At 43.4% G+C, this 287,607-nt stretch overlaps 13 protein-coding genes across 27 annotated transcripts in view; 3 read left to right on the top strand and 10 right to left on the bottom strand.

Moving 5' to 3' along the window:
* wu:fl23c11 overlaps positions 1 to 7,472 on the bottom strand; it is a 7,619-nt gene extending 147 nt beyond the window's left edge. Inside the window, exons 1-16 of one of the 2 annotated variants that reach the window (XM_035159890.2) lie at positions 7,111 to 7,472; positions 5,708 to 5,735; positions 5,481 to 5,615; positions 4,440 to 4,547; positions 4,198 to 4,310; positions 3,626 to 3,737; positions 3,489 to 3,530; positions 3,222 to 3,355; positions 3,048 to 3,110; positions 2,907 to 2,964; positions 2,584 to 2,816; positions 2,347 to 2,394; positions 2,213 to 2,264; positions 1,918 to 2,013; positions 1,798 to 1,836; positions 1 to 1,569 (exon numbers count right to left, since the gene is read on the bottom strand). The exon at positions 1 to 1,569 is cut by the window's left edge and continues 147 nt beyond it. In XM_035159890.2, coding sequence (XP_035015781.1) covers positions 782 to 1,569; positions 1,798 to 1,836; positions 1,918 to 2,013; positions 2,213 to 2,264; positions 2,347 to 2,394; positions 2,584 to 2,816; positions 2,907 to 2,964; positions 3,048 to 3,110; positions 3,222 to 3,355; positions 3,489 to 3,530; positions 3,626 to 3,737; positions 4,198 to 4,310; positions 4,440 to 4,547; positions 5,481 to 5,615; positions 5,708 to 5,735; positions 7,111 to 7,260 — 2,199 coding nt within the window. In that variant the 5' untranslated portion in view covers positions 7,261 to 7,472 and the 3' untranslated portion in view covers positions 1 to 781. The remainder of the gene's footprint in view (positions 1,570 to 1,797; positions 1,837 to 1,917; positions 2,014 to 2,212; positions 2,265 to 2,346; positions 2,395 to 2,583; positions 2,817 to 2,906; positions 2,965 to 3,047; positions 3,111 to 3,221; positions 3,356 to 3,488; positions 3,531 to 3,625; positions 3,738 to 4,197; positions 4,311 to 4,439; positions 4,548 to 5,480; positions 5,616 to 5,707; positions 5,736 to 7,110) is intronic. The other variant, XM_035159891.2, reaches the window with a different exon arrangement.
* A 2,639-nt stretch (positions 7,473 to 10,111) lies between these two features.
* Positions 10,112 to 17,525, bottom strand: LOC118111242. The gene is given in 17 exon segments (XM_035159671.2): positions 10,112 to 11,085; positions 11,289 to 11,396; positions 11,557 to 11,608; positions 11,713 to 11,781; positions 11,867 to 12,018; positions 12,118 to 12,163; positions 12,247 to 12,294; positions 12,387 to 12,568; positions 13,628 to 13,694; positions 13,786 to 13,854; positions 13,951 to 14,093; positions 15,826 to 15,928; positions 16,025 to 16,120; positions 16,256 to 16,344; positions 16,507 to 16,608; positions 16,747 to 16,765; positions 17,327 to 17,525. Coding segments are annotated over 17 exon segments (2,397 nt in total). The 5' UTR covers positions 17,405 to 17,525.
* A 3,460-nt stretch (positions 17,526 to 20,985) lies between these two features.
* On the bottom strand, positions 20,986 to 32,828 carry brpf1 (bromodomain and PHD finger containing, 1). Of its 3 annotated transcripts, XM_035159670.2 has the most exons (17): positions 32,601 to 32,828; positions 31,951 to 32,113; positions 30,568 to 31,355; positions 30,204 to 30,393; positions 29,827 to 30,114; positions 28,961 to 29,478; positions 28,041 to 28,230; positions 27,806 to 27,946; positions 27,347 to 27,475; positions 26,498 to 26,957; positions 25,385 to 25,693; positions 24,991 to 25,269; positions 24,755 to 24,902; positions 23,788 to 23,921; positions 22,910 to 23,025; positions 22,668 to 22,822; positions 20,986 to 22,094 (listed from the first exon to the last, which is right to left on the bottom strand). In XM_035159670.2, exons 3-17 carry the CDS (start codon positions 31,308 to 31,310, stop codon positions 21,911 to 21,913), a joined length of 3,984 nt encoding a protein of 1,327 aa, XP_035015561.2. In that variant the 5' UTR covers positions 31,311 to 31,355; positions 31,951 to 32,113; positions 32,601 to 32,828; the 3' UTR covers positions 20,986 to 21,910. The 3 variants fall into 3 exon arrangements, 2 of the variants coding, with proteins under 2 accessions (XP_035015561.2, XP_047196334.1); XM_047340378.1 differs by lacking the exon at positions 31,951 to 32,113; XR_007032792.1 differs by lacking the exons at positions 20,986 to 22,094; positions 32,601 to 32,828 and having other exon boundaries at positions 22,681 to 22,822; positions 22,910 to 23,015; positions 31,951 to 32,592.
* Positions 32,829 to 33,436: 608 nt separating this feature from the next.
* On the bottom strand, positions 33,437 to 74,540 carry LOC118111307 (serine/threonine-protein kinase WNK2). Of its 7 annotated transcripts, none has more exons than XM_035159748.2 (31): positions 73,986 to 74,540; positions 72,861 to 73,660; positions 58,260 to 58,432; positions 57,859 to 58,079; positions 57,611 to 57,768; positions 55,936 to 56,024; positions 55,235 to 55,454; positions 53,570 to 53,849; positions 53,368 to 53,483; positions 52,150 to 53,070; positions 50,343 to 51,530; positions 50,193 to 50,231; positions 49,517 to 49,711; positions 48,927 to 49,346; positions 48,261 to 48,554; positions 48,056 to 48,099; positions 47,134 to 47,293; positions 46,914 to 47,030; positions 46,209 to 46,379; positions 45,865 to 45,907; positions 45,480 to 45,578; positions 44,340 to 45,133; positions 43,909 to 43,966; positions 43,745 to 43,815; positions 42,932 to 43,587; positions 42,094 to 42,320; positions 41,710 to 41,934; positions 40,689 to 40,787; positions 37,810 to 37,854; positions 37,078 to 37,382; positions 33,437 to 36,949 (listed from the first exon to the last, which is right to left on the bottom strand). In XM_035159748.2, exons 2-31 carry the CDS (start codon positions 73,482 to 73,484, stop codon positions 36,599 to 36,601), a joined length of 8,403 nt encoding a protein of 2,800 aa, XP_035015639.2. In that variant the 5' UTR covers positions 73,485 to 73,660; positions 73,986 to 74,540; the 3' UTR covers positions 33,437 to 36,598. The 7 variants fall into 7 exon arrangements, with proteins under 7 accessions (XP_035015639.2, XP_035015642.2, XP_035015645.2 ...); XM_035159751.2 differs by having other exon boundaries at positions 44,340 to 45,130; XM_035159754.2 differs by lacking the exon at positions 40,689 to 40,787.
* A 1,774-nt stretch (positions 74,541 to 76,314) lies between these two features.
* LOC118111265 (ninjurin-1-like) lies at positions 76,315 to 84,654 on the top strand. Its single transcript, XM_035159701.2, has 3 exons — positions 76,315 to 76,382; positions 81,215 to 81,452; positions 84,418 to 84,654. The coding sequence occupies exons 1-3, from the start codon at positions 76,341 to 76,343 to the stop codon at positions 84,558 to 84,560; spliced, it is 423 nt and encodes a 140-aa protein (XP_035015592.2). The 5' UTR covers positions 76,315 to 76,340; the 3' UTR covers positions 84,561 to 84,654.
* A 2,386-nt stretch (positions 84,655 to 87,040) lies between these two features.
* On the bottom strand, positions 87,041 to 93,219 carry LOC118110470 (caspase recruitment domain-containing protein 19-like). The gene is made up of 6 exons (XM_047340133.1): positions 92,988 to 93,219; positions 91,486 to 91,631; positions 90,898 to 91,054; positions 89,882 to 89,950; positions 88,163 to 88,228; positions 87,041 to 87,580 (listed from the first exon to the last, which is right to left on the bottom strand). Exons 1-6 carry the CDS (start codon positions 93,109 to 93,111, stop codon positions 87,501 to 87,503), a joined length of 642 nt encoding a protein of 213 aa, XP_047196089.1. The 5' UTR covers positions 93,112 to 93,219; the 3' UTR covers positions 87,041 to 87,500.
* A 1,113-nt stretch (positions 93,220 to 94,332) lies between these two features.
* Positions 94,333 to 99,825, bottom strand: LOC118110427 (sushi domain-containing protein 3). The gene is made up of 5 exons (XM_035158146.2): positions 99,200 to 99,825; positions 96,877 to 97,071; positions 95,794 to 95,941; positions 95,402 to 95,566; positions 94,333 to 95,298 (listed from the first exon to the last, which is right to left on the bottom strand). Exons 1-5 carry the CDS (start codon positions 99,282 to 99,284, stop codon positions 94,974 to 94,976), a joined length of 918 nt encoding a protein of 305 aa, XP_035014037.2. The 5' UTR covers positions 99,285 to 99,825; the 3' UTR covers positions 94,333 to 94,973.
* An 11,346-nt stretch (positions 99,826 to 111,171) lies between these two features.
* Positions 111,172 to 166,600, bottom strand: fgd (faciogenital dysplasia). Its single transcript, XM_035159042.2, has 19 exons — positions 166,274 to 166,600; positions 131,751 to 131,921; positions 129,139 to 129,340; positions 128,290 to 128,905; positions 125,319 to 125,408; positions 123,578 to 123,714; positions 122,725 to 122,881; positions 122,454 to 122,592; positions 120,689 to 120,747; positions 119,763 to 119,909; positions 119,551 to 119,643; positions 119,385 to 119,464; positions 118,671 to 118,701; positions 117,810 to 117,914; positions 117,293 to 117,346; positions 116,041 to 116,142; positions 115,775 to 115,903; positions 114,010 to 114,150; positions 111,172 to 112,730 (listed from the first exon to the last, which is right to left on the bottom strand). The coding sequence occupies exons 1-19, from the start codon at positions 166,293 to 166,295 to the stop codon at positions 112,485 to 112,487; spliced, it is 2,721 nt and encodes a 906-aa protein (XP_035014933.2). The 5' UTR covers positions 166,296 to 166,600; the 3' UTR covers positions 111,172 to 112,484.
* A 4,933-nt stretch (positions 166,601 to 171,533) lies between these two features.
* On the bottom strand, positions 171,534 to 215,873 carry LOC118110701 (protein bicaudal D homolog 2). Of its 5 annotated transcripts, XM_035158668.2 has the most exons (12): positions 215,311 to 215,873; positions 197,582 to 197,794; positions 187,541 to 187,693; positions 186,493 to 186,707; positions 186,156 to 186,402; positions 184,318 to 184,575; positions 183,968 to 184,171; positions 183,314 to 183,856; positions 182,592 to 182,743; positions 177,023 to 177,254; positions 175,307 to 175,400; positions 171,534 to 173,743 (listed from the first exon to the last, which is right to left on the bottom strand). In XM_035158668.2, the coding sequence occupies exons 1-11, from the start codon at positions 215,548 to 215,550 to the stop codon at positions 175,353 to 175,355; spliced, it is 2,505 nt and encodes an 834-aa protein (XP_035014559.2). In that variant the 5' UTR covers positions 215,551 to 215,873; the 3' UTR covers positions 171,534 to 173,743; positions 175,307 to 175,352. The 5 variants fall into 5 exon arrangements, 4 of the variants coding, with proteins under 4 accessions (XP_035014559.2, XP_035014558.2, XP_035014560.2 ...); XR_004696985.2 differs by having other exon boundaries at positions 175,307 to 177,254; XM_035158667.2 differs by having other exon boundaries at positions 171,534 to 175,400.
* A 2,939-nt stretch (positions 215,874 to 218,812) lies between these two features.
* Positions 218,813 to 224,297, top strand: ptpdc1b (protein tyrosine phosphatase domain containing 1b). Of its 2 annotated transcripts, XM_035159885.2 has the most exons (10): positions 218,817 to 219,348; positions 219,783 to 219,870; positions 220,304 to 220,469; positions 220,628 to 220,708; positions 220,814 to 220,932; positions 221,011 to 221,148; positions 221,232 to 222,232; positions 222,825 to 223,007; positions 223,101 to 223,211; positions 223,313 to 224,297. In XM_035159885.2, the coding sequence occupies exons 2-10, from the start codon at positions 219,813 to 219,815 to the stop codon at positions 223,439 to 223,441; spliced, it is 1,986 nt and encodes a 661-aa protein (XP_035015776.1). In that variant the 5' UTR covers positions 218,817 to 219,348; positions 219,783 to 219,812; the 3' UTR covers positions 223,442 to 224,297. The 2 variants fall into 2 exon arrangements, with proteins under 2 accessions (XP_035015775.1, XP_035015776.1); XM_035159884.2 differs by having other exon boundaries at positions 218,813 to 219,348; positions 222,825 to 223,211.
* On the bottom strand, positions 223,678 to 228,985 carry fbxw12 (F-box and WD repeat domain containing 12). Its single transcript, XM_035159886.2, has 10 exons — positions 228,782 to 228,985; positions 228,655 to 228,692; positions 228,385 to 228,551; positions 227,675 to 227,799; positions 226,364 to 226,570; positions 226,114 to 226,278; positions 225,737 to 225,947; positions 225,105 to 225,286; positions 224,858 to 224,988; positions 223,678 to 224,101 (listed from the first exon to the last, which is right to left on the bottom strand). The coding sequence occupies exons 1-10, from the start codon at positions 228,878 to 228,880 to the stop codon at positions 224,002 to 224,004; spliced, it is 1,425 nt and encodes a 474-aa protein (XP_035015777.1). The 5' UTR covers positions 228,881 to 228,985; the 3' UTR covers positions 223,678 to 224,001.
* Positions 228,986 to 229,731: 746 nt separating this feature from the next.
* LOC118111681 (protein Wnt-7a) lies at positions 229,732 to 237,093 on the top strand. Its single transcript, XM_035160489.1, has 4 exons — positions 229,732 to 230,106; positions 230,779 to 231,005; positions 233,531 to 233,802; positions 236,370 to 237,093. Exons 1-4 carry the CDS (start codon positions 230,036 to 230,038, stop codon positions 236,850 to 236,852), a joined length of 1,053 nt encoding a protein of 350 aa, XP_035016380.1. The 5' UTR covers positions 229,732 to 230,035; the 3' UTR covers positions 236,853 to 237,093.
* Positions 237,094 to 263,435: 26,342 nt separating this feature from the next.
* Positions 263,436 to 287,086, bottom strand: LOC118111571 (fibulin-2-like). Its single transcript, XM_035160271.2, has 17 exons — positions 286,956 to 287,086; positions 283,383 to 284,830; positions 277,117 to 277,231; positions 276,109 to 276,238; positions 274,457 to 274,658; positions 273,462 to 273,680; positions 272,633 to 272,746; positions 272,024 to 272,125; positions 271,131 to 271,262; positions 268,233 to 268,370; positions 266,880 to 267,020; positions 266,616 to 266,744; positions 265,894 to 266,019; positions 265,383 to 265,499; positions 265,144 to 265,272; positions 264,614 to 264,737; positions 263,436 to 264,179 (listed from the first exon to the last, which is right to left on the bottom strand). The coding sequence occupies exons 2-17, from the start codon at positions 284,713 to 284,715 to the stop codon at positions 263,822 to 263,824; spliced, it is 3,609 nt and encodes a 1,202-aa protein (XP_035016162.2). The 5' UTR covers positions 284,716 to 284,830; positions 286,956 to 287,086; the 3' UTR covers positions 263,436 to 263,821.
* Positions 287,087 to 287,607: the final 521 nt, after the last annotated feature.

Below are 287,607 nucleotides of genomic sequence, written 5' to 3'. Positions count from 1 at the left end.
TTGTCTGTTAAGTTGTTTGAAAACATTTCAAACAATCACTGGTTGGCTTTTATTTCAAATACAATTCTCAAATGTTATTGCCATGTAGTTATAGCTTCTCGCCAGCGGGGGCTGCTGCAGCCCTCTCAGCAGCCCTTCTTCCAGCGTCCTTGCATTTACATTAACATTTAACACAGCACAGAACAACATGAGAGTAACTCCAGCAGCAACAAGGTTATTCTCTCATAACTCATTTGACATTGATGATTTCATGTGAACATCAGTCCAGTATCACAGTTCAAGTTGAGTGTTTGGTGAAAACTTTGGTGTTTTTCTTTCCTTTTTGCAAGTTATCGAGTTACTTTTACAAAAGGTTACAAGACAAATTTCGTACCTTTTTGATTCTGAAGATTGTCTGATGTGTGTGTTAACTGTGTCTCTTAGGGATTTAATGCATGGGCAGTCAGAAGGACCGATACTAGTTAATAAGCACACTCAGAGGTAAAGTTTTTGAATTAGGCTTCTTTCCCCACAGACCACTTAGTAATGAATCATTAATATTTTTCTGTGTGACTTTTCTTAGTGTTGATTTTGAATGTTATTCACTTTAATTTCTCTGGAGCAGCAACAATAACAACTCAGCTTCTTTCTGCTGCCAAACACGTGCAGGAAGCTCTTCTCCCCCTGAGGCTCTGACCAGCCAATGGAAACTAACAATGATTTTCACGAGTCTCCCTGAATATTATTTCAGGTTCTTTCAAGTCATTACTGGCTGCTCATCATGGGACGTCCTGTCCTGCTGTCAGACCCATTCCACTTCACTCGTCTTGGGGCTTGTGTCTGGGCTGGAGGGAGGCGTAATAAGACCTGGCTGCAACGGCACCATTTCTCCAGACTCTTCTAACCGAACACAGCTCTGGGACATCCCTGCAAAGCGTAATATTGTTGTCCCTGCTGTGAACCCAGACAGGCCTCTCGCCAGAGCTCGGGATGCCACCCTGAGGCCGCCTGCCCGCTTCCGTCTGGCCGAGGCAGTGGCCATTTGCCGAGCTCCAGCCAGCTCAGTCAGAAAGCCCAGGCTCTGGGAGGGGAGGCTGTAGACGTGAAGGCCACGAAAGAGTTCTGGCAGTGGCCACGCGACACCTTGAGTCTCTGGTGGAAGTGATTCCAACTGTACCAACATAAACCGCTCCCCCGCGCGGCCCTGTAAATAGTCTGCTAGAATGCAGCTAAACGAAGCACTGAAGACATCCACACAGGGAGAGGAAGCAGGGTTGCTTCTCCCTGCCTCTTCTTCCTCCCCAAATCTATTTCTCTCCCAGCTCGGAGCTCCCCATTCTTCCGCCTTTATCCAGGCGGCCTGGGTTAGAACTAGCACCACTTTGCCTCCCTGCCGCTTAAGTCGGTCCAGTCTTGAATGGAGCCAAGGGACGGGGCCCAGGACGCTGAGCTCAGCCTGGCTCCACAGGTCCAGAGACACACTGAAGCCCAGGGCCTGCAGAGACGAGCCCAGGTGGCACATCAGCCCCGGCAGAGCCTGGTTACCACCGGGTGGGTACAGCAACACCACATGACCACCACCCACTGCACCTGACACAAAGGGAGATTAAAACCTTCAAGGTCAAAGGAAGAGTTTGACATTTCAAGATGTACAGTTTGCTTGTTTTCTTTCTGGATCAACACTTCTCTCAAAAACAATGCTAAACAGCAGCAACAGTCTTAAATATAAGTGATACTTTAAACACAAGAACATTCATCTTATTTCATTTAAAACTTAAAAACAGTATAAAGGGGGATGCAGAAAATAGTGGCACAGACCTTTCACGTCGTCCTCTTTCAACCATCGCCACACGTGGCCTAAAGGAAAAACAAAGCCCACATTGAGGTCTTCTGATGAGGTGCTATTAATATTTAATGACCTACAAATATTTAACTGACCTTTTAGAACCCCTTGTATGAAATAGGCTCCGAGTATGGCCATACATATCAGCAGTAATCCGATGAGGAGCGGCAGGCTCCATTTCCATCGAGATGCTGGAGAAATGAATGAATTATGAAGCACAGTCTTTCTCAAGCACATTAAACAGGGACTGCAAAGGATTTCAATCACTGGAGAGTGACCAGTGTTTGATCACTTATTTACCAGGTAAGAATAAAAAAATGCGGTTTGTTTGATAAGAGTTAAACATTAACATCACTTAATCTTGGTCTGAACGGTAATTCATTCTCTTACTTGCAAATGGACACTGGGGCTCTAAGTGTGTCTCCATCCCATGTATCTTTATCTAAAAAGAAGTAAAGGAGTTAGTGGGAGTACAGTATTTATATTTTAATATGCCTAATATTAGAAAGTAAGTCGAGTATCACCTGGACACAAAGCAGAGGGTGTGATGACACATTGAACTCTCCTGTTTTCTGTGAAGCAAATTAATCATTAAATAAATTGAGAAAAGCATTTACAAGTCACTCAGGCCCATCATTCCCATTAAATTCAATCAAGCTCTACAAATGTACAAACTTTTAGAAATCTTTTATAAAAATGCAACGTTAAACAAAGTGACCAAAAAAACAAGTCATCATGTTGTTCTCCTGGTGTTTCTTTACCCAGTGTCTGTAGCGCGTTGCCATCCAGCCTGCATGTGTGTGGTTGTGCAGTCGCTGTCTGGAGCCGGTCACCTCCTCACACCGGCCTCCTGACAGCTCTCTCTTGCACAGCCACACCTCTGCCTCCAGTCTGCAGGGGGCACTCACGTTCCAGCTCAGCCCTGTGCCACCCCCCCACATCGGAAACTCCTCCAGGGACACACTCACATTGTGCTGCATTCTTTCAAGTGTGTCTGAAATAAAAGGAACGTAAAATAAAGGTGGGTTTCGATAAACGCTGATAAAAGAAATAAATGGATCTGAAAGTTGACGCCCTTCTTTACCATTTTGGTTTTTGAAAGGACAGAATTCTCTCCGAAGCGCTTTTCCCTTCCACCACACCTGAAAGCAAATTTGTTCTGTATTATCTTCGAATATAAATATCTGTAGCTGTTTTTTTATTGCTTATCACACATGTACGCTACCTGGAAGCACAGACACGGTGCGACAAAGTTTGAAGATATGACCATTTCTTTCTCGCCTTTGGGCTGCAGAGGTTAGAAAAAGGTTACACAGATTCATGCAGACACTATCAATATTCATATTGACTCGTCGGACTGATATGATTACATCGTATGGATAATTCAGCACTGACTGACCCATGCAAGAATCTCTCCGGGTATTTCGTTCCAAATCATCTGATACATGAGATCATCGTGTCTGGCATTAGCGTTTTCCAGGTGGAGGAGGACCACGTCTGTCCTGGGGTCCGTCTCAGCTCGGAGTCTGGGAGCTGAGTCAGAGACAAGTCAGACTTCAATCCCCGCTGAGGTGCACAGGTGTCTTTCTACATGTATGTGTGTTTTTGCCAGCACTGACTCCCATGTGCATAATACACACATGCAGTATTTCAGAGTATCTCTTACCATTGCAGTCCTTAACATGCGCCTCCAGGTTCATGGAGCAAACTGAAAGACATTGGGGAGATTGGCTGTTCAATAAAAATCACACAAATGACTCAATTCCGCGCTGTCTTTGCTTTCATTGCAGCAACTGACCTCACCTTCTTCTAAAGGTGGGATCGAGATATTTTGGACGTTGTGCGTTCCCTTGGAATGTGCGTAGACCTGCACCACAACAGGACTGTCAAACCTCACCGCCTCCGTCAACAGCAGCTGGAAACATAAAGAGGAGTTCTAGTATTTTTGAACCCGGGCCCTATGGTAATAAATGTGGGTGTGTAAATTCATGGTACTAACAAAGACTTTTGGAATTGGTTCAGTAGACTATAATTAACTCTTATTCCTTTTTATCTTACTTTTATTGCAACCATATTTTATGAAGTTAAATGGGACAGCTTCTGACTCTGCTGCCTGTCAGAGTAAGTGTTTAGTTTAAAAAGGCACAGAAGTAATGATGTCTGATCTACTGAGCGGGTCACATGGCTTTCATAGTGATGCCATACAAGCCAGTAGCCAGTCAGAGCCTCGGCGTAGCTTCAGGTTCAGCTTTTAACGTAACGTTTTTAACGACTAAAAGGCGGAAGCTGATAACACGTCTGACAGAGCGTGAAGGAGCCAACGGAAACAACAACTACACAAGGTAATTCATTCACGAGTCTCCAATATCATCTACCTTATGTGTGGACTGTGGAGAGGTGTGGACTGAAGTGGAGCGGCTCAGTTTGAACTTTAGCGTCTTCCAGATCTCGCTGTGGCCTGGAGAGCTGAGACACACTTTCACCAGAGCTGTAACACACAGTGGAGGAGAAGAGGAGAAATGAAGTGTAATTGTTATTTAAAAATATTATGAAAAGTAAGAAAGTGGGATTAAATGTGTGACTTTGTGTGTTTTGGGTTGAGCATTTAGTTTTATACCTGTTGGTTGGAGGAGCACATTCTGACCACTTCCCTCCCCCTTTGAATGACTGAATAACTCCTCTTCATCGCCGTGTTCCCCCGACTCCTCAGAAACCTCTTCAGCAACTGTACAGGCAATGAAACCACAGTAAGTAAGACATCACGGAACGCAAATTGTTTAAGACCACGACAGCTGAAACGTTGACAGAGGAGCAGCAAGGATAAGGCGGCCACAGGAATCGGCTTTTCAAGAAATGATTTGACAACTAGAATGACACTCAGTCGAGCACAAGGCCCAAAAGTCCCCTTTAAAACTACATTTAAAACCACTAGATCTGGAGGTTTCATTTGGATCCGCATCATAATTCATACACTCAGGAATATCAGAACCCTAAACATGACAGAATCTCACATTGTAAAAGAAAGCGAAAAATAATTCCTGATCCTTTATCTGGATCTACTCCAAAATATTAAGGGTTCTTCCCTGATGCATACCACATCCTTCCTTCTTCTGTGGTAATCAGCTAAACCTCTAAACCCAAACTCTAATTTTAGCATTCTCCTGTTATCAATCAAACAAAGCAATCATTCGTGTGGTTACTTTAAACAGGTTCATGTCCTTGCGTAAGCTAACACACCCAACATGAGGGCGCACCTGGTACTCTATTGGTTGGGAGATTTTGAATGACACCGGAAATGTTTCCAGGGGACCCAAAAAAGTGACGAACCTGCCTGTAGCTCAATGCTTTGTGAGGCTATTGATGTCTGCTGTATTGTATTTGCATGTGTTGTGACTTTTTGCAGCGCACGTGTTGTCAAATTGAGTGGCAGTGCATTGAGCTCTCTCCACCACCGTATATTTGAGGGGTTTGAGTGAAAGCGTTACAAAATCTGAGTATGAAATCAACAACTCCTGCCCTCAAACCTGAAGACACACTCTTGAATAAAGATACGGAAGAAAATAAAAACACAATCCAGTAGTTTTTGCAAAATCTTGCTAACAAACCAACAAACAGATGAAAACATTACTTCCTTGGACATGATTCCTGACAAACGTACCTTTGACTGTGATGATGATTCGCAGGCAGGGTTCACAGTCCTGTGCGTCCGAGCAGCGCAGCATCACTTTCAGCTGCATGAGTGTAACATCCACGACGTCATTGGGATCAGGCAGGGCAGCAGAGAACTGAGAGACTGATGACACAGAGATGTTTGTCTGTTTTAGACACACTACACACTGTGTCTGGTGTCAGGTTAACATGCACTCGTGTTGATTGTGTTGTTACCTGACTTCACGTGGCAGTCCCACAAACCCTGGAGAAAGACAAGATGCTGATGAGTGTAACTAACAAAGCCCCCCTCACCCATAATAATATCTCATGAGTACTTCAGTCAAAGAGTTCAGATCCTCCACTAAATAAATCTACCATAAGTTAAAGTTTGACGAGGGGGTTGGGTTGTACAGTTATTAACTACATTTTTATTTGCACATGTTTGTTTGCACATTCTAAAACAATTGATGACACATACTGTACAAACAGTTGATTCTCTACTGAAACTGCATTATCTCAGCAACAAAGGATTAATTATCAATAGATTAGTTATTTCAAGTTATGCCTGATATTCTTCATCAAGATCTGTTAATTATTCCCTGAGAAATCTTTGAAAATGTCAACAAAAAAACCAAGGTTATGGCTTTAACTCTATTCTTTCATTACCTCAGCTGAGGAGGTTCTGTTTTCGCCTGCGTTTGTTTGTTTGGTTGGTTGTTTTTGAACAGGATCATTAACTAGTGGGCGGCTCACAGCGAAACTTGATGCAAGGATACTGTGTGTTAGTTTCATGTTGTGTTGTTTTTGACATGCCTGGTCTGTTTGTTGTATTCTATACAGCAACAAAAATGAAAATTTGCATCATATTAATAATAATCCGTTGTCTATGAACTTTAGGGCAAGTGCAATAATTCACTTTTATTCTGCATTTTTATTCTGGGTCTTGCGTGATATGTCTTTGTGTACTGTTTTGTTGTTGTTGTTGTTGTTGTTTGTTGTAATATGTACTGTGCTGCAGCTGCTGTAGCACTTTAGCCCAAGAACAATTTCCCTATGGGAGAATAAAAGTATATTTTAGTATTTGAGTAAATGAATGACCTCAACGAGGGCAGGGTTGTTCTCTGGACAGTCCGTCATACTCTGCTGTTGTGTTTGGAGGATTTCTCGCTCTGCTCTGACACAATGTCCAGATTCAACTGGAAACTGAGCGGGGGAGTAAAGTGTCCTGCTGGTGCTCAGTGGTAAATAAGTAATGGGCATTAAACTCTGATCTCTCTCTGTTTCTCTGTGTTGTTTCTCCTGATCCAGCACAAAATCCCACAGCCTGCACATTCAGTTCTATTATTATCATCACCATGCATCAACTGGATTTTCATCTATAAGCAATAATACAGAAACTTGGTCACATTCATTCCAACAACTGGATTGCAAACAGGATTTCCACTTGGCTTTCTGTGTTGACTCGTCAATGTCAGGTTTGACGATATAATACACGGTGGTTTAACAAATGACCTGATTAAACAAACAGATACCATCAGGTATGTGAGGTGTGTGCCTGTTGGAGCCATCAAATAAGTCACTTTACAGCCATGGCACCAATGTAGAGAAGCCTTTAGATCATCATGGTGACTTGTTACCTCGCTACACATGAGGTCCGGTGCGTCCTGCTCCATCATCTCCAGCTCTCCGGCGGACACCAGCAGCCTGAGGCGCAGCTGGAGCAGCAGCAGGAGCACAGAGGAGAACCGTGGCCCCCGGAGGTGGTGGAGGCGCAGCGCGGAGGCCATGCCTTGGAGAGCGGAGCGGCCGCGCGCTTGGCACAGGGAGCTTCTCTCCCCGACGCACGTCTCTTGTCCCCCACAGCTGGAGTCAGTTCATCCCAGAGGCAAAGAGAGGAGACCGTAAAAACCAGTGGATCCACCCCGACGCTCAGCTGAGGCATGACAGCTCCGAGTTCCTCCGGGAGACGAGTGATCTCAGCTCGGCTCTCCACCGCAAAATGCTCCTTTCGATGAGTGACAGCTCGGGAGGTGGGCGTGTCGCTTTTTCCAGTGTATTTCTGCACCGGTGAATCATTACAGATTAAACCACAATGCACTCCTTTGTAAAGGGGCATTGAAAACTGGTGACTGATTGGTGAGAAAGGAACTTAAAAGTGCATCAGATAAACTTTATATAGATTATCTCTGTAAAGATTACGCTAAAATAACAGCAACATTTCAATATATTTAGCTCATTAATGTTTTTAAAAAGTTGTGTGTATTTTAGATGGTGGATTTAAATTTAGATTCAACATTTAGATTCAATATTTATATTTAATATTTAGGTTTAACAATTAACATTTAGATTTGGATTTAACATTTAGATTTCATATATATATTTAGATTTTAACATTGAGGTTTAACATTGAACATTTAAATTTAGATTTAATATTTACATTTAGATTTAACATTTAGAACAAGTGTAGGTCAAAAATCACGTAGATTATCCCAAAAAAGAATTATCTCACATAGAAAAATACATAAACTAGAATGGCAAACCTCTGCCAACAGTCGGCTTAAATGCAATCAATCACATTGCACACACTCAGTGTCCTGGATCTGCCCCTTTGTCTGCACCTGTGTCAAACCTTTGACGTTTTCTTTCTTGGCTCATGTCCCATCCTTCCCACACGTTTCATGGAAACCCCTCCAGTAGATTTCGCCTCACCCTTCCAAACAAACAACTAAACCAACCAACCAACAGACTAATGGACATGAGTGAAACACACAACCTCCTTGGGCAAAGAAAAACTGCAGCTTTTATTTGTATAAAATCTTTTTTTCTTCCCATTGTGTGACTGTAATCTTGTATCAATACACCTCGTTGTCATTCGGTGTAATCAACACCTTGAATTTACATCATGCCTGCGAGTTTAGTGAAAGTGAGAAATGTGTGCAGTTGTCACATCAGAGTGAGACACTGTCCTGGTTGTGATAACAACCGGCTCTCCAAACATTGAGTTCTGGGCATGATGTGTAACAATCCACTTCCTGATTAATCCTGTCGAGCAGGTCTTCCTCTGCACTTCACGCTCAGGTTGTGAAAAACGAAAAAGATTATGAAACACATGCTGTATAACCAGATTTCAGTAACATACAAACCTTTTTGTCTCAGTCAGTTTGTTAATTCAGAGATTGCTTCTTTTTTTAAAACAGATGCCATACAAACATGTATTATGCCAACAGTGGTAGTATCTTAAAACTTAAAATCTATTTCAATGATGATGAACAAATCTTTCTTCAAGGGGCCGTTTAATGTTGCTTTGCAAAAAGTTGACCGTTGAACTATGAAGGCCCCCCATCTGGGAAAGTATCCCCATCATGGTTTTCTTGCTGTAACGCTTTTGAGGTAATGTCTGTAAGTATTATTTTTTCAGTTGATAATATTTGAATAATACAGTTGTTAGTCTGAGTGGCGCAGAGGTGCAGAGCTTGCATCCCAGCAAGTTCAACTCCTGGGGACTTTCTGTGTTTGCATGTTTACCGACGGTTGAAAGATGTGCAAATTTGGGGTAAAAAATAATTGGTGATTTTAAATTGACCTAAGTTGAGAATGGTTGTTGTCTCTGCATGTTTGCCCTGTGATTCGCTGCCTCTTGTGACACTTAAAGGTTCACTGTGTAGAATTCAGTGAAATCTAGTGGTAAAAGTTGCATGTTGCAGCTGAATAGCCCTCACCTCACCCTCCCCTTCCAAACATGAAGAGAACCTGTGGTAGCCTTCAGTTGTAATCAAAACTCAAAAGGTGTTTAGTATGTCCAGTTTGGGCTTCTGTAAAAAAACATGACGGCCTCTGTAGAGAGGACCCGCTCCTGATGTAAATATGAAGAATTAAATAAAAAGGGACCATTCTACGGTAAAAAAACAACAACAATTCGTATAATTTAGATGAAAAACACAAGTGAAAACATCACATGGATTATTTTAAATTCAATTTCTGCCAATAGATCCCCTTCACCTTAATCTCACACACTGGACCGTTAAAGGATAAGCAGTAGAGATAATGATGGTTTTCTCTGTATCTCTCTGCAGACAGACAAGTCTTTGAGGTAACACATATTTTTCATGTCCTACCTTTCAGTAATGTGTTCTGAATGAGTGAGGTGCCTGATTTATACTCTGTGCTGGAATACAAGGAGCCAGCATGTGCTCAAATATTTAATTATCGGGCTGCACACAGACAGCGCCACATAAATCCCTCTGAAGGCAATAGTAGCAGACTTGTAATGGTAAAGAATGTAAAGTCTAACAGGATAAATAATTAAAAACTTTCACACATGACTTAAATTAGACACAACTCATGCGTTCTGTTCAAGCATTAAATGCACTCTAGACGAAAGAGAGGTATGATTTGCAAACAGATTTCCATATAGTGCTGAGCGTAGGTACAGAGATGAGAGAGTCGTTTCTCACATTTCAGTCGGGAAAGCAACATAAAGGGTCTCTGTCAGAGGCCAGATGCACGAGACGCGATGGAGCCTTTAACGCTTCGCAATATGCAAAAATCTGTCGGTGTCAAGTGATGAAAAGTTGCTAGTGAGTGACGGGCCCTGAGGTGTTCACAGCGGAACGGCATCTCCTGTTTCTCATGTACGTATCATGTGTCCAGCAGAACAAAAGTCTGTCCCCGTAAGACGCGTGGAACTTGAGATTAAAGGCTCTCTGCTCTCCAAGGTGACCCCTGAAGAGGCTCTTGTTCTTGGGCAGTTTCTTGTCTCCCCACATCGGCAGTCGGTGACAGCTTGAGCCTGTTTTGTGTCTTTTCTGACGTCTTTTTCTGTGACGATGTGACAGTCTGCGTTTTCTCTCCTTGCGTCCGCCGCAGCAGTGTTTGCAGCCTGTGGGCCAGCTGTCGTGCCAGCCATATCGACTGCACTTTAGAAAAGAGTCTGGGCCAACAGTGCCCCTTCGATTTGCTCTCTCTTTGCATCCCTCCCAGCTCCTGTATCAAACCCCTGAAATCCTGTGGTAAGCAGTACCGAGGGACGTCTCTGAGGGCTTTTGGGATGTCCCTGCTTTGGCCAAAGCCCTGAAAATAGACAATGGCAACTCCTTGACCTCTGCACTGCTGCAGCGACCCCTGCAGGCAGGCCAGAGCACCTGCAAACACCGGTGCTATCACTGAGCAGGCTTCCCTCTGTGGGTATAAGTCTTTTACACAATCCTCTTTTCTTGCAGCTCTCTCCTTCTTCTTTTTGCCTTTTCCCAGTCTTCTTCCATTTAGTTCATAATCCTCTTGCACATCTACTCCTTTTTCTTTCTTTATCTCATTCTTATCCACGTTTTCTCTCGCCTTCCATTTCTCATAGGTGGTCTTTGCCTCGGGGCTCCAGACAATTAGCACTCTTCCTTGAGCCTTGCGCATGCTTTCCCACTGGCCGTACAGCCAGGGGAGAGGACCCACATCTGCCACTCCAGTCCTGGCCCCGGTCTGTGTGGCCCACAGAGCCATGTGCACGGTGGCCTTTAGCTCCCCCTGCAGAACTGAGGCTAAAGCACACACAGCAGAGACGTGGGCTGACTGCTCGGATGAGCACACCAGCAGCACTTCCTTCTGGATCCAGAGCCAGCCTGGAGGAACATGGGAAAAGACAGAATTGGAGAATTTCAATGCATTTCTAGAAGGTTAACATCAAGCATAGAAATCCACAGAGGCAGGAAACGATTTTAAATCTGAAGATGGAGCCATGCAAGCGCTCAAAGACACAAACAATGACCATACAGGCGAAATGAACCAGAGCCTTGACCTTGTACTTAATGCGAAGTGAACTAACCTGCAGCTCCGCTTCTAGTGAGACGGTGGATGAAAAATCCCAACAAAGCAAAAATAAACACAAGTATCAGAGCTGCCATCACATACAGGCCACGTCTGTTGTGCACGTCTGTGGAAGGAAAAGAAAGTAATTAAATCTATTTACTTAGGAGGAGCAGCGTGTGCACAGATGCCGCCGTGCAGGAAGTAATGGAACACAATGGTACATATGTCAGTACAATTGGACTTGTGTGATTATCCGTGTGTGTAAACATCTTCAGCACACTTACAGTCTGGGCAGAGAATTCTTCTTCCGTGAAGAGCAGGACGTGACTGCCACACCTGCAGGAAAACAAAGCAAAGGAAGAGTAAGAAAGTTGATTCTGAACATGGTGCAATAACTCTGTTTTTTTTTCACCCTGTCAAAGTGGCAGCATGAACTTTACCTGGACACACGGCGCCTGCACAAGAAAGTGAGGAGGCAGTTCCATCTTGGTCTCTGCAGTTCCCCCCTCCTGTGAAGTGGATAAGAAAAGTCACAGATTTACTCACATTAACATTAAATCAACATTTTTTCCCCCTCCCTCAGAATTTACTTACCATTCTTAGTGTGTGCTCCGGGCCAATGGGGGAACATCCCATCTCGTTAATGACACAGAATTGAATCGAGAACGTTGCTGGAGCCAAAGAGGTGAGATACACAAACACACTCTGCTTGCCTGATCCAATATTCACCTCCCATGAGGACATATCTGTAAAAGCCAAGAAGAAGAGGGCATCAAGAGAAATGGGAACAGACTGAAGAGGTGAGACTTTTTAGTATCCCCCCCCAAAAAAAATGTTTGACTCACCAGCCTTGAAAGGACAAGAGATATTATGGCTGCCTTGTAGAGTAAACTGCAAAGATGAAATACAAATAATATGAATCTGCAATAAACGTAAAGCAAATGGACATGTTTTTATACGTAGCTGATTCTCACCCGCACACACATCTTAGGGTGTTTGTCCACAGTGGATGTGTTATACATCTGTCGGGGGGGGGAACACAAGGGGTGTTTAAGAATATTAGTATCTACTAGGAATCTATCACCAGCACCAGCAGTGGCCTCGCCAAATGTACCAGGGTCAGTCCGTCCTCGTGTCCTTCGAGTGTGGAGTCGAGCACGGGGACGCAGAGGTGCTCGTGTTGCTTCCAGCAGAGGAGGGCGGAGATATTCATGCTGCTGACGGGACACTCGGAGGCCCACTCCAAACCTGACTCGTACAGGGTGACTTCAGACGAGCGCCACACGTCTTCCACATCTGGTGAGGACGCAAAATGTTAGTAATGAAGTCAGAATAATAATAATAATAATAATAAATTAATTCATATAGCACCTGTCAAAACAGGGTTTACAGAGTGCTCTGACAGATGAAGCAGTCACAGGAGCAAATCGCACCCTCATAAAAATAATCTGGAAATTAAAGCAATAAGACGACGGCATCACGTAAAAGCAGCAAATACAAATAGTGCTGTGATGACGTCTATTAAAACCAGTAAGAGGCAGAGTTGCTGCGCTGGGAACTAGTCGGAGGTGAGACAGTGAAGGGAGGAACAGTCGAAGCCTTGACAATATGAACGCATGAATATGAATATGTTAACAACACGGATGCATTCATGTGAAAACCTACGAGATTTGAATTTGCCTGACAGAATAATATGAACTGATGTCTCTTCCATCAATTTACAAAAAAAAAACATATCCAAGTAAGTCATCTAAGTAAAATCATGCTGAATGGGCTTGAATGGGAATCCCCCCCTCAAATACTTCATAAAGAATTTCTTAAGTGGGCGGGATTGTTTCTGAAAAGACAAGTTACACACTGAGGTTTTTTAAACGTCATTTTCCAGTTTTATGTGAACCACAAAGTTCCCTTCACCTTGACTCATATTCAAACCAAAACTATCAGCATGGATAGACACCACTAGGGGTCACTGGGTAAACACTGTTCATCTCTTGGTTATTTTGGATGAACCGACTTTTAAAAGAGAAGAAATTCATTTTTAAATTATTTTCTCAGGACACAATTTTCTCTATGAGCTGATGGAGGGTCCTGCTCTAAACATAATCACATGATGGGTGAGGTTTTTATTCCACTGTTATCAATCACACTTTAATGTCATCTAACACCTTCGCATGGCCGCATGCTCCTCTGATTTGGAACAGATTTTAATGAGTGGTGCAGCTTCATTGAATTTAATGTGACTGTTCGGCGATGGGATTCCCCCAAGCTCGGTTTCACATGGAAATAAAAGTATTTAAAGTAAACAAGAACTTGTTTTCAGTCTGATTCTGACTCCAATCGTCTGTAAAAACTCACCTGTGAGTGCCTTGTTTTGAAAAGGACAGTGTTTCTCTCGGCGGGCGTCCGTGTGTGTGTAATATACCTGTGGATGCAGACAAGTCATGTGCAGCGATGAAAACAAACACACAAAAGTAATTTTCCTGTTTAAAATAATGTGCATGAAGCTCAGGTACCTGAACGCACACGCAGGGCAGCAGGTAGGGGATGTGAAGAACAGCTGATCGAGACTGAGACGGATCAATCTGAAAAAAAACATACAAACAACAATATTGTACATTTTCTTCACGGTGTCCAAACACACATGAGTATATGCAGATGAATGAGCCACTGAGACTTACAGTGATCTGCGGTGAATGTGACCCCTCAACGCACTGGCCTCTTAGGTAACACCACCTGGTGTGCACTTTCTCTCCCAGCTCCACAGTCACGGTGATGGATTTCACCGACCGATTCACAGACACATCGAACTGTGGCACTGGATCTACGTCACAAACAGACAGGATGTGATGATGATGATGATGATGATGATGATGATGATGATGGGTCAAAATGAACAGACGAGTGGAAAGAAGGAAAAAACTGAGGGACAGAACAAAAGCAGAAGCCCCAGGTCAGCGAGCCTCGAGTCTGTGTGCCGTCAGAAATAACATTCATAGGGCAACAAGGAAAAGTTCATTTTAATGCTGATAACTCCTATTATTATTATTACTACTATTAGTATTATTTCTGTCCATATTTACAGTCTTTTATTTGGGACATAATCATGTTCTGGTTGATTCAAAATGGAAGCAAATTAGTTTTGTCCTGTATTTGTCATGATTTCTACATTCTTGATAATTTTACAGCATTAAAAATGTGTTAACTTATATATTAGTAGTTCCTCTTTGCAGTAAACCCATGGATTAACAACTAACGATTATTACCTCCATCAAGGAGGTTATGTTTCCATCAGTGTTTGTTTGTTAGTTAGTTGTGTGTTTGTTCGTTAGCAACCACTGGAGCGATTAACACAAAACTTGGAGGGATGTGGTGTTTGTCAGAGAAGAACCCATTCAATGTAAATCCAGATCACTGGACAGATCCAGGAATTTTCCCCCTCTTTCTTTAAGACTGCGAGAGGAAAATTTTCAACATTTTTGGTGATTCCTCATAGAATGAAAAGTGAATGTTGATAGCAAAGGTCAGAGACACTTAGGGGGTTGGCATCGATGAGTGTGTTTAATTTGGTGTGGATCCAAATGTAAATCTGGATCTAGTGGATTTAAATGTGGTGTGAAGTGTAGTCAGCAGCTGTGTGGTGACAAAAAGGACTAGAAATCTGTAACTAACATGTTTAGCTGTTAAAGTTCTGGAGTTATAAGGCACGTTTCTATTCTATGATTTCTAAGCAGCTTTGCGACGGACATCGATGATGATATCTACGGAAAATCAAATTAAATCAAAAGATATTATTTATCATTTCTGATGGGAAAATTTGAATTTTGGTGCAAACACATCTCTGCTGCGCGACAGTTGGAAAATCTGAGCTTTAGAAAGACGATGTGTGATCAATGGAAAAGTTATGTTGACTGATCAGCTTTATCTGTCAGAGTCCTTCCCTCCATCGCTGTCAGTCACAGGGAACAGCTACTAAATGTTTTGATGAGCATGAATAACTGAGTCTCATATAAGATCTCAAGATAAAAAAGTTGCCAAGTCATTTAATGGTTGTTTTTCTTCCTTCAAAGCTGCGGTTGAGCCACGATGGCATAACAACCTGTCAGCAAGATGTAAATCTGAGAGAAAACTAAACGTCTGTGCTTCCTCTTGGCTCCGTTTCCAGCCTTAGGGAAATCTGTGAGGGGGGGACTTTGACCAATCACAGGGCAGTGCAGAGAGAAGGCAGTACTACTGGTGTGTGCGCGTCGCTTCAGTGGAAAAGCCTTCCCTGAATCGACGGCGTAAAATCCAACGGGAGAGGACACAATTCCAGCAGTAGCAACAACTGATTACACTGCAAAACAAGCCTAATTATTGAATCAAGGGAAAAGGAGTTTAAAAGAGAGTGAGACGATAAACGCAACGACTCGTGTCGGTCATCTGTCAACACCGGAGACGATTCTGTGAGAACAGAATAAGGGAGAATATGTGGAAAATGCAAAAGAGAGAAAGAAAATATTAAAGTAAAAAGAGAAATAAGAAGGCCTTGACGCCAGATATGAGAAGGACCTTACCTGGCACCGTGTAGCTGACATTGCAGCTTGTTGACCTCGTGCTGAAGGACACAGACACAACCCTCCCTGCAGGGGCCTTGACACAATCGTATACAATCTCCCACTGAAACAAACACACACACACACACACACACAACATCAATCATCTTCAGAAAATAATCCCTAGTTTTTGAAAAGCCAGAAGAGAAACTGCTCTCACCAGGGTAAAGCTGGTATTGCTCTGTTGTATCTGCTGTGTATCTACTCCTCGCTTACAGCGGACTCTGATTTCACCTGGAATTCTTTCATTGACACACTAAGACGAAGAGATAAGAGAGAAAAGAGAGATGATAACGTTGAATTCCACTCAGTTTGCCACCATGACCGAGGTGACTCTTTGACATGTTGTACATGTGCAGCGTTTCTGGGGACAGATGCAAACAACACCCACCTTGTGTTTGTGTTTCTGACCCTTCTTGGTCGGTCGGATTACCTTCTTAAATGGTGAGAGAATCTCAATCCTCGGGGCCTGGCAGAAGTCTGTAGGAAAACCAGAGGGACACACCTTTCAAAACTTAAATCTGACCTGCAACAATACAAGCTGATAAAATGTATGGAGGATCACGTGTGTGTGTAAGTGTGTGTGCACAAGATAACTGAATGGACTTTGCACTGTAAGACGCATATGGTTTGACTTTGTACCATCAGCCTTCATCCAAACTCGGAGGGTGACACATTCAGAGTACATCTTCCCTGGGCTCTGGGACGGGGTCAGTGTGGCAGGGCAGTGTCCCTCAACATAATCTGTAAAACACACACACACACACACACACACACAGAGAGAGAGAGAGAGAGAGAGAGAGAGAGAGAGAGCAGCATTAGTGTAGCAGCACACACGTCTTCCACATGTAGTCACTGAAATGTAAAGAGAAAATAACTTACCACCATTTCCATTTCCCTTCTGCAGTAAAGACAGGAAACAAGGAAAGACAAAAGTTTTAGAGAATACATCAAACATTCACTGAGGAGAAAGTACTTCTACAAACAGGACCCGGCGATATGGCCCAAATTTAAATTGAAACCAAGATAAGGCAAAAATATCAAGCATTTTATATTAAAAAGTTTATTTTATTAAATCAGTCCGAATATCAATAATTACCGAAACAAATTTAAAATGATTTCTTACTTACTGGTGAAAGTTGATGAACACTTTACAAACCTGAGGTACATCAGTTATATGTTATCCCTCCTCAAAGCATAAACAATATATTGACAGGCCTATATATTGAACTTTAAATATATTGCTATTGATGAGAAATAAATTGATACAATTATTAATATCTTGTTATTGCGCAACCCAACTTGTCCAAATGCATCGTTACATTAAGGCTGCAGGTGTCCAGTTACTGTGTAGAGGTGATTATTAATTATTAATAATACTACAGTGATACTGACCTCATTCATACTGTACTGACCTGTCTGTATATTGTGTATATATATAAATGTGTCTGTAAGAACCCACCTGACATGTCGGGGTACATTCCAGCTGCAGAGGAAACATCAGGGCGCTGATAAACGCCAGCGCGGTGCCAAGACGCATCTTTTACGCACGGGCAGGGATTTGGTTAGAAGTCATGGTGCTGTGTCCTCACGGAGCCGTCGCTGGTTCGCGCGTCCATGTCGCTGGTTTGCTCACAAGCGAAATCAAACTTCGTCGAGTGTCTCCCTCCATAAACACACACACACACTGACAGAGACACACAAACAGAAACACACACCTCTCAGGGGAGGAACACAAACAGCCGCAGCGCACTGACGCTGCGCTCTGAGGAGGTTTATCAGCGACCCCGTGCGGCCTGTTTATTTTTTTCTGAAGTTCCCTGGGAGATAAATGAGGTTTGTTAACTTCTCATTTTTATGATTCTTTTACTTCTAATTCTTTTACAAACCGCGGCCCCTTCAGCTCCGCCTCAGGCAGCCACAGGAGGAGAAAGGACAGGACACACATCTCTGAGTCAAAGCCTGATTGTTAAGTCAGAGGACACTTGTGTGTTGACACCCACTCTGACGGTAAACAGCACTGAGGGGTGTTTGGTGAATGTAAACTACACTGGGCCTTAGACCAACATATACATAGGTTTGGTTCATTTATAACCCCCCTGCCTGTAAAAATGTTCACTATACATGTATTGGAATATTTCCTGTTTTACTATCTTTCATGTTTTGTATTCTTGTTTTTTATTTGTCCTTCGAGAAGCACTTTGTGATGGCTGTTTTAAAAGGTATTATTATTATTATTAGGTCTAGGGGACTGCAATTCGGTGCAGATCCAGATAAAAATCCAGATCTAGTGAATGTAAATGTGGTTTATGAGGTGATTGTTGGGCCTTGGAGTGACTTGTGCTCTACTAAGTGCCGTTCTAGTTTCACAACATCAACTCACCATGACCCTTTGACACTGATCAACAGAAAGGGAAAACAGATGAATCCAAATGAAATAAAAATACAAAGTACTTGTGTATTCTCCTCTGTATGAAGACGAGCCCCACCTGTAACTGCTCGAGCTCTGGTCACATTACATGTTGGGTTAATGAGTATAAACAGTAATCTGGGATTTGAATGTTGTTTTTAAGACATTTCTGTGCAGCTCTCGTTTCCCAGGATCACCCTCTTGCTGGAAAACACATATTTTGTGATGTAGGTGTTAAGTTCAAAGCGCCACAGTGTCTAAGCCTCACAAAGCATGACTGTAGACTAATGTCCTTAAACCCCCTTGCATTCACAGAGTCAGGCTTCAGTTAATGCTTTCTTCTGGAAGACACCAGGGTCTGCACACTGTCTAATTATATACAAACTTTGGCTGTAGACCTTCAGTAAGACACTGAAGAATGTCAATACAATATGTACAGTTCATCTAAATGTTTCTCGGCTGGGTTTGCCTGAGGGTCTATGACTAAAAGCCTGAGGGCAGATAGATGGTAAAAAACTGCGAGAGGGTGTGTGTGTGAGTGAGAGGAAGTACGTTTTGGTTTCCCCTCTGTTTGTCCTTCAACACTTAGTTCACAAACCCTCTCAGCTCTTCAGATAAAGACAGAAACTTTAAAAATGAGACTCATTGGAGCGCCTCCCTCCGCCGAGGCCCAGCAGCTCCCTTCAATCCAGTCAAGCTGCACTAACCTTCACGCTCTCATAGATATCAGTTCCTTAAATGTCCCTGATTTTCTTCTTCAAGATCCATTAATGATTCTTCTGGGAAACAGTAAAATGTTGAAACATGCTCTGTTTCACAATGTGCAAGACAGTAGAAATGACTGGATCCACAACAAAATATAAAGTGTTCTTCCCGGACCCATAATGCATCCTTCCACTAAGTTCCGTGCTAATCTGTATGGTTGCTCACAAACAAGCAAGCCGACCAACAGCGGTGAAAACACAAGTTAGTTCCTCTGTGGAGGTTATGACTTGCCCTTCAGATACAGACACACAGAGACATAAAAGGTGGCGTCGCTTTAAATTAAGCAATTTAGGCTGATGCCAAAATGATGTGATATGTGGTTTAAATCAACCAGTAAAGAATCACTTTAAAACAGGTTCATCAGATCTGGGTGTTAACAGATAGAACAGAAAAAAGATACCAGGTCTCCACTACACCTCAAGTGTTTGCCACATTCTGTCGAAACCACCGACTGATGCTTATCTGTCTTTTCCACCCAATTGCTGAGCGTCGGGCAGGAAACGAGGCGTCTTCGCTCAGAGTGGCGTCACTTTGGTTGCAGATAGACACGTTGTGGTGAGTGGGTGTTCCACTTGGGTGGGGGATCTTCAACGTGTGTGGAAAGACTGATCTATACATTTTCGTAATGGGCAAAACAGATCATTGTATCCACATGAACCATGTCGCGTGACTGGCAGAACAGGTTTACAGTGTGTGCTTCATAAACAAAAAAACATACTGCGAGGGGCCGTGAAACCTGTAGAGCCAGTGAGAGAGATGTATAGAGCATGAGTGTAACTCTACAACAGCTTCCACACACACACACAAGTCATCGTCTTACATGTTCAGCACAGTAAACGTCTGAACTGAGCACATGACCCATTTGTTGTAACTCAACTCCCTTTGTTACAGGGAAACATGCAAGTTGATCACGTTGTAGGAGCCAGAAATTGGTTAAAGAAGGACATTATTATTATTTTGTTGCTTATGATATAAGATGTAATGGGTTTGTATTTTCGGCGTATTATTTGCTATTTATTGTTTACTTGTGATCCTATTAATTTGGCAGGAAAAACAAGGATAGGGGCGGGGGCACCTGTTCACCTGTGTAGGAAGGAAAGAGGGGGAGCAGGTTGCTTATCGAAGTTTAGCGGTCAACAAAAAAATACAGCGTCCCCATTCACCCACTTAATAGGATCAAAAGTAAACAATAAATAACAAATTTTATCTATGAGTTTGTGCATAGTCCAATAAGTTGATCTTCTTTTTCTTTAATAAAAGCCTCTCAGCGACACTTTTTGTTTTCACGAAGTTGCTACTCAAGTATTTCCTGAGGATGTCAGGTGTTGAGACACGGAGAGTTTATGCTTTTCATGAAAGAGGAAGTTAACTCAAGTGTTTAAGTCAAATAGACCCTGGAGCTTATAATGGACCCTGTTCAGACCTGGTGTTAACATTCGTCTTTAGGTGATCTGATCATTAGAGGTCAGAGAGAAATTCAGGTCTGAACGCGTCCAAATGCTGAGATCCTGAGATCCCATCACAGAGAACACATTCAGAGGTGGTTCTGGGGCCACATGAGGCAACATTCTGTCACTGTGTGTACACAAATGCATCCTGGGCCACATATGAAGGACCGCAACTCAGCTGATGCCCTCTGACCGGCTACAGTCACAATGAATCAAATGTCCTTTTATGCTTCTCAGCGTGCGCACGTACGCGCACGCACGCGCGCGCGCGCACGCACACACACACACACACACACACACACACAGAGATGTGCTGCCATTATGTGTTAATCAGTATCATTGTGTCAGAGGTCCTCCCTGTTTCTTCAGAAACAATTAGGCAGGGCTTCTACGGAACATAGAGCAGTGCTTCCCCCAATGATCCACAACAATCGAGGATGAACAAACACGGCCCCGCCCCTCAGACACCGACACAGTGACCACAACACGAGCCACAAGTTTAAAAAACTCAATTCCTTTTATTAAACTTTCTATCTTTGTGTAATCTGTATATATAAAAGTTCTAAGGCCATCAGCCTGAGACTAAGAGAGAGTGCAAGGCCATCACGTGTTTCAGTTGAGTCCTCGTGATTCTCTGACCAGCGGCCTGTGCGACACAGACGTACGTTAAGAAAAACTGTAAAAACGGGAGACGTGATGATCACAGAGTGACAGACGGAAAGAGCCACACAGCCGTGTCTCGTGTGGGTCGGAGTGATTAGAAGTAGTTCGTCATGAATCAAGCTGGTGGAGCTTGTTGAGAAGGAGTAAGCAGAATAAATAACATTAACGTTGGTTTGCAACAGTCTTTGTGCTCCACTGACTAATGACTCCAGCGCCAGGCTTCTTGTTTTGTCTTGTTTTTTTTTGGAGTTGGGTGACGCATGTGAAAAACGTGCTCGAGTGATGGCACTCACCGCCATACCCACAGTGTGTGTGCATTAACGTACACTTCATGCATTTCCCTGTTCACACACGTAAACGTACATGTGTGACTGATGTGTAGGAATGACAGGGAAAGGCAGAGTTGTGCAGACATCATAGTGTCATAGTCACTTTTTGACTCTGTAAACGTATTAAACATATATATCGACCACATACAAGGAATATTCGGATTCAGGATTCTGAACATAATGTAATTTTTCATCAATCAATACTATTATTTTTTTTCTTCAATTCTCTTAATTACAATATTTTACATGTCGGATTAAATACGGCTTAGTGTGCATGAGTGTGCGCGTCTTGGGGCTGATGTAGTGGACGTCTTCTTCCACTCAGTGCGGCTGGCACTATTTGTTTGGTGTCGTGATGTCGGGCCGGGCTCTCGATAAAGAAACGTACTCCACAACACCTGCAGGGATCAACACGTATGGTTCACGTGTGTTCAGTCACTGTCACTGGTTTCACTGCTGGGATCTCCCTGCACCTTGCTGCGGTGCTGCATGGCGCGGTGGTAGGCCACCTGCACCGACTTGCGGATGTTGGATTTCCTGCCCTCCAGCATCTTCTCCTTGTCCAACTCCTGGTCCACGCCGAGCGGCACCAGCTTGGAGCGAGGAAGCCACTGCCTGCACGCACAAACACAGAGATGGCAAGGTGTTAAATCTTCTTTTTAACAGTGTGATTAATTAAGATCAAGGCCCACATCTCAGTCATCAAGTCTTTTAGGTTTTTAAAAAATTATCGTAAGGCCAAACAGACCAAGTAACCAATCAATAAGCTGGAAACAGGCGACCCCCTGAATGCTTCCTGGAAGGTTTCGCACAGTGGCTGTTGTCGTCAAGTTTCTCAAAGACCTCACAACCCTTAAGAGTAAGTGATTGTGCAACAGCACACTATGACCTAAAAACATGATGTGTTATTTCCCTCCTATTCTCAAAAGCCACGTTTGCCCTATTTCTGCCGAAGGTTCTGTCGTCTTGCACTTCAGTACAATGAGAGCAGTTTCCTTTGAACCATCACCGCAGAAAACACGCAAGCGCTCAGTAACATCAGAAGCCCAGTTACCTTCTGTCTTCTGTGTTTTATTCTCCATTTCATCGTCAACAAGACAGGATGTCAGTGGGAGCAAAAGCAGAAGAAACTAAATAGATGATGATTAAATGAGTTTGTGTAAGAGATGAGTCAAGATGACCACTGACCAGGTTCTCTTGTTGTCGAAGAAGAGAACCAGGAAGAGGTGCTCCCTGGCCTCCTGGGTCATTTGCTCTCCAAGCTTCAGCACATCCAAAGGGGGGACAGGGATTGGGACACCTCGGTGAAACACCCCCTCCCTGGGCATCTTCGGGTCAATTATCTGCAGGCAAGCGGTAACGAGAGGAGCTTTAGATATACAGTCATTACAGTACTTTGGAGAGCACAGTGGCAGTTTGTGTCGTCTCACCAGAGCAGGATATGATGGGTAACCTCTGCACTTGGCCCACACCAGGTCCAAAGCTTCCAGGGAGGTGTAGTCATCGGAGGTCATCCAACATCCTGATCTGGACCGGCTACGCACCACTGACGGTAACAAACACAGGATCAGGAAGACAGCCAGCATTCATCCAACCTCACTCCTGGAAATTATTCATTTTCAGCTTTATCATTAGGGAAGTCAATCTTTACACGAAAATATAGCAAAGAGTGAAACTTTACAGAAATATTGACCGTAATTCCGTTTTCCTTTTTGTAAAACAAGGTAAATGCAATATTTATATAAATATGTTTGATTTTTACGATTTGAAATTGGGAGATCCAGTCGTGAGTGAGCTACAGCCAATGAGAGCAGGTTGAGTGGGAAGTGTCACCTAACGGATGTTGCGTATTTGTTTCTAGAACGGAAACATAGAGGCCCACAGCCTGAATAAGACTTTGAAGAAGAAGAAGAATTGTGGCAACAGTATAAGTTGTTTTTTTTCCTTTTATTTTTCAGTGCAAAACATCACACAAACAATGGCAACCTGCTGACTACGCCAGCAGTATGTTTGTATTTATTCTGATGTGATCACCTGACTTTCTGTGAGTTCCAAAGTCTCTGACTCAGAATTTGTTTGTTTAAATACCAAGTGCGAGGTCCTGTGTCTCGACTGGATCGTCTAGTATCTGCGTTCTCACGATTAATATATAAAATATCTGTTACATCCGTCTGTTGTTCGTGATCTCCCACATTTTTATAAATCCTGAAATGTGCAGCAAACACTCACGGTCTACATCAAGAGAAACTACTTGTGCATGCACTGACACATGGGAGCGTGTTGGTGAGTTTGAGAAAAGTTTGCTCACAATGTGAAACGCTCCTCGATCCTCCAACCGAATAGGAATCGTTCTCGGTCCCTGATGTTTCCTCGCTGCTGTCTTCCTGGAAGGCAGAGCGAGAGAATGACGCCTTCCCCCTGCCCTGTTTGGAGGGGGTCGTACTGCGAGAGAAAAGAAACACATTTATTAACATGTGTATAAACTTAAAGACAAGTGTGTAGAATTCAACTGGTCAAAAACTGTTCCTGAGGATCTCATGTTTTTATACTTCTGTCTGTTTAGTGCTATTAAAAACAAAACGCTGCATAAATCCCTTTATAACCTTGAGGTGTTGACTTTTTCCTGCAGAAAGTTAGTTGAGAGGATCAGAGCCACTTTCCCATCCCTGCATCGACAGTGGAACTAGTTAATGCACCATGCATAGTTGTTCCTATGCATAGTCATCCACACATTACATCTTGTTGTTTAAATCCGTCCATAAACTAAATGTAAAAGATATGCAGCTATGGTTTCACAACACATTACAAGCTGGACCGTTGACCCTGTTTTATGACTAGCAGCGAGGACAAGTCACTTCTGAGCAGCTCTGTGGTCTTTCTGCTTCACCAACCTCAAAGTGATGACAAGCCTCCAGGAAGTCAAAGCCAATGTGTGTGAATCACGAAATGTCAAATTGTTCATTTGTTTGTCATCAACCGGCCACTTGGAGGTTTAAGAACTCAAGGAAACAAACTTTTAAACACTCATCGTAAAAAATATGACCTATGACTAAGTTAATCGGGAATTTGTTTGAATAGCTTGATAAGAACAATGAGCTAAAAGATCTAATATCAATTCACCTGCAGAGATAAGTGTCTTAGGGTTTGTTACTGCAAATTATTCCTTTCACTTTCCATAGACCTATTACATAATACCTTGGATTAAAGGAGCTTTAGGCAACACCATACATCTTGCTTTGCCGGACTTGTGAATATAGAGTTTGTGCACTGGTCACCTGGTTCTGTCAGAAGCTGCACTACTGCTGCTACTGGTCGTGGACTCGGAGTCGGAGCTGGAACGAGGGAGACGAGACTCACTCCTGTACACACGGAAGCTCTCTGTGACCGGCTGGTTTCTTCCATCAAAACCATTACTTGGCAAACCTGAAGACAAGAGACAGAGCGAATTGAGTGTGTAACTCAAAGATTTGTGTTGTATATATTGTATAAATTGTTCCTGCGTTGACTGTACCTGGCAGCAGGTCGTCATTGTCACTGTCACTGTCACAGCTGGAGCTGCTTCGGGGGCTTCGAGGTCTCTTCCTCTGCCGGGTGGGGGACAGCAGGGGGAGCTGTGGGGGGCCAATTGGACTCTGGCTCACGCCTGCCCCGGCGTAGCCAGCGTCCCGGTTCTTGGGAGGGCGTCCCGGCCTTTTAGGGGGTCCAGCCATTTTTTGGTTCTTCTTGGAGAAGAGGACAGATGTCCGACGACCCACTTCTGGGGCCAGGGCCGACGAGGAAACACTCATATCTGCAGGAGGAGAGAGGTTGATAATTTAGGAATGGATGCAAACGTTTAGTGTGTAACTTTCCTTTAACATATTCACGTAACACACAAATGATATTGTACAACTTCCTAGATGCACCTTTTCCACCAATCTCCTGGCTGCTGCTTTCTCCCCCCTCGTCATGGTGCCCCGAAGAGCACGGGTGATGGGTGAGAGAGGGGCCCCGGTCTCCTCCTCCCCCCGACTCCCGCCCTCCCAAGCCAGAGCCTCCCTCCCGCTGGTGCGCGAGCTTCCTCTTGATGACGCTGATCTCTTTCCTCAGAGCTTTGGCTCTACGAGACTGACCAATGCTGTGCTTCCCCAAGCTGACCTCATCCAGACGCGACTGCAGGTAATGCAGCTGCTCCTCCAGTGGCAGCCGCCGCCTGTTCTCTGGCAGGAGCAGGTCTGCGAGAGGCACAGAGAGAAACAGCTGTTTAACAACCTCAGAGGAAGGAAGAGAGTCAAATATGATGATGGTGTCTGTCTGATAGAATTGAATAACAAACTTTAATACACGGTGATTTCATAGCAAAGAAGTATGAAGACATTTTTGTGGCAATGTTTTTGGCTTTCTGCATGAATGACATGCGCCATCTACTGGCCAAAAGGCTTCACTTGGGCCAAAGAGCTTTTTGTCTATATTCTCATTCTGCATCTTAATCCACTGACATTAAAATACTAGTTCAGCAATTAATGGCTGTGACAAGGAAATCATTGGAACTGACATTTAATGAACACAAAATACATCAAAAAGCCTAGAAAGCTGAACTTGTATGTCCCTGTTTCCCTTTCACACTTTTTTCTACAAGAAGCATGATTCATTCTCTGAGCCTTTCATCCTTTTGTGACATCCAGACAGTCCACACCCCCTCCCAAATGAATGTGAGAGAAATAATGGAAGGAATAAAGGTTAATTCCCTCTAGAATTTTACTCACATTAATTTCTTGCTTTACAGGAAAATGAGGCGTAAGTGTTAAATTTCTTCTCGCCTGCCAAATGTTGACACATTGAGAACCTGTCATTTTAGAACGTATTGTATCTTCGCCAAATGTGAGGTATTAATTAACCATGGAATCGGATCACCTTCAAGTTCCCTTTGCCAAACAAAAAGTGCTCCTATATTTTTCAACCCTTGTCTATTTTTTCCAATTGTTGCTCAAGAAAATATTGTGTTGGCTGCCAAAAAACTAAAGTGAGAGATCACTTACCATCTTCATTGGAAGACAACGGCTGGTCTCGTTCTCTTTCTCGTTCTCGTTCTCGAACCCGCTCTCGGTCCCGCTCTCGGTCCCTCTCTCGGTCTCGGTCCCTCTCCCGCTCCCTCTCTCTCTCCCGCTCCCTCTCCCGCTCCCTCTCTCTGTCTCTCTCTTGGTCACACTGGCTGTCGGGACTTGGCTCTCGGTGGAGGTGCATGCCAGTCTCGTAGTCGAAGCCTATCCGCTCAGCGTGGCGCCGGGCCGTTCTGATGACGGAGCCGCCCATCTCCCTGAGTCGCAGGGCGGCGCGATAAAAGACCGTGTCCTTGGCGTTGTACTTGAGGCAGTTGTTGACGATGAGGCCAAAGTCTGCCTCGAAGGCCTCGAAAGTGAGGTAGCGGTGGGACTCCAGCAGGTTCCACATGGTCTGGAAGTCCATTGGAGTGTCGATGTGGTCCAGGTAGTCTGGCACCTGGAGAGTGGTGGGTAGGGATCAGACAGAAGCATCACCCACACATTCTAGTAACATTTAATCTCAAAAGGCAGATGTCAGGAAAAGTTGTTTTTTATTTTATTACACCCTCCATTAAGTCAGGAGCCTGACTGACACTGATGTTCTGCTGCTGATACTAGTATCAGGGAATGTGTCCGAAAGGTTTTTAAAAACTATACAAGCTTCATAAAGGTAGGAGATGTGACAGGGATGTTGTATCAGACTAGATATAACTGGTGAACAGATAACTACTACAAATAAATCCTGAAGATGGGGAAGGCAAACATAAATAAACCCATGTTGTGAACACAAACTTAGAGTAATTATGCCAACTGAGTGTGTGTGTATGTGTGTTTTTGTGTCTTTACCTCTGCCAGTGGAACAGGCTCAGTGAAAAAGTTGTTAGTGTCTCTTTCTTGTAACTGTTCCAACGTGCTCCTCAGCAGCACCAGGAAAGGAGTCAGCTGCATCTCCAGCGTCATCTGCTGCACTTTGATCTGAATACAGACACATTTCATTAAACAACGTATATAACCACTGACTGGCTAAATAAGATTTGTGAAGTCTGTGCAGTTTGAATTGTGTGTTTAAATGTGGACCACTAAAATGTACCCACACCATAATGTGACAGCCTGTAACCCCCCACGCCCCCATGTCCTGACTGTGAAGAAATAATTCTTAACATTTGAAATCAATGGCTTTTGAGATTTGTAAAGACGTGTCTAGTACTAACCACTGTCCTACACAGCCCACTGGACATAACAGTGTATTGTTGCTTGTATGAAGATTTCGGTTAGTGACAGAAATAAATCCAATCTGTGTCTCACCGTCTCCCTCTTGAGTTTCTCCCTCTTGCGGATGAGCTCCACCAGCAGCCTGGCTCTCTCCAGGTCGTGCCTCAGTCTCTGCCATGCCTTCAGCTGCTCCTTTAGCGCACTTTGTTTCTCCTCGCTGTCCCTCTGCAACACCAACAAGCACAAACCCACAAACGTGATCAGACGTCTGGACGAGGTTAAGCTTAGAATTATAATAATAATAATAATAAACACTCAAAATATTTACTGGAGGAAGCTGTGATGTCGGCGGTGGTGGGAGTGGTTCGATAGGTCGCTGTGACTGCAGGTGGGTTTGGAGCCGGCGCAGCAGAGGCACACCATTGCGGCTTTGCCTCTTCAGGGTCCAGTAGCTATGGAGTCGCTGCATGAACTGGCTCTTCCTGGGTACCGTCAGATTGCTGGTGATTTTGCTGAGCCTGGAGAGAAACAAGGAGATATGAGTGATAAACAGAACTGCACCTCTGGAGCTCGCAGGGCTTGGTTTAGAACTAGTGCAGTGCCCATTTTAAACCTGCCTCTTTTGAATGGGCTGTTTTCTTTGCCTGTGGTGACGCTGGTTGCAGCTTTCTTTCTAAAACTGTAAAAGTGACCTGCGGAAATTGAGCTGTGGCCAATAAAGACCAGCTGCAGGAATCAGTCCTGAGAAGCTGCACCACCGCTGCTGTGTTAAGTGGAGAACCCTTAACTAGAGAATCAGTTTTTGTTGTCGTGAATGCGCACATTGTGGTGAACGCCCTGTTGTCATGATCGACAACGTCACACGCATTGATGAGTCCCAGCCATCACTGCTACAGAGCGCCGGTCCCCTTTTTGTTCAAAGTTTATTAGTATTGAACGTATCACGTGTCCAAATCGTTCCAAATCGTTCCAAATTCAACACTGCACTTCCTCGGGTCCTTAACAATACACGTCAAGTGTGAAGCTGATAAAATAAAACGTTTTCTTCATGTGTAAGCCACATTCAGACAGACAGAGAGATTTCTGGAATTATTAGGCAGAAGAAAAAACATCCTAACGATTTGGATTCTGGTGAATCTGCTGTTCCACAAATAGTTTCATATAAAAAGGTAAAAGACACATGTGCATCTTGGTGCTGTGGAGTACATACAGTATAGTCCAGTTGCAACATGTAGTGTGTGTGCCCACCTGTGGGGGGGTATACAGGGCACAGACACCACTGGAGCAGCGGCTCTCCTCTCAGCTAAGATCTTCCTCGCTCTCTTCATCTTCAGCCTGGATTTCGCCTTTACTCTCTTGGCTCGCTCGGAGCTCCAGCCCTTGGAGTCGTCGTCGTGGCCGATGCTGGGCTCGTCGTCCTCCTCCAGCTCTCCCTCGCTGTGCGACGAACCAATGCTGGCCCCACCCACTCCCGCCAAAGGTCTGGCCGACCCCGGCGGCGTGTGGATGTCACAGTAAGCCGTTTTGCGGACGCTGAAAGAGGTGCCGTTGGCCCCGGTCTCTCTGACGGGTTCCATTTTCATATAGAGGCCTGCCTGCTGGGCACAGGTGACGTGGAAGGCTGTGTAGCAGTTGGCTTTGTGACACTGGATGCAGGCGCCCGAGCCCCGTTGCTTGCAGATGTAGCAGGTGAGTTTCCAGCGGGCAGGAGGGATGTGTTCGATGCTGTCAATCGGTTCCAGAAAGACCGTGTTAGCGAAGCAGACCTGAGGGAAAGCAGCAAAATCCACTTTATTAGAACACGCTAATCCAAGGGTTAGGAAATTCAGTTGGTTATAGATTATTTTAGTTGTGACTTGTATTTTAGAATTGAGACATCTCTCGCTTTTTAACTTGCACTTGTGTGACCAAAGGAGCTGAGTAAACATCAATGCATGAGCAAGTAAGTAACGTTCTGATAACATCCATGTGTCAGCAATGATCAATAAGATAAAATCTTTATGCATCCACTGTGGAAATGTAAAAACTGAAACCAGCACAGAGGAACACTGCCTCGATATCTGCACGATTATGTAATTCTCATCAATCATGCACGTGGTGGTGTATGGATTTACCTCCGGGATCCAGAGTGCGCAAACTACGTGAGCCCATCGCGCGTCGTCCGTCTGTTTGAAAGCTCCCCCCTTGTTGGGACAGAGGGCGCAGTCCACCGCTCGACTTGGAGACTGCAGGCAGCGCCGACACAACCACTGGCCCTCTGGGATGTATGGCACACCGTAGCACTCTTGGTGGACGGCGAGGTTGCACATGTCGCAGAACAGGATCACGTTGCTGTTCTGACACTCCCCGTCGTTACAGATGCAGCAGACAGCGTCTTCGTCGATCAGGGTGCTGGGGTCGGCCTGAGAGAGAGATGAGCACGAGGAGAGATCAGAATTTCTGTACACGTTTCAGTGCTAGAAATATCATCTCAGTACACAAGCGGAGGTACCTTGTTGTGGCTCTCAAAGTACGACTCCTTCTCCAAGCGGTCCATGAGGTACTCAAAGACCTCCTGCGGGATGGGCGTCACACCGTCTCGCCGCCGCTTGTCGTTCATGATGTCAAGCCAGATGTAGTCCTCCTCGTCGATGTCGTACTCCACCTCCTCGTCCAGCTCCTCCACAGACTTATCAATGTACCTGAACACCCAAGACGAGAAAACGCACAGATTGATAAATATTTCTGAGAAAAGTGTGTAATCAATTAGGAGTGTATGATCAGAAAATGAAATTCCCGCCATGTACTTAACAATAATTATACCTCCACCGTCTATATAATTATCAATGAATCAGATAATAATTCTCAACACAGACCTGTAGTAAGATGACGGCCGAGGAGGAGCGTCAAGTCTCTCTTGGTCCAGCTCTCTGAACACTGCCTCGGGCAGCTTGATCGCAGGTCCAGACTGAGCGCTGTGATGATGGGATGAGCCGTCCTTCTTCTTTTCTTTACTCTTATGCTTCCCAGACTTCGGGGTGGCTTTGCCCCCGTTAGACGAAGGGATATCTGGCCGGTCCTTGCCGCTCCCTCCTACCTCGCTACCCCCGTTCCCACCGTCACTACCGTTACACACCCCTCCACCGCCGCCACCGGTACCGGACGTTGGAGCGTCCTCTGCATCGCTGTCCTCCTCTGAAACCACATCAATGTTCTCAAAGATGCTGATGCGGTGAATGCGTCCTTGAATGTCCAGCTCCACCATGCGCTGTGCCTGGGCATAGGTCATCGTCTCTCTGCCCGGGGAGTGAGAGCAGTCCGACCGGTTGGGACTACCAGGCGTGTTCCCCCCGTGCCCCGGCCCCCCGCCTCCGTTACCTCCACCGTCATCTGTATCTCCTGAGCCGGCCAGAGACGCGCGAGGAGGCCGTCCTTTTCTCTTCTTCTGTGGTACTGTCTGTGCAGGAGTTGGGTTGTCGTGGTCATAGTGATACAAGTGGTACTCGATGCCACTGTAGCTCTTGTACACCTTTCGGCAAGTCTCCACCGGGCACTCGTAAGGGGGCTTGGTGGCCCGCAGGTTGTGACAGAACGTCTTTACATCAAAGTCCAGCCCCATTGTGCCAACAGCCACCGCTGGGACAGCTGCTGCTCGAGATTACATCTGGAATACAGACAACACAGGGGATTGGTTACACAGAGTTGATCTCGACTGTGTGTGTGTGTGTGTGTGCAAAACACAAAACACACGAGTGAGCAGCTGCTGTCACTGGAGCTGTCAGTCACTCTCAGTCCAGTCCAGCTCTGGGTTCACCTGCTCGGGCACAGTCACGTGACCATGACCCTCCATTCACAGATGCAAACCAGTTGTAATGTTTCTGTCACTGGAATCACAGGTGCAGTTCACGTCAGTGTGTTTGTTTCTGGTGGATCTTGCTAAGTTATTGTGCAGTGGATCAAACACAAAAGCACAACGTTACATCTAGTTAGGAGACATGTGGTGATCATAGGTTTGAGCAGAAGAAAAGGTGAAACGATGCTCTAGTCCTAAGTAGCTTGAAAACACCGAAAGCTAACCACAGGACTGAAGTGTATTCCAGTGCAGCTAACGTTAGCCGTAGCATGTAGCCGCTGCTGCTGCTTCCTCAAACAATGAAGCTGGCGCCGCTGCTAGCCAACGAGCTAACGGCGGCTAGCAAACAACAACAATTCGCATTGCGCGTGTGGCGCAAACAGAGAAAAACACAACCACCACTCACGAGTTCACGTTGCGAGTTAGCTCCGGCTAACGTCCGGCGGGGTTTTCCTCCCACTTTAATCGACGCTGTTTTCATTCAGCTCGGTGAGTTTGATTCAACGTGCTAATGTGTAGCTGTGTTCACGGATCAGACGTCAGCTGCACAGGAAGGCGTCGTTTTGATGCTAAAGAACATGTTGGTCCCGTTCAGCATCAAAGTAAAGAATAAAACAGTGATAGAAGTCTGTCACATTGTAAACAGATTATAAGTTAAGAGCAGATGCCAGTTCTCCTGTGTTTCCCTCCACAATGACCTCATCCTGTGAGGACCAGACACTGAGCTGCAGCACTACGAGCATCTAGTAAACTACAACATGTGTGATCGGGTTCTTCATGTATGTTTATATCACACATGAGGAGGATGAGGAGGATGATGATGCAATGGTTCTCCTCCTCTGTGGACTATATGATGCAAGGGAAACAAACAGGGTTCTTTTGTGTTTCAGGGCTTTTCCTCTTGTGTCTTTTGTGTCTTTTGTGTTGTGGCTGGAATCAAAATGGCTAAATAACGTGTATTGCGATGTTACAGTTGCAGAAAAGATGCGAGCCAACGTGCCACAGAACGAGCCTCCCTCAGTGAAACGCTCACAGATCCACGTTATAAACACTTACTACTCCACGTTCCTCCGGACTGCGCGCTGCGGAAAAACCTCCTCACACCCGGGCGGAAAAAGGGGGTCGCAGATTCGTCTTTAATTCATGAGATAATCCCGGGGCCCAGCTCGCGGGCAGCGTGGGTACAGTGAAAACAGCTTTCAGCAAACAATATAAAAACCCGATCGTGTCATTGTGTTGGGAATTATTCAGAAACTCGGGTGAACAAAAGGGGCAACCATTGCTGTGACGCCGCGCCGTGGACGCGGGGAGACACATTCGCCACACGAAGCGGGAGCTGCTTCTTTGCTTTTGTGTTAAACAAAAACAAGACATTAGCGCATTTAAAGCAAAGTTTAATGACCAAATAGATGATATTCTCTTATTCACATTTATTGGGTGATTTATTTATATTAATTCGTGAATTACCACTATTTATCTAAATGTTTTTTTTCTTTTGGCCGTGTCGCGAATCTGCGGCTGTGTTTCTGAGTGTATCATTTTCAGATAAAACACTTGCATTTACTTACAATAATTCCAAAAAGAAATCAGACATATTTACACATTTGCATAAATTAAAGAATAGTGAAGCAATAAGAACAGTTGACATTTGAAATCCTTAAATATATATATATATTTTTTAAAATTGTATTGGCCTATTTTTTCAGATTTTGATTTTCACATGATTCAATAAATGGAGAAAAGGTGAGAAACAAACAGAATTTTCTTCAAGTAAAGTAAAAATACAACCATTCTAGATTATTAATTTGTCCCATTTTTTAAACACATAACTACATGTACTTTGATTTGGCCTCAATAAATCCGGCTGGAAATAAAAACAATGACACTTGGCATCAAGCACAAAATATTTATTTCTCTCTCAACATACAGTGTGTGATAGAGTGCAGCAGGGCAGGGTGGGGGGGTAATGCAGTGGGTCATACAGCAGGCAGAAGCAATCCCACTGTTTAAATACAAGCTTTTGACAATCAGAGCATATTCACCAGGGGGCAATGCTGTCCAGAGAGAAGTGAGACAAGCGGAGTGGGAAGTGTCAACGTGTGACTCTGCACTTGGGCTTCTGTTCCTGCACCCAAAATGAATATGGCAACAATAGTTATTCCCTCCTCTGCTAACAGCGAATTTCGCAGCCAGGAGGTGGAACAAAATATATTTACCAGATACAAGTGACAGAGAACAGAAATCTCTTACTACTGGAAGTATTTCACCAAAGCAGAAGACTCTGCATAATATCCTATAAAAGTCCAATTCAAACCGAATTGATGGAACAATATACATCAAAGCATTCCCTCCAAACCACCACCCTCAAACAAACAAAATGTACAAATATAAACTACAAGAAAACTGTACAGTTCACAGCTTGGAAGGATTGGGGCGCTGAAACCTTTCATATGTGTTGTGGAGATTGTGTAATTTTTCACCATAGCAACTGTATTGTTTAGCTTTGCTTTGTGGAACTTGAAAAGTTGGCCATGCCACTTGTCTGTGATGAAAGAAAGTACAGGCGGTGAAACCCACAATATACAGAATACGAAACACTTAAACATATGTCAGAATTAAGGGAGACTATCTGTTGTGCAAATTTCCCACATCAAGTATCATTTGAATTTTGCAATATATAACTGACGAGAAAAAATAAAAGGCTGTTATCAAACGCAACCTGGGAAATCAACACATTGCCATAAGGCAATAACACTGCATTGGGAGCATTTTGCATTTGTAAATTAAACTTTAGAAGTCTTTTATTTTTCAGTACCATGTGTATATTGAATGCTGAACTGTACACAGGAATCACCTCGGATGATAGCAGCCATCCCAAAAAAATAATAATCAAGCTTTAAACATCAAATAAATTAAAACCATCAGACTTGACTGGTGATTGCACAGAACATGTTACATACAGTGTATGCTGAGCAGTAGGACAGCCAAGCTGAAAGAACATTTAGCAGTAGTGAATTCAGAGTTCGGGTGATTTGTAGTATTTATATTTTGCCTGGTAATATCGGTCTGGCGCTTGGTGTGTTGTGACTTTGTTCAACTTTTCAGCTTGCTCCTGTTGCACACATCAGAGATAAGGCTTGTGGCAAGGCCACCATCAAAGCTTTGTGAAGGGGTTAAATTGCACTTTTAAGCCTCAAGCCATCACATATTAACTGCTACATTCTGATCAGAACACTACCGGAGGCATTTACTGTAGAAAGAACTACGTCTAGTATAAATGGCTCAGGACACGGCCTTTCCTTTGAGCACAAGGCTACAACACTGTTGTCTTTTCAAAAAAAGAAAGAAAAAAACAGGCCATGTCCAACTGAACCATTTGACCTGAAAGAGTGGATTTTGGCTTCTGGTGGAATTATTTTTCCTCCTCTCATCTTTACCATTTGTTTCTGCAAGGCAACGGTACGTCTCACCACTATGGCATTCCATCGGTCACAGGGGTGAAAGGTAAACAAATGTTAAAACATGACTTTATTACTTATATAAGAGCATATACTGTGTTAATAGTGCAGTTCTACAAGGGCATTAATATGTAAACCAAAAAGTGTCTAATGCATTAAAAAAAAAGAAAAAAGAGACTGCACTCAAGCTACCATCAATTAAAATAACCTGGATGCAGACATGCTTTGCTTCGAAGATGAAAATAAAAAATAAAATTTAATGTTCAAGGCACTACATTCCTTCAAATATTTTCACTGTAAATACTGTCGTGTTACCATTTCTCACTCCACTGGTTTTTTTGGATTCCAATGTAGTGTTTAAAGTGTACATAAAACAGAGAAAGGCAAAAATCAACGTGAAAACTGCAGCAACAAAGAAAAGAGTGAAATAGGTTTTCTGGACCGAAGACAAAATGTGTTGTATGGCTTAGTTCAGTAAAGACCAAAGCCAAAAAGCATTAGGTATTCAGACACACTTGACGAGTACTGTATAGTATTCACACTTATTTACACATGCACGCACACACACACTTTAACTCCAGATATACACCAATGAGCCACAACATTAAAACCACTGACAGGTGGAGAAAGGGACACTGGTTTTATGGTTTCCACACCAGGTGGGACATGTTAGGCAGCAGGTGAACAGTCAGTTCTTGAAAGTGATGTGTTGAAAGCAAACGTTGCAATATGAGCAACTTTGACGAGGGCCAGATTGTGAAAAGCAGCAGGTCTTCTTAGGGTGACCCTAGTATGCAGTGGTTAGTCGTCATGGGAACCCAAGACTCACTGATGCATGTGGGAAGTGAAGGCAGACTTGTTGGATCAAAACTCACAGAAGAAAAGCTGTTGGCCGCAGACCGGTCAGGGTGCACGTGGCGACACTGTCCATCAATGAAACAGCCGTCAGAACTGGACCATAGAGTAATGGAAGATGGAGGCCTGGTCTGACAAATCATTCATGTAGAAGGTGCATTTGCATCTTTTAGGGCAATGTGAGTGTGATGCTCTGGGCAATGTTCTTCTGGGAAACCTTGGGTTTGTGTGGGTGTTACTCTGACAAATACCACCTGCCTTAACATTCTTGCAGACCAAGCAAACCCTTCATGGTGGTTCTCCCTTATCGCATTGGCTTCTTTCAGCAGGATAATAAGCTACACGCCAAAAAAATTCAGGAATGGTTAAAGGAACATGACAGGGTTCAAATAGTTTTCATGGACTCCAAATACCCCAGATCTCAATCCGATGGTGCATCTGTGAGAGGATATGATGCAAATGTCTTGGTGTTTGATGCCACAGGGGAAACTTCAGAGGCAGATGGAGCCCATGTCTCGACGGGTCGTAGTTGTTTTGATGGCACGAGGGGGAACATACACCATATTAAGCAAGTGGTTTCAATGCTGTGGCTGATTGGAGGTATGTGTTGTATAAAGAACATTAACACTCTGTCATATTATTTACAAATTCAAATTATGTACAATTGTGGCTCTGGTGAAGCAGAACAGAATGGAGTTGTACTATCCCGCACACACCCACGGACAAGTTGTAGTTTGTAGATTAGATAGTCCTAGCGGTTTCCGGACAGGGGCCGTTTTCGGGGTTGTGCATGTTAAGAGGGATGCTTTGGATCCCTGGGTTTGCCATCTTGTTATAGGGCATCATTCTTGCAGCACCAAGCAGACCTACAGGACCCACTGACCCTACAGGGCTAGGCACGCCGGGCCACTGCTGAGAGTAAACAGGACCGGGAACCATCCCGGAATAGGAGCCATTGGGCAGGAGGTACCCAGGAGGGAGCATGGCTGCGGAGTTGGGAGCTAGGCTTGTGGGCATACCAGGACCTAAAGCAGCAGTCATGGGGCAGGAAAGAGGCAACTGGAACTTGCTGGTACCAAGATGGCATTTCATCTGGAACAGAAGGGAATTCTTTCACATAACAGTGCATAGAGCACCTCTTAACTACATCAAATGTAACACGTCAAAATCCAACGATCTGAAATCATCTTTTACTGAGTACACGTCTCCATTTCGGATACCTCATGTCCAGCTGCTCCTGTGTGTGGGTGAGATTTGCATTCCAGGTCCCGTTGGCGTGTCTGTTGTTTGATTTGGTTCAGGGAGGGTCGTGGCTGATTGGCTGCCGAGACAGTCTCCTTCGTCCAGTCATCTACCAGTTTGTGAAGATCATCTGTGAACGTGCCTCTCTTGTTGTTGCTGTTGTTGGTCTGGGCCTGAGCGAGCCGTGTAATAGGCTGAGCAGATGGTGAGGGTGTGGCTGAGGTGAGTGACGGCTGTGTTTGACTGTTGGCCGTCTGAGCCGCGGCGGTGCTTTGATTAGACCCTAAAAAGACAAAGGAGTTAAAAATCGGCTCAAAAAATGAATAAAAAAAAAGACTGAAATCAATTGGCTACTGTATGGCGTAATGTAATGCACTTTGACAAAATGAATATCACTTTCAGGACTGTTACACACATTTTGCCAAGATAGCAGCCAACTGATTGCAACATGAATGATAATCTACAAATGAAATGTTTGATATGCAAGCAATGACAAAATTCAGCAATCGAGACACACTGCCATGCAAAACCACAACCAACGTAAATTGATAAAACAATCTGTACCAATATATACATATATTCAAGAAGATCCGCCACATTTTCAAAACCATAAAGAGAAAATAAAAGTGCACACACAAACATATGAAGGATTGGATTTGTGAGGACAGAAGAAGAAAGACAGAGAGTAAGAAAGTAAATGAGATAGTTACTACTACTGCGCTCTTTGCCTAGACATAGTCGTTTCAGAGTGGACCCTATAAGAAGGTAAAACAGCACAAGACAGAAACAGTTAGGCCAGAACACACTGCACAGCACATGTGGACAAGCTGCTTTAAAAAGGACATTCAGTTATCAAAACAACTGGGGAGAGAGAGAGAGAGAGAGGAGAGGAGGACGAGGGGTTTAAAAATCAGTGAGGAAGACTGGAAGAAAGAGCCTACAAGTTTTCTTTAAAATGGGCAACCAATGTAAAAGTTGACTATTGGAAAGTATATCTGTCAAGCTAATAAAAGAGAGCACACGTAGTCTTCATTTGTGATGTTTGATCTGCGTTTATAGTGACCTTGTCGGCATGGAGACAGATCTTATGCTGCCTTGTAAATGAACTTAAGGACAAGGTTTTTTTCAAACAATGTTGTTATATACAGAACTCTGGTAAAGTGCACTCACTATCATCTTAATTAGCTTTACAAATAAAGAGTGGGATATTTAGATTTATTTGTAAGATTTAATATGAATTACTGGTCCATTAGTTGGCAGGGAGAGTAACTGTTTTCTAAGAAAGTAAAGCACTGGAGTAAAAGGAGATCCCTTTGCCGATGTGAGAATGCCTGTGAAACAAAATGTGAAGCAAAAATAAATAAAACTTAAAAGTGAAAGAGCACACACACACTAGAAGGGAGTCGTCAGAGTCGGCACTTGTCAGACACATGCAGGTAACTCAGGAGAGGTGGAAGGAGAAAAACAAAAAGTAGTAATATTGATGATACAGCCCTTCATGTGGTCATGTGGCGGAGCAAGTCTCCATCAGTGCCCTGCCTGGCGGCTGCACCATGCACGTCTTCTCCCTCCAAACATGAGGGACAGAGAGCGCTCTCCTCTACCACAGCAAAGGGCCCTGCTTATCAGGGAAGGGCTGATTTCTGGGGGGGGTTCTTTGTGTTAGTGTGCACAGGACTGCTGACTTGGGCAAAGGGCCCTGACTTGGGAGATGCCATTAAAATTAACAGTGGATGGAAACACACAACAAATAAAAAGGGTTTAAAGGCTTTGGCATTTTCTCTCTCTTACACAAACGTATACAAACACACTTGTCTTGTTATAAATGTGGTGGCCTGTCATTAACAAAATACATTTCCTAGCCTCTAACCTTTACAACTGAATTTCTAACCCATTGGTTTGATTAACACTTATCTAAAATATATTTCTCCTATTAGGAATTCGATGTTACCATTTATTATTACTCCTATTTATCATTATTTATTATAAATTGTCTTATTAACATTCCTCCTCTTTTTAATTCAACTGCGGGAGACGATGGCTTGGAGTTCATCCCCAATTTAATTATTTTAGTAACCTATTTATTTTGTTCTTGGTGGTGGGATTTTAACAAATTAGTTGTAGTTGTAATAAGGGACTTTAAAGTTTTTTTTAACCCTCACGGTCCCCTTGTGCCTGTGTCTTACCTAACCTAACCACAACCTATTTGTCTTAACCCTCAGCCATTTAAACTTGTGGGGTCCCCACAAAGCTACTATAGTCCACAAACACACATCCATACTTCCCAACAGGCACACTGCTTGTTTCAAATCTGACCTCAGGCCCATGTTTGGAGAGGATTAGCCATTCACAAGCTCAGTATGTCTGTGGCGCCAGAAGCACTGCACAAAGCATTTGTATGATGGGGAGGGGGTTGTAGCCCCAAATGAATGGTTATGAGTGTAATCGTGGCTCGGTGGATTGTATATAATTGCCAGAGGAAATTGTGTGTATAGAGAAATATCTACAATTATTATGATAATTAAGTATTGAAGGCCACACATTAAGATTTAAGAGGCGTGCACACCCTGGAAATCTTTCCTTCTAAATCTCCAAACCAGGACACTGGATGGTCTATGGGGTCAATTGAAATTTTTAGAAGCAATAGCAACTTAATCTTTTCTTATTAATTTCACACTAAGACACAGCATCTTATTTCAGCATAAACAAATCATCAGCAGGTATAGTTGTCATCTCAACGTGTGATCTACCTGCCTACACAAATCACACCAGGTCTGAAGTCATCCTGCATCTCTGCTGCACAGATACGGGATCAAAGAAAGGTAGCATGTGGCCTAAAAATGCATGTCTTAAGCATGTCTTACATACATGAACCATCAGCCACTGTGTCTTTTGTGATCGTACTACTGGAATCAGAAACTCACGAGAATTTTAAATTGTTGATAAAAAGGCTGCAATCAAATTCACATTGTCGACATAATTAACTTAATTTATCACTCTGATGGTATCCTTTCATCACTGCAAATTTCCAAAAACGTCACTAAAAGCCAGATTTTAAATCAGGGTTTGGGAAAGTAATGGGTGACAGTTACTTCTGTGCCACCTCGATTCCAATGCCAATGCTGATTTTTAACTTAATTCGCTAAGATTATAAAAGTGGTCATACTTGCTAAAGCTCTTCTCTTGGAAATGACAAACGAACCTGGGATCCAACAGAATTATTTTCTAACCTAAGGTAAATATGACCCGTTTCACTGATTGCTTGAAGGAAAGGAAACATTTTCTGGTTGCACAAACCTTTCAGTGTGCCTATGTTATACAGGATCAAATGACTTTGTTTATCATACCAAAAATCTTGTGCATGTGATGGATATCCTCTGGCTGTCAAAACAAAAATTATACAGAACACAAGGTTGTTGAGGGAAAGGGCAGGTGGTAGGGATGTAAGATGGGTGATGAATATCAGATGAGGATATAAGAGTGATGATATTATATTCTATATCATAAAAAACATTGTTAATAGAGAGAGAGGTAGGTTAATAAAGACATGGAAATGAGTGAGGGGAAATAGAAAAGAACAAATACAAACAGATGGACAGAGACACAGGTCCACTGAGGAATCTAGTGCGTGGTTTGCTACTAGATTTATAGGTGACTCTCTCTGACGTTTGGTGGTAAACCGTCCAGCCTGTAAAAATGAATATAAGAGGGAAGAAGAGAAGAAACAAGAGAGACACTTTGTAAAAGTGCACAGAGACTGCGATGTGAAACCCCCACCATCAAAAGCACCAGCAAAGGATATCAGGAGTGTACGAAATGCAGGATACCAATATTACATCTGGTTAATAATAAACATTGTAATTATCATCAGTCTGATTTAATTACAACTGATTATGAGCAACATCAGGGGAAACAGAAATAAAAACTCCCAATCAGTTAAAGATACTGTAGTTGTGTTTTGGTTTTTGCTTGGTGGTCAATTTGCATATTGTGTATTTAATGTGGTCAAATCAAAGTATTTACTGTGTTTATAGAACAATTTGCAACATCTATCCATAGTAGTGCTTCTAGCATAAAACCAAAAAATACACTTTTATTTGAGAGATTGAAATGTGAAATTTTACTAAAAGAAAAATGTCAATCTAATAAAAGAAATGATTCAGCCAGTTACACAAGAAACAGAAGCTTCTGGGGCTGGTTTCAAAAGTTTGACTGAGGCACAGATTTGACAAAAACAAAATCAGATATTAATTCAGTCATGAGCAGCACAAAGAGGCCGAGTTGTTGATCATCTTTAGATCAACTAGCTTGTAATGTATTGAGGTAAAACAGAAACAAAAAACAGAAAAAAAAACAACAACCCACAAGTACCACTTTCCTTAACTGAACACGTTAGCCACCATTCGACCCTAATGGCGGTTTAGTAGATAGCATCACACACACACACACACACACACACACACACACACACACACACACACACACACACACACACACACACACACACACACACACACACACACACACACACACACACACACACACACACACACACACACACACACACACACACACACACACAGAGAGAGAGATGAACCTATAATGTGTACCTTGGCCAGGGCCTGCTTGAGGGGCCATTCCATCGCCATGTAGTCCAGCGTAGATGTTGTCTGAGGAGAACGAGCCCTTCAGCGAACAGGGTTGCTGTGTGTGAACCTGCTCTGGGGCAGTATGGGGATGACTGCTGGAGCTGGAGCTGCCACTGGAGTGGGCTGAGCCATCAGACAGAACTGAACTTTTAGCCGGGGAGCTGGATGAACTGGCACAGCTCTCACCTAGGAAAAGAAACAAGCATGACTCAGAATGAATCACTCTGTGAATCATACACCTACAGTTTTCTGAGCCTGACGTCATCTGTGTGTTTACCACAGTGCAAAAGAAATGTGTGCTTCAGACTGAAGCACTAATCACACAACCACCCCCACCACACACACCTTTCCTCTCAGTGGCGGTGTTAAGATTGTTTTTAAGTTGCTGCACCATCGGATTGAGCAGTTTTCCAGCCTTCAGCTTGTGTTTGCTGGCTCTACGCCTCCGGCCACTTGGGGGTGCTGCATGAAGTGAACCCACGTTGGGAGGTAGACTTTTGCCCAGCTCCTTGTACAGATGCTCAATCTCACCCCTCTGGAATGCCTGCAGCTCAGAGATCTCCTTCATGTGTCTGGTGAGAAAGTTACAGGGAGAGCAGACAAAAAATTAGCTTAAAGGGCCACTGAGAGGCTGCTTTTCATGGTCTTTTTTCAAGATTCCTTTCGTAACTTACACTCCGTTTAATCATGGCTTGCAGAGATGATACCTATGTCTCTCCTCATTTGTGTGTTGGATTACTGATTCATTTCAAAACCTCATCTTTTAGAAACAAGTTGAAACAACTCAGCTGACAAACCTCATCGTCATAGCATTTGTGGGTTCAAGGCAGTCATTAATGTCCCTGGAAATATTGAGGTCACATGGTGCCCACCTGCAAACTGATTTACCATCATTTTGCCTTTCCAACCTTAACTGTCCACACACAAACCCAGAAGCAGCTTTGGGTTCATTATTTTATCAATCAATCCTCAAATAATCCTCCTCGTGCTGTATAATTTAAACCTGTCCACTTCATTCCACATCACCTTGATTTTTTATTTCATTATAAACAATTAATTTTGGAGAAACTCTGCATAAAAAACAAATATTGCATTCTGACGAAGATAAATGATGAATTTAAGGCTGAACATTAAAAACATCTGCTGCAGCTTTGCATGAGTGCATCTGTGGAAGTTACTTTACTTTTCTCTTAGTTTTTGTAGCTCCTTCTTCATATCTGCATCCTCAAACTCGGAGTCGTTGTCACTGCTGATGTAAGATGAGTGGGCATGTCCTGCTGAAGGCGAGGGCACGTGACCATTCATTGCCACGGGCTGTCGGCTTGGTGAATCCGAGCTCTGCTCACTTTTGCTCCGACCAGTGCGCCGTAGGAAGGCCACTGCCCTCTTCATGAGGTCACTACCACTGTGCTCAGACAGGGCATGAGCTGGGGGAGCAGGGTGGGCCGGAGGGAGAGCTATGCTGCTGCTGTCCTCATCTGCTGAGTCAGAGTAGAGGTGGTGGTAGTTGTTATGCATCGGACTGTCAATGGTCTGGGCTCGGGGGATATGGTGCGGGGTGACATCAGAACTGGAGGTGGGGGTGGCTTTGTAGAAGTCTGGTGGGGCAGAGTAGCGGTTACTACCGTGGGGTTTGGATGTTCCTGCTTTCTCCTCGTCGGCTGCAGTCCCCACACAGGATCTGCCCACAGCCATACAACCCTTCTCTTTCCTGCCTTTTCCCTGGGTCTGACTGTGAGACCCTCCAGAACCACTAGAGGGTGCTGTAGAACTGCAGGTGCTGCGGCTTGTCTTACTTTTCTCTAAACGATATATGACATCCGGAGAAGTGGGAATGATCTGGAAAGAAGAGCAGCTCATGTTCATAACAAAATCAAGTTCCATAAACAAGTACACTTGACAAGCCTGTAATGTGATCTAATTTGGTCAATGGTCATTTTTGTTGAGCTGATTTGTTTAAAGGATTATGAGCAAAGGAAAGAAAGTGGGTTCTTACTTGAAAACGGCTTTTGGATCCGTATGAAGTGGAGCTGGCAGTTGCATCTCTTCCTTTCAAAACCCTGTCAGCTAAAGGAACAGGAAGGATAATGTCTTGTAAAACTATTTTAAAAAGAGAAATGATTAATGTGATATGGACATTACATAAATCATTTGACCTACCTGCCACTGCAGAGTCACTTAGTGCACCCACACTATCTGTGCGCTCCAGAATCTGAGGCTAAGATAGAAAGAGAGAAGTGTTTGTGTGGGAGCTTGGAATAATAATAATGTCAAACAGTAATTCACTACATGCGCTAGATCAGCATGATGAGGCGGCTACCCAGTAACCTCTCCTGACGTCAGTTTTGTCTTAATGAGTCAAACCTCTACTTAAAATGAAGCTGTCAGAGGAAGCGATCACGAAACATTATTGTACTCACAGCAGGACTTTTCAGTAAACTTTCTAAAACACAGTAATGGTCTTAGCCAGTAGTCAAATCAATAACAGTGTGGGGGAAACAATTCAATGATGATTCCAATAAAAATAACAAACATCTGCACACATTTCTCACTCTCTCTCTTAAATATAGAAAACACACAGTGTATTTTACCAGTGGGTCCCCCTTCTTCTTTGCAAGTCCTCCCTCAGTGCTCTGGCCGTCCGAGACTGGCGGGGTGACCACTCCCTCTGTGCTGGAGGCCTGGGGATCAGATGTCGAACTTGGAGGCTGCGAGGGAGCATGCTCCTGGTACAACAGGTTTCTCAGCTTCTCATCCAGAGTCTTGATGGTGCGGTCAACAAACTCCACCCTGCGTGGTCCCTCACTGTCTGACTCTCCTGGCCCCCCACTTGCGGGCTGCTGGTGGCTTGATGACTGAGAGTTTTGGGAGGTCTGATGTGCTGGACTCTGGGGCTGGGAGGTCACTGTCCCAGGCTGCATGGGCGTGGCATAGGGTTGCTGCAGGACCACAGACTGATGGGAGGCGAGCTGAGGGGGTAGCTCTCCAGTAGGACTGGCCTTCTCGATGGGCTGATTCGTCTGAGACGAGGCCAAAACTCCAGCTGCTCCTTTATCAATGGCATTCACATCCAGAGAGACAGGTGGCACAATGGCACAGCATGGAATTTCCGTCACCATAGAGACAGCAGAGATGCAAGGTTCTTCCACAGGAAGGGAGTTTTGATGTCTGACTCCAGCAGCAATGGCATGTTTAGTTACACAGGGCTGAGTCTGCTGGACCCGAGATTTTCCAATGTTTTGGTCTGGAGGTTGTACTGAGCTCTGAGCAGCAGGGGGCAGAGCGGGGGAGGAGGAGGGTGGGTTTTGAGACGATAAAGATGCGACCGGGGTAGTCACTGCAGTTGTGTTGCAGTTGGGCCTGACTGATGATGAGTTCTCAGCTTCTGAAGAAAGAAAAAGATCAGAGTTAATTACAGGGAAACAGATTGGGAGTTAAATAGCCAAGACTGAGAAGAAAAGGGTCTGAGTCCTGTGAGTGCCAGAGTGTTATATCACAGCTTGTCTTCCCCCATCAGGATCTGTCAGCTGGAGTATAAATCCTGCCGTTCTACCACTGCAGAAGCACTCTTATATAACTGACCCCACCGGTATAACTGCACCGGCGCACACTCGAATGCATGTGAAGCCTCTTCAGTAACAAGAGCAGCAAGTGAGACACCAACAGTTCAGTTCATTCTATAGAAAATATGAGAATTTGGTCTGATAACCAGTAAGTAATATGTTGCATACCCTGGGCTGGAGTGATCTGAGATGCAGTCTTCTTATTGTCTGGCATGGGCGTCTCAGCTACAGGGCAGATGATAAACCAGCGCTTCCCAGTATGGAGGACTGTCAAGCAGGGAGAGAAAGAAAGTCTCATAAAACCCCATTTATTACAAAATCACTTCAGTAGATGAGTTAAATTTACTGACTGATGATTCAAAGAAAACTAACACAGATTGGAAGAATACAAACTGATTTTCATTCATTCAATCATTCATATTCCAAAGTCAAACCATAACAGGCTTCTTAAATGTAAATATCTATAAATGTACAGGAAACCACTTACTAGAACTGAAAAGTGTACATGGACTTTGTTTAAATTAATACGAGTTTCTGGGGATCAAAGTCTTACCATTTTGTTGGTACACCGGCTGTGGGGTGCTGGGCGCTGATGCCTTCAATCCCAAAAGAACAAGAAGGATTACTTTAAAGAGCTGATGCATGTGCATTCATTTAATAGACATGTGAAAAGTTTCCTCAAGTAGCCAAAGAGACAAACTTCAGAAATAAATACAGTTAGACACATATTTCACATCAGCAAAAAATGTATTTATGGCATCTCTCGTTGGCAGCATGCAGGCAAAGTCATCTTGAGAGTCTGTTGAGAGTGCTGTCAGGATGATGTATCCAAGGAAGGGGCACTCGTAGACAGATTACACTATTACAGCTACTAACTATCAGCGCTTCCTTTCTCACCTCTGTTCCTAGTGTGTCAGTTCCTTCGCTCCGTTTGGGACTGCCTCCCTGGTCAGAGTTCCTCTCACCCTCTGTGTCCTCACTCAGTATGTCCTCAGCTTTGTCCACAATGTCCTTCATCTGTTCAATGAAGACCTCTCTTTCCACAGGTAAAATGAAATCGTTCTCCACCTGAGAGGAAGGATGGAGAAAAAGACAACAGGTTTTTAAATTCTTTATCTTAACAAGCAATAGCTAAATTAAACTGTGGTCATGGCTGCGCCAGGATCAACAGATGCATGCTTTTAGTGACTCTAAAGAGTAGAATAAATACAATTATTGAAATTCCACATATATTGTCTTAATGTAATTTGCTGCCAACATTAAGCAAACCTAGTCTCAAGTTGAATGTATTTGTATGTAGAAAGTATTTATATTTTCTGATAATTTGTTTATCAAGCTTCACAAGCAGGGATTTGCCTTGGACCAACTGTCTTATCCACAACAAGTTAGTGGATATGGAGTTAACATTTATGCTATGAAAAATTCATCTGTCTATAAATATGAACCAAACTTGAACTGGTTGAGGTTGGAGGAGAGAGAAAGAGCAAGACAGAAACATTGAGATTTTTTGCTGCATTGCAGCTGCGAACAGCACCACACGGAGTTTCAGAGCCATAAGAAAACTTCTAAGGCAACGCACAACTGACAGACACTCCTGCATACCATGTATGTGGCAATCTCCTCTGGTGCATCTCCGTCCAGGTCAAACTTGAATGTGACCATCTTATGGTTGTGAGTTTCCAACTGACACTCTACCATCTTATCCCCAGTGTTACACACCTGCAGGAACAACAGACAAATACATACATTATCTATTATTTCTTACATAGGCTTTAAGTAATATGTCCCTTATTAGGATATATAAATATATATATTTACTCACATTGAGCATGCTGAGTTTTGGCCTGCTGGTTTTCTCTTGACGAGAGCGAGTGCGTGTTGACCTGCGATGGTGTTTGCGGACTTTCCCTTCTCCTTTGCCTCCATGTGTCCCCTCATAACCGTCACTCATCTCCTTCCCTGACGTGGCGTCAGAGGTGACACTTAATTGGGGAAGAAACAACATTAGTGTAAGTAATATTATCTGAATAGCCAACACAAAGCTTTACTATTCAGGGGAGCTATTGCTATTATATACCTGTATGTTAGAAACTAACAAATAGCAGATATGTACATATTGTCTTATCAGTGTACCAAATACAGAAGCTGGACAAAGAGAAATACTGTTACAATAAGGCGTGTGATGAATAAAAGAAGTTCTCCAAGTAAATCTTTTAGATAAGCACCTCTAGCGCCATACAGAGACTAAAATCTTTGACTGGTGGATAAAAGAGGGCTTCACGTCTTGAACTTCACTCAATACAGAGGTTAAAAGAATGACAGATGCCATCAGTGCCATCAGAGTGCCTCAGAGTGACATCAAAGTTTTTACTTCAGGAGGAAGAGGTAGCTGGTTAAACATCACTTTTGATGTTCGGTGGAACACTCTCAATGTTTTCTAAACAAAAACAATGTCTCTGTAAACTACAGCAACAGTAGTGTAGCGAACCAGTGTCAGTGAGAACATGTCTGTTTACAAGTGTTACAGAGTGTTGGTGTGGCTACTGTAACAGTGTAAACACAAACTTCCACATTTTCAAATAAGGAAGACCATGTTTATTATTTACAAAATTTAGGTCAGTGCCTATCAAACTGAATTTTCATCTAGAGATTAATGTTCATTTGACAACATATGAGATTACACTTATCAGATAGGTATTTATTACAAGTGCAATCACTGACTTGTCACCTAGAAAAATAAGTACCTGTCATAGCTCTGTCCTGCAGTGTGTTTCTCTGTGGTTTGATCCTGAAAACAAACAACCAGAGAGAGGGTTTCAGATAATGTATCTGATTGTGAAGAGAGCGAGAGAAACAGTGATATTGTATGCGAGTGTACTGGTATGTTTTCAAAGCACTGTGGGTAGAGGAAGAAAAAAGTTGGAAAAAGAGTGAGTCATGTGTCAGTACCTCCGTGTTGGTCTCTGCAGCTCCTGTTAGAGAACCGAGAGGTTTCTGCTGAGTCACACTGGAGCTGGCAGACCCAGATGATGCTTGCTGAGAGTCCGAGGGCTGCAGCACAGGAATTTGGCTCTGAACCTGACTCTGGGCCTGCAGGGCCAGCTGGCATGGGTTACTCTTGTCCAGATTGGCAACAGTGGTGGCTGCGCCTGGATCAGTTCCATTATAAAGAGGTGAGGAGAAAAGTGCAGGCTGGACTGGCTGAGCAGAGGGGACAAGCTCAGGATGGCTGACCTGGGCCTGCTGGGGACAAAAAAGATTACACATCGTCATCATCTTTCCCCATCATTATTACAAGTATAACTACCACATATTGGAAGATGCTGAATCCTTTTGGTGTTCAACAATGTATTTGGCTGTTATGTTGTTTCTTTACAAGATTTCTTCCTACATCTGAACCATTTATCTTAATCGACTTTAACATATAAAGGCTCATTATCCTTCAGCTACGGAACAACAACACAGCTATGAGCAAACAAAGCTCTAAAACAATGTGACAGAGATTATCACAGTCAAAGACTCAGTACAACCACCCTTAACACACAGGAACACTCAAAACTCCAGTTCACACCTTCTTGGTAAACAACAGCACTCCATAGCACCCATCATAATTACCTGTATCAGAGGCTGAGTGCTGCCATTTGTGGGAGGGTGTGTGTTGTGGGAAGGGGAAATGTGCATGTGTATGGGATGGGTGTTTAATGCAGATATAAGTGCTGGTTGTGAATGAGGAGCTTCATATCTAACACTCTGCTTCAGAGCAGTGTTGGGCTGGTGCTGTGGGGATGCGGGTTCCATCTTACCCAGCCCAGGTGAGGGGGAAGGTATGAGGGACACTGGGATGGGTGAGACTAATGCATTTTCAATGTGTAAAGGGGAGAGAGGGGAGACAGAGGGGGTAATTGGAAGAGTCTGTCCGGGAGAAAGAAAGATGTGATTAAGAGAAGAGGTGGTTGAAGGGTGAGGGGCAGTGTAGGGGTAAGGATAGGATGATTCACAGTCAGTCACAGCTGTCATCACCTGGACTGTGGGATACTGTGAAGGAAATTGAAGGAAAAGAAAATGGAAGAAACAGAGGAAAATCAAATACTCTAAAGAATAATGTTCAAACAAATATAGGAGGAGGATAGAAGATACATTGTTTCAAGTCAATGTTGTTACTGATCTGTAATACAATGTAAGAAATTAGTAAAAAAAAAAAATACCTGGGGTTGGTGTGTTGGTGGTAGAGAGGTTGATATCTGCAAAGGTTGGAATTGTTGATTGACATTAGCCTGGGCCATTGGCTGTTGAGGGGGAAGTGCCTGGGTCAGCATACTGGGAGCAAACTGGCTGAGATTCTGCGCATGGCCCTGTCCATCTTGTCCAAGCAGGGATATGCTCTGTCCAGCAGGAATATTCTACGGATGAAAAAGGAAGAGAAAAAGAGAGAGAAGTGGTCAAGTTATGGCAGGGCTTCCAATTTGACCTCTCCTTTTGGAAACCTGCATTTCCTGCTATTGATTCCAGAATAATTCATACTTTCCTGTCTCTAAGCAAAGTAAGCCTCGGAGGGCTGGCGGATGCAGCAGCTTAAACCACTGTTATTGTTTTCATTACTGCTTACATTATCTCTCCGTTGGCTCCTGTCCGAGGAAACTCCTGTTTATTGAGTTGTTCATTTTTTTCCCCATTCAACTGCTGTTCAAGAAACACAGCTGCTTCCAATTCGGCTGCACCAAATCAAACCCAGGGACCATAATATGAGTAGGAGCAAATCTAATAACAGCACTGCCACAAATAGTGTTCCCTTGTTGAGGTGCAGTAATTTCTCTCCCTCCCCTAGTGAGTCCTACAGTGAGTCCTACAGTGACAAAATGCATTGAGACAAAGGCATTCTACCTGATTCAGGAGAGCAGCGATGTAAAGATAGGGTTGAAACTGATGAAAAATGAAAACAGGGCGAGTCAGAGGAGGAGAAACAAACATAAAAACACAAAACTGGGGCACTGTGTATGCCACTAAGCTCTAATGCACCACTTCTAAACTCACCTGTTGAGAAATATGTGCAGCCTGGCTATGCTGGGAAGAGGCAGGAAGGCTCTGAGGAGTCACCATCTGAGTAGCCCCTCCATAGGTCTGTGAAGCAGCAGTGGGCTGTGCAGGATGGTACTGGCTCTGAGCTGGAGCAGACTGTTGGTGCAGGACATTGAGGGCCGAGTGTGCATAGCTCTGAGAGGCAGCATCAGGGGGACCTGCAGCAGGGTAACTCTGATGTGTGGCTGAAACCTGCACAGCTGATGTTGCTGTGAGATGAGGGTGAGAAGCTGGGGTCTGAACATGTTGGACAGTAGACTGGGACACGTCCTGGATTTGATGTGCAATTGCTGCGTGCATGGCTTTCTGCTGTAGAGCTGGGGTGTGCAATTGCTGCTGACTGGGATACTGATGACTTTGAGATTGGTGGATAGGCTGTTGTGCAATTTGTTGGTGTAGGGGATGCACAGTATCTTGGTTATGCTGGAGTTGAGGTTGAATATAAGCCTGTCCAGCATTCTGTGTTTGTATGCTGGATTGAGTGTTTTGTGGTAAGGGCTGTTGGTGCTCTTGCTGAACGGGGATCTGTTGGTTGTAAAGTGCTGGTGTGGAGGAGCTCTGACAAGGTTGCTGACTTGGCAGTTTGACTACAGCTTGGACATGCTGCAGTGTGTGTGCGGGATGACACTGGGCTGTGGCTGCAACAGCTGCGCCTACAGATGAAAGAGGCTGATGTGCTGGCAGGGCAGCTGCTGCGGCCGCTGTAGTCTGTTGCTGAACTGGAGGTGGATATCCTGATGTAGACTGAGCCTGTTGTTGAGAGGGAGCCACATAGTTCTGACACGTTTGTTGGACTTGCAAAGAAAAAGTTGAAGAGTTTGCTGCTGTTGCCGGTTGCTGTTGGTAGCCTGCTGCTTGGTGGCTCTGTGCAACATGTTGTGGCACAGATGAGGCTGAAATAAGTGCTGCAGCTTGGGTCTGTTGCACAGTTGGAGGTGGATAGCCAGCAGCGTTGCTTGCATGCTGGATGTTGACTAAACATTGACCTGCTGGAGCTGGTGTTGCAGCACTAGGTGGACCAGTATATGGAGCTGCAGGGTAACTGGGTCCAGGCTGGAGGTACTGCAGTGGTGTGGTCATTGCTGTGCTGGAAGAAGGCAGGCCTTGGACAGAATGTTGATTCTGTTGCCCTGCAGAACTGGTCTAAGGAAAACAAAGTGGGGAAATTAAAGTTAATTAAAGAATTATACAGGTCATGGATAAAATCACAAAAGCTAATAATTGTGCTGATTGCATTTAGTCATACCGAATGCGAGTATAACGAGAGGATAAAGGATAAACATAAGTTAATGAAACATCTGTTACAACAATGAGCAGGCGGTGACAGGTGTGAGATAAAATAAGGACCCAAGGGAGGAATAGCAGACTGACAGGAGGGAGATCAGACAGCCACCCCTTCTTCAACCAGAGGCCATCTATTCAAGGCAAGCTAAGGAGAAAGATTGCTGTAGCGTTCAGCCAGTAAAGCAGAAAGGGAAAAATATAAAAAAAACTAGAAAGGGATTTGTTAGGGTAAATCAGCAGAAATTGTGCCAGTTAGAGATTTTGCCACTGGCCTCCGACATGATCAAGCTTATGATTTCTAAGAAGACGGTCAGCTCTGGAGGCCTATGCAGGCAGCAAGACTCAGACAGTGGACAGGAGATCAGACCAGCTCCATGCAGAATAACGTTGTGCCTTCTACTGGCAGGGAGAAATCAGTTAAGCAGGTGTTGGGCTCCATATAGGAAACCAAAGTTGCTTGTCTGCTACTGTAACCTACCACTCCCACAGCCCCGGTAACTTGCTGCTCTCCGGCACTGAATCTAATCATGCTGTCCTGGAGGGGTTCTTGATCCGCAACTGAGCTGCCACCCAGGAGATGACTCGTCAGGCTGCTGCCTCCATCGCTGCGAGCAGGACTGTGTGCAGCTGAGGGGTGCAGCAATGAGGCCTGGGAGGGTGTGGCATGACAGGGGGCTGCTTTGCGGCCGGTTATATTGAACAGGGACTTCTGCAGCAGTGAGAAATCAGAGCAATCGCTGGAACCTTTTGGCCGACCATAACCAGGGGGGGTCATGGTTCCACCAGAGGACGGCTGGTGCCTTAAGTCACATGGACAGTGGTGTGCTGGCATGGCAAAAGAAGGGTAGCGGTGGCTTCCTTCTCGTGACTTCAAAAGAAGCAAAGAGAGGCAGGCCTGGCACATGTGGGTTTTATGCATTGCAAAATGGTGGTTGTGATGACTAGTTACACTCAGAAGGCTGCTGAGGTCAGAATGTCTGCGTCCACTTGGCACAGGTAGTGCTGAGTTCTCACTGGCCTCTGATGTCGTTCTGATGCCGGTGTCACTCAGGCGACGATATTCAGAAAGTGACGACACAGGGGAGAGCTGCAGCAGAGGCAGAACACCCTGGGTGGGAAACCCGTCGCCAGCCTCTGAGTGAAGCTCAGAGGGGCTGAGTTCGGACTGGTTCTCTGGTACTGTGAAGCTGGGGCTGGGACTAATCGATCTCCGAGATTGACTGAAGGCATGCAGTTGAGCATTGTGGTTGCCCCTGCGTGTGTCAATAACAGGAGCACTTCCTCTCCGGGCTGCTGCTCCCAATCGAGTCCTGAGCTCTGGACTCAGTGCTCCCCCCCATATTTCACCCTTCTCACAGGAGTGAGGCCGATCTGTGAGAAAAGGGCTACTGCTCTGGAACTAATTGAGGAGCAACCCAAAAGCAAAACATATGTTACTCAAAACGAACAGATTATAACCAAAATAAAGTTGTTGTAATGATAAGATCAGGACAAACAAATTTGCTTGCAAGGATACATGAATGTAATGAAAGTGCTAATGAAGATTGATTCCCTAAAAAGAAATGCATATGTGTGAATGTAGCACCCGTGTTCAGTATCAAGGCAAAGTGAACAGTCACTGCTTTGAAAAAACTGTGTATATTAAACTATATCTGATCATACATTGTCCACCTGGGTGTGTGCTCTTGATACAGACCTGCTGCGTTGCCATAGTAATAGGCTCCAGCAGGGACTGGTAGAGGACACTCTGCTGGCTGCTGTGGGAGTCTGAGTACACAGTGGAGCCCATGCCACTGTCAAGCGTGCGGTCTGCTGCAGAGACACACGCAAATCATGCACTCATAAAAAAGTCAAAGATTGAATTTGTGTTTTAAGTGGAGGAGAGCAGAATCTCTTACATGTGACTGAGGTGGCACTGGCTGGTAGGTTACACAGCGTGTTGTGCTGGTCTGCATCTTGCTCATCTGGTTCCAGCATAGGGGGCTGTCCTACATGTGCAGCCCCAGCTGAGATGCCCTGAGACGGAGTCATCTGGACCCTGTGTCCTCCTTCACCCTGATCCGCTGCAACTGCAGCAGACACTGTTCTCTCTCGTCTCCATTTGATCAGTGCCACGCGATCCCTGATCGACTTTCCCACAGTCTTAGCATCACTCTCGTGGAAGAAGCCAGCCTCCACCTGACAAAGAAAAGGAAAGAGCATGACTTCCAGGGTATTTTTAGCACGGAGCATGTGAGAGAAAAGAGGATGCATTAAAAATGGGAGCGTGTAAGGGAGAAAAGGGGATCAGAGTAATTGGGAACTGCTCCCTCTGTCAGCGGTTAGTTCATTGTTTAGAACTGATACATCTGCAAATAAAAAAAGCATTGTATTGAAGACTACATTATGAATTTGATTAGGCTTCATTAGCAAAAAAGCAATAATGAATGACCAGGAGATCCAGCTTCATCATTAGTGAAATATTACATCTCCGAGGTTGCCTGTGTGAAGAGACATGACTCAGAGTGGATGAAGAGTGACGTGACATAGAAGCTTGCCGGCCATACAATCTCTTTGTGCTGTTTATCCATATGTCTGCCCACATCCCCACGGAACTTGTTATAGAGAGGCCTCGATGTTTTATTTTTCTGGCTTTACAGCCTGATCGGCACAACACAGACAAATTGAAGAAAGGATCAGACAACAAAGAGGGGACGACATATGTGGGAGAGGGAAAGTGTCAGAACGAAAATACAAATATTGGTTGAAAAAGGAAATGTAATAAGAGAAAACCAGGTTATGTCATGGACTGGATTAGTTGGTTGAGGAATAAACAAAACGCTCTTTTTTATATCATCTGAGACAGACGACACTAAAGCAACAGTTGGGCAAACCTCTGTCTAAAGTTCTGTCTTTCACCTGTTTACTTACACATGAAGTGCAAGCACCTGATAAAGACGTCTTTGTACAATTTCTGGTTTTGTAAATAATATCAATTGTTGAGTTTCATCTAAAGAAAAAAACCCTGATCATAATTATCTCTGTATTATTATTAATCTACATGTCTCACTGGAGGTGTGGTCCCAGATAACATGTACCGGTTAAATGTTTCCCTGAAATCAGTTTTAGTCTAAAACAAACAATGACAATATTTATATTCTCTAGCTGACTTTGACCAGATTCTCTTTATCCTGTAAAGCACTTCAGGATACTTTCATGGCATCATCACCAGAGAACAAAAATGTAAATGAAAGGAAAAAAATAAAATACCAATCACTGTATTCCCATAATAGCAGAGTAAGTTATCACCAGCAAACTGCATTCCCCAATGATGAGATATAAGCACTGATAACAGCTACAGAACAATGTGCCACAAAGACATGCAAACTTTACATCCTGCATTAATAAACATGGGTAAAAACGTATATTTATTGTTAAAAGGCAAAGTATGCAAAATATTTGGAGCACAATCAGATTATCTATATGACAGTCAAATATTTTAGGCAATGTAAAACAGAAATATATAAGACAAGTAAGGGAATTTCAAATCAAAATTTATTATGTATGAAAAATGATTCACTTACCATTTCTTGTGCCACAACCTCAGGGACCTCCTTTTCCAAATCAAACGCGAACTCAATGGCTCCAGTCTCCTTGTATTTCCCTTTTAACTTCTTGTGGTCCTCCACCCACAGTTTGAGGGCTATTGAGGCCTTTTTCCCATCGTCCTCCTCAGCCAGCTCGACCCTCACACCTGTGTCCTCAGCAAAGAAAGCATGGTTCAACAAGTCCTTGATGGTGTACCTGGGAGAAAGAACAGTGGAGCTCAGATTCTGGTACAAACATGTATTTCACACACTGCAGCCACTGATCTGTAATGTTGAGGGTTTGCAGATGGCCTCAGCATCGGTATATGAGCAGTTCGCCATGGTCCAAGAATTCAGGTACGTCGATAGTGAAAGGACATCTTGGCCTGGTCGAGCAAAGTAATTATACATACATGGTCACTGCCAGGACAAAGTCCCTGACTGAACCCAATCATGCTTTAAAAAGAGCCACTGGAAGCTAATTGAGGGTTATTTTTCCCCATCTGAACACAAACTCATTATGTAACAGAATTGGGAGACACCCTGCAGATATAGAGGGAGACCGCAGTGCTGCTGAGAGCCAAACTGTCAGCACCACAGAAATAAGCAGCGAGAGAGAAAGAAGGCACAATAATGAGAGGGCTTTTTAATGGGCCCCTGTTTGGTGACACAGGACAACGATGTGGCCATTCACTCACCGCTCCTCTTTCTTTTGGCAGATACACTCCCCAATAATCTCCTTGATTTCAGGATCCATGACCTTGTTGTAGCTGGCTGGCTTCACTCCCTGAGAAAGAGCAAATGTAAACAAAAGGCTGAGGACATGCCTTGAAATGATACTGTCTGGATGAAAAATATTGGGGAAAAACAAAGGAAAGAGTGCAGTGTGTGTGTATGTGTATGTGTGCGTGTGCGTGTGCGTGCACGCTTGTCGACCTTGACAAAGTGTGGCAGCAGTGGTTAGCTTGCATCCAAGTCATTTGCAATGGAATACAAAAACTCCAAAAAGCATCATAAGAAATCTCTCAAACTACTCCTGCAACACAGTCAACGTCTATTCATGAGGGCTCAATGCATTTACTAAATTATGGCTGAATGCACAATCGCCATTCAAATTTCCAGACAGTCTTGCTGAGTTTATAAAGAGGTTGCAGACAGGTAGGAGCACCCATCTCCTACTATTCCTTTAGTCAGAAGAAGCAGCAGTCTTGAGTCTGCCCTGGTTCCTGAAGTTACTTTTGTTGTAAACTAATAATTAGAACACAGCTGGTGTAAAGTTCTATGGTATTTTGACTGCTCTGAACATCCTCAGCACATGGATGGATAGTGACCAAATCAAATAAAAGGTTTTTGGGATATTTTTCTTTTCCACTGTGAAAGGGTTTGATACTCTAAACATGTTGGTTAGAATGTCACTTTTAAAATGGTTTAATTTTATATGACACCAATTTCTTTTAGTCTAGTGCTCTACCCTTCTGTCTTAGCCTGTTTTTACATTCTCCCTAGACTGTATTGTTATGTGTGGTGTTGACGTAACTTGTGAGATTATTCATTCTTTCTGCACCCAGGTAATCTATGTATTGTATATGCATACTCCAGATTAACATTCCAACCAATTATGCAGCTGCATCCTGTATGTACTCAGGGAATATATAAAGCTATCATGTTTTCTCTTTGATCAATCTCCTATTAATATCCTGCAGTGGTCTCTGCAGGGCACTCTGATATGCATATGGTAACAATCCAGAGAACAGTATCTAGGGCAATATGGGCATGGATGCCTTTGCTTCTTTAACAGCCGGTGAAAGGGTCATCTCTCAGATTCCAACACTGCCAAGTCTCAAGAGTGGAAAATCAATAACGTTCATCAAATCAGGAAGTCTATCATGACTTTAGACACCACCTAATCTAAAAACAGTTTGCAGTGTGCTTTGCTAGCAGAGGCACGCTCATTGAAATGGAATGGAATACAGCCTTTAGGCTTCATCTAAAAAACAAAGGAGATTTGGACTCCCTCTGTGACTCCATATGGCTCATTAGATTCTTCACCCAAGAAATTCAAGGCTGAGGATCCATGGCTGAAACAAACAGAGCAGTTCTCGTACTCTAAAAGAAAGCTGCGTCCCTTCAATTAAAAACACCCTGGGCGTTCTATGTGGTGAAGCAGAAAAAACATCCCTGTCCTTTCTCTGCTCCATTTTACTGGTTAATTTAGCTATTGATGTATAAATGCTTGTGTCATTTAAATTATTAATGAATGTGCTGGGTTATAAATGTAAATAATGTGTGAAAGCTAATGCGCACAGACTGCAGGTCCTGTCCTATATCTAATTTTTAAATCAATCATGAAATTTGCACATTATCGGGACTCACACTTGTGACTTTGCGGTAAATCTGAGCAGCATTCTGACACTCGGAGTAGGGGTATTCTGAGGTTGCCATCTCAAGCATACACATGCCAAAGGCGTAGACATCCACAGCCTCATCATAATGCTCCTCATACATCTCTGGAGCCATGAACTCAGGAGTGCCTAAAAAAAGAGAGAACAGCCAATGGATATGTCACTTCTTCGTTTATCATTTTACCTGAATCTGCAAAGTTACATTTCAAAGTCTCTTACCTATGACACTCTTTGCAAATGATGCTGCCTTGAGTGTTGCCAGTCCTAAATCCCCTATCTTGACTGAGCCCGTAGGGCCAGTAATAAAGATGTTATCACATTTGAGGTCCCTATGGATGATGGGTGGGGTCCTGGTGTGAAGAAAGTGGAGGCCTTTCAGGATCTGTCTGCACCAGCTCCTCAGCACCTTGGGCTTCATTACCTTGAAACGCTTTAGATAACTGCAGGAAGGAAAGGGAAAACAGGTTACCTCAAAATCATATGAGTTACAAAGTACATTCAAAACACAAAAGACATTTCTTAGTTTACTCTAAGTAGCAAATAGTTGAATTTGTGATGTTGTCTTTCTATTTTTTGGTCAGGAGTTGTCTTCACAGTATTTGCCTGGATAAGGTACTCACGTTTTAAGCGTCCCTGACGTCATGAGCTCTGTGACTAGAACAATGCACTTCTTCCCTTTAAGGGGCGACTCCCAGAAGTCATAGAAACGGACAATGTTGGGATGCTGAAGACCCTTCAACATCTCCGCTTCCTCCTTAAAGCGCTGACGCTCCATTTTTGTCAGCTTACGATCCTAGAGGAAAGACGACAGATGCAGCAAAAAGAAATAATGAATGTGAAACTCTAACCATAGATACTTATAGTACTATATTGCTTCACAAGAAAAGGCTGTATCGTAGCAGGCACTTTCGTACACAAATTAAATTCATACATCCAGTGGGAACGAGTGAGTGAGTGGATTAGCGTTTGCTTCAGTCTTTGAGCCATATGCTGCACATCTCTAATTGGACCATATGTATATCAGAGATGATTAAAAGTCAACACTTCATGTGTGTGGGAAGAATCCAGATCAGTGGCTTTCTCAGGCAGTAACAAGACTTAAATATCTTGCATGGATCAAACATGGAGGCTGTGAGACACAGAATGGTGACAAACCACAACTACAATGACTCCAGGGGGAAAAGGAGCCCACAAATTAACATGGTCACACCCACAACACACTGCAGCTAAAGGTTGTATGTCATTGATCGTTTTCATCTTTCTGCTTCACTTGCTTGCTCACGCTCATCCACTACCTTTTGCTCACCCCGCCCCCTCTTATCTGCAATCTGTCTCCCTCTCTGCACCCCTAACGCCAACCACTCCCTTCTCCATCACCAAACATCCCACGCATACACATTCAGTAAGCGCTCCCTTTCCCTGAATACCTTCCCTCAGCGATTCTCCGTTAGGTTGCTCTCACACTGAGAGCACCTTGCTCTAGGTGATGCCAAGGGTTTCTTTTCTGCAATTTCCCTCTTTTAAGCCACCACAGCAACAAAAATAGACAACAGATGCGTACATTCAGTACCGAGCATGGACCAAAAGCCTGCCCCACCCCTTACCGAGGCAGACTTCACGGACGGTGGAACGCAACGAATACAACCAAGTGGATTCTAATCTATTCAATTATTCAACCACAGGGAACTGCCTGTGAGAGTAAATAGTAGAGGAAAAATTAGCCTGGATAACCTAAAAATTATCAATGTAGCAAGACACGCTGTGTGATGCAATGTGTTGAAGAGTGGAGTGATAAGATGATGAAGCATGGTGTACGCGTGTCATATCAGGTTCTGTGTGCAAGTGTGTGGGGGGTGGGGATTTTCACCACACTCTTCTGAAGTCCCATGAATAATTCAGCTCTGCAGAGAACCCTTTTTACTGAGGCAAACCAAGCAGTGCAAGGGCTGGGGCTGCCCAACTTAGGTTATCCCCAAGTGTTCCTTGCTGCGCAGAAGCAGCATGTGCACGGAAGTCTACCTGAAACACTGGTCTAGAAAGAGAGACAGCGAGGAATGAGAGACAGCTCAAAGCTAATTTTAACCCTGGAGCGATGCAGCTTTCTTGCCTTGAGGCTATATTCTCCTCTCATTTCCACAGTTTTTCTTTCTTGTTTCACCTCCTCCCATCATTTCTTCTCTCATCTTTAAAGAATCCTGCTCCTAACTAACCCCCAAGAGCCCACCTCAGAGTGTTCCCCCAAGTTCACACACACACACACACACACACACACACACACACACACACACACACACACACACACACACACACACACACACACACACACACACACACACACACACACACACACACACACACACACACACACACACACACACTTCGGTGTTCCCTCTCAGCAGACATGGGGGCTTCTGCATAATTCAGAAGTCACATGTAGACTCAGAGGTGTTGCACACAACATTGTGAGATACACAGACAGATATACATGCATATTGAGACACTGGAAGAAAGACCCCACCAAAAAGACATGCACACAACAGACAAAGCATAAGACAGAAGCATCAATATACAAGACCTGTTAATTGTGTCATAGTTATGGTAAGAAATTTGAGCTCTTAAGAAGGGTGACTCAATATTACATTATATTTGAAATCAAAACTTTGCTTCAAACAGACCCTCTAGTGTCTGTGTGCATGTATATCTTCAGCATCTTATCAAGACTCAGCTGGCTACAGAGTGTGGAGCCGCCCAGGCGAGGTTAAACACACAGACAGAAAGCCATACTGGGCAAAAGGAACAGAAAAATAGATTGTGACACAAGCAGGAAGCAATCTATAAAGCCAAGCTCCACACTGCTGCCACCCACTACATCTGTGTGCTGAACTCTATTAGTTCCCCGGCTCTGGTGGCTCATACATCAGCACAGATACATCAGGATGAGATACAGTGGGCCTCTGGAGGGGACCAGGTAACAGATTAAAACATTAGTCCTGGGAACATCACTGGCTAATATACCATGTAATTGCAAAACTATGTGTTGAAATCAAGTTCCTGACCAAATGTCACATGTCGTTTCCAAGAAGAAAGCACCTTCAGTGTGGAGTAATGGCTGTGAGTTCAGCTACTTTAACTGAGTATCTAAGGCTAGAGACAAAAACGCTGCAGAAGTCACAGTTCCCAGTTAGAGGAACTGGTTGTACACATACTAAAAGGCTCTAGGTGTTCCACTTTCAACATATAAAATAATCAGCAATGGCTCAACCACTGCTTTAGTTTGACTTTTGTATCACTGCAGGTGCACTGGAGTACTGGCACCATTTGTGTTTTCTTAATCAGTATGATTCATCCTCATGTCTACTTTTAAGTACCTGTTTATTTGGGCTACACATTTTCTTTCTATAAGTACAACATACAGGATATAGAAACCACCATGCTATAGTCGAATGTTTAAATACATTTATAGCTTATGTGTCCTTGGTAAACAAAATAAGCTGTGTAATGTTGTCAACATCACTTATCAAGCTTGTAATTATTGTACTTATTTGCCTGTCAAAGTCATAGAGAGAGTAGAGTAAACACATGCCGTGCAATACAAATATGTAAAAACAACGAGAGCCCTTCATGTGAAATCAGTTCTGGAGGATCCTGCTATTCAACACACACAAGTACTGAGCTAACAGTAAAAAGATCTGTAAGCGTGTCAAAAGATTTAACAGTGATTGGAAATTTCTGCCATGAACAGAGGCATAAAAACAAAAACAAGTTGTCGAGCTCAAACGACATCCCTAAAACTACTGGTGTGTAGTGCAGGTATAATTGTGTGTTGACAGGTGAGTCAAAACTTTCAAAAGGATGCAGCAACATCTTCTTTCCGTGAGTGCACCTTGTATTTCATAAAATAAATATAGTGTTTCAAATATGGAGGCTATAGCAGGATTACTGTTTACAACTGATTATCCAGTAATGCAATCAAATGGCTCCTAGTTGGGAGATAGCTGTCGAGGCACTTTCTATTAAATTTGTTTATCATAATAAAACTCTAGGGGTTTGCAGAAGCCAAATGTCTGAAAAACTTAATTTTGAACATATGAATCTGAGCTGATACTTATGATCTTCTGGAAAAAAAGTGAAGCAAAAACTAAATTAAACAATATTTTGTACTAATGTGCCCTCATGAGCAGTTGTAATGTTCCCCCTTTTCCAACAAATATGGAAAATGTTTTTGTGTTCTCTGGTGCCACAGTTTATAAATGGTCAATTACCAGGCCTCACACAAAAAAATGTGGGGGACTGGATCATTATTTTCAACCTCTGAAAACATTCACTCTTGGTGTATAAGCTAGTGTTGCTAGTTCCCAAAGTAGAAAGTCTAGTTGTTGTTGTGTGGTAGTTGAACACTCACACTTGCTATTTTGAGTTTGCAGCTGTGTTAACATTGATAAGGATGCCACATTTGAGTGTCATGACAAAAGTTTCAAAATTTGAGACGCAGCAAAAGATAAAGGGCTTATCTGATCTAGCAAGAAATCTTAGGATCATGATGGTTTTTGTACTTTGGCTCAAATCAATCTATAAAAGTTACCCTCTTAAGCCATTTTCAGACATGAACTGGGATTGTCACAACACAGCAGGAGATTATTTGAGTCAGCTGGTTTCTACCACAGGAAAATCTCCATAGCGTTCCAGTGAGTGGTGGCGTTTGAGTAGAGAATTCAGGAGGTAGGACTTAATGTATAAATTACCCTGCAGAGATCACAAGTTTTTATTTACAGCACATCAACACTGATGTATAGGCCCTATTCACCAAAAGCTCTCGAATCTTGTTGCCTTTCCAAGTTGACATCTTCTTCAGCATCTCCTATGTCTATGACACCTCTTTTTCATCCTGAGATTTGTGTTCTTTATGTTGTAGTTTTGCGTGCGTCACGTTTTAGAAAGGTCCCACATGCCCACTCACTCACTGTATTTTTACTAGAGCTTTTACTAGTCAATAAACCCTCTGAATAATTTCAGTAGATTATGCAGAGTGCAGGGCATGTCAGAAAGAAGCATTAGTGGTAACGATAAAAAAGAAGGTGGAAGACAGACACCATCCAGTGAGTGAGGTACAAAAATCATTGAACCATTGAGATCCATAGCCAGGGAACTAAATACATTAGGAATGTAACAGGTTTCAGCATTAGCCCTAATTATAGGAGCTAAATTACACTTGTGTTAGTCTTTCTCTACAGAATTGGGTTCCTAATCACAATTTCTTCTTTCCCTAATTATCTCAGCCTCATCCTGATCCTTCCTTTTCAAGGAGCAGATTGGCAACATTTGGATTTATTAACATTAGTGTGACAGGGATTTATATTCAAACAACTTTTACTATAAAACCTAGACAGCTAAACCCAACTCAAGTAAGTACTTACAACATTTGGCTAAGGAGATTAAGAAAGAAAATATTTCACCTCAGGATGTACTTGGAAAAAAACTAAACAACTAAAACTACACTAATCATAATCAGGGTTGGTAAAGCTGGCCACACACACCCCACAGAGCAGAGGTTTTAGTAAAGCTTTTTTAACACTGCAATGATGCTTAGGTACAGTGATAATTAGAATGATAAGATTACTTTATTAATCTATGCAGGCCACAGTGCTACAGAACATCATCGCTACAGCTGCATCTTATTTAGACATTTCAGCAAGGAGGAGGTTTTAAACTCTGGTTGCCATGTTGAAGAAGGTATGCTAATTTCCTTGGCCACCGTGCCACCCTCTGCACCCATCCTGTATAACAGATGAATATTGCAGTGCTTCTGCTGCTGTAACAGAAGCTGGTGCAGGGCACGCCGTGAGCCAGCAGTCTGCCCTCAGCAGAACTGTGTCCCATCAGTCAAGACTGCAGGAAGCTTTGGCCAGCATCTGTACCTGGGTACTCTGTTAACTCTGTTTCTGTCATACATCCACTCTTAACACACGAGCTGTGCTTCCAGGCACATTGGCACTCATGGAGGTGCCAGAACGGACATTGGTGAATATGTGAATCTATGTACCGATCCGATAACACATCTTGAAAGTGTATCTGTTTCATCACTTCTTCTCTGTCACTCCGAATAAGCAGTTGCACTTTACGGTCACTGGCAAGTAATGTTTTTAGAGTGGAGAAGAGGAAGCGTTCTTAAAGTGTAGCGTAGGCCAAAGCTAGCTAGAATGTTAGGCATTTGCCAATATTTCGGACTGGGAAGTCCCACAAGTACAACACCACCATGTACCATGTGCTAGACTTGTGATTTGAGGAGTGGCACAGGAGTTGCCAGTTACAACACAAGCAATCTCATAAAGCATCTGAAGAGCCATCGCACATAAGCACACAGGGAGTTCACCAAGACAAAGAGAAAAACAGTACGAAATACAGCAGCAAACTTTGGAAACCACCTTCAAATGCTGCGGTCAATTCAACTAAGACAGCGCCTAAGCAAGAGAGATAACGAACAAACTTGTCAGGTTATTGCTCTGTATTCATAGATATATTTATTTGGGTTCATTTTCAGTTACGACACTCAAACTAGATGATAATATAAATTCTATGGCATTCACTCTGTGTATTTGTTAGTTAAAAAGGTACAACCTGGACAAGGCCATACAACAGTGACAGATAAAATCTTACTTCCATACAGGGTTGGTAGAATACAGTTGTAAAAATATGTAATCTTTAAATGCAGGAATTTGATCAGTAAGTCGAGGTAACTGAAATGGAAAAATTGTATCGTAACATCTCTAAATGCATCACCCAGCCTTGTCAAGGAAGAGTCTAAAAGACAAACAAGATGACAAGCCACTGATATATTGTGATAGTAGGAAAGTCATTAAGTTAAAATCAGCCTATGACCAAGACTTTGTTGTCTGGGTGGGAGTAAGCCAAGAAAAACAAATAAGAGATTAAAGAGACAATATGTGGAGGAGATGTATGACAGACACTACCACACCACAACACCCTTTACTTATAAAGGGGTCAAAATCAAAGCATTATGTCACTGCTGCACTTCTGACTGAAATGAACTTAAGTGGCCCATAGTGAAAGGCACTTGTGTTTGTTGCCAGTCTATGAGTGTGTCTGACGGATTGTGACCAGGAGTTAGCCAATGTGGATTAGTACAAACAAACCTCTTATAAACCTCTTTCCTGTCACAGACTAAATGCGTTGGCTGACAAACAGCTCTTTGACACACGGACAAAGACACAAAAATTGCTGATTACACACTTGACTCCTCAAAAGCCTAAAGCTGGTTATGTAATTACAATGGCAACTACCGACTGATCACATCTTTAATTTTGCCTGATCTATCCTGATAAAGTTTAAAGAATCACATGCTTATTTGTAAATAAATATCTGGCAAAATTACATTCCATCTTTTCTATTTGTTTTACTAGTCTGCACTGCAGCTAAGCAGCTCTCTCCTCCTGCGAACAGAAAGGCAAACTCATCTAATGGCAATGTTAACATGCTAACCTTAATTTAAATAGGTTATAAGATTGTGTCAGCACTCCTGAAGAGAAGTATCACAGAGATCAGTGTTAATAGATTAATTTGATGGTCAAATGTCTATTGATATTGATGATGAATGTTAATAGCATGTATTCTATGTTGTGAAACTCTACAGTCAGTATTTCACTGTTATTGTTCTTTTTCATTTATAATCAACAAGGCTTCAAAGTGGACAAGAAGCAGCTGGAACCAGTGTGACCAGCAGAATCTGAGGCACAACAGCTGGTGGTTATTTCTTTAATACAAACACTCAACATCCAGGCTTCATGGTAACACACAGATATTCAGACACATTGTAAAAATCACACCAGCTACAAATAGCTGTGGTGCTATGATACCCTGGGTGGCAATTTCACCCATCTGTTCTGAACCATTTTGCTCAATGCCCATGTAAATGACTACAGCCTAATGACGCCAGCTTGTACTGGTGCAAGCCAGAAAACCAGGGTAAGTAAGGTGAGCGGTTGGTCTGGCACGTGTGACCCTTTCCCAGGATCACAGATTATGAGCTGAGACGAGGCAGAGAGAAGAGTGGTGAGCTGGGTAGAGATGTACTGAGTTGAAATGGGTGGCCTTGCCAGTCCCTCCCCTCCCCTGATCATTTTATCAGCTGCTGCAGTGTGGGGGCACAGAGCCAGAGGGACAGACTGTATTCAGCATCATTTTCTGACCCAGACTAAACAACACACAGGCAAAACACAGACATGGAGTTGTTGAAAGCAGCCTTGTTTCTTAATTTATGTGGAGCCTTTACCGAAACCGATCATGGTCATCAATAATAAAACAAATTCAAGAATGCTGCATTTGATTCATCACTGCCATCTTTTTACGGCAATGGTACTTCAAAGAAACTTAACCGTAAAATCCATACGAACATGATGTCATAAATTTGTCAGGTATCATGGAAGTCAGGACAACTTATGCAGAAGGATCAAGAGAAAGAGTAGTGGTGTTACATACAATTGGTTCCCTGTTAAATGGCGACAAAAGTAATGTGTATGCTCCATTGGGCACTTGCTTTGCACATACAAGCTATAAACCCATCTGTCACATATCCACAAAATAGCCAGACTAGCAATACAATTAACCTTTTTCTTCATTATTTTTCCATTAAAGACCTCTTAATGCAAGTCAATCCACTGCAAAATCACTACTCTCCAGCATGGCACTTAGTAGAGTGCATTCCGCGGCACCCTTAAATTCAGCCGCACCAAATTGCACACGGTTACCAATATCAGATCCATAAATGATTCCCCGGGAAATCTGTGATGTTTTTTTGTTTTTTTTTAAATGCTACTGCAGTGTTAAAGAAAGGAAAAACTTCCCTGATCCATTCGGAATCCTTCTACCAAGATTCGTGAATCTTAAATTCAGCTGCACCAAATTGCACACGGTTACCAATATCAGATCCATAAATGATTCCCCGGGAAATCTGTGATGTTTTTTTTGTTTTTTTTAAATGCTACTGCAGTGTTAAAGAAAGGAAAAACTTCCCTGATCCATTCGGAATCCTTCTACCAAGATTCGTGAAAACCAGTTCAGTAGTTTCTGCGTAATCCAGCTAACAACTGAACAAACTAACCAACTGACAAGCTGCAAACAAAACCTCCTTGGTGGAAGTAATAACAGCCTCCAAAATGCCCACAATGTTGCATCAGCTGCTCCCTGATGCTGAATGAATGATGAATACAGTGAGCTTCAAAGAGTTAGGATTTATTGAGGGGCTACTCAGGATTCCTAACTTTAAGGTATTTGTAGTAAACAATTAATTAGGTCACACCTTTGCCTCATAATAAGCCAGGGAAACATTTTGCAAGCACATAAACAATGAAAATCCCTAGAGGGATAAAGGATATTCAAAATATACAGATATGGCAGCTACACAAACCTCACTGTTTCAACAATGATATTACTGAAGCTTAACAGAAGAAACTATACAAACTATTCAAAGCACTGCCCAGCAGTTGTTGCATGTAAGGAGCTTTAGGTTTGAAATCAGCTGTCAAAATGTTAGTAACCATTGCAGAGATTAAAAACTAAGTGCTACAGTATGGCCATTTGTTCTTCATTCATTGTTACGTAAATAGCTTAGTGATGCAGAGGTCAGGTAGAGTGTGTTGTCTGAAAAGTAACCCTTGTCATCATACCACAGAGCCTAAGCAGGAGGCTTTAACAGGATACAGAAGTGTTCCAGATTCGTTCATAATAAATAACCTCCTTAAATTCCAAAAGGGATTACAGGGTCTAATGAGCTGTTGTGACACTTCCTATTGCTGGGGGAAGGACGAGGGAGGTCAAAGGCCATTTAGCTAAAATCTTAATCAGTTCAAGGTTAGACTGCAGGAGTGGAGGTGTGATGTAGGTGTGCTCTGGTGGCTCCTAGCTAAATACTGCTATGCTCAAGGAAAAAGTTGGGGCACATATTGCTAAATTTCACACATTGACCACCTCTTAACGGTTAGCAGTATGTGTCAGCTTTAATAAAACCCTGATATCCACGTTTATGTTTTTAAATCAAAATGAAGCAGTACACATTGACACAAAAGGCCAGATGATTGAATCACCATTTCAGACAAAACAAGTGGAAAAATCCTAAATTCACTATGACATTTTATGGACTAAACACAATCAATCACGTTAGTTGCATACCTGCTGCCAAGGAGAAAAGTCCCAACTATGAAAAACGCGTGCCAAATGCAGCCAAAAGTGCAGTGGAAAAGAGGAACAGCAGATCCTTACCAAAACCCACCGAAACATAGCATCCACCACTGATTTTCCAAATAATGGTATTAATCCATATATTAGCGTCAGCATTTAGAGAAATTAGTGCGTTCACCCAGGTGTCATGTAAAAACACGTTTCTACTGCAAAGTCATTTCACCTGAGTGGGAATGTCGATTGTTACCATTCACATTGTACACAAAAGCCAGATGTTAGTGGATGAATTGACCACGCAAGCATTACAAGCATTCTCAATACTGTAAATTCTCTGATAAATCTTTCATACTCCTTTCATAACAAGCTAAATCTTGAGCTTTTCCCCGCTTGCTAACAGTTATTCTTGAGCCACTTTAACTACAAGTTCCACATGCGTGTTTTCTAAATGGCCTTTTGCTAAACATTAATGCATATACACTCTGGCCACACATAAGGCAATCTAATTTGATCCAGTATACCAGCTCAGTCACACATTAGTATATAACATACTTAATAGTGCGATTGTAGTTAGTGGTGGTGTTTTAATGGACTGCATTATATTGACATGTGCATCTCATATTCTTACCCTCTCATGTTGTAAATGGGATGGGCAAACAATAAAGATACCTCTCAATGTAATGCACTGCAGCTCAGCTCTACTGCAAACTACAAATTAAATGATAAACAGTTACATCATCAGACTTCATGGCTTTGCTGATGTATTTGATCATGTTAGGTTTTACATGTGTGCCTAATAAATGACCCACAAACCATAAATCAGCTCAGGGTGAAAAGTAAACTGAATTTATTTCCCAATAACTTTTTAAAGACTGAATTAAAACTATGGTAAGCTCCATTTTACCAGAGGAGATTTCTGACATTGTTTCATTCAGCCCATTTTTCCAATTAGTCTTATTACTCATCTGATCACTTGTCTTTTTTTAAATAGCAACATTTTCTGACTGTGCTTTTTTTTTTTTTTTTAAACAACTCTGGCTGATGACTGTCTCCTATGAATTGGGTGTACATTTCCTTAATCAGCCTCTAAACAACAAGCCTGTTGGACGTATTCCACAGACCACACTGCTGTGGCTCTAACAGGCTTATCCTTCATCCCTCTGGGTCCTCAGTTGGCTGAGTGACACAGGAGCTGAAGCATGCCTGAAGATGGGACCCGCTGATAAGGCACTGTTATATACAGCCACTGGCTCTGGCCTTGCTTCCCTGGGCCTCCTAGAGGCAAATGGGCTGTAACCAATGGCCCACTTGGGCTTCTCCAACATTTTCTTTTTTCCATCTGAGCAGTCAAAAGTGGTTTGTTGTTGTTGTGTGATGAGTTGCCCTTTACATGTTAATCCAAAGAGACAGCCACAAGCTCAATTGAATCTACTGTTACAGAAAAATCCAATGTTTAGAGCCAAGACATTAAAGTAGTGATTTATTATGTAATTTGTTAGGTTTGCTTGGTTCAGGAGTGCCCACTTCTCCAGCAAACACCCAGAGACAGGCAGCTTCATATCAAGGCCCGGGTATAATTGTCAGCTCTGCAATCACAAACTAAGAACCAGATTTAATCTACAGAACAACACAATCTCTGCCAAATACCACAGAGAAGTCTGCACAAAACCAGAAGTAAATTCTGTATCTGTGGCCGTGCACACAGAATTCAACACTGAGATAAACATCTATACACAAAGCCACAACTGGCAGAAACAGGAAGTTTCCAAAGTTTAAAAAATAAATTCCACAATGGCATTGACCGAATGAGACAAGGCCAACAGAAACACGAGTTGTGTTTCTTCTTGACAATGACAAACTCACAACAGGCATCTTTGTCTCAGATTAACATCCCTTGCCTGAGCCAGGGCCATCTGTGTTATGCTAGCAGCCTGGCAGGGCTGTGGGGGAGATGGGTATAGGAGGAAAGGGGCAGTGTTATGAGACAGCAAGGGCAGGGGAGAAGGAGGAATAAACATGGAACCAGATTAAAATTTCTAGGCAAGAAAGGCATGTGACCACTTGAAGCAGGGAAAACAGTGGAAAATCACAGTCATATCTCTTTTGACCCACGTAATACAAAGCTCATCTGTCTTCTCCAATTTTCTAACCACACTTTACTGAGCGATGCACGGCTGTCATTAACATACATGCAACACTGAAGAGTAAACACGCATAATAAAAATAACGTCATTTATTTTAATTAAGTTTAAATGAACTCACACATCAGTGTTTCTGCAAACTCATTTAGAGACTTTAGCTCAGACAGCTTTTCTGTGAAAGAAAAGTCCTGGAATTCACTTGAACTTTATTGCGAGCTTCACTACGCAGGGGGTTACTAATTCCTGGTTGACTCACCAACAAATCTGTACTTGTGTCCAATTTCCTGTAGCCATTTTAATACTAACTGATTTATTGTATCTTACTGTACTCAATTTGTTTTTTTCTCACTATTTCAGTTTACTTTATATTTTGTTGCAAATTAAAATCTGCTGAAAACACTATGATACTTACATTTGGATATCTGTTACCATCTGAGCACCCATGGGTATGTTGCTCTTAAGACGAGGTGCGGTCAGGTGCACTGTTGATGCATGGCTATCTTGATTGAGTGGAAAGTTATTGCGCAATCAACCAACTAAAGACTAAGTCTAAATTCAGTGGCACAGAACATCACTGTTACTCTCTTACTACCTAGCAAATATATTCTGATAAAAATCCACCAAGGGGATTTGCTACTCTGATTTGTTTATTGCATATTATGCCCAAAATACACCAATTATTAATTAAACAACCAAGTACAACTTGTTGAACCATTCAACGGGTGCAGCAACATTTATCCACCATTCGACGAGGAAAGGTTTAATTGGACAAGCTCTAAATGTGATTAGTTGAAACAGAGCCCCCCCGTGTCTGACCTAAATCTGCACAACCCTAATGACAGTTTGAATGAATACTCCTCTTCATTAACTAGTTAAATAGTTTATATTTATAGAGGCAGGATTAATCAACATGAGATCATGGTTCTTATCATTTTAAAGATTGTCCACCTCAGTGACTCAATCACACAGAGTCTCAACCAGTGGTTCTGATCTGCTCAGTAAGCTGATGACCCAAGATGAGCTCTAATGTAACAAATTGATCAGCTCAGCACAACGTATTGTAGAAGTAGACCATCAGGTCAAAGCTTCAAAACTTTGCATTAGAGAGCACCTAGATGAGAAACATGGCTATGAGGAAGACCCATTTCTATAGAGATCAACAGGGATTAGTGATTGACCACTAGAAGGAGTTTCAATGTGTCACTGGGGAAAATAAAATGCAGTAAATTGTTTCCGGTTCCACGTCTGAATTGCAGCTCAGTGTTGTCAGGTTGAGGCGGGAGATGTGGGATTGCTCACTGCTACAATCAGTCTGAATGACATCATCATCCAAATGAAGTCATGGTGTGTCCCTCAGCGCTACTGTAGCTCTACTCTTGTCTATCCAATGGCATGTTATCTTTTCAGTTCCTCCTCAGCGATATGAGTCACTGCATTGTTATACTAAACAGGTCTGGTTCTTCTCCGTGCATCAAGGACTCTGCATTATTTGGTCTCTCAGGTTACTGACGCAGCACGTTTTCAAGATCCTAAACAAAGTATTCACCGAGGCCACAAGACCGCCACACGCTTCCCAGCAGGCTACAACGCACTTCAGCTGCTTCCTGTCTGCCTACCTCCTGTTGCACAGAGGGAGGGATGCAAGGGAGCAGCTCTTAACATGCACACACATTTGCTGGGACAGAGCACACTCCCCCTCTGCACTGTCTCCTCCAATAACTGTAATCAGACTCATCGTATTATCAGCTGGCGAGAAGACTCTACAGGAAAATGATGGTTGAACGTAAAATGAATCTTTAACCATTTTAATCTGAATGGTGAAAGAATAACAAATCGCAGTAAAGGTATTCTTTCTTTAAAAGGGGGCCAGTCATGCTTACTGTAGTCCCCCTTAAGCCTCCTGGGAGAGAGAGGGAGAGGGGGAGAGAAAGATAATCCCTGTTGCAGTCTCCAAAGGACGGAAATAATTAGTTAATACCTTTGCACAGTCTACGCTGGTGATTTTCTTCCGTCTGTGTAATGCAAGACAAGATAGACTCTCCTCGTGTATTTGCAAAACTGCTGATCACTATACTTCAGGGGAGGTGTGCACCTCTACGTCAGCAGCCATTGCTTGTCAATCACTTTTCCTGTGTAAACCCATTTAAAATTTAGTGGTAACCCATTTGCAACTTAGCGGACTCCCCCCCCACGAGAGCATGGCTGATTGACAGCTCCCTGAAGACATCACCATTATACTGTCATGATGTGTGAACCTTCACCGACAGAGTACTGAGCGAGGGGGCTTCCTGTGAGAGTAAAGCAATCCTCGCAGAATAAAAATCACTGATGACTGAAAAACAACTTCCGAGTATTTTTTGTTGAGAAAAAAAAATGTGAAGATGGTTGTTACTTCCGCCGAGGAGGTTATGTTTGCGTTTCATTTTTAGTGAGGATTATGCAAAAACCACTGGACGGATGAAATGAAATGAAAGGGTACGGTATGGGCAGGAAAGAACCCTTTGAATTTTGCATTTTTCAACAATTTCGTTTTTTCCCCTCACAGAATAATTCATGGCTCTTCATAAAGGAAAAAACATTTTTTTATGAGTGTGGAAAATTTGGTGCAGAGGCAAATAAAAATCCAGATCTAGTGAATTCAAATGTGGCTTCACAAGGGGACTGTTGGGCCTTGGCACGGTACACAAGTGCCCTTCTACCTTTAAATATTTGAATAAGTCTCAGACAAAATGTCACTGTTTAAAAGTGTCTCCCATTATACGTAAAAGAATAAGGAAAAAATAACCTTTTCAAAACTACATGAGACTGCTGCATTTGCTTTGTTTACGCTCAACTGGAACTGTGCTTGGGTGTCCCAGAGGGATAGACTGTAAATCAGCTGTGGTACTTTACCTGCAGCTCACACCAGGCAACCTCCACCGAGGTCTCTGTATCCAGGCCCTTGTAGACAGTCTTGAAGGACCCTCTCCCCAGTTCAATGTCAAATTTGAGGAACCTTCCTCCTGGAGATGTGGAGACTGCCTTCATCTCCGCCTCCTCCTCAGTCTCCTCACTGGAGGCCTTGATAGCGGATTTAGCACCGTTGCTGCAAGTAACACTCAACACATCTCCAGCTTTCTCCTTCTCCTCATCAGCACCGGCGCTCTCCGTTGCATCGTCTTTCGGGCTACCTTGGCTCTCGGCGCTGGACGCCTCCTGTATCCCGCAGGTAGTCCCCCGAGTCCCGTCCACTATTGTTCGCAGGTCTATATTCAGGATATTACTCCTGTTGTCACATTCGGGTGCCTCGAAGGTCTGCTCGTCCATGTCCGAGAACCACAGATTTCTCCTGATGAATCTCTGATGCACATTCCTCTGGTAGCTGGAGGAGGAAGGGTACGAGCTGGGGTCACTGCCACCTCTCACCACCGGGTTGATATTCCCATCGCTCATGTCCAATTCACACTGAGAGGTGGACACAGATGGATATTTCAGTTCTGGGTGGGCCTCGGAGTTTGAATTAGACTCCAGCTCCATCGTGATTTGAAGGTTTGGTTCACTTTGGTTTCCAGGTCATCCGTGCCATGGCTTGGCTTCCCAGCATGAAGACTCAAGAGGTGGATACCTGCGGCGCCCACTCGGTGACGCAGTTCTCAGGTGGAGGCCCCTAACCACACCGGGAGGGATGGGGAGATTCCATCCGATGTGAAGAGCTGGGAGAGGAAAACTGACAGTTAGAGAAACCAACACATCACCTGTTAATCCAAGATGGTGCTGAAGCTAACTGGGGTTAAAAGGAGGGGTGTCCGCCATTAAGGAGTTAAAGTTAGTTGGTGGGAGTAAAAGCAGGTGAATGTTGAGACAACACCACGAGTTGAATTGTTGAGACAGAGAAACTAGCAAAACACAAGTTAACGTTAAGTTCACGGTGGGAAAACTTCACTCTGCTTGATTTTACAATTGAAATGAATCATTCTTCAAACGCTCGAGCAGCAGTTATATATCGATGAGACGGGGGGGGGAGAGGGGGGTTCTCACCTGGGGCGGGGAAGGCTCGGCTAAAGTCCCCGCTAGCGAAAACACGTTAAACCCGCCGGGTCCGGTGCTCAGAGTACCGCACGCTAACGTTAGCAAGCGTCCACGACAAAAGGCGGACTTTAAAAACGCCCTATCTGCGTATTATCCTCACGTTACCAGCCGGTGGACCGCGAACAAACCCCCCGCTTCAAGTCGCCGCTCTAACTGAGAAGAACCCGCCGCATAGGGACGATTTAAAAACAAAATGACGACCACGTTTTCATGTATTCATCCCCTTCCCCCGAGTGCTCGCATCCCGGTGTTGCCGGGGTGTCTCCGCTCTTCCCTCCCCGTCGCGGCTGCCGCTGTTTCTGCGGAGGGTGTAGTTAAAGAGCCGGGCCGCCGAGAGGGGAGCACCCCGCGGATTCCTCCTCCTCCGCCGTCGTCGCTCCCTCGGAGATGAATTGAGTTACGTGTGCGGCTGTCTTCGCCTGTCACCGTGTGTCTCTCTCTGCCTCCGTTAGGGTAAAGCACCGGTGAGAGCCGCGCTAATGTGTCCACCATTCAGCCCCGATCGGCTCCACGCCCCTGGTAACGACCGGGGGATCATCCAATCACACAGCTCCGAGAGGCTGCGCGCACACACGCACACACACACACACACACACACTCACACAAAAACACACACACACATGCTTGATCTAAGGGGCGTGAATCAGATTTTACAGATGATTTGTCATTTATTATGTAACCATCCGTAGTCTTTGTTGGTCTTTTCTTGTAGAACATGTGTCAGTGTGTGTGTGGTGTGTGTTACTTTATCTTTGTGAGGACCATTTTAAGCATAGACCTACATTTTGACCGGTCCCCACTTTATCAGTGGGCTGTTTGAGGGTTAAGACTTGTGTGTGTGTGTTGGTCTGAGGCCCAGGTATTGCTCATGCTTTTGGGACCAAAATCTGTTTACACGGTCACATTATGGTGAGTCGTCTTCTGTATGGAGTCAAGAAGTTTATGGTGGAGATGTGTTCAAATGTTAGCTTAAATGGCTTAAGTACTACGTCTTTCATAGTACTGCAATACAAGCCTGTAGCCAGTCAGATTTGCCTTTAGCCTCAGCGTACCCTCAAGTTCGTCCTGTATCGTTGATTCCAAGGCCAAAACACTTGATGACACTAAGGTGCACATCTGAAGTTATGTCCCTCACATCCGCTGGTGTCCGCTAACACCTGCTAACATCTAAATGGTAGTTGGAAACTTAAATTTTGCAGAAGACCTTCAAACATACAAGGGATATTCACCATCTTGTCCTATATTCTAAAATAGTTTTAGGTTTGGATTAAGGTTAAGTTAAAGTGAGGGTTAGGGTTAGGGTTTGGCAAGTAGTAACCACAGTTAAGGTTAGAGTAGAAAATCAATGTAAGTTGACACAGGGTTGTGTGTTTGTGTGTGTGCGTGCGTGAGTTGCCCAGGTATTACTCTGGGGACCAAAATCTGTTTACACAGTCACATTGTGGGGAGTGATCTTCCTTTGGGAGCAAAAAATCCCTGCTGTGTAAATCATGACATTTTGTGGTGAAGGCATATCGTCACCTTCCTAAAATAATGGCCTAAGTAATTTCTTTACAAACATTTTTTTTTTTTGCCTAAATCATCTCCTCATGATGCTGGCCACCTCTGGTAAAATCGCCTACATCCGACAGTTTTTGTCTAATTTTCTCCATATTACATGATCTAATTAAGAAAGATTTGAATACCGTATTGTAATCTAACCGCTAGAAATTATGTGTATAACTAAAAAATTACAAAGGATCCTCTTTACAACAGCTTGTGCACCCCTAGGGGTGCATGCACACCACTTTGGGAATCCCTGATGTAGCTTAATACAAGTGACCACGAGGCAATGAATGTTTTTCAGAATGATCACACATTTGTGACTGTACACCTCAAAGGGTTGAAATGTTTTTCCTTTTTGGTAGGAGATGCACTTGACAATTCTGACACCAATCAGGCCTCATCCACTCAAAATGACAAGGAGGCAGGTAGGTAGGTTAAGGTTAGCGTAAGGGTTAGGAGTTATGCAAGTAGTAACATGGTTAAGGTTAGAGTAAGGCTCTAGAAAATCAATATAATGTAGTGACACTGTGTGTGTGCGTGTGTGTGCCCCACATGCACAACACAATATCTTAGAAAGAATCATAATCATAGTTGTCATTGCACCATAATACAACAAATGCATCTGCTACATATGTTAAGTAGGCTCTGTAGCTGCAGGTCTTCTCTTCCCCATCAACATGATCCACTCTGCAGATCAGTTACCCAGAGCTGCAGCCTGCAGGAGAGAGGTGAGGTGCAGTATCGTGCACATATAGGAAAATGATGAACAGCAGCAGCAGGAGCAGGAGAAGTGGGACTGAGGTAAGATATCTAAGACCTTTTTTACTTCAATAAGGAAAAGTAAATACTGAATTGAGCCACGCTTGTCCGTGTGCAAGACGGAATTTGGTATGTTCAGTTGTGGGGTGCTCAACTTACAGCTGCAAGAAACCAAAGACACATTAGCAGGGAAGCTGGGATCCAATATTTCTCAGGTTTCTCTTTCTTGCGTTCTTACAAGTGATTGTTAATTGGAGTCGAAAAATAGTGTGGAAACATGACCCAAAAAGAGCCAAACAAGTGCATGGACATGAAAGCAAAGAGCATTTGGTTAATATAGTTGAATTTAATACATCAGGAAAGCTGCATTGCTGTATTTTAATGTAAGGCGATTCAACTTTAAATGCAAAACAGAAAGTTTGCTGAATGCTGAAAATATTGCATGTAAACACAGAATCAAGTAAATACAGGAAAACATTCAAACAGACACCTCATGTCTGGTGCAGGCATGCTGGGTCAGATGGCAGCAGTCTGGTTCAGATGAGGCTTGAAGCACTGTTGGCACCTGAGTGACCTTATAAATAATGTATAACCTCCTTTGTTTCCATTTCACTGGCCAAAATACACACACAAAACACATGCACACACAAATACATACACGCACACTGAGTTTACTTTTACATAATGTCATCCCACTGCGTGCCACAACGAGGCTGTACCAGGACACTGCCTGTTTATTGTGTTATTTTATGTGGCGAATGAAGTTGCCATTTGACAAGTAATTGCAATGTATGTTAGTTCGGCGCTGTATCCGGTTTTACAGGGCAAGGAAATAGACTTCAATGTGTCGCCTACATAGTCACTGTCCATTTAATTTCAGATGGATGCGTGTGTGTTTGGGGAAGAGGGGAGGAGAGAGAGAGAGAGAGAGAGAGAGAGAGAGAGAGAGAGAGAGAGAGAGAGAGAGAGAGAGAGAGAGAGAGAGAGAGAGAGAGAGAGAGAGAGAAGGGAGAGGGGAGGAGAGGGAGAGAGGGAGGGAGAGAGAGAGAGGCCCTGGCTGCCAGATATTTCCCTGTGACCGTCAGAGCTCAGGCAGCAGATGCAGAATGTAATACCCTTACGCTCGATAAAATGAGCAATTGGTCTCATTTGCAATGTGTCTCCCATCAGTGTGAGTCAATAACAGTGGAATCAATCCACAGTTGTTGTTCTGCGAGGTGCAGATCTTATATGCAGACTTTCCACTGGCTTTTAATATCGGCGCCTGTGTTACACTGAAATCTAAGAACAATCAGATTTTGTGTCGGATTTCAGCGCAGCACTATAGCACATTCTTGAACTTAACCTTTTTCCCCTTTTTTTTTGTGTCGCTGCTCACTTGTTTTTTTCCGAGTGCCATAACAGGATAGAGTATGATCTGAAACAGCCATGTTTGCTTTGCACTGTGTAAGGCTGTAAAGCTAAAGGCCCTACAGAGAATCACGGAAATTAGATTTACAGTTGGGTCGATCCTCATCTGGAGGAGAGCCAGAGTTTGAGGTGAGAGAGAGGAGAAGGCTGCTGATAGGACATGATGGATGGAAATCAAGGAAGTGCTGATGTATAAGAAGAAGAAAAAAAGCATACACTCATACAGTTACAGATGTGAGTTCATTTGCCTTTGAATCTGCTGCTGAACAGTAGTCAATTAACTAAATAATACATGCAGAGTCTCACCATTAAGTGGTGTCTTGTATTGTTGCTGCAAAGAGCTCTCTACAGGTCAGATACAGAGCTTAGCCTTTCAAAGCAGCAGTCTCAGTAGCTGACATGCAGGTATGTAGCTTAACGGCATCAGTTAGTGTGACGATGTGGGAAAAGGGGAGAAGTTTAGGATTAGGTGTGCGAGTTGAACGAGTTCATTTCTTTGGCTTGGAAGTCGGCCAGAACTTTGAGTTGGTCTTTGATTAGAAAATGAAAATCAGTTTTTATGGTTCAGTTAAGTTCACGGTTTGCGTTCAATCTCTGGATATTTGGGGCGTTACAGCCTTTCCAGTTGCACTGCAGCTCTGTCTTGCACAGACATAAAGGTAGCTGTTTATGATGGGGACGTAGTTTTATCCACTCATGAGAGAAATGGAAGCGGGAGGCGGTGGGTGTTAAGGATCAGTCTTTCATTTGTTTTTAAAGCATAGCATTAATTGGCACCAGTTTAAATCTCTGACCCGCTTTGACTGATCTCTCTGTGATTTAACTGCAGACCCCTGCACTTAAAAATACAGATCAGGTGAATTTAAATGTGGTTTCCTAAGGGGGCTGTTGGGCCTTGGTGGAGGTATACACTCCACTGAGTGCCCTTCTAGTTGTTACAATAATAATATTGACCGTATCCTAGGGTCAATTTTCCAGGAATTATTTATTATCTAGCATTTAAAAATATACATTATTAATTTATGAAATCTTTATCTGTCAGTAGCTGGTCAATTTTCCAGTTTAAATATATTATTTGACTGATTTGATTCCTTTCTAACTCTCTTTCTCATTTTCTCTGAATTGTAATATTAGTGCATAGAAAGCAGAATATGTGAGATATTATTGCTGTGACGCATAACTGAGAGTTAATTCAAATTCAAACAACTTTTCTCTCTCAGCCCTCCCTCCTCTCCTCCTCCTCACCCCCCTCCTCCCCCGTTCTCTCTCCTCTGTGTGTCCCCAGAGTCTGTTTCAGACAAGGAATGCGGTGTGAATAATTCATCTCAAAAATAAGCAATGAAATCCAGGACCAGCAGAGAGCGATTGCCTCAATGAAGACCTTTCATTTTAGATTCCGCAAAAATAACAATAGATCCAGTGTGTAGAATGTTTTTTTTTCACACCATGTAACAGTGTTTCATACCACAGCTGATATGTTTCTATTATCTTTCCTCTGCTGTGAGTTATTGTCCTATGTCATCACCCATATGATATGAGTAGACAGCAGGATTAATCCTGACAAAAAGCTTGGACTCTGTATCTCAGCCTGGTGTGTACACAGGACAAGAATCATATATACAGTGCGTGAAAAAAGTTCATGATGTTTGTTGGGTGAAATTTGGAGCTAATTCATGTGCTGTGCTTCTAGACGTCCTGACTGCACGTTTCCAACCTGCGATCTCACAACAAGCATTATCTCACTGTGGTCTGTTGACTCTGGGATAAAGGGCTTTCTTTGAAAAAGCTTGTGTTGGAGAGCAGAATGGCTGACCCTGACACGTCATGACAGTGTGCCATTTGTGGCGTTTGGCACAAATCATAGTCACAAGGGCACCGCGCTACTCTACGTGGCTTTTTTCCCATGGAATGTGACGAAACATGTTCAGAGGATCCGCTTAATATGAGTCGTAATGTGCCATAGGGCATCGTGGCTCTGAGAGTAGAGGATTGACAGACATATTAAAAGTATTCTGCGTGTCGTCAGGATGTCTCTGCAGTGTTCACATGAAGCTAAGCCAAATTATAAAATCTAAACTAATATGTCAGTTGCTGGATGAAGGATTTGGATGTAACCACACGTGCTAAAAAGCAATTGCTTATCAAAAGAATTAAACACGTCTTGTCCAGTGGTTATCACAGGAGTGAGAAAAAATCTCATCAAAAATAATTACTGCACAGTGCAAGTTCTTCAGCCACAGGGATGGTACAGCTTGTACTTCCCTGTCATACATCAACTTAACTCTGCCAGCTGATAGTTGAGAATCGGCTGAAGACTTTGTAATTCAGCTGTAGCCTACCCTGTAGCAAATTAGAGGGTGCAGCTCTTCTTGTCTCTCTTCTAGTCTCCATCCCCTGAGTAGAGCAAAGACAGTTCCCACCAGCTCTGTGGTTAGGTTTTCTTCTGACAAACTACACTTTCAGCAGCTGCAGGGCTGTGTTGTGAGAAAAAAACGAGGAGGCTGTAGAGTCGAGGAAAAGACTGTGAGCGCTGCTGATTATTTCATGTTTGCAGAGGGTGAATAGTATTTTGGCCTTGATGTGACAGAAGCTGCAGTGAGGTAGCAAGGTCCAAGTGGATGTTTGTGCATCATCAGTGCTTCATTTCAAAAGAGAAAATAAAGTTAATTCTTTATTAATAAACACACCATTTATCCTTTTTTTTAAATCCTTTCAGTTATCACCTGTTATGTCATAGAGAGGATGCAGCCTAAATCATTCTCCTCTATTTGAAGTCCCTGCTTCATAGTTTATGTAATATAATAATATACATGCATCCATCCATTAGCTATACTATTTATCTTTGGAGGGTCGCAGGGGGGCTGATACACATATCATGTGATATGGTCCATGTCGTGAGCTGCTCGATATGTAGTAAGTACAGTTTTAGTGAATTTCGTTTCAGAAAGCAGGATTAATGAGTCAACAGTTTGTCAGTGCGGTGAGGGTGATATATGAGCGGGAAACAGTAAATAGTAAAAGTGCAGCTCCCAGCGACACATGCTCAGAGCAGTGATTTGATGCGGCAAAGAACAAGACAAACTGCAGATGTGATGGTTTCAAATCATAGCTCTTGGAAAGTCTGCTCCTGCTGACTTGGTCATGTTCACCACCGTTTAATGGGTCTGTTACCAGTGTGTCTGAATGTCTCTGCTGTACTAATGGCTCTGATTTCAAAGGTCACTCGTCTGTAATGGCTGTTCGCTGTGCTAATTAGGTAAGAACGATAACCAGATCCTCGCCATCACTGCACAGGAAGCACAAAATGTAATGCTGGTGTCATCAACATGCTTCCTTGGTGCTCTACTGGGAGAAATCAGAGCAGAGAGAATGCCTCTTTGTTTATTTCGAGGCATTCTTCTTGCAGGCGTTATCTCAAAGCCATAAACATTATCTCCATGTCAATTACTTTCTTCTTTCCCCAGGCCTCCCATGCAGATGCTTGGCCCGGCGGCCCAGCCCCACTCAACTTGAACCACTATGCTAATAAGAAGAGTGCAGCTGAGAGCATGCTGGATGTGGCTCTGCTGATGGCAAATGCCTCCCAGCTGAAGGCTGTGCTGGAGCAGGGGCCGCATCTTTCCTTCTTCACCCCCATCGTCACCCTAATCAGCATCTCCCTCTGTCTGCAGGTCACAGTCGGGGTCCTGCTTATCTTCATAGGTGAGAAATTACGCAGAGGCCGAGCCCTTTTGTCAGACCAGAGTTAATCTTTGTTGTCGGCGGCTTCACTTCACATCTCTCAACATTCACCTGCTTTTCGTGTTTCATCATCTGACCTGCAGCAAGATTGAAGCCCACCACATATAACCTTTTGCCCCATACGGTGCATCCCCCTCGCCAATGTCAAGTCCATAAATCCTCCTTAACAAACAACCCATTACCAGCAGGTAACCATGGAAACCAGGCCTGACACCAGGTCAGAGTTCATATGTGTTTACAGCTGCTGGGAGTCAAGGGAAGGGGAGGTGATTATGTTTTCTCTCTCTCTGTTGTGGAGTGAGGAAACGTGTCAATAGTGTTTTGGAGTAAATGGAAACTGACAAAAAGAGATCACACATCCAGAGATGCAACTTGAGGAAGTCTGCATTAACAGCCACAACTGCAGTTTGGAAAAACAGGTCCATTCAGATGGAAAGATGTTAGTGCAGTTCATTTTGTCTATTGGACAGCAGGTCAGTGAACTTTAACCAAGCCACACTGACTCATCTCAGCTCCAGCTGGAGGAGCAAATAAAAGAACTAGATTGGCAGTAAATGGGTTGTTTTTATATAACTCTTTTCTAGTCTTGATGACCACATAAAGCACTTTACAGTACGTTAGCCATTCACCCATTCACACACATATTCATACAGTGCATCTATATGCAGCAATACAATTTTTTTATGAGGGGCAATTCGGGGTTCAGCATCTTGCCCAAGGACACTTCGGCATGCAGATGGGGAAGACAGGGAACATACCACTGACCTTCTGGTTGAAGGACAACCGCTCTACCACTCAGCCACAGCTGCCCAGTAGAGAGCATAGCTCTGCCAAGGCCCAACAAATTCAGTGAAGCGGCACCAAATTTAACACATTCATAGATATCAGTTTTTTTCCCTCACAATCCATCTTTAATTCCCTGGGGAATTGATGAAAATGTAAAAAAGAACACCCTGTATCTCCCAATGTTAAAGAAAGTGAAAAAGTAATTCCTGGATTCTGCCTCTAATCCGATAAGATAATGAATGTCATGATATGGGGCTATACAAATAAAGTTGAATTGAAATTGAATTGAATTGAATTGAATCTGGATCTGCAACAAAATGTCATGGGTTCTTCCTTGGGTCAGGCCCCACCCCTCCCCACCTCTCCCACCCTGTGAACTAACAATCAAACAAACAAACGAAACATAACTTCTTGGCGGAGTTAATAATGTCAGTATCCTCTCCACCACCCTGTGTATCTCTTTCATTTATATCCCAAAATAACAGTTATGTTGGAACACATACATATGAGTTCATGGTTTAGCCTCACATTGGATTAAAGGTCTCTTTTCATATATTTCTGTTTACAGGCAAATTAGTTTTTGAAAAGAATAACTTTTATTATTGTAATCATTCGTAACTCTAATTCTAATTCCCCTGTGTTTTCAAGGCTCACATGTCAGAGAGAAGGCTGGTCAGCATGTGAAAGTCATCACACATTTATGAACGCCTGCCCCCTTTGACCCCCACCTCCATTCACCAAATCCTCTGACTCCACTGCCCCATCCTCCATGAACACCCCCTCCCAGAATATCACATATCTCATTCTTATTGCTCCTTCCATTTCTATTCCTTCATTTTCTTTGATTGGTCTGTACCCTCTCTGCTTCCCCTCCTCGTTCTGTCCCCCTCCTCTCTACCAGTGGATCCCGCTCTATCTAATGGAACCAGTGGTGCGTGATGTGAGTGGCCTACATACCACCCCCATAACCCCCCCGCCAAACCCACCCCAGCCCACCCCAGCCAGGACACACACACACACACCCAGGCGGGGTCTTTACACTGTTTAACCTTTACACTGTTTAACACACACACACACACACACACACACACACACACACACACACACACACACACACACACACACACACACACACAAACCTTAAAATGTCATGATCTACATTAAATCATTATTTAAAGACCCATCCCTGTGATGATAAAGATGAAAACTTTAATATATACATGTAACAATCAATAATCACAACATGGAATAGTCGTGTGTTTGTCATTGTGTTTGATTAAATTGTTAAATAGCACAAATGATATGAATCAGGAAACACAAGCTTCCCTTAATCAGTTTCTCTCTTCCCTGTATTGTTCCTACTGTGTTTTTTGAATCAGCAATATTTGGAGTCGTAATAGAAAGTAAAGACTCTGTATATGTTAATGGAAACATGCAACTAATACAAAACAACCAACAGACTTTATACCACAAATACACACAATAGTCAAATTATTTGTGCATTTAAAATCTCAAAAATAATTTGAGTTGTGTATTTCTTACATTATCATATCAACTTATTTCTTATATTAGGATATTTTGTATTTTTGGAATTATTTTCCTGCCTCAAACTACCCATGAGGTATTTTGAAATGAACTGAAAATGTTGACATATCTTTTGTCATCTTCTTTGTGATGGATTATAATTAAATGTTAGTGTTTGGTAAATGTTCCCAAAATGGACATGTAATTGTTCAAATCTAAAATTGTATTATACAGATAACACTTGATAACAATAATGTTTAGGTTGCCAGGTTGTGGAAAATCCTCCTTCAGTAGCATCAGGGAGACTCTTCCATCGACTCATCTGTCGCTCCAACATCCAGCTGATCAGCGAAACACTGACGCATATTCCTCTTTTATCCTCGTGTGCTTTTGTCAAAATGAACATTTGATACCCTGCATTTTTGTGGAATCACTCGAGCACAGGAGAACTCCCTGAACCCAGAATTAAGTATATATGGATTTATGGTTTACAGTAAATCTGCGTGTCATAATGAGTTGGCTTGAGTCCCAGAAGGAAGTCGATTGGTGATGTTTTATTAGAGTGTGTGTTTGTGTGTGTGTGTTGCTGAAGTTGGTCTCCTGGCTCTGTCCGCAGTTCAATGGAATCTGAATGATGAACGAAAGCATTGGAGGCTGGACACGATGGAAAACGTGGCCACGAGCCTGGTTTTTATCATCGTGGTGGTCAACATCTTCATCGCCGCCTTCGGAGTCAACCGGCCGAAAAGCAAAGACTGACCCAAGGACTCGCACAAAGGTATTATGTCTCTTTTTGCTCATCATAGAGGTTCCTTATTTTCACCCTCTGTCTCTGCTCCCATCTCTCTATTCAAACAGGATTTTTCTCTCTTGCCTTACTGTGCAGTTTTTCCCTATAGACATCCGTGTAGTCAGCATGTTTTTGGACTTCTCTTCGCCTGACCTGACCCCTGCAATCCCCCTACCTGACCTACAAACACACTGACCTCTCCAGGCACGCAGCGAAATTTCCACCAGAAAACAAACTAAAACGAAACATCTGACCGCTTTTCTTTTACTAGAAAATCTTTGTCCTCTTACAGAGAGAAAACAGCAAGCAAGAGAGAAACAGACAAAGTTTGACAAAGGGGTCTGGTGTGTGCACAACACAACATTTGTTCCAATAGTGGACAAACAGGAACGTCGAGGCAACAGGAGTCAGGTACACTGTCTCATTTGTTGCCCGGGAGTGACCCCAAGCACCGGCCAGACACAAACGCACAACCACAGACACACACACACGCTGACAGCAGACGAGGCTTCAATTTTTAATCGCACTGATGACGTTCGAACTCGATGTCACGGTGCTTTTCCAGACAGCTCTGACCAGGAGGTTTCACGGGTCTGCTGAGCACATGTATGCAGAGCAGGGTGTGACTCAAATCCCTGACCCACTTCCACAGCATTAACCTGTCCAACACATCTGTCCTCAACCACAGGCGTTGTGCCTAACATTCAATTATAACAATGTTTGGTTGTGCCATGACTCCCTCTGCTACACAAGCAGAGCTGGAGTGGTGCTCTGCACCAACAGCAGCTGGTGAGTCAACGCAGCACAGACCCCAGCAGAACTGCTTGTTAAAATGAAGCCTTAATTAGACTGTGTTTCAGCCATGTCACCGAAACCCCAATTAGAGCCCAAGCAAATGCTCATTTTTTACACTTCAGCGGCTTTGCACGAGAATACGAGCGCCATCGGTTTCACATAATTACCTTCTAAAAATCCTTAAGAATATTCATGTGTCAGATCTATAATTTCATCAACGTGACTCTGACAAAGTACCATGCAGTTGACAAACCAGCGTCACCATCTCCATCCTTTCCTTCCTCCACAACTATCATTGGTAACCGTGGAAACAGTCAGACAGAGCCAGATTGATGACACACACACACACAGCCCCCCTCTGCAGATCTGCAGACTGATATACGGTGCATACATAATGTATATCATCTCGCTCCTATACTTCTGGCTCCTTCCCAGTCGTGAAGTTCAGCAGACTGACTCTGTGGGAGGTCGAACATCTGAGGGTGCAGATGATCAACCGGCAGCTTTAGGTCTCGTGAAGCCACACTATTAATAGTTCTACCTCATGGGGATGTGAATGCCAGTTTTCGAACTGAACAATCACCCCGGTGACACTTCCAGCCTCCCTTCAGCACCTCCCCATCCCTCCTCTCTCCGGCTCCCCTCTTTCATCATCTGTTGCTCTCCCCCTTTGCAGAGAAGACAGAGACGGAGAAGTGCTGCTCAGTGCCGCAGATCTCAGGAGATCAGACACCGGAGCCCTCCTCCAGAGCTGCACTTTACAAACCGTCTTAGATGTGCATATTTCCCTACTGAATCGTTATTATGAGCTTGAAAGGGCCTCGTGTACGTATGAAATGCATCCATAGTTCAAGTATTTCTCACGCTGTCAGGTAAGAAGCATTCAATTCAGTTGACTTAACTTATTCAATCAATTAGATTGTCATTATTAATTATTGAAGGCTGTCTGTTGTTAGCGATTGTCATTGTTATAGCACACCACAGGATTTTCCATCATCCTCGTATCCCTCTGTGATGTACTGAATGAGGGAGCAGTGCCCTCTAGTGGGCTCTGGGTGCAGTTGATTTACTCTGATTAATGTTTCATCATCATCTAAAACTTGACAACACAAAAAAATTCGAAGTTTAGGAGCAAAGGAAACAGTGTCAGACACAAACCTAAAAAGATAATAACTGTAACAGCTGTTTACTGTAATATTTACTTTTTAAATACTTTACCATACAGTATGTTTGAAGCTAATAAAATGCATATTTCTATGATTATCATTGTCTATTGTGTCACACCAGATTAAACACTAGACTAGATTGGCAAGGCCCAAAAGTGCCCTCATGAAACCAACCACATTTAAATTCACGAGATCCGGATTTCTATGTGGAGTCAAAAATATCAGTCCCCTTAAACATGCCTGATTTTCATCAAGATCTATTAATTATTCTCTGAGGAATCAACGGAAATTTTGTTATTGCATTGTTAAAGAAAGTGAAAAGATAATTCCTGGATCTGCCCCTTGATCCGGATCTAAACCAAAACTTAATGTTTTTTTTTTCCTGACCCATAATGCATCCACCTAAATAAACATACACACGATTAAATGAAAAGATAAACACAAACATAACCTCTTTGATGGAGGAAATAAGATTCACTTCCAGGAGATGTCAAAAAATATTTTGTGCTTTATTTGAGCAAAAGTTGAACACAGTCAATAGATAGTAAAAAGTCTCTTTATCACAGTAGTGGAAGGCACAGAGAGTGGGTGAGCTGGTGAGCGCATATGTTGTGCGATTAAGAAAAAGTAATGAAGCACGTGTTAACATACACAACACAAACACACAAGTCTGCAATAAGCCTTATTGTGTGTGTGTGTGTTTGTATAAAACTGCACCTGATTGATGTCTCCCTCATCCAGCATGAAAAAAACACATCAGTAAGTACCTGTTTACTTGTATTTGTACTTGAATGTGTTTAGTTTCATTAAAACACTTTACAGCTCTGAGAGTGTGTATGTGTTTGGCACACAAAGTGGAACATTTCCTTGCTCGCTCTTCTCTTGGGAATCGGTTCACGGCACCTTAACATCCTCATTTTCTCTGCTTTCCAAACTCAGCATAGGTAATTAAAACATCTTTAGCACCTTTACTTGTCTTGCTGCAGAGCAGTGAAGGAACGGACCGGTGCGTCTCAGTGTCTCACCGTCTGTGGAGAAATGTGGACATGGTGGTTTAGAAATGATGAACCCAGACAGAGTGGGAAATAAGTTCTACATATGATCTATGTAGTGATATTGTTTTTGTGCGCTGGTAATTATTGTTATTCAGTAATAATTTAAACTGCCCTGTGATAAATAACCAGCACTTCATCGTCAGACACGTTCACAACAACAGGAACGTTTCGGGAGTATTTAGGTGAAGGGTGGTGTCTGAGTAGAACATGTGGGAGTCACATGTTTACAGCACGTTGACACCGACATCATCCTCTATCACCAAATCCCATTGTCTTCTACCTGTATGACTCCTCTTTGTCAGCCTGAGATATTTCTATTCTTCTTGTTACAAACATCCTCACCGCACCCACTAGCTCGCTGTGAGTTTACCACACATTTTCCTGCTGTTTTCTCACATGGCCTCACTCAGACATTATCCAGACTTTTTACTAAAGGAGTAGAATGTCTGGAGCAACTGACTCAGACATTTGCATTCTCACTATAAAAGGCCCCCTGGATAATTTCAGACTAATGTTCAGAGTTCAGTGCACGCCTGAAAGCAGCCAATGACTCACCTCCATAATAGTAGAGTATCGCGATACCAGCTACAAAACTGAAACAGCTCAGGAAGAACATCGGTCCTGCAGAAGGAAAGAGGAGAGAGGAAGTTCTCATCCGTGACCGTTTGATAAATAAAACCTGTGTCAATATTGGATCAGTGAGTGGACACGTTAAATGTGAATGGTGGGTCAGTGTCTATCTCCATAAATGTTATGAACTCGTGTGTGTCAGCACAGAGTCAGTGTCTCACTGCACGACTGATGACCCATTTCCCTGCTGACGCACCTCTGACCCAGTGGATGTGCCCCTCACTGTTCAAAGGAATTCAGGACAGAGGAAGCTGTTTTGAACGGGAGGGGATGGGGGGGGTGTGGGGGGCTGCTACACATGAGTTTAACTGACCCACAAAGCCAGAGCCCTGAATTTAATGGGATGATGAATGAATGGGAGCCCACACTCTGAATTGAGGGGTTAAAAGGTTCGACAGACAACCGCGTTTGCTGAAGAACAAAGCTTATTGGGCTTAAGGGGCTTATGTGAGGATCAGAGAGGGGTACAGAGGCGCCCTGACACACACACACACACACACACACACACACACACACACACACACACACACACACACACACACACACACACACACACACACACACACACACACACACACACACACACACACACACACACACACACACACACACACGGAAGTGGAGTCAAGAGACAGGTGAAGCTTGTTTTGGGTCATTGACGATAAATGATTAGTTACGTTTCACTACACTGACCACTATTTCAGGAAGTATAACTTTTTTGGGGGGGGGAATGACTCCCTACTTTCGCCACATGTTTCAGTTCACACTACAATACTGTGTCCTTTTTGTTTGACTGCTGTAAAATCCAGCTGGTTGGTTCACACAAACAACTGAAAGGATTTCGGCGAAACTCGGTGGAGGGATGTCAGGGAGGAACCCAATACATTTTTGTGCAGATCCAGATCAGGGGGCGGATGCAGGATCTTATTTTATTTTCATTTTCTGCTTTGTGAGTTGGAGCATTTTTCAACATTTTCCCAGAGAATAATTCATTGATCTTGATGAAAAAACTAAAATCCGGCACCTTTAGGGACTTGACACAACGATGTGTGTGTGAAATTCGGTTCAGCTTGATTGAATTTAAGGACTGTTGGGCCTTGGCAGAGTAATGCGCTCTGCTGAGTGTCTTTATAATACGTTTTGCTATAACCACATTTCACACACAACCACATGCAGTTCTGAGCAGGGACATTGAGAGACATTGAGGGATGAATGCCAACAGTAATGTATTTATGAGCTCTGGAATCCAATCAAATATAGATCATTCAGGTCTATATCAAAACAGTCAAGGATATTGAGGAAAGAATAATGTGAATTTTGTGGTTTCTTGGATTAACAAGGTTGTTTTTTATAATACAGTAGAGAGGAGGCCAATAGGTTTCTGTTTGCAGCTTCATTTCTATATGATGACAACATAGACTTGACAAAATCTAATGCTGAATGATGGATTACCCCAAAATATATATATATATATATAAAAGAATTTGATTAAAGAATATAATTACTGTGAAGTATACTGTATGTGGATTAGAGTAAATGGCCTAAAATGTGCAAAACTACCAGTGTGTTTCTTTAGATTAAACCAACATGTAAACTGCAAATACCTAGATTTAAACTTGTAAACATGTAGATTATTGGATTTACCTCTGTCATTGAGCACAAATCGCTCGGGGTGGATCACCACACTGTTTGTCCACTTTGGATCTGCGATCTCTGGAACAGAAAGTGAAAATGTTTAATCTGTAAACATCGGACTAAAAATAAATCACAGCATGTGGTGAGTTGGATCATCTAGTGAACAACAGTTCAGGCAGTGCATCAACTTCTCTCCTCTTAAGGAGGATAAACCTACATTAGAGCCAGAGAGGGCCATCACACAGCAGGGGGTCCACTGTTATAGAACACTGGGGGACTGTGCTCGTGTGATGTAGTGTCTCACATGACGTGACAGAATCAGGAGGAGGTGATGCACTTATGGATGAATGCACTTAGGGCTGGGCAATAAATCAATATCAATAATCACTGCAATATAATTTTCATCAATAGCAATATAAAAAAAGTCCTATATATATATATATATATATATATATATATATAACGATATGTAAGGATGTGTAACATATAACTGATTTAACTCAGATTTGTAGATGAGAGAAAGATGAGATGAGAGAAAAGCAGAGTTAAAAAACGCCCGATGATGCATTCGTGTAATTACTACCTCTAAGCTCAGACAGTTTCTGAAACCCCCCAGATGATGTGTGTGAACCGTGGAATATGACTATTCCACACACTTCACGTTCTGCTTTCATTTACCAAGAAATACTTCATGTCACTATAGTTACACTGCTGTCATTCTACTCTCCATTTAAATTGTCTCCACACTAAAGTACTGAATGGTATGTCTACATTCAGGCTTAAAGCTTCCAAATTAAACAGATACTTTCACAGATTTTAGTGTGGAGATATTTCTTTCCTTATTCAACTTGATTTCTTTAAGCCCCAGCTCCTCAGTTTAGACGGAAACTGGACGAGCAGTGTGTTTTTCTGCACTAAAGTTCATTCAGATATGAGTCTGCAAGGCCACATCCTTTGAAAAGAGCACCTCCCTTGAAAATCCACAGAAGAAGAGGAAGAAGGCGACGGCCTTCTCAGTGTTTTACCTCTTTGTCTGGCTCTGCTGGGCAGGCTGGAGTAGACGTCCTCAGCCTGAATGTGAAGTCCTCTATAGAACTCATGACATGTGTCCTCTCCCTTCCCATACAGGTGCTTCAGCAGCTCGGCTAACCGAACCTTGGTGGGTACGCTCAGGTTCCTGAACTGCAGAGACACACATGCTGAATCAAGTCACTGCTCATGTGCAACATGTTTCTGTTCCAATTAAACATTATATGTAGATACCTCCACCAAGGCCCTGAAGTCAGCTTCAATTTAATCAATGTACTCTTTGATATCAGTCACCTGAAATGCCTGATTTATTTGTTTTTTATCGAGAGCCATGAATGATTCTCTGGGAAAATGAAGAGATAAAAATTCCTGGATCCCCCCTGATCTGGATCCTCACCAAACTGTACTGATACCACATCCTTCCACCAAATTTCTTGGTGCTCCATCTTGTAGTTTTTCGTTATCTCGCTTAAAAACAAACCAAAATGGACAGGGGTGAAAACATAAACTCCTTGGTGGAGGTTATTAACCAATTCCAGTGTAAGGACATGCTGACTTTGAAAACATATAATAAGTGTACTGACCCTGCGGGCTTCTTTGTCACTGAGTATCTGGGGGTAGATTCTGTTCAGCTGCAGCACGAGTGTGTCAACAAGTTCAGTGTCCATCCTCAGATCTGAGCACAGGAACTTGGCATCTCTCTGAAGCTGCTCAAGGTAAAAGTCACTGTCTGGTCAAGGAAGATTTAAATGACAACGTTTTAATAAAGGGAGACAAGCAGGAGACAGTGTCCACTTTATCCCTAATAACTTTGAACCTCTTCTAATCAGAGGTCTGCAGATTTTAGGTCTGATAGTAAGTCCTTTCTTTGTAAGCTGGGCTTGGCATCAGCTCCGCTCTGAAAATAAGTGACTAAGAGGTTTATTCTCGCTTTAGGAAGGTGAATACACTTCCTGCAAAATCCTTCATTTGGCCACATTCATTTAAATAGATTAATGCTGAGGTGAAAATCAGGTTGCAATACTGTTTGAGTAACAAGTCTGTTGAGTTACGGTTTGCATAAGCACCAAAAAGATGGTACAATATAAAGCCTGGGATGTGTTTGGTGTTGACTGATTAAATTCTTTATTATGACACTTTTAAATTTCTTTCTGAATGCTTCTTTTTTTGTAATGTCTCCCTGACTTTCTGGATAAATAAATCCTACAGGGAAAATGTGTGTTTGCAGGTGATCCTAAACCGCATGAAGAGAGATACAGCAAAAAGGTTATGAATCAAAACTGTGCAGGTACAAATTCCTGAAGTAGCAGTTTACATTTATCATCACAACAACAAAGTGAGGCAGGATAAGCTGGACAACAGTTATGTAATGTGTAGTTTCACAAACACTTATTCCACTGTCGCTTTAATTGTAGTTCTTTAAGAATAAAATAGAGGTCTGACTGATAATAAAACTGATCTTTAACTATGGCCCAACAGTCCCCTATAAAACTACATTTAAATTCACTAGAGCCAGATTTTTATTCTGCACTAAACTATACTCTCTCATAAATATCAGTCCCCTAAACATGTTAGATTTTTTTAAACAAATCAAGATCAGTGAAATATTCTGGGAGAAATCTGGAAGAATGTTGAATGATGATATCTCATAATGTTACAGAAAGTGAAACACCCACTGATCCGGATCTGAACCAGAACCTATCAGCTTCTTCCTTATTGGATCATGACCCACCCCTCAACACAATTTACACTGAAACCCGTTCGGTGGTCTTGGTGTTATCCAACAATCAATACAAAAAAAATAATAATAATAAAAGAAAAACAAACAAGCAAACAAACATGGATCTATTAAACCGCTCAGATATTTTAAGTGTTGCACTAATGGTGTGAAGCAGCTCCCATACACTGCTTCATATGAAGGACACATCAATACACATCATTAATTATTGCCAAAACTAAAGTTAAAAATGTGAATATTACGCAACAGGTGGCGCGCGCACACTCCGACTGTGGACGAGCGCGCACGGTTTCACTGTCAACGCTCCACAACAGGACTAATAAACATCTTAACCCTTCATTCACAAACCTGTCATACTGACACACAGCCGACGTGCGGGACTGGTCCTCACCCACCAGCAGCAGCAGCAGCCTCCCCCGGTGTGAGACTTCCTGTTGTCCCCGGTGTCACGGTCCCTGCTGCCCGCTGACATCAGCACGTTGGACCGCTGCACCGCCCCGCGCCGCCCGGTGCCACATGACCGACCTCAGGGCCACATGATGGCGATTATCAGGCCGCAGACAGTGACCGAGAGACTGAGCTGGAGATTATCAGGAGCAGCACGACACGAGCTCCGTGGAGCAGACACTGTCACTTATCGTTCATTTCAATCCATTCTGCCATTTGTACAAATAGTAATAATGATAATAAGTTGAGTGCATTCCTTTACATCTTAAACAACTTAGTGAAATTATCTCCAATGTCAAATCAATTCAAGTTCTTTGACAATAACACAAAAAGATTCATAGTACAAACTCAAGATCTGAATGTGACTGACAGATACTTACATCTATCTTTTACCAGAATGGCAATAATCATTATTATGTATTATTTATTATTAGAGAGAAACGTTACATCATCATACTTTTGTCTATTTATGTTGTTTTTATGTTGTTTTTATTATGTTGTTGAGAGTCACCAAACAAATTTCGTTGTTTGCCTACAATGACAATAAAGTGTTCATCTATCTATCTATCTATCTATCTATCTATCTATCTATCTATCTATCTATCTATCTATCTATCTATCTATCTATCTATCTATCTCATCTTCATCAAGATCCATGAGTTATTCTCTGAGTAATTAGAGAAAACGTTGAAAAACACCCTGTCTGTTGATGTAAAGAAAGTGAAAAACATTTCCTGGATAAGCACCAAAATGTTATGGGTTCTTCCCTGACTCATATCACGTCCTCTCACCAAGTTTCGTGGTAATGCATCAGGTAGTTTTTGTGTAATCCTGCTAATAAAAGGGAAAACATAACCTCTTTAATAATAATAATAATAATGTAAGTGGAGACTCTAAAATCATCATCATCACATGTTGCCTCTGTCTTTTCCATTTCCCTTTAAATCCCTGTGTTATACATCAACGTGAGGTGTTGGGCCACAAGAAGGGCAAACAGGGCAGCTTCAGCTTCAGTGACCTTTGACCCTCTTCAAGTCTGTGAAACTACTACACCTTTTTTTCCAACATACATTCCCTAACCCCGGTGGAGCGCTGCCAAATAACATCAATCCCAAATCAACCACAGGCGTTGAGAGGGGCGGAGAGCTTGTGACTGTGAAGGTCACACAGCACATGATCCACATCAGTCTGCATCAACCTATTTACTCACTCACTGCTCTGTATGGAAGCATCTGCATTCGTTATGTTTGTTTCCACGTATTTATTCACATTTTCCTCCAATTTGTCATCAACCTGTACATCGATACACAGACCAGTGGAAACCACTGCACTGCAGCCGCTGCATCAAGTTGATTTGTGAGTTTGCATCAGAAGGACACGACTGCTCTCTTTACACATTGTCTTTAATTGATTTACATTCCTTAAGAAAAATATATCTACAAACAGTGTCCAGTGCCTTCCAGCTGCTCTCCTCCTGCAGGGAAAAGGGAATTTTACTGCCCTGACATTTGTTTTTCAGAGAACCTCCTCACCCGCTTTCTGTGTGTTGTGAACTATATGTCCCCATAAACACCTCAATCGCAAAACCTCATAGCAACCATTTAATTTAAGTTCGATTGAGGTCAAGAAAATCCCTCGAGCTTCTAATTACAGGGCGTGTCGTCCCGACAAGGCTGGTGTCCTGGAAGTGCACCGGCCTCTCTCGTCAGGCAGAGGGCAGTGTGCCATTACAGTTTACAAAAGGCACGTTCGTCTGAGCCTGTAAAGCCATCACACTGTAGAAGTTCACACATTAATGTTGAGTTACCACTTCCAATAGTCCTCATTCATAACACTGATGTACATATTTGGTCATTAAACGACATTCACCTCCTGTGCAACATGTCCTCACACTGATATAATCCTTATGGAGAATTCTTTGGCAGGGTTTAAATTCCTAGAGTTGCTCTCCTCTGCAGGTGCAGAGCTGCTTTCCTGTCTCCCATACTGCCACGCCACCCCAGGCCCCGCTGTTGAGATCTGGACCATGCGCGGGCTCGCAGTTTGAAAGGAGGAGGCAGGAGGTCCAGGGTACTGAGGTGGACCGGAGACCTGCACAGATTCTGGATTTCGTGGTAAAAGAGGCTGGTCGTAGCCGGGCCCGGGGAGAGCAGCGAGCGGAGCAGCGGGGCCATATGTGCAGACGAGTCCATAGGAGTACTCCTGATGACATCTGTGGAGGGAAAGACAGGAGGATGTTTCTTTAGTGATTCTGCTCATCTGGATGTCATCAGGGACGTCTTACCCCCTCCATCCCAAGTCAGCCCATGTCTCACCTGCAGGCCTGCATGTTGTCACACCCGGCTGGGCTGTGGGAGTCCCACAGAGAGAGCGTCTTCTCCTGGGAGTTGTTGTTGTTGTTCCTGCCTTTGTGGCTGTAGTGAGACCTGTTGTCCCCCTGGTGTTGAGTCGGCTCCTCCAATTGCCACACTTCTGACTCCCTGTTAAAAAAAAAAATTCAGTTTTAACCTTCCTGGCAGTATTTCTAATGATGATTTACTTGACTTGGACTTGAGTCTTTGCATTTTATCTACTGCATAAATAAATGAAGAGGCATAAGTAGGATTTTCAATGAAGGACCTTTACTTGTAACAGAGTACTTCTACATTTCAGTATTGGTACTTTTGAGTAAACACGCTGAGTACTTCCTCCATCCTCTCTCACTCACCTCTCCTGCTTTTTCCTTTTGTCCTCCTTGATGCAGTCGAGCAAGCAGCAGGTGATGAAGGCCATGGACATGAGGAGGATAATGGCCGAGCTCACAATGGACGCCAACACGGCCACACGGAAACCATGGCCCTCGTAGGGAGCCAGAGCTGGAGTGACAGAGAGGAAGGCTGACTTGATTTGCATGTATTAGACAGCTAAAATCAACATGTCACAAAAACAGTGCCCTGGTTGCATGAAGGGAAGGAAAATGAAATATAAATGAAATTTGAATTATTTCCGTTCACATCTGACACCTTCCTGCTCTCTCTTTTTCCATCACAATAATAACAATGCACCTGCTTGAAATGAGTCCCCTCTACCTGCGTTAGAGTATTCTCCTTAAATGAGCAACAAATAATTTCTCCCTCAAATATGTTCACGCAAATAATTTAGAGCATTAATTATTGCTGACTACTTTAAGGGTCTTCCTGTAACATTGCCCACAGCCACAATGCCTGTCAAATAATGTTTGATATACATTCAGAATGAGCTACTGCAGTTCTGCACAAGCATTTGGAACTTTGAATCTCTCTCACACACTGAGTTGAAGCTCCATGACTCCATTGAATTACATTAATTTCCATGCATGAGGCCGATGCGAACCTTAACCATAACCACGACTTGCCGAAACCCTTATCTTACCCTTAAAAATTGTTGTTACCTTGACAATTGAATGATTTACTCTATGGGAAATTGCTTTTTGTGCCAATAATGGAAGACAAGTCCCCATGTGCAAACAGATTTAGGTCCCCACAATGTAAATAATACTGGCTGTGGATCAGGAGGTAGAGCGGGTTTTCCCACTAACCAGAAGGTCAGTAGTTCAATCCCCAACTCCTGCAGTCCACATGCAAAACACCTAAATTTCCCCTGATAGCGTGTGATGGAAGAAGCGGAGCATAGTATCGCTTTGAACGTGTGAGGGAATGGGTGAATGTTGCTTGCACTGTCTGGTGTTGTCAGTGGTTGATAAGCTGGATAGCGTTAGATTAAAGAATCCTATATTTTTGTGCTGTACTAACTCTGATATGTTTCTACTTACGTGTACAGTAGTTCTCCCCGTCCCAGTGGGTGCTGTTGACGTCCATGACACACGTTAGCTCTCTCCCCACCAGTTTGTGTTTGGCCGGGCACTGCAGCGATATGACCGTGCCCACATTGGTGCCATTGCCCTGGATGATCTTCTGGGTTCCCAGGGCAGGCAGTGGCATGGGTCTGCACTGGGCCTGGGACTGACCTATAATGAAAAGCTGATGGTCAGCTGGGGATAAACCAGACTGTGTGTGCAACAAAATACTGGTACAACTCATGTAGCACAACAATTGAAGGTGAAGGGTATGAACAACAACAAAGAATGGAGCCGTGCAGATGAGATTGAGAGTGGAATGGGACAATTCTTCCATCAGCGCTGAACCCCTGTAGGGATGAACAACACTGCGTGACAAAACACTGCCCCCCCACCTCCTCGTAACAACCCCGGCACTGTACTGTAATATAATTCTAACACTATCAGAGCAGGATATGTGATAAATCATTCAAGAAAACGCCTGTAAGGCTGGTTGGAAACACACGGGGCCATCTGGAGTCATGCTAGACAACCGGTTATCATAGAGCACAGCACAGCGCTCAGCATATTACAGGAGGGAAGGTCTCAGCAGTCTGGCACCGGGACTCCACAACACAAGCATCACTTCATCATGACACAAGCTGTTGGAATGCAAATAAACATGATGACATCTATTCGGTGATTTCCAGCAGGACTGGGAAGGATAATGTGATCAGGTCCAGGAACAAAATCCAAACCAGCTTGTTTACATAGGGAAAGTTGCAGTTTTTCCTCTGAACTAAAGGAAGGAAGGAAGCGTGAGAGGCCTCATTTGTGTGTCAACACAATTCACCCACACAAAAAGTTCAGGGCTTCATGGATGGAAAGGAGGAATGGAACATAGACTGTATTTAAAGTTTGGCGACATGACAGCTCCCAAAAGTGAAGCCAAAGCATCTTAATTGGTGGTTGGCTACAGTATAGGTAGTTAAAACCTGCCGTCATGATTGACAGCTGAGACAGACTCGTGATTGGTTGTATAGCGATTGATCACTAAACTGCACAGACTCTGGCTCCAAATGCGCAAGATGGCGGCAAATTTTGGCTTTGTTTCGAGATAGTGGGAGCAAGTGGAGACATGTCATTTATCTTTATATGCAGTCTATGGAAAGGAAGGAAGGAAAGGGTGACTGAATGTAAAGATTGAAGACATAGCTTCCAAAAAATAAAGAAATAAAGAAACTAAGAAAGACGTGCACATTTCCTTGTAAAGAATAACTGCAGCTTCTGTTGACACTGGGCCAAACTCAATAAGTCTCATTTGGAATAAATCTGAAGGCCATTAGCATTAGCTCACCATATTCAAGTTTATGTAACGCAAGGACGCATTCCATTAACGACAAGCACAGAGCATCACTTTTACATAACGTGTGTTGTTGTGCGTGTGGCTGTGTTAAGTGTGTGTGCGTGTGAGATGCGTCCAGCTGTGCATGGTGCCACGAGCCCCTTTCTCATTTCCTCTTTGTTTTTTCTCTTTTTGAATCAGCCTGATCACCCAGAAGCACATGTACGGTGGGGGGGTGGGGGGGGATCACTGAATTTTCAGACATATGTCCCCTAATCTGACCACATTTCAAAACACATGCATACATGTTTACAGGATGTGAAAATGTAATAATTAAATGTATATGTCTCAGAAACCAGATCACTAAAAGACATCTCATTCTATATTGACTGCAAAGTACAATCAAATAAATAATTATGCCTAAAACTTTATGTATTTCAATTATATTACATTTCAATGTAACTTTAAAAAAACATAAATTCAATGTAAAGGGCCACTTTTAATTCAGTGTTTTCTATCATGTTGAGTTAGTGTGAATAAATGAAATAACTTCAGAATGATATGATTAAATAATGTTAAACTTATTCATAGAGATAAACATTAAACACACAATTTATTTGATGTATTCACACTAACTTGATACATTGAACTTGTGTAATTAAATAACATTTAATATGTAATTGAAATACATTAAGTTAATAATAATCTTGTGTATTAAAGTGTATTATGGAGCTGCTGTCACACTAAACATTGTCCCTAAATGAATATTGCACAAGAGCATTATAAGAGAAATATGAGTTTACTATTACACACTAACTAAATGTTGTGGGGTCAGTGTTTGAATACCTGAATATTCAGTCAGGCCTATAATTGTGTTATGAAACGGAATAAGTGCAAAGTGCCAAAAACAAACCATCGCCTTACGCACAAACCTGCACTGGACCCAAGTATGAATGTGTGTATTTCATGTCCTACCTGAGTTATTCTGGCGTCGACCTCCATCTCTGTATGTCCCGTCGGTCCTGGACACATCTGCCACAGAAGCTGTAGCCGCTGACATCGCGCTGACAGACGGACAGACGCCCCCACACTCCGCGCTCCTCTGGCTGTGCTCCTCTGTGCCCGGCACTGGGTAAACAAGCCTGGATCCCGTTCAGCTGGAGCTTGTCTGTGTGTGTGTGTGTTTGTCTGTGTGATCCTGTGTGTGTGTGTGCGTGTGTGTGTGTGTGTGTGTGTGTGTGTGTTTTGTCTACCACCTCCCACAATCCCTCCTCACTTTCTCTCACGCCAGCTTTTCGGACTGCGCGCCTGCGGATGAAACGTGCGCTCGGGAGGACGCAGCCAGACGAAGTGATCGACCGGGACCTCGTTGAGCGACGCGACAATGACTGTGTGGATTAGAGCGGGTCAGGTCGAGTGGGATGTCAGAGCCGTGGACAGGACGAGCACCTCCAGCAGAAATAAGCTGCTGCCCGTGGGCAGGATGTGGCACCGCTGCTCTCTGAGCCTATCAGGACGTGGTGCCTCAGTCAGCGCTGGAAATACGCAAAACACACATTGAAAGTGTAGAAAACCTGTTTCTAAATGTCCTTAACTTGACTTGGAGACATGTAAAGGAGAAGTGTGAGAAAGAGGAAGGCATCTGTGCGTATGTGTGCCAGACCAATAGGTCAGGCAAATTGACTGTGTCACTCGTCTCTTTGTGCTTCTACAGTTGTGACTGTTTCTAAAGTTCTTACTTCTCCTTCTATGTCTGACTGAGTCACAGTGAGGTAAGGCCTGAGGTTAACACGCTAACAGGTGAAATGGATGATATGAATCATGTAACGGTTAGTTTGACAAGCACACGATTCACTTTCACAGTTACAAACTCGAAAACCAACTCTACCTCTACCCTCACTCACGGCCCTCTGTCCCGGCATCATCTCAAGGATGTTATTATCCAGGGAACGTTTTATATACAACCCTCACTAACCCAATGACAACAGTGAAAAAAACCCAAAATAAGAAATGGGAAAAAACAAACAAACCACAGAGCAAACAGGTAAAATAAATAGAAACTGTACAACACACACAACAAATGTACTATTACAACCATAGGACAAATATAATATAATATAAAATATAAAATATTGCAATATAGGTTGATATACAGCATGAAGAATCAGCTGCCTTAACTGGGGCTTCTTTACAAAATGGGAAACTAATGCATTTTATATGTAGAAATGCAATAACTTTACAGGTCCTAATATAATTTAGATGAAACAAAAACGTATGTAAAAGGGAACAAATCCATTTTTTCCACTTTAACCTGAGGCTGGCTTGCTGGCTGTGACACAAATCGCCCCTCTGGGATAATAAAGTTTACCTCGACCACGACCAAGTATCATACAACACGAAACTCTACACAGGTTCCAGTTTCCATGTTGCCTTCACGTGCAGGAGCAGCTCCTTCCTCTTGTCTGAGTCGCATGTCGCCCTGAAGTCATTGAGGATTCTGGGCATGCATGCACAAGACTGTTTCTGCTGTGGGTGATAAGTGTCTCCACAGGCTCAGCCCTGTTCACCTGAGCAAACCCACCTCAGACACACGGCGAGCCTCTGTTCAGACGGCCTCATCCCTCATGAATATATTAGCAGAGCTAATTAAAGGATGTAGGGACTGTGGGCAATTCTCAGGAGCAGACGTTCATAACTTGTCTCAAAGTGTAGTAAGTTGTGTCCTCGGTGTTGTGGAGTGACACAGCTCTGCGCTCTTATCTGGAGAACACGGATCGAGTCAGGAAGCGGACGTATGTGTTGCTGTTGTGTAAATGTGAATTATTCCCACTGTGCTTTTTATCAGTCTGCAGGCATGAAACAAGTCTCCTAAATATTCTGGATTTACTACAACTCTGGCTCAGGTTCAACTCTCAATGTCACACATTGCATTTGTCTGTACATAGAGATTCAGACAAGAGATTAATAGATTGAATTTTAATTAAATTAAATTAATTAATTAAATATAGCTGAAGTGTAAACAAAATCTCAAAACGTACTCATGTCCCTTGAATGGTGAGTGTCCAGGGTTGAGACCCTTCTGATGCTTGTATGAATGAATTGCTCATCACCTTCAGCGGAAGACGAGGAGGTGGAGGAGGAGGAGGAGGAGGAAGACGGAGAAAGAGACAGGGGAGGAGGACTCTTTGAGGAATGAGACCTCTTAAAGTGTTGGAGTTTTTTCCTTTGATTTGGAGACGGTTGCCACAGCAACAGTTAATGTGTTCTGGCATTGTCTCAGCAGGTAGAGTTTGGACCCTCATAGCTTTACTCTGCTCAGGCCTGTGTGTTAGTTAATCTGTGCAATCCAATAATCAACCTGGAGGCTCACTAATGAAGCTGGAGACACTCAATCAGGTCCTTTTCACTGTATTACACAGCAATCAAGCTCATATTGAGTATCGGTGCACGATTTGGCATCATTAACAAAATACTGCATATGTAGAAACTTGAAAAACTAGAAGTCAGTAGAACTTATACCTCATCAAGGCCCAAAAGTCCCTTTGAACTCAATCAAGCTGCAAACACACTTATAGAAATCAGTCTCTTAAATGTTTTTCATCAAGATTCATGAATTAATGCCTGGGAAATTTGTGAAAATGACAAAAATCACCCTACGTTGCGATGTTAACAAAAGTAATAAAAAGAATCAGATCTGCACCAAAATGTAACTGCTTCTTCCCTGAATGATATCGCTTCACTCTACCAAGTTCCGTGGTCATCTGTCCAGTTCTCTTTGCGTAATCCTGTTTACAATTGAACCAGTAAACCTACAAATGGGATGAATACATAACCTCCTTAGCCTTGAGTAGAAAAGGCAGAAAAGGAGAAATCCACATCGAAAGATTAACTTAACCAAAAGGAAACTTCTCTGCGGCTGTTGCTTTTTTTATTATGAATCTTATCAGAGGAGAGAGGCAGGTGAGGAAGGTGAGACCGGTCCACTCCACGTGTCCGCCCTGCCCCTGACACAGTGTGACACAACGCCTCTGCTGGGGGGAACCACTCCATCTCAAAGGTAATTAGGTGGAGCAGGAGGGGCACCACCTCACCCTGCCAACCGCCCCATCAACACTGCTGCTCTGACCAGGCCACATATGGCTGCAGGTCTGGGTGGAGGAGACTGAAAGTCATCGGGCGCGTCCATGGCCAGCTCCTAAAGTGATAAAATATCAGGTCGGTGTTGATTGTGCCGTCATCCAGGCTTCTGCAAAGGGCACAGAAAGCTTTGTGGGAATATTTCTAATATGCAAATCAAGCCCTGTGTGCGTCACTGTTACAACTGTGAGTCACACAAAGGCTGCAAATTAAGCCAGATTTTAAACGGCTGAAACGTGAGGTGTTTAAAATGCTTCACAAATAAATACTTCCTTGAAACCATTGAATACTGATGCCAGGAAAATGACCTGTATCTCTGAGCTGCTGTGAGATACATGGTGGTTCACGTCCATTATCAAATGAAGTGGTGACCACCTCCACAAGGACGACCCACATTCTGTCTTTCTCCCTCTTTTAAGCTCAGAAAGGACATCATAAAGACTTCTCTCTCACTCCTCTGTGTCTGTAATCGCTGTACAACACACAGTTTCAGGCTGGACTGTGGCCACCAGCGGACCCGTCGCTCCATGAATCTTCACCTTCCTGCACTCGCCCTATACTCGCTCGGGAAAGAAGACGTCGAGAGAGAGAAATGGAAGAAAGAAGAGATGGGAAACAGGGGAGAAGGACGAGACTTTAGGAGGAAATTGAGTTGATGAAACGTTTCTTCACCACGGTTCCACCTCCGACGTGCACAGCTTGCAAGGCACGGGTTACAAATGCACAGTGTGTCTCAGACAGCACTGAGGATGGGGGGGCAGTGCGACTGTGGCAGAGCTGGGAGGAGAAAATTACTCAGTTATATAAATTAATTTAATCAGGGATTTGTTCAGTCAAATAACAACTTTACTTGAATATCAATACGTTTATATTGTACTGTGCTTCCTAAACAGTCGGTGGTTGATTTATATCACACAACAAAATAGTACTTGGAGCACAGAATGTAAGAGAGACAAAGCAATTAAAACACAAAGCTTAAACTGAATGTGACTTTGGCACTGACACACAGGGAACTCGACAGAGAGTGCACAGCCACAGCAGCTTTTTGAAGATATACATAGGTTATAGTTGCTTTGCAAGGATATTCAGCAGGTAAGCTTCATTTTCACTGTTTATTTTAGGGTGTTAGCAGGATGCTAATGGTAACCAAGCGCTCATTTTAAACAAACAGCAGCTCAGACTGAAGGGGGTGTTATTAGTTTTACAGATATTTGGTCAAAAAGGATCATCGGACAAATTTCAAAGTTTGACCTGAGAAGCCTGCTCGACAAATTGAAAATCACAAAAATTATTGCAGTTAATCTCAAGGGCGACGTAAATTCTATGTTTATGAGCCCGATGGTAATTTCATTCGTCAAGCTTGTGACGGGACAACAGGAAAGATCGGGGGTCACCAAAGTTCATGGAATCACAAATAAAAAACAAGTATTTAACCTCCTCTGCCAGGGAGGTTATGTTTTCTTCCCTGTCAATGTTGTTTGTGTGTCAGTAGGATAACACACAACCTACTGAAAGGATTTCCACAAAACTTGGTGGAAGGTTGGTACATGGGCCAAGAGATTTGGCTTGGAGCTAGACTGGATCTTTTTTCATTTTCTTTGACATAGCAAGTTTTTTTTTCTTTTAAATTTTACTGATAATAATTTGTGGATCCATTATTCATGGATCTGGGGATTGATTAGTTGCAGCTTGATTGAACTTAAGGGGACTGTTGGGCATTGGCAGAGATATGAGCTCTACTGAGTGCCGGCCGTTTATTACTTTATTGACCACTGAGGACAAATTCTCCTTTTTGACACCCTTCATAGTCGGGGACCAGTGACGAGTCGGGTGCTGCACTACTTCCATTGAGATATGTCACCCAGCGGCCTGAGGGCCGTGTCCTCTCACCCCCACCTTGTGGCCCCCAGAGATGGAGAGAAGTGAGGCAAGAAAAAAAAGTGAGGTAGAAAGTTAAAGGAAACCATGAAACAGGGTGAGCATCAGCATCAGTGTCATTGTGTCACAGCTGCACCGCAGGTTGTGCCAAATAGTGTTAACACAACTGGTGCGATGATTCCCACTGTGACACTGACAGAGCAGAACAGCCCAGCGGTGCTGGAGACAACACATAAAAGACGTGGGTTTGGAGGACGGATGCAGGAATGAAAGCACTGAAAGAAAATAGGGGGGAAAGGAAATGGCCTGAGCGTATAGGAGGGAATCTAGGAAGAGAAAAAAAAAACATCTCCAAGGTTAAGTGAGGTTCAGTTTGATGAATTTGGGGAAACATGAAGAGCTGAGTCATTTTTTTAAAGTTTTACAAATGAGTTTGTAGAGGAGAGAGAGAGAGTGAGAGAGAGAGAGCAGATACAACACACTTTAATAGGAGAGGGAAAATAAATCTAATTTTCATATCAGGGCTGCCACGGTCTGGTGGTTCCGGAGCCTTCCAGCTCTTATCTTGGGTCTTTTTTCATTGTACATTAGTGAGGACACTAGAAGTGACCTCAGGAAACCTGTTATAACTGCACCCGATGTCCGTGCACATCTGAACATTGATTCCTCTGAACAGATCTTCTGCTGAACTCTCCATGTTGAGAGTCCTCCTGCAGGCTGAGGCCTCAGTGGAGCCTGGATGCACTTCTATAATAAACCCTTTTTGTTTATTTGAGACTGCGATTCTAGGTTATGCTTGTGCACGTGCACTGTGCAATTTCGCTTGTATAGCTGCATCTCGCTAGACTTTTCATTTACACGCTTCTGCCAAATGACCCATTCTGAGATGACTGCTGTTACTCCAAACGACTCCCTGTTTGTTCCAGGGAGCTCTAAACGCTGCCACGTCGCTCCCTGTTGTTTGTGGAGATGTTAGCTGTTGTGTATAATAAGATATTCAGGTCTGGTGTTTTGCAGCATTGTTTGTTCAACGGCCCGGAGAAGACGGCGCTGGTTGGATGGTGTTTCCGTCATTAGATGTTTTAATTCAGGCTCCAGTGTAACTTCAATTTAGTGTAAGTGCGAGCAAGTTGACACACATTAGCATATTTGTCAGAGTAAAGCAAGTGTGATGCTCCGGGGGGATAAATGAATATTGGGTTTATTTAGGAATGAATAGAAAAATACTCGCTGAGTTGGTGCGGTTTTGTCTTTTCTGCGGATTTCGGGGAGAGGCAAAGTCATGGGTGTTCCGGCTAATGGAGCCATTATATAGTTCTTGTGAGGGCAATGTGGTTTTTCATTTAAATAGACCTCAAAATCATCATCATCAAATCCACCTTAACGCTTTCCAATTAGCATATAAAGATAGGATGTCCAGCTCCCCCCCCCGGTGGCTGTGAATCCGAATGAGATTTCTTCTTTTTTCTGCACCTGCACTCCGGCTCCGGATGAGACAGAGATGTGAACGATGCTGTCTCTGGTGATGTATCGCTACCATTACAGCGATTCATCATCATCATCCTGTGGTAAATCTCTATCATGTACCTTCAGATTCTGTGATTAAACGTGAGACATTTCCTCCGGGGCGTCTGATGGATATTGGTTCCGGCCAAGAGGCCAGAACGTACGGAGGTTATGAAACTCGACATGAATCGTGTCTAGGTTGGAACTTCGCGAGTCGAGTTGTGAGAGAAAATGTCGACATTGCATCAACCGCACTTTGTGTCTGGTAGAGAAATGCTGGTTCCTGTTACAAAGAAGCTTGACGTCTAAAACATGGCCGTGAACAAACCTGTGGCTCATGCACAGACTAAAAACACCAAGATGTCAGGAAACAGTTGCAACCACTTCCTGTGCAAGAATGTAGGGCTGACAGCTCGTTCCACTACAGAGCGCAGAGAAGCGTCTGTGTTTGTGTGTGGGTGTTGCTGCAGATACAGTTCGCTGGCTCAAGGCAGGATGATGCGACACATCTTGGCTCTGCATCATGTGTGACCCTCGGTTACTCATCGGTTTTTACTTCTCAGTCCCGAAGATCTTCAGTCTAGTGGACGTTTTTCCACTTTGAAGTGACACAGTGTCCTTGCAGGTCGCATGCCTGTGATGTCAGAGCTGCTAAAACGAAGTGATGTGCTACTTTAAGATGGTTTCCTTCAGAGGCCTGAAAACTCAAAATCTACCATTTCCCAAACGTGCAAATTTTCACAAACAATCAAAGATTGAACTACTCAACAATGTCTTTGACGATAAATATCTAAATAGAAATACATTCAAACAACAATTCTTTGGGACTCTAATTTAAATTTGAGTCAACACTCACTACATTTTAAACGGTAATGCAAAGATTATTTCTTTTAAGGAAACTGCACCAGCTTTGAGGTGTGTAAAGAATTCCATCTACACTAATAGTTAACATAACCGGCATTATAAGAGCGGAGCACCACACAGAGCAGGATGAAAACTACATTCATATCCTTCACACTCTCTTTTTAATGAATGTGTCATGTGCCTATTGACCCATTTAGCCAATTTGTTCACACCATGTGCTATTCCATTCTATTCTCTTCTATTCAATTCAATTCAATTCAATTCTATTCAATTGCATTCTATTCCATTCTATTCCATTCTGTGGATCTCAGAGTACAGCTGAGGTAATAGAGCTTGAGTCATAGTTTGGAAGTGTCGGGTGAAATAGCCTGATGTGACCTGCTGTTGGAACAACACCAGAATCATTAGTCTGGGGAGCAGGTCTGTCTGCACCAATTATGTCAGTCCATCAGAGGTTATGTCACTCGCAACTAAAGGGAGGAGAAGAGAGGAGGAGAGAGGAGAAGAGGAGAAAATGGGTGGCGCTGCATATGAAAGGCAGGTTTTAATTTGTTCTTCCCTGTTTTCCTGTGTAGGTAGGTCAGCAGGGGCGTGTATTCGGCACTTTGGGAATGCAGAATGCAAATGTTTTCGGGCCACGCACACACACACACACTCACACACACACACACACACACACACACACACACACACACACACACACACAGCTGCTAAGAGGCTTAAGCTCCAGCTTTCTCCCATTAAACCATTCCCCTCCTGTTGTGGAAGAGGAACCAGCAGCAGCAGCAGCAGCAGCAGCTCAGGATTCGACCACAACCTGAAACCCTGAACAAATTGTCTTCACGTGAAATTTTCTGCTGGGATTTTCTTTCCACCCACAACTGCCCTCCATTACATTTCTGGCAACAGTAGCGGCTCGGTTCGACCAACCTTGCCTTTTGTGCTCATTCAGAGAGGTCGGTGCCCTTGATGAATTGAGCCATTAAGGGAAGCCTTCAGGGCTCTGATGGAGGTCAGTGAAACAAGTTACACTTCTACCGTGACCTTGGTGGAGTTTCCTGGCAAACAAACACAACTGAAAGCAAAGAGGAGCGGTATGAGGCCGAGGCGAGTCAAAGCTACACACCCTCTGACAAATACGTGCAAAGAAGCGTAACTTCCTGCTGCAAACATTTGTTGTCAACAAACCAAACCCTCACTTCCACTACTGAGACCTGTTACTCTCAGCCAACACCCTGCGTGTCATCTATACTTCGTAGAATTGACAATTGGGATGGTGCTGTTGAGGAAGCCATTAAGAGGAAGAGGCTGCTGTACGTGTAAATGGCATCTGAGGCCAAACGACGTGGCTGCAAAGCAACAGTCTGCCCAGTGGAGGTTGGCTGCAGGGGTTTTAGTGCAACATCCACCATCAGGTTGCACAAAGTAATGCATAGACAAGCCGGACCATACGAAACTTCACAGGCTGCTGCAGCATATGGCTCTGGGTCAGGAGGCAAGACCCCTAATGGGCCCCCAAGATGTTAGGGACGCCCTGAAGGTCTGAGGCAAAAACAAAACAATGACACTAAGGAACACAACTGATGATGGTCGGAAACTTCACACCAAGCTAGTGACCCTCAAAAACCACCGTGTCCCATGTTCTAAAACAAAGATAATCAAAGTCAAAACAACACCAAAAAGCTTTGGGTTTTCTATATGACTCTGGAGAGATGATGGGAGCTTATCTCTCCCTCTCTGTCCTCCTCAGCAGACACAGTGCCACCCTGCCTCGCTCCGCTCTGGATATACAGCATGTAAAAGTACGACAGAAGGAGGCAGTCAGCAGTTTGCGCTCTATCTCTGCACCACAGCTCACAGCTCCACAGAGATGCCAGCCTTCCAATTCATCATTTTGACACTCTATAGTGTTGACTCGCTAAATAAACAAGCTATGGTGCACACCAGCTATCAATAGTTGTCCTCTCCTCTTTTTTGTAAATGCATATCAACATGTTTCTGCCCACAGTAACTGCAAAACAAGCGTAATGAGTGCACAGGGGAGACAAACAAGAGGGAGGGAACATGGAGCTGAATTAAATCAAAATGGAGAAAAATGGACCTGAGACAACGGCAACATATTTTCCCAGTTCACACTTTCCTTCTTCCTCGAGGTGAAATCAGCCAGATTGACTCTCTCAGAAAGGTTTTCTTTTCCTTTCTTTATTTTGATATCGCTCAGACTCTTTACGTAAAGAAACTACGATGGCACTCAGTAGAGCGAGTGCATCCACCAAGGACGCACAACAGTCCCCTTATGAAACCACATTGAAATTCACTAGATCTGGAGAAACTTGCCTGATTTTTTTTTCATCAAGATCCATCAATTATTCTCTGAGTAAACATCTTATCTTGCAATATTAAAGAAAGTGAAAAGAAATTTCTGGATACACTTCCTGATGCGGATCCACACCAAAAAGAATCGGTATTTGGTTGGGATTCGAAGTACTGGACAAATCAAAAATTTGAAACTGAATTCAAATTCAATAGATTTGAATCTATTCAATAGATTTGAATCTATTGAATTTGAATCCACAAAATGTAATGAATAGTGGTTGAGTAGTTTTTGCGTAATCCTTCTGATAAACAGACAAAAGCACAACATCCTGGGTGGAGGTAACAATAAATATAACTTGTACAAATGTGATGTTTCAACCACATCACAGGACACACTGTGCACGACGGTTGTTTGCACAGTGTTCATGCAAACACACAGATACAGTAGATTAGGCACGAGCCACCACAGTGTTGAGTTGATTTATTGTTTTGATTTAACATGTTTCTCTCTATGAACATGATCATTCTATGAGTCTCTCCCTGTTCAGATCATAAAGGGCTGATTGTATTGTTTTTTCATGTGGAGAAGTTGGTCATGGGTCAGGACACCGAGTTTCAGTGCTGCACTCACATCTGGCTGTGCAGCAGGCATGTGGAACGTGTTGTGAAAAAGGCAAAGTGTTCTTGACTTCATGTCGATAAAGGCCTTTGTTCCCACAGTCGCTGCAGATCTATCTTGTTCAGCACTTTGAATCTATATCAAAACACTCACAAACACACAAACACACACATGCAGACATACACACACTAACACAAAAGCACACAGCTGCAGCAACTGGATGTTCCCGTTATTGTTGTTGTGGATAAATCAGAATGACTTTGGTTATTTCTGAAACTTCACAATTACTATATACGTTTTAGTGGAATGTAACAATGTAGAATGTGTTGAATTTCGTACTCACATTGATGTTTCCCTCACTTTTCGAGCTTTGGTGATTGGTTAAATTTGTCCCGAGCTTTGGTTCATAACCAAATACCTGCAAAATGAATGATTTACACAACACCCTTAATATCTACCTTCACAGAGGAAGTTAGGTTTTCACTTCTGTTTGATTGTTTGTTGAAGATTATATAAAAACTATACTGGACAGATTAACACAAATCTTGGTGGAAAGATAATGTTCTGGGACAGACACGAACCAATTAGGAGTTTGGTGTGGATCTGGATCAGGGGGCGGATCCAGGATTTCCTTTTACTTTCTTTATCACTGTGAGAATTTAATTTTTGATTTCATTAATTTCCCAGGGAATAATTCATGAATTTTGATCCAAAAATTAGGCACATTTAGGAAACTGACTTCTATGAATGTTTGTCCAATTTGGTGCAGCTTGTTTGAATGTAAGGGAGCTGTTGGGCCTTGCTAGTGCCTAGTAAGTGCAAGATAAGATAAGATAAGATAACACACAACTCTTTGTTGGTAAACATAATACCTGCTAAACATTACTATATTAACATTGTCATTATAGCATCATCTCAAAGCCTCACACAGGCTGCGAAACCCTTGTTTTCATAGATTCAGTAATAAATTGTGGCTACTTGCTCATTCATAAATGCTTGTACAGTATATATAGTGGCAGTCATATGATCTTTTTTTTTTTTTATATATCTTTAAAAAATATTTGTATAATTTCATTTTTTTATAATTGTGCATTTTTCTCCAAGGACTAATGTCACTGTGCAGCTGTAAAGTTTCTTCTTTTTGACTTTTACCTTCTGCTATTAAAGTGGATGGAGTCGGGAAAAAATACTGAATATCAAATTCATCCGAACACTATTTTCAGTCGTTGTGAATAATCCAAACAGGAGAGAAAACTGGAAGCGAAGATGAAATAAAAAGGAATTGAAATAAAACTGCGGTATACGGTGGTCGTAACCCGAGATGACACGTACACACACACACACACACACACACACACACACGGAGAATGTGCAACATTAATCCTCTTAAATACCATCAGCATATTAAAACAAATATCTGCTGCTGACATGATTTCATATGCTGTCTGGTGTGATATCAATACAAGATCAGCGGCTGGAGGCAATGAACATCCGTTTATGTCTTTAAGCGCTCGAGTGGGTTTGTGGATCAATCGTTCACTTACGTGTACTAGTGTGTGTGTGTGTGTGTGTGTTTCATTACGGAACACACACAGAAGCATTAGTACAGACAGAAAACATGTGAAGATCTGCTCGGACAGCGTGGTACTGAATGAACCACAACATCGGTTTATTGATGATATGCTTGACTGCTTTTCCACTGTGCACAATCCATGTTCAAAAACACTCAATGCAGACTCTGCTCACTTACAGTACGACAAGAATGAATTCTGGAGCATTAAAAAAGGGGGAGGGGGGGCGGGGGCGATATTTCAAAGCACGGTACATAAATATGAGTGATTTTACATGCACAAAGATCCAATGACGAGATTTTTTTTTGCTACTTTTGCTTAAAGGCTGGTGCTGATAGGAGCAGGGGACCGGGGGGGGCGGGGCAAGGCAGATTAAACAGCTCTACAGTACAGTACTTGGTTTCCATCACATCACTGACGGGGGGGGGAGGGAGAAGCAGACAATCCGATTCTATGCTGCGAGAAAGAGAGAAGTACATGGAAAGGGTTTATTTTACTGCTGTATTTTCTGAACCTGGCTCAGAATTGATCCCATTCTGGACGAGTCACAGGAGACGTGGCCGATGGGACTCAGGTTAAAGAACAGGAGAGCATAAGGCGAGAGTCTGTCAGATGGGAGCAGACAGCGGGAGCATCAGGTGGCCAGCCACAAGTTTACACATCTTTTCATCCATCAACGTTATTTTTTAAGTTAAAATGTCTTTTCTTTTCTTTGTTTCCTTGCATCACACTATAGTTTACATACTGTACAATACCCACTGAACTGCCACTGTGTCCGCACACAGGACTGATGAAGACAGAGAGGTGCCGCAGGTTTCTTACACTAACATTCAATACTTAATAAACATGGGAGTGGGCTCACACTCAAACACACACACACACGCACGCACGCACACACACACACAAATGGAAGAGTTAATGCTTCACAACACAGTCGCATCATGTACAAGGAACTTCATTATTAATTAAAAAAAATCATACAGGAACCTTATTCAGCTATATTACAAATAAAACATGACTTCTTCAACGTTCCTCTCCGGCTGCTGAAAACACGGAGAGAAATAAAATATCCTAACAACACATACGTGTGCATACAGTGGTGTCGGCGGCACGATAACACAGTCCTTCTATTCGTTTGTTTGTCCAAGACGGGCGGAAAGATGGAAAGAGAGGAAGAAGAAGCTGTGTGATGATGAAAGTAAGATTGAAGTGGCATGGGAAGGATTGAGTGGTCCTTTCAAAAGAAAACAAAAGAAAACAAAACAAAAAGTGCCAAGGTAAAGTGAATTCAAGTAATGTGTGCTCTATACACAGGAGAGGGAGGGAGGAGGGAAGGAGTGGGCACGAGTCCTTTGGCTCCTTTTGGCCACTACTGGCTCTTCCTGTGTTCCGTCAGGCTGGTCGACGAATCCGTGGGCGATTCTCCGCGTGCAGCTCTGGAGAGGACGTCGATCCACTTGGCCTGAACTTCTGCATCTTGGGCACTTAGGAGCAAAGTTTGCTGCGCGTGAGTGAGCCGGACTGCGTGTTTCCCCTCGGACTTCTCTGCTGCCGATGGCGGCGACGCGCTCACCTCGAACCCGGGGAGAGGCACCGCCCGCGCCCCTTTAGAGTCCTACAAGAATCAGGACACATGCCATTTTATACTCATATTCATATTGTATACCATACCTGCCTGTGTATATGTATAGGGATATTATTAAGTGTACTACTGTGAAATTATTCCTATATATATGTACAAAGTATAACACATACTCACATTTATCATATTATAAATCATATTACATACCTGCATATTTACTTATAACAGTAATACAGTTTTACACTTTACTCAAGTACTTTTCTCTACCCATAATATATAAATAATCCATTAATGCATTTTCTATTATTTTCTTTTTATTTGATTATTGTTGCCTATTTTTATTCTGTTTAAAACAATCACATGTCCTCTGTTGCTGTAGCAAGTGAATTTCCCCGACGTGGGATCAATGAACTTCATCTTTTTCATATTTTATCTACAAATCAGAATCATCTCGTGGTATTTAAAATTGATTTTGCCTCGAACAATAAAGCAACAGCTTGTCATTTCAGTTGCACGAGAATAAATTCCGTCCGGCATGTACAATAAACCCTGTCCTCCTCTCTCCCTTCCCCCTCTTCCTTTCTGTATAATCAGGAAATGCTCATCCAACTCCCATTAATCCTAATCTTTGGAATGGCAGCTTTCTGCAGTGGGATTGGGATATTAGTCTTGGAAATGAAACCCGGGGCGGCTTTAACAGCCTGACTTCCCTTCTGTGCCATCCACTGTGATATGAATGATGGCCTCTCGGGGAAAGCTTTCCAAACATGATTGCCCTGGGATATCTTTTTTTTATTATTATTTTATTTCAAGCAATCGTGTAAACCGCTCGTTATTCGCACCTCCTCGGGATGAGCGGAGCAGATGTAGTTGTACACATACAAACCCACGATTTCAAGGAATTACGGTAACGTTGCCTCATCTGGTCGGTGCGAACTAAAGCCCGAGCACACACAGACAGAGGCTATACCTGAGGTCACATCCAGGACAACCAAATCCTCCTGGCCCAAATCTACAGAGCACAGACAGACCCGGCACAGGCAGGATTGAGCAGATCTGATTTACACACAGACACAGACAGACACACACACACACTCAGGGATGTGCTCTGCGGCTGTACTGCACAGATGTCCTACTTCAAGAGGAGGAGGCTCACGGGATGTATAGGAACAGTCCCAGCGGGTGCAGCAGATTTATAAGAGAGGACTGGTTGTGTGGTCATGTGGATGAACTTTTGCAATGTCTATTGTCCTTTTTGTCTATATATTGGTGTGTGTTTGTGTTTGTGTTTGTGTGTTTGTTTAACTCTTACCTGCCCACTGCTCTGCAAGAACAGCACCAGTGGCTCAGCCTTGGTGACAGCCACCCACATCTTGTTCCAGCTCTTCCCTTTCTCCTGCACTTGGAGGTGGCCGCTCATTAAACAGTTCTCCCCCACTAGAGATGACTGTCTCTGAAAAGGTACAATAATATAGACGTATACACAAATTAATAAAAGGTCCATATGCTGTTAAATGCAATAAACACAACTGTTCCAACTGAGATAAAAGAAAAACACAGATCAGATCAATTATTTTATACCTTTATGTTTATTTTATACATATATATTTATAAACAACTTTCTATAGTTGTAATTCATCAAATATACAGTTTTTAGTTTACTATAGTTAATTTATATCCATATATATAATATGCTATACTCTATTTAGCACATATAAGGACACGTCTATCTCAATATGTATATATACTTGTGCACAAATACATTTTTACCTGCTCGTGCAATCATCCTGTGCCACTGCACTTTACTCAATTACATTTCTATACAAACAATATTTCTGTAGTCACAGGTGTATATTATGTACATATTCTGTATTCTTTATTTCTTTTTTAAATTTGATTGCCTTTTTATATTATATTTCATATATTCTCTTGTCTTCCTCATTCTCACTAGTCTGCTGCTGTAACAGGTTAATTTCCCCGGGGTGTGGATCAATAAAGCTTCATCTTATCTTATAAATTACCTTTTTTACTTTAGTTTTTAAAGGTGTTGGCATTAATCATTATTATTAGTATTGGTTGGAATTAGTGTGTAATTGAAATCCGTCTGAATCAGGTCTTGGAGATTTAAATTTGATGAGTGTGTGTTCACCGTTACATAACCAGGATGTAGGACACAGTCAGATTTGTACATTGACAGGTGATCGAGCTCCAGCTGCCCCCTGCTCCAACACCTCTATGGCCCACAGCCCCCCCCTTGTGGTGTCTAATGTCACTGCAGGTCAGACTTTTAGGTGTTTAGTTTCTCCAGTCTGGGCTACTGTAAAAAACATGGCGGCCTCTGTAGAGAGGACCCGCTCCTGATGTAAATATAAAGTATTTAAATATAAAGAGTAAAGAAAACAACAATTAGTACAAATTAGATCAAATACACTCGTGAAAACATCACTAGGATTAAGGTATATTTAATTTCTGCCAATAGATCCCTTTCACCTTAATCGTACACACTGAACCTTTAACTGAATGAACTGAAATATTTATATTATAATATATTATATAGTATTATTACATTATATTATCAATATTATATATGACGGTATTCTCCTGTCAGATTAGTGTACAGCGACACCTGAAGCTGCCAGACTGTCGAGTCAGCGGAGACGACTGGTCGTCCCTAAGCTCAGATCTCTTTATGATATTAGTCAAATAGGGATTAGTTGATCTTTCAATGTGAACGTTTGTACATTCACAAGTGTCCAAATAGAGTGTGTGTGTGTGTGTGTGTGTGTGTGTGTGTGTGTGTACAATGATTCCAGACCACACAGGGAGTTCAGTATTCAAACACTGGTCTTAACTACACTTCTGTGCTTTCTCTTTGTTGCCATCAGAGGAATCTGGTTCTGCTGAACCCTGGTTGACTTTCAGCACTGACGTACACAGAGAGATGGATTGGACTGGCAGGAACGGAGGCAGAAAAATAAACTACAATCCACATGCTGCGCAGTCTTTCTCAGTGTGTGTGAGTCTGTGTGTGTGTGTGTGTGTTCTTGGTTTTGTTTGTGTCTGAGTGTGTGTCTCACCTCAGGCGCTGCTTTCCTCTTCTGTTCACTGACTCCGAGATTCTCCAGACTGAGGCTCGCTTCGAAACACTCTGGGCACACTCGGCTCGTTTTGTTGTCCAGGGTCTTTGAGCACTTTGCACAGATGGCCTGCAGAAGGAGCAGGGAAAGAAGAGAGACAGCGTTGAGAAGCGGCTCCGTTGTGAACGGTTAAATGTCTGAAAGAAACGTTCCACTTGTTTTCCAACAAGCAGTGCCTGAATCTATCTCCTTCCGTGTGTGCTCACCGCTCCGCAGGACTTGCAGTGGTGTTTGCGCTTGGTGAAATTGAAGCTCTCGTTGCAGCCTTTACATGTTTGCTTCTCTTTGTCCTTTTTCCTGGAACTCTTCTGTAGGAGAGAAAAAAACAACAACACAGGAGTCATGTGTCGAGGTCATCAGCCCGGTCATTTTAAGCACAGCTGAACATGAAGGAATGTCTGACGGCTCGTCCCGCTCCATCCTTTGTTTGTCTGGCTGTGTATCTTAAGTTTCTTGTCAAGAGAAGACCCAGGCAGACGGCCACCCACACAGACACACTATCCTTCTCCGAAAGACAACTGGAGCGGGGGTCAGATGGAGAGAGCAGGCTGCCAGGTTGTTATTCTGAAGGTGAAATTCATCTCCGTTTAAACAGGTAACATGAGAGTGGGAGTGGGTTTGTCAATGGGAACTAAACTGTTTTTTAGACAAAAGAAACAGATTGCCGTTATTATTGTCACCACAATCATTCAGCTTGAGATCAATGAACCTGAATTACCAGAGAAAAAAGCATAACAAATACTAACAACTCATTATCTTTATAGAAAAATATCAGATGTTTTTAGAAACTATCACATAGATATATTTTTCCTTTTTAATGTTATTAAGAGCAGATGTACTTAAAATAAGGACAGATGCTTAGTTGCATTTGCAGTTGAGCTACTTTATGTTCCTTAAAACACGTGTGCACACCGTAGACTGTGTATAAAGATGGACCACGTGTGTCCACTTCCTCCCACTATCCAGAAATTAGGCCGGAATATCCCGAAGGCCACCATCTTGACCATCTAGAGCCAGTGGCAATCAGGGGATGGAGTCACGGTAGAAGGATCCTGGCGATTCACATGCTCGACCAATAGGAGGTCAGTCTCATCTGTCAATCATGATGTTTCACCTTGTTTTTATAGCATAAAAATAGCACAGGATGAAAAGAGGAGCCGTACGACTATAAGACCAAGATGTCAACTTGGAAAGACAACGAGATTCAAGAATTTTGGGGATAAGGGCCAAAGTCTATGTGCTGCAAACAAAAACATGTGATCTCCACAGCAGAATTTATGGGCCGTTCTCCTGCTGCTCTAACCTGGCGCCAATGCTCGCCTGAATGTTCCAGACATTTTCCTGTTGTCGTGAACGCATCTGACCCAGACAATCTCCAGCTGTGGTTTTCATAGGTATAAGAAAAACCTCAAGTACCACCAACATACCAGGTGACAGTAGATGTTATTAGTATCTTACCCTCTCGTGCAGTCTTTCACTGTCCGAGTCCATGGATTGGCTGCACCAGGGACCCTGAGGAGCAGAACCAACAAAGATTACATTTACTGGAGACGTCAGCGTCCTCCTGCAGTCAGACGTCTTCACCACTAGGTGTCAGTCTTGACCTGCTTCATCTCGTCCTCTGGCTTGTGTGAGTCACTTGGACGGCGTCCAGCTCTGGTCAGCACAAAGTGGGTCAAACCAGATCCATAAGACTTTTGTATATACTTTGACTTTCCCTATTAGGTCATGAGAGAGTTCTGGGAGAAGAGACTCGCAGACGCTACGTGTGTGACTGTTGGGATTGAACACAAAGGAAAAAGCTTCTTAAGGTGTGTGTGTATTGTGTGTATGATACTAGCACATCCATAGATGGACGGTTGCTCAAGCAGACAAAGACCAGAGCATGATGACAAACTCATTTGCAGCTAGCCTCCCGTGATTCATCCCAGAGGATGAGCCACAAACTGAGGGATCAGGGAACTGGGTGACTGACCGGTGAGTCAGGGAGGTGGTCGTCCTCTCGAGAGAAGGAGCTGTTGAAAGCTTTGTTGAACGTCTCGCTGTTCTGCTTGTGCCTCTCGATCGTGGCCAGGATCACCTACGAGTGGAAGGAGATGAAGAGGAGAGGAGATCACGGAGAAAAGGGAGGAAGAAAACAAAGAGAAGAGACGGATTATTGATCAGACACAATGGCCTTTTATGTATATTTATTCTTTCTGTGCTTGTGACGTAAAAATGTTTGATCTTATGTTTAGTGTCCCACAGATTCTGTTTCTCCACTTAAAAGGATTTACTGAAGTGAAACAGAAGAGATCAAAGAAAGTTGAACGCCAGTTTACTGAAAAAAAGCGAATGTCTGATCTGAGCATGCACTAAATGAATGACAAGAGCGATGACATCACAGCTCTCAAAGCATCATGGTCCTACTGCTACAACCTCAACACCAAAGTCCGGAGACCTGTCCCGAGAATCTGTTTTTTCTCTATTGAGTTTAAATGCGACTCTTAGTTTATACTCATTTCCATCCCTCTCTTATCTTACAGACTGAAAACACAAAGAAAAGCTCTCAGGCCCTTTGCAACACGCCCGCCCACGTTTCCAGCTGGTGAAAATGGTTTAATCAGCTTTACTCTGCTGTAATGGGCTAAATGCACAATAATGAGGGGCTTTATTAGGAAATATAATTCCCTGACACACTGAATGAGTGTGGGGACAGTTTTTTTCCCTGTGTGCTAATTCCATTCTTTTACAAACTAGAACTATTGAAGGCACAGGCCCAAAAAGCTGCACGTGTGCACGAGAGACAGACTGTGTGTGGGTGCACTGTATGTGTGTGTGTGTGTCAGATCCTTGCCTGAATCCAATCTTCCTTCTCTTCAGCTGTCCTGTAAAGCAAATAAAATGAGATGAAACGATTTTGTCAGACGTAAACCCACATTAAAATAAGCATGTACGGAGTCCAAGGGTGTTAGATATTAAATAAGCAGGACATTATAAAATAAACTAGAATTAGCCCCGTGGTTCTATGCCTCCACCAATCAGTGCAGTTCAGTCTTCATACAACATTTTCCAGACTCGTATCTGGTCACCGTAACCTTGATAATCGAATCAGGTCATATTTGAGTCCAAGTGAATAAATAAACATCTACATTAAAAGGAAATAAAACAACATATTCATAATAAGTTCTTTAATAATTTCAATATTTACTGGTTACTAAGGTATTTTGGTTGGTTTATATATATATATATTTCTATTTTATACATATGATCATGGCAACATGGTGGAAAAGTGGTGAACACTGTTGCCTCACAAAAAGAAAGTTGCCTGTTCGAATCCCACAGTCCTAATTCTTGCAGATTGGGGTTAGGTTAATTGATGTGAACGTGAGTGTGAATGGTTGTTTGGATATTGGCCCTGTAATAAACCGGTGACCCGTCCAGGGTGCACTCCGCCTCTCGCCCAATGTCAGCTGGGGTTGGCTCCACCACAAAGCATCAGCAGTATAGATAATGGATGGATATATAATATATATAATAATTTCCATAGGAATGACTGGGCCATCTTTACCTGGCTTGCAGCTCCAGTGAGCGCTGCTTGCCGATGATGGCGAAGGTGTGAGGAAGGTTCTGCTTCACATTCTCCTGAACCTGAGGACGAGAGGCAGAGGTCAGTTAGTTTTCACACGAACAGAAAAAATAAAATTAGAAAAGAAAGAAGGACATGATCACTGCACCTCCATGCCGGCGATGTCAATCCTCTCTCTGACACTGAACTTCTGTCCCATCAGTCGGAGTTTAGGCACGCAGTACAGCACCATATTGTTGAACTGGAGCAGGGACAGAAACACTGCAGATGATGAACAGTGCAGGTAATAACATGGAAAGATACAGACACCCTCCAGCTCTCCTATCTCTCTCTCTAATTAAAACACTTCAGCCCTCTCACCAAGTAGAGGTATCGGTCTTGTGCCGTTCCGTTTTTGGCCGACATCTTCTTGATATGTCCTTCTTTGATGAGCTCGTTGGCGGGGTTAACGATGTCCTCCTCCCCCCCGAGCCGCTCGTACACCTCCAGGAGCTTGTTCATCTTCTCCTGAAAACATCAGGCCACAGGATGATGAGGAAAGACACCAGAGAGTGAGAAGACCGAGACAGAGCTGTGAGCCACACGCCAGCAGATGGAGTCATTTTATTATCAGCTAAGGCTTCCATTCACTCGTGGTATTATCATCTCATTTCAATTTGTATGTAAGAAGGATTACGCAAAAACTACTGGACGTGTTACCACAACATTTGGATCAGGGGGCGAATGAGGGATTTTTATTCACCACTTTCTTAAAACATTGCATTTTCAACATTTTCCTAGATTTCTCAGAGAGTAATTCAAAATCAGACATATCAAGGGGACTGTTATTTATGAGTGTGTGCAATTCGGTGCAGATCGAAGTAAAAATCCAGATGTAGTGGCTTTAAATGTGGTTTCATAAGGGGACTCTTAGGTACGCACTCCTACTATTTCTTTATTGATTCATAAACTTGTGCGCTTACATCGTTTAAAGGATGTGAGAAGCATTTTCATGTCCAGACGGAGGAAAGAGATGAGGAGGATGATCGTGAAGAAAGTCAGTCCGGCTTCCGCAAGCTGTGAAACTCAAGGCAGGAAACTGCAACTTCCTGTCTGTACCGATTCGACTCATTCACTCCATCAGACAAACACTTGCGATGTTGCTGACAGACAGTGAGGCATCAGCATCTCCCTGATTGGCTGGTTGACGCGGCTGTTTTTTTTACGAAGCTCAACGCGACAGAGTGTTGAAACGAGACGACACAAAAAGACAGAAAAGAGAAGCGATGTGTTAAAGAGAGTTTTACCATTTTCCTGATTGCTGCATTGGAGTGGTTCGCTGCAGTAGAGATCAGCTCCACCGCCTCTGTAACACAAAATGAACACAGGTGAGATGATGTTTGAGTAAAACCGACCTTCGCATGATCAGAATGCGCCAAAAGTGCACACTCTTCACATTAAAACACCCTCGGTGCATTAGCTGGATTTCAGCCCAGTAGAAAACACCTGAATCAGCCACTTTAATGGAGGCCTACATTAACACAAGCGACACACACTCTGGGAAAATGAGGCCGTGACAACTGCGATAAAACTGATTTCCAACCGGAGCAGGGTGAGAAACCCCCCCCATTTTCCCCTGGACTCCAAACTCCATTAATTTCATTTGTCGGCATGAAAGGTCGGACATCAACATGAAGTGTGTCATGAGGCAGAGGATGAAAGTACACACACAGCACAAAGGTCTATTTAAAGCATCAGGGTGAAATGTGCTCGTCCAACAGGCGACAAACCAACAACTGTGTCACAGGAGGCTGGTGAATGACTTGCATCCAAATCTAAATTAACCAGAGCACCACTGAAGCAACCAGTTTACACAAATCAGAGGATTTTCTTTAAATCTTACAAATAAAACAATTAATTTGTGCTGTACACATAATCTCAATAATACTAATACAAATCATAATTTATATTCAATGCTATTTATAAAAATATGTCTTTCAGAGAGATTTAAAAGAAGATTTTTGAGACATGTGTGCAGTGAGTTAAAGTAACAGAGAGAAAATAAAAGCAAGGTTACAAGTTTGGTTAAGGTGATGTCACACATTACGTCGCCAAACCTTCACACAACTGTTTGCCTCCACTTAGCATCTTCTCTGCACGTGGTATTTTCTAAATATACTGTCTGGGAGGAGCCAGGGAGAAATCAAACATATCCTTAAAAGCACTGTGAATAGTTTCGGGATTCTGATTTAATCTCTGTTTAATCTGCAGCACGTGACATTGCACGTGTGTCTGTGCAAAATGGGACGATATCATAGAATCACGAAATGGAAAATCTCAACAACTGACTCCCAGTCAAGGTTGGAGCAAAAACAAAAGTGGACCAGCAGTCAACAGTTACTGTTCTCACACAAGGTTGTGTTCACATGCTACACCGTGAATTTTGTTCATCCCAACAACTGGAGAGGTTTGACACAGTCGGGGGTAAAGTGGCCGTTTGCTGGGAGAACAGATACCAACTCAGATAATCCGATTTCAAAGACCAGCACTTCCCTTCCACTTTCTCCTCCTGCCCTTGTACAGTCATGGAGTCATGTAACACACATGTTCATTATCAACTCAAGTGGACGCGTCTCCGCTCCATCATTGCTCTTTGGAATGTGGCTCTGCATCGGTTCACCCTCTCTCAGGTCTTTCTGTTGACCTCTTTGTGTTCATGCCACATCTAATTATTGTCGAGGGTTTAGCTGAATGGTAGCGCTTCTATGTTAGCTTTAGAAATGTAGTTCAACCAAGTTCCTGCACTTTCCCCTCCTCATCACTCTCATCTAGAAATGTGTTGTTCTTTTCTTGTTAACAGGTTTTTTCAGCCATTTTATTTCAAAATCTATAAGGAAAACTACAGTTTTAAACACTAAAACAAGTCAGTACTGAGCAGTGGACTGCACCATGGGTGTGGACACCCGACCCAAGGTTGTCAGAAGAGTGGACTGGGAGTGGGAAGATTTCTCTGAACGCTGTATTTGAGTGTGTTTGTGTGTTGCAGTAAAAACAGCAGGTTAAGTATCTCACTCTCTGCGTCTTTCCTGTCGAGGGCGTCGTCAGGCAGTTTTTTCAGGTAGTCTTTGAGCAGCAGCTCGTAGCGAGGAATCCTTTGGACTGGTTCCAGCATGTGGTGCTGCAGCGTCAGGTTCCCACACACATCCTGTTTCTGATGTTCCCAACACAAAAACAAAAGGGTTAGGGCTTATTTGAACTGTTTGACCACAAAAAAGAAGAGATTAAGAAGATGAACAAAATGCTCGCTGGACAGAAAACTCTGGAGAAGCAGGAGTATATATACCTGTATATTCTGGACAACACTCTTGAACTGTGAAGAGCGCTGCGTCCAGGTGTTAACCAGGTCCATCGCTCGGTCGAAGTTCTTCACATACTCTCCATACATCTTCATAAACGGAGCCAGTTTCTGGAGGATGTCTCCAATACGAGGGTTCGAGTCCCTGCAGCAAACACAAACAAACAACCACATCAACAACAAGTTATTTTTATTCTGTCTCATGAGAAGAAGCAGCAGGATTTCATATCTTGTTGAAATTAAGTTACTTGTCAATATATAGATGCGAATACTGCAAGTGTGAAGCTTTAGGGAAAATCCCCAGTGCATGCTGGGAGATAAGATCTCCTTGAAGTGTGTGGCTGGTAAATAAAAGTTTCCTTCAGGTGTTACAATTACATCTTTACTTTCCAAGCAGGAAACTAAAGCCGGCTCATAAAAGATGAGACTAATCTCAGAAACATTTGCACAAATTAATCCCTCTTATGAACTTTCTTCCCATGGTGCACTTTTCTTCTTTTCCTCCAATCTAAGCCAATGCATTTTAATGAGTTCCAGAAAATAACAGGTGATTTCCCTAAACACGGGCCTCTAGAGGAGTCATTATCTACCAAGGGCAGCTGACGTTGGCAAGATTACACACACTGTGGGCAAATACCCTGCTTAGTGTGAAAGAGAGACAGAAAACGCCCTCAATCGGCGACTCTGACACACACCAAACACACAACCTGACAGCAGATGCCCCCACTGCCGCCCAGCTGTCTGAGAGATTCGGCCAACAGCAACGGGCCCAACTGACCACTAACTGAGCCAAAACCATCTGTGGAATAACATCACACTGACGGGAAAGCTTCGTCCTTACCACTCTCCTGTAATCCGTGTCTTGAGCTCGGGGAGCAGGAACTTGTCGTGGAAGCAGTAGATGGAGGAGATGTTGGAGAAGATCCCTGTAATGACGTCCTGAGGGATTCCAGCCTCTGTGAGCTTAGTGCAAAATACCTGGAGAAAGATAACAACACTTGTATTAGCGCAGCTATTTCTAAACACCCTGAATCCGACTCCTGTTTATGGAGCAGGCAGGTAAACAGAGACACAGACATCTCCATGTTGTTGTGTGTCCACTTAGACATAAATGTTTCTCCAGCTCGGAGACCAGTAAGGAGATCTGAGTCAGCTGAAGCCTCGCTGCTCATTTGTTATTGTAGGACACTCAGATAAACTAAGATAAACTGTAAAATATAAACTTACTTTCAGTTTACTTAGGATTGTAAAGCAACTGTTGACAAATGTCACTGATATAATGACCCAATGCAAACCACAACGATTACTTTCCCTGTCAATCATTTCTTTATTCGTATCTGTAGTCTCTAAAATTATTAAAAAACTTCCCCTCAGAATTACTCGGAGAGAAATATTTCATCTTCTAGTTGCTTGTTTTGTGTGACTGACAGTTTAAAACCTTAAGATTTTTGATTTGCAATAATATAAAAAAGAGAAAAGAAGCAATTCATCACAGTTGAGAAGCTGGAGACAAGAAATGTTTGGAAGTTTTGTATTAAGACACTAAATTGGGTCAAAACGTCCTGCTGTCTCCATCCACCCGATGCTGTTCTCCCATTCACAACAACGGGTGGGAGCTGTTGATCCAATGCACATCAGTTTGCTGTGAAAGTGTCGTGCCAAAACAGGAAGTTAACTGTGACTGATCTCTGCCCTGAGCAGCAGATAAACCTGAGCTGTTGTGTGATAGGGCAGCTGTGCATCTCCTCCACCACATGAGCCGAACAAAGAGGAAGAAGACTCAACAACCACGACTACAGGCTCATCACAAACACAGGCTGAAACTACTACTACTGAAAAGGGATTTGAATATGTCCACTTCCACCATGAGAAACTGTAATGGCCCTTATTGAAAATGACTAATAGATTAAATAAGAAAAACAATCCTGTGTATAGGAGCTAATTGAGATTACATCAAAAAAGAATCGGAATAAAGCTCATTAAATGTAGTTTAAATATTTACAGCATAGGATTTAGTTTTATTAAGATGTTTATTTTATTTTTAATGCAGATTCGTTTTTATAATATTTGTTTATTTGAAGTGTTATGCCCTCCTCTCGATGTCTAAAGCTCGGCAGCATCATCAAGACCGACACGCTTTCTAATTACTCAGCTAAGAGTGAGGAAACACACATTTTTAATCCACGGGATTTACACACAAACACTGCAACACACACACACACACACACACACACATACTCACACCAATACATGTACGTGCCCCTTTAAAGACAGACACCACACTTTGTTCGTGCTGCACATCTATAAATACAAACCATGCACGCAGACATGCACACACACACCCACACAACTTCTCACATGATTGTGTTTACACGGCTCTGAGTAATCCAGTCAACAGAGGAAGGGTTGTTGTCCAGTGGATCACAGTGCCACTTTTAATCCAGCATAGCCCTGATCTCAATCTCTAAGACCTCTGGCTCATTTAGGAGATTGAAATCTGGCCCGGAGGCACCCAGACAGCCTGATATAACCCACAACACCACTGACAGGAGGAGGAGACACACGCCGAGGCCCGGTGTTACCTGGTCGAGGAGGTTGAGTCTCTTGACGTAGGCCTCTTCGGTGTGGAGAAGCTCGTTGGCGATGTTCAGGAGTCTCTGAGCCTCTGAGCACTGAGGGAAACAGACAAACACCAAGAATTAGATCCCAGACAAACACCTGAACACAAACACACTGAGAAATCACAAAGGAAACCTTCAGGTTCTTCAGTGTTCTTTCAGCACGTTAAACTTAAAGTTCTGCATCAACACATTATTCAAACACAGCACAATGTTACTGTTTAGGGCTGGTTTTTGTCAGGGGAGATATTTTTGTTCAGCTGTGTGGCCTTCATGTCGTTTTTTCAGTTTAAGCCGTTGTCTCACATCCATTTATTTGATGTAGCTTCAACAGAGCACGTCATCCCTTTGTATCAGCTGAACACTGTGACATTTGCTTCATTGTGAGCTCGAAGCTTTGATTCAACACAGGTCACAATGAACTTTTAAACTGAGAACCATGAGGTCAGCGTTAAATGGATCATATAATAGAATCTGGTTTCTCTTCATAGATTTGAAGAATAAATCTTTTAACGAGTGATTGATTGATAATAACAAAAAAAATGTTTTACAAAGATATAGAAAAGCAACATCTGTACTGTTTCAATGGGATAAATGACTCAAGAGCTTAAAAAACTAAAAGTCTGATATGGTCAATTGTAATGAATGGATGAGTTCACTTATTTAAACTTTTCTTTTCTCATTCTGAGCAGTTATTAAGGATCTGTATGTATCCCCCCCTAGAAACAAACTAAACAATGTTTCATGCAAATACAGATGATCTTTTTAAGCAAATAAGGCCACTCCTAAAATATTAATAAGATGGGCAGTATTCCATATTCTTTTATGTTTTTCCTCATTGTCAACAAATCCCATGAAAGACCTAGAGCAACAATGAGATGGAGTGAAAACTTTCCCCGAACTTTCCAACTTCCTGAGTGTGTCTGTGGCTCTCAGCCTCCAGCCCACAGGTTCCTTAAGACTGAACTCTTAAATAAATGGCTCAAAGATGTGGTTTCTTAAAGAAAAGTCAAGCTCAATGTTTTTTTAGTCACATTCGTCAATTAGGTGTAAAAAGTACTTTTGTTAGTTTCTCCCTCAGGAGTTAAGTATTCTCAGTTTTGGTCTTTTTTCCAATGGGATCTATTGACAAACAAAAAAAATGATCAGCAGATTGTGAAGAGTGAAGTGATGTTCACAAAGTTCTATTTCTGACATTAGTTTAGTTCAGAGGATGTAACATCTGAAAGTGATAAGTTATTAGCTGGTGTGATTAAAGTAAAGAGCCCTCACTTGCTGTATGATTCAACACCGAAGTGAGTTTCTGATAAAATACATCTCAGTGACGCGTGGACTCACATCAGGGTCATGATGCATTCGGCCTGTTTCAACATTGTCGGTTTCACAACTGCCATCTCACGCATTAACACACATGCACACACCCGAGACAGGAGGCTGGAATTGTCAACACAGGTTGTTCAGTGGAACTCAAAATGTCTTAATGTTTGCAAAGTGGACGGTACTCAGTCAGCAGAAGTTTTCTTTTTCAATCTCTTACCCTCTTGCAACGCACGTCACTGAAAACCCACATCCTCTGTGACAAGGTTTTCATTATATAGGTTCAACATGTCGACTGAAGCCTCAGAGAGTTGTGCAGCCACAGACGCAAGCATGCACACAATACATGCAGCTACCTTTGTAAGGACTTTACATTGACTTCCATTCATAGTCGACAGCTTAACCAAAACCTGTGCAGTTCATGCCTAATCCTAACCACTTTTAACATCTTATCCATAACATTAACCAGGAGCTCTGAAATGATGTTTAGCCTGATTAGGCTTTGGTCTCCATGAGGTTTTTCTTGTCATGACAAGATCAGTATTTACGCTGGAAAAGATCCTAAAAAAACGCACACGCACACGCACACGCACACGCACACACACATGCACAATCTTCCTCTGCACAGCATGGCTGGTATCAGGAAGCACTGCTCAGTGCAGATACCTTTCCCTGAAACACTCTGGCTGTGGCCAGTCAGCAGAGGTCTGTGTTCTGTGTCCATGTGACATTCAAGTGAGTTTGGGTTGAGTTGAACAGCTTAAATACAGAGACAGTAACCGTGGTAACGATGCTACGACCACATCAGTGCTGCTTTAATAAAACTTTGCTCTCTGAGTTTATTGCGCTGTCGAACATTTTCCGGTCATCTGAGCTTTTTGTCTTTTCTCATTTGACATTGGTTCATATTTCTGTCATCACCTCCGCAATGGGTTTCATTTTAAGACTCGATGCTTTTGGATCAGAACTCTGTCTGTCTCCAATAACGGAAGCACCGATGCCGCACTCTGTATATAGGCCACCATCAGGAAGAGTGTGTGCAGAGTTTGAAGTATCAGTGTTGTTTACAATCAATAGTCGAAGTGAAGGACAAGGGAAAGCTGAAACTGAAGATCATCTGTTGGGAGGTTTTTTGTCTCGGGGCTCTTTCATCTCTCAGCCCTCACACGCTCCTGTTACAGCTTTCGGGCAGGTATTCATCCTTTTATGGAACGATGGAGCTGCTTTTAGATATGAGCCCGTCACTTGTGACCGGCAAACGGAGGCCGCAGCGGTGTCTAGCGTTTCATGCAGAAGTATTCTTTGAAACTGTTCACCCAGGCTGAGATGATAATAATAGAAACAAGCTACTTTTTTTTTTTTCCACTACATGAAAGGAAGTGTGACTGTCTGACATGAAGCTTCTCAACCAGTGCGATGACCTGAATTTAAGCACGCAATGAAAATTCCTGAAAATCATGATGCAACATGACATATGAATAAAAAAGTGAAGGTGCGGGGGGTAGAGAGAGAACTAATGACCACCTTTGATGCACAGAGGGGTTATTCAGATATTAAATTATGGTTGTTCAGGTTTATGGTAATGACTTGATGAGGCCTAAGAATGTGAGGTACTCACTTTGTATGCCTCTGACGTTGTGTCTGCTGTATACCCAGTCTGTGTGTCTGTCAGAGGGTGCATCTCCCCACTGCTCCCCTCGTCCAAGTCACTATCCTCATCCTGCGTTGAGTCTCGCTTGTTGCCCAGGGTAACACAGCAGGACACGCTCTCCGTTTCCGTGACGCTGTCGTAATGATCCTCCTCGTCTATGGCGTCCTCGTTGGGGAACACCTCCCCGTCCGCGGCACATGACGGGCTGTCGATGCCGCTGTCCCGGTTGGGAATTTTCCCGTTCTGCTCCGAGGAGTCCGGATTGTCCAGGAGCTCATGGGAGGAGCCTTCCTCCCGCTCCACGTCGTCAAGGCAACCGATGCCATGCGTGAGGTCGACCTCCGCGCACTCGTCCAGCGGAGCCTCATCGGAGCCGTCGATGTGCATGGAGGCCAGGCAGGAGAGTTCAGACCCCTCCGGAGTTAGTTCGGAGTTGCCAAGTGCAAGTTTGTCCACAGCGGAGGAGTCTCTTGCAGCCTTCGCCGCCGTGTCCTGGCCGCAGGAGGAGTTGATGTCGTTCGCAGTGTCCATTCTCAGGCACAGGTGCAGCTGGGACCGTGGGAGCACCCCCAGGATTGGGACCCTACGAGAGTAAGAGACACAGTCACAGTTAAGGAGAAGTGCTTATTAGCAGTCGTAGCAAAGCGAAGAATTAGAACACTGCACTGTACCTCACACTGGAATCATACTGAGATGCTTTTTAAAGGTTTTATTCTCTAGCCTTAAGCAACAAAGTTCACATGACATATGGAACATAATGAAACAAGCAATGTATCTGACAAACAAACCGAGCTTCTGATAAAATGTCCTCCTCACCTTGAATTCTCAAACCTCTCGATGAGCAGCCCCACCTTCTGGGCCTCCCTCTGCGGCTGTACTCCCAGGACAGGAGGGGGCAGAGTCGGCTTTGGTTTCGGTGGAGGAGGGGGTGCTGGCAAAGGCCTGGAGGGCGCTGGGGGGATCCTCTTAGGTTTCTTGTCTTGCCCGAGGGCGAGCAGGTGCGCAGGTTTAGGGGGCACTACAGATGCAGAAGTCCAGACGAGGCGAGAAGAGAAGAGCAAGAGAGATGCGTGAGGCTTCAGTTGTTAACAAAACCAATCAGGTAACACGAATAAATCCGAGAGAGAAAACCTCCATGGCCGAGTCCGTGTGTGAAAACCGCTTTTTTTTCGTAAAACGCTCAAGAAAGATCTCCAAATAGTAAAAAAACACAGTCCAGGAAAGAGATGTGCAGCGGTGCTGTGCGAAACAACTCTGAGCTTCAGCGGCCAACTTCCTGGTTTCAGAACAGGATGCTGACATACGTGAAGCTACTGTGGTTCCAGTTAGTTTAAAATAAAAGCACCGACAGAGAAATGACAGAGCTGCCTTTAAAATGCAGCATGACTTATGCATTCATGCATACTCAACTTCATCGTCTAATCTTTCATTTGCATTTCTTTTTCCTTCACTTTAATGTGTGAAAACCAGGAAATTACAAGTTACACTTGTTAGTTTGAGCACTTCCTCTGTGCCTGTCACTGTCACATAGCACAAAAGACATTAAATAGACTTTCAAAACAATGTTGTGACAAACCAGGGGATTTATAATTTAGACTTTTTACCTGTGATTACACTGATACATATTGTGCAGGTAAGACTTTTAAAAAATGTATAATTATTTAGGTAAAACAATTTAATTGCCATTTCAAATGATCATAAAGTGTGGATATCTTTGCAATTGGTATTTTATTTTGATCAGCATATGCAAAAGTATCTATCAACAATTATATAGTGAACGAATTGTGGTGCAAATCATACACAAACAAAACTACAAAAAACGTGTACATTTTCTGACCACAGAGTTTTTTTCCAGTAAAACCTTTGAGGGCCTCAGGAACTCAGCATTTTGAACAGTGACCACCGAGATCCAACCTTAGTTCCTGCCCCTGAAAACTTCCTGCTCCCGGGTTATTACTTCCCTGCCGGTTCTCACAGAACGGCTCTCTCAGGATAAGCTATGAGTGAAATAGAAACACTTTGGAGAGGAAGTTCATCCTGTCAGGTGGGAAACAGTGTCCGTATTAAACTGTGAGTATTAGAACTGTGCTCAGAAATAGGGTAGTTATTTCTGTCCAGTGCAGAATGGAAAAATATCATCATTCCCTTGTCTTTAAGCATTTTAATTTCACATTTTTCATAAAGGTGTTTCCCACGTAGTGTCATATAAGGATATACTTTCAATTTTACAACCATATAATTTATACTGGTGTAAGAACACTGGTCAGGAACTGTGTGGATGCAGGAAGAGCAGAGAAACAAAATGAATGTATACGCTTCCACACAGAGAACGAGGGGCCACTGCTTTGATTAGCATGAAAATTGTGGGATTCATCTGTTCTGGCTAAAGCTGACATCATGAGTTGATTCATCACAAGACATTACAATGATTTGATTAATTCCTGCAGTCACTTATCAAACCAAAAATGTCCCAGCTCCTCCATTTTGAGGACGCGCTGGCTTGTCCCTGTTTTGTATCATTGTGAATTCACCAGTGGACCAATGTGTCAGACGGCAACTCTCTGTCTTCAATCAGGACATGAAGAGCTTTACCAAGGAGCATTGAAGCTGTTCTGGAGGATTGTGGTGGCCCAACACTTTATTAAAACATTTATGTTGAAGTCTAATTTCAGTTTTGACCCTTTTATATTTAATAAAATACTTACAATGATCAGCATTAACAACACTGACAATATAGAGTAAAACTAGAATGGCACTCAGGAGAGAAAATACCTCCACCACCTGGACTTTTATTGAATCTGCACCAGATTGAACACACTCATAAATATCAGTCCCTTAAACATCAATTACTCTCTGAGGAAAAATATATAATGTAAAATATTATTAATATTATTTATTCTGTGAGACCAACTGAAAATGTGGAAAAATCTTGCAATGTTAAAGAAAGAAAAACAAATCCTGACTGTGGAAATCTATCCTGTGTTTTATATATAAACCTGCTCACAATTAAACCAACCAACAAACTAATGGACAGTGGTGAAAACATAACCTCTTTGGTTCTTCTTGCCCTGTTACTCTAAATCTTTGTGTGTAGTGTCCCCGCATGTTTCTCAGTAATGTCCTACTGAGCATCACACAAGCTTATTATATTTAGCTTCCTTCAAATGATGCCCGAACACAAACACTTTGTAGCGCCTGCCCTGCTTCACACCAGCCACTCCTACAGAGGTGACCTACTGAGCAGTGTGAGTGACAGAGTGAGGTCAGTCCGCTGACACGTACCATGTTATAGAAAAGTGTTTGTCAGAGCAGAATAAATGACATCTTGATCCGTGCGCTCTGATCTTGTTGCCCCTTTCAATTATAATGACAGCACCAATGGCAAAACCGGCCTTGAAGGGGGGCCACACTATGTCCCGGCGTTTTACCTTGAGGTTTCTGTGCGGTCTGCGGTCTGGGTGAGGAGGAGGGTTGGGGCCGGGGTTTGATGGCGGGCCTGTCGTGACATGGTCTGGGGGTCGGACCTTTCTTAGCCAGCTGTGGAGAACACAGGTAGTCCACTGATCCACACTGGTACTGCAGAGCAGAGGCAGGGAGGTCTGCGGAGGACAAGAAACACAATTGTCAAGTATTGATCAGGATATAATTGGATTCATCTAAAAACACACACGCACAACCCAGTGTAATCCTAACTGCAATGCAACTGTGCACACTGTGCAGTGATAGAACTGAAGGTGAACGACCTTGGGCTCAGGATAGCGCCCCCGGACAGAGAGCACAGAGGAGAAGAGGAGCTCTGCAGAATCGATCCTGACACCCGTCCTCAGGCAGCAGACGACAGATTGGTTTCCCTCTCGCTGTCTGAACGGCCTGTATCTGACCGACTACATCTAATCTTCTCTGCCCACTTTTCTGTTAATAGCTCGAGTGAGAGTGTGAAGAATTGTGTGTGAGCTGCATTGAAAGAGGCGTTTCCATTAACTTGTGATGGACAGTAAAGTGCTCTGACTCCGATTGAGTGCAGTTTGGTTTTAGTTCGATCAGTCTGACCTGTTTTTGGAAGATACTTACAGATTTACAAGATGGCTTTTTTTGTTCTTCAAGTTTCACAAAAATACCAAACCAAGCCGCTAGAATCATTTTTCTTACTAAAGATCTTTTAAAAAGTTTTACTCAGTAGAACTTATACCTCCAAAAAGAAAAAACGTTCCTCTACCAACAGTTTTACATAAATAAGAAGAGAATAATGGAGAATTGTATAGAGAATCTAAGCAACGTTAAGACAAAAAAGAAAACTGTAGTGCAAAAAGCCCAGAATGCAGACCCAATGCAAATCAGTGCACTGGAAATCAGCGAAAATATAAAAAGATATTGTTAAAGAAGGTGATAAAACAATCCTGGATCCAGCCCCTGATTCAGAAGCCCAACAAATGTAATGGGTTTCTCCAGGACACATTCTTCCACCAAGTTTCGTGCAAATCCCTCCAGTAGTTTCTGTCATATCTTTAAAACAAACAAACATAATCTCCTTAATGGAGGTAAATACATAATTAAAGCTGGATACATATATTCTGAAAATGGCTGGGCATGTTCCTCAAACTGCAGAAAACCATGCATTTCTTGAGGACTATCTTCAGCTGCTGATTTGTGGAGCTAAAGCGAGTGTTTACCCCCCCAGGAGTGCGTATTTGGGATGAAATCTAAATAAATTACAATGCCCATGTTTAAGGTGATGATGGGACAGTATTTTAACAGTTCCTGAACATCTATGAAACTTGCTGGTTCTAGTCTTTTGTTTGGATTTTTGCTGAAAATATTGCCAGACTCGTCCTCTATGTGTAGAATTGTTTTGGAAGCACGAAGCCCACCACATCTAATTTGGTGTTTCAAGCTGTGCTCCTTGCAGCGGAAGGAGACAATAGAGGCTGTAATGAGTCTTATTACACGGCGTGCCACCATGTGGCACACTGCAGGCTTTCCCACCATGTCTGCACCACAAAGGAATGAGAGCAGGAAGAGATGTGCCGTGCAAACATCTCTCTCAGCTTAGAGGATCACAAATCCTACAGTATACAGGTTTTATGTTCGCTCTGAGTGAACTCGACTTTGGCCCCTAGCAACAGAAGTATTGTCTTGCTTTGGTTTCTGCTCCTCTACATCCGAGATGACTCGTGGGCTGAGTCAGAGGAAAACCTTGACCTGTGATCGAGTGAACAAGCAGATCCTTCAGCCAGACGACTGCCTGGTGAAGAACTCTCTGACCCAACACCGGCCGGGGTCGTTCCTGGGAAAAGCAAACAGCGGTGGAAGACGGACACATAGGGGCCGGTGCCTATGGAGACGCAGCGTAGCCATGGTTACCTGAGAGCAAAACCTGGCCCTCATATCAAACTGCCTAACACCAAACAGGAACATGACGACACAGCAGAAAGAGAAGCGCTGACGCTCACAGTTTTTCTTAATTAAAATCTTTCAAACCAAGTAAAATAACATGTTATGTCATCATTCAACGGTCACTGAGGAACACAAAGTGAAAGCAAGTACGAGGAAATAACTTAAATCCCGACACAATGAGCTCAGGCTGTCAATAAAAGCTGTTTACAAGTAGTCAGAACAGAATAAAATACATAATCAGTGAATATATTCTGAGAGAGGAGCCGGTTAGCAAACGTTACCTCGCCTCCAACTGTTCAGTTTCCCATATCCAAAGTCCAAAGAACAAGAGGAAAAGTCTCAAGCCGGTAAATACCGAAACAGCTCCTGCCCTCCCAGTTTGCCACAGTGCGCATGTGCAGCTGAGACTAGTGTCTGTGGGAAACACACACACACCCTACAGGGTTCGGCAAAGCTCAGCTCTGCTTCACACACACACACACACACACACACACACACACACACACACACACACACACACACATTCACCTTTCCTTTCCCAGGTGTGTTTGAGGAGCTGCACCTATCTGCTCACCTGCCAAACCTGATCCAAGCACCTCCTCCCGGGGCCAAAGTAACATGTGTGTCACTGTGGAGGCCCGACGATCCGGGCGTACTCTTACTGCAGACCCACAACACACACACACACACACACACACAGCAGCTGCACTCATACCTCAACACACACAGTGTTGTAAGAACAACAACGTTCACCTGGGCACCATTAGTCTGATATTAACTCCATTAATAGAGATATTTTCAAAAAGGTTGCACGAACGTTGAAGGTATGACATAGTAAACGTAACAATAAAAAATGTCTTGTTCTGAATAAGGGCAAGAGTAAGAATTAGACACTACCATGCAAACAGCATTTTCTGATGACCTTAACCCGAATGAGGTCATATTCAGAATAAGCAATAATCACATTATGACATGTGGCGTATTCTGACCTTAATCACATTATGTAGACATGTATATGTCTTAATCCCATCATAAAGTCCTTTGGGAGTTTTCACAGCATTCTGCGATATAACACTGCTTGACAACAAAAGCCCTGGGTGAGTCGTAGCTTTTGCAAAATTAGAAAGAAAAAATGCTAAATGGTTGCATCAAAGTGTGGGGGTCTTAAAAGTGGCGGAATAATATCAGACATAATTTCATAGTGGACGTAATGTATTGAGCCATAATCGGGTTATGCTCTGCAACATGTAAATGGTAATTTGAATATTCCATTAGTGACTCATGTAAACATAATAATCGAAATATTGTCTTATTCTGGATAGGGCCAATACTGGGAACATTGGTGTAAATATGTCATATGTAAATATAATAGATAACTAGAACAATACTTGAAGCTTTGGATCAGTCACCTAATTGATTTGTTCTCAGAGGAACCCTAGACTAATACTGTAATATGTAGATTTCACATCCTTTTGTGTAAACACACAGGAGAATAGTGAACTCATTAATTCAGTCAGCTCCATTTACTGAGGGATGGATAAGTGGGACAATTATAGGACATTATCACGACTGCGCCCTTTAGGCTGCGTGTTACTGTGACAAGCCTCCCCTGCAGGAACTATTCCAGCCACTATTTGTCACTATTACATCCTTTCAATTAGTCAACGTGTCAGACAACCCGTCATCATCTTACCTGTGCACTCGTGGCCTGGGTGTAACGCGCTTTTTGAGATTGAACAGAACAAACAGCACCCGGAGAGCACAGTGAATATTTTGGGTCGTAACCTGAAAGACTGCATTACAGTGGATTTCTAGACAGTGAAAGGCTGCTGTGAACCAGACTCACAGAGATATTCAGACACCGTCAGGTATGTGACGGGGACACATCGGAGACGCAATGATACTCGCACCCTCCCTCTTTGAGTTGAAGGCACGAGGCCCCAACAAATCTCTGGTGATGCTGTCACAAGACAAAACCAGAGGAATGTCTCCTTTATGTCACTGAAGACTTTCACTTCATTTGCAGTTTTAGATCCTCTCTCTCTGAACCCCAATTTATAAGATATGCCATAATATAAACCTGATAAGTCACATTATGAGGTTAAATATATATGAAATACTGGAAATCAATGCTAAAATAGTAGGAACCAAAATCAGATCTGCACCAAACACTCATGGACAATAATCCAACTATTGACCTTATTCAAAATAAGACATTTAAATTAAGGTGTTTGCCAGATTAATTTTTTATCAAGATCCATAAATCATTGCCTGTGATATCAGTGAATGTTGCAATGTTGGGCATAAAATATGTAACTTCAGCCATTAGGGGTCTTTAAATCAAAACAATAACAAAAGACCTAGTTTGATGATGTCATGAAACAGCGTGGGATCATGGGAGTTGTTGTCTTTACCACCTTTGCCAATAAAAAATCTACCTGCCCTGACTCAGGTGCAAATCATGTGCATGGATGAGGTCATGCGTTTTATTCACTTTACACAGCAAACGGCAAGTGGCCAATACAAACAGTGGAAGGAAAAAATGTGGCGAGCGGCGTGTTTTTCCTTCATCATACGTTGTTTGTTCTGGAAGTTATAGCAGAGACGGGCAGAGCTAAAATTGGATATGATGCAATGACTTACATGACTAAAAATAAATGTCCTGATACCTTGAATTGAGGATTTCTCTGGGTTTGAACATTGTTGTCAACATTTTGAATAGTGCAAGTACACAAGTCAACAAAATATAGAACATATGTCTAGTTGTGTTTAGATATTTCAATGAATTGTTCTCGGTTCAGTCCTTTTTGCGTATTGCTGCTCAATTCCAACCAAGAAGCCAACAGACAAAAAATATTACTTCCTTGGCGGAAAATAAAAAATAATAGATCAGAGCCCTCAGACCCACATTTTTCTAACTGTCTAAGATAAGCTCCACATCTGACCTCCATCTGCTTCTTATCCATTACTTTGAATCATTTGCTTCATAACAGCAGCTGCTATTTCTCTAAAATCTCATGAACATCAAATGCTGGAACAAACTGTTCATTTGTTCCTCCTACGTTTTCTCAAGCATCCACAAGACACACACACACACATACGATTGCACAAACCTGGCTGGCTGTCAGTCACCGTCAGCCCCGAAGCGACCCCCTCACAGTCATTTATTACCCATCATCCCTTGAGTACAGTCCTCTTCGCCCCGGTGCTGTCTGAGAGACCGAGCATTCAGAGTGTCCCCAGTCAGGCAGCCAGTCAATCAGGTCTCCTCCCCGCAAACCAACCCCTGGTGCAGGCTGAGCTGACAACACGTCAACCTCCCCCCCAATCCCCCACCAAGACGCAGCCCAATCCCAATGACACTTTTTCTGTGTGTGACACCTCATTACTCCCACGCCACCGTCAGATTTCCCAGTTTCTCTGCCAGTGTTATATCTGCTCCTCTCATTCCACCTGTGTCCATGCGTCTGTTTTACTCTCTATCTCTGCACCGAGACACATTGATCTGGTTTTTCAGTCTGTTACCCTGAAGGACTGAGTGAAAGAGGAGCAGTCTCTCATCTAATGGCTCTGAGCCACTTAACTTAACTCACACACACAGACACACAGACACACACACACACACACACACACACACACACACACACACACACACACACACACACACACACACACACACACACACACACACACACACACACACACACACAGACACACAGACACACACACACACAGGGCATGCCTCAGTGTTGGTGTGCAAGTGCAAGATGAAGAAAAGAGCAAAATAAAGTGACGAGTGGAAAAAGCTAAATTGAAACAACAGCTAGGAAAAGAAGTAGAGATGACAGAGTGATGAACTGTCCACTGCTGGTCCATATCAACACCTTCATATCGACTCATGGTCTCCTCTGTGCAGCAGGAGACGGTAATGAGTGCTCTGACCTCGATCTGCTTTTCAGAAATCACCCCAACAATTAAAAGACACACACTTCTCCTTAGACTGAAAAGACTCCTCTGTGCAATATCACAACTTGTTTCATGTGCAATATTTATTTATCAATGTCATCATGTCACCTTAAACCTCTCTGCAATAACTAAAACTATAATCATGATATATTATTGTGCAAAATTTTTAATGATAGCATATCAGTCACTTTTATTGTTTGTATCCTTTCTTAATATATTATAATTCGCCTTATTTATATTCTATTATTTTGATAATATTCATGCTTTATTAAATAGTTGCTTATTTTTCAATATTTTCCTCGGTAAATCTTTACAGACAGACACAATTTGACTTGAGGATGAAACTGTGGTAGTTTTGTTTTGTAATTTTCTATCTATGAGGATTAGAATACATATTCTAAAATGCCAGACTAACAGTACATGCGCCACATTAACACATGGGCCAGTACAAGAGACCTCACACAGTTGACATAAGGATTGAGAGAGCTACTATAACAACAGTGTGAAAGTCATTTTGTCTGCACGTAACACACAAAGCATTCAGTCGCAGACTAGAGAAGTAGACTGAGCAGCTGGATGAGTGGTTTGAGAAGCTGCTGTGGACATTTTGCCACCATAAAAATTGATGAGTGTTGGAATCCATCATAACGGACGAGAGTTGAGTCTGAACGCAGCAGCTGAGCTCAGCGAAGGACAAATCCACAAACCTTTCACAGCCACCTCACAAGCCTGCAGGGGGGGATGTTGATACTTTGAGATAGGAATTATTATTTTAATTGAACGATTATTTAAATTAATGATGAATCTGACAGTTGTTTTTTCAAATAAACTTTTTGTCAGTACAATACCAGGACAGTGCCATTTTCGAATGTCTTGTTTTGTCTGATTAACGAACATCAGTCATTCACCATCTATCAGAAAGAATAGATCTACTTTGAGAGGATCTATGTCACAAACACACTGCAGCTGCTCCAGGATCTGCTGCAGGACAGATCCTCAATCTGTGACAATCAGCAGACTTCCCTTAGAGTAACACTCACACTCTCTCACACACACACACACACACACACACACACACACACACACACACACACACACACACACACACACACACACACACACACACACACACACACACACACACACACACACACACACACACACACACACACACACACACACACACACACACACACACACAGACACAATCACAAGTACATGAGGATCAACAGCTACGCAATCACATCCCAGCATCTGGCCCCAGATTACAGATCTACATTCTTATATTTCTCTTCACACTCTGTTATCATAACCAGTCACTTTCTGTTTGCCAATCTCTCTGTGAGCGTGGAGCCTCCTGTGGTAAATACGTGTTGTGCTGTTTAAGAAATAGAAGTGCCTCGAGTTTCACTGGTGTAATGGCTTCCCAGGGGCTGGGGGGAGCGGAGGAGGGGGGTGGGTGGGGAAAGTCATCTTGTTAAGTCTGTCTTCTTCCCCCTAAATCAGGCCAGTGGGCACAGCACGCTCACTGACATGTCTCCCACACTAAATAGGAGGATTTCAACAGCTCCCACAGATTAACGCCACGAAATTCTGTGGGGATGAGACGAGGCAGAGACAGGGAGGCTGAAAAGAGGAAGAGGAGGCGGTGGGCGGCTGGAAAGTGTTGAAGAAGGTCGCAGGCTACTCTTGCAGAAGCAAAGAATAAGTGTGGGACGAGTTGAAGTAAAGTTGAGCGGCTTTAATAAAAAGCATGGATGATGGCAGTGGTATAAGAAAAGTGATGAGAGCACATTACAAAGCTGTAAATACAGTGTGGAAAAATAGACCCATCTGTTTTCTGTTCCTGTAATAACACATTGTAACTGTCAACAAGTGCAGAGAGCTCAACACATAAAGACAGACGAGTTAATATCAGAGTGGCATCATCCTTGAAGAGCCCCGACAAAATCAAGTTAGTGGAGAAAGACTCTCCATCAGCGAGCCCCGAGAAACCAAAGAGGAGGCTATTGCCATGGCAACACCGCTGATATATATAGCTAATATAGCGAGCGGGTCACAGTGAACCATAAAGAACGACTTTCTTCTTTCAGTGGACGTACAGCTCAGACAAAGGTGGACTTAAAAATGTCAAATGAATTAACAACTGTGGCCGTTGTCCTCTGACCATTCAGTGTTCATTACGGTCACCAGTAAAACCAACACACAGGTGGGTCAAAGAGTAGTGTTTCTATATTTTCTAATAGCGAGTCTAATAGCGATTTACATATATTCATTTCCAATGATTCCTGAGATGTAGTTATCAAACCCTTATATGAGAATGAAATGTAATTGGTGACTAGTATTATTTTCTTTGGTAGTTTTTCAGGTGTTTCACCTTTATCGACATGAGCGTGAAATGGAGAGAGAGATAATGGAGGAAGACACGTTGAAAAAGGTCAGAACTGAACCCACGGCTGCTGTAGGAGGAATCAGGCCTCTGCCTGTGGAGGACCGGGCTACCAGGTGGTGGTTAGTACTTTACAGTTCAACCATAAAATGTATAATAATAATAATAAATATATAGCATGTAAATTAATAACCTAAATTGTATTATTCATATTTTAACTATAAATGCCCGTCTTTACTGCATCGTTTGTTCTGTAAAATAAAACCTTTCATATCAGCAGAAATCGGAGAACATGATAATCCTTTGTCTGTGAAACGCTCCTATCAGCTGATTTTATGTCATCGGTCCTGCTCTCGTCTTTATTCCCCAGACGCTGCGGTGTCCTTGTCGGCCGGACAGAAAAAATGCTGTGGGTGAGCGATGACACAGTCGCTGACCTTGTTCCTGCAGAGTGACTCGAAGCCCCACAGTTTCAGATTCACAGATACAGTACAAGTCAGTGGAGAAACACTCAGAGTTTACAGCAATTGGCATGATGATGTGAGGACATAGTGGGGGGATGATTCAAATTTCATGTTTATCACCGAACTCGTGACTCGCTGCACATTAACAAGTGGCCTCTGAAATTCGGCCCTCCGGCCTCTCACATTCACTAACAGCACCCCCACACACACACACACACACACACACACACACACACACACAACAGGACTTTTATGAGGCTCAGTGCAGAGAGGTGGGCCTCTGTTTGTCTGGATGCAGTGCAGCACGGTAGCCCAGAGCATTTACTGTAAAGGAAGCAGCCACAGATTGGCAATTAGGGCAGACACACACAGCAGAACAAGGGGGTTTGCAAACCTGCCCGTGGAGATGACTGCCTCACTGTCCCAGAAACTACTGAAGCTTACTGTAGCCCTTGTCAATGGCGGCTTTCACTGTGTTACTGGAAGATTTGCACAACAATTAACTGGGGGAAAAAATGAAAAAACAACTGAGCAGGATCCCGTCTCTTCCTCTCAGTCCATTTTTACTAAAACACTAACACACCTTCACCAGCAGAAAGACAAAAAAAAAATCTAACTGCTGGTGCTGGAAAAAAATAGTCCAGCTCTTTCCATCCCCACAGGGAGTGGGGGGAGGTCTGGACAAACACAGGTCTGCTTCATGAGTCACCAACCCCCAGAGCCTGAAATAGCATTTTCAAAACTAATTTCAATCATCCCCTGTTCGAAGAAAGCCATATTGTAATGAGGATTTTAATATCCGGGATCCAGACCCGATGACTCTTTGTGCTGACGTGTGAGTGTATTGATTATTTTGTCATGTATTGATTGGTGGGATCAACCAATCACTGCGGTGGACACAACCAGTTAAAAACGGATCATGTGGCCGACTGCAGGATTGATTAATTGCTGATTGATTGATGACTTAGGCGTTGCTGCATGTTAAATACAGTGTCTCCAGGGGCAAACAACACTCCCCCCCGCCTCATGCTTACATGCACATTAACACATGTGTATGCATACACATGTAAACATGCACATGCCTGTGTCGCTCAGTCTGGCTGCTTAACCGTACACAACCCCAAATGCAGCACACACCACAAAATTACTTTGGCTCATGTCAACATTGTTGCTGCTAACGTTTTACAGCGTGACCACAGAAAAACACTCAGCAGCTACCAAAAACACGGCCGAACAAATCGCTCCCTCTCCCAAATAAAACGCAAACCACACAGGGAGAGAACATTTCACCGGCGACCAAAACACAACTCTAACGGCCACAGAATTACACCTCTGGAAAACCATGGTTTCCCCCAACAGAGAGAGGAAGTGGTTTGTGTAGATCACGTCCACTGGGCTCAGTTTTCCAGTTTACATACGAACGTGTTTGTTGGAAAAGAGGCGTTTGTATTCTATTCAGAAGGAGGAGAAGGTCCCGGGTGTAATGTGAATATTGTTCTGATGGTGCATGTGTCCACAGCTAAAACTGAACAATGTTGTTTTAGTTAAACCATTCATCTGTCCCACTGATGGATGAGTCACAAAAACACAAAAGTTAGGTGACAGAAAATGTATCTGAAAATAATCTGATCATCAAATAATCCCTTTTATCATTTTTCAGCTTTTCAAATGTGGGGATTTTATATTTATCTTTTTAATACATGATTTAAACATGATAAATATCTTCAGAGAATGTCACCTTGGTCTGTGGAAAATTCTAATGTTTTCTGAGATGTTCACCCTAACCCTGTTCTTGTAAATCCTCCTCAGTTAATCCTCCTCTGATCCTACTTCTGACCAACTCAGTCCCAACTTTTGCTCGGCCTCCATCCTGTGAGCTGTGAGGTAGTATAGGTGACGCGGACGCTACCGCACCCCCCTGCATCTGTTCCAGGCAGGATGGATGTCAGCATGTGGAGGGGAGTGACTATGAGGCTGCTGACAGTCAAAAGGTCCCAGAGCGGGACAGCCCTGCCCAGCACAGGTCAATATGTTGCCCCCTTCCCGTCCAGCTCAGTGCAGTCTGGTTGGTCTGATGCAGAATGGGTGTGTGGCTGTACAGGGCTGGGCCGCTGAGGCTGAGGAACAGGGGGTTAAGCTCTGTCTCCTCCCCTGTCACTGCTCCTCTGTGCTGACACACACTGGACTCAGACCAACACACCACACAGACAAAAAGGTCAGTGTGCGCTGGACACAGATGCGTCTTCTTTGACGTCAGGATCATTTTCAAAATGTCACTTGGCTCTAGAAACGCCAGCGTCAGCAACTGGAGCTTTACGGCAAGGAGCATATGAGGCAAGCAGCTCCTGTCAGCCCGTCTGAACTCGTGAACAAAGTGTTTGACACTATAGTTCACTGGGCTGCACTTATAAATGATGAGTCACTCCTCTTTGAAAGCTGAGAATACTTTTAAACGCCGAAGAGGGAGAAGACGAAATTATCATGTTGTGCAAGAAGAGTCTTGAATGGAAACTTTAAATCACAGAAAGCTTCTCAGGCTGAGGTTTGAGGTGGACAGAATTAGCTAAGACACGAGAGCAAGAAGCCAAGACATACCAGGAACACACACACATGCACACGCACACGCACACGCACACGCACACACACACACTGTACAAGGCGAGGCCTGTTATAGAAGCCAGGTGTACACTAGACAGACTAATAAAGGCTCCTATTTCCTCTCTAATGGCTCCAGTACTTTCCCCTTTACAGCGCCGCACTGCAGCGCTCACAGACATGTTAGTTTACCCACACAGGAGACAACAGCTCAGCCAGAGTCGGCCTCTTATACATCTTTACAGTCGAGTATAGGAAGCTGGTTTCCAATGTGGGTATTCTAACCCACTGCTAATAGATCTCAGGGCTACACTATCTGTGCTAAAGAGATGAACTCAGTTTATTATGAGTGTGCTGTAATCCATCTGACCCTCTCACCTAACATGAGTTTACACCCATTATCCATCCATTATGCATTTCCTGATTAGTCACAACTAGGGATTCTTTCGTCACCTCGTATGTAAAATAAAGGATCTCAGTATAAGGCTATATTATTAAAGATTGTTTTATCAATGAATCTGCTTAATGTGCATGTCCCAAAGCGCGCACGGTTTATTTATGTGTGCACGGTTTATTAATCCGTGCATGCACACGGATTTCTATTTTTTTGCAGACGACTCCTACCACATGACCCCTGGGAGGCTCTGTTTATAGCAGGTATGATTCCTTTCTTGCTTGCACTGCATTAAAACAAGGGCTACACCGTCAGCGACACAAGAAAAAGCAGGAGAATAAATTACAATTTGTTTTAAAGAAATGTCAAAAATAAAATATGTATAAGAACCAAAAACTTTACACACACATTTGTCATAAAATACACTTTGTAGTGGGATCATTTACATTCTACCCTGCTCGTAACTGTCTTTTATGTTGTCTTTGACCGTGGGCACGTCCTCGCTGAATTTAGACTGAGCTGCATTCGCCTGCAGCTCTGTCATCTGTTACCTGAGTTACCTGCAACAGCTTGTCTCTGAAGGGGGTCTGAAGGGAAAGGTGAGGATTGATCAAAGAGCGCCCAATTATAGAGGACTTCCATAACTGCCGCTACATGGGAGTCTATGGGTCAACGGCAGGGATGTATAGAAACAGCCCCGGGGACGAGAGCTGTTTCTGTACATCCCTGGGGGGGGGAATTTGACATGAAAAGATTTTTTTCTAAAACAAAATGCTTGAAATCAGTAAATATTTCATGAATACAAGCCAATCACATTCTTTCTCTTTCCTCTGCTTCTCTTTCCCTCAAGCTTAGAGGACAAAAAAAAACAGCAAGATCACTGGGAGCAGCTTACTGTCCTGAAATTTACCATTTATGGTAGCTCCCCTGCTCCCTGTGTACACAGGTACTGACTTTCCACTTTATGAGGAGACGGTAATGTTCCCCCCCGATGTGAACGTGGCAGGGAAGGATTTTCCAGTCAAACATCCCTAAAGGAAAGTATATTTAAAAAGAAAACAGTAGCTCACATGAGCGAACGCACATAAACAAGCACACAGGGACATAAAAACAGATGCACACATGTACTGTGCATGCACTCCCACGATGCCCTGCAGCAGAAATTCAATAAATATCTTGTTACTGGCCACTGGAAGACATCTCTGATCCTCTCCACAGCAGTGGGACACAAACTACAAAGACAGTTTCAGCATTAACACTGAAACCATATGAGCTTTTGAAGTGAGCGAGGGTTTTTAAATGCATTTTAGGATGCAAACAGGCATCCCCCCACGCACTGACACTCCCCAGACAGAGGTCAGATTAAAAGATGTAAGTTAGTGCTGTGATTGAGTTTGGCAGGAGGGGAGTGTTGTTTGTGAGCGCGTGTGTGATTCTCTCTATTCATCCTCCTGTCTAATGACAAACTCTCATACAAAAGACAACACACATGCTTCAGCGGAGACAAAAGAGCTCCTAACACTTTCTGACTGGCTGCACAGACCCAGTGGAGAAGGAAGGGACACACGCACGCAGAGACGCAAAGACACAAGGACAAACATGACACTCGAAAACAAAACTGTTGTGACTTTTAACTGCCCAACCCTGAAGAATGTCAGAAGAGATGTTACGATGACGTTTTTCCTTCAGTACTGATCCGATACCGGTGCATTTGAGAAATAACAACTTATTACAACTTAACAACATGTTAACAGCTGTATGCTGCTAACCCTGTATGGAAGTGATGACTGCTATCATTGATGTCAGGCTCATATTCAACGCTTTGGAATACAAGTAGTGAGAATGAATGCCACAGAACTTTTATCATAGAGTTTGAAAAGAACAGATATACGGTACACGCCACTGTTTTACGTGTGGGACTTTCGAGCGTGAAGTTTTTACCATCTTGCTGGGTGATAGCTAACAAAGCCAGCGACAGTACCGTGCAACTGCTGCAAAGAAGAAGTGATTTCTGGTAAAAGAAAATTGCAGTTTCATAAATCGAATACGTACTGTACATAATATATAACAATACATAATACAATAATACATGGAAATGTATTGATACACAGATTTGCCTACTCTTCGCTGGGACCGGTATTTTTAGAACGATATCAGCATTTGCTGGTATCAGTATGCAAACATCTATGTAAATAGTGAACTACCAGGCTGTGCTGTTTGTAACTGGCTGAAAGATGAGTCACATAAAATTTGCTCTGTCATCTCCAGTCACGATTCCAGCAGCAAGATCGCTTGATTTCTATAATTATTGTGCCAACACCAGAGGAACATGGCGGACGTGCCCTGTGTTAAAAGGAAGTCGTGGGTTTAAATTACCAGTGTGATGGAGCACAGTAATCAGGATGACTGTTAAACATGGTATTTGCATTTTGTTTGTGTGCGGCTTGATCGCTTCTCCGGAATCTCTGAGCAACAGGAAGCTCATCCTTCGTCTCGATATAACCATCAAATGAAGAGAAACCCTCAAGTTTGGGTTTAATGAGTTTATACCACATCTACATGAGGTGGACGAAAGAAGTTTTTAACTGAAGTTTAAAGATGCAGGATAATCATCCGAACTAATAGCTCATATATCATGGCTCTTTGCAAATATAACAGACCTGCCCCTGTAAAGTATGAAATAGTTGTGGACACTGTGGGCTGAAGACTTCCTTTTCCTTTGGTTTTCTCTAAAAGTATAAACCTGTTCAGACGCAGGAAAAAGGGTGAAACATGACTCATTACTTTTTCCAGGGCCCAGGGGTTCTGGGACTTTGCCTTTCACACGAGGTTAACTGTGGGAGTCTTTGTGTGGCGGCCTTGAGTGCAGGCCCTCTACATGGCAGCCATAAATGCCAGCTTACTGGGTCCGTAGCTTGACAATCTGTTTTTGTTTAGACTGTGGTGCAGAGGTGCTGATTCTGTTAGTTTTTCGACTAAGGGCCACCGATGTTCTTCTTCTGCTGACTTCATTCTTTATTTTAAAGCTGTTCATCTTCAGCAGATTTAAGAACTTTGCACTTGAAGAAAAGCATCAGTCATTTGGACACTGATGTTTAGGAGCGTTTGGAAACTTGTATGCTAAAGCTAATATATGCTAAACAGGTATTCAGCTATAATTTGGCTTTCCAGCTTTTTACTCTACGTTGGGGACTTCTTCTTTCAAAGTCCTGCTTCACATGGCACTTCAACAAAAACATAACCAACAGGGACTTGGATATTCAGACGTCGTAATTCAATTACTCTTAAAATAAATCCATCTAATGGACACGATTAACCTTGATATATGAGACGCCTGCTTCTACACAAATTCTACCCCAATGTTAAGAGGATCAGACGGCTCTGTCGCCAGCGAACGTTCCAGGAAACGCGTAAGCAGCTGTGCACCCCTGGCGTCGTGCTACAGTATATATGTCAGGCAGATCCTGTAGCTGCTTGGCTCAGCACCACCCCATTGATCTGGGTCAAAAGGTCGTTGATTAGAACGAGTCTCGCCGTCTCTAGGGCGATGCCACAATGTCTGCCACACACTCGCACAGCTGCTGCCGGTCGTCATGGAAACACTCAGACTCCCTGCTCCTCAAGACAACTCCCTAGTCAGCTAAATTATAGTGCACCAGCAAGAGAGAAAAAAGACACTGAATACAAACACTGACATACTAGCGGTGAGTAAGATAATACAATTCACCGGCACTGGCTGATTAATCAGTTAAGCTTCAAATTATCTTTGAAATCACTGTCACGCTGCCATGCTATGACATCATCGAGCTGGTAGTGGTCGTCACCGTGTATTGACTGGAAGTTGTAAAACTGTCGATGTAAAAATAATCTGGAGTGCAGCTTTATCGGAACGGCACCTCAAGGGCAGTGATCCGAAAAACATCAGCGCTGTTTGCTTCCCACTACATTACTCACCGCACATCACTCGCTCAAGGAGCCAGAGGGCTCAGCTCTCACTCCTAATTACACACCGAGCTGCAGATGAAAGAGAAAACCAAACAAACTAGAACCAAAACACAACTGACGCTGTCCCTCGCACAAATTCCCTGAAAAAAAACCACATCGCAGGGGATCCCGGAATCAAGGCAGCGGAAAATTGCCCCCAATGTACCATCTGAATAAAACATGCAGACTGGCATGTATATTTCAGAGGACAGCGAGAATTAGCCCACATTCAGCAGACAGCTGCAAGCCCACGCACCCAAACATAACCCAGACACATGAAAACATTGATTTTGTTGTAAGGCAGCACCACCTGAATTCACTCATACACACTGAAATTCATATAAACCAAAAAGCAAGACGCATCTTTATGCAAAGCTCAAGTCTGCACATGTTCCTTCCCACATGAATACACATGCAGATCTACTACAGGCACACGATGAAGCAGCAGAACTCACCAACTGAACTCAGTTTGCCATCTGCCTCCGGTGCCTCTGTTTTCGCCCTCCGTCTGAAATCTCTGCAGATCCTTTTCGTCTCTTGCAGCGCGACACAAACATAAACAGTAAAAATAAATATCAAAGCAGAGTCCGATCGGGTTCAGCACCGAGCCACGAGGAGGCTGTGAGAGGAGCCTGGTTTATTACAGCTCTCAGGGAGGCGACATGAGTCTGCTACTGCTTCTACTACTCCTCTTCCCTCAGCGACTCTCTCCAAACACCACGCTGCCTCTCTCTCTCTCTCTCTCTCTTTCGCTCGCTCTCTCTCACTCTCCTCCTCCTCCTCCCTTCCTCCTCCTCCCCTTCACCCACCACTACGCTGTCCCTGCCTCTCTCTCTCCCCCCAGCACCCAAAAAAAAATGCGCTCCTCCTTTTTCTGCGTTCTCCCTGTCCTGATCCCCACACCATTCAGAGGAGCGGAGTGAACAATGCCTGCGCCGCCGCCGCTCTCAAAAGAGACCCAGGAGCAGTTCTCAGCCGGCAATAATGCCTCCCAACTGTCACCATGGAAACTAATGACGGGCCCGGCCTGGCGGCAGGAGGAGGGGAGCAAGGCGGGGAGCAGGGTGGAGAGGGGTGGATGGAGAGGGAGGGGAGAGTTAAGTGAGAGAGAGAGATGAGTGGAGGAGGGAGAGAGGAAAAGAAGTGGCTGCATGAAAGATGGGGGAAGTGTGTGTAAGTATCAGTGGGTGTGTCGGCACAGTTGTTGCATGAGAGAGTGGGTGTGTGTGTGTGAGCTGGAGAGGTTGGGGGGGATGTTTTGGAGGAATCATCTGGTAATTGTTGAAAACATGGTGTGTATTCTCACCACTACCAAGGAGGTTACGTTTTATTCTACGTTTGTTTATTAGTTATTTAGAAGGATTCTGCAAAAACTACACAACTGATTTCCCAAAAACTTGGTGGAAGGATGCGGTATTGGTCAGGGGAAGATCTATTACATTTTGGTGGTCAGGGGCTGTATCCATATTTCTTTTCATGTTCTTGAACTTTGTGTTAACTTGGCGTTTTTTCAACATTTTCCTTGATTTCTCAGAGAACAATTCATGGATCCTGATTAAAATAATCAGGCATGTCAAGGGGACTGATGTTTATACTGGTGCAGATCCAAGGTTAAAAAGCAAATCTAGTGAATTTAAATGTGGTTTCATTAGGGGACTGTTGGTGGAGGTATGGGTTTTCTAGGTGCCCTTCTAGTTAAGTAATAATTTAGTCAATAGAATGTCATAAAATAGAGAATTTGTTTTCAAATCAATGGTTTTTCGCCAAAAGATAAGGAAATTTAAATTGCAATGATATTAAACACAGCAAATACTCAGATTTAAGAACATTTAACAAATGGTTGGCAATTTGTCTTGTTAAACGAAGGAATTGATTCATCGATTATCAAGATTCTAGTTGCTTATTGTTCATATTTTTTGAGCAATCTGTTAATCAAATGACAGTTTCAGTTCTTTTCTTGTTTTGTAAATACTAATATAAATAACAAATAACTCAATAGATCAAAAGTATTTTCAAATTGTGTTTGTGTTGACTCTTACTTTCCTTGAAAATAATTTGTATTTCTGAAATATGAAGATGAGTAATGTTGCTGTATCCCTTGAGGATCCTCTTTACCACAAGTCTCTGGGGAGTACATCCGTGTGCGACTTCCCCCCACAGACACGAGGATCACAAAAGCTGCCAGGGTGACGCGCCCAAGCTGCTCCAACCCACTTCATATGCACATATAATTACAGCCAACCCCCCCCTCTCCATATCTCACTGTGCTCCCCCTCATCCTGCTCAATAGTTGGGGTGACATGGGCCTGAAAGACGGGGTGACATCGCCCGACACCGGCTCTGAACCTACAGGCGAATGCCACCGATAACCATGGAAACACCACTGGAAGACCCCCTGTTCCAAAATGATAACAGAGCTTTAAACGCTGAGTGTGAGGAGAGAAGCGGAAGACAGGGGGAATGTAAAGAGGGGGATGGGTGGCTGTGTTGGATTTAGATTCAGGAAACGCAGAAGCTTTAAAATTGTAGGCGAGTTGAGTGCGACTGACACTGGGTTAAAATGGGCCCTGATTGATCCTCTTGTCCTCCTGTTGAAACAGCGGCAATAACTACAGCCTCCCGAGTAAACCCCCTCACCTCCAGCAGCTTGTTATATAGGCCACCTCTTGCTGAACTGATTGAAATTCTCGGCACAGTGAATTATGCATCGCACCGGACAGGGGGGAACAGGTGCTGCTCTCCACAGCAATAAAGCAGGCTGCTCAATCCACAAGCCGAAGGTGTAATATTCTCACATCAGGGGGAAAAGACGAGATAGAGACTCGGCACCGCGGTCGCCCTGAGGGGCAATCCAAATACCGGGGAAAACCCATTTCACATAAGAATAGAGCCTTGCCTTTGTGGGTTATCTAATGAGGCATGGTGCTCGTGCCCCCTCTTTACACCAAAGAGAGGAATGTGAGCTGTGGGTTGGGGAGGAATGTCGAACCTCTCACCACCTTGTTACCGCTTTTTATTTCGTGCGAAGGAGATCGCTGCTCAAGGTAGGACTCGGCTTTAAAAAGGGGGGCAACTGGAAGATCTCCATGTCACGGCCTGGAATAAGATCACAAAGATAGACAGGGAGTCAGTAAGAGAAAGTAACCGACAGAGGAAATGAAACAAGCTGGCACAGTTCTTCTGTCCGTCTGTCGAGCGTTACCACTCTCACTAATTACAACAATGATCCCAGTTCATCTGAGAGGAAACTTGTGTGTGTGATTATTTGCCGACTCCGTCTCAAACCCGCTGGTATATTCACGACTAGTCTAAACCTTCTCCGCTCTACTGACCTAAGGAGGGCATCTGCCACCCATCTGCTCAGTGGGATCACCAACCACACACACACACACACACACACACACACACACACACACACACACACACACACACACACACACACACACACACACACACACACACACACACACACACACACACACACACACACACACACACACACACACACCCTTCCATCCCTCTATTACACAGGGAGGGGAAATACGACTCATCGCCTGGTGTTCATACATTAAAAATTGATGTGTATATATTTTCCCTGTTTAATGTCAGAATCGAGGACAGCCAATGAGACAGCGACAACAAATCTGGAAACTACGTTTGCTCTTCTGTCTGTGGATTACGCTCCAGATATCGAAGCGTATGATGTCACGGTTCAACACCCGCCGTGACTTCATGGCTCTGTAATAAACACAGAGACGTGCACAGCAACGCCTTCAACAATATGCAAAATACTACATCGACATCACACACACACACACACACACACACACACACACACACACACACACACACACACACACACACACACACACACACACACTGCAGGAATAAATTATTAGTCCAGCTTGAGTCAGACGGGACCTGGTACAGAAATCAGCATAGATAAATAAGTATTTTCTTTAAATAGCTCAGATCGGTGGCGTTGATGCCTCGGCACACTTGGTTTGGCGGCCTCAGCATGAGCCCTGTGGATGAGAGCCGGAAGGAGGACACTGGGCTGTTGTCATGGAGACAATTCACATTCCACAGCATGTTGACCCGACTCCAGGATTTTTCCTAAGAGCCCTCACACAGAAAGACAACACAGGCAGGCGCACGTATGAATACATCTACACACACACACACACACACACATTCAGAAGAGAGAGACACACGAGCTCACGCTGGGAAAACGAACAGCTTTAATGTTCACACGTCTGTGAAGGTCCCCGAGTGGCAGCGAGACACAACATCCAGACAAACCTCAGCGGAGGACAGAGGTCGAGGAAGGACACCGTTAAGGCAGCTGCACAGAGTCTTCCACGGTTCCTGACACACATTCATGTTGACTCACTGAGCCTGTGGATCAGGTTTCTCTGAGGGGAATTACACTCACAACCATTCATTGCGCGGATCAATTGGAGCTTTCAGACGGAAACAGGGTTTGGTTGGAGATATGAATAACGACAGGTGATCTCCTGTGTCAAATTTAGGTGCTATGCTATACTTCTTTTGTCCTTGAATGAAAATATCTTCAGCAGTCATTCCATCTGTCCGCTCACATACATGTGCCCCCGACAGTCATCTTTACCTTAACTCCTCAAACATTCAGATATAAAGATCAAAGAGATGTTTTAAATTAGGCTCCAGTCCTCCTCCCTCTCTTAGGCGTCAGAACCTCTCTTTAAAGAAGAATTCATTAATATTTCACCCAGAGGAGACTCTTTAAAGTCGTTATTAATAATTAAAGCTATCCTCCTGGAGTACAGAGGTCTAATCTGAATTACAAAGAGACTTGGGTCTGCATAATCCCACTATCTGTGTTACCCCCCCGATGGAAAGACAACACACTATAGACTATGCTGCTGCACGTTGTTAGAGCAGAGCTAACTGGTGGTGGTATAAGGTCTGGAAATTATATTACTACACTGGTCCCATGTCGTCTGTGGGTGTTTGGCCCTGGGGTGTGTGGGGGAGTCAGAAACGGGGGGGAAGGAGAGAGCGGTTCACTGAAAGAGCAAAGAAAATATCAAGGAGATCAAGAAAATGATCCTGAATTGAATATTTAAAGTAATATAGAAATGTCTGCCACAAAAACGTCAACCGCAAAGTCTGAATTCAATAATAAATATTTGTAAACATGTGTCTATATGTTTCTATATCAATATAGTGATATAAGGGCATCAGATTTAGATGTACATACAATGATTACTTCCACGGATTCCCACGAATCTTGGTGGAAGGATACGGTACACGCCAGGAAAGAACCCATTCAATTTTGGTGCAGATCTGGATCAGGGGGCGGATCTGGGATTCATTTTAACATAGAGAGATCATATTTTCAACAATTTCCTTGATTTCTTAGAGAATTATGTGTGAGTGTTGATGAAAAACACAACATGGGGGTTGGTATTGATTATTTTGAGCAATTTGGTGCGGATCCAAATAAAAATCGAGATCTAGTGGGTTTAAATGGGGTTGATGGGCTGCATGCAGGGCTGGAAACTGTAACTACCACCAATATGTAGCTGAGAGACACAAAATGGCCTTTGCTATAAGACTTGCAGGTTTTAATTTAAAGGAACTTTTATGAGCCACTCCAATCGGAATATTTTATCTATAAAATACCACAAAACTGTTATTGTGATATCAGTTAAAAACTAGTCTGACATATCTATTTTTCGATGTAGTTATTACAGCTATTGACTTATGTTAGTTTCTACAATTTTAAGAGTCAACCTTAGTCAAGTTTTGATACTGTAGCTGCTGCCATGTGATTCTTATATCAAGGATAAACCTTCCATGGTTTAATTCATTACATATTCACATGATGATTTGCCCCAGTTCAAACTTCACCCTCAGTGGAACAATTTTAATATAATTACAAAGGTCTCACACATATCTTTTATTGTATGACCTGTTTTTTACAACGCTGCATCTATTGAACCAGAGGGGCAGGTTAGAATTTACCAGCACTCAGCAGTTCAGTAATGATCTGGATGAGCTCTTCTTCAGCTCCTCAGACAACACAAACAGGCAGTCCTGCAGACAGGGGAGCAATATGAGAAACAGCAGATAATAAATACACGGGGGTTGTTATATGAATGGGATCTCTGTGTGGAAGTCAGATTATTTTATTTTGTTAAGCAAAGACTATATGGACAATGCAGAAATAGTTAACCACTGATTTAGAGATTGATTTTTCCTGCAGCACTTGGTTTTGTTTGCGTTTTTTGTTGGTTGGTTTGGTTAGTTCGCATGAATACGCAAAAACTACTGGACCGATTACCAGGACACTTGGTGGAAGGATGCGATGTGGGTCAAGGAATGACACATTAAATTTTGGTACGGATCCAGGAATTTCTTTTTACTTTCTTTATATAAAATATTTCATGGATCTAGATGGAAAAAAGCAGCTTTAGCATATTTAGGGGACTGGTGTGTGAAATGTGCTGCAGCTCGATTGTAATTAAGGGGCCTGTTGGGCCTTGGTGGAGGTATGTGCTCTATACTGAGTGCCCTTGTAGTCCCCACTGTTACCCCATGGTGTGCATGTCCTTGAGTGTGGTCTTCCAAGGTGTGATTCGAGTGAACCTCCCTGTGATGGTTTGTAACTATTAAAGGTGTGACTGTGTGCATGCGAGTGTGTGTGAGTGCCTGCACGCGAGTGTGTGTCCACCCACAGTGCATTTGGTCATCTGATGAGCTGCAGGCTCATCTTTCCCTACAGCGCCCAGATGGCCTATGATTATGCACGGCTCAGTAGAGATTAGTGTGCAAGCACAGACAGAGATGGAAACAAGAGAGTAAAAATAAATAGTTCAAATGAGGAAAAGGTTGGCACAAAGTGATTTGGGAACATCGGCCATGCAGGGTCAAAGAAACGGAGCGTGTGTGATGATGCAGGGCGGCTAGCGTCACCCAGCGCAGCATCAAAAGAAGGCAAACGTGCACTAACAACTCCATCTGCAGAGAAACACGAAACCTTTCAGCTGCATATCATTTCCACTGTTCTCTTAGATTTTTAGCTTTGTTGCAGGACAAAATTATAATCTCAGATTTCATGTGTTGCATCATGTTTAAGAGGACGAGGCGTGACGGGGGTAGAAGGTGATGGATGACGAAGGTCTGCGCGTGTGTGTGTGTGTGTGTGTGTGTGTGTGTGTGTGTGTGTGTGTGTGTGTGTGTGTGTGTGTGTGTGTGTGTGTGTGTGTGTGTGTGTGTGTGTGTGTGTGTGTGTGTGTGTGTGTCTGATGGGAATATCTCAGGCAAGGAATACACAGGAGGGCATTTATCACCAGCAACATTTGACATGATTGATCGCACACAGGAAAGCAAAGTACACCCAAAAGAGCAGTGTGAAAAATGATCAATGCTTCACTGAACCAACAATATTTAACTCTCGCTGTGTTTACTGGCCTGACTTCCTCTGGAGGGGAATCTATGCTATTTACACTGATATCTGTTTGAATGGTGCCTCTAGACAGAGCGGGTGAAAATTTAATTGAGTCATAAAAACTCCATGTTGCAGAATTGCATCAAAAAACTTTTGTACAGTAGTCACCTACTGGGCACAGTTGCAGCGACATGCCTTTGACTTCAAGACAAAGGACAGTGAGAGCAAAGGCAGAATGCAAAGCATCCCAAGCTCGCTCTTGTGAATGAATCAACACATTCATACCTCAGTCAGCTGAAACTGAGATCAGCAGTCCACTCATATTTCTTCCACTGAATGAGATACAGCAATGACGCCATCCTGCACCGAGAGTCGGTAAAGAGAAGCAGGCCCACAAGCTACTTATTGTAATAGGGTTGAATCTTGTTGTGGTTATGAGTGCTTTACCTATAAGTGTATTGCTGGCTCTCTCACCCAGCCGTCAAATAGATTAGAGCAGGATGAGTCGCGTCTGGCTGTTTTGTTTTTGTGTATCGGGCACAGCGGCAGAGTCATGCTGCAGGAGACCAGCATAGTGTGTGTGCGTGTGCGTGTGCGTGTGTGTGTGTGTGTGTGTCCGGCGATGATAGATGGCAGTTTAACAACCTCCAGCTCATGTACTTCATATTCCAAGGGTATTTTTGGAAGAAAGTAATTACAACGATTTAGCTCCAGGCATGAAAAGCAGCAGACAGAGAGCAAGTTTTTCAGAAAACCAGCTGACATGTATGCATGCACCTATACACACACCTACCACACACACACACACAGACACACAAACACAAACACACATCCATAAAATCCAGATCCTAAGCAGCCCGTGGCAGTTTTTGTTTTATTACATTTTGACCTTTCAGGATCAATGTTTACCCAATGAAGGGTTTGTTAGTGTATTAGGAGCCTGATGAAGAAAAAAAAATGCTGAAACCCTGAAATTGAGGAGGATAATCCGCAGCGGGCCACAGGAACAGGATCCATCTGTGTGGATGTAGCTCTCATCTCCTCGTTAGGTGCAGGGTGTTGCACCCTCCCTGTGATGAGAGCCGGGAGAGGGAGCGGCGCAGTGCGGTGGCCGCAGAAGCCGACAGGTTCAAACCTCCGGCTGACAGTTTAGAACAAAAGGAGGATCTCAGGTGACACGACTTAACACGAGGAGAGGGGAAGCTCTTAACTACTGTCGAAAATGCAAGTCATCGCAAACTGCAGCCATTAAAGTGGTAAATCAGAGTCCACACCTCGCTCCGACTAGAATTACTGCCATGCGGTTATATGCCTCCGCCAACCAGTGCAGTTTCAGTCCCTCCAGGTGGCAGTTAATCTTAAAGTCCAAGTGACAACTGGTAAAAATGTATTGTTCAAGAGGCCAAACACATGTTTTGTGAATCCACCGTGACCTTTGACAACCCACAAGGTAAAAAAATAGTTTTGTGAGGTCACATTATCTTGACCTTTGACCTCCGAACTCTAATCAGGTCGTCCTTGATTCAAAGTGAACATTTGTACCAAAATTGACAGTATCCTCTCTAGATGTTACTGAGACATGTGTTCACGAGGCAGGAAATGTGTTTTTGAGAGGTCACAGCGACCTTGATCTTTGACCTGTGACCTCCAAACTGTAAGCAGTTTAGCCTTGAGTCCAACTAACGTTTGAAACAAATTTGAAGTTATACTTGTTATTCACAAGAATGGGACGGACATAAGGACGGACGACAGACAACCGACTATACAACAGCCACTGAGTGTTGCCGGTGTGGAGTCATAATATGACAGTTCTACTTTGTTTCACAAAGTCATCACAGAGTCAGAGTAGCACAGGGTGATAAATGGCTGCAGAGAAGCACAGACTATAATAGGAAAAAGCAGAGGAGATAGCCGAGGGTCAAGGTGAAGCACCTCGATGTCACCCAGACTGAGAGCAGCTCGACTGCTGAGCTCCACCTCCAGCCCAGAGAGAGAGTGTCAGTGAACCGACACAGAGTCGTGATGACGGACAGAAAACTTCACAAACACATTAAATTTCGACAGCTGTTTACAAAGATGTTTAAGAATATGGTCATGAAAGCAGAACCAACGGCTCCAAGTCCTTTTGGCTTGTGACCCCTTAAATCATCACTGGATGCACCAATTAAAACAAAAAGCTTTTCCTTTTACAGGCCTGAAGAATTTTACCTATCTATTAACTCACAAGAAAAACAGAAATGAAAAATAAACTACTTCATGTATCAGAAATGATTTCTTTTTCATGCTTTTGACTCTTATAATAACCCAACAACCCCTTTAATTTATTTGTCAACACCTTGTGGGAGTTCCTTCCCCGAGACTCTGGAGTCTTTAGGGATTATTAATTAACGTTAAGGGAAGTTCATAGTCTCCTGACTCCTTCTTCTGCTGCTGCTGCTGGGTGGGATGAATAACTTTACAGGAATGACATAACAGTGCCATCTAGTGGTACAATAACTGCTGCACACTCAGCAGAGCAGCAGTAGAGAGATTTCTATGGAAAACTGCTCTGGTCGGCAATAAGATCCACATCTGATATAAATCACATTTGAATGAATAGAAGAAAGGGCTCATGGACGGGGTTGTAAAAGCTGTTTCTCCTGCTTTATTACATGAACTACTGAATCAGCATTTTATGAATGACGGTAAAAAAGAGCTGAGATTTAAGAGTGAGAAGAAGATTCTCACGAGCTCAGTAGAAGGGAGAACAAATCCGCACTCATCATGTACCACAAATCTTTTCCACTGACAGCAGCATCTTTCCTCGTCAAAACAGCAAATTACAGGAGGCATAACAAGACGCTCGTAAAGACACACTCGTGGCAGTTAGGACTTTTGAACGAGGGGGACCATAAACTGAATGCTGCCAAAAGAGAAAGGCTGCTAACAGAACAACTTTCACTATCTGGCAGTGTCTTGTAGGGAACTAAATGAGAGGCCTGTTCAAGCATCAGCCTGGGTTTTAAAAAAAGGAGCTCGTCTGTGTCAGGCTGAGACTAAAGAACAGAGCAGGGAAATGTTTCCTGCAGACTGAGAGGCCCAGGGGCTGCGTCGCACATTTTGTAAGTGTTAAATAAAAAATTATAATCATGTGTAAATGTCAAGAGCGGCAAATAAGTGTTGGGGCTTAGCGGCTAAATCGACTCTACCCCAGATTTATTCTGTACCAACAATATGCAGGGTTTACAGGAAGGAAGAGGAGAGGGAGAGAGACAATGGTTAATGACAACAGAAGGGCAGAGCAGAGGGGGGCGGAGGGAGGAAGGGCACCCAGGGGAGAGAGCGTGGAGAACTCCACACAAGCCTCCTTTGTTGGCTGCAATCAGCCAGACTAGGAAGACATTTACAACATGGTTTATGACCCTATCAGGTGAGCCAATGTGAATGGCGGAGTGTGTGCGGTGATTAAGGAAGGTCGGTTTGGGGGGGGGGGCGAACTAAACTTAGCTGAGACATTAAGGACATTAAGTTCTCAAGAAGCGCGTGTGTACAGTTTGAAGGGTTATTTTCTTTAGATTGAATTTTTTTCCCCGAGCCTGTGGTTTAAATTTCACACTGGTGTAAAAATCTACCACTGGAAATCTGATAATCAATCATCATTTCAGTGTCTGGAGGACTGAACAGCGTCAGCACGAGGAAATGCAGCTGCAGGCAGCAACTGCTTTGACAGACAGCTTCCATAATGTAAGAAAACACCATATTCACACCGTCCACGTCTGGCTACTGGATGCTGCACTTTCAAATCTCAGACGAGTGTCCTTGAAATCAAAACCAGGGAGTTTCAGTAATGCTATTCCTGCTAAAAAAAAACTGAATCCCACATGAAATAATGTAACCTTGATAAAAATAATAAGCTTAAGTTAGTTCCTGGAAGATTTTTTATAGTAGAAAGAAACCTATGGAGAACAATTTCTGCATGGGTCATAATAAAAATAATAAATCCCCAAACTGACCATATATATATATATACTGTATAGGATTGTTTCAATATTTGACATTTTGTTAAACATTGAATATAGATGTGAATATCAACAAATACACAAGATAAACAAACTAGATCCTGATAATAATAATGTCAACAAATCATATGAAAAGACCCAAAGCAAACTGCTCTACTCCATCGCTCAGAACGTCATTACTTTCCCAGCCTGTTTGTGGAGCTGCAAAATGTAGTTTTTAGCAAACATTACACCAGAAGAGAAGACGGTGGATTTCCTGAAGGACATAGACTACAGTCTATACAGATACGGATCTATAGAATATACAATAGGTATAGATTTGTTGCACACAGGAGTATTTACAGCAGCAGGAAACTGACTCACAATAGACTGAAGTGCAAACTGCTCATATTAATCATTATGAATTAACGTGTCACCTATTTCAATTGTGTACCACGTTGATATTTTCTATAGTACAGGAGTTATCTACATCTACTATAGTTAAAGAAATTCCTCTCTGTCTGTGGTTTGTATATCACGAGAACAGTTCATCTAAATCGGCTTCACACGTGTGTTGTGTTGTTAAAGGCCCAAGAAAGTGCAGTGACAAATTCGGTGCAATCTGGACACAGAAAATGTTCAAATTACTAAACTTTGAATAAAGAGACGACCGGCACACTGAAGCAGCGACATCAGGAACTCATCAGCAACGACAACAGATTCTGCAGTTCAGGGTTCTGTGGACTGAGTCTTCATTTGCAGTGTCTCAATTACTGTAGGTCACTTTCACAGTTTGAGAAAGAAAACTAGAACCAGCATCACCACAGGCCGAGCAACAGCCCATTCCAATCAGGCAGGTTTAGAGCAGGCTCTGCACATGTTTGGACAATAATGGACTTCTATGACACAGGAAGTTAAATCAAGCTTTTGATATAAAGACAACTCTTTGGTTCAATCAATTGTTGGAACTGTTTTTCATGTAGGGCACATCCCAGGACCCATCCTTTATATTTGGTTATTGAATGATTGTAACCAAGGTATTGAGGAGGACATTTTACAGACAAGGAGTCCAAGGTTCTGTGTTGCTGTGAACCAGAACGTCAATGCTCACCATCTAACCTAGAGGTGACCTCCACCTGGCCTCCATCTCCTCCTCTTCCTCCCTGCCTCCCCCTTCCCCTGCCTCACCCCAGTGTGTACAGGAAGCCCCTGCTTCTAGAGAGCCTGCTCTTCTGATGATCAGAGAGGAAAAACACAATGCCTTCAGTGTGCTAGAAAGGAGCTCCACTCATAAAACACACACACACACACACACACCACACACACACACACACACACACACACACACACACACACACACACACACACACACATACATACACACAGAGAAATAGAATGGAACATGCTTTTACTATTAAGGACTTTTTTTTTTCTTTCCATATGACTTTCCCAGGAAAATCCCCCTCATCAGGGTCGGTCCAATCCAGACAGACAGTAGACTGGAGAAGACACTCCGATACAGACAGACACAGACGGCTGTGCAGAGACACTGACCTTCTCTTCCTGTGACTAATGCCCCCAAAGAGTTTAGAGGGTGAAAGGTTACTGAACTTGACCCTTTCTCTTCTCTGTTGGGCTGATTTCTGATTATTTTTCCCATTTTTAGAAAAGGCCTCAAGGAACACTCCCGTCTCTCAGACACTTAAACCCAGCACTCCTTAGCCTCTGACTTCCAAACAACTTGATCTACCTCGACGACCAGGATGAGATTTATTTAGTCTCTAGGGGAACGCTCGATGCTTGACATGCCTGTCCTTGATTGGGTGACACTGAGTATAATTCTGTTCATTTCTCGAAGGCCTCAACAGTTGGTACCATTTAGGAAATCTAGGTCACTTCCGCCTTCTGTGTGTGTGTGTGTGTGTGTGTGTGTGTGTGTGTGTGTGTGTGTGTGTGTGTGTGTGTGTGTGTGTGTGTGTGTGTGTGTGTGTGTGTGTGTGAGTGTGTCAGCCAGACCCTACTTCAAGCCAAGAGACCTCCAGTATAAACACATATTGCAGGAAGGACTGCTGCTCCGAACAGAAACATCCTAATACCAAACAGCATTCGACTCAACACTCCTGCCACCCCTGCTGTCACATTCCCGCTCGTTCCAACTAATCTGTGAAAACTTTCTGTGAATACTTTCGAAACACTCAAAGTGTCAGTGTGATCTTCTGGTGTGGAAAGACGTGGCCTGTGTGTTGCATCACAAGGATTCAGACACCAACACTATAAGGCTTTCCAACTATGGTTGTTGTACTAGAGGTTATTCATATCCAAACTCTGGTCACAGATATTAAATAAAAAATATTTTAATTGATTTGAGGGAATTTGAATGATAACAAATGGCACACTTTGTTATTGAATGCGTTCTTCCCTGTTCAATTTTACATCCTTTTGCCAGATTTTGTGGTAACCCTTCCTGTACTTTTTGTGTAATGCTGCTAACTTAACAAACAAACTAGAAAGACACTCAAACAGTCTCCTGATCTGGATCTGCACTAAAAATGAATGAGTCCTTCATAGACCCAAACCGCAGCTTTCCAACAAGTTTCGTGGAAATCTGTTCATTTTGTTTTTGTGTAATCTTGCTTACAAACAGAGAAATGGACAGAGGTGAAAACATAACCTCCTTGGCAGGGGTATGAGACAAACTTATAAATAACTGTCTTCACCTTTTTTTTACATTTTAAATCTACTTTCACCTCTTGAATGTACGATCCTTCAAATGAAACTGCCGGAGATCTTCGTTTGAACTACTCATAACTCAGGATCGTAACTTATGACAAGACGTCAAGAGCAGATATGACTTCATATTTAGGCCTTGAGTCCAAAGGGTGGGGAAGCCCAGTGTTGTGGGCTACGTCACACCACACAGAACAGCTAGGTGTGGTTAGAAGTTGTCACAATGTCCTTTTTGACAATTACTGCAAACATTGCTCTATAATTGCATATGCTACGACAATTTCAATGCAGAACAATTGGAAACACGCCTCTCAAAGGAGCGTGCCTGCCAATGACTGAAGAACCTGTTGAACAGGAGTGTCAATATAACGCCACAATGTTGTCACACCAGCTTATAGTAGTAGACATATCATAACAAACCAGTTTCTGATCCTCCGTGGTTCAGTCTCGGTCCTGAAGTCATCATCCTCCTGTAAATGTGTCTGATGTTTACCTGCACTCTAATGTTAAACCAGCAAAGCTAATAGACCACTGTCTTATCTGGTGCAGAGGTGGACACGAGGTCATTTAACACAATCACTGTGACAACTTCACATGAAAACAGGCGTTTACAGTTGGATAGAGAGCGCAGGAAAAGAAAAGAAGGGGGGAAGCCACAGAAAAAACACTTTCTAAAAATGTTGTGTTAGAAAATGGTTCAATCACATCAGAGGCCCCTTTCACACACACACATACACACGCACACACACACACACATATATATACACACGTACACACACTCACACTGCAGGGCTGTCTTAGCTGAAGACACACACATGACCCCCATTGGGAAAATCAATGTGACAGTCAGACAAGCCGAGGAAGAGCCTTAAGCTTCAGAAAGGCACTGAAACTGACTCATGCTGCCTCTCTCTCTCACACACACACACACACACACACACACACACACACACACACACACACACACACACACACACACACACACACACACACACACACACACACACACACACACACACACACACACACACACACACACACACACACACACACACACACACACACACACACACGTAGGGGATGGTAGACATTGGCGCTTGCAGGAATACACCAACGTGTTTGAAGAATGGTCTGCTGGTCACCTTGAGATCAAGCAGTAGCTTGTTAGCTGCAGTGCTTCAATATCTATCTATCTATCTATCTATCTATCTATCTATCTATCTATCTATCTATCTATCTATCTAAAACTTTGAATGAATTACTGAGCCCTTGAGCTAATGCACGACAACAATCAGTGGGCTCCATACAAGCCAAGACAGCTGGAGGGGAAGAATGGCAACAGGAAGTTTTCCATCACCCAACACATTTACTTCTTATCTGGAGACTGAGACAGCTTCCCAGTTTAACAGTTCATTGATATTTTGATATTACTGTCTTTTGCTCAGATGTCATTGACATAATAAAAAATTGAAAATCACCGTTCAATCTATGGCTGCTACATATGCAGCCAGATTTACCCACTAGTATAAGTAGATGTTAATTTATTTATGTCCACTTCAATCAATGAATAAATCATGCCTGCTGATTTGGATACAACTGTCTCCAGACATGTAACACTGCAGTACAGTGTTATACTGGAGTCTGTGGTTCATAGATCATGTTTGTGCCTCTGTCCTTATTAAAGATGATCTGATACCTGGATCGGAAAAATGCCTCTGCTACTGCTGAAGATGTCGGATCAGGCATCAGCAAGTACGCAAATCTACGTACCGATTCAATACAGAGTCTTTAAAGTATATTTAGCTGCTTTCAAACATGGACTGAACTCCAGATAATTTCAGGACGAGAGCGCTAATGTCCGAGTCAGTTGCTGCGGACCTTCTCCTGACATTCCTGAGATGTTCCTGTCATTGTGATCGACAATCTCCTGCTGCGTTCTGCATATGTGAGAGGCGAACTCCATAAAAAAATGTTCAGACCCAATTGTGCGGACATTCTCTGGCGTTCATGTCTGAAAACAGTTTTAGTTTCACCAATTTATTTTCTCAGAAATTCCCAAAACCAAGACCGGTATTGTAGCGTTAGCCACAGCTAGCTGTAATGTCAAAGTTTGTCAATAAGTCCCACAAGTAAAATGTCGACTTGAACTGTATGCAAGAGGAGTGACACATAATAACAACACTAGCACTGCGCCAGAGGACAATGAAATAAATAATTACTTTGATACAGGGTTAGTCACATAAAGCTGTTACAACACAATATATATGCTGTTGTTTCCTTAATCACTGGTATCGGTTCAGTACTTGATATCAGCCAATAAGTCCAGGTATCGCAATCAGTATCGAAAAGGGAAAAACTGTATCGGAACATCTCCAGTCGACATGACCTAAAAAGTCAATCGACTTCCATTTGACTTTCAGCAAGAGGACAGACTTTGGAAGTGAGAGAAACAGCAGGAGAATCTGAGCTGAAAACCAAGTGGGAACAAAGGGAGCTGGGCAGATAATATTCTCACCATCCTCTCCTCCAACTCCCGTGTTCTGTGTTTATCTAACACGGAGGGGAGATGTTTACATTGGCTTGGTTAAACACAGCCAGGCCCAATAGCTTTTGTTAATAATAAATAACCTAAACAGCCAGTCAGGGGACGTCCACGCTGCACCGAGGACTCTGCTGCCAAAAAAACGTCCACCACCGTCGTCCCACATCTGTCGGACGAGACACGTTCGCAGAGAGTGAAGTCTGTCGAGAGAAGTTTTATGGAGTGGGAAACCAGTCTGAGGCTTGAGGTGGAATTCAAACTGAGAGGCGTGCTATCTGTGCGACCGCAGTTTATTTGTGATGTGGTCTATTTTAATAGATTCTCCGATGATTTGATGTGAGCAGCCTACAACCCTTTTGACCCTCCCATCGTAAACATAAAAATAAGCATTAGAGAGTGCACGGGCTGGTTGGATTCCCATGTGGAAGGAGTAGAGTTGAGGGGAGTTTAGAGGAGAAAAAAATTTGATATATTTCATCCGACGGCAGTTGCAGCGAGGACCCGAATGTGTGTGTGTGTCTGTGTGTGTGTGTGTGTGTGTTGGGGAGGGGATTTAAGTCAGGCAGAGCGATGAGGGGGCAGACGAGATTGATCCGGGACAGTGTGGGAGAGAAAGAGGGAAGTGCAGAGAAAAAAGAGGGAGAGACCGAGGCCTTGGGAATGAATGTGTGTGTGGGAGAGAAACGATACACCGCTGGACTGCCGGAAAAAGAAAGTCAGCCAGGAGGACGGCAGATCAATTCCTCCCCCGAGTCTCACAACAAACATACTTTTTTTTGTTTTTTCTGTCTCTCTCTCTCTCTCTCTCCCTTCTCTCTGCATAGCTCACCTCTGCTGCAGCCTGATATCGCCCCATCAGCACTCCATCCCTATCACTCTTATGCCCTCCCCCTTTCTTTGTCTGCATGCTAGCACTGTATTCTCAGGCCTCCTGTGAACAAACTCCAGATTTAGCTGAAATTTGAATTGGATTTCGGTTCCTGCTGCAACTTACTGCTGTGGATACTTAGTTGGGAATATTAAGCCAAGATGCCCCAGATGTGTCATCTCAACATCACGCTACACACATCTGGACACGAAAAGTTGATTATAGACCGAAAAGGAACAACTGTCTTCTTGATTATGGTAGAATACAAATTCAGAAGGATATCATCAAAATTACCTGTGTATGCAATGAAAAGACGAAATGACTCACTGATACACACACTTCACCTCAGAGGTCAACACAGCTTTGCATCACATATACACACACTCTCCTCCAGTTAAATTATATTTAACACACACACACACACACACACACACACACACACACACACACACACACACACACACACACACACACTTCTTATTAAGACTTTTCATTGACTTCCACTCATTCATGGTTAACTCTAACCTGAACCAGGACTAACTTTACTTAACTTAACCACAAGTCACGTGTGACATTGACCGGGGGTTCACAAATGAAGTTTTGTCTCATTAGGACGAGTATTAAAGCTGGACAAGGTCCTACAGAGCACACACACACTACAGCAGTGAGGAGGATGAATGACTCCTCTCAAAATCAGTAATATAATTTTGTGTGTGTGTGTGTGTGTGTGTGTGTGTGTGTGTGTGTGTGTGTGTGTGTGTGTGTGTGTGAGGAGAGGGCCCTGCGTCAGTCTGGGGCAATGGTGAGGTCAGAGCTCCTTTCCTCAGGGTTTTGGCACAGATTTGCTCCTATTCTTGCCATGTCAGCTCCCAACACAAGTGTGTGTGTGTGTGTGTGTGTGTGTGTGTGTGTGTGTGTGTGTGTGTGTGTGTGTGTGTGTGTGAGTGTGTGAGTGTGTGAGTCTGTGTGAGTGTGTGTACGAGCAACAGCCCCTCTCTCGGTTGTTGTGGGGCTGCTGTAGGCCTGCAGCTGCCCCGCTGACAGCTGGCAAAAGCATTTTGGAATTTCAAATCCTGTGCGCAATGGAAGCCGTGGCCATTTGGGGGAACAAGTTCAGAAAAGCTCTCCCAGCAGAGTTCCCTCTTCTTCTTCTTCTTCTTCTTCATTACAAACAGAGACAGAGAGGCAGAGCGGTCTGTGTGTTTGAAAAACTCACCAGTAGCTGAAACCCCCTGCATCCTGCACAAACTTCGTCTCCGGCTCTTTTCTCTGCGGAACGCGTTCTTTTTCCTCTCTCGGAGAAACTGGCAACAACAGAGGCTCCTGCGCACGGAGCGTCTCCACTTCTCCTCCTTTCCTGTTGTCCCAAAAAAAAAAAAAGGAGAACCGAGCCTCACACACACACTTAAGGTCGCTTCATGGTTTCCCTACGGACTCCAGCGAGTTGTGCCCGGGTCATTTTTCTTGTGCCGAGTAGCGAGCAGAGTAGTTTCCTCCGTGCGCTCCTCTCTCCTCCCTCCTGAAGAGAGAAGCCTCCTCTCCGAGCCGCTGGAGCAAAAAAAAAAAAAAGGGAGATGCGCGCCCCCGCCGGTGCGATGCGCGAGCACGACAACCCCATTCATTGGGTGAGTGACTGCTAGAATGAAAGATATGTGTTGGAAAATAGATAAGAACCTAATAAAAGTTATTCTTGGACTCATCACTTGACTTTAAAGGGATAAATGTACTCATTATCTACCCACCACTATGCTTATGGAGGGGTGGGAGAAGTGTTTGAATCCACAAAACACTTTTAGAGTTTCAGGGGTAAACAGTGTTGCAGCCAAATCCAATACAATTGAAGTAAATGGGGACCACTTCTAATAAAACAGAAAATGCCTCCATTTAGCCTAAATGTCACCTGGCGCGTACTCTTGGGCGAGAGCTTGCTTGCGTGTGAACGTGGCTCGAGAAGAGGAAAACAAGCTGCATTTGGACTAAAACAAAGTGTAAATGATGCTGTTTTGAGTCAAATTTGAATATCTAGGCTTACGGACACTTGAATGAAACCACAGGATCAGTATGGAGGCATTTCATGTTTTTGTTTCTGTTGTTTTCCACGTTTGAAGAAGTGGTCTCCATTTACTAAAATTGCATTGGATTTGGCTGCAACGCTGTTTACCCCTGAAACTCTAAAAGTGTTTTGTGGACTCAAACACTTCACCCACCACTCCATCGGCATAGTGGTGAGTAGATAATTTCATTTTTGGGTGAACTATCCCTTAGAAGCAGCTACCACAGTCTCAGAGTCAGTTATTAACAGGCTACATTCGCAGCCATGATGTGCCCACTGGCACAGCGAGGCATGACATGACATGACAGTGTCACGTGAAGTCATGAAAAGGATGAGGCCTATTTCCAGAGATGGCTCTGCTGAGAAAAGTCCACAGCTGCCTATTAGTGTGGAGAAAGAGGCTGGAACACAAATACTAACTGGCGACGCGTTTCCATGTCGCTGCTCATCTTTTAATTGATTATCTTGAGTTCCCAGGCAGCTGAACGGATTCTGTCAGCTGCCTCTGAGAATCTCTGTAAGCAGTAACAAGAGACTCACAACAGCAAGAGAACAAGTATTGACTGTAGATATAAAATCACATTTCATTTCCTGTGGGGCATACAAGGTTATAAGGGCTACAACCTTTGGTGGTAGAAGTACATTTACCAAGTACATTTATTCGAGTACTGCAAGTACAAAAGGAACTGTTGGGTTTCTCTATAATATTGTAAGGTTGTAAAGTCTCAACCTTAATATGTAAAGTGCCCAGAGATAATATATGTTGTAATTTGGTAATACAAAATTACTTGATACAGATTTAAAATGAATGATCCTTCTGGACTTTTACCTAAAACACTTTGACTTGTTTTGAGTATTTTCAGATTGTCTCTATACTTTTACTTCAGTGAAGGCTCCATGTGCTCCCTCCACCACTGCCAGTCTGTGTGTGTCAGTAATAAAGTTTTCAAGCAGGAGCACGAGTGTGTGGTCGCGAACCCTCGTTACGACTCTCTGTGTCTGTCTGTCCGCTCGGCCCTCCGTCTTTTTGAAACCCGTGTCGACTCAGCCACGCGTCATTAACCCCTTTTTGCTGCACGCTTTGCATCTGTCTCAGATCAACACAGACAACAGCAGGGTCTGTAATGGTAATGCCCTCCTCCCTGGCTGCTGTGCACACAAAGCCATTGACATACACACCTCATGTATGAGCTCTTCTATATCTGCTCTGATCACTTCATTTGCAAAACAGGGCCTCCATTTTGCAGACCCAAGCAAAAACAAGAAAAGAAAACACATTCTCCCTTTTTCACTTTAACCTTTTCCCTCTTTACTTAGGAGAATAATTCTGAACATGTCTTTGTGGAGTCGGAAAGGCCAAAAGCTTTGTGGATGACTGAACTCGTGTTTTAAATAGACCAGGGGCCCAGTGCCCCTGTTAGTGCCTCCGAGTGCACGGAGCTGCCTGTCAGTGCGTCTGGGGCATGCTGGTCCACAGAAAGCAGAACACCAAACAGCCCCCTGGGATACATCCTCCCAGAAGGAACAACAGCATCCACAGAGAGGAGAGGAGGAAGGAGGAAGAGAGAGGGGAAGGGAGTTAAAGGAGGAGGGGGAGAGGCGAGAGACAGACTGAGCAGTATTGAAAATAAGACAATTAGGGACTGGAAGAGAAAGAAGACTGAGGCAGATGAGCAGTCAAGATGAAGGATAGGTGTGAACCTGGCACGCATACGTGTGAGATGAGTCTTTTACACTTATCTGAAACCGTCATGGTGTAAACGCCTGAATCAGATGACTAATCACACTCTGTACTGAGGTGCCAGGTTTTACTCCTTCACTCCTTTTCAGGTGCAAATTAAAGCCTCCTCCTGCTGATTGAATCCACACTGATCTGTGGCTGTGGCACTTTTCTGAGACTGCACCAAGAGTTTCGATAATCCTGACAGATCTGTGAGTCACGAGGACGCTCACACCCCACGTCCAGTGTCAGGACTGAGGAATGTTTTAATGCATCATGAGGCTGAGCTCACACTCCTCCACGGGCCATAAATGAGTTAACGTCCTCTGGAATCATTTCTGCTCCAGTAGAGCTGCTCAGAAACGTGTGTGTGTGTGTGTTTGAAGTTAATCCATGTGAGGGCCTGGGTGGTGCTGAAGTTGTGGAGCTCCTCATCCACAGCAGCTGATCACGCTTCCTTCAGGCTCCACATGACTTTATCACATGACGGCGCAGGCACATAAAGGAGACTCTTTGTAAGTGCACACACACACATTCTGCCTCTGTTTTAAGACCAATGCTGAACCCACTGACAAGCTGCCCATGAATATGTCACCATTTGTAGTAGAGGGACCCCAGGTGGTGGATTTTAACAGTGCATCACATGTGAGACAGCAGCTCGATCTGCAGCATGAACCGCTCCCCTGCGTCCAGAGAATAAAACCACAGCACCTGCATATTAACTGATAACTGAGGACTGATGTCGAGGAATGAACCCCACTGACCCATACTTTCCCTCTGCCAGTCGAGCCCTGGTTGGGGAGGATGTGAGAGGAGACTGGCACCAACAAAGGCTCCTCTGTGGCTACAGTGATGTCACTGGCTGTCAGGGACATTGACGTCTTTTCATTAACACTCTGACATTCAAGCTCAATCGGGCTGGCACATGTGAAAAAGCTGTTTCACTGCTTCTACCGCTCCAGTCACAGCGGCGTGTGGGTGGGCGACAGTATCATTAACATAAGATATATTAAGCTTTATTATTACGGTAACTGGAACTTATGTATGATTGTGAGGACATTTCTAGTGCATTCAGTTGAAGGAGAAGTCCACCAATATTACACACATGGTGTTTAGTTCATTAGTAATGAGGAGCACGGACCACCCTGTGTCTGCTGTGTCTCTGTGGGGAGCTTCCAGACTTTAAAAAGCTCCGGGAGGCTCTTCTGCATTCACCAGGAAGTATGTGGAAAGATTGTGGAGGAGCTCATCCAGTTGGAAAACATAAGATAAGATAAGAAGGAGTTTATCGTCCCAGTGGGGAATTTACTTTGGACATGAGTGTCTGCAGTATAAACACACAATCAAATACTTGTCCATGACACATTAATCGAGATAAAAATCAGATATTATCAAGTGAGATACCTAGATGACCAAAATTACCTCACTAAAGGATGACGAACTAGTGTGAGGCTGATGTTTGAGAGTATTATTTCTCACAATAATCAATAAAAACAACCTGCTACAATCCTGTGAACTAACCATTCTTGTGTTTACTTTATTTAACTGTTTCCTAAATTCTACTGAGTACACACATCCTTTCAATTAAGTCAGACTAACTTTTTACTTAAACTATTTAAACGTAGAATGAACAATTTCATTTCAATTGTCATGTTTAAGTTTTAACACCTCGAAATAAATGAAGTACATAGAACTAAGTTGTAAGTGAAATGAATGAGATTTTCAGTAAACGCAACTTCAGACTAATAGTTTATATGTACTTAACTTTTTCAAGGAGATAAGTTTACTATAGATTGTTTAGGGTAAGATCAACCTGTCAGATTTTACAGTTGAAAAAGTACAAAGAAATATGAAAAGAAAAGAACAATATCCACTTTGATGCAACACAGTGTTAAATAATGACTTTAGTAGAACCTCACGACAGATGGTGTTAATAAAGTGTTCTTGATCTCATCCGACGAGGCTGCATCAGAGAGAAAAGGGTGGAAACCACAGATATGAATCATGCAACTTTATCTGTGCGTAAGTGGAATATTTAATAATCTTTCTTTAGTTGCAGAAGGCTACGTTACTTTATCCTAATCAACTTGACATTTTAAAGCTGAAATTATTTATTTGATCTCATGTGCATCATTATAAATCACTCTTGGGCTGGGAAAACTGCATTGTGAGCATGAAATCAAGTATTTTAGCAGCTTGTTAAAGAGCCCGTCAGCATTTCTCTTGCATTTTAAATCACTGCAGTATTAATTAGACAGAGCTCCGGCCTCCAGAGCCTGGACAGGAAGTGCCGGGTGCACCAAAGGTCAAGAGGGCGGCTCTCAGCGCGTGGGCGTATCACCAGGAGGCAAGGGGGGGAGAGAGAGGAGGAAAGGAAAAGAAATGGAAAACGGAGAAAGGCCGAGGAGGGGAGAGGGAGCAGCGAGGTTTAAGCGACACAGCAGAGAACAGGCAGGGAGAGAACGAGGGTCTGCAGCGGCGGGGGAGGAGGAGGTGGAAGTGTTTTTTGTGCATTGTGTGAAATGTGATCATGTCCTGGAGCTGTGTGCTCAGACAGCTGGGAAGTTCCCCCTGCCCCTGGCTTCCAGCTGGGAACACTCTGAGGAGACTCGGGGGCTGCAGACCATGCACTCTCCTGGTTAACCCTTCATGTGCTGCTGCTGCTGTGGGAGAGGAGCTATAAATAACAACACTGAAAAAGCCTTGAGATTTATGTTTTTATTTATTGATTTTTAGCCAGTATGACTACCTTTACACAGACATACCTCCTCCCTGCTGGAAAACAAACAAAACACTTTCATGGGATTAATTCATCAATAATACATGAGACTTTACTCTCGTCTTTTCGTTTTTCGTTTCCTTCTTCATCGTTTTTTTTCCCTGAAAAAAAGATTTAAAATGTTTGTTTTCAATTCTGTGTAAAGGTCCCATGACTGAGCAACATGCATATGACATTTAGCTGTAATCATAATGCACATTATTGATAATACAGTACTGCATGACAATTCAAATAAATACCAACATACAGGTGAAGTCGTTATTTCATATAAAGATATCAAACCCTCATTATGGATCAATACTGAAACACAATATGACAATATCAAGTTCGCACAGCTAATTTTATTATGACAATGCTATCGCTTCCAGCAAACAGAAAACTTTTTATTTTTTAAATGTAAAACTGTATTTGAATTGCACTTTTAGTTTTTAGCTTCTCGTCCGTATTGGTAACTTTAACGCCTCAACAAACAAGCATTGGCTATAATGGCACTATTCCTGCTTGTTGATGCCCATTTTGTTTTCTGTTTCCTGAAAACACAATGCTCAAAGATGACGTAAAAAAAGATTCAAGAATAAAAAAACAAACAAACCAACAAACAAACAAAACAAATCGGACGAAAAAGAAGGATAAAATGCGCCCTCTGCACATTTTTTCAACAATACTACTGATATCACATTACCTTCACCAAACAAAGCTAGAGATACGTAGATGTTTCCAATAGTACACCGATCGACCCCAACACATTTGTTCAAAAACAGGAGGCCAAAGGGATTTCGTTTGGTTCCCGAAGTTTGATAAAAAAACAAACTTCTTTTTTAATACCCCTGAATTTATTGAATGGATCACTGACCCGCAGAATTCAAAACAATTTCAGTTTTATTGAGCTAATTTTAAAACTATTACCTCACTCATGCGGAAAGGGTTGAAATTCCCTTTGCACTTATTGCTGCTCACAGTCATTTTGAACCCGAGGTCCTCACCTATATAAAAAAACTGAAAACATAAAAACACTAGTCTAAGATTCTCCCTTGAAACAATGAAAGGCACTACTGGTCAGAAACGAAGAACTGAAGAAACCCAAAAATCAAAAACCCCGGCCCTCACACGGAGAGCCGCGGCCCGAATTACACCTTTGTAACTGACGGCTTGTCTTCTTTCTGTCTTGATTCTTTTCAACCTAAACGGTGCACCAAGATTTGGCACGATAAACAAAGAGAGAATGAAACAATTCCAATTTGGAATTTAATTGTTGCACTTGCAAAGAATTCTGAGAGTCAGTGATCCCGCTTCAGTGGAACGCCCTCGGTAGGAAGATAGGAAAAGCTTTTCACGTCGCTTGAAGTTTTCCCAAAACACAACTTACCTATTTGAGTCAGAGCGTTGTCAAGTTTCATTGTGTTATTTCGAACTATTCCTAGGAATAATAAATACATGAAAAAACCCCAGAATTTGATCACCCTGGATTTTTTTGTAGAGAACATGGCAGTAGAACAAACACAAGAGAAAAACCAACAGCATAACATATGATGTAACAAAACAATAAAAGATAATTTCATGGATAAAATCTTGAGGATGAAGCCGTAATAGTCGCTCTATGGTTTGCGAAGCCCTTACCGGAGTAAATAGTCTCTTTAATTCCGATTTTTCAGCAGGACGTATAATCCTATAGTCGTGTAATCTATACTGAATTACTCACAAACCATAGTGCTACCACGCTTTCCTATTGGTTAATAATAGTCTGTTATAGTCCTATATAATGAAAGTGCACAGATTAAGAAAATAATAAACTAAAACAACAAAAAACACAAGATTGTGATTTACATAAAAAAAAGAAAATACCCATCTCCCCTGGCTTCTCATTGGAGGGTTAGATTAGCCAATTGCAACCTCCGGTTCGGAAATTGGCTTCCAGCAGCAGCACGCAAAGATGAGACTAAGTATTGCATGCATCACTTTAGTGTTCAAGAGGAAGGACAGTTGATCCGACTTACAAATTTTAACATTTTCTTATTTTTTTTGTCTTCATGTCCAAATCGTCTACAGTGCTAACCCTTTCCCGGCGAACTGTATCGGCTGTGAGAATGGACGTTGTGTCGGTGCTTCGTCGTCCGCGCGGAGCTATTGTAATTTACTGCAAAAATGAAGAAACAGACAAATGATCAGCGTTAGAATTATTGATCAATTTAGAGCAACTGTTAACATGAGTCCACACACACACAGCAAAAAGGGCGGCTGTGGTTAGTCAGAGCAACAGAAGCCGACGTTAGGCACGAGCCCCGGAGGCGAGTGATGTCATGTCAGGAGCGTTCGGGTCAAATCGACCTCGTCTATACGTTTCTGAGGAGCTGGTGTGAAAGCACATTCAACACGAGTCACCCTGCAGGTGCGGTTAGGAAGCCAACGACTCACGAGTACCACGACCTTTTCATTCATAGGACAGAGCTGAAACGCACATCCCGCCACCCGGTGTCAGAGGAGATGGGTTTTTCTCTTGTGCCATGCAAGTACATGAAAAACGGTTTATGTTTTTTTTCTGTTATACATGCAGGCTTACATGAAATCAGAAACTAGATGCATCATGGGTAGTAAAACTGAAAGGTGAAGTGGGCGGAGCCTGCAAACAGAGGTAGGAGCCAGACATTGATTTCAAACCAGATGGAGCAAAGTGGGGATTCATTATCGTTGAGAGAAGGGGGTTCTAGTAACAATCACATCCTGGGGTCTATCTACTGCTCAGTGATCCCACTGAGCCTATACAAGGGGAGAGAAGGGGTCAGGGGCTCGACTAATTTGAATCAATGTCCTCTGGTTGATTGTTCAACTAGTCTCTTCCTCCACAGTGAGTTTCTCCCTTAGGAAACTCATTCACTACAGTATGAGAGTCAGCTCTCAGTCGGACATCTGGCTCTCCTCCCCAGCATGTCTAGCTTTTTCTTATCTTCTCGCTCTCTCTCTCCCAGGAGCTGGTTTACACCACGAGTAGTTCTCCCTCGACTACTCCCCAAACCTTTTCTCTGTCAGCGCAAACTGATAGAAACTGAATATATCGCACTTGTAAGTTAAGTGAATCACAAACGTAAGAGTGATTGACCTCTCAGGAGGCTGCATTAGTTTTTTTCTCTATCTCTAACGTCCATGCTGTGTGCTGTGGCTTATGAATGCACACTCAAGCAGGGTTGACTGGGGACGTCGTTCCATTTTTCGGAGGCATAAAGGAACTCTCCTCTCTTCATATCTGAGAGGAGGGAATACTGTAGTAGGATCCTGCAAGATTATAACCTGAACATGATCATATTAAGAATATAGAGTACAATATATAGCTTAGTAGTAGTAGAAAACTTCTAATTTGATCAATCTTGCAGGATTTTCCTCGCATCAACCCTGCTTTCAGCATCATAAAGCTAAGGTGTCTATGATCCACAAGAAATACATGGATTTAAACACAAGCCCCACTTGTATTTTTTTTCCCTATTTGCGTAATGCTAGCTTGCGAGGGGTTAAAGCTATTGTGTGGATACTAAAACAGTACGTCGCTGTGTCCTCACTCACCAAACTAAAGACAAAAGAAATGGGCGACCCTCCATTTGCAAAGATTAGAAAACATGACACACACATGAGGGCGCTTCATTTCAACTCTGATATACAAACAGGCAACAGAACAAAATCAGGAACACAAAGTACGTGAGGACTTTACCTGACAAAAAATACTCGGCGGGCAATTTTCCCCACAGTTCCTCATTCTATTTAAAGGGTGAGTGGTGATGCTTCAGGAGCAAGCTGCTGACAATCTACAAGAGAGAGGGTCGTTATGGCGACCGAGTGACAAGACACAGATTAGAGACGTGAGGGAAAAGTGTTTTCATCCACATCAACACACAGAGCTCTTCAAAAACAGAGAGAGGATAGGGGGGGGGGGAGAGAGACGGAGAAGCGAGGACATAGTGAGCTCAAGTAGAGACACAGGACAGGACAGGGCTTTACATCAGCAGATAGATAAATATATCGAGTGTTTGGGTCGACAGGCACTTTTGCCGTGTGGTTGCTTGGTTTTCTTTGCACATTTATTATCCAGAATAGATGTGGGTGCCTTTTATTGATTTGTGCTCTTCTAGGATTTGCTCCATATTTAAAAAATCATCTTTGATCAAAACTATATTGTATCTCTGTTCACAGCAATCATATCATTTCAACAGTAGTAGGAACCTGAGGCACCTATGCTGAAGTGCACTTAATTTGGGTCTGGAGATCGATTTGTCAAACCTTCTTCTTCTCTTATAATATGGCTCTGAAGGAATCCATCGCAACGCAGTAGGTCACACGGAATAGAGAGCCCTCCTGCATCGCACCCGACACCAAATAACTCCTCTTTTTACAATGTAGAGCCCTGCAGTACATTTGTCTTGTACCACACACAGATACAAACAGTTCAAAAGTTCATAAGCGTTTTTTAGCTGCAAAGCCATGCGATTCTACCAACCCTATTGTATTGGTGTGCTACGATCACAGCTTCGAAACCATCCTGAAATAAACACCCATGGTCACAGGTGCTCCTTATTGGCCCAAAACAATTACACCAGAAAACCCACTGGCAAGTTTTAGAATCTCTGTGTAGAATCATTTTGTGCTCCCCGTGCAAGAAAGCAGGGGGAGATTGCATATTTCTTTTCTTCTTGTAAACATTTAAGAGTGACCTGATTAGACAGTGGGCAACTGGACACAGGTCAGTCCTGGGGGACCAGGACGGAGAGGCAGAGGAAAGAAGAGGGCTTTTATTTCGAAAGGAGCACCGATGCCAACGGACGAGCCGTAGAGCAGAGGATGTCATATTTAGTTGCAAGAGCATCAAATTGACATCCCCTTTTACAAGTCCCCACCCCCACAATGTGTTACTGTTACCAGGCAATACACTCAGGGGGCAGAACAACCCAGCACAGAAGCGGCCGCCTTTTACATCATACGTACGGCACCATGACAGCGGAAAGAATAGACACTCCATAATATCCACAAAACCCCCAATATAACCGGGGCCCTATAATCCACATGCCATATATGTCTACTACAGTCCAAATGTCTAGTGCACCACTGTACATACATCTGCATTCCCCTAAGCGTTTACACTAGCACACACGAGCAGCCGGTTAGTCACACAGCAGTCCCTAGAGGAGCGCAGGCTGGCCAGGGAGCTAAGCGAGCGAGTGGGGATCTTAAACACTAAGGCAGGGAGGGTTCGGCCGACAGGCGCCCTCCCCTCTGTACACAGCAGTCCCTTGCGGAATCCTTGTCCGCCTCAGTCGCAGTAGATCTTGTACTTCTCGCTGCAGAAGACCACAGGGCCTCCCAGAATGCCATTGGGCACGGCGTTGTTGGGCTCTGGGCGGCCGGTGCCAGAGCAGGAGAGACTCTGACTTACGTGGGAGTGGTTGATGGCAGCACTGGCGGCCTTGCTGCGGGCCTTAACGCGGCTGGCGGTGCCTCCACGGCGGGTCTCCTCATGGTCAAACTCCAGGTCCTCCAGGCGCTGCGTCAGGGCCAGTTTCTGCTGGATCGCCATCCGCAGCAGGGAGTTCAGGGTCTTCTTCTCATCCTCTGCTGCAGCGAGCTGCCTCTGCATCTCATCCAGCTGGGTCACATACTCGTCACAACTGCAAGAGGCACACACAGAAAGCTGTAGAGTCAGATGTGTATTCATTCACTTTGAACTGGTAATGAAGAGTGTCAGGAAGATATATTGTCCCGTGTCACACCACTAGGGGGGACTATCACATGCAGTAATACGAAACAGTGCAACTCAATGGAGAAAATAATTTCGGATTTAGTTTTTTTACATTAAACTATTGTAAAACTATGACTATATCACACAGACCCGAGCTGCATGTTTTCAGATACTGACACAAACACTCACTGAGTCAATAACTAAAATAAAAACACTTTCATCATGACCTTTCCCCTGGTTGCACAGTTTTTGCCACCACCAGGTGGAACCCCTGAGCCACACAGAACAGATAGAGCTCCAGCTCTTTTACTCAAGGAATTCATGAGCTGTGTCAGGGCCTTCACCAAATTTCACCAACTACAATGTTCACAGCTCATTTTTTAAATAATTTGAGCAGATGTTTTGAAAAAACAACAATAACTCCTCATCTGTCTGCAGCTAAACTTCTCTTCCCTTGTTCATAAATGATAAAACACTTCAGACCTTTGAATATTGTTACATATTTCTTGAATATGATATTCAAATCCATGCTTTGGGGGTTTGTAGGGCCACTGCATCAGGGTGAGACATTCATGAGCACGAGACTTCTGTCTGTGCTCCACAACTCTATGCAGCTCTAAGCTCCTCTGAATATTATGAGCAAGATAAGAATAGATAGCATACACAAAGGATGAGAGCATTAACCCAGGGGTCACTGAGAAGATCCTTAATGCGTCACCTGAGCAGCCGACTGAAGACGAGTGTCAGGGAGGGGAGAGAACTGAAGATGGTGAAGAGAGGATTGTGGTTCATAGTTCTGGGCTGTAGCTGTTCACACCTGATCTCCACTTTTCCAGTTGAAGTGAGACTGTGGCACATGTTACTGGGTGCTGCACTGCGGCATTATCACCCTGTGCCCTTGTGTGTGTGAGTGAGTGTGTGTCTGGACAGGTAGGAAACTGGGTCACCGAAATGCATTGTGGGGTTAAGGTTTCATATCTCCACACACCATCTGCTGTCATGCCCACTTTCTATTTTCTTGCTTCTCTCCTCCACCAATCCCCCTTTTTCCTTTTCTTTTCATTACTCTCTCTCTCTCTCTCTCTCTCTCTCTCTCTCTCTCTCTCTCTCTCTCTCTCTCTCTCTCTCTCTCTCTCTCTCTCTCTCTCTCTCTCTCTCTCTCTCTCTCTCTCTCTCTCTTCCCCCCTCCTCGCTGCTGTCTGCATCTCGTCTGCCATCTTGCTCATCCCTATACCTAAAGTGTTTTGCTGACAAGGCAGTACGAGTGACATGCCTCAGTGTTGACGAACACCTTTATGAAGGGAGGGGTGTGTTAGAAAGCGTCGCCTTGTTCTCCAATTGTGCAGCATTAAAAAAACATTTAGACACAGTTCAACTGGTAGGTGGCCTCACCCTGCTCCCTTTATCTGTCGGGAATTAAAGTATTTACTTTATGTGGGAACGCCTCTACCTGAGGTGACGGTCCGAAAAACCCCAACAATATTCTCTTAAGTGATGTAACAGTGTATTCAAAGGTCTGCAACAGTCATTTTCCCAGCCAGCATGAGAGATCTGTTATTGTTTTGGTCTGTGGAAAGTGACTGTTTGAGCGGCTGCACTGTAAAAACAAGTGAGTTGATTAATCTAAAAAAAATCTCCACCTTCTATATCTTTAAAGTCATAAAATTGTGTTTTCCAAATAACTGCAAAAGTAGAAGAAGAAAATTACTTGGATTTGAATAGTTTCTATATTCCAGTGTTATTTCCTGATTGTTGTCCTTTGTCTTTCTTCTTTCAAGATATGAAAATGTGTTTTTGGTAAATGCAAAATGCGCTAGGAACAGAGTGAAACCTGTAATTACCTCCATCAAGGGGGTTGTGTTTTCATCTCTGACTGTTTGTTTGTGTCTTGGGTGGTTTGTTTGTTTTGTAACTAAAATTACACAAAGCTATTTGATGGATTACCATGAAACAACTCAGGGTCTGGATCCAGTATCTTTTTTTCTCCACTTTCTTTGACATTGTGAAATGTTTCCTCATTTTCCTTGATTTCTCAGAGAATAATAGAAGAGAAGTAAAAATCCAAATGTAGTGAATTTAAACTTTGGGCCTTGGCGGAGTTATGTGCTCTTCTGAGTGATATTATAGTTTAAGTTCTTGTTTTGATTGAATTAAGTCTTGAAGGTAGAATCTAGTCTCAAAAAGTCGCAGTGACATCAGATGTTTTTGTTGTGAGTGGTGCTGCACGTGGTTGGGAGCCATGTGAACTCGGACCCTGCCCGACCACCATGCAAACATTAACCATACCCTCCCCTCTTGTGTATGCAGTTTGATTCCCAGTGGGACACACACCCAGACAATACGGATCAGTGCTGCTTCATTAAACCCAGTGTGAGGTGGGGGGGACGACCTGGGTATAAGGGGGGCTGTTGGTCCTGCAGACAGCTCAGCCGCTCTTGGATGGGGGCGAGAGGGGCATTTTCCTGGGAAAACCCCAGAGTCTATTCTGGGGACTGGAGGGATACAATAGGAGCCTTTCTGAGCTGTTGATGGGGTGTGGGGGCACAATGGCGGAGGGGGGCCGGGAGGCAGCCAGTCGCCTTTTGAGGAGTGAACACCATATTTGACAAAGAGAAACTATCTGCACCTTTCTGTGAAGATTTACTTTAGCAAATGGCATTTGTGGCTGCAAAAGGAAACAACCGATTGCAACGTTCATGCAAACATGGCTGGTAATCAATACTGCCTTCACAACACTAACACTAACACTAACACTAACACACACAGCCTCCTCCACTCTGGTCCTGTCTGGAGCTTGATTAGTCATGGTGGTCATGGTGGGATGGATATCATGCAGAGGGAGCGGGGATAAAGAAGTAATAACAGAATGGAAGGAGCAGCGATGGTGAGAAAATATAAGGAACAACAGAAGAGCGGGATGATTGAGGGTGTGTGTGTTTGAGGAGAAAACGTGACCCGGGCTAATGGTTTGGCTGTTTATCAGTATCATGCAGGAGCTGGGAGCATGTAGAGGCATGTCTGAGGAATGTCAGAGGCAGGAGGAGGTTGCTGTTAATATGACACCAGAGACTGCAGCTGGAGACAGACACAGACACACACAGACACACACACACACACACCGACTTGAAAAACATTCAGCCTGCTTCTCTCTCATGAAATCCTTGCAGAACGAAAAAGGACGTAGAAGATCTCAAGTAACTTTATTAATCTACACTCAGGCTGCAGCGTGAGATCCCACAAAGGACTCGCACAAAAACCTGCTCGTTCTTTCAATTCCACTCTTCCTCTTTGTCCGAGACCACACATTTGTATCCGAGTACTCCACGCTCTCACAAATCCACCTTCACAGACTTTGTCAGAAAGGTGATTATCATGAAAAAAGAACAAAAGAAGAGAAGTAAAATTAGGCTCCTGTAGTGGGCTTTAACTGAACGCCTGCCCCCTTCCTCTCTTTCTTTTCCAGATAGACCAGAGAACCGGTTGTTTGGATCTGAGGAAGGATGGAAGGGGGGATACAAAGAGGTGGGGGAGTGTGGGAAACCTCTCTAAGGCGAGTCCCCCCTGCCTCTCAAAGAGTTCCCTGACCCAACTCTGTGCCGTATTGGACAGAATTTACATACCAATGCGTGAATCCCCAGAAACAAACTTGTATGTAAATCACGCATTGGGCTGCAGGGCGGTGGTGCTGCAGCCTCGAGAACATCATCGTCAGGGGGAGGTGATTGATGCACGGGGACGAAAAACACACGTGATGACGCAGGCGCTGAAGAGCGAGCTCCAATGTGTTGTCAATATCTTAAGTCTCTCCAGCAAAAGAGGCTTAAGGACAGAGACCCTTCACTATGGATCTGCGTCGTCCATATGATCTCACACTTTCACCACACTCATGTTACAATGATGGGTGAAAAAACATCATTGTTGCGAGCAGGATCTGGTTCCCTTTATAGTTTAGCGTTACATCTACAGCCTCTTACCATCTATTTTTGCAGCACACCAACCACATAGGCAACAGACAGAGGGGTTATCCTCCTAATTAGACACCGCAGGTATATGGAGTTACTCCAGCAAGCATACTTCACTTCAGAGATAGGTATCGAATTGCTGTATGGGTAAGATGAGGGGGTGCTGAGCCTCCCACGTATTCCCTGCAGCCTCAGTAACCTTCATTCTATAAAACCGTCCCCTCCTTCCTCCTCCTCCTCCTCCTCCTCCTCCTTCCCTCTGCACAGCTTGAGCTTTTCTGTGGATTGCAGAGAAGTCTTAAATGCAGAAGGAAAGTCTCAGCATCTCAGCCATCTGGACCAGAGCCGATATTTACAGGACAAGTGAAAAAACACATCCACCAAGAGGAAAAGCCACTCAGAGAGTGTTCATCCACTGTGGAATCACTAAAAATCCAGTCTAAAATTATTATTTATTAAATTATACAGATAGATATTATCTTCTGTCGCTCGTTTCCTTATCTTTCTCAATATTCATTCACAAACAAACAAACAAATAAACAGGCTGTGTATGAGCACTTAGTCTACGATGTGTTTAGTACTGAATGTGTAATCCAGACCAAGCTGAGGTGGGATTATGCACAGAACCTTTGACCGGCTTCTTTTCAGAATCAGAAAAGATTAGCAAGTGTGTCAGCCCATCTGATACCACACACACACACACACACACACACACACACACACACACACACACACACACACACACACACACACACACACACACACACACACACACACACACACACACACACACACACACACACACACACACACACACACACATCAAAACACTTATAAGTGACATAAATGATACCCAGATTAAATACCTTCTGTCTGTATCAAAGCTACTAAAATCCCTTCCTGGCCGTGATTCTCAAAATCAAACAATATCCTCTTTAAGATGACATGTACATACAGTAACACAGACAGAGTCAACATATGGCGAACGTGGATTATATTATGATAATAATCTTTTTTTTCATTTTCTTTGTATGATGCATATACAGTAGTTTTAGGAAGAGCACAATCAATTGTAAAAACACTGCCCTAATCTAAAGCATATAGGCACAGTTGGGATTTATGCCTGACCATGTGGGTGTATAAAAAAACAAACAAAGACTGCTTATCCAGCAATCTCTCCTGGAAATGTGAGGTGGGCAAACATTGTGTCAGGGTTTGAAAGACATGTCAGGTAAATGTTTGTGCGACGTGAAAAGCAGGATCTTTTTTGTCCACTAGGGCAGGTGGCGTTGTGTGTCCCTTACCGTGTGGCGAACATAGCTCGGAGAGAGGAGAAGGTGGCGGCGTCTTCCCTCAGCGCTTTGAGCTCGTTCCTCAGTTTCATCATGGTCTCGGTCACCATGGCCTTCTCGTTCTCGTACTTGCTCTTCAGATTGGTCAGGGCCACTTCTGCTGTCTGTGGGTGCACGAGAGGGATAGAAAAGGTCAGAGCAGCTGGAAGACGTCGGGGGTGTAGTTCCTGTTTTAAGATGACTACCTCTGTTAATAAGGAACATATGACCTATTTCTTTTGGTCACGTGCAAGTCATTAAAGTCGCCCTGTGCCCTTTATAGCTACTATTGTTAGCTGCTCTTGTGAAATTCAAAGGTGTGTGGTTTATGACGGGCTTTCATGTTTGTGCTCTAATGGTCAGTGAGTAACCACACACATACTTTACAGGGCTGCTGGAGCAACTGCATACACACTGTGCCTCTGGGTTATGGCTTGTTGTGCTTTGGAGGGCTGTTCTTCAAACCTAAACACAGACTCTCTGGGCAGCTGACACCGTGGAGGCTGCTCTCCCCACCAGTGCTCGTTACAGATCCTGTCTGCGGCGCATTTGCTGCAGCAGCTGAATCGACCTGAAATAGCTGACACTTTTGTCGTCTGTCTCTGTCTTTCAAGGGAATCGGACAAATGTTTGGTAGTGATACCCTGTTGGTTAAAAGATATGTTGAATGTGTAAAAGACACAAGACCAACTGACCTGCTTATTGGCCTTGAGGACAGTCCTCAGGGTGGCAATCTGCTCCCTCTTGGTGCTGAGCAGAGATTTTAATTTGAGGATCTCCTCCATGCAGGCCTCCTTGTCCTTGTCGGCCACAGTGCCGAGCTCCAGAGAGGCCACCTTCTGGCGCGACAGCTCGGTGGTTCGGTCCACGGCAAGCTGCAGGTGCTTGATCTGGTCCCTGATGATGGCCACCAGATTGTAGATGTTCATAGGCTCGCGGCGGTGGTCGGATACAGGAGAAGGCAGGGGGGAGAGTGATGAAGTGTCGCTGATGTCAGTCCTACCAGGCTCGGGGAAGAGGCCCTTGGTGAGCAGGATGGGGGAGCGGCGGCCGCGGCCCTCTGGGCTGCTCCGACCGCCCTTACCTTGCTTGTAGAAGTCGAGCATGACACGGTTGGGCGTCTCGTTGTTGCACATGCAGACGTGGTTGTAGAGGGTGGCCAGTTCTTCACTGAAGGTGACCAGCTCATCCTGTGCCACACTCAGGCTACCTTGGGACTCACCCGCCACGTCGCTCAACTGAAGATACAGATACAGAAATCAGTTAGCCGCGTAATTGTTTCACAGTGGTTATTAAAACACCACCATCCTCCACTTAGGATGACGTCAATATCAAGCACAACATCCCACCTTGCGAAGCTCCTTCTCTAGCTTGTTCTTGTCATCCTTCTCTGCCTGACTGGTCTTCTCCAAAGTCCCCAGCTTCGCTCCCAGTGTTGTGACGTCGTTCTCCAGACGGGTGCGCTCCTCATCGTATCGCGACTGACAGGCCTGGTATTCTGCCTTCAGAGTCTTCAGTTCCTCCTTCAGCTCTCCTGCCTCAGACACAGCAACCTGGCAAGGAAAGATCGATTGTGGCGTATAAATAAACCCAATCTGATTTGCTCTGAGTTAACTTGATTTTATGTGAATTATCTGTCAATTTAAAGCTTAATCTAACAGTCTGTGCTGTTCGTTCTCAACTACCAGGGGACAATTACCTTGTACTTGCACTCCAGGATCTCAGGTCCGTTGATGTCCACCTCGTAGTAATCTCCGTCTTCGTTGCTGTCGCGTTCTTTCTCGTTGTCTAAGGCGGACTGGCGCTCCTTGCTGGCCTGGAGCTTGCGGATGGCGCTGAGGTTCTCTGTGAGGCGGTTGACCTTCTCCTGATGCTCTGACAGAGCGCCGTTAGCCTGCTCTAGCTGTTTTTGGGATTCCTGCAGGTTGGACAGCAGGTTGACCTTCTCACGCTCCATCTGAGACAAGGAACCACACACAAAGAGCACAGACATATGAGGCCTTTCTCAGGTTATTGCAAAAATCTAATTCCATGTTTTACTTCTTGGTAACTAGATATCGGGAGGGATTCTTGCTTTGAACTTCACAGATCAAACTGATTCAGTGGATTATCTGTCATGTGGTAACTCTGCCCACCATCAGGCTTGTGCTGCCAAGGTATGTGATGCTCGTTGCTCAGTGGCCCGGCATCACAGTCAGGTTGACCTTGACTATTTGCTGGCTTAGACACGAGGAGGCTCATCTTTCACACAAACACATAGTTGTGCTGATTTAAGCACTGAGCTATTTCAGAGGCGGATCTGTAAATAATATTACAGTGTCACGGTCACTCTCATCTTCATTACTGCAGAATATAAAATGATGAGTAATTTCAAGAGGAGATCGCAAACTTCATTACACTTCATGTTGACGACCAGGCTGTATCACATAATATTGTCTTAAAAATATGATAAATCAGCGACTGATCCTTTCACATATTTAAAAGTTTAACACCCTAACAACCATTAAATTCCTGTAGAATCCATTATGGATGTAGTTATAGATTTCCAGGGACTGCTCAGGTGATAACAGAGAAATCCAGGTCTGGGATGGATCATTGAGAACCAAATCAATAGAATGTGATAAGGTAGAGGAGCAGCAGAGTAAGGCTGAATGAGGTAAGGAAGCTTTTTGTTTCCTGTGCTCTTGATCTTGTCAGGAATCTGTGGAATGACTTGGCAGAAGGCTCCAGCAGGCAGTGTGACACGCTGCTGGCTCATATCAAACATGGGGCTTTGTCACAGTCCGCCTGCTTCACCAGAACAATGGTCAGGTCGAGAACCAAAACAGTGATCATAGCAAGGCAGCACCAAGGTAACCTCAAGTTCACACATTACACCAGCAACCGTGTTTATGTTTGATGAAGGGAGATGGAGGAAACAAATCCATAATCCCCTAGTCCTCTAAACAATCATTATCCACAGGTTCCCATTACTTTTTTGGTAACCATGGTGCCCAGTCAGGCGTAACCGTGGGGTGATGAGCAAGCAGATGGCAGGTCCTCCGGTGCCACCACCCGCTGTCTGGCGGCCCAGTCGTGCCTGCAGGGTGTGTGTGTGTCTCCCTGGATTAACTTTGCCATAAGGGGATTTAGATCCCTGCAACAGCCTGAGTCGGGATGGAGCCCAAACACTCCACTGACTCACTCCCTCCTTCAGACACTCCTTCAACTTACTCAAATGAGTAAGTTGGAGTTATTCTCTGTTAATTACTGACAACCTGGTGCGTTTTAAGAACAACAAAGTAGTTAAGGTATGATCAAATAATCTAAGGCATCTCACCCATCTATTACAACATGAAAATAAAATGTAGTTAAGGTGATATATTTGACTGTCATTAGCCTCCTATTGTTTCTCTCTTCAAATAATTTACATCACAGTCCCAACAATAGGCTCTTTCATTTATTGATTGTTTCTTGTCTGTGAATGGATGGTGATTATTTACTGGGAGCTACTCTGGAGCGCACTGTGAACACACAAACAATGGTGATGAGACAAACCTGTATCAGCTGCTGTTTGAGCTTCTGGATCTCCGAGATGTTGAGTTCGCTCAGCAGGTCGTCCACGAGGCTGGGAATAGGACAGAACAACTCGTCCATCCTGGGCGTGGAGCCGCGGTTGTTTTCAGCGATAGAGTTGGCCAGTTTGATGAAGCCGTTCTCGTACCCTTGCAGAGCCTCGTCGTTGTTGGGCTCGGTGCCGGCATCGTCACTGAACTTGAGGCCATCCAGAGAGATGCTCAGTGGGCTGAGGGAAAATGAGTGAACAATGTGTTATTAAGTGTTAAATAGACAGGATGCTGCAGCTGAGGGAACACCATGTTTGTGCTCTGTTCACCTGTGATACAGACTGTCTCCGATGTTCATGTAGTGGGAAAGCTCTTTCCTCAGGGACGCTTTTAGCTCACGCTCAGTCTTGATGGTCTCCAGGGCCTCCCCTAGCTGACGCTCAGCAATCTCTTTCAGGCGGATGGCATCCTCCAGTTGGCTGTTCAGGAACTGAGTGTCCTCCTCCAGACGACGGATCTCGTGCTTCAAACCCTCAAACTCCACCTGGACAGAGGAGGAGGAGAAGGAGCCACTTTAATGTGTTCTGTATCAAATACAACTAGGTGCAGCACAAATGACAATGAGCTGTCAGGCTGGTTCATGTATGTCAAACCGTGAATGACATTCAAGACAATGTTAATTAAGAAAATATCCAATTAATTTGCTTCCTAATTAGTTTTAAGTTGATTGGATTTGGGAATCTTTAATATATTGTTCAACTAAGGAGCCGCTTTTGTTTCAAAAAATAAAACTTAATCCAGCACGACGGGGGCATACAGAGAGAATTAACAGCTCAAGCATAAAAGCCCCCATCAAATGGAAATGTCCTACTTGGAAATTCATCTGCTTCGTTTTTTGCAGATCTGCAAAGTGTGTTTTTCCCCTTTCAGCTCATTTGAATAAACTGTGTGTTTTGTACCATGAAGTGTTAGAATCTGTTGCTTGAACAGGGATAGCTGTTAAAGAGTCTGGGAAAAAACACACAAATAAGCTAATTATCTCTTTACTGTACCAGAGGATGTTTTATTATCGTAATTGAATCTGAACATTAAGGGGCTTGTGTCTAATCAGTAGAATAGAGACTGAGAGCTGGTGTGAGGGAGGTGGAGGCCCTGTGGGGCTACTAAGATTCTGTAAGATAGTATACGTGTTTATGAAAAACAATAGGCTGTGATGCCTGAAGCAACCGGTTTATTAATAGCCTGATGATGATGACAACCAGCCGAGGCAAATATATTAAGAAAGGGGATGTTCTGCTTTCCTTCGTCTCCCCAACCGCTTCTCCTTTTTCTCCCTGTTTGCAATGACTGAGACTTGCAGCACTGCTCTGTCCTCACCTGGCTCTGTTTGAGCACGGAGACCTGCTTCTGCAGCGAGATGTTCTCCTCCTCCAGCTCGGTGTAGTCCTGCAGCAGACGAGCCTCCCGGAACTTGTACTCCTTGATGTCATCCCGCAGCTGATTCCTCTGCAGCTCCACCATCTGGCTGTTCTGTGGGGCCAAAGGAGGGAGAGCTGTGACCACTATTTCAATCTAGGTTGAGAGACGGCGATTGATTGGCTTTTCTTGTTTTACTGTGATGGTTGTGTCACGTCGACTCTTAAACACTCGAAATCTTGCAAGATAAGAAAGAGCTCCCATCTGGTGGAACCCGCCGTGTGTGTGTCCGGTGTGTGAGCCTGTCCATGTCTGAGAGGGAGGTGCCAGGTGTCTCTCCGGGCAGTAGGCCACAAGTGCGCTTGCCTGCCAGCCATCATGACACCAATGACACAGAGGCCTAATTTTCTCTCCCATGATGCAAGCTATTCAATGGCGACAGAGCACTTCCACAGTCTAATTTTCTAAAGAGGCGTAGATTAGGGTTGATTCTCCGTACAAGAGGATACAAGGACGAATCAGCACAAATTACGGACTTGTAAAATTTGGAATTCAAATCAACTGTGAAAGTTCTGACCACACATTCATCGTTCGAAAGTTTGAAACTGAAGCAACATGTGAAACATTGACATCATGTTTGCAGTTATTACAAACCAGCTCTAGTACTGAGAGTGCACTCGGCCCTCTCCTGCTGCTCAGGCATCATTAATTATATAAAAGGTGAGAGAGGTAAGAGACAAGCCCTTCCCCCACTCGCAGACACTGTCACGAACCGAAAGCCAGAAGGATCCGATCAGCCCCACTGAGCCACCTGTGTCCTCACTCCCCGATCTATTGCCCTGTTTAACCCTCTGTCCTCTTCTTTTGAGGTTTGACACCATCCTCCCATCCCTGCATGCTGGCTCATACCCCCCCCATCCAAAAAAACAGGAGAGTCCCGCAGGACATTCGGGTAGGAGACATTTTAGAGAAAGGATAAAAGCTCTGAAGTAAAGGGATACTCGCTGAAGGAGGGTGGGCCTCACTCTTATTGAACTGATTGAACGAACATACGTGTGTGTCTGTGTGTGTGTGTGTAATATGAGAAAGAGATGGGTAGGCATGTGAAATAGATCTCTGTGTTCAGCAGTGTCTGAACTGACCTTGAATGTTAATATGTGCAAGCAAGTGTGAAACTTTTAGAGTGTGTGCACCGCACAGTCTGTCCGCATGACTCCGATGCTCCTATCACACTCTTTGTGTAATTATGTGTAGATTTACATGTGTGAGACAATAAGAGTGTCTGTATCGTGGTTAGGATTTGCATGTGTGTGTTTGTCACTATGTGTGTGTGAGTCACTATGTGTGTGTGAGATGCTCTGAGAGGAGCTGGCAGAGATAACCTAATACCATAGGGACAATTAGCCTCCCAATCCCCTGCCAGGTGGCCCCTTCCTCTCATGCTGTCGCCACGTGGCCGCATCACAATCCCTGCTCTCGCTCTGTGATCGTTTCAACCAGCGCAGGAATCAAATCGGCGCTGCCTCCAGACTAAATACACATCAGTGATATTACTCATTGAAATACAGTGGGTATGAGCTGGTGGAGACAGGTGTCCTGATGGTTAGAAACACCTTACGATAACTGGGTCAGCGGTTTTATCCCTTTACCTGTGATGTGCTCAGACATTGAACTTAAACAGCTAGATTTGCTTGACACCCACTATTCATAAGTGAGCTTTAACAGTAAACAGCAATAATTCAGATTCTGTGAGATCTAACAAATGTGACTCGGGAGACTTGCGCAACAAGAATGTAATTTGTTTTTGTAATTGGAATTTACTTGCTCATTTTACAAAGAGCAGAATGCTCTAACAAATACTATGTTGCTGAACCCCCGCTGATGAAGAGTACACAGTCCTCATTTGCTCTGGGTAATAATTCATCGCTATGAGCGGTGCTGTGTCGATGCTGACGTTTGAAGGTGCATTAATATTCATCAGGGTTGTGCGCATGTCTAATGAGCGTGGGCGTCTCTGCTGAGCGAAAGCCCTGATGTTGGTGCATTACTGAATAATGCATGAGCTAACAATACAGATCAGTCCTGCCGCTAAGCCTCTATACAGTGGTCCTGACTTCTGGGAATTAAAGCAAAAATTAAAAGAAGAGCTGGAATCAGTAACAGAGTAATTGAACTACATGTATACAATTATATGGAAGACATGTTTAACATAATCTCATCAGTGGAGTCATCTGTTGTTTTTAACTCTGTGCCAGCTGCTTGGTGAGGTCTCTTCCAGGTCTGGGTTATGATGATGTGCCTCAGCTGGAGGGTCAGTGCCATTTGGTCCCGATGAATACAGGTCAGCACTGAGACTGATTAAGATCTGCCTCCAATCTGATTACAATGCATAGGCAGGGTTTTGACCCTTCACCTTGTTTCCACATCCTCCGCCACACTGCACCCCTCACAGACTGGGGGAAGTTACACTGTCCTGCTGCCTCACAGATTCGACTTAATTCACCAGAGGTTGTGGCGGCCATGTGTGCTCCTGTGTGTGTAATAACATTTAATCAGGCATGGGATAGACACTCCTGGGAAAAGAAATCATGGCGACGATGATGATGCGTGTGTGGCTGGTTAGAGACTGGGGTGGGGTGTGATATTCTGAAGGCCGTCTTAGGTCCCACTTGCCAGTGTCAGCCTGTCAGTGTGAGGCCTTTAATGGATATACGCCTGTGTGTGGTTTGTGATTACCCCCTGCCTGCTGTCACTGCAGGTGACGTCTGGACAGCTGCTTGACACACACACACACACACACACACACACACACACACACACACACACACACACACACACACACACACACACACACACACACACACACACACACACACACACACACACACACACACACACACACACACACACACACACACACACACACACACAATGCAGAGAGGGTGGCAGTGAATACACCAGGCTTTTCTCCCTCACTATAAACTTAAGGCAATTGTAGGCATGATATATTAGATGTTTGAAAGCAAAGTGAAGCATGTAAGACAAGGCAATTTACGTGAATATAGTATATGAGTAGTTTTCTGCTCTAATGAAGTCTCTCTTGATGATGCACTGCTGCAAAACTGCGACCATTGCACATTTCTGTGGGTCAGAGCTTCTTCTAACTGTAGGAACTCTTACTTTCATCTCTTAAGCTTTCTTCTCACCAGTAAACCACTTCTGACAGCACAGTGCGGCTGAGCCTGCTTAAATCTCACCAAGGCTTGGAGTAATTTCTCAATGTGTTTGAGCGGCTATAACCTCCGACTTCTACGGCAAACGGCTCAATTACTTACTGAGCCACGGTGGCAAAGTTTCAGGCTTAGCACAAATATAGATTAGGAATGTTTTAATGCTTTGTTCAAGGCTCTGCAGCTTCAAAAATCCAGATGAATCCAGCTTGCATTTCTGCCAAATCCATATTTACTGGCTTCTTACTTCTTGGATTGCTTCCCTTGAAAGTGTCTTCCAGACTCCCAGATGGCAAAAGACTGAATATTTGTATCCTCTTTCCGTCCGTCTTACTCCACTGACCTCCATTTCACTCTCCATCCTCCTCACTTCAGTAAAATGCACTTTTTTACGAATTACAATTCCTGCAAAGTGCAGAGTGGCTCCCAGATGGCATGACACCAAGTGCACCCCAGCTCAATACTGTTTTTTAACCCCCTCTCAGCTTCTCTGTCTGACCTCCATTTTGCCATTTCTCCAAACACTATTACCGCTCTCGTTTTTTCCAACCCCACCTCCCTGCTCTCCCGTGTCAGTGTGTCACTGTGCTTTTAGAGGCTGTGCATCAGTCACAGTTGAATTCCTTCTTCATACTCAGCTTTGGTTCCATCATATCTACCCATCAGATGAAAAGAAGTGGAAAGGAACAGCCCCTGTTCACTTCTGCTTGTAGACCTCTCGTGATATTGTGCTGTGTAAAGCACTTTTGGACTAAAGAATTTTTAAAAAAGGAACTTTTAACTGTCCTGTAGGGCTCTGCAGCACATCAAGGTCACGTCAGCCCACGTTAAATCTAACTCCACAAAGCCAAACCATTCTCAGGATTACCTTCAGGAGAGACGAGAAATGAATCACAGATGCAGCCAAGCTCAACCCCCACAGTGTAGCTTTAGACAGAGCAAAGGAATAATGATGCTCAGGGGCCTATTGCTGCTGTCAGAGCCGAGAATGTGGGTGAAAGCAGATCTGCTTTTATCCTCCTCTCCTCTGCCAGTGATTGTCGCTCTATTCAGCTCACCCAGGGGGAGAAAACACCATCAAGGTCACACGTTTCAATGAGACAATTACAAAATAAAAAAGTGAAAGGAACAATGTGACTGTGCGGTGGATGGTGCGTTGCCCACAGTGTGTGATGGCTGAAAAGCCCAGAGTGAAAGTGTGCCCACATGCACTTAGCGGTGAATTAGTGATTTTGAGGTCACGTTGATGGAAGTGGAGAAATGTACACGTGATACATCAGTTGGCCGATAACGAGCCTTTCACAGACACATAGCTATTGGCATTTATGCAGTGAAACAAAAAACGTTGTGTTTTACAGAATAAATAATGAAGAAAAGATTTGGGTTTATATTTTTCATAAAAATATGTTTCTTTTCTAAATTTAAGTTCTATATGTCTAAAGTTTATTGTTAAACTGTAAAATATCTAGCCTCAGTTAAATCTCTATGTCATAAGGTTAGGTTAGGAATTAGAGTTTATCTATTTTATTTACATATCGACTAATATATCGGTGTAGGAAATGTTTCATTCCCTTGGTATCGGCCGCCAGAAATCCACATCGGTCAGGCTCTAGTGTGCAGGCCTGTTTGCGTGTGTGTTCTTGATTTATTAGGATTTATTGATCGGGCATAGAAAACCTCTTTGGTGCTGTGACCGTCGAGCCAGGGGCTTAAATTAAGAACGGCACATTTTTTAGAGCTTTGTTTAAGCTGATACAAAAGAGATAAACATTATTAGGAATAAATGGAAAATCCCTTTATATGTATTTGAGCGACTCACACTCTTAAGGGCTAAAAATAGCCGAAGTGAGAGATCGGGTGATGCTGGGTGCAGATAAAGCAGATAACATCTGGACGGTTTAGAGAAGGTCACAGTGTAACATCTGTAACACCAGCAGTACCAATTTCTCCCGTAAAAATTTAAACCGACGGTGCATGTATAATATTTTTTCACACCTCTTCTCTTCCTCTGCTCATTGTATTCCTTGGTCATTTCAGTTAGTCCTCTTCCTTCGAGACTTTTCTCCACTTGTCTCTCCACACTGCTCCCTTCCCCCCCGACTCCCACAGGACAGGAGGTGATCTGTCTCTGCATTAATGTCACAAGAAATAATAACGTCCTCGACACCAACACCCCAGAGCCCCGGAGGACTCCTGTTACATTACCCTCACATCAGACGATAATAAGAGAGAAGAAGAAAGAGGTTGGATCTTCTTACCACTCAACTCTGACCTTTCAATGATCAAGGTGAAGCATCAGCGCTGCAGTGACAACTGAAATCCTGCCCTCACGTCCATCTGATCTACTGCTTCATCACTGAAAAACTGCAGCCGTGCACTCCAATTTCTCCTGGATGCAATAACAACAATGGCCTTCCTCACAATGAGCTTAAACCCTCTGCCTCCCTTTTAACCTTTTAAACTCATCCCATCAATACAGACACCTTCCCTCTCCCCCATTTCTCTCTCAGGTGTTTTAATCCAACCAATCGAAGCAGCACTTCAATCAAGCTGCAGCCACTTTGTCAATGAGGCGGAATGTGAATGGCTACGACATCATGGTGATGGACAAAAACCACAAGCCGATAATTAAAGTGCCTGTGAGCATTAAATGGTCTGAGCAAATGAAGGATGAGTCAGTTACTGTGTCAACACTGCATCCTGAATGTAGATCTAACAATTCCAGCTGTCTGCATGTGGAAAACATATCTGACAAACTGTTCGTCTCGTCAGCTTTACACTTGTGTATTGTTAGGGGTACAAGAAAGTGCAGTACACACAATACGTTAAATTTTTATGAACTTTGAATTAACAGGCGATCAACTTCTGACAACAGCAACGACAACTGATTCTCCAGGTCAAGGTTTTACATACTGACAGGTTTCACCGAACTTGTGCGGCAGCAGTGGTGCAGCTTCAGGGTCCCGCAGCCAGTCTTTACCTGGCGCAACTCAATTTCTGGAGGTCACTTTTACAGTTTCAGAAAGAAAGCCGCAACCAGCATCACCACAGGCAAACCAAACATCCCATTTCAAACAGGCAGGTTGAGAACGGGCACTGCACTGACGATTTAAATCTACAAAGGAAGTACAGCAATGAATCGTGTCCTGATGCGGAGTCGGAAACACATTCCTTTTTTTTTTATATTTGTGTAAATAGCCTGACTAAAGTACACAAATAACATTTCTCAGCATTTCTATCTTCGGCTTTGCTGGATAAACCATCGATCAATGGGAATCCCCATTCTGTGAGGATAATGGCAGCCATCACTGTGGGCACATTCCTCTCCAGACAGGAGATTGAATTTAATGAAGTCACGCCTATTAGAGTGCGCCTCCTTACAATGTTACAGGCTCTGTGTGGAGGTTTAATCCTGTAGACTGCACCATAGCAGTGAAATACGTCTTATCAGTGCTCGGGGGCGAACATTCGAGTCTCTGGCACGAGAAACAGCCCGGCAGGTTTTAAACATGACATATTTAACCAGCTGAAATGATGTAACTAAATGGTTGTGAATGAACTGATCTGTGTTCAGAGACAAAAGCCATTTCACACCAAGTGAAGCTTCCATATCTGCGGAATTACGCCATTTTCTTCTGATTGAGTTGCCAGCACTAACAGCTATAGTGCTGCTGTTAAAGCTCTCAAGCTAAACAAATCATTATTTTATGGAGGAACCTTGTAAATATGCAGGGCCGAGCACAAAAGGCAACAGTTACAGCCCAACTGTCAGTTGCATTCCGTGATGAAATTAAGTCATTCAATCTCCTGACTCAATATGTTTTACAATGCTGCCCCAGAAAAACAGCACAATCATCCACCGCGGGTGTTGAATTTACTCTCATTAAGCTTCTCTCCTTCTTTAACGGACTGTCAGCCTTCTTCTCTTCCTCTTCCACCGCTCTCGTCGTCTCCTAGTCCCTCATTCTCCTCCTCCCTCCTCTCCCAGCCTGAGCTTTTGGGCTAATTTGAATCCCTGGAGACAAAGACCTCTTTCAGGCCCGTCAGTCTGGTCACAATGCCAGCCTCAGTGCCCAGGCTCCCTCCGTTTGCCTGCCACACACGCTCCTCCTAGCACCCACAGAAGTACCATTAGAAGGGTGTCATTATCTCCCATACACGGGGTGATTTACACTCCGGCATCGTTTATTCAGCCAATTACAGCTGGCAACGACCATGCAGGGTATTTATGAGACTGGCACCTGCAGAAAGGCCATCATTCAGGCCACCAGTGAAATGCCCACTTACACCAGTAAAGCTGTAGATCAGGGAAACACTGACACACACACACAAACATAAATATATAAGTATATATATATGTACATAACCGCAGTTGAGAGATTAAGGAAGCATCATGTCTTGTCAAAAGCAATCAACTTGTGTTCCATTTCCAAAACATGTCTGGTGATATTTGGCTTCCATAAAGCCAAACTAAAACCAACTTGGATTCAGGGCTGAGCAGCAGCTGACCTAATTATAGTGGAATTTGGAGCTTTCCGGAACTTAAGTTGTTGTGAGGGACATGTCTTCAAGCCTGTTTCACTAATCTCAGTAAGAAATGCCGCTGACATCTGTTTCAAGCAGTGACTCAGAACACAGCACTCACTCCTGCAGCTGTAAGCCCAAAGACTCACTCAGGAGGGGGGGAAGGACCTTTCGTCCCCCTTTCCCCAATTACACTGGAATTACCAACTTGACCTGCAAAACAGAAGACTCAGCTAAATCTGCCGTGCACAAACACGGCAAGATTTGCAGTACTGATGGGTTTAAGTACTGCACAGCAGGAGCATTATACAGAGGGGAGGGAACAGGGGCCAAGAAAGAGGCAGAATCCAGAATAATATACGACTTTTCTTGATTAGTAAAAAGGTTTTTGAGTGGAGACGTGGGTATAGAATGAATATAGCAAAACTGATCTGACTGAACACCAAGATGCAGTTACTAAAGTGTTGGCACCAAAGAATTCCTGCACAAAATACAGATGTGATGCAACAATCAAGATAGAGAGAAATTCTGATATGTGGTGTATCACGCAGCTACGTGGAGCTGAGAGTGTCAAATGAAGTTAAATCTAGCATTAGTCTGGTCTGCTCCTTCTCTCTTAATATAATCCTAACCTTCAAACAAGTTACTACTTCAATCGCTCCCCCTCTTTATTATTCCAGCCTTTACTCTGCTGTCAAGGGAGCATAGACCTGTGCATCAAAGGTGAGAGGCTCCCTTCGCTCCCTTGTCAGACCGTGTTCATCTTTTCTTTCCCACCTCTTCATGTCTCTCAGTATTTGTGTCGTAGCCGGCGTCCTCAGAGCTCCGTACATCCCCCAGTCAGCGTGATTTCAACTTGTGCCACTGCTGCTGTTAATTCAATCTCCAAATCTCCTCATCACAAGTTCCCTCACGCAACCCGCTGCCTGCCTGGCCACTGGCAAAGACGCTCGACCCACACTCTGCACTTCACTCGTGTCTCTTCTAATGAGGTCAATTAGCTGTGAGTATATGTAAATGGCAGCAGCGAGCGAGGTCAGACATTGTCCAAAGTGGGGCGCAGACAACAGAGGTTTGCATTATGACAGTTGTCACCAAAATACTGACATATGTAAAGGGTGTGGGTTGGCGTGGATGAAGTTGTGCTTCAGTCAAACAGAACAGAACAGGGCTTGTCTGAGGTGGAGTGTTTTTGTCACTAATGTCACAACTTGAGGGACAGGTTCACCCGAACTTAAGATACTAATCCAGCCAATACGCATACGCACGATATTGTCTTTTGCTAAATGAAAACATTCCCATGGTCTTAGTGTTTTTCCTCTTTCCGTGTGATTATGACTCCACCCTCCATCACAATAAGCTGTGAGGAACATCACATTAGGCTTGAAGGCAAGGTGTTGCTTTAATCAGCCAGGTATCTGTCCTACAGTTATTAGTCTCGTCTTAACATGTCAACACAGCAGGTGCTGACTTTTCAATCACCCTAGATAATAAAGGCTTGAACAGCAACACTGAACCTGTGGTGGATGAATGTAGGTGCAGTTATTACTTTATTCAGGACTTTCGCACCACAGTCTGAGGACAAGGATGAGTCATTCCTCTTCATTTGAAGCATCTTTGCACCCAGCAAACAAATAAAAGTAAAGTATTGCTTGGTTTCCTTCTCGGCTCAACACAGTGCCTAAGTTAGATCCGTGAAGAATATCTTGAGATCCCACTATTTTACTTTATATATTATTTTTTACATAATGCTGCTCCCGTGTCTGATGTTAGATAGCATGCCGGTGTTCCAGATTCAGATGTGAACCTCTGCTGCAGGCTAAAGGGCAGAACAACATCGCCCCCATTCCATGTTTGTATTATTTAAACGAACCACGAGACAGAGTACAGTCCCAAAACTATTGCCTGAGTAAAATGAGCTTTTGTCAGGTTTTCAGGAGCCACAGACCTAAAAAAACACACGATAGCATGAACAAACCTGTTGTTCTCAGAAGCTACAGGCAAACAAGAGCACAAGACACAGCACACCTCTTAAACTCTGAAGTGAGTTCATTTTCAAAGTACTGATGTCTTCTGATGAACAGGAATAATCTTTGAAGCGCATTTACCAGGCCCTTTCGTGTAGACGCTTCCAATATCCTACATGCAGTGTTGGCATCCTTTTTGAAATCTTACATTTTAAATCCTTTCACAACTTGGCGCAGAAAACAAATCTATGTGTTTCTGGTTCTGGGTCTCATTCTCTTACCTCTCTCATCTCTTGGGAGATGGTGACCAGACGTTCATTCTCAGACTGGGTGTTGGTGAGGATGTTGCGTGCCTGGCGGAGCTCGGTCTGCAGCTCCTGGACCCTCTGCTCGTAGTAGGCCTCCTTACACGCCGACTCCTGGATTAGAGACTCCTCGCGGCTCTCCCCGTCTGCTGCCACCTTCCTGTGGTTGGAGTATGCTTGTCCAAAGGCCTAAAGATACAATGAAGAACATAATGTGCATTGGTTAATAGCTTTCAATGGCCACACAAGCAATATAATGTAAATCAGATGATTCAAATGCTGAATATCAAGACTAAAGTGACAAAAACTCCTTTAAAGTGATACACTGATCTTGTCTCCTGTGGTTAAGATGGGGGCTTGGGCTAAAAAAAAAAAACTTGTCTGCATTATCAGTAAGGCTCCATCTGGGTTGCAACATCCCGTCTTACCCCGTTCTAACCCCCACCATCTCTCCCTCCCTGACCCACAGGATGTTGGCGTCCCCTGCACGTGCTCTGCAGTGACTCCACAGATGGGAGAATGAAACAGGAAAAGTAGAGCAAATGGACGTGTCCGGGTGATCACGGGAAGCCCGTATTATAATGCTCTTAATACCTCAGGGATCACAGCAGAGCAAGGGAAGGGCACCAGACACTATTTGATTTTTACAGATTGCACGACGGGGATGAAGTTCATGAAGATTAAATAGTCAGGGGTGCCATAGGCTGCAGCTTCTAACTTCTGTAAGGGAATATACGCTGTTGAAAGGCTGTGAAAGGTGGAGTTTGAGTGTGGAATATGAAAGGATGTATCCCTATTATTAGTGCTGCTGTAATTTTTGACCTTAATTTGTCAATGGCCTGCAAGGCAGTCACAACAAATGTAGACGGAGACACACAGAGGAAGCGAGAGAGAAGAATATACTGCAGCAGAATATAGGTTAGGCCACTCTCTCCCATCTCAAAATAATCATGCCACTGATTACAGATTTTATTTCCAATCCTGTAACCACCAGGGATCCGATGGAAACTCTGATTCACGCCGATGCTCGCAGCTCGAGCGCAGCAAGTTATCTGAAATCACCTGAGGCGCTGGATTAAATCTGCGCTGCACTGTCTCTCCTCTCTGACCTGCTACCCTCTTACATCTGCACGTGACGCGGCTGCGGTAGGATTTACTGTTTGACTGGGTATCGTATTAATCCCAGTAATTCCTTTATAGAAAGGAAAATCTGGAAATTTGTATCACTCCAACTGACCTACTTGCGCGGCTTAAGACGAATATGCAAACGTGCAAAACTAGTTTACTGGGTTACAGGAGTGCCTGACATCATGTCTCGTGCATGGTAGTTAGGATACCTCTCATATTCGAGGAAAGATGACAGTCAAAGCAGAAAGATAACGACGGTGAACAGATTAACTCTCACTCAGAGGCTTCATTTAGACACAACGGCAGTTTGAAATGAGATGTAGCATAAGGAACCTCATCTTTCTAAGAGCAAACCTCTTTATAAACAGACACATTACTGCCAAAGTTAGATCAAATACCTATTGAGGCCCAACACTAAAGCTGAAATGAGTTGTTAAGTTGAATGAGAGATGATTATTCAGAAACATTTTTGATGAATGGTTAATAATGTAAGTAACTTTCTAGTCCAATGATGCCCATCTTTGAGTTTTGGAAGCAATATGAAGATGTATGTATATAAGGCTATACATTGCTTTTTCACAATAAATTAAGGAAAATAAAAGAATTCTGATAAATTTATTATAAAAACATAAATATAAAACTGTTAGTTGCAGCTCTATGACACAGAGATGTAAACATACACCTCAATCATCCTCAAAATATAAAAACTTGTAATCCCAGTGCTCTAACCACTGGGAGGTGCTTAAGTAATCAGATCGGGTCTTTCCTGACACGTGTCTGTCAATAAACAACTAATGCCAGTAACCTCTGATAAGAGTGTTCCTCATACCTTGCCCTCTATTTCCTCTCGCTTTAAAAAATAAAAATTAATTAAAAAAAATTCACAGCATCAATCAGCAGCAGGCTAAATTTGATTAGAAAGTCAAGAAGCAGGATTAACCCAATCAGAAATGAGGGGAATCCCATCATCATAATCTTGGTGCATGGTGGATATCGGAGGGACTCCAATCAATCCAATCAAAGAGGCCTGTCCTTCAAACAAAAAGTAGAAGCCCCTGCAACCCAAACCCACTGACCCCAGGTCTTTAATCTCAGCTCCCCAAGCGTGGCTTTAGGCTACTTTTAGGGGAGAGTAAATTGGGGCCGCACGCGACCGCAGGCCTATAATCTCACAGTGAGCCGCCTACCCAATTTATAATTCATCTTTAGCTTGGCATATGTTGCTTTTTTTACATTGGACATGTGAGCGTGGATTATTAATCCCTTGTAAAGCTAATCAAAGGTAGGTCTTTAGTCTTTAGCACGCTGTCTGGACTGCATTTCCTCATAGATTTTCCTCACGGACGATTACAGCAAAACATTATGATGCTACGTAAGGAGAAGTGGATCATTTCAGAGATTTATCCCTGTGCGGAAGCCAGTTTCTGATTCCAGATGAGTGCATACATTATGGACTGAGGTTAGGCACCATGCTGGGCTGGACTTTGTACTCCAAGCCGCCATGTGGAGATCACAGCACATAATCACTGTGATCAAAGCATGATGTGACGGAGGAGTTGATACAATGAGACGAGCCCCCTCAGATCTTACTTCGCCTTTTTATCCTCAGCCTCCCCTACATTGCTGGAACCATAACAGAGGCTGTGAACGGCCTAATTGCCTGATTATTGCATGGAAACTTCACAAGTGTAAATAGAGACGCTGCGAGGGTGCACGAACGCAGGCTAACTTAAGGAAGGAGCCTGTTGCTATGAGATCTTAGGTAGAGTCGATATCAAAACACTGGTTCCTCTGGTAATGGGACTTATTTTACACTCAGGGTGTTAAATTTAATTACCTTTCTGTGGGGATTATCTTTCTGCAAAACAAATGTTGCCACAACAGTGCATTCTTTGACAGGAAAGGCTTTAACAAAGACTATATTTGTGTATGTGTTTCGAACGCAGTGTGGTGATATCACTGCATTGTCCTCTAATCTGACCACAGACTTCAAAGTGAGCTGAGGTGAGACAAATCAGGACTGAGGCCTCTGTGCGATGTGAATAACGGGGGAAATATAAACACTGGGTTTTGAAGGCTCATATAGTCAACACCTTACTTGGTATAGGAAATTAAAGCAGAGAGAATATATAGGTCACAGAGTTCCCACCGGTTTCCCCCGCTCAGAATTCTACTGTGCATGTTCCTTTAATCCGGTGAGTCAAGATCACAAGGGGGGGAAGAGCTTTGGGTCTCTGACAAGCAACAAACAGATCAATAGTGCTGGTCTCAGAGGTGATGTGGAGCTGAAGTCGACCAAATCTAAAATTCTATTTTCAGTTTCTCTTCCGCTGGCAAAGAAAAGTGTTTGTTGTGGCAAGAAGAGAGGACAGCGAGCGGGGAGAGATGTCTCAAGAGATCCGATTATTGCAGACCCCCTGAATTGGAGAATAAATCCAATAGGTACATTCGAGTTAACTCACCCACACATGAACTGAACGCTGGGCTGGATTTAAGTAGGAGGCCAAGAGCATTTCAATCAATATGAGCGGGTTCTTTTGAAAAGTCCTGCATTCGGAGCAGAACCCATAACAGCATTCTGGATTTGGGTTTTATTCCTCAATCTCTGCTGTAGTTCTAATCATCTCATTGTTCAAGTTTCCATTTAGCCCCCTGTGGTTTCTTAGCATGACTCCAATAGAAAAGTAAAGCTTGCTGAAAAGAGACCAGTAGAAGAGGCAGCCAGGAAAAAAAGAAATGGAAACAGAGGAGTCAAAAAACGTCTTTGTTGCTGAGCCAGATTGAAAGACGCTGCTCTTTTCATTCATGCCTTATACTAATTTTACTGTAAAGCCGTTTCCAGACCAATATCATGACAAATTTATCAAAATGAAACTTGCAAAGATAAAAAACAAGCTGGAGACGACATCCAGGGAAGAGTAAATGCCATAATAAAGACAGTGAGTAATAAACAAGAGAAAATAATAAAAGTCTAATCCATTGAGAATGTTTTTGTCATCTACATAGATAAAACACACTTTAAACTTTTACGAGACAGTATAATTATGAAAAAGCACAGTGAGCTGCCTTCCCTCATCTTCCCTCATCCCTCATCTCAACACTGACTTCAGGCCATAATGCTGTCAGGACATGCCCTGACATGCACAACAGAACATGCCTTTGGTGCAAAACCAGATAACATACCCTAAGAGATGCTGAATTGTGATACGAGACTGGTTCACAAGTCTTGCAGAAAACAGAATGCTCTGATTTTAAGACAGTTAAGCAGTCTTCTTTTTATGACACAGACATCCTGTGATGACGCGTGTTGAACAATGCAACACTGAGTCATGTAGATTGATTTTGTGAGTAGTTGACCCTGGATTCCAAAGCAGTGTTGCAGCAAGTCCGGAGGTCAGTGTTGTCACTGTGGGCGACTTGCGGAGGAAGAGGGGTGGAGCGGAAAGAAAAAGAAGACACGCTGAATGGCTTCTCTTGCCTCGTGAAGCGCAGCTCACGTGGACTCCCAGTTTGTGATGATAAGCAGATACATGCTGCGTTTCTCCCTCGTTTTGTCTCTGTCACCATTCGCAGGCCACTGCACAGGCTGCGACACTAAAGGGACAAATAGCTTTGGTTCTATATTTAGCTGTCCACGATCAACTCTTTATAATAACAGATCTCTTGGGGCATGTGGTGAATAGACATCTGGCGAACCAGCAGCACGTGTTTGGCCTAGCACTAAGGGCTGGCCCAGTATTCTACACTGAACAGCCTCACTTCACCAACTGCTTGGTTCTGTGAGGAATGCTGCCCACCTCACGTGGCAGTGAATAGTTGTTTGAGTTAACATTTACACTCTGCTGCTGATTAGAGCAGGTCATGCCAAATCTGATACTACTCACCATGATGTGTAACAGGCAAGCTAATTATTTACTTCAGACTTTACTCTACAGTGGAAACTGGGATGGAAATGCTAAAGACAAATCCACTGGTATCATGATTAACTCTCCACTGGTCTGAAATCTCCCCTGTTTACGCCTCTGACTATTTCTAATCACATCTGCAACTTTAAACTTTTCAAGCAGGGATTCTCTTCACTCAAACAGGGAAATGAAGTAATAGCAACTAACTATTCTGGTAGAGTAATTCTATTAAACGACGAAGAAGAAATTGCAACAAACAGTTGGATGCATGCAAGGTGTTATATGTGCCGAAGAGAAGGAGAAAAGGGAACAGAAGGCGAGTGAAATGCGAATGAGCGAAGCATAGATATGAGCTGCTGCCTGGCACATCGCCACATTGATTCACTTTGCATAGCATAGAGCCGTTGGGCAATTATACACACACAGGCCTGGACAATTTCACAGCCTCTCACACACAAATACACACACATCTCATTTCCAATTTTCCCCATTGTGCCCTGCAGTCACCTATACTGCAGCACCTGGCGCGCCAGCACTGTCGAGACTTGCTCTCTCCTCTGAGATAAAGGAGCAAGAGGCGAGTGTTCAAAGCCTCAAAGGGGTTCCACCAACACTGCATACAACTATAATGTTTTCAACCATACAGGCCATGAGCTGCACGCTGCAGGCAAGGAGCGCTTTACAGGGAATATAGGAAAACAAAAAGGTGAGAGAAACGCTCCCACATGTGAGTTTACAAGATGTGTTTTCTTGAAAATAAAGTTTATTGCCTCAAGTAGACTGGCTGAATACAAAACTGTCATCACGAGACCTGAAGGACATAAACCGTCTAAAAAAAACACAACCACAAAGCAAATGCCAGAGGGGATGGAGCCACTGGGCGAAGGTAGACACATTAAAGTTTCTACACATGAGCAATGTACTAATCAGACTCGTGGGTCCCTTTACACGCCTCACTAAAGAAGTCAACTCTTTTTCAAAAAAAATCGGAGGTGCCTAATTCGGCTGCAGCAGCTCAGTGATAAAAACTCTCTACATAAATTCTCCTTCCTTACATCAGGCTGTAGTTATTTAGCATTAGTTGGTACTTTCATCAGATCTGGCTAGGGAAAACTATATATATTTAATTCCAGCTTCACAAGGGCCACTAATCAGAAGTCCAAATTAGAGATTCTGTATGAAGTTGGTCTCTGGTCAGATGAGACCTCATGTTCAAACACGCGCCTTATCTGTATTCATCACACGTTGACAAAGGCCGGAGCTCGGAGAAAACATATAAACTCTATAGAAAAGTGAAACACATGCAAGAGGTGGACGGCCTTCTGCTTTCATAAAAGTCTGTGTCAGCCTGAATGCTCTGTACTGTGGGTGTAGATGAACGGGCTCCTGTGTTATAACAGGGTAAAACAGTCATTATGCCCCTGGCAGAGAGATAAAGAACTAGAATCTGAGCACAGTTTATTTAGCCTTCAGAGTATGTGATATATAATAGTCGAGACAGATTTACATGACGCAGAATCAGAAACGGTCATTTTCATTCCACTCAGGGGTGAAACACAAGGTAAGCCTGAAAACAAAACGTGGATCAACATTTACAGAAAAAGCAGATTTTGCTTAAGCGTTTCCTGAGAAGGTTTGTCCTGACTTGGGTTACTGTTTTTGTTTCTCACTTCCAAAGCACCGTTAATACAGAATATGTTATTGGTGTTAAGAAGACCCCTTCCCTTGTTTACACTGAACTGAAGAAGCAAGCATACTACTGCCCCTGTGCCTGATTTCAGATGAGGGCGTTCCTGAATCAGAAGCAGGGTGTATAACAATAAAACCGAGATGGAGTCCTGTTCTGCCATTGCAGCTCTAACTTTTACACATACATCAATTTGAGTACCTCCTCTGCCAGCAGAACAATACCCACCCGTTTCTCATTTGTAACTTTTTCGAGGGAAATCTGGCAGGGTCAAGGAATCTAAGATATTGGACAAATGCATCTAAACCTTGGCTCATCTCGCCAAACCACTGTTGTGTCTTCTCTATCTGTCTCCATGAAAGTCACAGTGTCTGCTCACATATATATTCTGTACCTTCTTCTATTTGTTATCTATTTAGCTTCCAAACTCAACCTTGGGTGCTCTGTACTGCAATAGAGTTTCCCTCTGACTTTAATCTATGAACTGGCATCCTGGGTTAGAGACGATCACAAGATGGAATCTGTTTATCCCTGGGTGTTTATTGTCTCTACAGTTCAGCTGCTAAATCTGCTCCAGAATACAGGAAAAAAAAACTGTGTCTCAAGGGAAAGCAGAAACTCAATAGATTTGATATATGGCACCACCACATCTCCTCTGGGCCGGAGTCTGGGCTCTTTATCTTCGCTCATATCACATAACAGCTCCAGTTCTAGGCATTCACAACCTCGATCATTTGCAATGCAAAGTTAGCCTTATCTGTCCGTCCCCCTTTCTGCCTGACACTCTGTGTCTGGATGAGATCTCCCAGGTCCACGCGCCCGCACCCCAGGGGAACTGCCGTCGTTATGGTTACGATGCCAATTACAGTGACGAAGCGGGAGTCAGCCAGTAAAGGCAGGGCAAACGGGTGCGAGTGACACAGATGGCTGTTTCAGAGCTTAGCCCAGCACAGCTTGCTCTCCTCCCTCTTTCTCTGGCAACAGTCCTCACCCGTGTCCTGTACATCTCCAGTTTCCAGAGATTTGTTTGTGTTGACTGGAGTTTTTTTTTGTTTTAACTCTTTGCTAAAAACAAGAAGTGAATCAGACCTGATCTCCATTTAGTATAGCTTTGGATATATAATCTATGTATAGTATAGATTTCAGACAATTTCCCAAAGGACACTGCTCCCTGTGGAACCGGTACATGTTGGGGCCAGACACACATAAACACATGGGCATTCATTTGTGAATTTAGACACCCACACTTGGGATGACACAATATGAGATTATGGTGTAACGATTATTGTTAGAGGAAACGGTTTCACGGTTTTCATGATTTTCACGATTATCGATACTATAGAATCAAAAATCCACACAACAAGCAATACATAAACAATAATAATATCATTATCACTATCAACTGTATCCAGTTAGTTAGCTTACCAATAACCATCTTTTAGATAAATGCTGTATATTATACCCTAATGTGTTTCCCCCCTCGTCATCCTAGACTCATCTATTAGCGCTGAGACGCATCTAATCAATCAGGTTGAGGGATTGACAGGGTGGGGGCGGGACTGCAGAGCCTTTCTCCTGAGGTTTTCAATCTTAGGTGCCACTTCAAATTCAACTATTTATCATTCCTGATCTACTCTGTCAATTCCTCTGCCACTCCAGTTGAGAACAAGGCTCCCAATCTCTTCCATGTGCCGTCCCTAACTCCCCAGTCCTATCTCTCTCAGTTCACCCTCCCAACCTCAGAGGACGGTCCCTTGGGCACGTCCTGCCCTTGCTCCCAGCCAGATGGAGGCTAATGACCTCCCTTCCCCATTCGCAATAATTAAAACCTGTATGCGATTGTTTGGCCCTCTCTCTACCACTGAGGTTAAGTCATGGGTCAGGGTGGGAAGCCTCCATATGAGACCATGTCAACAATGAGGTTGCCTCACTACCACACATCTGTGGTCAAATAAAGTACTGAAGGTTAAATAAGAAAACAAGCCCTATCTGAATATAGCACACATTGTTTGTCTTTTGTTGGTTAACAATGACTTCTTTTATTCCATGCTCAATACAACCCATGCTACTGCCCACATCTCCCTGAACCAACAGGATGTGTGTACAGTATAAAAGGAAAAATAATGGAAGAAAGTGAGAGCCAAGCCAGAACACAATGCCCTGAAGGGAATATTGTACAAACATTAGCAAAACAGCCCTGTGTATACAATTCATATTTATACATATATATATATATTTGTACAGATATTATAAAAAGATTTCCATTTAACACTTTAAACTCATTAAGCTATTTAATAGACCAACCTCTGTTTTTCTTACATTTAAAGAGCGCAAGCTGGTTCCCACAGGAATCCCGTGCACTTCCCAGTTCCCCTCCCACCAAACCTCTCCCCCTTTCTCTATCCCCATTTCTCAAGGACCCCTGAGAGACTGGCACACATCCAATTAAAACCCCTCCTTTCTTTGCGCCTCCTGAGCCCAAACTTTAATGTTGTTATTTCTGTACCGCCAGCCCCCTGCCTGACTCTTGTATTTGGATCTCCCCTACTTTTTACCCCTTTTCTGTTCCAATTTCCTCCCTCCCCTGTTCCATCATGCCTGAGGGTTTTAAAAGGTCGACCCAGGAACACTGCGACAGGGAGACCCAGGCCCACAAGCCTATTTACAATAGGAGCCTGGGGAGGGAGGTGGAGGAGGATGGTGGCAGGGAGTGGGTATAGACTGTGGAGAGAATGTAGACATACTGCTGTTCTATCATTGCACCGTGGTGTTGAAGCTAAAAAGGAACCCCCAGGGCTAAAGGGCAACCCTTTGAAATTAGTTTTTTGCTAATGTTTGAGAAGATGGCCTATTAAAAGGAGGAGATGCGTTATAGAATCTGCCCTGTGGTCTAATTAATTTAGGTGAGGTGGGAGAAACTCCTCTGCCAGTCAGGGGATAATTGAGATGAGCAGGCTATGTAGAATTTCAGAGATGGGTGTGGCAGAATGTACTCATGTAAACAGAGAACACTGCGAGTCTGCATCTGATCCCTGATCTCTTTATCTACTGCATCGAGCCGGGGAAAAATGCCCTGGAACAAACTACAGAGAAGAAACTGCAGGACTAAACAAACTCCTCTTTAGAGGGAGGATATGGGTGTGTGTTTGTGTGTGGAGGGGGGTGGGGGTCGGGGATCCCACCATCTGTCCACTTATAGCTACCACAAGTTAATTTCTGCTTGTCATGTATGCTAATATATGTCACCCCCATCTTTTGTTGTGTTGATTTCAAGGGGACATCAAAAGGACATCAACATTTGTGTGTTTCTTATTCCTCACTGCGTGTATAGAGAGACTACGCTTAAAGATTGCTGGCATGAAATTGCAAATCCACATTTTTAAAAAGCTTTCAAAGAAAACGATCATTTATTAAAAAAACTATAAAAACTACTGATTTTTAGAACAGTTCAATACATATTGAACACCAAGTTTCCATGAGGCTACTGAATGTCTCTTTGTCTCTGTTGATGTGGTAAAGCCTAGAACACTGTGAAAGGAAATGCAGCACAATGATTGTTGAGGTTAGCACAGCAGGAAAGGCAAGGATATTCCTCTGATAATTTCTTTATTTTTAAAGACTTCTTCCTTGTCGTCTGTTGTTAAACGCAGGTGACAGTGGTGACTGGCCTTATGACCCTCATGTGGTCACTTCCTCGTATCCATTAAAAGATATCCGGACTGAAACAGTCATATTTCTTATGCTTCCTCAGCCAGACTCCTCACAAGCAAAGCGATGCAGAGCAGATGGGGCAGAGGAGTTCGGCCCTGACTGATTTCAATAGAAGGAACAGGAAAGATGTGATGTGGAGCCCTTATTGTTACTGTAAAGCAACGGCTAAGATTTATATCAAAACACAAAGTCATAAAAAAGGCCACTGACATCCCGTGAGGGTGTTGTAATGAGCCGATCACGCTGCTTGGCTTCTGTTACAGAGAAGATCATCTGATGCCGCCCACATACTTTCAAAATATACATACAGGGTTCAAAACAAAACTTAGACTCTACCCACATTCCACCACCTGATTCATTGGTTACACTCAATACAAATAAATGCTGACCTGAACTGAATAGTAGTTTATAGGCCTGCAGCTAACAGGGGCATGTGTTTCAGTATCCACCTCAAACGTGATGTAACAGGATGTCTCCAGTTACAAAAAGTCAATACAGACAGGTAGTATTACCTTAATTACCTAACACAAGGGCAAATGTGTTTTTCACCCCCACAATACAAAATGTCACAAAAAACCCCACTAATAAGTCTAATCAATTAAATACACAAACAGAGGTTAACGTAGTAAATATAACCAGAAACAGCTTATTTGTGGTGTTTAAAGTAAAATAAAGGGCTAGTTTAGGTTTTTAAGACAATTGGACATGCAGAGTATGGACAAGTAGTCCATGTGTTTTGTGCACACACAATGGCAACCCAGGTGAGTGCACACAGGATTCTATGTTGATAGATTTATATTAGTTTATAGTCGTAACCCAGTGTCAGAGCATGAAAAGCAGAAGACTGGCCTCAGTGAACCATGTTTTACAGTCACTACTATGACCTCATCTCCTGCTTTTAGCCTGGACCCCTGCCTGATCCAGCCCTAGTCTTCAGTAATTGGATTACACCACGAGAATCGTGACCCTGCTGGGCAGCCATACCGCTTTCCTTACATGCACTCTTGACTTCTGTGAAACTTTGATAGAAGTCTTTGTATTGGGTAGTTCAAAGTTAATACACATTAACAATGTAAGAAATGTTCTAACTGCAGGCTTTGCAATATGTGGAATCAAGTAATACTCAAAATAAAATGTTCCACTTCGTTGTTGTTCAACTGTGTTTGGGTTAGATTAGCTAATAACTTCCTCCATATTTACTGTAGCCAGAGGGCAGTGTCTCGGAGTGTGACCGGATGACGCACACAAAATTAGATAAGAGAAAACATTTCCATGAACAGTAACAAAATTGCATTCTTCTTTTAACTGGCGATAACAACATCTGACAGGCTTGTGGACAAACTTGGTGTTTCTTCGAGGAACTCAAGTCATGTAAACAGCCAATAAACTACATACCATGAGTGCTGAATGTGTTCTTTGCGACGTCACCTCCTGCCCAAGCAGGACTTAACAAAGGCATGATTCTTTTCGTTTACACACACTGCACAAACACTCCACTCTTCAAACATGTCGCCTTAAAACCACCCACTAATGCTTGAGAGTAAATGTGGCCTCTGCTTGAACTGTTGATTAATGCTGATGTTATTTTATTGTATTAGAGTGAAGGACAAAAGCTCCTAAAATCATTAGGGATTAGCAGTGGGCTGCTAAACCTAAAACTAGATGGAATGATTCTTTCATTTACCATATGGTCGTCCCTCTGTGGCACAGATGGCTACATTAGTGGATTTTGTGGAAACACCGCCCTGTCTGGACACTTTAAAAATAGTTGAAATTATTCAGAAATTATTGCACTGGTGATCTTGACAATAATTTGCAGCTTCGCATTGAGGCAGAGATTCTGCCAGGCCTGACAGCCCTCACAACAGACTGGTAGGCTTTGCCGCCATTGGTGTATGTTACTGGGACAGGCGAGGGAGAAGAGGGCAGTTTCCCAAGACTAAAACACAACCTCTGTGCAGCATTACCCCAAAATGAACCTACCTGTCCCCAGCAATGGGCCTGATGAGTGTGGCTGGGCTTGGCAGACTCCCAGACCTCTGTAAGCCCTGTGCATAGTGGCTGGGATTCATCCTCTTACAGCCCAGAGGGTAGAGGATTTGGGACTTTATTTAGTGCCATTTAGAAAAGATTACCCCTTAACTGCAGTTTTGCCGCCTGGCAAAATACATTAAGGACAAAAGAGCTCATTAGAAAAACCCAAACAATGCTGAAAGGTTTAGCAGATGCTGTCCAAATACAGGCAAAAGCATATCTGAAGAGACAATGATTGAGTAAGATGGCTTGAATGAGGTATTTAAGGGAGGACTTGGAGTTTGTGCTAAGTTATAAGAATGGCTGGAGTAAGTGAGAAAAGCGAAAAACGAAAAATTGAAAGTGAGCAGCTGTTGATGAAACATGGCCCAGTGTGGCCCGACTATATTTATGACTCCTAATACAAGCAACCGTATGGGTTTTGTGTCCTTGTATTTTCTAGTGACGTCCAATCAGCATCCAACCCATTTAACACCACAGAGAGGGCTTACAGTCACACCAGATATCTTTGTTTAAGGACATTGGGATATATCCTTTGGTGATCTGCCATTTCAAAGGGGACAAAAGTGACCAATCCTTTCAAATGTTATCACAATGGGACGCCTCTCTTTGTCATCCACTGTGTTCTGCTGGCGTTTAACCCTCTCTTCGTCTATGACACCCAAGACCTGTTCACCCCAGTGGACTCAAACACACAATGAGCCAGTTAGACGAGCACAGAGAACCCAGGTTTCACTGAGCTTAACAATATTTAGGGTTCTGATTGTCTGTTTGAATTCCACAACACAGTACGCAGCTGCCGCTACACTGAGAGGAGAGTTGGGGAGAAATAGGGTCTGTGGGTGACTGAATGATGGTGTGGTCTCTAATGCTTGTCGAAATGCAACAAGGACCCAAGAAGCTCTGGGCCCTTGTGTAGGTGTCTGTAAAAGAAAGGCCCAGTATCCAGAGGCCTCACTTTTTATTTGTCTGATACTTGTCCATTCTTTTACAGACTGTCTGTAAAAGTGAGATGCTCTGCAGTTCTGTTGTGAGTCTCCATACAGGTCATATGCAGGCACAGGAACTTCCCTCAGGACCGCAATTACAGTCGTAGGTGTGGCACGGGATGTCATTTGTGAGTGGCTTAACTTGAGAATATCAACAACCGCTGAGGAGACATGACCTCATGCTCTTCCACTGCTGTAATGTAGCATAATGTCATTATCTGCAGTACGTAGTGAATGGAACTGTACTCTTCAGCCAGCATGATAACAGGGAACCGTCCATACAGCTTCATTAGCAGCCAGGGTGCTTCTATCAGTGAACTGATTGAGCGAGCTGCTTTTTATGTAGAAATCATTTATTGACTTTTAGATATGATTAGAGCTCAATTGATTTACCCGCCTTTCATAGACATAATATGTTGTTTATGTTTACTATGAGTCGGTATGAAAACCTTAATTTTACTGAGTAAACAATGTAGAAAATATGTGCATTTATTTTACATTAAAAAAAACTTGGGTTGTGATTGCGTTTTCTTCTTATTTATGGTTGTTTAAAATAAAGTTTATGGTCAAACTGTGAAATATCAACCATCAATTACATTTCGTTGTCATAGAGACATATTAGGAATCATTGCCAATTTGTTTTATATTCATATCAGCTGATATATCTGAAGGTTCTAGATATAATATATAGTGTGAGTGAAATAAAATAATAGTCATAATATAAAACCAGGTGACTGGACATATTACATCTTAGCGGTGTTGGAGTCCAGTGTGAGAGAAGGTGGATAAGGATTGAGGAAATAATTATATCTGTATCAATAATCCTAGTGACAGAAGTCCATGTACAAAAATTTTTATTTTGTGGTAGGACAACAATGATATAGATAAGAAGAAAGAAAAGTGTGGGTAGAAGACCCTGGCCCACATGTAGGAGTCGACCAATGCTAAAGTGTGATGTCCAATGATTACCATTAACCAATGCATGGTTCCTTCCAACAATTGTGTGTATATGTACTATAATAGCGAGCTGTTTGTACACTCCGAAAGCAACACCTGCTGAGGAAGCAGCACGGCGGTTCCAATTCAGGCCCAGAGCCGTGAGGTTACTAAGCAACAGCAGAGCACATTCCTCCATCTTCCAGCCTCAGGAGTAGCGTGTGTGCGGGGGTGTGTTTGAGTGTGAACATTAGTGTCCTGTCCAAGGGGAAGTAAGAAGGTGAGGACTGGCAAAACGGGAAATTTGCTCAGCGTCATGATGATTTCTGACCGACCCACTCGGTCCAAACTGAGACAAAAAGAGTGATATCTGGAGCATTTAAATCACCACGAATACATATAAATCAGTCTTTTCTCGTTTGTGTTGTGTTTGCACATGCCTGGAAGTAAAATGAGAGGGTCACTGGAGAGAATCCAGTGTTGAGCTTCTCTGTAAATCTCACAGACAATCCACTCCAGTCTGTATTGAAGAGAAGAGACATCCAAACATCGCTGCCAATAGTGCAAATAGTAGCCGAGCACCTAAGGCAACATGGTATTTGTTCCTGACCAGACAAATATGCTCTTTACCAACAGCTACAGAAAGAGTCACACGTGGTTTGACCTGTCAACTCTCAAACACCCCCCAAAAAACAAAGCAAGGGTGAGAAGCTACGACACTGCTTTATACTGCTCAGCACCACGGTTCCAGAAGTAAGAATTCCATGCATTTTCTGAATAGAGACTTTTATTATCAGCCATAATATTGTAACGGTCCAAATGACCACAAGCTACGAGGTGAAAAAGTATGCCACTACTCACAAACCTCAGGTGTAATAGCATTAGCAACGCCTCTGATTGGCGGAGCTGGCTGTTTCCATGGGAATGTTTTACCACAACGAAAACCATGTCAGCTACGTTCGGATAATTTAGAGTTGCATTATGTTTACCACAGAGCAACTATGATTTCTCTTCCTAACATGCAGTGGTTTTTTTTTTTAGAGATGAGGAAAAGAAAGTCCAAAGTGGTGAAAATCAGTCAGGTCATGTTCTACAGTGTAGTGTTAATGAGGGCCAGCTTGTGGGTTTGCAGTGGTTCATGGAATGCGTAGTTCCTTCAATATTACAATAGTTATGCACACACAAACTCGTACCTTTACCTTTTTTTCCATTTTCAAATAGCTGGTCGGCTTGGTTCTGGACTTTAAACAATTATATGGGGATTTTCTGAAACATCAATGGAGAAAATGAATGGGAAATTTGCTTCTGGAGCCAGAGCCACTCTAAAAGTGGATGACTGGTCACTGTTGCGCTCTGAAAGTTTTGATTTTGACTCAAAAGCCACTGCTGCTTCAAGCTTTAACTTCAGACACTGTGGAGACAGTAGCTTATCTTGTTCTTATCTGTTCTCCAACAGACAATACAGAGGAAGTGTAGGGGGGTTTCAGGAGGATGTGTGTGCATTGCTCTTGTGATAGCATCACTTCTGCCCTTCATCCAGAAGCTGCTGGGCTGGGGAGGGTAGAAGGATAAAGGACCATAGCTGTGGTCTTTCAAAAACATGGACATCTGATCAGTGATCTACAGCCAGCATCACCCGGGCCCAAGGCAAAATAAAGAACCCCTGCCCCAGCTGAGAGCAAACAATCCAGTTTATGACTCCCACAGATGGCTGTTTGTGGCCCATTATGACACAGAGAGAAAGATCAGACACAACTCAAAGAGTCCAACCAGACTCACAATGGGAGCTCCTTTCATACAAACAACTATATTTAGAAAAAACATCAATAATCTCCTCAAAATGTCCCTATTCACTTATTTGTTTGCAGCCTTGGTTACTTTTTAAACCGTTCTCAGTCTGATTCTTCTATTCAGAGCTTGTTTTCCGCTGTCATTCCTCTGTGGCAGAGCTTGGCCTGTTTGCCAAAAAAGAAATGCATGGGAATCAGAGCAGGAGTTGCTGAGACAGCCCCAAGCACTCCTCCTTTCTGCAACAGCAACCATTAGAGAGAGAGAGAGAAGGCTGCTGGAAAACAAGACAGGAAGAGGAGGGAGACGCCAAGAGCTGAAACTCTCTGTGTTTTTGTCTCTCCCCTGAAAAGCAACAAAAAAAAAAACACCAAGGGAATGATGAGCAGCTTTCTGGCATGCCAAGAAGGGCTTTACCACGAAGTCAGCTCCGTCAGCTGTTGGTTGCCTCACACAGGAGGAATCCATTTTTCAAAGGAAGGACGTGAGCAACCATGAACAAGCCGGCATCAGAGAATCAGTGGCCACGGCCGTTTGTGCAACTCTCTGCCTCACGTCACTCTGAAGCCACACTTTCATATAGGACACTGACAAACTGCCGAAGGAAAATTGGACGCAGTGTGATACGACAGGGGGGGGGGTGAGTCAGACCACTGTTAGGAAAAACAGACACGTCCTTTATCCGACTCCGCCGGCCCAACTTGAACCGTCACTCTCCACATTCTTTCCATTCCCACGGGGTCGCAACTCGTCTGGTTTCCTCTGCAACTCATCCACTCCTCTGAGCGGGAAGGTTCAAAAATTCAAACCTGCTCCCGCCCCCCCACCTTCCCACTAAACTAGTATGGCCTGTTCGCAGAGGAGCGCCTGTCGGAGCTAAGAGACAAGATATCATCTAATGTCCCTATAAAACTTCTGCTTTTAAAAGACAGCGGAACATGTATATATAGTTTTCAGAAGTACAAATCTGCTAGAAAGACAGATTTAAACACAAAAACACAGATTCCAATTAATGAGTCAGATTTTCACGTCCCATACCGAACATGCACAGCAAAGAGTTTTAGAAACCCCCCTCTAACAATGTTTATTTATGTGCAGATGGCAGATCTACTTGTGATTTAGACATTATAAAGCAGTGGGGGGATTGGAGGAAACACAGCAGGCCTACACTCACTCTGAGTCAGACAGGAATGTCTCATCTTGAAGAAGGAGCTGCATTAATAAATAAAAGGTGGCAAGTGGAATGAGGGGATACCCTGCGTGAAGAGAGAGGGGGAGCAGCACCCCCTCCTCATCCTGCAGTGAATGACCTTGTAGGATGAGGGGCAACTCTGCTGCTTTATGACTGATGCCTGTCAAATGTCCCTGTCATGGAAGTGATGAGTAACTACAAATAAACTCAAAGTATTTACTGCAGCAATTAGGTAAACACCCAGAAAACGGATATAGGGAATATGGCTGATGTGTCAGAACTGTGTATTATGATTTGTAATGTGATTGATTAGTGATGTCCCCGTGTCCCCTGACCTCTTTCAGCTGGTCCAGCTCCTGCCTCGCGGCCTCGTACTCCGTCTCCAGGTCGTCGTGCTGCTGCTTGAGCTGCTGCTTCTCCTCCAGCACCGCCAGCCCGTACTCCGCCGCCTGGATCTTCTCGTTCGTGGTCTCGCTCAGCTCCCGGGCGAGGCGCTCGATCTCGGCGCGCATCCACTCCGGCCGGGCCTCCAGCAGCAGCATCGCGTCGGGGTATCCACGCTCCTCCACGGACATGGTCGGTAACCGGCGAAGGTGTGAAGGAGGGGAAGGGGGGTTGAGAGGCGAGGGATGCTGGGGCGTCTTCGAGCGGCGTAACCTTGAAGGAGGAGGAGGAGGCGGCTGCTCAGATTCGTCGGTATTTGAACTGCATGATTGTTACGCTTGCGTTTCTCGTGGCCGCTCCGGTTTCTTTGGTCATGTGGGGGACTCGGGGTTCGTTTCTCCGACGGGGGGAGCTCGCCGTCGTGTCTTTTATCAGAGCTCCATCGCTGAGGTCCCGCGGCTGCTTCTCCTCTCCCCGGCTTGTCGGAGCGATAGAGCCGCAGAGCACCAGCACAGGGCTCCAGCGCCAGAGACAGGAAGTCACACTTCCGGGTGTACAGTTTCAGAATAAAACGCTGGCCGACGTCAGGCCTTGAGTAGGTTTGTTTATTCTGTATTGTTGATATATATATTGAAATGATAATATATATTGTAAAGGGATGATGTGTAGAGTTAGTTAGTTTCTTAGTTGGTTAAGCTTTGTAATAGACTGCACATTAGTGTAAAGGATAATAATCGATTACTCCTAGTAAGATTTGATAAAATGATCCTCTATTCATCCCACAATAGGGAAATTTGCCATGTTGAAATAGTATTGGGGTTAGTCAATAAATAAAAGACATTGGTAAAAGTAATATATTAGCAAACATGCAACTTAACAGCAAGGAAATATAAAACAGAAACGATATATACAGAGTATATATATATATATATAGTGTAAGACATTGGTAGTTTTAACATAATATGTACACAAATAGATTATGTCAATTTTTTGTGGAAATTTATTGACATATTCAACAAATATCAGAACACGTGTCTTTTATTTTGAAGGCAAACCTGCTTATTTCCGGTATTTCTCTGCTGCGGACACCGGCTCATTTGAAACAGCTGAACGTTCCTACGCAACCAGCCGGGGCTGCTCCTACAGAGCGGCAGTGCATCATGGGAAATGTAGTGTAGTAGTACTGGCAGTAAAGGCAGTGTGACCCAGCGACGCCACTAAAATAACTCATTTCCCATCAGGCTTTGCTTCTTTGCTTATGTGGAGCACGGAAGTCTCTGTCCAAGCCGCTGGTTGTCATAGAAATAGATCAAACAGACAGGTCGGTCAGCAGCTGCCACGCGAATATCTGCTGCCCCCTGTCGGATTAAACATGAATTCGTGTTTTCTGTTACTGCAAACAATCAAGAAAAACTGTATTTTTCACACAGTCCCTGACAGACACATAAATTACATCATTATTTGAGAAGAGGATTTATGACACTGTCTGATTTATATGTCTTCAAAATTTACATTACAAAATGAGCTTAAACCCCAATATTATCACATGTTTGGTTTTATTTAAAAGATAAGATAAAAGTTATGGAAAAGCTATTTTGTAAAATAATAGAATAGAATGTGTTAAAGGCTCCCGTTTTATAAATAATGTCAATACAATTTGCATCATCTTGACCAACTAAAGCATCAAAATGCTCCATATACTTACAGTAAATGCATTTATGCATTAGTTTACTATTGACACTGAAAGTTCATTTAGTTGAGAATACTCTTACTTGCACTCACATAAGATTTTTGAATGCAATACCTTTACTTGTAAAGAAGTTTTTTATAATGTGGTATTACTACTTTTGAATAATAAAAACCTGCATAAATCCTGCATTCCTGACAATACCCGTGACACAGAGCTGGTTTCCTCATAGCTGTCTGGTAAGTGAATTTCACTGATATGGGAGATAACTATTATTTTGATAGTTACAGATAAGTGTGTACTCACCTTACAGATTAAATCTAGAGCATCACATTACTGCAGAGATCACACAACACGTTTCTTAAAACGTTACAGGTTTTGTCCCTTGTGACGATGAAGACTGGTGCAAACATTCTTCCCTGCTGGTGATCACATTTGACAAAAATTTGCACATGTTACTGCCAGTGTCTGTTCTTATCTGCCCGGCTCATGTTTCTATCTTTGTGTTTGCAGCAGACTGTCGACAAAATATCTCTACCAGTAAATTAAAACTAAAACTTAAACTATCTTCCCAGTCTTACAATAATACCTGATGCTTTTAAAACCTCATTATAGCTACAATTAATATTAAAACATTGTGATTTCTCTGTTCTATGTGTTTTATCAAATGTCTTGTTTCTCTGCCTGCACTCTTGATATACTCTTATCTCTACACTCTGTATTCATCATGGTAAAACGACTAGTGAGACATGCCTTAAAAATCATATGCCTGTGATTTACTCTGGGTCTTATCTCGTCCCACATACACAACACGTCATGCACTGAGCTCAGTTGGTTTGTGTTGACAGAGACTTTTTGTCCCTGTTCCTCTGATACTCGTTATCATGATGTTGATTGGTTCTTTTCTCTTCACAGCCAGACCGAGCTCCACAGTTTTCGCTGATAGACAATACGTTGTGTGTTGGAACAGAAGAACAGACTTAAAGTTAAAGTTTTTATTTGTCAGAATTTGTATTTGTCATTTGTGTTTCAATTTAATAATGATCTGACAATTATTTTTTAAATGTTTTATTATTGTTATTTTCTTTTTCTTTATATTTATTTACTTGTATGTAACATCTTCTTTTTATTTTCAATGCTCCTATTCTTTTTATTTGTATTTACTTATTTATTAATGGTTATATTAGTGTGAATGAACAGTGTGATTGTCCCTGAGTATCCTGTGTCTGCTTCATCTGTGAAAGCACTTTATAAACCCTGTTTTTAAAGGTGCAATTATTATCATCCTTACTATTATCAATAATTGTTTAAACAACATACAAAATAAAAAAGCATGATAGTAAAGAACAGGATCAGGATCAAGTGATACAAACCTTCTGCAGCTTTATAACAAGCAGAAATCTATAATCCTGACTTCAACACCTGACAGATCTTTTGAAGTGTGAAAAGGTGCAGAGCATTGCTTTAAGATTATCGCCTTGTAAGTCTCTCCAAATGCTGTACATCATAACCTGATCTCTCTGCGGTAACCTACATCCTAACCAGCTTTTGCGAGGCGCGCGGTAAGCCAATCAAATGTTATCTACTTGCCACTGGCACTCAGGTCCCACTATTTGTAGAAGCAGGGCAGGAGAGCGACAGTGTGGTCTAGATTTTAGAAATCCTCCGTCTAAACCCCCTCATGAGAAAAACCTCACTTCCATTTGTGCTCGTTCACAAGGAAATACACAGTCGACATGATGAGAATCTGTTGAGGTGGAAGTTGGTGAAATGTTACCTGATGACAATAAATGCATCAACAAGTAGAATGTGGTTAAGATCATTGAACAGTCCAGCAGAAGGGACTGGGGGGTGTGGTCATAGTGTTAGTTTTTGTTGAGGAGTGGGAGCTCTGTTTTATACCCAAGCAGTAATAAGATTAGCAGTCTAATCCAGGAGGAGTCAGGAATAGAACCACACTCCCCCCACAAAGAGCACAGGGTGGAATACCGTGCATGGAGGTAATCACAGAGAAACACACTCTGCAACATTTCTGCACATTCTTTTCTTTCTTCATTTGATCCTGGTGAGTTGGATGGGGAGTTGGCAGTGGATCCTGTGGCTACTTGTTATCACCCCACCCCATTGAACAGAGATAATCTGAGACCAATCAAATCAAGCGAAGCCACGGGATTGACTTCCCAAAGACCTCGAGAGGGAAAGACAACGTCAGAGGCTGATGTCAGAAATGTTGGCAGCCGCCGCTCTGAGCCACTTGTCTTCTGAGATGGTGGTCACAGGCACCTCGTCCCACTTACAACAGGTAAATCATTACTTTGTATTCAATCAAATGCATTTTATTTTGTGTTATTTATTGTTAGGATAGTTGTATTTCCTTCCTTGGTAACTATATGGTTGATTATTCTGCACAGTAGAAGGGTGATTTTGAATATTTTACTGTAATGAGGTAAAGCTATTAAGAAAAGCAAAAGCCAAATCCCTTCTAATGTCTTACGTCTGCTTTACATTTGCTTAAATATGATCTATGATGTTGATCTTGGATCGATCTGCACATTTAAAGGTGCTCAGGCATATTAGTCACCTAGTTTCAAACTGGAAAACTAACATTTTAATGCAGAGGACTGAAAGCATTTTCCAGATTGTATTCCAGACTCAAGATAAATCCATCTGCACCACTTGTTTGAGTGTGACAGAGTCAATGAGGTGGTGTAACAAAGCAGATATCCGTGTGTCCAGGCTTTGCTATGACTGTGGATGTCAGCCTGAATGACTGCTCACATGGCTCTCCAGGCAAATACCAGAGGTGGAGCTCTGATGGAATACCGTGAGTAAGATTGATGAAGATAGATCAATAAATGTTTATAAGTAGAAGGTCAGTTAGCTGCTTTGCATTTACAGGTTTTTATTCCATCATTATGCTGTGTTCGAGTACAAATGTGCCACGAGAGTAGCTATTTTTAAAGTCATGCTCTGATGACAGAGCTGCAGCGCCAGGCGAGGATTAAACGCCTCGACGTGAGCACTGACCATCTTAATTATTTAGGCCTTGCAGAACAACCTACATTTGATTTGGACTCTTTGTGCTGCACAACATTTTCTGAGTATCTCAAACCTTTTATGGGATTTTACCAGTATTTCACATCTCTCTCTTTACATACGTACGATTTCATTGATTATATTACTTAGAATTTTAGATTATTTGTGTAACGTACGATTTCTCTTCCTTTCTCACCCCCACCCTTTAACAACAATAACAGTCAGAGCCCCCAGGGCCAACTACACAATAGTAGGAGAAGCTATACGTTACGTCATCCCTGCTCCTATGCAATGCTCCATCGGCTGCGGAGGTCACGCCTGCAAGTATGACAACCCGAGTTATTGGAGTGATGACCAGCAAGCTATAAAAGGCCTCTACTCATCCTGGTACACCTGTTTGTTCTACCTCAGTAGTTGTCACAGTACAAAGAAAATATAGCAGTTTTCTTAAGTGTATATTTTTCTGAAGTCGTGTTAGTTGAAATAAAAAGAGGCAGATTATTATATATTCTTTATCCCACTAACATTCTTTTGTGTTATTTCAGGGTTACTGATCATCTTCTTGCTATGTCCAGACCCTCGACAGAAATCATTGAGAAATATGACATTATTGATCAATTCAGAAGGTATATATGTATATATATATATATATACACAACTTTATGAATATGAGCACCATCTTTGGAGATGAGAATAATAACATGTCTCTCTTTGGATGTGTTTGTGTCAAGGAACAGTATTAAAACAGTGATCAACCTACAGATACCTGGCGAACATGCCAGCTGTGGAAACCCTCTGGAGCCAGAGAGCGGCTTCTCATACCTCCCGGAGGTCTTCATGGAGAACAACAGTAAGTGCTTGATGTGAGAATCCTTCATAAATCAGTAACGTTTGCTTAAGTGTGACTGAAAACATCTTGTCGTTTCAGTTTATTTCTACAATTTTGGCTGGAGCGACTATGGAGTGGCCAATATCACCACTGTGCTGGACATGGTGAAGGTCATGGCCTTCGCGCAGCAGGAGGGAAAGACGGCAGTTCACTGTCACGCTGGTCTCGGCAGAACAGGTAGATTCCTGTGGAATGGTGCATTAAGCTCTTTCAAATTTCAACTGCTCAATAAACACAGTTTTCTCTGTGCTTCCCTCCAGGTGTGCTGTTAGCATGTTTCTTGGCCTTTTCCACCAGGATGACTGCTAACCAGGCTATTTTGTATGTGCGAGCTAAACGCCCCGGTTCTATCCAGACCCGAGGTCAGCTGCGTTGTGTCAGAGACTTTGTCCAGTTCCTTGCCCCTTTGAGGAGTGTGTTCTCCTGTGCCGAGCCTCGGTCCAACCCAGTCACCCTGTCGCAGTACCTGCACCGCCAGAGACACGTCCTGCATGGCTACGAGAGGAAGGAGCTGCGGCACCTACCAAAGATCGTCCGGCTTGTGTCGAGACTTCTGAAGGACATTGCAGAGAACCGACAGGTGATCGAGGAGGACATTATAGAGGCCCCTGACATTTATGACATAGAGATGACTCTCAGCGTCATTGAGAAGCTGGGCCCTGAAATGTTTGCCAAGCAGCCCCGCTTACCTGGTTCGCCCACCTTACCCAGGCATTTCCACGAGCCGCCCATCTTCTACCACCGCAAAAGTCTGAGCTACAGTGAGTCCGACTTGAGACGACTGGGCTCGGAGCTCAACCTTCTCACGCAACCCCTCAGATCCCTGTCGCAGAAAAATGTAGAAAAGCCTGTCGCACCCCAGCGTCAGGACAGGAACAGCAACATGTCTGAGGTCTCGCACGGCTCAACAGGCTCACTGTGGCAAGTCAAGAACGTAGAAAACCAAGATGGATCCATTCTGTTGAGGAAGGTCCAACAGGAATACATCCAGCGCAGCGGGTCCTTTAGGAACAAGGAATCTACCCAGAAGGGAACCATGTTGTCCAGGTGGAAGGCAGAGCAGAGGGAGGAGTTGGGGATGAATGGCACGAAGCCTCGAGATAGAAAGGAGGAGCAATCGGAGAAGTCGGAGGTGCCCTACATCACTCTGCAGACGGAGTTGTCCCTGGACGCCAGGAGGCTGCTGGTGGCACAGGCCCTGGCAGTGGATCTGTTTCTCGAAGGGGAAGAACAGCACAAGAGCAAAGTCTTAGCCTGGCAGGTAAATGACCCCCACCAGTAGTGTAGTGGAAATGGAAACTAGGGCACATGTCAGAGGTTCAAACAAACTATTGTTTATAGTTACAACAAAGGCTTTCTTGCATATACAGTACATCCAATCTTAAAGGTGCAATGCCCCCCCCCCTAACAGACACACAAACACTGATCCATACAGTGAAATATTAAATGAAGTTGTGTTCTACCTTTGTTGGTAGCCTGCTCCAGGTCTTGTGGGCTTGTGGGTAATAAGCGGGCTGCAACTTCTCCTTCAAACTCAGGGTACAACTGAATAGTACATAACTCTCTGGATTCACAGGCCTCTCACACTACTCTAGCGCGAGGATACTCCACCTGTTATGCTACATAAGTGTCCTACGTAGAACAATGACCAATAGGAGTCAATGAACTCCTCGGCAAAGGGACAAGCAGCAGCAACTTAAACGTTACACATGGAAGTGTCCATAATCCTCATCATAGCACGCTCTAGTGACAAAACAAATCAACACCCAGCAGCTTTAACAGTACAATGTGTCTGAAGTAGTTGCCTCAGTCACATACTGGGTTAAATATGTCTAATGGCTGAATGTGTGCAGGCAGAGCTGAACCAAGGCGGTGCGTGGGAGAGGCTGTTAATGGAGCGGGACCCCTTCATCCTCACCGGGCTCATGTGGGCTTGGATGGAGCAACTTAAAGAGCCGGTCATCTCCGTCCAGGCCGTCAAAGCCCTGAACCCTGACAACCCCGATCCTCAAACTGTCCTCAACACACTCGACCAGGTCAGAGGTGACTCTGTGCTGATTCACACTTGTAACAACAGCAATGCAACAATTCATTCTTTTGACTCCGCCCTCCTCGTCACCTCTTCCCAGGCTCCTAGACAGACACTACGGTGCATACTGGACTGCATGGCTAACCTGTTGATGATATCAGAAGAGGTGGAAAATGCATTCCTAAATCGAACTATCAAAGCTTTCACCTGGGTAAGAAAAACAAAAAACATCGAAAACATTTTAACAGTTCAACTCATTTCCATATGACGTTTGTTTTAAAAACTGAAGAATGGTGTTTGCCTTTTGAACAGGTGGAGAATAACTCAGAGGAGGGGAGGCAAGTATTCGAGACCATGACTCCAGTCCTGAGGTGTGTCCTCGAAGACACCAGATTTACGAGAATGGACGAAGATGAGACACTCTCGTCTCCCTTCGCTTAATCATAGGACCAGTTATGTATGTGTGGTGCACTCTGACTCCATGTGGAGGCAAGAAAGAGGAAAGGGAAGCTTTTTGTGCCTTGTGACAAATCTATTTAATGTTTAATAACTCGTTTGTCAATATGGGGGATTTATATAATGTATAAAGATTCATGGTATGTAGTTTATTGCCACTAATACAAAGCTCGCCTCAGTATTATCTGACCTAAGTAGTGAGTGGAGGCAACATAATGAAGAACAGGTCACCAGAATATTTACTTTTGCAATACTTCATGCCTTAAGCTTGGTCATATTCATCCATAACAGTGACATACCTCAGCTCCATGATCATAGAACATTTTCTTCACATATTGTATCACACAGCGTATCAATGCCTTTCCCATAACATAGTGCTTCTTATCTGTATTATAAGTTACATTCTCTTCTTTTTTGTAAACACAGACCTACCAAAGAACACCATAATAACGAGTATATGACGAACAGTTGGTAATAAAAGCAGATGTTCCTCCTTCCCGTGGGTCGTGCAAATAAAGGCGCTTGTCTCTGTGAAGCAGTGACGCTCAGGAGTTGAAAAAATAAGCTTTCAGGACGTCTTTCCCATCTTTCCCTTCCACCGAGGCCACGATGCTGGTGTAGTCACTCGCAACATGAGTGAACCCTCTGGTGACAGGGCACAAAAGAAGAAAGACACAAAATTAGTAAATGAACACAAGCTGACGGGCGATGCACACGCTGTTTATAATCCAATCAGACAATGCTAACGTTTTGATATTGTAATACCACGAATCCATCAAGACATCATTTATACCATGTGATGACGAATCATTGGTTCATCTCAATAAAATTGTAGATCATGTCTTTAATCTTTCTTGGTTGCAACTATTTTCTGACTTCATAGTGACACTATCATTCCTATCATATGATTATAAATATTTTTTTGATCTATATAAAGTTCAAGTCGTGTCTATAGTCCAGTAGGATACAGAGATACCTCAAAAAAGGCTTTTTTGAACTATGTACTAACATAACATCAATTATCATATGATGAAGAGTCATTTTCTGATTAATATAAGTTTTAACTTGTCTCGCTAGCTCTATTATTTGTGGAGACTTGTTCTTCTGCACCATATTTGTTTTTACCTTGGCCTAAAACCGATCAGCTCCAAAAGTTAATCATCTGGAGACACCCTCCCAAGTTATAATCCTACCAAGTTTGGTGAATGTTTGTTTGTGCACAGTTGAGTTATTTTGTACACAAACACACACACACACAGAGATAGTGGTAGAATCTATTCCCTTAGTTCCTGCTATGCCAAATATTTGTTATTTACAGACTGTTAGTAATGAGATGCAGTACAAGTGTAGTTACTATTGCCTTTAACTTGATTGCAGCAGACACGTCACAGAATCCATTACCTGGACATGGTGTGCGAGCCTCCCAGTAAGTGGTATCTGCTCTCCAGACTCAGCCCGTTGTCTCTGTCATTTGTCCACATCAGAACTCGTAAGGACAGATCCTGAGACGCCGTCACCACACGGAAGTTATCCTGTCAAAGTCAACACACACAGAAAAACAAACAAGTCCCTTTCAGAAATCTAGAGAAACAATTTCAACGTGGGAAGTGGAAATTTCTTTTAAAATCCGAATGAGAGAACAGCTGACCACACATATCGAAGAGATGGGCATGATGTGCTCTTTAAAGTTAGCCAGCAGGGCTCCTTTCAGAGAGTACACCCACAGCTGCTGGTCGGCTGCCACCACTAAGCAGTTGCTGTCTCTGGCCTCCAGCAGGATGTGTGAGGACCAATTGTTCAGAGTCAAGGGAAAGGACTCCACCTGCTGGACTAAGATGAGAAGAGAATCAAGATTATAATAGCACAAGCTATTATAAAGATTTATAGGATTTATTATGTGATGGTGAGTTACAGAATGAATTCACTCAAGCAACTTCAATTACATCTAATTTCATTTCTTACATTTTCTTAGAATTATCTTATAAAATAAAATAAATAAAAACCAGATCTAGTGAGTTTAAATGCGGTTTAATAAGGGGACTTTCGGTGGAGCTATGCGGTCTCTGAGTGAAAGATTGCATCAGACATTTCTTGGAGTGATTAAATGCAGTCGAGCACCACAATAAGCAAAGTCCTCAATGACAAATTGATTAAATTCAGCAGTTTCTTTACCAGCAGCTGTTCAGTAGTTAAATGGATTTTTTTCTAGACTGATTCACCAACTGACTGCTATTTTTTAATGGCTGTTATAAGATTCATATCACTAGTCTCTGTCCTCACCCTGGATATCCGCCTTGTACTTTGTCTTTTTAATGCTGACATCGAACACAGTGAGGGCTTTGTTGGTTGAGAGCCCGGTGCAGTGGATGACGGCCAGTCTGGCGGGCTGGGTGGGTACGAAGACAGCTGCCTGGCACCCGGTGACGGGCACGGCCTGGCACAGAGGATCTTCGTCCTCAGACGGAGAGGTTAGACTCTCGGTGTAGATCACCTGGCGACAAAGCAAACAAGAGAAATCTACTAAACGTGTATTTATGTTTCCTCGTTCTTATCGAGGAAACACCCGTTTTCCCACTGTGTCATTTGGACGGAGGTAAACAAGGTAAAAGAGGATCAGAGTAGGAAAAACAAATATAGCCAAAGACAATAAGAAATACCTTTGGACATAAATCATCATTGTCCCTGGTTCCAGCTGTGATCCATTTCTTGTTCGGTGAAACTACGAGTACGTCGACTTTAAACGTGTCCCAAACCTTGATGCTGGACTTTTTAGTCAAAGCTGAATCAGCTAGTGTGCACACTGACCCCTGACTGGTTCCCACCTGGATAAAGAAATCAGGGAAAGCATGTGTCAAACTTCGAATAATAAAAATAACAGACTTTTATATATTCTCTGAAGTTGCGTACAGTGAGAAACCAGTCGTTGTTGATGCTGTACTGGAGTAATGTACAGTGAGGGGATGCAGTTGGAAACGAGGCCACCTCCTGGCCGCTGCTGGCCTGCCAGGTCTTGATGAGGCCTGTGGAGTCTGCTGTGATCACGAGGTCATGCTGTTCATCCTTTACGATCGCAGTCAAGGGACTCTGCACAGGACTGCACCACACAAGCTCCCCCTGAGAGAGAGAGAGAGAGAAAACTGCCACGTCAGGCCTTGATGGGGAAGATTGATTCCAATGACCTGCATCTACGAGCCAAGCAGAGGAAGCTACTGGAGAGTTTGTTTCAGGTGAGCGGAGCTGGAATGAAAACTGCATTCATGTGGTTTACAGTAGAACATGACTGCGGTACATGTCACAAGGTGTGGTGTAGATAACAGGTGTGAATGCAGTATGGGTTCCCGCATTCAAACACTTTCACCTGAGACAAAAAAACACACGACGTGAGGAAATGCATCGGCTACGTTTTGGATAACAAAACTGACAGCAGGTGACACCTACTACTGAGTTGTACAGGTGTTCTTGGTGAGTTATTTATTTCTTGTTACCTCCACCAAGGACTTCATGGTTTCCACCTTGTCTGTTTGTTTGTTTGATATCACCAGGATTACGCAAAAGTTACTTAACAGGTTTCTACAAAACTTGGTGGAAGGATGCGACATGGGCTAAGAAAGCACCCACTCAATTTTAGATATTATGGATCTGGACAAAGAGGCAAAGCCAGTCTAGTTTCCTCCTCTTTCTCGGGGGATCTTGATGGAAAAAAATTAGGCATATTTAGGGGATTGATATCTATGATTACATCTTGGTGCAGCTTGATTAAACAGGGTTTCTGCAGGTTTTAATAAGTTAAATTTTAAAAAAGAAAGTAATTTGTGGAACAGACTCCCCATAACTGAAGATGAGGTGAAGCAGCCTAAATAATGACCCTAAATAGCTTATTTTATTGTTTTATTTTAACATATCTAAACCTTTCACTGCTCTGCCTTGGTTGAGGTATGTGCTCTTCTGAGTGCCATTTTAGTTGATGATGGACTGATGAGGACAGACATGAGACAATAATTTTGAGTTTTACAAGTTTTCTGAGTGAGTAATTTTTCTTTTGCTCTGTAAAAATATCATAAGTCTGATTTAAGTCAAATGAAAAGCAAATTTCAAAACCTTCAGACATTATTTGCCAATTTCAGTCAACATCTGTGAATCTACACAAGAAAAGACATGCAGTAGTATGAAATGTGAGCACAGATCATGCATGATGAAGCTGAAAGGTGTTGCACTGACATTTTGGATGTTCCATGCCCGAACTGTACCATCAGTGGAGCCGCTGCAGACTGTGGCGCTGCTGCTCCAGAGCTCAGGATGTTGGGCTGAGTTCCCCTGCAGGTACACCAGCCCTACCACCCTGCCTGATGGGCAAGGCACATGTCAGACCCAAAGAAACAGGATGAGAAACATTATGGAGTCAAGTGAAGGGGATTCCAGAGACAAAATCAGGTCCACATAACGTAAATCTTTAAATTTTAAGGTGAACACAAATATTATGGTTAGGCTTAGGTTAAGGTAACGTTTAAGTTAAGGTTAATTTTACTAAATCGTGCAATTATTCATTTCTTAAACTGCAGTGTTATTTTCACTCTTCTATTTCCTATTTTATCAATTTATTTTTTAATCCGTATTTAGCTCCTTTGTAACATAATATATATTTTGTAATGCTTCTTTTTTTGTATTTTTTTATGTATTTTTACAATTTGTCGTGATGCCTTTTATATTCTATTCTATGTAAAGCACTTTGAATTGCCTTGCTGTTGAAATGTGCTACAAATAAACGTGCCTTGCCTTAAGGTTAGGGTGAGGGTTAGGTTTAGGATCAGGTTAAGGTTAAGGTAAAGGTAAGAGATAGGCAAGTAGTAACTATGTGTGTGTGTGTGTGTGTGTGTGTGTGTGTGTGTGTGTGTGTGTGTGTGTGTGTGTGTGTGTGTGTGTGTGTATACCTGTGTGTCCTCTGAGGCTTTTGCAGCTGTAACCTCCTGACCGTCCTTGCGTCATCTCCTCCTCTAGGTGGCGGCGTCGCAGGAAGTAGGTCTTCCAGGAGTGATTGACCTGTTTACTGCCCAACACAGTGAGGTTACAGAAGGTCCAGCGCTGCAGACACAACCTCCTGCAGGGACAACACACAATTATTGTTGACGTTCACACAACAACAATCGTTCTTTACAAGTTGTGCAGACAGAGGAGTGAGATAAAGATTGAAAACAGCTCACCTCCATAACCACGGAGTGTCCGCAGCTTCGTGCCAGTCCTGGAGAACCACAGGGAACATGTCAGAAGTATTTCAACAACAACAACAAACACTGTTACCTCGACTACTTCCGCGTGTTGGACATTTACCTTACACACATGCGAAGCTATGATCAAATCCTCCTCGGTTAGAAATGTGTAAATATGAATAAGGCAATCCCCGATCAGGTACGGGTGATGAGGATCCATACTGAAATCAATAATCTAATATACTTCTTCATCAACAATCTCCATGAGGGGCACGGCAAGCACCAAGTTTTGACAAGCTACGGAAAGCGCACAGGGTCAAACGTGAAGTGGGTTGGTGAGTATTTGTGCCTGTAATATCTGGGTTCTGCCACCAGATGTCGCCATAATAAAAGGAAGGTGGCGCCGGATGGAGGCGCACCGCGTGGCAGCGCGCACCAGGTGCACTGCAACCACGAGAAGTGATGTTATATATATTATATATATTATAAGACATAAATGCAATGTATGTAATCAATGTTTATCAATTTCAGAATAAATTGATTTAATTATACGAGTGAGTGGAGAAATATTTGTACAGCACGCGTCTGGGAATCATTCTAATAATGAGGGAATGATTCTTAAAAGAAAACAATCCTACTTTCTTTGTTTAAATATTATTTCTGGAGGTTTTTGTGGTTTGTGGTGAATCTTTAGAGTAAGAGGAGACATTTCTGGATAACTCTAGAGAAGTAAACCTGGAAACACGTGCGTAAAATGTAAACCTATATAGGAACATCTAACTGAGCCCTGACCCACTTAATAACCAGATAAATAACCATCTTAATCAGTCAAGGTGTGTGTGTGTGTGTGTGTGTGTGTGTGTGTGTGTGTGTGTGTGTGTGTGTGTGTGTGTGTGTGTGTGTGTGTGTGTGTGTGTGTGTGTGTGTGTGTGTGTGTGTTGCTGAGATATTCAGCCCTGGCGGGATTCTTCTTCTTCAGCAGGGCCCCATGCATGTCTCCTGAGAACACGCCCCAGATAGATGAGGCAGATATATAACCAGGACCTGCGGGTTTGCAGAGGAACTGTGAGAACGAGATAATCGCACTTGTTCACCCCACGGGTTACCTGCGACTGTGACAGCCTCGCAATGACAAGAGGGCCCAGTGGAAGGGGGGCAAGTGACGGGAGTTTGGATGATACCCCTGTAGCCGGCAGCTTGTGAAAGTTCCCGGGGGTTGTACCGCGATAGTTTTGTTGTTTTTTCCCCCCCTGATGCTTTCCGTGCTTCTGGAGTTCCGTTGGACTTACCTGTAACACGACCGGAGAACGAGCGCTACGCGTAGGTTAATCAACAGCTCTGCAGATCGGTGCATGAGACCCGGAGCGCAGCCGCAATGAGTCGGAGAACACGACGCTGGATTCTAAGAGTTTTACTTTGTCTGGGAATTGTTTATTTGAAAATTGGGTGAGTTGCCTTCACTCGACTTCTTCTGCCCGTGAGCTTGTTACGTTGTCTTCCCGAACTGAAGATAATAACACGTATCTGTTGCTGCTCCTTCTAAAAATTAATCGTAGATTATATCCTGTATTTCCTCAGTCGATGTTAAATATGACAAATAAAAAGTTTAGCGATGTGCGTAAAGTTGGGGATATGTGCGTAAAGGTCTCAGTTCCCGTATACCTATGGTAACTGCGTGATTATTAAATGACGACGTTTCCTTTATTATAACCTTTGTGTTTTGTGTTAATCTGTTTTAAGATAAGATAAGATAAGATAAGATAAGATAAGATAAGATAAGATAAGATAAGATAAGATAAGATAAGAAGTCCTGTATTAGTCACGCAATGGGGAAATTTGCTAATTAAACGTATCTGAAACTTTATTGCAGCCTGCAATTTGGAAAACTGTGCACTTTAACCAGACATGTTTATCTCCTGTAAAGTGAAACACCCATAGGATACATTTTAATGTTAAAATAAAATGATCCAAACCAAACCATCCATTTGAACGGGGAAATATTGATTGTGTTGATTGTATTTATCAAAACCAAAACGTGCAAATACATTCGCGTATCAGAGGAAATTAGAAATTGTCGGTGGGTCATTTTCCTCAGTCCTATCCATCTTCCATTCACAGTGGCTTCACGTCCGTGGTGGCCCTAGGTGCGAGCATAATCTGTAACAAGATCCCCGGTTTGGCTCCCAGACAACGGATTATCTGCCAGAGTCGCCCCGATGCCATTATCGTCATCGGAGAGGGAGCCCAAATGGGCATCAACGAGTGTCAGTTTCAGTTCAAAAACGGGCGCTGGAACTGCTCTGCGCTTGGAGAGAGGACAGTCTTCGGAAAAGAGTTGAAAGTGGGTATGTTGCTGTCTGTTAATGTTTGTTTACAGTTTGAAATGTTTTTTTCTGACATCAGTAGGCTCAACACATTTTGTCTATCAACCTCATAATTCCGTGCGTATTTGTGCCCATTGTGCGTAAAACCCTTGGTTTCTTTCGCCATTCTCCTTGAAAACGGTTTGTATTTACAAACACAAAGCCAAAGTAAATTGAAGGATTGAAATATATTTAGGGTTTCAATAATTGAAGTTGAAATAGGACCTGATGCTCGAGAAAAATAAAACAAATACAAAGGATTTGTTTGTAAATACATACATTTTTCTCCAGTCTCACAAAACGAATTATATATCCGATCCCCCTCTGCAGTCAAGATCAGTCCTCAACTTCCTCTGCACATACACGATCATCTACTTTGTATCACTGCATCCCAGTATATAGGGAGCATCCCATATAGAACCAGTGTCATTTACATCAGGCCTAGTTTTCCTCCTGACTTTTCTTTGAGCGGGGCTTTTCTGAGGATGTGTAAAAGGTATCTGAAGCCAGTGCTGTAACAGAGCTCTTGTGAATGTTGGCAGCCTTTCTTTTCAGCCCAACAGAGCCTCTGGAGACACATTTTCACTGGTCTTTATCCTGTCTAGTGATGGGTGCTGTGGCTCCCACTGTAGGGACGTCGATCTTACCACGGGTATAAGTTACAGTGAGGGGGAAAGACAAGGGGAGAGCACAACTTGAAAGTATAAAATTAAAGCAACAAATCAGTATTCCTGCTGAAACAAAAGTCTCGTGACACGTGACAAACCAAACCTGAAATCGTGGCAGGAATTTTGCGGCTCATTTGTCTTCTACTCAGTGATAAGGTGGACGCAAGACTGTCAAATATTCAGGGTATAAGAATATTTTCTGCAGTGACACCTGAAGGCTACATTATAGGGAGTTTTAATACTTTTTGTTATTGAAATATACCAAAACCTCCAAACAGGCTCTATTTACTCTATTACACAATGGTCAGTAGCTTGGACCAGATGTTTGGGATCTCGCACGCCGCTATTGGGAAGAAAGGATTATCTCCTCATAGTGTTGAAATGAAAACAGTGGTGTTCGACAATCTGTTCCTTTATGAATGAGTAGTTCTAACCCATCAAGAGACTGTGTTTCCAAGAGGGGAGTTTAAGTCTATGGCCTGGACAGCCATACCGAATAGATTGGTTTCACCGCTCAGATTAGCGTAGAGGGCTAAAAGGTTGTAAATGAACGCCATTGTTGATGCCCATTCTGCATCAGCTGCTGCTTGTGATTGTTCTCGGAGCAAAGCAAGGGATGACCAGTGAACTGACATAATGCTTATGAGCAACGCGAGGTGCGTTGGCGCTGAGCCGTTTTTGGATTTTAGGCTTCAGCTGAGTTTGCACTTGAGCGTTGTGGTTGCACTAAGCTGCGAGATGGACCAGGTCCATATAAAGATCGTGCGTATAGCGAGGTCCCTGACACTGTGGAGATGAAGGAGAAGCAGACGTGGCAGAAGAACAGTGAACCGGCACTCCCAGTTCAACTTATACATGCTTCTGACTCTCTCTCTCTTTTTAATATCGTACACCTCTCGTTAAGGTTGTGAAGAATTCACACCGTCTCTTGCAGTGAACTCATGCACTCAGAACTGAAAGGGAAAAATTAACAACGGTGCAGTCAGAACGGACACACCTTCTTTTTTGGCTCGGAGCCCATTGACTCTATAAAAACGTCCACATAATTGATGCCTCAATATGAGTAGATTTTTTTTTCAATGGCAAGGGCACAGATCCAAGATGTTTATTAAAAACACGATAGCTTGACATCGTGAAGCACGGTTGGCACGAGGAAGCACGAAGAAGACACGATGTTTGTTTTGAACAAACAGGGACAAGGGGAGTTTGTTTACACGTAAATACAGCGTGATTTCCTGTTTGTGCGATAAAGACTCACAGATCAGAGAATGAAAACATGCTACTTGGTGATTATGTTCGTGAACACGCACATGTATTTGGCCGTGGGCTGTTTTGACAGAGTATTAGAAGGAAAAAGTGTTGCCTTGTTTACATAGGATCTGTCTATGAGTCTTGGCAGATTAACCATTACTCATTTGTCGATATTTCCGCATGTGTGTAAATGATTTATGAGCCGGACTTGGGTGAGATAACGGCAGAATGAAGATTCTGATGTCAGTGCCTTATGCGTTTACACAGAATGGGACAGTTTTCTGAGCGGATCAATAGCCCTTCCTTGCCGACAACCCTCGTATTCATGCCGCTTTGTTGACTGTACCGCCAGCAGCCATTTTAGTTCACGGGCAGGACAGTTTCCAGGTCAGGTTTCAAAACACTGCAGGCCTTGAGTGAAGTGTCAGTGAGGCCGTGATGTAAGCACATATACTATTAATAATTAAACAACTTTTCCTATTTGAAAATCCTCTTGTATTTTCCTCATACTGGACATTCACAAAATCGAAATCTAAACATGCTACTTTTTATTCATCACCCCTTTTTTTTCTTTCTGCTCCCCTACAGGAAGCAAAGAGGCTGCGTTCACCTACGCCATCATCGCAGCAGGAGTGGCCCACGCCATCACTGCGGCCTGCACACAGGGTAACCTGAGTGACTGCAGCTGTGACAAGGAGAAGCAGGGTTTCTACAGCAAAGACCAGGGCTGGAAGTGGGGAGGCTGCTCGGCGGACATCAGCTACGGCCTCGGCTTCTCCAAAGTGTTTATCGATGCTCGGGAGGTCAAACAGAACGCAAGGACGCTCATGAACCTCCACAATAATGAGGTTGGACGCAAGGTAAGTGATGAACAACAGGGTTATGTGTCTTTATTCAGGATATTAACTTTAAAAAAGTTGTGAATGTGTTGTCTTATCCAGTCTCAAGAAAAAAAGGGACGTTGAACCACGGGTTAACTAGTCTGTGGCTGATCTAAGCTCCTGTTAACGGTCTCTACCGGGCCGTGGCGTGGGTGAACCTTGCCAAGGATCTGGGCAAAGGGGCCGAGATGAAACAAGCAGCGGAATAAAGGGCTGCTTTTAGGCGAAGAGCTGTCTAAGTGGCAGGGTTTGATTACAACCCAGATCTCTGGTCTGAAAACAGATTGACGCTGCACAAAAAGGCATTAGCCCCGTCCCCCACATGCTTTGCACCACTGCGACAGCACACAGTTTCCTTTATACCGATCCCCACCCACAATTTCTCTAATATCATAAACCCACATCAGGTGCAATGTGCTTGTACATGCACCTGATGGCCGTTTGCTGTTTGGATACTGGGTTGGATCGTCATTGAGAAGGCTAGTGTGTGTCTTCTGCTGTTGTAGAGGAGTTCAGTTACCTGCAGTCCACCATAACAGCTCTAATAAATAGGTTTAATTAAATCATTAGCAATAAGTTCCAAATAGGATCTTTACAAAGTATAAATTTGGAATTTTATATATCATGTTATTGGGCATGCTCACTGAGCCTGTAATAAAGTAAAATGTTTTAAGGAAAAGTTACAAAGGGCATCACAACATACATCAAAAACAAAATATAAAGACGTCAAATAGACCCAACAGTCCCTTTATGAACACTTAAATTCACCAGATCAAAAAAATGTTGGGATCCGCCCCAAATTACACACACTCATGAACATCACTCCCCTAAGTATCCCTGATTTCTTTCAGGATCAAAGAATGGTTCTCTGAGAAGTCAACTAACATGTTGGAAAACGCCCTATTCATCTTGTGATGCGGTTCTGCTCCAAAATTAAATGAATTCTTCCCTGACCCATACCGCAGCCTTCCACCGAGTTTCATGCTAATCCAACCAGTAGTTTTTGCGTAATCCTGATAAATAACAGACAAAAACATAACCTCCTTAGTGGAGGTAGGAAACAGTTTGAATTAAATCGTCAGAAATAAACTAAAAACTGGATCTTTATCATGTTTTACTTTGGTATTGTATACACTATGTTATTTTCACTGCCTGACATAAATAAAAGAGACATTACAACATAAAACAGTAAGAAAACACCTGTACAAATATGTCTAATTCATCAGGAAATTATATTTTCATGATTTGCTCCTGGCCTGCTCATTCGATTGCATCCCTGCCTGCAGAAGACTGCAAAGTGACAAAGAGACTCCAGTGAGTCTAGAGGTTAGAGATCGAAGGGGGTAATGTGCCAAAACAGCTAAAGTGAGGCCGGAGTTAGTGAAGAATAAAGAAGCAGCTTTGCCCGTGTTAACTCATATCCCCTCTCTCCACCGCGCCGTGCCAAAACAGCCTCATTCACAAAACCAACATGTCCAGCAGTGGCTGAAAAGCCCCCTCGCACACAATTGTGCAGAGAAGATCATTTTCTGTGAGCATTTCAGGCCCATGAATTCAAATTGGCTTATCTGGACAGCTAAATTGCCTCTCAGGGAAAAGTGTATACTTGTGGATTCAAACTTTTGAGCACTTCTTCCCTCTGTCCCCTTTCTCTCTGCTGATAAATAGACTCTCTGTTTTGATAGTCAGCCCCCTCTCCGCCTTTATTTATGCTAATCAAAAGCAGTGACACTGAGCAGGAGCGCCGTTCACAGCTCCCCGGTCGAAGACGTCGGGACAAAGGCTGTCACAAGTGTTGGTCACAGAACAACTGATGGATTAGGGAGTAGCAGCCAGGAGGTTTTATGAAGTGGTTTGCTTTGGGAAAAGTTGTTTTTCGCTCCTTGTTCTCATGTCTGCATTTGGGTTTATAGTTACAGTTTACTTGCCAAGAACCCGGGGGCATAAATCTCCTGTCGGTGGCCGTAGGAGAACATATCGCATACCAAACGCCGAGAGTTTTAGCGAAAGGAAATCGCAATTGACCTTGTTGCTAACGAAAAATTCCAGTTTCAGTCAGTGGCACTTCTCATTGTCATCAGTTCAGGGTTTAACAGTAATCCCAGTCACTCGACGCCTTGTACAATCGCTCTTGACATTTGTGTGTTGTGTGTGGTAACTACACACACAGAGCCTGAAATCCGATACATTATTTTGGCTTCTGTGTGTACGGTATCACACTGCTATATAGTGGCGCTGTGTTTAATCCACGACCGCAGCGTGTTTGTCAGTCACGTTGTTATTAAGCTGCACGTCTGTCACTTACCTTGAAGTGCACAGGTTGAAATGTGGATTGAGGTTGTAGAAACACGTACAGAAACAAAATAAATATTAATTATATTCCTTTGAGGGAGGAAGCAGTGAAATCATAACCTACATAATACTTGGTTTTAATAGTATGGCTGCTATTATCCCTTCATGAGAGAGTGACTATCACTCATCACTGTAATGTGTTTTCACAGTTGCCAGTTGTTACTACACCTCTAAGTTGTTTTTTGTTTGTCTAGGTCCTGGAGAAGAACATGCGACTGGAATGCAAGTGTCATGGTGTCTCAGGCTCCTGCACCACCAAAACCTGCTGGACTACACTTCCCAAGTTCCGCGAGCTTGGCTACATTCTCAAGGAGAAGTATGCCCACGCCGTGCACGTGGAGACGGTGAAAGCCAGCCGCAACAAGCGCCCTAAATTCCTGAAGATCAAGAAGCCTTACTCTTACCGGAAGCCCATGGATTCAGACCTGGTGTACATAGACAGGTCGCCCAACTACTGTGAGGCGGACCCCGTCACGGGGAGCCTGGGCACGCAGGGCCGGGTGTGCAACAAGACTATGATGCAGCACATCAGCGGCTGCGACCTCATGTGCTGCGGGCGGGGATACAACACACACCAGTACTCGCGCGTGTGGCAGTGCAACTGCAAGTTCCTGTGGTGCTGCTACGTCAAGTGCAACACCTGCAGCGAGAGGACAGAGGTGTACACGTGCAAATGAGAATATTTATCGGAAAGGTGTGTCTGTGGGTGTTGTGTGTGTGCGTGTGTGTGTTTGGGAGCGTGCGTGTGCATGTCTTTGTGATGTCACGGACAAACTGGAACTGTCGAACTTAACGAGGAGGCTGTGATCGCAGCCTGTTCGTACGTCACGAGGAACTACTGCACCGTGCAGGCAGTAAGCGGAGGAAGGGGGGCGTCGCGATTCTTTTGCACACAAAGCTCTTCACCCCTCTTCTTGGATTGTTGTCTGTCTGTCGGAGGGGGTGACTGTTAAAGGACAGAAACTGAACTGTGGCATACGGGACCGGGTGACCACAGCGTGAGTCAAAAGGTCAAGACTTTAAGCTATGTGGACGTGTACTGACATTTCGACTTGGCCGATGCAAATGAATTACGGCGGATGTGATTGCTGGGCGGAGCACGTCGCTGTAGTTCTCGCTCCCTGTGCACGGGTGAAATGACACAGCCATTTGGAATATTTAACATACTGTATTTAGAGAATGAAAATGATTAATATTAATTTATTCTATAAAGAAAACTACTGATTTTTTTTGTGTCCATTTTGGATCAAAAGTAACTAAATGTTGGGAGGTTTTAGTTTATTAAAGCAATCGACCCCTTTGTCTGCGGTTGATACACTGGATTGGAATCTGCCTGGAATAACTTGTAGAATAACGTTGTTCCACATGAAACTGCTGTAGGCTGCTCACACTGACCCTCTGACCTTCTCATGAGTTTGTCTTCCCTCTGTTTGCTGCTAGTCTAGAGAATCCCACTTGTCAAGGTAGAAGGCCGCATACGCTCTACTGACCGTCTTCAATGGCATTGCTCACTTCAAGCTGATTTAGCTTAACTGGACTTATTCACTGATCAAAAAGATGGGCACATTCTCCACTTTTGGTAAATATTGGTTAATAGAGTTTATTTTGTAAAAGCCTATTTTTATATGAATGTCTTATTTATATCTTTTTTGCATATTCAATGTCGAGCTCTGATTCCCGACACCTGTTTTGAAACCTTTGTGAGAAAAAAAGCTGATGTATGTAAGTTGGCCCCTTGCTGTCACTGCCATAGTTGTGTATTGTAAGTGATAGAAACTGATTATATGTGTCTGTGTTCAACATGTCTGTGTTTACTGCATTTCATGACTACTACTGATGGAATACAGGAGCAGAATAACACTAACAAGACGTGGATTCCATTATTGCTTCTGCATACATCCACATCACGAACAAAAGCACAAGTGGCGATGCCTTATTCCATTATTAGAAAGATTAAAAAAAAAAACGAAAACCCATGGAGAGTATTTAGTTTTGTGAGAGCACTGCAAGAATAATGCAAGAATACTGGTACTTTCTTTCTTTATTTTATTATTTCTTTATATAATCGACCACTGCAGTGGAGTTATTAAACATTTATGACATAAATGACCTAAATTGCCCATTAAATAAGAATTTCTGATTATCAGGCACCTGTGAAGTGTCATAAATGAAAGATAAATGTTATTTAGTATTAAATGGTCATCGTGAAGATAAATCACGTCTGAATGGGTTTATCCCACACGTACAATGTGTCTCGTACTGGGCCACAGAAAGAGGTCCGTTCTTTGGGAAGGGGAAAGTTATTCAGGCTTAATTGAGGGCCCGTCTCGCAGACTGGGGAGCAGTTGAATGTGTCCGAGGAGAAATAGTGTTTGTGGTCTAATGGTAGGGTACCAGTGTAATTGATGAGACTGGCCGGGCAGACTGTCACGGTGATGACTTGCTCAGTCGGGGGAGTGGGAGCTGTCAACTGATAGATGACTCGCACATCTGCTTCATTCACTCCTGAGCCACTAGTTGCTACAACAACTCCAGCGCAGCAGAGAAAATGCGGGGCAGTCTCCAAGAGAGGCCGGCCAACGTGTCAGGGAAATGTTAACGATGCTGAAGCCCACGGTCGTTACGGATTCCGCTCTCATCGGCCTGGAAGTGCAGTCAGGAGACGGGGCCGGAGGTGTTGACGGAAAACCTGCTCCCAATAATCTCCTGGGATTGACAAATGTGGCCTGTAAAGTTTTCACCTGTGCTCCGCTTTACAACATTTCCATGCTGGGTTTTTCCTGGTAAAAGACCTTTTTTTAAAAGAACGACCTATTGAAGAAGTTGAATCACACGAGAATTCAGGTTTAATTTACAGTAGATTAGCCGTATCATGTGTCATTGGCTGAGATAATCTGCCCAGAATAAAGAGAAAAGGGCGTGAGGGGGATAATAATAGAGGCTTGTCTCTGTCTGACAAAAGCTTTCAGCTTTCATAATATTGATACAAAAGACTCTCACATAAGAAAAGGCAGCTGCTCCAAAAGCTCGGGTTAAACCTAAACTAGGGTTTTGTGTGTGAGAAACACACCACAGTGTCTCGTGAACAAAACACATTCACTTCAGAGTCACTCATTTTGTGTGTGTTACCTTGTTTTCACTTGAAACATGTGAATGACAAAATACCAGGGTTGTGTGGACGCCTTTAGCATTGTGTTGTTAAGTAACAAGGATTCACAAGGTGGATCAATCACCAATACTTACACCATTAAACTTCTGATCCTGATATTTATATGATAACATGTTTAAAACTATAACGACACTCAGTAAAGCACATTGTCTGGATCCGATATTTAATAGGTCCTTTCTTGGCCCCTGTACCATTCTTCCATCGGGTTTCGTGGAAATCTGTTCTGTAGTCTTTGCGTAATCCTGCTGGCAAATAAATTAACAAACCAAACAACCTCCGCCAAAGATATCAGTTCCCTCAATAAAAACAACAACCAACCAACCAACTCAACCCAACCGTCACCTTAAATCAATCAAGCTGCACCAAATTGAACACACTCGTAAATATCAGTTACCGTAATATCCATGAAATATTCCCTGGGAAATCTCAATAACAAACGTCTCGCATTGTTTGTGCCAGAATTGAATTGGTTCTCTCTTGGCCGATGTCCCATCCTTCCACCGAGTTTCATGGGAATCCATTCTGTAGTTCTTGCGTAATCCTACTGGCAAATAAATTAACAAGTACGCAAACCAACCAACCAACAAACAAACTAGATACTCATGGAGCAAACACCTCAACCAAAGATACCAGAATCCTATTCTGCCCAGTTTTTTTCACCACGATTAACAAATTATTCAGTTGGGAATTGTTGGAAATGTCAAAAATGCCCTGAAAAATCCAGAAAAAAACGTTTTGTGCAAATCCATTCAGTAGATTTTGCATAAAACCTACTGACAAACCAGAATATCAAGTGGTAGAGTGGATTCCCTCTAAATCAATCAAGCTGCCCCATAGTGCAAACACTCATAGATGTCAGTTCACTCAATTTGCTTTTGACTTTTTTTTTACAATATCTATGAATTATTTCCTGGGATATCAGTGAAAATTGCAGATCCTGAATCCTCTTCTAGAGCCGCACTGAGATTTAATGGATTCTCCCCTGACCCATAACCACATCCTTCTCTCAGGTTTTGTAAAAAGTTTCGTGTTCAATTGTTTTTGCATAATCCTGCGTACAAACCAACCAACCGACAAACCAACAAACAAACAGACAGACAGACAGGAGCGAAACAAAATCTTCTGCGGGGGTTTAAATCAAATCCGCAGATTGGCCGCTGTCTCAGGATAATCCACCTGCAGTGTTCTCCTGTCAGGTGCAGAAAACACCTCCCCACACAGAGGCCACAGTCACTTCATCTCCATTGAGTCACAAGCACAAAATACCACCTTCTTTGATATCACAGCCTAAGTCAGACACCCTGCAGGATCACTGCAGTGCTAATTATACTCTTAGCCGTGTTTCTCCGTAAACAGGAGCAGGCCCATGCCAAGATGTACAGGGGTGTAATATCCATGTTGCTCTGAAGTGGGGTTGCAGTGCCCTTTGGAGTTTTGTTTATAAACACAACACACACACACACACACACACACACACACACACACACACACACACACACATGCACACACACACACACGTACACACGTACACACGTACACGCACGCGCACGCACGCACGCACGCACGCACGCACGCACGCACGCACGCACGCGCTCTCACCCATCACCCGTGGTGGTTGGAAATTGATGGTAGCTGCAGCAGATTTATGGTTGGTAGTCTGGCTCCCTCCCTCTGTTATTGCTGGAGGCCTGCCACAGCTTCCCTATCTGCGCTCATGACCTGTTACATCAGGGCAGCCCAGCAGTGAGCCCCAGCCGGCAATTAGTGTCACAGCCGGCAACGAGTCTTTTAAAACATATTTAAGCAAGACCCATCCTGCTTTCTGTTTTATCATTAGATTGGCCTGTCAGTGGCCAGATTTATGGACGGAATTAAAAGTCTACCCGGTGATCCCGAAGTTTGTCAAGACCAGAGATTTACGTCAACCTAATTTTAAGATCGTCTAACTAGAAACACCTTAGAGGTGCAGTAACTAGAAAATAGGCCACCAATGAAGAGGGAAATGACTCATAATTTCAGAGTTAAGAGTTGATAAATCATATCTTTTACGGGGCCGTCATGAGCACAATGCTCCGCGTGTGTGGACGATTGCGTTTCAAGCGCTTCCAACGTTTCACTCAAACAAGTGGACGGCACTTAAGACAATAATTTGAAGGAGGAGGATTGAGAAAATGTGCTCTCCAGGTTTTCTCTACCGTTCGCTCCCTTCTGACCATAAATCTTCTGACACATGATTATGTCAGTCATACTTTTGTTTTTCCTCTGGTTGGGACATGCACAAGCACCTGAGCACTGCACAGTAAATTGCAGAGCACAAGGTTGTCTTTATGTGATTCCAGAGATACTGTATGGGCGCAGAGCTCATTCATGCACTCTCTTAACCGCACGCCGCTTGAGATGGAAGCCAGAGATAGCCGACAACATCCACTCCCCGCAAGAGAGAGAGAGATCCACGACTGGTTGGCCCTCACAGGGTCTATCTGACTTCCCATGGTCTATCTGATTTTGCAGGTAAACACAGTGGTCAAATAGCTTCCAGGCATTGTCAGGGGGCATTAAGTTAAGAACCCAGGCTCTCTGGGGGTATTTTGAAGGAGCCATTTACCGTGGTTTGAATGAACATACCCGTCCACTTAACCTGCCTTTGAAAGCTCTGGAAATATGTAATCATGGCGACGGCATCTGGGAAATGGGGTAAAGAGAGCTTTGAGTGAGTCAGTTAAAAGCGGCTTTTGATGGCGCGTAGTGTACTTCAAATGATCTGAGAAGCACATATGATACTTTTCCCTGTTTTTGGAGTGGTTTGGAACAGGGCTATGGAGGGCCCTCATACCTGCCCCCATACACACACACACACACACACACACACACACACACACACACACACACACACACACACACACACACCAGCCCTTCCACAGTAGACGTCACCTGAGCTAAGCTTACTGTAATCCTCCGACGTCTCGGGCGTCCTGACACGGGATGTTTTGAACAAAAACACCAAACTCACTACAACCCCGTAAGACTCCGAGACGCTTTGGAAACATTGATCTTCCTCCTCCAGTGTCGTCACAGACAGTTTTTTTTAATCTGTCACAGCTTCTCCTCGATCCTGTGAGGAGTTGACATCTTCTCTCCTCGAATCGATCGCTCCTCGCTGGTTTGACACACGAGCGCAGGTTCATTATAAACCAGAGTCTCGTTTTTTAAAGCTGCACTCCTTGACTCCTTTTTCCTGATTACGAAACCTTTTCCCTTGCTCAGAGAATACTTAGAAGGAAACAGGGAACTGTGCCAAGTGTGGTTTTTTTTCTTTCTATCCGTAGATTAGGCAATCAATTAATCAGTCAATGCCGACGCCGACGCCGTCTCACTTTTTAATTTCTGAGCCTGTCAACAGAGAAGGTGCACAAACAGGTTGGCGGGAAGTAAACATTCTGCGTGTACTTTACTGATGGTGTCATAGCTTCCAAGCTCCTGTCTCTTGGCTGAACAGTTCAGAGGGAGTTGCAATGAGTTCTCTCCTCTAGCATCTTGTAACCTGTCCAGACACGCTCCTAAATGTATCATTGCAGAAAGCCATGAAACAATTTGAGCTGATGCTGCCAGTTTAAATATCTAAACCGTGTGGTCAGAGCTATTATATCATTAATCTTCTCCCTCGCTCCGCTCATGCATTGACAAGATATGGAAACACCCTCACCTTCACCCCAGCGAGGTAAAGAGATACCTGAAAGTACCTTCTTTTGATATGTATCCCTCAGTGCTGGTGACAAAAGTGTTTTGAAGTCAGTGCCACATGCCTTTTCAATCATGCTATCTTCGTTTCATTTCCTGCTGCTGGACTGAAATGCATATTCCAGAAAGTAAAAGAAAGAAACAGACGCTTCTGTGACACCCGGTGAACGTGTTCTGCACATACACCGGAGTCTGGGCCACAAACGGGCCTTTGTATGCGGTTAATTGCACACACACTTCATGACAATGATGTCATGAACTGTAATAACCACTTGTTTGAAGTTTTTATGTCTGTGGCTCCCTGTAAATAATAGCCAGTGTTGGCTGTAAACAAGGTAGCGGCCTCTGTGGAGATGTCTGACAGGTGGTATCTCAGGTCATTCTGTTCATTCCTCTCAACATATTTCATGTTTTCCATTCATTACTTTTTTCCCTGACAATGAATGCGCGTACACTATTAAATTCCTAAACCAAATAAAAAGAAAGAAAGAAACTAAAAATGGAAACGGGCTGTGCACCGAATGACCTCGGAGTCCCGGAGGTCATTGAGTGACAGTGGTGGATGATCCTGCGGTTCAGCGCAGGGTCAGAGGTTTGTCTGTAGGGCAGGGGAGCACAGCTGGATGCCGAGCTTCAGTGATGGTAATGAGATAAAGAATAGGACAAAAGGGAAAGTGCATAAAGAGAGTGATGAAAGGCCAGAGAATCTCACTTTCACTCGCCTTTAATGATTTTACAGAGGCTTTCTACCTACAGTATACGTTGATTTATGGTTATTGTAATGTTATAGTGCTGTTGTTGTATTCACAATAGTGAAAACAGGCAATACAAATGACATTTTCTTTAGGGCTGGCCATTCATTAGTGATTGTCTTCCCCTGGCAGAGTTGAATCCAGAAAGAATGCCGAGTGGGCAGTGACTCCCGACACTGTGCCAGACAGTGACACACCCCCTGAAGGGTTTCGGGCTTTCTGGTTTCTTTGCTCTCTTGCAGGTTAATAACTACCCATCCGTGCACTGACAGTAGTTTCAGTAACACGGATCACAGAGCGTCGAGTTGTATCTTCCACAGGTGTCACGAGGGGCAGAGAGTAAACATGATCTGGACTATGATGTCACCTGTGAAGAGAGAACAAAAGCAGTTGGAGCATTGTCAGCTGGCACTGAAACCACAGTGATCGCTTCCATCATAAATCACCGCCCCTCCAAAGGATGGGTGTCTAGTGACGGGACGAGTCGACCGAACGGAGCAGCGTCTGCTCCGACAGAAACAGCACGGTGCTGAGAGGACACGGAGTGGAAGAATGAGGATGTTGACTCTTCCCAAATGTGTCAAATGACTTTTCCTCTTCTACAGGCAGCCTGATATTATTAGAGGCTGAAAAATGCAACTGGTGGATTCCAACGACGTCTGCTTTGTAATTTATTTGATGGAAAGGGGCAGACCATGAATGTCTTTGTAGGTGATTTCCATTTATTCAGAAAAAAATGAGCCAAAGAACAAAATCTTCCAGTCCCTCCCCCCCCCTTTGACTTTAGCAGGTAAACATAACATAAAATACAAAATAACTAACATACGTGAAGTTGTAGGACCAAAATGTCACGTTCCGCTCTCATGCAGTACGAAAGGGGAGAGATGAACCCTTATAAAGACGGGTCCCCCAAACGTACACGTACGGGTGCAGAACTTTATCAAACCTTTCACATATTGACAATGGAAGCCAATAATTTTCAGGGTAATAGACTGATAATAATAAATATGACAAGGGAAGACTCAGTTACACATTAATGCTGTAGAATTGGCAAGGATGTACGCTGTGGTGGATACTGGGAGTGATTTTTAAAAGCTTTGGATGCGTATTGTGGAATTTTAGACCAAATACAGTGTACATTTTGCAGATAGCTCTTTAATGTAGTTAGTAGTTCCTAAATGTCACTAGCTGTGTCTGCTGTTTGTACGCAGGTATCACAGACTGTGGCATTCTGCTGTGACAGTAAACTGATGCTGTGAGAGCAGTTCACGTGAAAGAAAAAAAACTTTATAGCTGCAGGTAAAAACAAAACAATGAAGACAAATGGCTCTTTTGTAGATTCATCGCTGCAAGAAACACCGTTCAAATTATGTGATTCTTTGTTCGTTGATGTTAAATATGAAATATTCAAACTGTCTAAAAGAAAACATGAATCAAAGTATTGGCCCAAATTACAGACATATTGGCAGGAGAGCTGCAGCTCTCACAAGATGAGTCTTGGGAGGCGATACTGTCCACAAGCACTGCAGCAGTCTTCAACAGGTGGCAAGCTTTCATAGGCCCCATTGGAGACGTGTTAGGACATCGAACAACGGCACTGCTGCACATGGCGGATGTACGCTGCCAGACTGTGAGGTCGTAAGGACTCTCAAGTTCAATGAGGTTCAGAGAATAATAATATCTTAGTTTAACATATATAAATCTGAGGTGCAGACAACCTGAGGGCACACGCATGCTAAAACAGACAGGACTCAATTATTTAACAAAGGCAAAGATAGTGTTTCTTGATGGATTTACGCATAAGATGAGCTGAGGGAGACTTATCATTACAGGGAACCTGTGCCGCAGGATATATGATCAAATGTGAGGGATGTTTGGTGAGTTGCAGTGGATATAAGGCCACTTCTGACTGTGTCCGTTTTCCAGTGAAAGTGTTATTGATATTCAGGTGAGAGAATAATGGTCCAATGTTTTATAAGAGAGAATCAAATGCAACAGTCGCCCCCTACAGACAGAGACCAGAATGAAAAAGAGTCTCCTCTGCAGCCCCTGATGAGTGTATCACTGGATCACAACATTCATGTGTTCTCATAAAGTCAGACACCATTTCTCTGAGAAGACAGTCGCACAATGTGACACGTTCCTCAGGGCTGTAATGACAGGTTTATCTCGAAGAGAGACAGAGACAAACATTACCTCAGAGCTGCCTCCTCTGCTGCCGCTGCAGACTCGTACACCCCAAAGACAGCGTTCAGTTCATCGAGTCTGTCCCAGGGGAAATTCCTTTCTACCACTGTCCCTCTCTGAGCAGACTGGAGTTGTCAGTGTTGGGTCATACCATGATATATTCGTGTGTTTCAATAATGGAAAAATTCCACTATTGTGAACACATGCTCGAACAGCGAGGCTCAGAGCGGAGACACGTGCAGGTTTAAGCAGGGGACCAGACAAAGTGTAGATAAAGTCAAGAAAGACAAAACAAGTCGGTGGATCATCGAAGCCAAATAAAAAAAAATAAAAAACAGTAGCAGGAGATGATGGATGGAAGCAGTTTACGTCACACTGGTGCTGCTCAACCTGCCAATTTACTGTGGCGCGCCTATAAGAGCTCTTGGATGTGCCGACGAATTTGGCACAATGACTGAAAGTGAAACAAGTAAAATTACCCATTTGCTAATAGCAGCTGGTTATATGTACAGTACAATGTACGAGACTCGGTCCCTCCTTTCACAAGCTGCCTCAAAGCCAGTCAGGCAGGTTTTCTGTAATTACATGAAAAATGGCTTTGGTCCCTGCGGGGTTTTGGCCACATTTAAGAGACAGAAGAAATGTCTATACATATGTGTGTGTGTGTGTGCTGAGTGTGTGTGTGTGTGTGTGTGTGTGTGTGTGTGTGTGTGTGTGTGTGTGTGTGTGTGTTTGTGTAAAATGTAAAAACACTGACACATAAGAGACAGTGAGGGGTTAGTGTGTACATGTGTGTGAATGATCAGCTCTCATGTGATCGTACCGGTTTCTGGTGCTGTGAGTTTTTACAGATAAGTAACAACAACAAAAAAACTAAAATGTTTAAAAACAACTACACCTGAGTTGTATACGTTGACTCGTATCCACTTTAAACCGTACGTGGCTTTGCTCATCTCTGCTTTAACGTCCAGGGCAAACGACTTATGCCAAAGGAAAAACTCACTGCTCGCCACCTAGCCAGTTTCCCTCATCTATTTGGTCAGGTCACTCTTAACGAATCACAATTACTCGTTGGCGTTTGCTTGCGTAACATCACTAAAACTTAAAAACATTACCTAATACGTGAAAATGATTTACGCTGCTTCAAACTTTGTTATTGTTTTGATCGAGAGACCCCCTGACGACCGAAGTTACCCATTGTTCGTTTAAAATTAATCCAACAAAGCCGCCCAATTGGCCGTCAGCATTTCTTTGATATCAAGTACGCCACAGTCATCGAGTTTATAAAAATGACATCAGTGAAATCTCAATCAACAGATCTGTCAGCATGGATAAGACCAGCTGCACTCTTATACTAAGACCGTGTAAAAGGCTAAATGCCACTGCCTTTGAGCATCCTTGTGGTTTATTCTCAAAGTCTTTCATGATTGTGTTAAATTGTGTGAGATTCCTCACTAAATCCTGGTAATCAATCACAACCTTTCCAAAACAGGCCTTGGGCGGCATCTTCAGGAAAAACCCTGCTGTTTGAAAGCCGTGGAGGAGATGTGGAAGATGACTGTGCACCCTCCTCTCCCGGATGGATTTATGATTCGCCTAAGTTGCATCAACAAAAATCAATATTTTTTGCCCCCGCACAAGCAACAGGCTAATTGAACTTCACAATGTGAGCTAACTAGGCTGATCCCCGGCCCCAAACAGATGCTGTCTGTGGTTTGATAGATTCGGGTGAGTGTGGGTGAAAGCCAGAATCTGTCTGGAGCTCAGAAGCCTGCCAGATGCTTCTATATCAACACCTCTTTTATCACCTGAAGAGAGTCCTCCTGCCAACTATGACAGTAATTCCATCTGAGAGGGCCACACTGACAGAGGTATCATCCCATCACGGATGAGTGGGATTGACTGAGCGCACGTTTACATTTTGTAACGTGCTCGCTGAGAACTCTCCCGGGGTAAGCGAGCACTGTCGGCCGATGTTTGGACTTCCTGAATTTATGCATTCAATAAAAAGAAGAGCAGCGCATTCCTCCAGAGTTCTGTGCCAACCTGCATAACTGTATTTGCACATGGAAGCTTCATTTCATGTGGAGGACAGCAGCAATAAATGGGCTGCCGTGATGGCAGGTTGATCCTCCCACGTCACACTCAGGAACACAATGATTTAAAATCAAAACTGCAGATGTGTGCTCCTAGAAGCAAAGGAAACAGCCAACAAACAAACGCCCTGGTGACTTTCCAGCATATAAACAGTTTATTTTTCTCGTCAACCGATCCTATAGACACACTCAGAAGGTATAAGGTGCAAGGAACATGTAGCAGTGTGCTTTTAATAGCCTCAGGTGTTTGGGTTAGTTGTAAGGATGTGTCGAGTTGCAGGGATAAATGCCCATGCACACGGTCGATGGATTTGGCAGCAATTAATCTCACGCTAATAAAAATTCGATCCACACATTTATTTATTCCTCATTGTTTGTCCTCGTCTTCACCGGGGAAAGCAGCAGTGTTTGCAAGTGTCTTCAAGGCATTTCTCTTGACGTGTGCGTGTCATAACTTCCCCACACCAGGGGATTCCTGTCTGTTCTTGTGTGTTGGAAAATCTTTATTTTTAAAGGAGTTGACGATCTGGAGCAGGAAATGCTCGACTCGGCCCTGGAAACAGACCAAGTGGTGTTCTGAGTGAGATTGAGTCCATCGACGATGTAAGAAAACCAAACAGAGAAAAGACGTTTTAAAAAACCAATTGTGCCAAATTTTGTCTCTGGTTTTGAAAACTAAAAACAACTGAACTTTTTGAACTCTGCTGTTGCTCGGCTGAATCTATCATTATTCATTATGTTGGAGGAATTTCAACAATAACAGCTGGAAGGTTAATTTAATCCAGATCAGTTGAGTTTTAGTAGAAGGCTAATTCACACAAATCCGACCATGTTCACATTCACTTATACTATTTTTGGACTGTGTGTTTTTTTTACCGACAGTATTTTTGGGAACACACCTAAAACAAATCTGTCTCTCCCTTTTTTCCTCTTTCTTCTGAGCGCAACATGCCACAGCAGAGTCCACATCTGTATGACGATTGCACCTTGAAGAGGAAAAATGTCTTTTAAAATAACAAACACTTGAAGCCGGCTCATTACTGGGGTGACACCGTTTCTTTCCAAAGGCAAGCCTCGACTCTTCATCATCATTCTCCTCTGCCCGTTGCTCACTCGCAGAATATTTATTACCCTCACTGAAATCCACTTAACAGTGGACTGTATGCATTCCATTGTTGGTTGGCTGTGAGCGGTTCGAGAGGAATGCCTTGTGCCAGCTGAGGAGATGTCAGGTATGAAGCCAAGCCTCCACAGCTTTGGATCACGGATAGATGATGCCGATTAATTTGTGTTGTCCGTCCTCCCAAAAAGTGTAGCCAAAGAGTCTCAATTGCCCCCTGGTGGCCGGCTGCAGTACAGGTCGTAAATCCTGCATCCTCCATGTTAGTGCATGGGACATGGACAAAAGACAAAACTCAAAACTCAATAACTGTTTTTAATTTGAGGTATCATGCTGATGTTTATCCAAGTGAAGGTTTGCTTTTTATTAGTTATTAGATGTCATAAAAACAGGGTGAAATGTCGTGATTGACAGCTGAGATCAACTTACAATGTGGAAGATGGCAGCGTCCGTGTCCAGGATGTTTTGGCTTCATTTCTGGACAGTGGGAGGAAGTGGAGAAACATCTTTTATATACAAAAATGGACGACATTACTGCTCAGCAAATGGGAAGCCAAAGTGTCTCAATCGCCTCCTGGTGGCTTCGGTTTTAGTTATAAGCTCTGCCTTCTCCATGTTATTGGATTGGACATACACCAAACTAAAAGTGATGAATGAATGTCCAAGTGCTTTTTTGTCTAGTAAGTTTTTTTTGTAGTTTTAGTTTTTTTGTCGACAGGGTTAGGGTTCGGGTTACCGTGGCTCTACACCAAGATCACTGTGGCTGCAACACTTTAGACGCAAGCCGGTGGCATCTATGTCCATGATACTTAAGTAAAATTTTTGTGCGACTGAAGGAAGTAGAAGTACGACATCCACAGTTGTTAGAAGGCACCAATCTGTTTTCCAAAGTTCATCGTCCGTGTAATAGTTGTTGAGACTTTTCAACAACGTTAATCTTACGTTGAAGCTGGAGGAAAAGTCTTGATCCTCTGGTAACCATGAAAGTTTCATATTTCTTGGCCTTCTTGAAAAATTCTGTCAAGATATTTGGTCCAAAGCGCATCTACAGTATATAACTGAACAATCCATATTTGGTCAATACAGCAGGTTTTTTTCTCAGCTTGCATTGTTGGTATAACCAGTCTGGGTGTGGACAGGGGGAACGCTACTTGCCTCAGGACCCCCGGGCTTCTAATCTGCCATCAAGTACAGGAGAGAGAAAGGCAGCTGTCCTGACACTTTCTGTTCGCCTGTGTGCTCCGGGTTTAACGTTTAACTGTCTTTGAAGTTTTGATTAGGGTTTGGAGGATAAATAGCAACAAATCCAGTTGTTTCAGACCACAGAGATCTGCATTCTCATCATGCATCTTTGATATCATTTGAGTCATCAGCTCCTGTGGGAACAAGTCTGAAGATAACCCATTCAGGAAGCCCATATTAGAGTCAATGAGGCAGAGTAGAACAAAAACACAGAAAACACAGCCCTGCAGGTAAAAATACTCGTGTAAAGAGGAAGCTCGAAACTGGTTGAATAGACTGTCGTGCAAACGGGGAAAAGGCAGCGTCGACGAATTACACACAAAATTGTATGCCATTGCACACAGAGCACAACTCAGCCAGAAGATTAGGCCCAAACTTTGGAAGATGAGAGATATTGATACTGTATTTCATCACCCAGACAGAACAGAGCTCCTTGTATCAGAGGTGACATACCTGACCGAGGTGTTGAGGGGGGTGGAAGATCCATTACCTCACACACAACAAGGTCACTTGATTTGAAAGGCGAGGACTAACACAGGATAACAAACAAAATGTCTGCGGAGCTGAAACTTCAAAGCTTGACTGAGATTGACGTACAGCAGATAGTCACAGTTGTATATCCAGGTTAAGACTCTCAGGAACCTTTTGGGGCCACCCAGAACTGTGTGTTTCCCCAAACAAATATCATCAAGCTAGATAAGCACCAAGCCAAAATAAATACGACTGCGTCACCATGTTTTTCTTTTCTTGTTCCTTTTTTGATACAGAGCACCTCACGAAAACTCACTCAAAAGTCACAAAGCCTCTGTTGGTTTTTATCAGCCCTTACCTTTCCATCCATCCATCGGGTTGTGGGAGGGGGGTGGAGCATATGTCAGCTGACATTGGGCGAGAGGAAGGGTACACACAGGCCAGGTCATCTGCATATCACAGGCCCAGTTAACACATAGACACAAACAATCATTGACTCATACATTCACAAACGATTTAGACTCATAGGGGAAAACCGGAGACATGAGAGGAACCCACGCATACACAATGAGACACTAACTCCACACAGGTAGACTGCTGCCAGGAAGGGATTCAAACTGGGCACCTTGTTACTGTGAAGTGACAGTGCTAAACACTGTACCACTGTGCCACATATTTACCTGTATCAACACTTTGTGTCAGGAACTGCACCACAGTTCTTTTGTCTCAAATAAAAACACTGATTCATTCATACCCATCAATGTCACGTATAGGAAAGGTGCTTACCTGAGTTTACCTTAGCTTAGCATAGCTTAGCACAAAGACTGGAAACAGTCTGGAACAGCTAGCCAGGGAAAGGTAAAGGTCTATCTGCACAGCTATAAACATGCACACACACACACACACACACACACACACACACACACACACACGCAGCCACACAAATTACCTTACTTCTATCTTCTATCTAACCCTAACCCTAACCCCACCCCACCCCCTAACACTAACTCCTTAGTGAGGACACTCATCGGCATAATGCATTTGCCAGCCCCTTACCCGAACCTTACCAATCACAACTAAATGCCTAACCCTAACCTAAACCTAACTCTAACCCTAAAACCAAGTCTTATTCATCAAACAAGCCTTTGAAAAAGTGAGGACAATGTCCTCATGTTCTCACTTTTCAAATATGTACCTCACTCCGTAAGGTCTATGCTCAAAATGATCCTCACTAATATATAAGTACAAGTAGACACACACACACACACACACACACACACACACACACACACACACACACACACACACACACACACACACACACACACACACACACACACACACACACACACACACACACACACTCTGCCTGCAGGTGGCAGAAGTCTGACAACTGTAGATGCTGTTACCTGGAGATGTTGGACACTGGCTCAGGTGTAAACGTTCCTTATCTCAGGTGAGCCAGGTTTGAGTGGAGCTGCAGGCCCAGAGCTGCAGGTCTGAAACTGCTCGCAGGGCAGCTCAGCAACTGGATGATACCGGTTTCCCATGCAGCTGTTTCACGTGTTTTGCATCAGTGAGACTATGTCCTATTTTCAGTTTGAGCCAAAACAACACTAAAGCAGTTTTTAACACTAACCTGCTTAAACCATCCTTAAAGTACGTGAACTGCAGCTTATTTCAGGTTTTATAAAAAACAACGTGATCGATGCTGAATAAGAAAGTCAAACGTTCCTGTGTGTTTCTGCTCGTCTAAGCCATCTGTTCTCTGGTCACTCACGATGTTCAGCATGTGAATATCGGTGCAATCAGGTGTTGTCAGGGTTCTGAGTATAGATATGCATCTGCAGGCTCAGGCCACAGTGCAGGGCTTCATTTCCACTGAATTGTTGGCTCAGAGCTGCCCTCTGTGTGCATACCTCTGCTTGTGCATGAGTCTCTGCACGTGTGTGTGTGTGTGGGGGGGGTTCTTTGTGTTTGTGCGTGTTTTGCTTGCACCTTGCCTGCATTAAAACAGTTGCTGAATTTGAGAAGTTCAAGCAGAGAAACGATAGAAACGTCATAGTTCTCAACATTTCTACATTTTCCCTTGAGCAGCAGAAACTGTGTGAACTCAGTGTTGAAGGTAACTTTCCAGAAAGGTTTTTTTTTATAGTCAGGATTCTGATGGAGGAATGCCTCCTGTTCATCTCCGATTCAACTAAGTGCATAAAAAAGACGAGACCTCTCTTTTAAATCAGGCAGAAAGGAATGCACATGTACCCTCAGCTCGCCTTGGGCCCTTAGCTTGCACCAAACATGTTTTTGGAGAGCAGGGAAGGAGACGAATAGCACCTACTAGGGGCTCCCACATGCACGCAACTGTATCTCCATGGCCCACCTCCAAGTTCTTTGAGATTTTCATGATATCATCAACAAATGATCAACAACTTGCAAATAGCCTCGCTGGAAATGTGATAATAATAGGGTAATTTTAATTGACTGTGTAATTGCTGTAATGTTATTGTCATGCATTACCCCGTCATTAGTTATTCTCTTCGAAGATTCAATACTAATCTCACCAAGCGCTGATTCTCTTTTTCCCTGAGCTGACTTTATGATCCTATAATGAATCTGTCCTTTAATTTTAAAGTCAAAAGAAGAACTCCCTCTCCCAAGTGTTGTGTGTGGGAACACATGCAACGCAAGTGGAGGCACGAGAGTGACTCTGTGTTTCTGACATGTCGTCTCGCTGCTTGTGCCTCGGCTGCGTTTGTCCGCGCCCAAATCCTGACCTACCAAGACGATGCCCGCAAATGACACTTAACGCCGCCTTTTCTGGTGAACTCAGCCCGAACCGAAGCCTCCGCAGCTCGACAGACCCTCCTGCGAGAGCTGTAAGTGAGATAGAGGAGGCACTGTCACAGCTTTTAATGAGCCTTCACTCCTTAAGCTTTGCAGAGAGAAGAAAACAGACCTAATGAAAGACTATAATGAAATAAAGACTCAGGATTTCCAATTGAGAATTCCCTCTCTCATTAAAGACTCTCACACAAGATCCATTTTCCAAGCAACCTGATTCATCAAGGGGCATTCCACATTATCACTCAATTAAAAAGACTATTCATGTGAGTAGCGGTAATATTGAAAATAACAGGGATACAACTTTATACATCACGTCTTTTCTTGTGTTCTTAGCGTCAGATCGATGCTGCTGCCTCTTAACGAGCCCAGATTAAAGCCCAGATGACAAAGGTTGAAAAGCCTCTGCAGATTAGCCCCAACCTCGATAGTGGCACCGTGGGGACAGCTAACGTAGAATTAAATGCAATTATGAAAAAATGCTTCCAACCCCGAGAGGTGTCTGCGAGCGAGGGAAACCAGAGAGGCTGTATTCATTTCACACAGCCCGGGGGCGCTGAGAGGATATGGCAGTCCTTTTCATATTGGCAGCTGTGTGATCAGACTAACAGCGCTCTTACAGCCGCACCGTGGCTGCAGGTCTGATCTAAACACCTTCGCCAGATTCAAAGGCGACGCCGCGTCTCCAGTGCACTCGGGGCTCTTTCCACAAACACGGCTGAATTAGTGCTTCCATCAACCTCCCTCAGCACCGGCCTCCATTTTTCTGTCGGAAGACAAAATATATGAAATTATGTTTTTCTGCTGTATCTTCCAGTAAAGGTGTGACATTTTACCGTGAGGACATCTGGTCGCGTTTTAGATCGATAGTCTCCTCTATGTATTGTGGGAAATAACGTGACCACAGACACTGACAGTGAAAGGAGGTGCTTGCACGGCTGTAGCTTCCACGGCTGTAGCTTGAATCGCTCTGTGTCTTGTTGTGTTGATCATGGTTATCAGATGCATAGTAGATGACTGATAAGTGAGGTGTGGTGTTGTGTAAGTGTGTGTGTGTGTGTGTGTGTGTGTGTGTGTGTGTGTGTGTGTGTGTGTGTGTGTGTGTGTGTGTGTGTGTGTGTGTGTGTGTGTGTGTGTGTACGATCTGAATGACTGCACAACAAAGAGTCTGAATGGATTTAGTCAAAGCTCAAACGCTGATGCAGCTGCATTCCGGGAGGTTTATGATGTGAAACACCAAAGGAAAGGAAACAATGATCACATTCATGAGATGTCATTTTCTTCTAGTTTTATCTCAGGAATTTTTTCTGCGGTTTTTTTTCTTCTTCTTCATAACGTAATGTGTCCACCTTTATCCAGAGTAGAGCTTTGTTAGAAAGGCTTCGTTTGAAAACTTGACCTCATTCTCACTAATAAGGTGCAGGCAGGTTACCTGTGTGTGTATACTGTAGATATATAAATGTACTTGGTTGATTTCTCCCTCTGTTTTGCTTATTGTCACTTCACTTAAATTTTTAACCTCCCGTACGTACAGATTTGGATATAAATATTTGTTACCGTACAGTATATTCAAGGTCAACCCCAAAAAATATATATTTTGATCCGCAAAAATAAAATAACATTATCCAGATCTGCACCGAATCTTACCTGATCATAGACATTATTACTCTGCGCATGCCTGATTTTTTTCATAACGATCTCTGTATTAAATCTTGAGAAATTCACCAAGATCCGCACCAAAATCTGATCCATTCCACATGCTTCCACCAGGTTTCATCGAAATCTGTTTTGTGGTTTTTGCGTAATCTTTAAATCAAATAAACAAACAAAACGGCAAACAAATGGACAGGCGTGACAACATGACTCCTTCACTGAGGTAATGTTCTCTCTGTCCTCATCTCAAGTTTTAAGACGTGTCCGTACGAGCTGATTTGGTGACATCAGAGGTTTGGAGGCCTATCGTGGTCAAGCGTGCAACTCACACAAGTGTGATGTGGAAACTTCCTGTGTGAGTAAACTAAAAACGGACGCTCCAGTGAAGATGGAGACATGTAGCGTGCGGCAGTTAGATTTTTTAAATGGATTATGTTTCGTGGTCAGATTCCGTGTTCACCATCACCCTCCATCTGCAGCTCCTGTGCCAAGCTCTCAGCGGCCGTCACCCTGTAACAAGAGCTCTCATGTAAGCTCAGGTGAATGTAATTGTCATAAAGTGAGTCATCATTACACATGTTGGGTGCATCCGCTCATCTCCTGGCTCCACCAGGGCTCTCAGATAAAGCACAATCCATATTTGACCTAAACTCTCTCAACTCCTCTTCACCTCCCTCAGTCTCTCCGGGTCGCAGCCATCTCCTCCCCACTTACACATTAGGAGCTCGAAACAAGGTCACATCATTACCCTAAAAAGATAGGTTGACATCAACACCAATAAGACCAAGAAAGTCCTCATTTGGAAATGTCTTGTCCCTGTGTCTGACGCAGCTGTGTGACATCAGGGCCAGATGTGTCAGGTGCACAGCGAGGTGGTGAGGAGAGACACCTGTGCTTAGAGAGCAGGTTAAAGATGGTGACTCATTGGTTTTACACACAGATGGTGAGTGGGTGGAGAATTAATTCCATCTTTCCACATGCCCAGTAAATTATAGTTTTTATTCCTATTATTTTAAATTCATTGTTGTTGTTGTTGTTGAGTCCAGCTGAGGGGAAAAAGCACACGAATAAATGTAACCAGGCAATATAACAACGCTATAAACATTTTTAATGTAAAAATTGTGTCTCACCTGTTTTGTTGGATCACCTTAAATTGTGTGGTTGTACCAGGGAATGTATTTTCTCACCTGTCTAAATATCTTGCCAGGCAGATTTCAGGGTTTTGAGAAATCAGTCAGTCAGATCGCTGCTGCCTCAAGAGAATAATAAAAGTAAATGACATCAGCAGATGGAAATTAGCTGACAGCTAAATCTGGCATAAATCATCTCCTGTCATTTTGAGATGAATGTTTTTGTGCATTGTCCTTGTTTAATAAAGAATAATAAAGGAAAAAAAATGGAAGGACTTTGTACTGAGTTCCATTCATCGTGGTGAGCCTAACCGAGAACTTCCCTGACCATAACATCACCAATTCATGCCAGGCAGCTCAGACATGACGTTTTGCCTCATGAGGACCAGGCTTCGTTGCCCATGTGGTCAACAGGTCAGTGTTTTTGCTGGAAAAGGTCGTGAAGAAGAAACAAAAACAGTACACACACACACACACACACACACACACACACACACACACACACACACACACACACACACGCACACACGCACACACAGAGAACATTTGATGTTGACTGTCCACTCTGCGTCAGTGAGGGAAACTGATCTGACAGGACTCCGAACTTTTTCCTCTTTCATGCCTTCGCAGTGACATTGTTTCAACATGATGAGAATTTCCACCGGTGCTCTGTCTTCTTTTTTTTTCTTCTGTCAGTCAGAAAAACGACTTTATGTCAGGTGAAGTCTTTTTTTCTTCCCCCCCTCAGTTGTTTGTGACAAGATACTGTGAAGAGTTTGGGGAAATTTCCCACTGCAACGAGACCATTATGTGGGCGTGTTACTTGCGAGTCATAAGCGTGTGCATCATTGACAAGTAAGACAATTAGACAGAAATAACAACAAATCAAGCCGTCGTTAAAAAGAAGTATTTCTCCGAGCGAATAAAGTGCAGTGAATGATTTATGCTGATTGCTGCTTGTGTTTGTGAATAAGAATATTGAGCCGTGAGTCAGGGTGAAGATGCTCTGAGCCACGTACAGCAGGAAACAACACAGTCGTCAATCTTTCCAGGCCCGTGTTCAGGCAGCGGGCAACCGAGGCAGAATGTTGTCTTTACAGATATCGGGAACAGCGTCACATCTAATCAAGAACAGTCAAGATTGAATCCTGTATTATCTTTGCTTTCTACAAATGAAAGACCTGTCATAAAAAAAGACTTTGCTGCGGGGGTAAACACAAACAAATGTACATATCCCACGGAAGATTTAAAGAAGGGTTCTTTTGGAAGGGGAACAGAGGGTTTTTCTACCCTGGTGCCGGAGGGGGCAGAGATAAAGAGAGTAATAGTTAGACTGCGGTCACATTGGTATGCAGACAGCCATGAAAGCAGCGCAGTACCTGTTGCATCTTGCAAATTCATTTGCTGAATATTGTGAAATTTCTCCACTTAAATTGGGGAGGCCCTTTTTTTCAGCACAACTCAAGGGTTCGGATGATACGGTTAGATAAACAGAAGTGATTTGGATTCGAGATGATCTACGGAGATACACTGGTCTATTGACGCATCCTCACCCTGGTTATCAGCGTCATCATCTGCAGAGAGGTATTTAATTATAACTTTTAGGTAAATGTAGTCTGAGCCGTAAAATGGCAACAATGATAAATATCAGTTTGAATAGAAAAGCAAACATTGCATAAGCTTTACAGTGTTTGTTTTCTTCATTTTTTTATTTTTTAGGATTGTGATCAGTCAAAGAAACTCAAGCCCGGTCTCATATCAGGTTGTTAAAGAGTCTACAGCCAGATTGTGATCATGGTGAGAGGTGCTGACATCTAGAGGGTAAGGTTTACCATGTTAGCACTAAATACAAAGTATAAAATAGCATTTAAGAAACCAAAATGTTGATAATGCTTGTTGAAACGCTGGGGGCATCCTCAGCGTGACATGAATGTCTATATGGATAAAATCCATCCAATAGTTGTTGAGACATTTCATCCATCCATCAATCAATCCATCAATCCGCCCATCCATCCATCCATTCATCCATCCAACCACTTGGGTCTCAGAGGTAACCGACCAAGTAGGGTATTGGTACAGACCTCCATTTTCCTTAGCCGAGTTCTGGGTCTACCCTGGGGTTGGAACTAAACCGGTAAATTTAAAGTTTTGTCCTGTGGCTCAGGTTCTTCATCACAACAATGGTCCAATGCAACACCTGCATTACTGTCTGCCCCTCCAGCCCGTTTCCCACTCTGCTGCAAACCGCCCCAGTGCACAATGGAGGTCACGGACTGATGAAGCCAAACAGAACAACATCATCCGCTAAAAAGCAAGACATGCACTTTTTAGGTTGCCAAGTTAATGTTTACTTCATCAGTGTAAACATCTCTGAAAACAACGTCTCAAAATATCTCGAAAACCTGGACTAACAAAACAAAAACCATCTGCGTGGCTACAGGCCGCAAGCGAGAAAATATGTCTCTGTAATTAGGATGAACTGACCCTTTAACGATACAGTTCACACAGTCCGACAAGTGCGATCCTAATTCTGAGGGAGTCAATACAGTAGATCCAGAAAGCAGAAAACATGGTTAGTGGTGTCAAAAGTCACGCATGCCAAAGATGTCTGGCATTACATTCTGTCAAAAATGGCAGTTAACAAGGCAACGCATCATCTGCCGTTCCTCTCCCGTTGGCCTGAGAACCTGTTGCCAAGGTGTCGACCTGTGATTAAGACTCCAGTAAATCTTCCCACCCAGGGAGCCTCGGAGAGGAGTTACGCCTCAGGTCAATCCACTCCTGCAGGGATGAGCCTCGCTTTCCTCTCCCTGTGGCCCGAGGGTGAAATCTCATACCCTAACCTGGATCTCTATCCTGGCCTCTTCTCACAGGTCACACTGGTTTGAGTTTTTTATGCACACTTTGATCAAGTGCTTTTTAAAAAAAGGTGGAATATCAGGGATATGGTGCAATGTGCGCTCGAGTGCGATAAGATGACACCGAGGTTGAGCTATCACGCTCCTCAAAGTGACAGGCAACCTCACATACCTTCCTTCATTCACCTCTCAGGCAAATTCCTCTCTCTCCCTCTCTTCCTTTCTTTCTTTCTTTCTCTCTCTCATCTGTCGTTCTTTCTAAGTTTCTCAGCTCACCTCTGTTTTCTCCTTTTCCATGTGTGTGAAGACAAAGATAAATATTCTTGTCTTCTTCTTCTCTTTCTTCTCTAGTGTTTTGGCAATGAAGAGGGTCTGATCAGAGCTTCTTCATTTGTTTTTTTAAGAAACAAGGAAATGTTTTCCAAATAATGTGGAAAGTTACAGTTAATGCATTTAAAACGAATGAAATTGACGTCTTATGTCTTAAGGGAGCCGCCTGATTCACCTAATGATGTTTAAAGAAAGAGCAACCAAGTATAAATCTGCAGAATTTGTTAGGAATACTTTATGATACTTTGTTGTGTATGGTGGAGATGAAGAGTAGTTTACGAAGTATTCTGCTAAAACGCAGTAAAATGGGCCTTGTCTCCTAATGTCAGTACAACTATAGATCAAACACAATAGATATGTTGACACAGCTTCAATTAAAACACTTCCTGATCCCTCCACAACTGACCAATCACACCGGAGTGCTCTGAGACCCCCGTCCGGCCCGAGCCAATGGTCAGTGGGAGTTCGGAGGTTGACTTTGTGCACTTTGCTCCTGCAGCTACTGTATGAAGAGGGCGAGCTCCAGCCTTTATCTAATGATGCATACTTCCCCCTGTTTATGGCAGCCGGGGAGAGAGGGAGCGCTAGCCTGTGCTTGTCTGCTGCTGAGAATGCCCATTAACGCTCCTGTTCCCCCTCGGGTGATGACCACCTGAGCTATCAAAGACAAGTGTGTCTGCAACACCACCCTCCTCCTCCTCCTCCTCCTCCTCCTCCCTCCACGTCCTCCCCCTCTCATCACACTCCATCCCTAACCTGCCTTCGCTCCCTCCGACCTCCACATGCTGTACAGTCAATGTTGGATAGTGATTCGATTATATATAACAGCATCATCATCATCATCATCATCATCATCATCATCATCATCATCATCATCATCATCATGGTAATATCGACTTTGTTTAATCACATATAGATTCACACTTAGACAAAGCTACTTGATACAGTCCAGTAAAGCTGAAGTTCCCTGTTTCTATTTTAAAGTGTATTTCAAAGTGTGTCGTATTTTTACAGATTGTAAATCCCCTTGAGGTAAATTTGTGATTTATGTTATTGGGATATGTACATAAAACTGTGTAACTATAATTTTGGGTCATTTGATGTGTTATCAAAGAGTTTAGACTTATTCTAAATTGATGCAGTTTGGCTCAAGCAATAAAACCATCGATAAAACAATCACAAATGCAAATAAATATATATAAAAGAGCTTGTTTGCAAACTTTGGGTGAAATATATTTATGGTAATATTAAAAATGACATTAACAAAAGGTGAAAACAACTTATAGACTTAGGTTATATATTTTTCTTACATTGCTTGTGGGTGTAAATTAACTTTTTTGACTTTATCGACCTTGTGATGTTTATTCTGCTCAGTCTCGTGTTTCCAGGTACAAAGGATCTCCAACGTGCCTTGCTCAAGGCCATGTCATCATTTACTACAAAATGAAGGGAGACCATTCCCCCTTCGTTTTCCTAGCCCAGATTTTCCCAGAACGTCTCTCACTTGCCCTCCAGGCCGAGGATGAATGATTTTTAACAGCATCAGCAATAATGACAATAATCAGCTTGTTTACAAAGTGATTTACGTGGGAAGATCAAGCACCATAATTAAATAAACGCTGGCCATTTAAGTACAGAGTTTAAAACTGAATTAAAAAAGATATAAGATGTAATATAAACAGAGTGGCTCAAACATATTAGAATTTAAAAAGGAACACGTACAGGTAACGTACAAGTAAAGATTTATTCTTATTGAGCTATATGTAATTTACCCTATTTCAGTGGATGAATATGTCATTTGTCAGCACTTTATCTGTCTCTTCTCCTACTGTCCAGTCTGATGATTCTCTTACAGTCCCTCTTCCTCCGTCCAGGTCGAAACTTCCTGTCAATGTCCCCATAACCCATAATAGATGTGTGTATCTTCCCCTGTCCTGGATGCGTGATTCACTGGCCCTGAAACACTGCACCACCCAATCTAGAAGAGCAGATAAAGCTAATTAGGGGGAAGAGACATCAATCACAGCTCCGGGGCCTCGTTCTGCATCGTACATACCGAGAGTGGCATCTCAGTCCCTGGGTGTGTTTGAGAGACTGAGTCACTCATACACACATAGCTATTATTATGTCAGATGGAAAGTCTCAGAGGAAAGAGAAATCTGTACTGATTGTTTCTGGGACTAACCAGCTGGTATGATTTTCACCAAGTCAGAAGCTGTTGAAGTCAGTGTCGTCCGTTGAAACGACCTTTGACAGAATAACTCACACGAGGGAGCAGAAAACTGGCGAGCAGGATGCGCAACGTGCATTAATACAGCTGTCACAGACACACTCACGCCCTTTCCGATGATTAGAGCAGGTCCAGGCCGCCAAGATAACATATGTGCATGTGCGTCGCTTCAGGCAATGATGAGCCACTTCTGGCCCACACAAAATGGAGGTCAGCCTAAAGTTGCCCTCTTGTAAGATAGCAAATGTGGCCCAAATATCACAAAAAAAATGTGGGCCTTTTTTTTGGCAAACATGCAGCTTTAGACAAAGTGTAATCCGGATGTGAACCATGTGGTAAATGGTGAATTTGGCCCAACTAGCACAAAACTAATTCAGACCACCTCTGGAACCTTTGGTTGATATTCAGTATTGCTCTGGCTCTGGGCCAGGATCTGGCAAACAGGAGCAGATCACCCCAGTGACATCATTCCAAAATCAAAACAACTTTGCTGTGTGGGGGAGGATCACTGAACCCTGAGCAGGTCAATTTAGAGCTCCAGGTAAAACTGGTTGGAAAGGAAATCATCTAAACTCATTTGATAATCAAGTTTTTATACTTTGAAAAGTCTTCACAACCAATGAGAAGTCACTGTAGCCCCCTTTATGTGTTTGGAGGGTGTTGTGTTGTTTATGGCACTACTGTTGCCAACATTTTAAGGTGCAGGGCTGCATTCATCCTCTAGGTGGGAGTGTAACTCTTCCTATGTTACAAACTGCAGCAAATGGGAGTTCAACTTTGCAGTTTACACACAACCATTAGAAGATTATTATAATTTTACTGCAGATATCTCTGCATCATAATCGCTTTTATTATCCGTAATAAAATGTGTATGCGTCAAACCGAGGCTAATTTCATGAGCAAGGTGCGAAGAGGTATGTAAAGTTCTGGATATTTACTGTCTGACGTGTCCCGACAAGAGTGGATTATTGGATTACATACTTTAATAACTTCGCTTATTAATGTTCACTTCCCCATCTACTGTGTATTAACGAGAACTGGCGCACAACAAGTTTGACAGGGGAAACTTGCAGGTAAATGATTATAAAACAAAAGCACACACACCCACACACACACACATTAGCCAATACTTACAAAACCACAGTGGTGTTTTTTTTATATATATTTTACTAAAATACTTTTCACCTTACAAATCAAGCATAAAAATATGATACATCCATCTATTACATGTGTGATTACAGGATATATATATATAAAAATACAACATGTAGAGTAATGTTAAATTAGTTTTTTTTCGAAGACAAAACAAAAACAGCAGCGCAGGATAAAATCAGACAACGTCATTCAGACACTGTTATTGAAACTCTAACAAAACTATTTCTCTTGGTTTCAGGATAGTTTTTAAATTACTCATCTAATAACAGGACGACAGAAGCAGAAAAATACTTTTTTATATTTTACTCACATTTGGGTGAGATCATCAGTACAATGGCAACAAATGTCATTCTTGCAGTGTCATAAATATCCTTGTATCTCTATACGTGTTATTTTGTATTACAGTTTTGATAAAGCTGATAAAAGGAATGTCTTTTCTTAGGAAAGTAAATTAGTTGAATGTTTCTTCTAGTTCAAGTCTGAAATACAAGGTATTTATGCAGCGGAAACAGAAACTGACACATACATTCACATCACTACTCTACAGCAAAGTTTCAACTGGACATAAGAAGGATTAAACTAATCTGGACAGACAGGGGCATATCTTAGGACATTGTCAAACAGTGATATGAAAAGTCCTCGTGAGCTGTAAGGTCCATGTTCCTCTCCAGCTGTTAGAGCGGGTTGGCAGTGATGAAAACGTAGATCTTGGCCTGGAAAGTGGTGAAGGTCCCCTGTCTCCACAGCTTCATCTCCACGTTCAGCAGGAAGTCCCTGGGACCCTCGACCTGCCGGTGCAAGTACACGGTCCCCGTGTAGGCGTTCAGCTTCCTGGTGCTGAAGTAGTTCTCCTCGTTCCCCTGCGTGATGGTGACGATGACGTTGTCTCCGGAGTAGGCGGGCGAGGGTCCGATGCGGAAGATCTGCGCGGGGATGATGATGTTGGACTGGAAGCTGAGGTAGTAGTAGGTGATTCTCAGAGGCGAGTTCTGACAGTCCAGGTAGTTGGGACAGCTGATCCGCTCACAGCGCCTACGTGTTACAGACATAAAGAGAAGAAACTATTATAACCCTGAATATAGCCATACTTTGAGATATTTATCCTTACAGCTATAAAGACAGCTGCTTCTACATGGTATTTAAAACATGTATGAATCAAATATCTCCAAATACAGTGATAACTACATTGCTTCAGCATGGCTCAACAGTCCCCTTATGAAACCACATTTAAATCCACTAGAGCCGCATTTTTATTTGGATCAGCATCAAAATTGCACACACTCATAAATATAAGTTTATCAATAATATCACACTTATAAATACAGTGATTTGTTTTAAAGCAAAATCTCCAAAAATAAATTCTTCATAAAATTATCAATCACATATTAATCACAAAGACATAACACAAAAATCAATGAGTTATCATATTGTGCAATCGGTGCAGGTTTTAATCTGTCTGGACTTACGTGTCGGACACTTTGCGGTAGTTGGCTGGACAGCTGAGGGCGAGGCAGCGGTATCCTCCTTGGATGTTGTAGCAGGTCTCAGCCAGCGAGCAGTTATTGGCCCCCGTGGCGCACTCATCGATATCTAAAACACACAGTTAATTCACAAGCACTGCTTAACCGCCCGGAGACGAGGGAATGTGTGTCACTCGCGGGACAATTGAACTTTGAGGAAAAGCCCCGCTGTTGAAACATGTACGACAGAAAGTGGTCCTTGCGGGGAGCAAAACTGCCCAAGTAAAAAATTAAAAATTAGCGAGACAAGATTTTTAGGCCAATAAAGTTTTATAGACTGTGTTATTACTGAGCCACTGTGAAAGAACCGATTATATTTATCTGAGCGCAACAATTACCCTACACACTGCGTACAGTTAAACGGCTGCTGAGCCATTCTTTAAACTCGCTGAGGAATATTCTCTATACAGCAATGAGAGTGAAGAGTGTGATAGGTTTTATTTCTTTGTTTTGCGAGGGGGTGGGGGGGGGTTCACCTCGGCAGGAGCGTCCATTTGGAGACATGGTGTAGCCGTATTCTGGACAAGCACACTGGTAACTGCCGGGAACGTTCACGCACTTGTAGGTGCAGAGGTGTCCGATGCTCTGGGAGCACTCGTCGATGTCTGAGAGGCAAGAAGGAAATAAATCACCGTGAGACTGATTCATGAACTGGCCCAAGCACCAGCGTGGTACAGATCTGATGTTAGTGATGTATAAACAGAGCGAACAGCACCTTCGCAGCTGTGTCCATCCTCCCTGAGGTGGTAGCCTTGACTGCAGTAGCAATGGTAGGAGCCGTAGATGTTGGCACAGTTCTGGCTGCACGGGTTGGACAAACACTCATTGACATCTGGAGATGAGATGAGAGGTTAGAGCTCATCACTGTCACAACCCATTTGATTCAGGGGTTTTCAATGGTTTTAACACAACGTATAAACAAGATGTCGTTATTAAGCCAATTACGTTTTTTTACTGGTTTGTGCTTGAGGGCACAGCATCATGATAAAAAATATAATACAGTTACACCTCTAACAACCAGGCCTCTACAGCAATAAGCTGTACAGTGGTCAGCTTTAATATGAGCCCAGTGTAAGAACCTCACACACACACACACACACACAGGCATATTTTCACGTGCAAATTCACAAAAAAATACAATGACATGCATCAACATGCTCACATGGATGTACACACACCCACAGACACGGACATTAACACACACAGACACACAAAGACACACACACCTTCACAGCTCTTGCCATCGCCGGATAAGCGGAAGCCAGAGGTACATGAGCATTCATAGGAGCCTGGGGTGTTCTCACAGGTCTGAGCACACAGACGGCTCGGGTAGCGCCAACACTCGTTTACATCTGAGAGGAAGAAGCAGCATCATTACACATCTGTATAGTGTCTATTGCATTTTGTGTTCGTCTGCACCCATGTGCGCGAGTGCATGTGTGTAGCCAAGCATGTGTGGGTTTGTATACGTGTGCGTGCCTGTGCATGTTTGTGTGCCGATGTGAGTCGATGAGAGTGCGATGTGAGCACACCAGCTGCCTGCTGATAGTCTAAACACTTGAGCAGAGTCCATTATTATGAGAGTCACAACACAGTGAATCACAAACAGAGGGAGAAGCAGCAGCAGCAGCAGCAGCAGGGGCAGAACAGAGTTCTCTGCGGCAGGAGACGTGATTGGTAGCCCTGTAGCTCCTGCAGGAGCCAGCAGCCGAGGCTGAGAAACAGCAGCAGCACTGCCACCGCAGAATAATAAACAGGAGCAGCAGAGTGGGCAGACAAAGAAGAGGTAGCTGTACAGTAAGTGTGAGAAAAAGGACGAAGAGGAAGGAGAGAACAGAATGAGCAGGAGAGTGGGACGAAGGAAAAGAACAGAAAAAAGCTCCAGTTTTGTTCTTTTGAAACTTTGCTGCTGAGCCACGTGGGATGACGTGTGTGTCGGCCAACATACCTACACACGTCCTCCTGAATGAGTCATACTGGTAGCCTGTTTGACATTCACAGCGATAGGAACCAGGCAGATTGAGGCACAGCTGGCCCTCTCCACATCGATGCAGGCTGCTCTGACACTCATCCAAGTCTATGAGACACACGTGAATGTGAAGAGAAAGGGGGAAAAACACTATCATTAATAATATTTGTTGTTTTTATATCGGGGCCTGAGAAAAATAAACTGCTGGCAGTGTCCAAAAGTATGTTTCGTGTATGGTCTCACCAACACATCGCGATCCATCAGGACTGGCGTGATAACCACGGCTACATATGATCTTCCTCTGGCACGTGTAGGATCCTGCTGTGTTGATGCAGTTAAACGCTGGGCTGCACGGCCGGGCCACAGCAGCACACTCATCAATGTCTGGTACAGAGAGAGAGAGAGAAAGAGAGAGAGAGACACACAGGCAGTGAGATAAAGGTGAAGAAAGATGGAAGAGGAGGAAAGACCCAACGGCACAGAGGCAGGGTATGAGAGACCAAAGCGAACACACATCACACAGTTGCGCTCCCCTGGATAACTTTGTTGTGTGTGTGTGTGTGTGTCTGTGACATTTTCTCCATTTTCTCATTTCTCAGAGCATTTCTTCTACACTCCTCTTACAGTGGTGTCGGCTGCCTCGACATGCCCCAGTTCCTGCCCCTGGGGGCTAATTCCACAGCATCAGTTTGTACTGGAGGAGGACAGAGGATTGGCTTTTATCCACCCCTCTGCAGCCCCTAACAGCAACCGCTCTGATCTCCTGTCTGTGTGGCATTTAACCCCTGTGTCCCTGCAGCCGATTCACCTGCACGCTGCAGAACAGATAGGGAATCTACGCAACCCAACACAACAGTGACTGTAATGCAAACACAGCTGCTTTTATGCTTTTTTATCCCCTTATTACCTCTGTATTTTAATAGTGTTTGTGTGTTTGTTTGTTCGTAAAAAACATAATAAACAGATTTCCACAAAACTTGGAAGGATGTGCATGGATCAGAGAAGAACCTGGTACATTTCGGAGTGGATCCATATCAGGGAGCAGATCCAGGAACTTCCGTTCAAGTTCTTTAACAGGCGAGTTTTTCAAAGTTTTCACAATCTGCCCTGGAAACAATTCATGAACATTTACAGAACTGATATCTATGCATGTATGAAATTTGGTGCAGCTTGATTGAATTTGATGGGACCGCCGGGCCCTGCTGGGGGTTAGCGCTCTACTGAGTGCCATTCCAGTTGTTTATGTATTTATATATTTACTAGCAATAACACATTTAGTGGTTTATTAAGTTTATAGGTTTTAAAAGTGTCTAGGTTTGTGATTAGCGGCACTTTTTTTTATCTGTTGTGTGTGTACATGTGGATATAGGTGGTAGGATGAAGAGTTTTCTTTACAGCCAGTTGTTTTTTATACCAAACAAACATCTTATGAGTTTATTTCCTGTATCAGTGAGAAGAAATTATGCAATCCATGAGGGAACAAATTGATGCATTCTGTTCTCCAGCTCTTGCCAAAGACTGAGAAACTTTGCAAACAGTGCTAAAGGGAAATTATGAATAATATAAACATCTCATTTAGACAGTAATTCCTCTTACCTATACAGCTGCCCTGTGCATCGTGGGTAAAGCCCACAGGACAGTGAGGTTTGGGGTTGCACCTGAACGAGCCCTCCGTGTTCACACACTCAAATCCGAACCCACAGTTGTGGCTCCTCTGCTCGCACTCGTTGATATCTGTGGTAGAAGACAAATAAATGATCTGTTGAGGAACGAGGAAGTGTTTAAACTGCAAAACAGGCTGTTGAATATTTATCAAAACAGTTTAATAATCTACTGCAGGTTAACTCAACGCATGCATGTGATATCACAGTTCACCACTGGATGGCACTGTGGTTAAATGGCAGATTGTGCAGTGATTCACTTTCTCTGCTTCTTATCTTGACGCTGTCCTCGTCAATACTCCAGAGGTTTATCAAGAAAATAATTGCATTAGAACTTATCTGTGTTAATCACTCTTGGTATAAATTAAAGGGCTGAACAACAGTTAATTTCAAGATTAAGAGCTGGATTTATCTCAACCTGCAGGGACATAAATTACCTTCAGCCAAAATGGGGCCTACTGTTTTCTTTCCTTATTCAGCTTCATTTACATTACATTACATGTATTATAATGCAAACTCTTGAAGTCTATATTTTGTATTTCTGTTATTTGTATTGTCTCTATATATTTCTACTTGTGGTTGGAGCAACGGTAACAAAACCCAATTGACCAACCTTGTATAATAATAACAATAACAATAATAAATGTATTTGTATAGCACTTATCTAAACAAGGTTACAAAGTGCTTCTCAAAATTCTTGGCAAAAAATGTATGAACTAAAATAAAAGGTTTACAATTCAGTTCAGTTTTAAGGGTTAAATCATAACATAAAAGGTTGAGACCTTAAAATTATGATTCTGATCTGATTCAGATTAATGAGTGAAACCAGCAGGAATCGCTTCCTGTGCAAACTCTCCAGTCCACTCCCCCAGAGTCCTCTACACCTGTCTGTTGAGGGATTCACATCCTTTCCATCAGTATGAACCAACGCAGGAGGGACATCGCAGTCTTGAAAGAACACAAAGTAATGTGCATATTTGTGTGTGTTTGTGTGTGTGCATAATGCATGAGTATCTTATGTTTTCAAGCAGGTTTGCAGGTTTTCACCAGCATAATTGCTGCGTAGAGGCCATAACCAGCTCTGGCAGAGAGCCCCGCGGATACAGTAGTCTCTAAACAGCACACAGTGATTGAGCATCTTGCTCCTCACACAAGCCTGGCAGAGTCGGCAGGAGCTGAGTGAGCCTGACACCTGACTGAGGGAGACTGAGAGAGAAAAGCCAGGAAGCAGAAGAAATGTGTGGGAGACTGGCAGTGAGCTTCCAGTGAGGGGGAAGGAGCTCAAGGAACCAGGAAAGGTCAAAGAGTTAACACACAGGGAGAACTTAACCCCGTGAACTCAGGCCTGTCTTTTATTTCCACGATTCCACTGCCTTTATTTAAAGGCTTATCACTTTACCTCCTTATCCATACGTTTATTATATATACATATGTATATAGAGTAGATGAAAGATTTACAGGGATTTCACTTGTTCTGCAAATTGACTCCTGTGAATTTTACAATCTGGATCGAGTGAATTTAAATGTGGTTTAATAAGGGGACTGTTGGGCCTGGGTAGAGATATACACTCTCTAAATGCCATTGTTATTAGTCTTTAATGTGCTTTGGATGAGGAACAGGAAGTGTAATGCTGCCATGAGTTATTGAGTTAGCTAGTTGACTATATGTTTTTCAGCAAATATTTTGTATATGTTGCCTTTACTCTGATGAAGGGACTGTATTTATAACGTTGTGTCTTATCCACTGCTCAAAGTGCTTTATAGTACAAGTCACATATACACAGCGCCTCTATACACGACAGTTTTTCTAACAAACACCACTGATACACTGTCAGTACATCAGTCAGGGGTAATTTGGGGTTCAGTATGTTGCCCGGGGACACTTCTGCGACTGAACTACCGACCTTCTGCTTAGTGGACAACCCACTTTACCTCCTGGGCCACAGCTGCTCTACTACCAGTTATTTGTATTTACTGTAATCGTGAATTGAAAGACAATCAACTGGACTAGCTTGCACAGATTTTGCGAGTATATGCACTATCGTGTTAAGGAGGACACTGAATATCGAGTTAAGGTTGCACAATAAACTCCTGCTCTTAACTGAGGCATTTTATTTAGACAGGGGAGAGGAAGACAATTCAGTTTTTCCCTGGCGTGGTGATTTAATTTAATTTGTGAGAGGAGGCACTGGGAGAGTTTCATTACAGTCTCTTAGAAGTCCACGAACAGGGATAGGTAGCACAGCACAAAGATGTATTTTTCTCTCACTGTGCTGATCTCCTGAAGTGGCAGCTGCTCGGAGGCGTCCCGCTAAACATACGTCCTTGTTAAGTTCTCATTTTGCCTGATTGAACATTCTTTACGTGTGTCACAAGGAGCCGTAAATGAGCCAAATCTCAAAGAAAACGCTGCCGCTGCTGCTTCGTGAATGAGACTTCTAGAAAGGAACAATTTATGGTGCATGGAAATAATGAGATGTATCGGGAGGTTTACTATTGCATCTGAAAGTTGGGCACCACCCATAAGGACGCGCCAGGCGGCTCTGCAGACTAAGAGTTAATGGCGAGCAAACACCATGGAAGTCGCTCTCTGGAGTCACATTTCTCATTATTCCCTCTTGTCAGTGTGCTCGCATGTAAAATTACATAATCACTGGATGTGGGAAAAAAAATAATTTTCAATACTTAGAAGTAAAAGCGATTGTTTGCCTGCACAACCTGGTTTCCTTGCATTGTGAGCGCGAAATAACACAAACACTCTTCTGCTGGTATTTACACTGTGGCTGAAAGTGAACACTTGGATGCTGCTTAGTGCTGAGGAGGTGAGGTGTACCTTCACATATGTCATTGTTGATGTGGTATCCAGGGGGACAGGTGATCAGTCTCTGACAGATGTAACTCCCAGCAGTATTCATGCAGAGCTCATCCAGTTGGCAGGCGTGCACGGACAAACACTCGTTTATATCTGGATGTTTTAAAAAAAAAAGAAGAAGAAAAGACAAATGTGTGAGTGAGAAGAAAGAGAATTAAAAGGAGCAGAGGATGCTGGATGAATGAAGAGCAGACAAGGACATGTGAGTGTGAGTGTAACAGTCAGCAGCAAGGAGCAGATTAAAGGGGGACAGGTCACACCTTCCTCTGGGGGAGAGTTTAAGGGGCAGAGCCACTAGGTATAACTTCCACACAATGAGAAATTTGTCACCACACTCGGCTGCTCCTTGAGTCACAGTTGGCTACTGTCAAGCAGGAGACAGACCAGCGGTTATGGCTCAACTTAAAGATAAATCCCCAGCGAGACAGCGTAGACAAATAGAGCAAAATAGTTGATCAGCCTCATGATAACCACACAGTCATTGTGAGTGGCGTTGAAATAAAGGAGCACATGTGGTACGCAGACGGTGACAATGCATGGATAGTTGGGATAATCCCTCTGATAGAAAACAGCGTATTCCAGTTGTGTTTTCTTTCTTGTGTGCAACTCGGCGTGCTGCTGAGAGTCAAGGGGATTAGGGCTGTATCTCCTCTGCAAATCTAGAGGCGCTGATCAGAGAAAGAGACAGATCAGGAGCAGACAGTCTCGCCAAGAAACTCTCCTCGACTGGAACCAAACTCCTTTTGGCTGAAAATGAATACGGAGATGAGGGCCGGGATTGTCAAGCCCTCCATCACATGCACAAAATGTCCAGGTGCTACCCGGCACGGTTGCATTATAACAGGGTTTCTTACCTTCACAGGAGCGTCCATCGGCCCTGAGGGAGAATCCTGGCGAGCAGGAGCACTGTGGCCGTCCGCCCACTGGGGTGCACTGTTGCTCACAGGGGCTGTTTCCTGGAAATAATACTGTAAAGTGAGGTCAGAGAAAATATATAAATTCTATATATGGTGAAACAGAGAGAGCTTTGTTGTTCTGCGCGGGACACGGAAAACACTTGCTACTGCATTGCCATTAGCTCATTTCCCATTTTCCAGGTCGATCCCCTGACCTGCTCACAGTATTTCCTACTTCTGGCCCACATTGTGCTGGACCTCCACCCCGGTGTCATGGAAACCAAACAAGAGAAACTAAATGTGACCGTGCGCTGATTATTGAAGACTTGAAATGGACAATGCTGAAATCAAACCAGCCTTTGATACCATCTCCCCGCTTGTGTTTGACATTTGCAGCACAATTACGTTTTATGGAAATGGTAAGTTTGAAATAATAACATGTCAATCCGTATCAGCCCACGCCTGCTTCTCCTCTAAACATCGAGATGAGCGCTCCCGTTTGATTAAGCTGTGCGGATGAATGAAAGTGCTCATCGGGAGCTGACGGCCCTGCGGCGTGTGTCTAACCTTCACAGGGGTCGACTGGGACAGTGGCGTGGGAGGGAGGCGAGGGAAGTGGCGAGGTGGGCTCCTTTGCTGCTCTGTCATCCTCCTTCAGTCTGTTCTCCTCGTCCACCGATTCTGCAGAAACATGAACAAGTTCATCAGGGGAGCGATGTATGACAGCGTAGATCCAGGATTCAAGCTCCACATCTGCTGCGGCCTCAGTTGGAGAATGTGCAGCTCCTGCATCTTCCTCCAGTGACATAAGGCTCGTAGATAACATTTGTGATAGCAGTGAAGGTGAGACAGGAAAAAACATTGCCTGCAGACAAACATTGGGTTTTTTATTCGCGAGCCCCATCACTGTAATTTGCTGAGAGCTCTAAAATTAGTATCCTGTTGAAACAGGCTCGTGTTGGTGAAAGCCACCGTCGATTAAAACCTGGTGCACGGCGTCGCCTGAAAACACATCTGGGCAAACCTTCAGCTTTTAGTTTGGGTGGAGAAAAACTTTCAAACGGAGGGAGAAGACATTTTTTCTTTGACTACAAAAGAGAAGTGATTTTAGGAGCAGGGCTGTCACTCCAGGAAAGGGATGTTAGCGTTAACTATTATTAGGCAGTATCAGGCCTTGCAGACAGGAAGGAACTCAAACAGACCAGGAAAATAATACACTCTGAATGTGTAGAGAAATTACGACAAAATGGGGTCTTCCTGACGGGACCGCAGACTGTAAATCACGTTTCAAAGAGCAAAATGGCACAGAGGGTTGCTTTCCTGTGCAAGGCCATCTCTGGAAATACCTGCTGGCAGAACTGCGTCATGAAATAATTCCGGCGGGGCTCCACCTTACCTTGTGCACAAGTGAACGCGTCCTCTTGCAGCACGTATCCAGGGAAGCACTCGCAGCGGAAGGAGCCGGGCGTGTTGACACATCTGTGGTGGCAGATGTTGCCTTCATATATCAGGCACTCGTCCATGTCCTCCACCTCAACAGGACCCTCCACTGCGTTCTCCACATCCCTCTCCTCGCCGATGGAGAAGGCCTCCTTGGGGTACGGGCTGTCAGATACTGCAGCGCATGGAGAGAATGGCTGATGATATGGATAACTGCATAAAATAGCTTTATCAATGTCCCTAAAGGAAAAACTGCTTTTGCAGTTACAGGGAAGACCCAATGGCAGAAATGATACGTAGGATTTCTCTTTTATTGTCATATTTTTACTTCGATAAGTACGTAGCATCCACCATTGACACACACTAAAATACTATCATATAATATCATATACTAAATAAGTTTGCAATGCACTTCCCTTGATGGGAACACAAGGAATAACAAAATAGTATTGTGATGATTATTTTTGCCTTTGTATTTCTGTTACTGGTAATTTCTGATGTGTCATTTTGAGCAGTATAAAACCTCATGGGAAGGGATGGTGATGGTTAAACCAAGTTACCGCAAAAGTATAAAACATCCTGATGCAAGGTTCCAGATCACTCGTGACTCCACGGCTGATCACTAACAAAACTGTTGCAAGGTGAATTAAGAGCAGAAAAAAGCAGCCACACTGAATCACTACAAGAGCACTTCACATAATAAAGTGGTTTCCTGAAACAGAAGTGAATGTAACTCCATGCGGGCAAACATGAGTACGATTTCCTAGAGTTACAGTCGAAGGGTGAACTTTGCTTCCTCTTAACAGCTACTATAAAGAAAATTGATTGCCTTTGTTATAAATCAGTTCTTTCCCCTGGCAGTTCCCCGGTGTGCATTACATCCCCCTCCTCGGCTTGAAACGTACATTTCAAGATTGTCCGTCCATGAGCGCGAGTGTTTATTGAGTGTACCTTTTTTGGGTGGCGGACTGGAAACTTGGGTGGGCCTCTCTCGGACAGTGTGCCGGCCATCTTGATTCCCGGCCGTGTGCTCCTCCCCCTTGCAGCAGTTCAGAAAGACGTGTCTGCAGTGGTAACCCAGGTAGTGGTGGGCTTCACAGTGATGTCCCTCTCTGCGAAACTGCAGCCCCAGTGAACAGCAGCCACAGCACTCCTGTCGGACACACAGTTACAGTCTTAACACGTATTCCTGGATCGTGCACGTCTATAGAGTGGCTAGGATACTTTAAAAAAAACTTTTGTCCAACCTGAAATATGTTAGCAATGGTTAAATGGATACGACATTTGATCCCAACGCTTTGGTCTGCAGAGGAAGGAGATAGCTGCCTTCAGTGACTCCCTTGTCGCCCTCTAGTGCCACCCTGAGGCTGACATTGTCTTGCACTTAGATGTCTCTCTATCGGATGGATTGCTGAGAAATTTGATTCGACTCATGACAACAAACATCTATGAGACGGACTGACACATGGTTCCCAGAGGATGAACCGTAACGACCTTGCTGATCCTTTTGGTGACTTCTCCTCTCGCGGCACCATGAGGTTGACTTTTGAGGTTTTGACTCAAATCAAAGCAACTATGAAATTTGTTTTCCATTCATGTTTCCTTCAGGATGAACGGTAAAAACTTTGGTGATCACGTGACTTCTCATCAAACGGCATCATTACTTCAATAATTTGCTGAGCTATACTTTGTTCTCGGTGCTAATTGGCAGGTGTTAGCATTGGTAACACACCAAACTAAACATTACTTACATCCACATGTTATTATTGTCTCGTTGGCTCCATCTTTAGTTACAAGGCTTGATATAAGACAAGTGTCCTCTTGCTCACAGGCTCTCGCTCTGTTTCCCTGTAGCTCTCAGCGAGATCACCTCTGAGAGAACATGGGGCACGGTGAAACATAAAACTGTAGTAATGGCCGCTGTGATGTGGCGTGGTTATAGATGGCATAATGTTACTAAATCTACAGGGGTCCCACAGAAAGGTGGTGAAAGCCAATATTTAACAGCTGCACTGCGGCATAAAGTCAATATGACCCCATACCGCTAAAGGGCCTCGGAGTGGGTGAGTAAGTATCCTGCAACACACAGGTCAAGACGGCAAACGAGTGGTTTTCAGATTCATGACGAACGCAGCAGAGTCACGCATGATAGAGTTACATGTCACTACAACTTGAGCAGTAAAAAAAAAAAATACTCCCACTGCTACTGTTTTACCACATTACTTATTCGTTCATGTTTCCACGGCTTCAGACAAGCCCGACATCTGACAGTTCAAACTGCTGAGGCCTGCTTTGAAGATACTGAAGCATCAGGACTGTGGGAATCTTCGGTTGTAATTGGACTTAAATCATTTTGTCTAAATTAAATAAGGTAATTAAATAACAGAGAACTGGCACTGCAGCAGTAATCCTCAGAGGAGAGTTAGTCAGACGGCTACAGAAAAATACCACCTACACATGTTTTCAATTCTTAACTGACTAATATAATTTCAACCGCTAACTGCGACCGTATTAGGCTTAGTTAGAAATGGTCATTAGGTTTGGCTGTGAACCCAGTGAACTCAGTTTGCCCTTTGCCGTGGCATCTCATCACAGATACTTGCTTTATAGGAATCGATCCTGCATTTATCGCCGGCATCCTCTTCACACGTACTCCCTCCTCGCGCTGCATTCATTCCAGCCAAACACCGGCTCTCTCCCAGGGAGCTGCGGCAGCATTGTTGTTGAGCAGTCCTGGCAGAGGGAGGGAAACATTAGAGAGAAGTGCAGAAGTGTTTGGATTACAGCTGTGGCCCTACAACTACAAGTGGGCTGACAGCTCTTCCCATGAGAGCTGATACTGACCCTGACTGAACTGCTTCAAGTTTCTATGAATTTAATTATAGAGGGGGAAATACGATTGAAATTTTAATAATTTATAAGTAGAACCTCTGGGGACCATTCAGTGTTTCCAGAGAAAAGAGAACTTAACTGTGAGTGAAGATGAACATTTAATGCACATTTAACATAGTGTAATATATCTTTAAATTTAGCTTGTTAAGTCCAGTTAGAAAGATCGACAGTAAATTACATTTTGACTGAAGATGATTTACAGTGTGTGTGATTAAATTACGAGAACTGAGATAAATGAAAAGCACCAGAAGGGCGACGCACTGTGCAATACCCCAGTCGGACAAGACTATCTTCTTTATATTGAAGTAATTCAAGACACACACACACACACACACACACACACACACACACACACACACACACACACACACACACACACACACAAGTCCTAACAAGGTTGCGCAGCTATCCTTGTTACTTACCATTGACCTAAATCCATGTGGACACCCTAACCAAACTCTTATCCCTCAACTTAATCATGACCAATTTATGCTTAACCCAAACCTTAACCTAACCACAATTCACATCATATCCATAACTTTAACAAGGACCTCAGAAATATGGCCTCATTGGCACTGGGTTTTGGTCCCCATGAGGTCTACTGGTCCTGACAAGGTCAGGTTTTATGCTGGAAAAGGGCTTAAAGAGATAACAAAAACAAGTACACACACACGCACAGGGTCGAAAACAATACCCTGCTTTTTTAATAATGGCCTTACCAGCAGATGGAGTGTCTATCTCCTGCAGGTGGTTCCATGTTGTTGCAGTGACCATTAGCTGTAGCCCATTTCTCCCCTGTCTCACAGCAGGTCTTCACCATGTCTTTGGCAGACACTGCCATGAAACACAAAACACCCAGATCCAGATTTATCCCCACTCAGTAAAATGCCAGCGTTTCAGAGGAATCACATGAAATAATGGTTACAATGTGAATTGAACTGGAACAGGACAGTTACACCATCAGAAAATCACATCAGTGAGATGCTGTATAATGTGGCAACAGGATATTGGAAGAGCAACTAAATCTCATGTTCCCTGGAAGGCTTGTTTCACAGAAATAGACTTCGAGCTGATTTTGGTGACTGCATGTTGAGAATAGCAAGTACAACCTGTGTTTTTCTTCTCGGACTCCATGACTCTGCTCTCACTTTCATTGGCAGGCAGAGGTATGAAAGACCAGACTCTATTAACTTCAGAGTAAAATTGTCCCTTTTCGTTTCATGCTGGCTAATCAGAGCTGGAGCGGAGTGAAGGAGCAACACATTAGCACTTCATTTCAAACTGGGTCAAGGAGCAGACAAAGCAAAAACACACCATCCAGTGGAAAATACATGTGTTCCTTCAATAACAGGCCAGTGCATTCCGGCTTTGATTTGTGGCTCCTGTGCTACAGTAGAGAACACAACTCATGACAACTCATGACTTCTCAGAAAGTCACACCTCAAAGGACAATATGTTCTTACATCTACATGTACACAAAACACAATATGTTTTTGTCATCGAGAACCATAAGTGTGTGTTGAGCTTTTTGACTTTAAATTAAATTATCCAATGTTTTTTTTTATTTTTTGGGAGGCTATCTACTCGGAGGTGTGAGCGTGGCAGACAGTAAAAGCGTTATTTACCGAGTTTATACTGAATCCTGTCTGCCAACCAAGGACAGTAAAATCTTTATGGAACTTTTAACAGTCACCGACAGGGGAAGGATTTCTCCCGGTGCTGCAGATGGTGTGACTCTGACCACGTCTCTGGTCTAACCTCCTGTTTTGCTTTGTGTCCTGACATTGCAAAGTGTTTTCAACTTTAACAATGAAACTACGGATCTTTAGGATGTTCACTTGCACACACAGGGGCAGCAGGATTGGCAGGCCATCATGGGAATGGGTTTTTGGTCAATTTGGTTTCCAGGAGATGGCAATAACCTTTACCCCAAATCACCTGCTGGGTCTAGCACAGATGCATGATAGCAGCTTTGAACTGCTTGCTGACATTGCTAAATGCTAATGTCTTTATGCTAACAGACTTACAATTACAACTTTATCAAGCTAATCAAGTAATCTTGACCTTGTTTATATTCTTAGTTTAGTTTGGTAGCATGCTAACATTTTCTATTTAGCACTAAACACTAAAAGTGCAACTGACAGTGTTTTTGCGGTTGAATGTCTGCACCATTTCCATTCAGCATTTGCTCAGAACCAAAAATTTCAACCTCATGGTGGCAACAGAAAAAAAAGATCCTCCTAGTTAGTAGACTTCATATTGAGGACCAGGAATGACTGTATTCAATTTCATGTCAGTTCATTGTGTAGTTTTTGACATCCTGCAGTATGTCAGTCTGAACCAACTGACACTGCAACGCACTGTGTAATTCAAACAACCTTCTAAAAGCTTTGATTGATCTCTAGTGGGCTTTTCCAGCGTAAGCCTTAAGAGGGTGGAGGCTGCACAGAGGGAAGAACCAAGAAAATATCTTATTGGATTTCTAAATCAATGACACACAGCACAGAGAGTGAGAGTACCCAAGATCATGCTCACATTTTAACTTCCACATTTATTTTTGTTGAAATATCTCTCCTCGACTTACCTTTACATACTGAGATCAAAGCCGTTACTCAGAGCCGAGCGCATGACGGCTGCAGTCTGCTTAATTGAAAGGTTTAGAAATGAGAAAGTCTAAACCTCGAAGAAGCACAATGACTCTTTCATACAGAACTACAGCATCTTTGCCAGCCGTGCAGTTAAACAAGTCCCTTCCAGCCTGAGTGACTGTATATTAAAAGACAGAGAGCACGATTATTCATCCTCCTTCCTTTGCTTCCTATTCATTTTCTCCAGGTGGTATCAGTTCACTTGTCATTATGAGGACACAAATTTGCTCCATGTGTCCGTCCAGAATGTGGAATGTATACAGAGGTAAAGTACCTGCACTTCATGACTATGTTTATGAAGCATTTAGTGGACGAAATGACTTTGGAGAGAGACTATGTTTCACCAAATTATCTACTGGGGATGAAAACAATGATGAACCATCTTGGCCCCAGTTATACTTGAGTCTAACCAGATCGCCTTTATGGCATCAATTAGCCAAGTTGATTTATTGCGCATGGGGGATCTAAAATATACACTTTATGTGACTGAGGAGCATCTTTCTCTTCCAGACCTGTAATTATATCTGTCCATTAGACTAGCATTGACGCCAGATGCTTTTCTCTCGTCCAAATCCAAAACTGGTGACATCGCACCCTCTGAAAACATGGAACTAGAACAACAACAAAAAAGGGCAACTCTCAACATGCCTGGAGGTGTCATGAAGCAGTGTGCTGCCACTAATGAAGGCTCATGTATCTTTTCTTTTGTGGACTCGGCAGTGATTTACAATACAGGTGGGCTGGAGAGAACAGGACCGACAATGTGGATAACAGCACACGGCGAGGGTCCCCCGCATACAGACTTGTGTGGCTGAACATGATGATTGATGCTGAAAGCTTAAGAATGTGTGTGTGTGTGTGCAGGAGGGAGTGAAACCGTGTTCTTCTCACCTTCGACACGAGTACTTGCAGAGATATCGTGTCTTCTGAAACACATAATCACTGCCCGAGAACAGCTGGCTGTGACATAACAGGGAGGCCTCTCCTGCTATCACCATGACTTCATTTCCAAAACGGCCGATCCCGGGGTTCAATTATTGACAACTTTTGTCTTGATCTCACTGAGACTGTAAGCCGACAATCGTGTGATCCACATTTTTGCTGTCTTAGCTGGGGTTATAGTTGATGCAAGCCCCTGAAGGCTTGCCTGGGTCTTTTGATGGTTTTAAATGGTAACATCCATTTCAATTACACCTCTCTGTGGCTGGATCACCTGAAACACTAAAACACACTCTGTCCAGACTTGTCACTAATGGTGTATTGAATTATTGCAAGTTATAGTTTTTGTTTCCTAAAGATGCCGCACGTCCTTGACACACCCAGGCATGCACACCCTTGTGATGTGAAGTTTCTGCATTGCAACATCTGCATTACAGACTTGTTTTGCATATTAAACATGTTAGAGTGTATCCCACTGCACGCCTCGGACCAATTATTCTCCTCAGTCCTGTAATTTGAACCTGATTCCCGTTGCCTTATTAATCCTTATTTATTCCCGGGTTTGTTCACACACCAGAACACAGGAAATTTGCTCATTTCTTGCCAGGAGAAATACTGACTTTGGACCCGAGGAATGAAGTTACCTAAGTTTCATAAGTCCCATTAGAATGAATAGTTTTTCCGTATTAGAAATGATTTCAATGAAGCATAAATACGAGTATATTTCATAAAGGTTTACAGTATTTCATTTTTAGAGCTAACATGAACGAATGCTTGTATCACAGATCTGAAAACATCTGTATACAGCTGGATTTTGCCTTAATGCTATTAGATGAGTGCAAGAGGCAAATCTGTTTTTGTGTTACAGTTTATCACCAATCTCTACTTACACAGTTGGGTTTTTTACGAGCGTTTTCCTGCTTCTGGAGCAGATGATTTTTTATTTATAAGTGCGGGTGACATGTGGATCAGGCGGTTTTTCACTAAGGACATGTTGCAGATGGGAGACGGGACACATTTCCTGGAAATGACCCGGAAGGCACCCTGGATTAACCAGAATGATCTATGCTCTTCAAACTAATCTTCACAGGAGTGGTGCACTGGAGTGAACTGTCACATGGCCCTCGCTGGGGAATTCACCCTGTGTTTCATCCTAAGGAAAATTATACATCTCCTACTTCCCACTCCCATATGCAGCATGTTGTAACAGTGCTGTTGGTAAAAAACAAGTGCTTGTGATGGTAATTATGCTTCAGCCGTGTGTTATATCGACTTATTCCCATCTAGTATCCTTCTGGTACAGTTCAACATTATGGTTGGTTAAGTAGGGAGGGTATTTGCTGAGAATAGCATGCTTGGAGAGGTGTTTCTCAGATGAGGTGATTACCAGGAAGATTGGGGAGCCGGCGGCCTCACGGGAGACGGGTAATCACACCGGCTCGAGAGGGAGCAGTGAGTAGCGTCTGGCAATCAAGCCACAACAGTGGTCTCATTCATCACATGGGTATTATGCCGCTCACAGGTACAACCCCCACGAAATCCTATACCAGGTCCAGCCCAGCATGAGAAAGCCTAAACAGTCCCATCCCCCTCCTGAGCACGCACACACTGCGTCTGCTTGGAAAGAGCGAGACCTAATGAGAAGTAGTTATTGACTTTGTTCCACAGCGAAGGCAACTCATTTATATTGGTGAAAATGGTTGTGTGCTTGATATTTTACATTTCTCTTTTCCTCTTCCAATAACTTTGGCGGACTCAGCTAATGGCGATAACAGGCATTAGTCAGGGGCCTTATCAGCTGGAGTTTTCCTGTCTGTGCTACAACATGTCATTTGCTTTGGAGAGCTTCACTTTATCCAATGACCTTCACCAGTGAACCCTGCCAGTGTCATTCCAACCTTCAAACTGAGCAGCTCGACCAGATAGTCTGAGCTCATTATTCCTGGAGGAAAATCCATCCTCCTCAAACCTTCCACCGTGAAGCTATAACTTAGATTTGAATAGCTGGACTTCATCCTAATGCATTTATGGATCGTGTGGGGAAACCTTTGAGGATGTCTGTCAAAGCAAATCTGTTTTTTTTTTCTCCCTGAATAAATAATTTGAATTTCTAGAGCAGCTCACAGACGTCTTCTTTGACAAAAGGTGTCGAGGCAAACCTTTTTAACTTTGCCAGTTTCTAACCTATATTCACGCTGGTGAATTAAATTGACGGATGCCTCTGAAGTTCACTCCCACAGACATACCTCACGTATGCATTCAGCATGCATGTACTATACATACCTGTGGTGGCCAGTTGCTGAAAGGAGAGAAAAGTCCTGACAGGTCTCAACAACAATCAGAGTGTTGTAAAGTAGGTTAACTATACACTCTGCCAGATTGTGGTTTGCGGAAAACAAAATGCCACTAATTTTTTCTTCAGTAATTCAGTCTCTAAAGTGGTGACGAGGATGAAACGACAGGTTTAATACATTCACTCATTCATAATTTAGTTCACTTGGGGAAAAAAGTGAGACTACCTTGTGTCTTAGGGCTATAAATTAAGGCAAAAATAATGAGTTTTCCTTGGCAGGAAGTTTATAAATCATTAACACTTATTATAAATGCAAAAAAATCACACTTTTCATTACAGCTTAAGCAACCAAAATTTGGATATGGCATTGTATGAGATTAATATACGGAAGATTTTGTAAATTTAAAAATCTCATAGTTTCCTTTGCAGTGTAACTTATCTTAATAATCACCTCATCATCTGCTTTCTATCCCAGTGCCTGCAGTATATTGGCCTGTATATGCCATGAGTATTTATGGATGGACCTGTTCGAGAACATGCAGCTAATCACACGAAAAACATGGCAGGAGGTAAAACCCCAAATAACCTTGCTGGAGCAAAGTGGGGGAATAATTCGTAATTTCAGCTGCTCTTTCAGGATTTATTAGACATATTAGAAACACAATAATGTAAATGTGGGACCTATCTCACCAGTATAACTTGCTATTGCACACCTCTAGAGAAATAAATATCGCATTCTCTCAAGTTGACTGCATGAAAATGAATCCACACTAAGTATAGTCATTTTCTCTTCAGTAAGGTGGATAAATGCTATCTGGGGAAAACAGACTTTCCACAGATAATTGTTTTTCCTGGACCACTGCCAGCAAGAATGGAGTAATTATGAATTCTTGCTCAAAAGACAGGATGTGAGAGGAGGGAAAGGAAGATGTCTTCTGAAAATGTAGCAGCCAAACACAAGCCATTACTCGGTCATATATCATACTCATTGTGACGTATTTTGATGTGGGCTCTGAATTAATCAAAAAGGTTTTATGTCTCGGATTTCATTTGAATCCACCCGCTTTCAGCTGATTCATGTCACTGCTGATTTTGTAAAACTTACCTTGTGAGTCTCCAACATCCTGAGAGTGGTAGTTGTGGAGGGTCTGCGCCTGTCTCTGAGGCTGATCGTCATCCTCTCTCATCCGGACCGGGGCCCTGCTGGTGGGACTGAACTGGACTGTGGGGTATGAGCCCTGCTCCTCTCTGCTGAGTGTCTGCTGGTGTTCCACTGGGGCTTGTCCTTGGCCCTTATTACCGGCAGAAACGGGGATGCCATGATTTGTGGTGTGACTGTCTTGACTACGTTTGTGATGGCCCAAGTGCCTGCCCGCCTTGTTAGCGGGGACAGTGTACGCTGTGTCTTTTAAAGTGTCCTGCACCACTCTGTTTTGTGTAATGGTCCTCTCTACAACCTCCTGTGGCAGCCTGTGGTTCACTGTGGTCACTCTCTGTGTGGTTGTAGCTGTTAGCAATGTTGATTTTTCGGTCGCGGTTGGATCAACGTTGTGTGTGACTTCATCCTCTCCGCTGCTCGCTGGAGTTGGGCTTTTCTGTTTTTCTCTCGTCTCATGTCTCCTGTCATCGTGCGAGCTGAAGGCAGTGGAGCTTGACTCTGGAGGAGTTGGTGGTACTGTAGTAGACTCCAGCGGTGGGGCCAGATCTTGGATTGTGGGAGATGTTGGCTCAACCAGTGTGTAGTCATAATCCTCTATGCCAAAACTGGGTGGGTCCTGCTTATACAGTGGCAGAGTGTTTCCCATTTCCAGCTTGGAGAGAGGTTCCACAGCACTCGTTTGTTGGCCGTCATGACGACCGCTAATGTCTCTCACGGGGTTGTTGTTTTCAATGGTTGTACCCATGGGCTTATTAACCCTACGAAGGTCACAGCCAGGGATCGGTGAACACATTAACCTTCCACCGTCATTTGGACAGTGGCAAACCTGGCACTGATCTCTCTGAAAAGAGTGTCCTGCGTCGTATTTCTTGCTGCCGTGGGTGCAGCCAACTCGCCCACATTGCATGCATCCATCTGCAGGTTGTAAAATATCAATGCAGTTGGGGGGAATTTCTGGGCACGGGATAAAATGGCAGCTTATTCTCCCTCCTCCCTGGGGACAGGAGCATTCGGTGCTTCCAAAATCCACAAAGTAAGATTCCCCCTGTGGGACTTTCCCTTTCCGGAAGCCTGCCTGGATGCAGTCGTAGTACTGGTAACCCTCGCAGGTGCAGCCCGTCTGTGTGCAAGTGGGACAGCAGGCACCTTTCTCCAAAACCGTATCAAGGCAGTTCTGAAGAACAGCACAGTCCACTCCTGTGCAGTCTTTCTGGCTGAGACAGAAATCCATGCACAGAGTCACCCAACATAAAAACAACGTGGCCTTCTGAATGTTCATTTTGCATTTAAAAAAATACACACAAAAAGAAGAAGTATTCCAAGTTAGTTCCTCAAAGTAATCTTCGCTTCTGGCAAAGTTTTACTCCAGATGAGAAATAATTTAATCTTTCAGCCTGTGGAGGTAAACAGTGGTTAATGATGCAGTTTAATAACTGGTCATTATTTTAGCTTTTCAGAGCTAATATCAAAAATAAACATTTTTAACTCAATAACCTGTCTGCTTACATTTGACCACATTTCAACGCCCACTTGTTTGGCACTAAAGGGAATGAAAGCTGTGATTTATATTTGATTGCACATGGAAATTTACTGATAAGTCAGACTGGCTGATGGAAATATGCAGAATAATAACCCAACAAAATCATCAGCTGTCGAAAAAAACAAAAACAGAGAAGAAATAACAAACCCTCCCTTTTACGACAATATTATACTTTGCCTTACAGAAACAGTGTGTTGATTGTGTTCTGCACAGAAAGGCTTATATGGGTTATCTATTTGCAGCATGTGCATTCTCATAGAATTGTCTACTTCCCCGGAATCTGGTGGAGATGTTGTGCAATTACTGTTCATTCATTTGAGTCCAGTTTGAAGAAAAGCTGGTGAGGCAGAAACTGTTTCAGGTGCTCTCGCAGAAATAACATTTTGCATGAATTAACCGAGGTGTTATTGTAATCAACTCTGAATAATGTATAAAGTAAAACAAAGCATATATAGCTATAAATGCATTGGATGAATTGGATTTCTGTAGCTATTCTTTTCTTGTCACGCACAGTCATGAGGTGACAGACTTCATCCTGTGAGTTTATGTGATGCGACTTCAAAACGGAGAGAATATTGAAAACCAGATGTTTTTTATTTCACTTTTCCTGTTTTTCTCACTGCTTCTATTTCTGCCAAGAGACTGTGAGATTTCATGCCAAAAAAAATTACAGATTAATTCAAAATCTGCATGACAAACTAGACATTTCCTTCTGAAATGTGTCTAAATATTTGCAGTGCTCTTTCCGCAGCCTCTTTTGTTATCACATTTCCCCAAACATTTCCTAAACTCCATGCCCTGGGAAAAATATTCCCACCAAAAGAAGAGCAGCTGTTTACAGATAACGTTTTCTTCAACAGAAACAGGAATTGTAGAGATCCTGCTTCAGTAGAGGTACTCAGGTACATGACTTATAACTAAGGTGGTTATTTTAAGTGAATCTGTCTGGGGAAATCTATTTCCACCATTCCTGCTTCTACTTGAAAGTCAAAATAAAAATCTAGAGGTCGCCAATATGGTCTAAAGCTCATCAAAATAAATGTAACATCTGTCGCCCTGTCTTCTTTCATAATCCAGGTGAAGCCACAGAACAACTCAAATTGCACCTCAGCTCCATTTAGAGAATCAATGATGTCTTTGTGTGCATGTGGGCACAAAATCATTATGCTAGATCTCGCTCCAGTCTTTTTTCTATGATGCATTAACAGTGTTAAAAAGCACAAAGTTCCCAAACTCTCTCTCTGTAACATCCAGAGCAAGTGAAAGGAACATTGAACACAGGAACGGAGCCAGTAGGTGATCAGGAACATGCATCTGGTCTGTGTGAGCTTTTCCCGAACTTGACAGGTCTGTTTTATGTGAATGAAAAAAAGAGTCTGTGGTGTTGTTTGTTCAGATCAGGTTATGACCTGCAAAGTATTTCCAACAGCCACTGTGTGCCTTCTTGTCAAAAACAAAAAAACTGACCTTTATCCTTTTTTACGCACGGTGGCACGCGCACGCACCCACATACACACGTGCAACTACTACCAATTACTTGTGGATCAACCCAAGAGTCGAACATGTTGAACATTCAATTCCTGAATATTTTAATGACGAGTAATGAATTAAATAAAGACTTGAAAAGTGCGCACTTGTAAACTTCAGCTTCACTTGATGATCCAGCCAGTGAATTATTTCCCAGCGTGTTGGAAAAAAGACGATGTGACTTCAGCGTGTGAACTTCGCATCAGACATGTAGGAATTAAGCTCATTTCATTCCCTGGGTTGTAACGTCACAACCTGACGCAGCATAATTAAAACACATCTCAAATAAATATGATCCAAAAATCTTAAATCCACATCACAGAGAGTGTAATCTAAATATTTGTCCCCCGAGCTGTCCCGTGGGACTCGTCAAGTGGATAACGAAATGCTCGGTGCGTTAACTCGTGCGATGACTTGTACAGTTTATGTTCATAAAAAGTTATGTTTCCTACCTTGGGTCGCTGATCTTTCAGTGCTGCTGCGCTCCGGGAGAAAACTCGTGCGTAAAGTTTGTGCCCTGACTCACTCGGACCTGGGAGGCTGCTGGGAGCGCCCTCATCCCCTCTTCTTTTCGGAGGAGGGGGAGGGCGGGACAAACTTCCATAGAATTACTTGCAACTCTTTCGAAATGACCTTTGTTCCCTTTTTCTGCATCGTAATGAGCCCAAATACGAGAAATGACTGAACACGCAGCGACGTCAGTGGAAACGAATGATGTCAGGCGCTTATCTGAGAAAATTAAAGTGATGGTCTCAACTTCTTCCAAGGAGCCTCTGGTCATACGATCTTTTAAGACTATTACAACAGAATGGAAATCACATTATTCAAACTGCAGTTATTGGATTTTCACAATTATTACTGTTTGAGTTCAGTATATTTACAGATTCACAGCTTCACACCAGGTGCCAATTGTTGTGGTTACTGCAGGAGATGCCAACAAGCCAGACTAATAAACCAAACTCATATCAGGCATCATTAAGCATCACACCATGTCTGTGATCAACTGAGCTTTCGGATGGGTTAATTACACTTGCCCAAGTGCCTCCTCAAAACAAACTGAATTTAATCTTTTCAAAAGCCCAAAGCTTATTTAATCTATCTTCA

The sequence above is a fragment of the Hippoglossus stenolepis genome, chromosome 6 (genome assembly GCF_022539355.2).
Source record: "Hippoglossus stenolepis isolate QCI-W04-F060 chromosome 6, HSTE1.2, whole genome shotgun sequence".
NCBI lineage: Eukaryota > Metazoa > Chordata > Actinopteri > Pleuronectiformes > Pleuronectidae > Hippoglossus > Hippoglossus stenolepis.
The sequence above is the reverse complement of the archived record's forward strand: the minus strand, read 5'-3'. Positions and strand labels throughout refer to the sequence as shown.

Excerpts from the sequence above, each read along its gene's own strand:
- LOC118111265 (XM_035159701.2), top strand. The coding sequence starts at position 76,341 with ATGATGAACAGCAGCAGCAGGAGCAGGAGAAGTGGGACTGAG. Across the intron at positions 76,383-81,214 it reads GCAGGAGAAGTGGGACTGAG|GCCTCCCATGCAGATGCTTG; the intron begins GTAAGATATCTA and ends TTCTTTCCCCAG. Across the intron at positions 81,453-84,417 it reads GGTCCTGCTTATCTTCATAG|TTCAATGGAATCTGAATGAT; the intron begins GTGAGAAATTAC and ends CTCTGTCCGCAG.
- fbxw12 (XM_035159886.2), bottom strand. The coding sequence starts at position 228,880 with ATGGATCCTCATCACCCGTACCTGATCGGGGATTGCCTTATTCATATT. Across the intron at positions 228,693-228,781 it reads TAGCTTCGCATGTGTGTAAG|GACTGGCACGAAGCTGCGGA; the intron begins GTAAATGTCCAA and ends GTGGTTCTCCAG. Across the intron at positions 228,552-228,654 it reads GACACTCCGTGGTTATGGAG|GAGGTTGTGTCTGCAGCGCT; the intron begins GTGAGCTGTTTT and ends TTGTCCCTGCAG.
- LOC118111681 (XM_035160489.1), top strand. The coding sequence starts at position 230,036 with ATGAGTCGGAGAACACGACGCTGGATTCTAAGAGTTTTACTTTGTCTG. Across the intron at positions 230,107-230,778 it reads ATTGTTTATTTGAAAATTGG|TGGCTTCACGTCCGTGGTGG; the intron begins GTGAGTTGCCTT and ends TTCCATTCACAG. Across the intron at positions 233,803-236,369 it reads ATAATGAGGTTGGACGCAAG|GTCCTGGAGAAGAACATGCG; the intron begins GTAAGTGATGAA and ends TTGTTTGTCTAG.
- LOC118110470 (XM_047340133.1), bottom strand. The coding sequence starts at position 93,111 with ATGTCAGCGGGCAGCAGGGACCGTGACACCGGGGACAACAGGAAGTCT. Across the intron at positions 88,229-89,881 it reads ATTTGTGCTCAATGACAGAG|GACCGATGTTCTTCCTGAGC; the intron begins GTAAATCCAATA and ends TTCCTTCTGCAG. Across the intron at positions 87,581-88,162 it reads GATACTCTACTATTATGGAG|ACGGTGAGACACTGAGACGC; the intron begins GTGAGTCATTGG and ends ATTTCTCCACAG.
- ptpdc1b (XM_035159884.2), top strand. The coding sequence starts at position 219,813 with ATGACTGCTCACATGGCTCTCCAGGCAAATACCAGAGGTGGAGCTCTG. Across the intron at positions 221,149-221,231 it reads CGCTGGTCTCGGCAGAACAG|GTGTGCTGTTAGCATGTTTC; the intron begins GTAGATTCCTGT and ends GCTTCCCTCCAG. Across the intron at positions 222,233-222,824 it reads GCAAAGTCTTAGCCTGGCAG|GCAGAGCTGAACCAAGGCGG; the intron begins GTAAATGACCCC and ends GAATGTGTGCAG.
- LOC118110701 (XM_035158666.2), bottom strand. The coding sequence starts at position 215,550 with ATGTCCGTGGAGGAGCGTGGATACCCCGACGCGATGCTGCTGCTGGAG. Across the intron at positions 197,795-215,310 it reads AGCTGGACCAGCTGAAAGAG|GCCTTTGGACAAGCATACTC; the intron begins GTCAGGGGACAC and ends TTGTATCTTTAG. Across the intron at positions 187,694-197,581 it reads TCTCCCAAGAGATGAGAGAG|AACAGCCAGATGGTGGAGCT; the intron begins GTAAGAGAATGA and ends TTGGCCCCACAG.
- fgd (XM_035159042.2), bottom strand. The coding sequence starts at position 166,295 with ATGCAGGGGGTTTCAGCTACTG. Across the intron at positions 131,922-166,273 it reads GCAGGGGGTTTCAGCTACTG|ACCTCCCTGCCTCTGCTCTG; the intron begins GTGAGTTTTTCA and ends TGTCCTCCGCAG. Across the intron at positions 119,465-119,550 it reads TTGACATCGCCGGCATGGAG|GTTCAGGAGAATGTGAAGCA; the intron begins GTGCAGTGATCA and ends TCTCGTCCTCAG.
- LOC118110427 (XM_035158146.2), bottom strand. The coding sequence starts at position 99,284 with ATGTCAGCGGCTACAGCTTCTGTGGCAGATGTGTCCAGGACCGACGGG. Across the intron at positions 95,942-96,876 it reads CGGGGAGAACTACTGTACAC|CTCTGGCTCCCTACGAGGGC; the intron begins GTAAGTAGAAAC and ends CTGTCACTCCAG. Across the intron at positions 95,567-95,793 it reads AAAAGGAAAAAGCAGGAGAG|GGAGTCAGAAGTGTGGCAAT; the intron begins GTGAGTGAGAGA and ends TTTTTTTAACAG.
- LOC118111307 (XM_035159748.2), bottom strand. The coding sequence starts at position 73,484 with ATGGAGCTGGAGTCTAATTCAAACTCCGAGGCCCACCCAGAACTGAAA. Across the intron at positions 46,380-46,913 it reads AGGAGATTGCCACATACATG|GTGGAGAACGATTTCATTTT; the intron begins GTATGCAGGAGT and ends CCTTCCTCTCAG. Across the intron at positions 43,967-44,339 it reads AGAAGAAGGGGGACCCACTG|CCTCAGATTCTGGAGCGCAC; the intron begins GTAAAATACACT and ends TTTCTATCTTAG.
- brpf1 (XM_035159670.2), bottom strand. The coding sequence starts at position 31,310 with ATGGGGCTGGACTTTGATGTAAAGACGTTCTGTCACAACCTGCGGGCC. Across the intron at positions 27,476-27,805 it reads AGAAACTCAAGAGGGAGACG|ATCAAAGTGCAGCAGATGAC; the intron begins GTGAGACACAGA and ends GTCTGTATTCAG. Across the intron at positions 25,694-26,497 it reads GTTGTCTTCCAATGAAGATG|ACCTGCTCCTGCCAGAGAAC; the intron begins GTAAGTGATCTC and ends TGCCTCTCGCAG.
- LOC118111571 (XM_035160271.2), bottom strand. The coding sequence starts at position 284,715 with ATGAACATTCAGAAGGCCACGTTGTTTTTATGTTGGGTGACTCTGTGC. Across the intron at positions 272,126-272,632 it reads CCCAGTCGACCCCTGTGAAG|GAAACAGCCCCTGTGAGCAA; the intron begins GTTAGACACACG and ends TATTATTTCCAG. Across the intron at positions 264,738-265,143 it reads AAATGGACGCTCCTGCCGAG|ATATCGATGAGTGCGCCACG; the intron begins GTGAACCCCCCC and ends TGTGTGTTTTAG.